Below are 288,358 nucleotides of genomic sequence, written 5' to 3'. Positions count from 1 at the left end.
TAATAGTCTAAGGCAGATTTATTTATTTATTATTTATTTTATTTATTATTAAATTTGTATACCGCCCTACTCCCGAAGGACTCAGGGCGGTGAACAGCCATAAATAAAACATATAGATACAAAATTTAAAATAGAAATAAAACTAATTAAATAAATTTGGCTGAGACATTTTAAAACCCCAATAAATTAAAACCAAATTTAAAATTCCATTTAAAAGAGGAAAAGTTTAGGTCAGGCCAGCTTGATGGAATAAAAACGTCTTAAGCGCGCGACGGAAGGTAGGCAGATCCGGAATCCTCCGTATCTCCGGGGGGAGCTCGTTCCAGATCGTAGGTGCCCCCACAGAGAAGGCTCTCCCCCTGGGGGCCGCCAGTCGACATTGTTTGGCCGACAGCACCCGGAGGAGCCCCTCTCTATGGGAGCGTACTGGTCGGTGGGAGGCTATTGGTGGCAGCAGGCGGTCCCGTAAATAGCCAGGTCCTAAGCCATGGAGCGCTCTGAAGGTGATAACCAAGACCTTGAAGCGCACTCGGAAGACCACCGATGTCCCCAATTAGATGTCCCCAATTCTAAGGCATACCAGCAACTGGGTTCCACAAAGCCCTATCTGTGGGATGCAGGCAGCATCCAAAACCATGCCCTCTCTGGTCCACGGAAAAACCTCTCTCCATGGAACCAGTGCCTGGGGCCCAAAAGATTGGGGGCCACTGGTCTAAGGCACCATGCTAGAAACTGGGATGCTGTGTATTGCAGTCTTACACCTTAGACATGAAGCCAGCTGTGTGACTTTGGGCCTGTCACTGTCTCTTAGTCCCAGGAGAAAGTTAAGTTAATGATAAATCACTTCTGAAAAATCTTACCGAGAAAAAAAGCAGGGACTAGTCAAGGCAGACCCCAGGAATCATGTCTGACTTAGAGACAGGAAAAAAGAAAGTGAGATGGTATTTCTATATCAACCCAAAGATACAACAGAGGTATAGTTCCATTAGAATTTGCACACAGCATGATTGCAATTGCAGACGGAGCTGTTTTTATAGTGGCACTTTAGATATAGAATTCTCCTTCTAGAAATTTGTTCTCTCATCCAATTGTTCACTTCTTGGCAACTAGATTTTTTTTTTAAAAAAAAAATTCTCAACCCATTTAAGCCCACTGATTTTATTAGCATGCTTTCTTCTCTGGTTTCATTTTTAGTGTTAGTTTTGCTTCTCATCTTTAACACCTATCCAGTCAAGGGCACAGGTATTGTATGCAACAATTGTATGCGCATTGAATTGTGTATCAACAGGAGGCTGAAGATTCTCATAGCTGGCATTGCATAAGGAATGGAGGAAGCTGTTTCAGAACTCATCCTTTAAAAGTTCAGCCTTTTATGATCCTTTGGGCTGTCAGCAGGATAAGCTGTGCCGTCTACTAACTTCAGAAGAAACGCAAGCGTTCCATTTTAGCTAGGCATGAAAGCAGTGCCTTTGTATGTGACAGTATGCCTCAGATTACTGTGCCTGTTTTTAAGCCTTTCCCACAGAGAACTGAAATGTTGAGCGGTGGGAGTTCTAGGTCCAGAAAATTAAGAGAATTGAGATAGTAAGTATTGGCAATTTATTAAAAGGATAGGCTTCTCTCTATTGTGTTTGCCTTCTCTGAACTCTGGGTAAATTTTGCTGCAATTCAGTGTAAATAAGTCACTCTGTCCCTTTGCCACTGTGAGTACATGCTTATTTCCTTCAACTGCTTATTTTAGTGACAAGATAATTCTCTATAACTGTCTGGTTTGCACCTCTATAACTGTCTGGTTTGGTTCCTCAACGCAACAAGACAGACACAGATTTCAGAGGATAATTAGAACTGCAGAAAAAACAATTACTAACAACCTGCCTTCCATTGAGGACCTGTATACTGCACGAGTCAAAAAGAGGGCTGTGAAAATATTTACAGACCCCTCGCATCCTGGACATAAACTGTTTCAACTCCTACCCTCAAAACAACGCTATAGAGCACTGCACACCAGAACAACTAGACACAAGGGCAGTTTTCTCCCCCGAACGCCATCACTCTGCTAAACAAATAATTCCCTCAACACTGTCAAACTAGTTACTAAGTCTTCATTACTATTAATCTTCCCATGGTTCCTATCACCCATCTCTTCCCATTTATGACTGTATGACTGTAATCTTGTTTCTGGTATCCTTAAGATTTATATTAACTGTTTCTTAATGTGATTTGATTGCTTATTTGTTCCCTATGACTGTCATTAAGTGTTGTACCTTATGATTCTTGACGAATGCATCTTTTCTTTTATGTACATCGAGAGCATATGCACCAAGGCAAATTCCTTGTGTGTTCAATCACACTTGGCCAATAAAGAATTCTAAGCAGTGCCTTTGTATTTTATTTTTATTTATTTTAATTAGATTTATATACCACCCTATCTCCATAGGACTCAGGGCAGCTCACAACAGTTAAGATATACAATCTCAATCCAAGTAAGAAACATGTTAAAATACATATTAAACACATATTAAAATACATTAAAAATCAAAACCCCATCAGTCCAGCTGGGCAATTTAAACAGCCATGTTTTTAGTTCGCGGCGGAAAGTGCAAAGGTCAGGGGCCAACCGGAGCCCCCGGGGGGGTTGATTCCAAAGGGTGGGTGCGCCCACAGAGAAAGCTTTACCTCTGGGGGTCGCCAGCCGACATTGTCTAGCTGACGGCACCCTGAGTAGGCCCTCCCTGTGAGAACGCACCGGACGATGGGGAGCTGTTGCTGGCTGCAGATGGTCCAACAGATATCCTGGGCCTAAGCCATGTAGGGCTTTATAGGTCATCACCAGCACCTTCAATCTCACCTGGAGGGCAACCGGCAGCCAATGCAAGTCGCACAGGAGAGGTGTAACATGGGCGAATCAGGATCCTCCCATCACAACCCGTGCGGCCGCATTCTGCACCAGCTGAAGCCTCCGAGTAGTCTTCAAGGGCATCCCCAAGTAGAGAGCAAGTAGAGAGTATGTGACAGTATGCCTCAGATTACTGTGCCTGTTTTTAAGCCTTTCCCACAGAGAACTGAAATGTTGAGCAGTGGGAGTTCTAGGTCCAGAAAATTAAGAGAATTGAGATAGTAAGTACTGGCACTCTATTAAAGGGATAGGCTTCTCTCTATAGTGTTTGTCTTCTCTGAACTCTGGGTAAATTTTGCTGTGGTTCAGTGTAAATAAGTCACTATCCCTTTGCCACTGTGAGTACATGTTTATTTCCTTCAACTGCTTATTTTAGTGACAAGATAATTCTCCCACTTCTTAAACTGAACAGTCCTTAACATTTCTCCTAAAAGCTCCTAATTTCCAAGAGCACCCCATATTTGGGGTGCTCTTGATCAAATCAATCATTAATTTTTCTGACAAGTTAGAGACAAGTTCCCATTAATTCACAACTCAGTTTTTATATTTAGATATACACAGAGGGAGACAGACACACAAACACACACTTATATACACATACACAGAGAGAATAGTACCTTGGTATTCATTTTAAATTGGTTCTAGGAGGTACAATGAATACCAAAACGACAAGTACCAAATACATTTTCTGCATAAGGAATAATAGTCAGGAGGCAACCGACACTGACAAGTTCTAGTTTGAACATCAAGCATCAAACAAACATTGAGTACCAGGACAAAATTTTCACATCAAAATGTGTCGAATGCCAAATTTGACAGGTTACAAAGCAGCCGCGTTCTGAGGTACCACTCTGTGTGTGTTCATGGGAATATCAATGGGAATATGTATGTGTGTTTGTGTGTGTGTATAAAACAGAGATTTAACAGAGTTAAATCTCTCCAACTGTCACACCCATATATATACAGTATGTGTGTGTTTGTGTGTAATGTGTATGTGTATACACATATAAATATATGTGTGTGTGTGTATATATATATATACACACACACACATACATACACACACGTGTGTGTGTGTATGTATATATATAGAGAAACAGAGAGAGACAGAGAGAGAGAGAAAATTCAAGAAGCAAATTTGATGTATTTGTCTATTAGATTCAACGAAGCGGGAAGGAATTATATAAAATATTTTAGAGAAGATGCCACTATTCTCTGATCAAGAAAGGCTCCTAAATTCTGAATAATCACAATATCGTCAAAACTCTTGTAAAATTTAAGGAGGAGGAAGGGGAAAGAGGGAGGGAGGAAGGAAGGAAGCGAGCAAGGGAGGAAGGAAGGGAGGGAGGGAGGGAGGGAGGGAGGGAGGGAGGAAGGAAGGAAGGAAGGAAGGAAGGAAGGAAGGAAGGAAGGAAGGAAGGAAGGAAGGAAGGAAAGAAATTTCAGGGATTCTATGTTTTAGAAAAAGAAGTAAATAGTGGGGAAAAATTTGTTAAAAGGTTAGCAAGAAATCCGGCAGGTTGTAAGAAAAAAAGTATTTTTGAGAGACACTAGTTCCTACAAATATATCTTCTTGCTGTTCAGCACTGGTTATTTGAATTCATATAAACCAGAAGACCTTTTTATAGTAGAATATGAACTTTTAATGTACTTAAATGGTCCCACTGGGCACCTGAGTTTCTACTTCCAGGACTTGACATTACAGTATTGCACATTTATTGAAACTGGCAGTTAATAATGCTCTAGCAGAACTGTATTATTATTTTTTTAATCTTAATTCATAATCAAAAGTTTTTTCTTCAATCCTGGTAATTAGAAATAGCTACCCTAAACATTCTCCATGAAAAAAAGATGCTGTTTTGTTCTGATTTTCAGGAAATTTCTCCCTAGTTCTAGATTGGTTCTCTCCTTATTAGTTTCCATCCACTGCTTCTTGTTCTGCCTTCAGGTCCTTTGGAGAAAAGGATGACTCCCTCTTCTTTGTGGCAGCCCATTAGCAGTTTGGGGTATAATCCATCTAATTCAGGAGGCCAGAATTCATACAAAGCACCTAGGTGTTTCACCACTTCCATACCTATTTTGATCTTCATTTCTTTTCTCTCTGCATGGCACAGTTTCTGACAGCTTGAATCACATTCTTTTCTTTTGTGAAAAGGCAGACTTCCACTTCCTTAACTGCTTCTTCTATGTTAATAAGTATTAAGACAGACATAGCTGATCTTCTAATTCCTACCTCCACTTTTTGGACAATCAAGGTGTCTGCAAAAGAAATCACAAACTTAATGAATATCTCAAAGCTAATGAATATCTGTTGATTTCAAGGTACCGTATTTTTTGGACTATAAAACGCTCCGGATTATAAAACGCACATTAGCTGTAGAGGAGGAAAACAAGAAAAAAAATACCTGCCCATTTGCCATGGCCTGTTTGCTGTGGCTCATTCACCGTGGCCTGTTTGCTGCGGCCTGCTCACCACCACCATTGCCTGTTTGCCACTGCCCATTTGCTGCTCCTGTGGCCCATTCGCTATGACCCATTCGCCACCACCACTGCCCATTCACCACAGCCACTGCCCTTTTGCCGCCGCCGCCGCCCGTTCACTGCCTGTTTGCCACCACCACGGTCTGTTCACCATGGTCCATTCTCTGCAGCCTGTTCGCTGCCAATCACTGCGAACAGGTGGCAAACAGGCAGTGAACGGGCGGCAATAGGCAGCAGCAGCAATCCCTGCCGCCTAAAACAGATGATTGGCACTGCATCAAACCCCCTTCCCCCTGCTGCAATATTTGCTCTATAAGACGCACAGATATTTCCACCCACTTTTTTGGGGGGACAGGGAGGGGAAAGTGCGTCTTATAGTCCAAAAAATACAGTAGTTTAATTATCCAATTTCCACTATGTTTTTTTCCCTTTCCTGAATACTTTGGCCATATGGTTAGTCTATATTTTCTGCTTACTTGCATGCTCAGTTGTACAAACCCATGACAATGTTATTTTTATTTCTTTTCTCCCTTAATATTCACCCAGACACTTTCACAGGGCTTTCATCCTTGGTGTAATGAATTTCTATCTGCGACTCCAATTCACCTTCCATTGCGTCTGTTTCTTTTTAATAAGTTACATCTTCCAATTATATTTAAGTTGTTGTGTCTGCCCTAGCAAATTCCAGTAATACCCACACTATCATATTTCCTTCCTTTAACAAGACTTCATGTTCCCCATATTCTGTGAGTTGAGTTAGAGGCATCTTTTTAGTGTCATTCTTCTTAAGTTTATCAAATACATCTCCTTGTGCATTTTTGGTATCCCCTCCTCTTTACCTATTCCTTCCTTGCTGTAAGTTTTATTACTTTAATATTTTGGATGTGGTTCTAGTTAAAACCCCCCATGATATAATAGTTTAATATAATTTTAGCAAGTTATCTTTTAAAAACATTCTTCTCAGCATCCCATTTCTCACCAGAAACATTGGCACTAATGTGCTAGGTCTAGTATTCTTACATCATGCTTTGAGCCAATGATTCATTTCCAAAATCCTTCTACCCTCATTCAGGTAAAAGGAATTAGTGAAGTATTTCATTATTTTGCAAAACAATATTATGGTAGGGTATTCACCATACTCAGGAGCTACAAAAATGTGGTTCGACCAGAGGATACAGATTGTCTAGTTTTGCTTTTTAGAAACAATGGACTGTGTAGTCACTATTCTTCTATTTTTTTTATTTATTTTTTTTTATTTGATTTATATGCCACCCTTCTCCGAAGACTCAGGGCGGCTTACAATGTGCTCAGCAATAGCCTTCATCCTTTTGTATATTCATACAAAGTCAGCTTATTGCCCCCACAAACTGGGTCCTCAATTTACCTACCTTAGAAAGGATGGAAGGCTGAGTCAACCTTGAGCCTTGGCGAGATTCGAACCCTGCAGTAATTGCAGGCAGCTGGTCTTAATAAGCTTAATAACAGGGTGCCTTAAATCCCTGTACTACCAAGGCTATTAAGACAGGGTTATCAAACCTGATTTCATTAAGGGCCGCATCAGGGTTGTGTTTGACCTTAAGGGTCTGGGGTGGGTGTGGCTAGGGTGGGTGTCACCAGCTTGACATCATTCGTGTCGGGGGCGCCTGTGGTGGCCAGAGCATTGTGCCAGCGAAAATGGGCTCACAAGCTCTGTCTTGGCTGCAAAGGCCTTCTGCAACCCCCTGTCAGTGAAAACAGAGTTGGGAGTGCCACTTACAGCCTTCCCAAACTCCATTTTTGCTTGCAGAGGCACTGAAGGCCAGTCCTTCATTGTTTCCAAGGGCAGCCCCATGGGCCAGATCTAAGCACCCTGTGAGCCGGATCCGGGCCCCGGGCCTTGAGTTTGACACCCCTGTATTAAGAAAACAGCAGGAATATAAGGGCCTGAGCCTTTGAAACTTGCAGATAGTATCAAGCTTTTGAGTTGACTGCTCTGAGAATATGATTCTTCTTTGATGAAGTGAAGTGATAATACACAGCATCAAATTTTAATTCTTCAGTTCTCAGCGTGACAAGTACTAAATATGTACGCAGCTGCCAATACTCCCATCCTAGTAACAAGAAGCAAGCAACTTAAATATTTTGCACGACTGAAGACACATAACAGACTAAATGAGGAAGCTGATGCCAATGGAGAAAACTACAAAGACATTTCCAAAGCCATAAGCATTGAATCATGGAATCAAGAGACAAAAATTACCCGATCCTTTGAATCCTGATTAGTTTTCAGTCTGGACCCAACTTAAAACCATAAAATATAATAATAGTGCATTTTTAATAGAAATTTTCTCCTGTATTTTTTTCCCCAAAACATTCTTATTCACTTTGATGACATCATTTTTTTTTTCCCTAAAGGGGAAAAAAAAGTGTTGAACGGGGGGTGGAAGGGAGAAGCTGCACCCCTTCTCACATTTCAACAGTGAAGCAAGTTTGAAAACACAACATGAGCAATAAATTCTAAAGAATAAATTCCTGGCTTAAAACTTTTCTCTCCCAATTTCCTCTTACTCCTATTTTTCTTTTCCATTGCTGCCGAAGAGAGAATAGCATAGCACAAATCTATTATATGTAGACACCAATGACCCACACCCACAGGAGCCTCTTTAAATCAAACAAATCAGGCTGCATTGCCAGCATCTCATGATGAACTTAAAGCAGGGAAGGAACACACAGATGGATGTTTCATCTCTCTCAAGTCAGTTATTTGAAATATTTCAACATTCTTTAAAACATGTGCAGGCAAGGGAATGCAAGCAAACCCATCACTAAGAAGATATAGGTCAAATCCAGAAATCCTCCATCAGCTCCTGCTGTGCTACCTCATTGCGGTGATGTTGAAGATGTTCCTGGGCAAAATAATGAAGAACATCAGGGTCATATATCCCAACTGTATGTACTCCTGTCAGAGTCATTCAAGGATGAAGATCATACCAGCTAAAATGAACAGATATTGTGCATATACTGAGCAGCGAAGAGATAATTTATCTCTTTAATGATTTCTTTAGTGACAATGAATGATATAGGCCTCAATTCATACTGTACCAGGAGAAGGGCATGGTAAATCATTCTATTTGTTGTGTTTCAGGAAAATCACAGGGACAGATATTACAAAATAATGAAATATAGGCCTCTCAGGTGAAATGGCACTCAGCTGAGAAAAAGCTTCTCAGAGTTTGTTGCAGAAATAATCAAATCCAGAAAGCACGCACAGGTAACTTCATTAACTTCTTTATATACATAATAACACATGAAGTAAATTTACAATACCAACAGCAGATTATTCCAATGTGGTAGAGAGGAGAGATTGTAAAAGTGGTGGGGTGTCTCCGGTTTACACCGGTTCTATAAAACTGGCAGGAGGCTCCGCCCACCGATCCCAACGTCATCAAAATGCTTCTGCGCATGGCGGCCCTGCTGCAAACTGGTAGTAAAGGTAAGTAGAACCCAACCCTGGATTGTAAGTAAGTTCTTAGTTCAGTTCAGCAGACAGACAAGTCCAGATGTGTTTGTTTCAGAGCAGCAGATCCAGAGCTCAGCACATCTAAGCCATGCCCAGACTTCTAGCTTAAGTTTCTGTTTCTAAACAGCCCTCATTGGCTGATCCGGTTGCTATGCCTATTCATTGGCTGACCTTGTTACCATGTCTCTGCCAGTTCATGAATATTCTGACAAAGCTGAATATATATTTTCTTTAATACTAATGGTATTTATGATACAGCTAAGATAAAAGCTTCAGGATATCTAGTTGCTAATGTTGTCATGTAGGAAAGGAAAAACTGGAACTGGGAAAGACAGCAGGAACACGGTACGTAAGAAGCATAAAACATGAAAATGAGAAAACTCAGGACAGTAAAAAATACAATAAATAAACCACATATTTATTTATTTATTTAAATTGATATGCTGCCCATCTCAGTGTCATGCAACTCTATATATCAACATTTTAGACATCAGCATATTGAAATGGACTTCAATTGGACACTTTCAGTCAATATTCAGTCATATTATTTACTACCTAGGACATGAAAAACAAGGAAGGAATTTAATTGTTTTAATTGTATAACTGATAGACTGTAAGCTGTCTTTTGGAGTGGGTTTCTGTAATAAATCAGATAGGTAGATTTGTAGGTAGATAGACGAGAGAGAGAAAGAGAGAGGGGAGGGAGAGAGGGGGAGGGGGAGAGGGAGAGAGGGGGGGAAAGAGGGGGAGAGGGAGAGAACCGGTACTATACCACTACTGAAGATACTAATCAGATATTGAAAATGCAAATAATCTGCAAGATGTAGTAATGGAACTCAAGAAGTGCAGTGAGAAAAAGAAATAGGACTACAACCAAAAAAGAAGAAGACCAAACTAAGGACAACAGGCCCAGTAATCAGCCTTAGACAATGAAGATACTGAAATGGTGAATAGTTTCTACCTTTTGGGGCTGAGTAACCTGACTACCAACATGAAAGAAACCAGCGGTCAAGAAATACACCACAAGCTTGCCCTTGGTAGAGTAATAAAAGTCTCGAAAAATGTATTCAGATGCTATAATTTGTCTGTACTTGCAACAATCAGAATTATGCAGGCAATGATTTTCCTTGTGGCATTCTATGGATATGAAAGATGGGTTTTGAAGAAGCAAGATTAAAAAAAAAGAGCACTGATGTTTTAAAACTTTAATGTTATACAAGGCTCTTGTGAATACCATGGGTAACAAAGAAACCAACAAAGAACTGGATCACGAAATTAATCAACTCAAGTTGTCCCTTGCATCACAAATGACCAGTTGTCACTTGAGGCATAAATAATCAGTTGTCACTTGAGGCACAAATGATCAAATTATTATTTTTGGACTACTATGCAAAGACTTAGCTTTTTAAAGAAAAGTTAGTCATACATAAACCGCCCCAAACTCGACTGCAGAAAATACGACTTCAGCAACAGAGTGGTCAATGCCTGGAATGCACTACCTGACTCTGTGTTTTCTTCCCCAAACCCCCAAAACTTTAACCTTAAACTGTCTACTTTTGACTTCACCCCATTCCTAAGAGGTCTGTAAGGGCTGTGCATAAATGCACCAGCGTGCCTACCGTCCCTGTCCTACTGTCTCCATTTATTCGTATCCATTTCCTGTATTCATAATCATGCTTATACTTATATCTGTTATCTTATACATGCTTGACAAATAAAATAAATGAATAGAAATAAATACTGGGAAAGGAAAAAGGAAAGAGAAGAAGAGAATAACTACCAGCAAAGTAAATTGATCCAGTTACACTATTGGAACCATCTTTTTGATAGGGGGAGATTTGGGGAGGTCCATCTAAGAAGTGCTATGAGTCAACACTGACTTGATGACATAAACAGAATAACAGAATAGGAAGGAACCTAGTCCAACTGCCTGTTCAGGCAGGAAACCCTATACCATTTTAGACAAATGATTGTCCAAACACTTCTTGAAATCTTCAGTACTGGCGTATCCATGACTTATGGAGGCAAGTCATTCCACTTGTTGATTGTTTTCACTGTCAGGAATTTTTTCCTTAGTTTTAGGTTGGTTCTCACTTTGATTAGCTTCCATTCATTGCTTCTTGTCTTGCTTTCAGGTACTTTGGAGAATAAGGCTGCCCCCCCCTTTTTTATGGCAGCCCCTTAGATATTGGAATCCTGCTATCATGTGTGTCCCCCCCCCAGTCACTACCTACTCAATTTATTCTTTAAATACTGACTTTATTATCATGGATAGAAAACATGATTCCCTCTAGTCTTACAGTGAAGATTCAGCTTCTGTGCATGGACAGAAAGGTTAATGTTCAATGTATTATCTTGCTGGCAAAATTGTTCTGTTCAGATATTGCTGAAAAGGCCAAAATCATTCCTGTTGAATAAAATAAACAAGGGCAGAGTCATCATGACATTTAAAGTCAGTAGGGGATAGTTGTCCTTACTAATGTCCTTTTGTAAGAACAACATTTACAACTAGATCTAGCATACATGTAGGGATATATATCTATCTATCTCTATCTCTATCTCTATCTATCTATCTAAGCTCCAATCCAGGAGCCCTCAAACAGTCGCATTCGTGGCAAATCATTTTTATACCAAATTTATATTTCCCTCATAAAGAAATAAAGGGAGACTAGTATAGATCTATTTCAAGCTATTTAGCTCTCATCAGCTAGCCATACCCTGACTCGGATTTGAACTTGGGCTGCCTGCATATTAGGCAGTTGTATTAACCTCTGAGCCACAAGTTCTCCTCCCTTCATCAATTTGAGCCAGGGGAGAGATTAAATGTTTTTCTATCGAGGCACCTGGTCTATCCCAACATGTGGGAGGTAGCATTTTGCTTCCCTTTTGCCTTTCAGCTCCAATCCAGGAGCCCTCTTTTTTTTTTTTTTTTTTTTAGTTTAACTAAGACACTGAGCTTGTTGATCAAAAGGTTGGCAATTCAGCGGTTCGAATCCCTAGTGCCACATAACACATAACATAACATAACATAACACATAACATAATTGTCCATGGGAGTGGACAATTTAAATTGGAAATCTAGTCTATCAATACAGGATCTGAGCCTCTGAAAATATTTTTTTTGGTCAAAATCCTGGTAGAGCTAATTAATAAAGTTGACATATATCATTCCTGTAAACAAATATAAACAGATAAACATAGCCAAAAAAAAGTTTGAATGACATGCAAAGAGAAGAGGAAAAGATGTTGAATGAAACTCCTGATCATTCTCTGCTGCCAGTTTAATTGACTTTTTTTCCCCACTCTAAAGCTAATTTGGATTAGTGGCATACTTCTGTAATATTGATTTGATTAAATCAATGGCCTTCCAATTTCCAACAGTTTCTTAGAGAAGGCTGTTGACAAACACCAGGGAAATCAGGAGGTTCATGCAGTTCAAATGAGAATAAAGATTTATTGCAAGCTTAAGCTCTCTACAAAATCTGAGCTACTAACGGTCAAGGGAATTAGGAGGCATTCAATGGGGGCTGGACTTAAATCTCTTGAGTCATGGCTTATGATACATTTGATCCTTCCCATGGGCACAGTCTCGTTGTGTCCTACAGATGTAAAAACTAATTTGAATTTCATAATGGAGACTATTAAAGAGAATGATTGATTAAGGTGCTGGCCATCTGTAATACTCAGGAGCATTTTTTTTTTGTTGTTGTTGTTATTTCAAAATTAATGCCATTTTTTTTTTACTTTGTGGAAATTTTTATCTTTTAAAATACAGCCTCAAAAATATATTTATATAGTTCAGTTAGAAGCAAGTTTAAACCAAATTTCAAACTTGGTTTAAGTTTAAATCAGCCACTGATTTTTTTTTTTCAAAACTCAATCGTGTCTTGATTAAAAAAATATTTATTTATTTTGAATTTGGGAATTGATCAATATATTGTGGTCCCTGCTTTAATACTAATTGCTATTTCCCAGCATGACGCACCTAGATTTTAAGAAGCTGTAGGAAGGACATAGGATCCATAATTTTTTTTGTGTTTGAATGCCCAGCTTGGGTTTTATTTAACAGGAACATTGAATTTCCCAAGATAAAAATTTGGGTCATCATATAATGAGATGGATAAATAGATTAATTGATTAGTTTTATGGATTGATCAATAGACAGATAGATTCATTTTCCTGAATATCTTTCTGTAGATTCATAAAAATCCTATTAAAATGGATGTAAAATGCGACTGTAAAGTATATTTTATAGCTAGGGATTGACTATGTCTGTTCATTTCTAAAGAGGAGGTGAGGGAGGGACAAAACAATTTGGTTGCATTTTAATTACATCTAGTAGCTGACTTTAAATGAAAGTGGAACCACACAATGCTATTGCTGGAATCAATACAATAGTAATTCACACAATCATTTTGGGAATGGAAGATTACTACCTATTAGATAGTCATGGTTTTACTTCATGTAGAATAATTCAGTTCATTCTTCCCCTGATCATTTTGTTGTGCCGTATAGCTCATAAAAGGAAGACATTTTAGGTTTGTAAAGTTGTAATTCATCGATAAAAATACCTCAAGTTTGTTGAAGAATATAAAGAATTTGGCCAAATGATATTTTGGGGGATTATTGTGTGGAAAGTTAGCACCTACCCATCTCCTAGAAGAATGAAAAATTTTGAGAAATATTAAAAAGGCAGAATATTATATTTCCCTGGATGAGAAATGGAGGAACATGCTCTTGGAAAGCAGCCCCCACCTTCCTTAATAGCCCACAGCAGATGTCAGCACTTAAGAGATAAAGAGATAGCTAGCTCTATTCATAAGCGAATTCCCTGTAGCAAGGTCTGAACAAAGGTAGGATTAGCCCTCAGCCACCAGAGGTGGGCTGCTGCTGATTCAGACCGGTTCACCAGAACTGATTGTTCCAATTCTGTGCGGTTTGAAAAACTGACAAATCAGACCACCGGCTGGCCCTGTCCACGCCCATTTTTCAGGTTGTTTTCGGCCATTTTGGGGGCCATTTTCAGGCCATTTTTCTGGCCAAAATCGGCCTGAAAAATGGCCTGGAAAACGCCCCCAAAACAAGCTTAGAAATGCCCCAAAAAAGGATGGAAAGATTTATACTCCTTGCAGACAGCTGGTCATTTGCATTCTTTTATATATACTTACATCCTATTTATTAACATAGTCAATATTTTATCCTTACCAGTATTCAATACTCTTAGATTCCAATTAATCAAATTTCAATTTACATTCTTATTTCTTGTTTTGATTTCTATTTTCTAGCCATGTATAGAATCTATTCCACACTTTATAGTAGTCCAAATCATCTCTTTCTTTAATCTCCATTGTCATTTTATCCATTTCAGCACATTCAAGGATCTTTTTAATTACTATTTCTTCAGGTGATATATTGATCTGTTTCCACATTTGCACCAGCGCAATTCAGGCCGCCATTAGTATATGCAATATTATGTAGTACAAATTTTTCTCCATTTTCTTATCAATCATTCCTAGAAGAAATAACTCCGGTTTGAAATCTTTTGGAGTGTAATCTCTTCTAACCACCTTCTGGTTTGATACCAAAAATTTTTAACACTGGGGCACATCCACCACATGTGGTAGTATGTTCCTAATTTATGGCCACATCTCCAACATTTAGGTGATAGGTTGGAGTACATTTTGCCAATCTCGCTGGTGCTAAATGCCATCTATAAAACATTTTATAGCTGTTTCCTTTATATGTTGCTGCCATAGTCAATTTATAATTTTTTCTCCACAATTTTCCCCATTTTTCCAATTCTATAGTGTGTCCAAAATTTCTAGCCCAACTTATCATGGTCATTTGCATTCTTTTAGCAAGTCGTTAAGGCCACCTGGAGGTTTGTTTGTGTCCTCAAGGTTACCTGAGTAGTGCAAATTGGTGTGAAGCCTTCTTGGAACTGTTGAAAGAACTGTGTTGTAGACTGGAGATAGATGATGTTGTGTCCCTCCCCCTCTGTTGAGAGAGGGCTGTTCAATTTTGACATAGATGACCTCTTTGACCCCTCTTTCAAACCAGCGGTCCTCTCTGTCCAAAATGTGGTGTTTGCTATCTTCAAAAGAGTGGCCTTTGTTTTTTAAATGCAGATGGACTGCTGAATCTAGTTGTGATGGGTTTGTTCTCCTATGTTGTTCCATGAAGACCCGCTAAAAGAATGCAAATGATCAGCTGTCTGCAAGGAGTATAAATCCTTCCATTCCCCACCATCCAGTCAGAGCTGAAGAAGCTTTTTGGATGAGAAGTGAAATATCTTCAAAGAAAAACCAGAAAGTCCAGTTGCCTCTGGAAAAAGCATCTATGATGAAGCAAAAAATAAATAAAAATAAAACTTGAAACAATACTGCCTAACAATGATGTAAGAAACAAAAATAAAATAAATCCATGCTCCAGACAGGCCAAAACAATTTCTCTACCTTTAGAACCTTTCTGTATCCATTCAGGAATGGCACCAGTGTGAGCTCTGCAGGTAGACTGTTCCAGATAATTGCTGTAGTTACTGAAAAGCAATGCCTTTTTACTTCAGTGTCCTATATTTATAATGACAGAATACCAAGAATACATATTTTTCCCTAGATGATCAACTTCCTAGATGATTAATTCCAAATTGGAGTAATTCAGGTTGGAGCAAGCAGTGTACAGGTATCCAGATGCCAAGTCAAAAGAATTTTATTGGTCAAACCCAGCAATTTAAAATTGCATCTGAAAGCCAATTAGTAGCCAATGTAGGGCCTGCTGTAAAGATGTAATATGTTTCTCCTGAATTTCTTCTGAAGAGAACTACTTAGCACATGGCCTTTTTGCATTAACTGCAACTTTTGAGTGGATTTTAAAGGCAGCCCCATATAGATTGCATTTTTGTAGTCAAACCATATCAATGCAATGATAGAACATATCCAGTAGTGATATTCAATTTTTTCCCCTCCCGGTTCTGTGGGCGTGGTTTGGTGGGGGGTGGCTTGGTGGGGGTGTCATGTGACTGAATAGGCATCGCCAACTTGACATCACTCATGGTAACCCACCAAGCCATGCTCACCAAGCCACGCCCACAGAACCAACAGAAAAGTTCAGTCGGCCAAGTCTTCTAGCATTGGCCGCTTCTTACCTCTTTCTCATGTTTGCTCTGTGTGTATGAGCCCGAGAAGGAGGAGAGAAGCAGCCATGTTGAATGCTGTGGCAGAGAGAAGCTGAACTTTTCTCCCTCCCTTCACAGCAGAGCTTCTCAGAAGGCAGCGGCTGGCTGCAGTCTGTCTCTTTATGATCCCCACTCCCTCTCGGGATCGTACCTTAAAGACTGCAGCCAACGGCTGCCTTCTGAGCAGCTTGACTGCGACGCTGTCCCTCTGGCTGCTGCCATTCTCCTGGCCGGGTTTGGCCACAAGCGGGTGGAAGGGGCGACCGGCGACCGGGTGACCAGGCAGGCATGGGCGGGGCCAGTCAGAGATGGTATTTACCAGTTCGGTGAACCAATTCAAATCACTGCTACCAGTTTGCCCGAACTGGTTGAATACCACCCCTGGACATATCACTCCTTTCTATAGGAATTTGTAGTCAAACAAATGAAGTTTTTCAATGATGGACATCATAGCTCTTTATTATTTTTTTGCCTTTTTTAAAAAGAGTTTCAGATGACTATTTTTCTTGTTCTCAGTATTCCAAGGGTTTTTTTTTTTGGGGGGGAGGGGCAATGAAAACAATCACTTGGTTTTCTTCTTTGGAGAATCACATAATGCCCTTTGGCCTCTGCCTCACTGTTGAGGAAAATAGTGTTCCTACCTACAGTGCCGGTTCCTGCATCCTGTAACCATGGCACTAGCTGAGATGTATTCTCTATATCATTTTGACAGTTGTCAATATGTCCCATCCTGAGTACCCCACTTCAAAGCAAGATTCAAAGCAACTGGAACAATCTTTGTGAAGGGTATTTCTTAAGAAATTCATATGAGAGACTTAGGACTGGAAACATTTAGCCTTGAGAACAGAAAGCTTTGGATATTTTCAGATATCTAAAAAAAAAGTCAAAGTCAGGACTTTATCAGTCAAGGCAGTGTACAGAAAGGCAGATTCCTCAATAGTTAGTAAAACTTTCTAATAGAGCAATTCGACAATAAATCAAATATCTAGAGTGAGGGCGGGTTTCTCTTCACTGGAGATGTTCAACAGTAGATTTTCTCGCTATCCGTCAGGGATACTTTAACTTGCTTTCCTGTCTGTACTTAAACGTGGGATTGGATTTGGGATAGATAGATAGATAGATAGATAGATAGATAGATAGATAGATAGATAGATAGATAGATAGATAGACAGACAGACAGACAGACAGACAGACAGACAGACAGACAGACAGACAATAGATAGATATTGTTAACTCTATGGTTCCATTCTATACTCTTCAAAGTTAAAAATTGTTATTCTGTGTTTCTCTATTTACTTAATTCCAAGGGCCAGCACATAGCATCTGAGCATGCTACGTGCTTTCTATTTCAGATCCAGGCACAGAAGGAGAAGGAGAAGGAGAAGGAGAAGGAGAAGGAGAAGGAGAAGGAGAAGGAGAAGGGAAAGGGAAAGGGAAAGGGAAAGGGAAAGGGAAAGGGAAGAGGAAGGGGAAGGGGAAGAAGGTAGTGGTAGGGAGGAGGAGGAAGAGGGAGAACATATGTGTATAATACAACAATAACACTTCTTGTGAGTTGACTGACTAAACTAGAGAAGCATTCTATTTCTATTACTTGTAATATCTTCAGGAACGTTTCTCTGAAATGATTAGAGTAGCTGTACCTATTTCCCGCTAAATATGTCTGTCTTGAATTCAATAGCTAGAGAAAGTGTAAGTGCTATACCCATAATAACCTACAAGATTCAGCAAGGTCTTTATAGTTTTTGCTGCACAAATCTTAAGCACTTAATTTTCAAACTATTGGCTTTTTCAAGTGTGAGTTGAAATTGGAATGGCTTCAATACTATCATCTTGAATGATGTAACTGTTCAGAAATAAACTTTATTCACTTGGAATTTAGTCCTTGATCGCAGCCTAAATTCTACAGTGAGAAATGATGCTGTTCTATGATATTTTTTCCTGTTCTACTCTATTTGGCTTACTAAGAAACTTAATAGAAACATTGCTTATTTATAATAATGTATGTCTGTTTGTCTGTCTGTCTGTCTGTCTGTCTGTCTGTCTGTCTGTCTTTTTTTTCTTTCTTTCTTTCTTTCTTTCTTTCTTTCTTTCTTTCTTTCTTTCTTTCGAGAACAAGTAGATTAAAAAAGTGGGGGGAAGAGACATTTATGTGAATTTTAGTGCTGACAGTTATTTTTTATGTTCTGGACTTTTATTTTACTGTTTTCAAATTAAAATTCTGTTTCCCAGTGGCTGCTTGCATTGGTTATCTGAATTACAAATAATATGTGCTCTTCAGTCCATTAAGGCAGATTAAATTATGCCTTAGAAATAAAGATTACTTTAAGATACCTTCTTACAGTGTTATCTTTGGACCAATTTTCAGAATGCATATTTATCATATTATATTGTAAAAGAACTTGACTATTCTGCAGCATACATTCATCAGATTTCTTATTAAAAACACATTGTTAAAGAAAGGAAAGTGTTGTGTTCTGAGCATGTTCTAGTAGATAGGCCCCCTGTTGGGATCCATTGTAACGTTGGTTGTTCCTATTGGTTAAGCCGTCTGACAGCTCGGTATAAAAGAGCTGTCAGGCTGAGTTCGATGTTCTACGTGTTCTGCTTCTACTGAATTGTATTACGTGCTCCTGTGTGTTAGTAAATAAATACTTACCGTTACAATCCGCTTCGATAATTCCACGTCCTCACGAGAACACACCAGAAAGCAATAAAAGGACATGGTTCATAATTTTAGGGATGCTTCAAGGGAGATTTTAAAAAGTCAAGATAACAGCCGTGACTCTTTGATCAAAACTTTATATCTGTTTTATATATGTTCTTCATAGGGCATATGTTAAAAAATGATGGGTTTTAATCATATGGTCACAACCATCATATTGATAATTTTATCCTCTATGTGAATGCCACTGAATAATATCATATGTTTTAGATATTACAGTGTCACACTATATTTTATATATACACATATATATTTTTTTCCTTTTTAGAGTAACATAGTACATTTTAAGCCTCTGGAGCTAAGGCATTGTTTATGGCTGCTGAAAGCTTGTCAGAAAATAAAATGTAAAGTGACATAAAGGGGAAAATATTTGGAGAATCCCAATTAATGTTATTCAGGGTAATTTAATTTAAATGCAAGTTAACATAAATTAATCACGTTTAATTTTGCCCTGGTCATGTTTATTTTTTGGCTACACTTCTCAAAATGTTTGTATGGCCCTTCAACACAAAGAAATGCTAGGCTCCTTGGCTAATGCTATGCATTTTGTGGCCCATTTCCAAAAAAGCATATTTAGGAACTAGAGTTGACTCATAAATTCATGAAGAATAACAGAAATAGCCCTTAGTATGGTGTAATGGCAACGCAGAAAGCCATTGTTAATTCAAGGAGTTTAATGGCATATTTTGGGTTTTTAAAATATATGTTTTAGTTGTAATTTTTCTTTAACATCCATACATATTTTGAAGACAGTGTATTGACTGGGTCAATACATTTTTTACACAATGCTAGCAATAATCATAAAATTAGGTATACATAATCCTAGTCTTTCAACTTCTGACCTTAACCTGCACATTGTAGTTATAAGCTTCAATAACATTTCTTCATGCAGTATGTTTGTTATCCCCTGTTAAATCACTATAATTTTAATATTTTAGAAATTACTCAATATTCCACCATAAATCCAATATCCCACTTGTTTAAAAACATCAATAAGACCAACCATTAACCAAATTTAATCAATCCCAGGATTATATCTCCAATCCTCTAAAATTATATGTTTCAATATATTTTTACACATTAATAATAATAATAATAATAATAATAATAATAATAATAATAATAAGAAGAAGAAGAAGAAGAAGAAGAAGAAGAAGAAGAAGAAGAAGAAGAAGAAGAAAAAGAAGACAAAAATGCAGCTTGAATGATTACATCCAGAAAAGTGAAGAACCAATGATTAAGTAAGTAAATAAAGGAGGCCTTTTAAAGACAACTAAAACAAAAGCAGAATATAAGAAAGAAGTAGTTGAGCAGAGAGCTGAAAATTGGAAAAGCAAAGCTCTGCATGGCCAATACCTGAAAAGTATTGAAGGCAAAACTGACCAGAAACTAACTTGGAACTGGTTAAGATCAGGAGTACTGAAAAAAGAAACAGAAAGCTTTATTTTGGCAGCTCAAGAACAAGCCCTAGCCACAAACTGCATGAAAAATTCAACATGTTACCACCAACAGCAAATGCCGCCTCTGTAATGAGAAAGACGAGATAGTCGACCACTTGATCAGTGGGTGCAGCAAAATTTCACAAACTGACTACCTACAACGCCATGACCGTGTTGCTAAGATCATTCACTGGAAATTGTGCCAGAAGTTTGGATTTGAGTACAGCAAAAACCACTGGGAACATCAGGTTGAGAAAGTTTTAGAGAATGAGAAACTCAATATCTTGTGGGACTTTAGGATTCAGACTGACAGGCGCTTGGTCCACAACACACGTGACATAACAATAGTTGAAAAGAAAAAAGTATGGTTCATTGACATTGCAATACCTGGTGATGCACGGATTGAAGATAAGCAGCAAGAAAAAATCACACAGTACCGGGACTTGCAAATTGAAGTTGAGCGATTGTGGAAAAAGAAATTGTGTGTTGTCCCGATTGTAATTGGAGCCCTTGGGGCAATACCCAAAGGGCTACCCCGCTATTCAGAAATTCTAAATTTACTGGACTTAAACATTTTGACTCTACGAAAAACTACCTTACACGGAACAGCTTACATCCTCCGACGATACCTTAACAGTTCCTAGGTCCTTGGTTAGGACTTGAGCTGCTGAGCTATTAACCAGCCTCACACTTTAGTGAGTGTGAATCTCACTAAAGATTAAATAATAATAATAATAATAATAATAATAATAATAATAATAATAATAATAATAATAATAATAATAATAATATTAATGGGAGCACGAAGTGGAAAAAGTTATCGAAAATAAGACAGTAAAGATCTTGTGGGACTTTCAAATACAGACGGATCATCATTTTGACAAAACACGCCAGATATCATGGTTGTTGAAGGCCGAAGCATACAGTTTATTGACATTGCAGTACCAGGAGATGCCAGAGTCGGAAAAAAAAAAAAAAGAACTGGAAAAAATCACGAAATATCGTGACCTGGCCATTGAAACTACACGGCTATGGATGAAACATGTAATAGTGATACCCATTGTCATGGGGACATGTCCAAGAATTTTACAAAACACATCAAGAAATTGCAGCTTCCTGCAATAACACCAGTGGAACTGCAAAAAAACTGTGCTACTCGGAACATCATATATTTTAAGAAGATACTTGGTTGGTAGCTAGGACCCTGTCAGCAACCCGTATCAACCATTAGCACCATTCAATGGTATTTGTGACACATTTTTAAATCTTCAGTTGACTGAGTTTCATGTTTAATGAATGTTCTGAATTGAGAACGGCGGATAAGAGACCAAGATAAGCAACACAGTTTATTCCAGCAACAACACAAGGGTTAAAATATGTAACCTAACCTTGGTCGCGCGCAGCCGCTATTTATATTGCAGCTGGGCTCGCGCGGCCAATAAAACACTTTAAAACATTCACACCTCCCGCCGGCCGAGCTATCAGCTCAGCCGATCAGGAAGCCTCCCGTTGCTGGGCGGCCGCTCATCAAATTGTAACAATGAATAATAGAGACAATAATACCGTTAGGTTACCATATCATAGACTTCCATCTTCTAACCTTAATTTGTTTATGGTTATAGTAAATTCTATTATCTATCTATATATGTTCTACTGTTTTTCCAATTTGTATTTTCTACTTCTTTTAGTTTCTAATACATTCACCATATTGAGAAGTATTTTATCACTTAATGGCATATTTTGATTGTGCCTTTGAACTAAGAAAAGTCTAGGAGTTTAGAGCTCATTCCAAGCTATGAACAGAATAGAATTGAACAGAATAAGAGAGTTGGAAGAGACATGGAGGTCTGCAGGAGGCTCTGACCACCCTCCCGGATGTAATGCGTGACAACTGTGCATGGGCAGAAGGCCGTGTGCACACGCTCACATTTGCGAACCGGTAGGGAAGGTAAGTGAATCAAACTGCTGCTCTGTTGCACAGCCTAGAACTGTGTTGGCTTTTTTGGTGGCTGCAGCACACTGCTGGCTCATATTTAAATGATTGTCCACTAGGAGTCCACTAGGACTTAACCTCAAATATTGGAACACTGAAATCATGTCATCCCTTCTTTTTACTAGGCTAACCTGCTTGTTTTTTCCACTCTTGATTGCTGAGTAAAGGACAGGAAGAAGAGGAGAATCTTCACATAGCTGCACAGCTCAGACATTTGATTCCCATCCCAAAATCATGTGCTATCCAGTCAAGGTCAGGTTGTGACAGAGGTGGGTTTCAGCAGGTTCTGACCAGTTCTGGAGAACCGGTACTGGAAATTTTGAGTAGTTCGGAGAACCGGTAAATACCACCTCTGACTGGCCCCACCCCCATTTATTCTCTGCCTCCTGAGTCCCAGTTGATAGGGAGGAAATGGGGATTTTACAGTATCCTTCCCCTACCACATCCACCAAGCCATGCCATGCCCACTAGGCTACGCCCACAGAACCAGTAGTAAAAAAAAAATTGAAACCCACCACTGGGTTGTGACCACAGCAGTGGGGTCATGAAGTAATGGTGCCAGGTTTTAATAAAACCCCTAATATTGGTCTTTAAGATGTGATCTTCTGTGCAGAATCTGACACTGGTTACTGTGGAAATTGGCCACCCTTGGGATATCTCTGCTGCCATTCTTAAGGAGGTCCTGACAGCTTGTAAGAGATTTGGATATCACCTTACATGGTACGTATGATTTTTATGTTATGCTTTTAAATCTGTTTGCTTGAACTAATAAGAAAGATTTTATTATTATTATTCACTGGTGTGCTTATTGTCTCTTGATCCAAAAGAACTAATTGCCTGGGCAGCTAATTGTTGCCCTGACACTTGGCAAAACATATGAGAAGGTCGTGAAGATAGTTAGGTTTGGACGATAGTGGCTAGTTTCACATATTGTTCCAGACTGTTACATAGTTAGCTCACCTTGGGTTTTAGTGTGTTTTGTGAACACATAAAATAAATTGTTATGATTTAACAAAATAGCATCCAGTGCAGTATACGAGTCTAGACAAAGTGAATGATGGTATGCTTTTCAGAGTTAAGGCCCCTTAGTTCAGGATCTATGAGCTGTGGTGGCACAGTGGTTAGAATGCAGTACTGCAGGCTACTTCTGCTGACTGCCGGCTGCCTGAAATTTGAATCTCACCAAGTTCAAGGTTGACTCAGCCTTCCATCCTTCTGAAGTCGGTAAAATGAGGACCCAGATTGTTGATGGCAATATGCTGACTCTGTAAACCGCTTAGAGAGGGCTGTAAAGCATTGTGAAGTAGCATATAAGTCTAAGTGCTATTTCTATTGCTATCTAGTTGTGATTTTATACCTCTTTTCTCTAATGGAAACACAGACAACTTTAGAAGGCTATATAGCGAATTTTTCGGAGTATAAGACGCACCTTAGTTTTTGGGGAGGAAAATAAAAAAAAAGCTGATTGGCAGGTGGATCGGCCTCCCGGAATACCCCCAATCAGCTGTCCCCAGAGGTGAATTTTAGCAACAGGTTCTGTAAGCTCTGTGCTTTGCTTTTTTTTTTTTTTTTGCTTTTTTTCCTGCCTCTGAAAGCCTCCGAAACAGAGCTTCAGAAAAAAAGCCTCTGAAGCTCTGTTTGGAGGCTTCTTTTCTGAAGCTCTGTTTGGGGGCTTCTTTTCTGAAGCTTTGTTTCTGATGCGTTTTTCAGCCTCTGAAACCTCCATTTGAGAAGCTACATTCAGAGTATAAGACGCACCCAGATTTTCACCCTCTTTTTTGGGGGGGAAAGGTAAGTCTTATACTCCGAAAAATACAGTAGATCAAGGGATTTTTTTTTAAAAAAATCTACAAATGGTTATCACCTATGCAGTAAGAAAAGATTACATATTCTAGCCAGCAGTAAATTATATGTATAGGGTTTTACATTTTATTTTTAAATATAAAAAGCTTTAAGATTAAAATTCTAGGCTATGCCATTTAATGGATTAAGGAGTTTCCAGGGATTGTACTGACAAAAATGATACACTGAACTCAAAAGGAGAAAATGCTAGCTCAAAGCTGCAATTAGGAGCAATCAAAGCTAATGTATTATTTTATTGTGTGTGTATGTGCAAAGCCAAATTGTTTCCGACAGCCCTGTTTGCATATATAAAATAGGATGTTCCATTTCAATTTAGTATTTCCACCATGGGTGCCTTACAGACATACTTATAACTTGTGTAGAAATATTTAGACAGAATTAGCCATTGCAGTAAAAATCAGATTAATTAATGAGTATGTATCCATTTTATTACATTTGTGATAAAAATGCAATGATTTTTATTATTCCTAGCAAATGTGCAAATAAATAATTAAGAAAATACTGAAATGTAAGTTTTATTGTAGCCTTATTCTAAGAAAACATAAAGATCTGTCAGACCTAAACACTTTGCCTTTTTAATGTTCTTTTAAAAATTAAAACCAGCTTTAAAAAATCATTTCTGAATGTTTCCATGTTAATTATTGGTGTCCCAAATCTCAAACACTGTATTTCTTAGGGAAAGAAAAAGATAAAAAATAATTACTATGTTGTTAATCACCAAGAGAATATCTCCACTGGCAAATAGCTTATGTACAGGTAGTCCTCCACTTAGTGACAGTTCAAAGTTACAACGAACTTATGACCATTTTTCACACTTACGACTTTTGTAGCATCCCCATGATCATGTGATCAAAATTCAGATGCTTGGCAACTGGTTCATACTTATGACCATTGCTGTATCCCAAGGTAACGTGATTACCTTTTGCAAACTTTCGACAAGCAAAACCGATCGGGAAGCCAAATTCACTTAACAACCGTGTTACTAACTTGTCAACTGTGGTGATTCACTTAACAACTGTGGCAAGAAAGGTCATAAAATGGGACAAAACTTAAAAGTCTCACTTAACAACAGAAATTTGGGGCTCAATTGTGGTAGTACATTGAGGATTACCTGTAGTTAGTTTCTGTCACTTTATCTTCTTTCCTCTTTAATAATGTTGTTTGAAGAATGTGGTTATTTCAAATTTTTATGCAAACTCCCAGATTGCAAGGGAGTTTGCAGATTTTACTCCACTATTGTTGCTGACGATTGGAGGCAGTGCTCATCTCCATTTCAAGGTCATTGAGCCTGTGCTGTCTGAAGGCCAGCCTGGCATCATGGAGCACTGTTACTTTCCCACCATAATGGTACCTACTTGCATTTGCATGCTTTCGAACTACTAGGTTGGCATGAGCTAGGGCGAGGACAGGTGCTCACCCCATCACATGGTGCCTGGGTCTTAAACCTGGGCTGCTGGCTTTTCAGTGTCTTAACCACTGAGCCACCGCACTCCCCCTCCCAGAATGTAATATAAGACCAAAAAAAAATTCCTAGCTTTCTCACATTCCAAATGTTCACAATTTCTGAGAAAGTATACACTGAGAAAGTGTATCCAACAATACACTAATACCTCAATTTTATTTAAGAGAAGAGGATATCTGTTACCTCAAAAGGTCATCAAAAAACATAATTGTGTGATTCTCAGAGATTTGTCCTTTGCATAATGACCTCCAGAATAGATCATTTGTGTTAGTTTGCATTATTTTCATTAAACCTATTATTAAAAGGCAGTCTTGTAACACAATAATCTATCCCACCTCAGAAGCCAAGTTCCTTTAAATTTTTCATAAGGGAAGCAAAGGGATCCACAGGAGGAGGCAAATGACAATGTTCTTCATGATAGGATGCAAACCATGTGATTTAGATTCTTGCATCTGACATTAGGATGCTAATTTTTTAAAAATCCATGCTTTGCATCGAGATAGCACAATATACATTTCATCATTATTTTTTTCCGTCATTGCAGTTTGTTGCAGATGAGCAAATATTTATCACTTGTTTTCCTCTTTTCAATCCAATCATTTCAGTTCAATCTTTTCAATAGGAGAAAATGGCGAGAAGAGTCAGAAACAATAAAATGGGTGGAGAGAAATAATGAAATGCCATTCCTTTCTCTTTTTCAGCCATAAGGCTTTAAATGGGGTAAAATCTCTGTTTATAGTCTCTTCCTCATACAAGTTGGATGCAGCTTGATTAAGTGTTCCATTAATCTTCACAAGTTCAAGTCCATTTAAATGTAATCAAAGTATTTCAAGATGGTAGGAATCAATGTTAATCAAAGCCATATTTATTAACTGCTTCCTAATAGAACCCTGCAAGATTACTTGAAATAATTGTTTTACGTTTCTAATATTCATTCCCTAATTTGAACATTGATTGTAACCTGAAAGTAAGCCTCACAATGCCTACAAACATTAATGCATTAAAGGACATCTCCAGTGATATCCAACAGCTTACATCCAATGCAGGGGTGGGTTCTACTTACCTTTACTACCAGTTCGCAGCGGGAGTGCGCACACTTCTGCGCATGCACAGATCACCCATGATGATGTCATGGCAGGTGGGCGGAGTTTCCCGCCAGTTTTACTACTGGCTCTATAGAACCGGACAGAACCGGAAGCAGCCCACCACTGATCCAGTGATGATATCTTGAATATTATTAAACAAGAACATTTGCCTATCCCAGATCCTCTGGAAGGACTTGATAGGTGGACAAAAATGCCAAATGCAGCCTGAATATCTGGCTAACTCTGTGACCAATTATAATGAAGATAATAATAATCCCCAAACTAATCATTGCCTGTTAACAGTGGTGGGATCCTTCCGGTTTAACAACTGGTTCAGTGATTGCATGCGTGCACGTGTGCGCAGCTCAACGAAAAATCATCTGCATTAGTGCTAGGGGATTAAAACAGCTGAGGCATGGCAATCCGCTCTGCTGCGCTAATCAACTGCAAAGATAAAGGTAAGTAAAGCGCAGGAATGGGTGGATGAGCCGAGATGATTGTCGGAGCTACTGGTTTGCCTGAACCGGTCTAAACCAGTAGACTCCCATCCCTGTCTGTTAATAACTACTTTATAACATGAGGTCAAAGTTTTAGGTGCTTCTTGGATAAAGAGATCATCTATTTTGTTGCCACATAATTCTGATCCAAAATTACCCAGAAATTCTGATACAGATAGCACTGCTATGTTCTGTCTTATATATTGTTTAAATCATTGCTTGTTAAACATGACAGGTTTCTGCTCAAAATCATGCAGAATTTTGCATTCTTACCTTAAACTTTTTTCCCCCATTTTTTTCCCCTCCACATTTATGGAGACTTTCTCCCAATGGTTAGCAAAAGATATAGTTTATATGAGTTTTGAATTAAAATATAACAGGTCTATTGTAAAGGGTCTCCTTATTAGCAATCAAGGTTTATTTTGGTCAGATGACAGAGTGAAGGAAATGTCTGTAATGAATTAACTGATTCTTCTGTACATCCAGCTATTTTTTTTAAATAGTCAGAGCACTAATAATTTCACATAGAGTTCATTTATTATTACTATTCATTTATTATTACAATTCTTCTTCTCATCCTCACTAGTACCTAACTCTTCCCACTTATGGCTATATCCATGTTGCTTGTATCTTTACAACTTATATTGTTTTTATTGTTTCCTAGTATGATTTGATTGCTTATTAGTATCCTATGACTATCACTAAGTGTTGTATTCTTTTTTTTTATGAATATATTTATTTTTTCTTTATGTACACTGAGAGCATATGCACCAAAGAAAATTCCTTGTGTGTCCAATCATACTTAGCCAATAAAGAATTCTATCTATCTATCTATCTATCTATCTATCTATCTATCTATCTATCTATCTATCTATCTATCTATCCATCCACCCATCCATCCCACTTCATTGGTGTGAAGATGAAAATGATTATTCATACCAAAGCTTCTTTTGAGTTATTGATAATGATAATTAGATAAAAGCAGTGTGTTCTCTTTTGTTGAGTGGGTAATATTCTATTACTTTTATTCTATTTTATTCTATTACTCATTTTAAAGCACTAACATTTTTCTTTCTGGATATGTAGGATTCCTGCAAAGGAAAAGAGGGAGGGGACCTGTTCTGTCCCCGTCCCACACGCACACACACCAACCGACGTTCAAGAGTTAAAGACCAAACCAGCCGGCAAAATACTTTTCCTTATGATAACAGAACTTGGCAACAACCTAGTGGCTGACTGCCAAGAGTTTATTACTTATGAAGAGGAGAGATAACTTCTCCCCGTTTCTGGTACATCAAAAGAAACAGCTCAATAATTACAGAGTCAATAATTACAGAGATAATCCAGCAAAGTCTATAGCAAAAGTCCGGCAATGCAGAATGGCATGGAAGCTTTCAGCTTTGTTCGTCACAAGGTTTGACTGGCCACCATGCTCCCTTTTATATCCTGTGGGGTGTGGTCCAGTGACTCAGCCTAATCTCGGGCACGCCTTTTCTTCTATTGCACGCGCTTATCTCTGCGACGCTGGCATGGATCCAGCCAAGACTCATTACCCTCATCACTGTCCACCTGTGGCTGCGTGGACGTGCTTGGCCCTGGCCCTATCTCTTGCCCTTCGGCGGACACCGAAGGCATTGCCAGAGAGGAGGGTCCTGGAGAGGGAGGCCTTGCCAACTCCTCTCCTTCACTCTCGGAGTCCTCTCCTGCCGATGACACAGGCTCAGGTAACAGAGCCACAACAGGACCCAACAAAATGAAAAGCAAAAGACAATCCCTTTTAAATCCATATTTCATGAGAGTAAAGGGAGCTCTTATCATAAATGAAAAGCCCGTTTTTTTCTAGATGAAAAAGAGATCCTGTGGGAATAATAATAGTGATGATTGCATATTAACCATAAAGATTTTAATGATTATATTTTTAACAACTCTGCATAATATTAACCTTAGCATAAATCCCATCACATATAAAATTTCTCATTAAAACTGGTGATTATTTACAACTAGCTTAGACTGGAACAAGAACAGGTCCGATATTTGAACAATTTTCCTATAAGATAAACCGTTGAAGAATGGAAGAAGGAATAAAAAAAAGTAGGTACTAAAATTTAAAGTATCTAATTCCAGATTTTGTTTCCCCAAGAAAACACCATTTAAGTATGGTGTATCTTGTCTACAAAAAAACAGGTTAATATTGATGCAGTTAAGATATGGGACATAGATTTTTCATTACATGGCTCTGGAAATAATTTCTATCCATACAAACAAACCATTATATCCTCTTGAAACATGGGTGAAAATAATCCATACACTTTCATCTGGTTAAGTCCTTATGGAGTCCTAGTGGACAATCATTTAATTATGAGCCAGCAGTGTGCTGCAGCTACCAAAAAAGCCAACACAGTTCTAGGCTGCATAAACAGAGGAACAGAATCAAGATCACGTGAAGTGTTAATACCACTTTATAATGCCTTGGTAAGGCCACACTTGCAATATTGCATTCAGTTTTGGTCACCACAATGTAAAAAAGATGTTGAGACTCTAGAAAGAGTGCAGAGAAGAGCAACACAAATAATTAGGGGACTGGAGGCTAAAACATATAAAGAACAGTTGCTGGAATTGAGTATGTCTAGTTTGATGAAAAGAAGGACTAGGAGTGACATGATAGCAGTGTTCCAATATCTCAGGGGCTGCCACAAAGAAGAGGGAGTCAAGCTATTCTCCAAAGCACCCGAGGGCAGGACAAGAAGCAATGGGTGGAAACTAATCAAGGAGAGAAGCAACTTAGAGCTAAGGAGAAATTTCCTGACAGTTAGAACAATTAATCAGTGAAACAACTTGCCTCCAGAAATTGTCATTGCTCCAACACTGGAAGTTTTAAAGAAGATCTTGGATAACCATTTGTCTGAAGTGGTTGTAGGGTTTCCTGCCTAAGCAGGGAGTTGGACCAGATGACCTCCAAGGTCCCTTCCAACTCTGTTATTCTATTCCAAGTTATATGTTTGATTTGAGAAACCACAATTGGAAGTCATTTGGAAGTTATATAAAAATTATTTTTCAGTACACAAATCTTGTAAATATATTTGTTCCATGCCACCTTTGTTCATTGCTGAATTATCACCATGATTCTTTGTACCACTAGTGCAGTCTTTTTAGGTCAGTGATTTAGTCTTCCTTTATATTGTATTATTTCTTTCTTTTAATTTCACCAAATGGGTGGCAATTACTCAAGGAATAAAACATGTCTTGAGTCAGTTGGCACGTTACATGTGTGACAACTAGGATTTTTGATCTTGTTATTGGATTGATTAAACGTCTGCAGCATGTTTTCTTTAGAGTCAATGTCTGAATGGTTATATATTTAATTTCCAACAGGTTCTAGGCGGTATTGAATTATATGCTAAACTCTTAAGATACCACTCGGAAAACCATTAGTAAGCCTTATATATGTGTGGTAAGAGGTTTGGTACTGCATTTGAGTTCCATCTTAGCTATTGAATACAAATAGTATGCATATACTTATTCATTAGTTATTGTACTAATCAACAACTTGATGACAGACCAGTATGGCTACTATCAGTCCAGATCAGTATGGATTGATTTCACATAAACATTCATAAGAATTTTAGTCAACTGTTTTCAGATTGAAAATGCAATTTTACCCATCAATGTTCCCCTATTTTCACCTATAGAAATAAACAATAAATACATTCTTATTTGAGTCCATCAAATGCCATGAATAGCCATGTCTACTCAATGTATTATCAGTTATCCAAAGTTATTAGATATCTGAGCAATATTTATACAATATCTGAGAAATATTTATACAATGTCAGATAGGGTATTTGCTGACATCTGAGACACAGAAAATTAAAGTACATGTATCAGCCACTCATGCCTCTCACCTGAAATAAAATAAATTTAAATAAAATAAAATTGTCAGCATGTTATTATCTTTGGAAACAAATTTCAAATCTCTTTTATTATATACAAGTAGAGGGCTCGGGGACAAAAATGAGAGAAAGAGAGAGAGAGACAGAGAGAGGGGGGAAGAGAGGGAGGGAGGGAAAGAATTTGCTAGCTAGTAAGGAATGATGAAAAACTTTGGAATTATTCTTAATTAATCCCAAATGGATTGAAGTTTTGAAATCTTAATTTAAGACATACTCTCCACTGAATTTCATTCTAGTACACTTTCCCCACCAAAGTTTATCAACAATGTAAAGGATTGCATGAGTCAACATCATAAAATAGAGTTACAGCTATTGTTCACAAGTAATAAAGGTAAAAGGAGTTTAGATTATATGTCTTTATTTCACAAGTGAATTGTGCCTGTAAACATTCCTGACACTAGAGAGAATAACTTTCCAATAAGAAATCTTTACCAGCATTTCCCATATTAAAAAAAAATTAGGCATTAAAACTTAAAAGTAGAATGCTGAATCCACTGAGTGTCAGGTTCTAAAGTTGTTCTTTGTACAACTTTAGTCTTGATTATGTGCTTAGAATCACAGAGACAAATGATAGATATATAGATAGATAACTAAGAATGGTAAATATAGAATGGTCATTAAACAGTAGAATGCAATATTCCTTCAATCATCACACTGTTTGCCATATTTCTCACCAATTAAGGTTATTTCAGTGATATAACATATATTGAAAATTCTATATACGGATAGAAAGATATCTATATACATTTGAAAAGATAGAAATTGAAAATTGAAAATTTGAAAAAAAAACCATAGAATTGGGTATGTCTAGTCTAGTGAAAAGAAGGATTAGGGGAGACATGACAGTAGTGTTCCAGTATTTGAAGGGCTACCACAAAGAAGAGGAAGCCAACCTAGTTTCCAAAGCACCAAAAGGCAGGACAAGAAACAATGGATGGAAACTAATTAAGAAGAGAAGCAAACTTAGAACTAAGGAGAAATTTCCTAACAGTGAGAGCAATCAACCAATGGAATGGCGTGCCTTCAGAAGTTATGGGTGCTCCATTGCTGGCAGCTTTCAAGAAGAGACTGGCTAGCCTCTTGTCTGGAATGGTATAGGGCAGTGATGGATAACCTTTTTGCCATCGCGTGCCAGAAGGGGGGGCGGGGGAGGTTTGCGTGCATGCCCACACCCATAATTCTATGCACCCTGCCCTGCAGATGCGCACGCAACCCCCCTCCCCCCCCCGCTCCTGCCAGGCGATGGCCAAGTAGGCCCATTTTTCTTTCTCACCTGACATTTTTTGCTGTCCCCAGCCTCCAGAGCCTCTCTAGGAGTCTCTGGAGGCTGGGGAAAGCAAAAAAGTCACTTCCTGTCCCACCAGGAATTGGGAAATGTGCCATTTCAGGCCTCCAGAGGGCCTCCGAGGGAATGGGGAAGGCTGTTTTCACCCTCCCCAGATGCATAGAGAAGATCTGGAGCCAGGTGAGAAAGAAAAACAGGCCTTCCCCACCCCCCCAGGCTCTCCGCATGCAGGAAACAGCCTGGTTCCCTCCTTCTGGTGGGCCCAGAAGGCTCAAAAATCAGCTGGCCAGCACGCGCATGCATGCCAGAGCTGAGCTGGCGTGCCCACTGATATGGCTATGCGTGCCACCTGTGGCACACATGCCATAGATTAGCCATCACAGGTATAGGGTCTCCTGCTTGAGCAGGTTTTGGTCCCTTCCAATTCTGTTATTCTTTTATATTCTGTTAATTCTGTAAACTAAGTTGTTCATAAAAATGTAGCATTAATTTCGCTATCCTAGATTAATTTCATCCATATATCCATCTACATAAATAGATTTCTATACTTGAAAACATTTCAAAAACATTCAAGGTTGTTACATATAAAACCCTACGTGTCATACGGTCTCATTACTTAATAGTCACTTGCAGTGGTGAAATTCAATTTTTTTTTACTACTGGTTCTGGGGACGTGGCTTGATGGGCGTTGTGTCACTTGGACGTGGCTTGGTGGGCATGGCAGGGGAAGGATACTGCAAAGTCTCCATTCCCACCCCACTCCAGGGGAAGGATACTGCAAAATCTCCATTCCCACCCCACTCTGGGGCCAGCCAGAGGTGGCATTTGCCGGTTCTCCAGAACCTGTTGGATCTCACCCCTGATCACTTGTTTCTCATAGCATCTGCCCAGCTAGCCAATTCAATCCTTCAGGATTGATGCATTCCATGTTCCTTCAGTTCAACAATGTCATCTACCAGGACTTGCCCTCTGGAATACACAGATCTTGTTCAGAAATTGTTTTCTCCAAGATCTCTTCTAGCTCTGTTTTTCTGTAAAATATATGCATGTTTAAATAAAACTAATGTTGAACTGCTGAACCTCCTCTATCACTCAGCAAGCTACCTCTTTTCCCGGAGGTTAACCATACATATCTGCAAAGAAATACATCTGAATAAAGATCTACTAAGGTCATAACCTTTGAAAATAACATTTAGTATGTCTATTATAGCACAGACATAAAATTTTCCAGTAATAAACAGTGGCTTATGAAGAATTTATTCGTCTCCATGCACTTACTTACTTACTTACTTACTTACTTACTTACTTACTTACTTACTTACTTATTTATTTATTTATTTATTTATTTATTTATTTATTTATTTATTTATTTATTTATTTATTTATTTATTTATTTATTTAACTACCTATTAAGCCCTTTTGTAACAGTATCATGATGAGGATAGCTTAGAAAGCTGGGTATGACTATTTAACACTTGAATAGGAAATCAGAAAGAATTAGGCTATACTAGGAAATAAATAATCATCCATTGCAAATAATTTCTGTTTTATAACTAATAAATTCATTAGTGTACAGGTTAAACCTTCATTTGATGCACAGTCTCATTTTCCTGAGTCCATGGATGCCTTCTTTGTCCTTTCTGGAGTTTCCCACTGAGCCATCTCTTGCTATTTTTTCTTTTCTTTGCTGTCTCTAGGTCTGCTTCTACCCTGTACTTATATATATTTCCTCTGTAATTTGGCCTCACTTATTGTTCCTAGTGTATGGCATCCAGCTATTTCCTTAAAATGAAATGTGTTCAGGTACTGTAATACTAGCATCACAACCTTAACCTATATGCCATCACAAAAGAAGGAGCCAAAGTACATACACATAATGAAAACTAACTAAGACTCTAAGAGCAGCAAAAGTGTGTACATTGTGTGTGTGAGAGAGAAGGGAGGGAGTAAGGCAGGGAGGGAGGCAGAGAAGGAAGGGAGGGAGGCAGGGAGGAAGGAAGGAAGAGAAATAAGGAAGGGAGGGAGGGAGGCAGAGAAAGAGGAAGGGAGGGAGGGAGGGAGGGAGGGAGGGAGGGAGGGAGGGAGGGAGGCAGGGAGGTAGAGAAATAAGGAAGCGAGGGAGGGAGGGAGGCAGAGAAAGAGGCAGGCAGGCAGGCAGGCAGGCAGGCAGGCAGGCAGGCAGGCAGGAAGGAAGGAAGGAAGGAAGGAAGGAAGGAAGGAAGGAAGGAAGGAAGGAAGGAAGGATACTCAAAATCCTGATATTGCAACATAGACTAACGGGAGAAGATGGTAGATATAGCATGATGAACTGTCCTTCACTTTATTTCATGTACTGTACCTTAATGTTGGAAGGAAACATGCATGCTTGAGTCTGAGATTAGGATGAAGACCAATGTACTCCAGGCTACATACAGGATTTATTATTTTCCTACAAGCCACTTAATTAGTCTGACTGTTTGCAGACATCCACCCTGCCAGAAAACTAGATTGCTAAAATGTGTAAGAAGACCACATAGGACGAGACATTAATTACACCAGTAGTTAAACCAATATCTTCAGGATTATAGTGCATCGGAGGTGGGGGCAAAATCTCCCAACACATCTGTTGTCATAGGAGTTCAGGTATTTTCAGAATGAAAAACGAAACACACGGCTCATCTTGTGTCCTCTCCTACTACTCCTAGTTGAAAGCACAGAAGTAGAAAACAGGCACACATTTCATGGAAGAGTTCAGTGGGTTCCTTAATTATAAATGTGTGAACTCATACATCTACAGCAAATAAATCAATACACTCCCTTGCACATCACTGTACTCTAGCAGAGAAATAAAACTGGTGTTTGTATGTGTGTGTGTGTGTGAGAGAGAGAGTATTCTGTCCCAGCTACGGACCCCAAAGAACACAGCACATACAAAGTCTGTACAAACCTTAGTTTACTAATTAAGGACTACGAATGAGCTTTCTTAGTAGGTGTTCGAACACAAGTACAGTTTAAATCAGTCTTTTCTGAACAAGGGCTGTTAATTTAACTTCATTAACAGCCGACAAGAATTCAAAGAATAATAACTCAATTCTGAGGCACAGTATTTCAGATAACCATAATCTTACTGTGATTGGCAGAATGCCCAGAAGCAATTTGCAGGAAAACTGATAAGAGAAAAACAAGAGCCAAAATCAAACGTTTCTGGAATCAAGACTTGAAGGAATGTGAACGAAGTTGTTTCCTGCAAATTGCATCAGTCGTCGTCCTTCCTTAAATAGACTAGGGGAGTGGCCAATTAGCCCCAAGCCTTACTCTCGAGGAGACCTCCTCCTGAGGAGCCACCCCTGACTTTTCGCAGCTCTGCGCGCTCGTGCATTGAGAAGAGGCTCCTCCTCTTTTTCCTCTTCACTTATGGGAGCTTCTGGAGGTTCTGAAAGCCCTGGCTGAATCCCCACCTCTGGCACCACATCTTCTCCAGCCTCCTCATTGTCTGACTCGAGTGCTAGCTGCACAGGCTGCTGGCACAGCACTACACCAGCCTCCTCGCTGTCGGAATCAGCTACTAACTTCACAGGCTGCTGACAGGCCACAACAGAGAGAGTGAAAAAAAATACATATAAAAGCAATGGCTTAAAGGCATTACCTCTCCGTCAAACTGAAGTGAGATCTTTCCATTGTATGGTCCATTTAAAACAGCAGTCTAGAAGAGAGAGATTCTTATCAGATACAGCAAACAGCAGAAGAGCTATTTACGTTTACTTGTCTCAAAGGGAAACCAGCTTGGGCTCTATTAATTTATAAATAATTTAGTGCTTCTCCTTGTCTTACAATAATTGATAGGACTATAAATATGGTTATTGTGAAGAGGAAAGCTGCAAGAGCTAATACGTTAGCGGGAAGAGCCTTGGAATATATCAAAGCCTTCTGTTTTTGTTTTTGTTTTTTTTTTCCTTTCATCTGCCATTTACAAATTTGCTGCAGAGACAATACAACAGCAAAAGAGCAAGAATAGAGGCCTCTGGGCCTTTGGAGCTGCCAGACTGATAATTTATGGATTATGGGTTCAGAATATGGAGAACGGTTTTAGGTCACATGGTTTGTATAACCCCTGAGCTAGGAAAGACACTCATGCATAAAGATATATGAATACTCAAAGATACTCTAAGCATTGCTGCAGAATCTTGAGGAAATCAGATTAAAATCTAGTGTGTGTGTGTGGGGGGGGGGGTGTTAGAGATATTTGAAATCTAAGTTCAGTTTCTCTGAGTCTTAAAACAAGATTTAGACCTGATATTTATACAGGCTCTTTTAATGCACAGGCGTGCGCACAGACACTTAACACTCTGTGAAATGGTGCCTGCTTATATTAGAAGAACCTAAAGACACATTAGGAATCCACACAAGTTTACTGGCCTATAAACGCCTCCACCAGTTTCTAACCTTTCTGTTTTCCCCATGGAGACAACCAACACTTTTCTTTGTGGACTTTGCAAAAAGATCCAATAAAGAATGGAGAGTTCAGAAGATACGATGCTGATCAAACTGCAAGTAGCTTTCTTTGCACAGATGATTATTTGAAGATTGGGAATAATCCAGTAGTTTTTACGCTAACTCGGTTCTTAGGTCAACAATGTTGCACGTTTACCTCCAGAACATCATTGTTGTTGCCGCTATCGTTGTTGTTATGTAACAAATACTATTTTTGCTCACAAATGAAGGCAAATATACATGTCCCAGGATCCAATCTAGGTTGATCACGGGGACCAAGGGTTAAGTCATGAGGATGGGCTCCAGCAGTGGTGAAATTCATTTTTTTTTTTACTACTGGTTCTGTGGGCATGGCTTGGTGGGTGTGGCTTGGTGGGCATGGCAGAGGAAGGATACTGCAAAATCCCCATTCCCACCCCACTCCTGGGGGAAAGATATTGCAAAATCCCCATTCCCACCCCATTCTGGGACCAGCCAGAACTGGTATTTGCTGGTTCTCTGAACTACTCAAAATTTCCGTTACCGGTTCTCTGAACTACTCAAAAATTCCACTATCGGTTCTCCAGAACCTATCAGAACCTGCTGGATTTCGCTCCTGGGCTCCAGCATGAACCCAAAAGCTCAGAAATTAAATCTCTGATCCCAGTGACCAATTCAGATTGGATCTGTAACTATTTTCACTGTTATGCTGGTGTTATTTCAGACTTGGACAAAAATGGAAATGAAATTAACTTGGACATTATTTGTATCATTTTTCTCCAGATTCTTCCAAATAAGATTACAGTATCAAATCAAGCCTCTTTTCCTCATGACCAGAGTTCTCCCTGGCACTTATCACAAAGCTAAATCCTCATCTAACATTTAATTTAGGCTGTTGTCAAATGGGGAAGCCCCTGTTTCATTCTGAAAAATGGCACAGCAAATGGTACAGTGTAAAAGGTAAAGGTAAAGGTTCCCCTCGCACATATGTGCTAGTTGTTTCCAACTCTAGGGGGGCAGTGCTCATCTCCATTTCAAATCTGAAAAGCCGAAGAAGTCTCTGTGGTCATGTGTCTGGCATCACTAAATGCCAAAGGCACACGGAACGCTGTTATCTTCCCACCAAAGGTGGTTCCTATTTTTCTACTTGCATTTTTTACATGCTTTCGAACTGCTAGGTTGGCAGAAGCTGGGACAAGTAACGGGAGCTCACCCCATCATGTGGCACTAGGGTTTCGAACCGCTGAACTGCTGACCTTTCGATCAACAAGCTCAGCGTCTTAGCCACTGAGCCACCGTGTCCCTCATGCACAGTGTATAGAAGCATAATCAGAGTGTCAGACCTGGAAGCCATCTTTTACCTTGGAGCTTCAGGCCTGCCACTGGTCCAGAATACAGCCGCGTGGGTAGTTATGGGCGTGATTCGTTGTGCCCATGTGACACCTATCCTGCGCGAGCTGTACTGGCTCCCAGTGGTCTTCCAGGTGCGATTCAAGGTGTTGGTCAACACCTTTAAAGTGCTCCATGGCTTAGGACCCGGGTATCTACGAGACCGACTTCTGCCACCAGTAGCCTCCCGGCCAGTCCGTTCCCACAGAGAGGGGAGCCTCAGGGTACCATCAGCCAAGGTATGTTGGCTGGCAACACCCAGGGGGAGGGCCTTCTCTGTGGGAGCTCCAAGGGCTCCAATTACAATCGGGACAACACGCGATTTCTTTTTCCACAGTTGCTCAACTTCAATTTGCAAGTCCCGGTACTTTGTGATTTTTTCTTGCTGCTTATCTTCAATCCGTGCATCACCAGGTATTGCAATGTCAATGAACCATACTTTTTTCTTTTCAACTATTGTTATGTCAGGTGTGTTGTGGACCAAGTGCCTGTCAGTCTGAATTATTATTATTATTATTATTATTATTATTATTATTATTATTATTATTATTATTATTATTATTATTATTATTATTATTATTATCTACTGTGGGAAACTGGGAGGGGGATTGTATGGAGCAAGGATGATATATAGCCATAATAACATTCTTTCTCAGGGAGTCAAGAACATCTTGCCCTGCACCTGGAGGGTTGGAACTGGGAGGCATCTCCAGTTGGGAATGGTGCTTGATTGGACCATGTGATGGACTTGTGGGTGCTGGGCAGGGACTTGGACTTTCCTTTGGGTGGGAAAAACCTGGAAGCTTTCAGATTTGGGTTTTCCCAGATGTGCCAATATGACATCTCTAATAAAATGGAACTTTGAGGAAACTCATGCCTCAGAGTTTTATTTCATTGGGAGTGTTAGTTGGAACCCTGACATTAACCGGAATCTCATTTAAAAACTAAACCAGCTCCCCGAAGTCCGGATTGCTGTCTGGGGTCCTGAGCCCAACCCACCGACCCAAGCCTGGGCAGCATGAAGACTCAAGGAAGAGGAAGGGGGAAAAAAAGACACAGAGTAGACTTGCTATAGCACCAGATATCCACTGTGCCATGCAACAGCCTGACTAGTAATGGAACACAAATACAGAATCCGTATACTACTTGCATAAACTGGAACAATGCTACCATGGTGACTTTATCCACACCAACATTTTTATTTTCTCCTCTCTCTCTCTCCCTCTCCCTCCCTCTCTCTCTCTCTCTCTCTCTCTCTCTCTCTCTCTCTCTCTCTCTCTCTCTCTCTCTCTCTCTCTCTCTCTCATCAGAAGGAAGGAATGCTTATTTTTAGAATAAAATTAAATGGCTGCACTGGGCATTGGATTAACAGAGAGGACTCTGGAATGACAATTGACTATCAGCTCTCTGTAAGACTTGCAGATGGACAAAGTATGTCCATTCTCAGAAGATGTTATTATACTACTCAATGCTAGTATTCAAGTACAAGTCAGGAGTGTGAAAAAAAGTCGATTTTTCAGTGCTGTTGCAACTTTGAATGGTTGTAAGTCCAAGATTTATGAAATAGAAAAACATATAAAAGATATGCCAAGTACAGTGTGGAAGAAAGTGAAATGCAAATTACAAGAGATTAGTTTAGGAAACTGCACAGTGGAACGCTGGCAAGAATAGTGGACTAAAACAGGGAAACTAGAAGTGGAAAGAACAAAAAAAGAAGGAAATAGATTTGAAGAGCCTTGGTAGTACAGTGGTCTAAGGCACCTTGTTATTAAGCTGGTTATTAAGACCAGCTGCCTGCAATTACTGCTGGTTCAAATCTCGCCAAGGCTCAAGGTTGACTTAGCCTTCCATCCTTTCTAAGGTAGGTAAATTGAGGACCAGTTTGTGGGGGCAATAAGCTGACTTTGTATAAATATATAAAAGGATGAAGGCTATTGCTGAGCACATTGTAAGCCGCCCTGAGTCTCCGGAGAAGGGCAGCATATAAATCAAATTAAAAAAAAAAAAGTATGTGCAATTAATCATCTAATAACTAGAACACAGGAAGATAAAGAACTTTTATTTTCTATCTGGCAAAGAAAATATGGGAAAAAAATATTGTGGGCACAGAATTACTCAAGCAACACAGAGAGTCTTGAGTAGCAGGTGCAGAGAAACCCAATGGATGATAATATCTGTTTGTGCTTTTGTCTCAGTCGGAACTCACAGCTGTAAGGCAGAAAGCAAATGTAGCTATGAATAGTTAATAATGATGCTAGAGGCACCCACAACTGAGTTAAAATGGAATTGAAAATGAAGAATCTTGAAGTAACTTTGCTTCTTGAATCTTGACAACAGCCAAAAACAATAGCAGCAGCAGCAACTGTATAGAAGAAACCTACCACCAGCACCATCAAAGAGATGGTTAAATATTATTTCCCAACTACCCCCAATGAGTGAATTTTCCCAAATACTCCAAAAGCTTTGCTCACTGGAGCTCAAAGCCTACAGTTCATCTGGAGCTTGCATTCCAAAGCAGAGTTTGGACTCCACAAAAGTTATCATTTGGGTAGCATAGCTATCTTTCAGAGTACATAAATCTACATGAATCTCTCTGGGGGACCAAATTGCATGGTTCAACAGATGAAGAACTAAAGAAAAAAAGGATTGTGGGCTTGGAATGTGTGTTAGGCACAGGTGCGGATTGCTAGGAAAGCCTCATAAAGAGCAACCTGGAAGAAAATCTCAACTCTTCTCAATAATTAATGCTCAATTTTAAGAGCATTTATAGACTTCACAACAAACAGAGTTTAATGACTCTGCAACTATTTGGTGGATAGGGTAGAAGGAAACACATCTTAGATTTTAATCTGAAAAGAAAATTAAAAGAGAGAGAGGGAGGGGAGAGAGAGAGAGAGACCCCGAAGTAATAAGAAATAAATCAAAAGCAGAAAACAAGATTATCTCCAAAGAATTTCTTTGAAATATTGAGTTCACACAAAATTACAATATACAAATGAACAGAATTAAAATGGGAGAGTTTAACCTGTATGTTTTATTTTTATTTGAAATAAAACAGATGCATTCATTAAATGCATCTGTTTTATTAAAACAGAAATTCATTAAATTATACCTAATGTTTAAAAGACATTTCACTGACCTTCCTTCCTTCCTTCCTTCCTTCCTTCCTTCCTTCCTTCCTTCCTTCCTTCCTTCCTTCCTTCCTTCCTTCCCTTTATAATGTATACACCGTTCCTGCTGTTTGAGCCTTAGTTAGCTCTCACTTATTATTTGTATGTTCCTTTGGCTTGGTTTAGAAGAAATCTCCACGGTCTACCTTCCTTCTTCTATTGGAATTAGGATATGAAAATGAGTGTTAGAAGACTGAGAGCAGAAAAATTAACCAAACAAACAATGCAGGCAATAACTATGTTGCATTTAAATAAATATCCCTTTCCCCAAACTAGAAGAATGACTATTACAACCCTAAAGTTGATGGCATTTAAATAAGCAATATTAAGGAGAAAAAAAAAGTGCAGAATACAAAAAGCATAAAGAATCACTGGATAGAGGACTATGCACTGCATTATTTCCAATGACAGTCCTAATTTTGAAGCATTTTGTAAGATTACATGCTAGCATCTAACATGTTTAGAAAATCAATCAAAAAAGCAGTATACGCTTTAGGCTCTCTTCTGCCATGTAGCAAATAATACTGTTCTATGTTACAAAGTTATTGTAAAAAAATATGTCTGGGTAGTTTGGAAAGCATACTCACAGAGAGATAGACACACATATAATTACTGGTTAAAAGAAGTTATTTATATAAGCAATAAAAATAGATTAAACAAACAAACAGTTTCCTCACAGAAATCACCTAACCAGTGATTATGTATACACATCTGTGTGTGTGTGTGTGTGAGAGAGAGAGAGAGAGAGAGAAAGAGAGAGAGAGAGAGAGAGAGAGAGAGAGATATTCTACGAGGATACAACTTTTGGAAAGAATGAAGTACTGTATATCTATACTTACACAAAATAGGGACATACATATGCAGAGAGTAGCAAATTACCCTTCCTAAAATAAATTGAAGGAATATAGAATGGATATAAAAGCTGAGATTTATTAATTGGATCCATAACTTCCTGGTAGTGCTGGGCTCTGTATGTTAAAGATTGGCAAAGATATTGACATGTTTAACTGCACTCTTTTTTAACTGAATGATAATAATCTCTATTCAGATTTCTGTCATTTATATTTGTTCATCAGAATACCATCTGAAGATAATTATTAATCTTCTCAATCATACACAAAAAAAATACACAATATATTAAACAGAACAATAGACTACAAGCTTAAATAGTTAAAACATTAAACCTATTTATTTAAACAGTGGAGCTTATTTGATTGATTGGCTATGTGCAACCAAGTCATTTTTGACTCCTAGTGACCACATAGATTTTCTCCAAGACAATCTATCTCTAATCTGTACTTTCATGTCTTGTGAAATTCTACACTCATCACCTCTCCAACTGAGTCCATCCATCTCACTGCTGGTTGTCCTCTTTCCTTTCCTTTTACCTTTCCTAGAATTAGAAGCTATTTTCCAGAAGCTTTACATAATGTGTTCAGAATAGGATAATTTGAGCCTGTTCATTTGTGCCTTGAGTGAAAATTCAGTTTGATTTTTTTTCCCCAAACACCCATGATTTTGCTTTCTTGGCTGTCCATAATATTTTCAGGAGTCTTCTCCAGCATCAGCTTTCAAAACATCAATACTTTTCCTATTCTTCCAACTTTCAAGAATATCAAGCTTTGCATGATCCCAATCTTTGTAGCCAAATAGATAGGGAAGAAATGGAGGTAGTGACATATTTTATTTTCCTGGGCTCCAAGATCACCACAGTTGGGGACTACAGGGAAGAAATAAAAAGACGCTTGCTCTTGGGGTGGAAAGATATGGCAAATCTAGACAGCATACTAAAAAGCAGAGACATCACCCTGCCAACAAAAGTGCGTATAGTCAAGGCTATGGTTTTCCCAATTGCAATGTATAGCTGTGAAAGTTGGACCATAAGAAAGGTTGAGCGTCAAAGAATTGAGGCCTTTGAACTCTGGTGCTGGAGAAGACTCTTGAGAGTCCCTTGGACTGCAAGGCGATCAAACCGGTCAATCCTAGAGGAGATCAACCCTAACTGCTCTTTAGAAGGCCAGATCCTGAAGATGAAACTCAAATACTTTGGCCACCTAATGAGAAGGAAGGACTCACTGGAGAAAAGCCTAATAGTGGGAACAATTGAGGGCAAAAGAAGAAGGGGACAACAGAGAAGGAGGTGGCTGGATGGAGTCACTGAAGCAGTAGACGTGAGATTAAATGGACTCCAGAGGATGGTAGAGGACAGGAGGAACATTGTCCATGGGGTCATGATGGGTTGGACACAACTTCACAAATGAGAACAACCAAATCTTTGTAGATATAAAAGCATAACATTTGATGATCATTTCCAAAGTCCTTCATGGCTATTCTACCAAGTGCTAGTCTGTAGCATATTTCTTGACTGCTTTGTGTGTGTGTGTGTTGATAGTTGTTTCTAAAAGACAGAAGCTATCCACCACTTTAATATTTTCATTGTCATTTCTGCTTGTTGCATCTGTCGACATTAATTTGATTTTCTTTTCTATTTAAAATTAGTCCCATATTTTCATTGTCCATTTTGAATTTATTAGGGCTTGCAGATCTTTTGCATTTTCAGCTATCCTGTGGATTGCAACCTTAATTACTAATTATTTTATTAATCACAACATTGATCCCATGAATACTTGCCAGTAAATAAAAAGTAAATAAATCTTACTGACTGAGTAAGGTGTTACTTAATTTCAAGACACAGTTCTTGCTTTGAACTTCTTTCTTTTGTAAATTGGGGAAGCCAATTTAAGCATCCCCTGAAGAATAATTCACAAAAATAAGAACACAGAAATCAATGAATTAGTTTTTATTGCAGCTCTTTGTTTTCCAGAAAAAAAATTAAAAGCTAAAATAAATATTAAATAAAACAAGCCACATTTAAAAAAATGTCAAAGCCCACCTTACTGCAGTTGACTCGTTCTTCCCGTTTCCTACTGAAATACCTCCTCTAGTTCCACTACTATTAAAGGTTGTTTATATGATTGCTGTTCTCATCATTACTTCTCCTAAAGCTCTCCAGTTTATTGAGAACTGTATTTGTCTCCTCCCAGAGGGGATAGTATGTTGTTTTTTCACCTTCTCTTTCATTATCCCCAAGCCAAATGTCAGAAAATAATTCAGAAAAAATTGGCACAGACATTCAGAGGCAAGAAAAAAAACAACCCTCTTAATGTGAAGTAGCAAGCTTGTTCCCCCAGAAATTTACTCTTAGACCTTTAGATACATTTTGAGGACTTTGACCTTTCATACCTTCATCTGTTATGACTTCACTCCACATGGTTAAACTACGGCATACTGAGCTTGTCAATCGAAAGATCAGTAGTTCAGCGGTTCGAATCCCTAGTGCCGTGTAACGGGGTGAGCTCCCATTACTTGTCCCAGCTTCTGCCAACCTAGCAGTTCGAAAGCACGTAAAAAATGCAAGTAGAAAAATAGGGATCCTCTTTGGTGGGAAGGTAACAGCATTTCGTGCACCTTTGGCTTTTAGTCTTGCTGGCCACATGACCACGGAGACGTCTTCGGACAGCACTGGCTCTTCAGCTTTGAAATGGAGATGAGCACCACCCCCTAGAGTCAGGAATGACTAGCACATATGTGTGAGGGGAACCTTTACCTTTATCTATCATTATCATAGAGAATTGATTCTATGAAAGATGTCAGGGGATGGAGAGGGGAGAGACAGAATCAGATAGTTAAATTTGTTATTATTGTCAATTTATCTTGCTGACTAGTAGCTATAGCTCAGGAAAGAAAGTAGCATACTAGTAGGGACTGGAGTTCGCTCTCAATACTCTTGATTGGAGTATTTGCTTCTTGATTGTTGGCCTAATCTTAATCTTGGTAATAATCTTTGCTCTTCTGGGTGGATTCTTGGTAAGGAGCTATTTGGGTCTTTTTGTTCCCATTTTGCCTTGTTGATTGTCTCTTTTGAATGTTATATAAATGTTGTTTATGTCTATGTGTCTGTTGATGGTTGATTTGTCAAAGTGCGAAGCTTTCAGGAATTTTCTAAGCTGAAATATAAAATGAGAACAAACTTACACTGTTAAACTGTTAGGTAAGTCCTTTCTATGTTGTCTGCGATGTCATTGAATTTTGAGAACCACAGGTTCTTCATCCATGGCCTAGAAGTACTTTGAAGTATTGTTTGACAATACTTTGGAGTCATGGTTTATTGGAGGCACTGAAGGACTTTTACAGGGATATTAGTGTCTAGTGCTATTGCTGTACTTGACCAATGGAATCAGCAATATCTCATTGATAGACCCAGCAAATGTTCTAGCTTTGGGTTAATATAGTTATTGTTATGGATGGAAATGCAGTGGAAATTGAAATGACAACAGCTTGCTTTATTGGGATGTAAGAACTGTTTTTGAGGTTTTGAATATTCTACATATGCCATTAATATAAAGATTTGTGTTCCCAAAACCATCACTATTCTCTCCCCACCATTAATCTTAAAAAGGCTACTGAATTGTGGTTCTTAATATGACAGGAATGTAGTATTTTATTATGAGGAATCAGTCAAGGATATTTGATCCTGGGTGGACCCTAGACAATGACTGCATGGGTAACACTAGATATGCTGATGTGGTCTTTCTGTGAGATAAATATAATATACTGTTAACAGAGGGTTTTAAAGTTTAGTTTTGCTGTTAGGCATACCTGTTAACTGTTTTTTTCCCAATAGCTAGACTGAATGTCAAATATTGGTTAGATAAATAGAGATGTAGAAGCTTATACATTGTACAGCTGTTCCACAAGGGAGGGAACTACTAATATATTTCAGTATTCAACTGGGAGGCATATATGTGTATATATATTTTTCCTTAATGTACATCCTGTCCTCTCCTCTCCTCTCCTCTCCTCTCCTCTCCTCTCCTCTCCTCTCCTCTCCACTCCTTTCTTTTCTTTCCATCCTGTTAGTTTTGTTCTTTTTTGTGTGTGTAGAGTTTGCATTTTAACTTTTGAATTTGAAAAAAGATTGGGAAAAGTAGGAATATAGTCGATTTTAGCAAGTTCATTTTTCTAGTTTTTTAATTAAGTTAAAATAAAACATTTCCTTAATCAGGAACATTTTTGTGTCTCAAAGAAGTAGCACATCCTTGCATTCATGAAATGCACCAACTGCAGGAATTCAGCTATATTGCCTCATCTGTCCTGTCATTAACATGCATGACTGATAATAATGTTGACTGTTCTACAGCAAGCCGAGCTACTTTACCATGTTTCCTTTTTGTCCCATTTGTTCTAAATCATAGTGTTCACATTGGCCTCTTCTATGCTGCTGTCATTGTAATAGTGTTTCGGAGATAACCATGGCATGATGAGGATTGAAAATGACTCCAGTGCCTGTGGATGATCTCCCTCCGGCAGCCCCAAACCATCAATATTATTGACCTTGCTGGATGAATCATTGGCTTTGTGCAGTACAGCTGACGGTATCACAGATTTCGAGTACAGACTGACTCATCTGATGGCAGATTTACCAAGGGAAAAAGGAGAAGACAAATCATTTTGTTCAGAAAGACTTAGCCATCAGGATTAGCGGCTGCTCTTTCTGTGCTTCACAACAGATTGGACGTATTTGCCTTCATTTCTGAGGGAAAATAGGCCAGTCAGGATTTAATGACTAATACTTCTTTGAAGAAAAATAATGAACCATCTTGAATAATATCCTGAAAATATATCCTAAAATTGAACCTGTGAATAGGTATGATCTTACAACATTTGAACAGAAGAGCATGGATAGAATGAGATGAAAAGCCCAGGAAAGAAATTAAGGCTGACAGAATCCTAACATTTCTATAGGAAAATTACTACTGCATGACATTAAGAAGTACTTGAGTTCAGAACGACAATATACATTCTAACCTGCAAGCATTTTTCTCTAGTAGAATTAGTACAGCTTTTACTATGAGAAAGATAATGTTTCTTGAATATAAAGCTCTAAATGGAAGTTATTCAGATGTCCATATAACAAAAGAACATGTCCTAGCTCAACTGTATTCAGCAAATGAATCTGGTTTCATAAAACAACATGTCTAAGCTCTGCAGTATATATAAAGCCATAAACCTCTTTTAAAACTGAGTGTGTGATTCAATTATTCATATCCCACCATTCCTTAATGGACTATAGTGATTTTATTGTGATTTATATACACTTAGGTTACTTTGAGCTGTTAACCTTAGACATGATCAATTAAACAGAAGCATCAGAAGCTATAAGCAAAATTATTAGAGTGAGCATAGTTCAATCTGTCTATCTAGGAATTCTCCAGCTGTGCAGGGAATCACAGAAGTAGCAATTAATATTTGTTTTCTTCTTCCAGATAGCACACATTAGTGCTGAGAAAATCAAGAAGAATTATTGAAGAATAGTTCAAATCATTTTCTTTCAAGGTTTAGATATTCTGTCAATGTTTCTTTAATTGTATAAAACTGCATGTACTTATTCTATATCAGGGGGTGTCAAACTCATGTCATCACGGTGGCATATCGGGATTTTTTTCCCCTTCACTAAACCAGATATGGGCATGGCCAGCACGTGATGCATCTGGCTCATGGGCCGGGAGTTTGACAGCCTGGTTCTACATCTATTTTTTCTAATATATTATTGTGACCCAGGCCCAAGTAAGTAGTAGGAAAAACAGTCAGTGAAAAAACAAACAAACTTTATTCGAACAGCTGAGAATTACTTCATTCCCAGCATCGTTCAACTAAATTAAAGCAAATTCCTCCCAACACAAATTCCTCAGTCCTATCTCAAACCTTGGTCCAATTAGGCAAACTGCCAAAGGCCTTTCTTGGCAAATGTTCAGAAGTCACAGATACAAAAATAAATACAAGACATAGACGAAGAAGAAGACGAAGCTACCAACGTTGTTTTCTGGCAAAGCCCAAACGCCATTGCTGGTCTGTTTTAAGCCTTATGGGAGGAGCCAATAATCTCTTGGCCCTACTCCCGAGTTGTCCTCTTTGCTTGTGCTTCTCTTGCCTTCTTGCAGCTCTTCTCATGTGTACATTAGGAACAGGCTCCTCCTGTTCCTCTGCCTCACTCCTATCAGTCTCTGGAGACTCCTATCAGTCTCTGGAGACTCCTATCAGTCTCTGGAGGCTCTGGAGTCCACACCTTATTCCCTGATGGCCCTGGCCCCATCTCTGCCTCTGATGCAGAGCCCTCATCTGGGCCTTCCCCAGCCTCCAGGACTGGCCCATGTTCTTCCTCAGCCTCATCGCTGTCCGACTCTGCTGCCAGCGGACCACAAGATATATTATCAGATACTTTTCTTACATAACTTCCTTCATATAATTTTACACTGCACTTTTAAAATGTGTTAATGTATATATAGATTTCTCTTTTGTACACTTATTATGCAATTTCTCAAATAGACACTTTTTGGGCCGCAATATTTGAGCTGGTGAATATTTCAGTATGAATGCTAGAGGAGTCCATGAGTTACATACTCATCTGTGTCACAATGGATTCTGTTTTGGCAGATCATCACATTTCACTCGAAAAGAAATCTTTGATTGATTTCTTTTTGACATCCCCATTAAATACAGCACTGCCAAATTTAAAAATTCAAACAAAGAAAAGCTTTTAACTTTCAGTTTCCATTTCGATCATCTATCATGGTTACACTCTGGGTTTCTACATTAAAAAAACTTTTATGTTAAGAATACAGTTGCTGAATGGAAATGTTTATCACATCTCACCATAAAATGCAACAAAACTCCAGAGTTCCAGTGCCGGGAGAAAATATTTGTGAGGTCTGCCCCAGCCTAGGACCCTAGGAAAGAAAGAAAAAAAAACACCCTTTGACTTCATTTGATTGAAGTGATAGGGTTCTTTTACTAAGGTTAGATGGTTGCAGCAAAAGAAAGGTTAGATCTGAGGTTCCCACACAAAATGCTAAGTGTTTTTTTTTTCCTATCAGGGCAACCAAATATGGGAAGGAGCATACTGCTTTCCTTTCTCCTTTCAGCCAGTTGTGGGTTGCCCCCGGTTTGGACTGGTTCTATAGAACCGGTAGTAAAACCGGTGGGAGGCTCTGCCCACTGACCCTGACGTCACCAGAAGCAAGGCGCGTGTGTGAGCGAAGCGAGAGAGCGCGCGCGATCCCATTGCGAACAGCTAGTAAAGGTAAGTAGAACCCATCCCTGCTTTCAACCCCAATCCAGGAGCTTTTGCAGGCAGTCGCTTTCGCGACAAACAATTTTGTGTTAAATTTATATTTACCGACAACCCTTTATTTCTTTGTTGGTAAATATAAATTTAACACACAAAATGCTACATTTTATCCCTTTTCCTGGCCCTCCCCCCTTGACCAGTCCATCTCTGTCCAAAGGTGTGACATTTAGGTATTTTGGAAACAACTTGGATGCTGCAGGATATCAGGATACCAACAAAGCGCAGAAGCTGAAATGGGCAGATCTGACAATATTAAAAAATATTGGCAAAGTGTATGATACAGGAACAACTCCCAATCTTTGGGAATTTAAAAATTTCCATGATAAAAGAAAATCAAGCTAGATGATAGACAACAACAACAATTGTGAAGGTGTTTTAAAATATATTTTATTAAATTTCTGTTTAAAATAAACTATAGCAGACAAAATTATTAAGAAGGAAAAAGATATGGGAAGGAAAAGTACAAAGAAATAAAGAAAAACAAAAAAGAAAGGAAGGAAGGAAGAATAAATTCCAATTTTCCTCTGTAGAGGACATCAGGAAGCACTGCCAAAACTAGACAAAATACTTGCTATCCATTACTTCCACCTGCTGCTTAAATACTTATTGTGTGCTCTGAGGAACATTCAGATCACAGACTGACTGTTTTGTAATGTTTAGAATTCAGTCTTACATTATTTTGTCCCATCTAAATATTTTGTATATCCTTTAAAGATTAAGGAGTTAAGGAAATAAATTGCTAGAAATGTTGTTGTTGAAAGCTTAAACCAGTATCTGCAGACTGTAAGTATCTGGATCTTATTGCATTTTATTTCCATCATTTCCCCCTTATTTTATTGCCTATTCTTTTATTCTGTATTTTATATTCAGGTTAACTATATTCAACGACTTTACCTTGTTCTCAGTTTCCCTTTCTTCTTAGCTTCTCTTACTTTTGCTCTTATCGTTCCTATTTTTCATTTGATTGTGTGTGTTTTTTTCCTAGTTTTTTTCCTAGGTCTTTCTCGTAATTATAGAGTATTAAAAAAAGGAAGAAAACAGAAATAAAGTTAGTACCCAAAACATAATCTTGAATATCTAGGGACTCCTATGATAATTTAGCCTTTTGTCATTCCCTCTTCTGCTCTGGGATCAATATCACACTCTCATTTGTTGTTTGATTGGTTTGGATTTTCTTGTCTAAGCAACTCTGGTCTCACCATCACAATTATCCCCACTCACAATTTCTTGTTTTCCTTTCTGCTGTGGATATCTTTAGAAAGAGATAGTTTTACCAACTCGGGATTCTGCTACTGTTTCTTCATCACTGACAGATTTCTTCATTACTGATCTTCTTCATCATCTTCTTCATTCAGTCCCTTCAGTCTCTCTCCTGCTCTGACAGATGACAAATACTTTCATTATACTAGAAAAGAATGTGGGCTGCCAAATCCTTGTCCCTTTTAAAACGTGATCAAGGTTGTGACATTCCATAGATAGTCCAGAATGGGCAGGGATCATTTCAGATGACATGGCATGATGGGTTATCATGCATCAAACCTGAAAAGGGGAAAAAAAACAGTATCTGCAGTTTTGGTAACCTGTCCTCTACCACCCGCCCAACAACTCTGTCAATTTACTTAAAGTGGAAAAAAGGAACTGGGTTAACTACAGTTAGGGACACTGATCTGCAAATATCTTTTTTTCTGAATTTAGTTTTGGAAATAGAATGTTTGCAATCCTGCTAGCAATATCTAGTCTACAGACGCAGCCCAGCAAAATCAATCGTTAAAAAAAACAAAAAAACACTGGGGTATCAGGTGATCAATGATTGCATTTCATCTCTTTCACACCTGCAGACATCATCCATACCTGAACCCAGATTGCAGTGGCACTAAATAATCTAGTTCATTCAAAAGTGCCTTTAGTTCAGGCAACATTGCTACCAGTCTTTTTTAAAAAAAGGACCTCTTCTATTTCTAAAAAAAAAAAAAAAAGTTATCTCAAATGTATTGATACTTGCAGTTGCGTTGGCTACATAGCTCTCACAACTTGGTATCCAAGATTGATAAATTAAGACAAAACCAATTATAATATAACCAAGCTATGTGCCATTTTGGGCAGATTTTTGTGGAAGTATAAACATACTGTATATTTCCTCATTGTTTGGGAAATCCTATGTATAAAATACATGTGCTATAGAAATATTCCTCCCAATTTTTCCCCAAAAACTAAGATAGCATAGATAATAGATAAGATAGATAGATAGATAGATAGATAGATAGATAGATAGATAGATAGATGGATAGATGATAGATAGAGATGATAGATAGAGATGATAGAAATAGAGATAATAGAGATAGAGACCACAGAGACAGACAGACATATGATTGATAGAGAGATGATAGATAGATAGATAGATAGATAGATAGATAGATAGATAGATAGATAGATAGAGTTGATAGAGATAGAGATGATAGAGATAGAGATGATAGATATAGAGAAAGAAACAGGCAGAAGATGATAAATGATAGATAGATAGATAGATAGATAGATAGATAGATAGATAGATAGATAGATAGATAGATAGATAGATACTCCATGATAGATAGAGTCATGTAGTTGGGTATCATAAGAACGTAGACAACATCCAGTTTTATTTCTTCTAGTATCCATAAGATGACACTGTGCAAATCCGTCTGCAATAGATTCAAATCAGGCCAATAAACTAAGACTAAATCCTAGCCTTAAATCCTAGTCTTAAATCCTAGGGGATGCGGTGACTCAGTGGCTAAGACGCTGAGCTTGTCGATCGAAAGGTCGGCAGTTCTGTGGTTCAAATCCCTAGTGCCGCGTAATGGGGTGAGCTCCCGTTACTTGTCCCAGCTTCTGCCAACTTAGCAGTTTGAAAGCACGTAAAAAATGCAAGTAGAAAAATAGGGACCACCTTTGGTGGGAAGGTAACAGCGTTCTGTGTGCCTTTGGCCACATGACCACAGGGATGTCTTCAGACAGCGCTGGCTCTTTGGCTTTGAAATGGAGATGAGCACCGCCCCCTAGAGTTGGGAACGACTAGCACATATGTGTGAGGGGAACCTTTATCTTTACCTTTTAAATCCTAGCAAGAAAGAATCCCTGAGGATACAATGGAGTCAATCAAAAGCAGATCTGAAAGTAGAGAACAAGCTGCTCCAAAGGTCTTGCACTGCCATTAAAAGTAAGATAATGCAACTTAGAAGAACTCATGGCTTGCAATGTATATGGATAGATATATTTGCTCTCTCATATTTTATTTATGTAAGTTTATGATGATAATATTAACCACTTTACTGAGTGCATTCTCTCTTCCTAGTTATAGTCTAATCAGGGAGTAAAGTTTATTAAGGCTTTATTTCTTAATAGTCATATCTTGGGTCAAGGTGTAAGTATCATGCTGGCTGTTTTATTTTATTTTTTCTCATTTTCCATCTGTTCATCATTTAAATGTGTTAGATGTATGTTTTCAAAGCAATCTTCTCTTCTTACTTCCTCAATATAACTACAGAGGGAGGAGATTCGTGTTTCATGGTGCCTTTTATTTCTCATATAAATTATATAGCATTTTTTTTTTAAAAAAAGCACAAGCATTACTCCTTTTTCCTCCTTCCTTTTGGGGGAAGTACAATGATAAATTGCAGCAATTTCAAGCACTTACTGGCCCTACAAATTATATGTCTTTTTGGCATCAGCTCTCATGTCTCTTGCTGTTCTATTACTTTAGATGAGAGGAGAAAGAATTAAAAGCAAATTAATGGTGAGACCTTTCAAAGCTATATAATCATATTTTTCAAAAAAAAAATGTTTATGCGGTTTAAAGCACTTGACACCTTAAAAATTTGCCTTTGCAATCCTATAAACTTTAGGTCATATAACTCAAAGTAGTAGGGAAATTTAAAACTTGGAAACTGCAGCTGAGCCAAACATTCTTGGGTGGTATTTGCTATAAAACAATTCTAATATTTTTTTCCTGCACTCTTCTTAAAAGTACTATTACACGCTACACATTTTGTTCTGTATTTGTCAGTGAGATGCAATTTTTCAAATGTTGAAATAAACTTAAGGAAACTTAGTTCAAGCCAATACATGGGAACTTACTGAATGACGTTGGGCTATCTTTCTTTTTCTTTCTTTCTTTCTTTCTTTCTTTCTTTCTTTCTTTCTTTCTTTCTTTCTTTCTTTCTTTCTTCCTTCTTCTTCTTCTTCTTCTTCTTCTTCTTCTTCTTCTTCTTCTTCTTCTTCTTCTTCTTCTTCTTCTTCTTCTTCTTCTTCTTCTTCTCTCTCTCTCTCTCTCTCTCTCTCTCTCTCTCTCTCTCTCCAGTTTTCATCATAGGTTCATTAGTGAATAAAAGGGGGGGGGAAGACACTGTCTTAGCCATCTTAAACATCTTTCCACTTATGGAAAACAGGGATATATATCCAACAGATAGATAACTGAATACTTCTGTAGGGGGCCATCCTTCTGTCATTGTCCCTCTGAAAGAAACCACAAATGATAACATTTCCAGAAATTGGATATTTATTTATTTATTTATTTATTTATTTATTTATTAAATTTATATACCGCCCTATTCCTAAGAGACTCAGGGCGGTGAACAGCGAACGATAAAAATACATGTAATACAAATGTTAATAATAAAAAACCAATTAAAATATACTAAACATTCTGGTCCTAGATAATTCAAGACATCCCAGTTTAAAATAAAATCAAAAAGCAATATAAAGGGAAAGTTAGGCCAGGCCGGCCTGCTGAAACAGGAATGTTTTGAGGGCACGGCGGAAAGTGCGCAGATCCGGAATCTTCTGTATCTCTGGGGGGAGCTCGTTCCAGATGGTGGGTGCCCTCACAAAAAAGGCTCTCCCCCTGGGGGCCGCCAGTCGACATTGTTTGGCTGACGGCACCCTGAGAAGCCCCTCTCTATGGGAGCGTACTGGGCGGTGAGAGGCTATTGGTGGCAGAAGGCGGTCTCGTAAGTACCCCGGTCCTAAGCCATGGAGTGCTCTAAAGGTGGTAACTAAGACCTTGAAGCGCACCCGGAAGACCACAGGGAGCCAGTGCAGCTCGCGCAGGAGGGGAGCCACATGGGAGCGCCATGCTGCTCCCATAACTACCCGCGCGGCCGCATTCTGGACCAGCTGGAGCCTCCGGGTGCTCTTCAAGGGGAGCCCCATGTAGAGAGCATTACAGTAGTCCAGGCGTGAAGTGACGAGGGCATGAGTGACCGTTTTTAACGAGTCCCGATCCAGAAAGGGACGCAACTGGCGAATCAGGCGAACCTGATAAAAAGACCTCCCGGCCACAGCCGTCAAGTGTTCTTCTAAAGACAGCCGTGAGTCCAAGAGGACGCCTAAGTTGCGAACCCTCTCCGTGGGGGGCAATGACTCATCCCCAATAGTCAGTGATGGCACCAATTGACTATATCGGGATGTCGGAAACCACAGCCACTCGGTCTTGGATGGGTTGAGCTTGAGTCTGTTCCTCCCCATCCAGATCCGTACAGCCTCCAGGCACTGGGACATCACTTTAAGGGCATCATTGGGGTGGTCCGGGGTGGAGATGTATAGCTGAGTATCATCAGCATACTGATGATACTTCACCCCAAAACCACGGATGATCTCACCCAGCGGCTTCACATAAATGTTGAACAGAAGGGGTGAGAGAACCGACCCCTGTGGCACCCCACATACAAGGGGCCTCAGGGTCGACCTCTGCCCCCCTGTCAACACAGACTGCGACCGATCAGATAGAAAGGAGGAGAACCACCGCAACACGGTGCCTCCCACCCCTAACTCCTCCAACCGGTGCAGCATGATACCATGGTCGATGGTATCAAAAGCTGCTGAGAGGTCTAATAGGACCAGGATAGAGGAGCAACCCCTGTCCCGGGCCCTCCAGAGATCATCTACCAATGCGACCAATGCCGTTTCCGTGCTGTATCCAGGCCTGAAGCCCGACTGGAACGGATCTAGATAAGCCGATTCATCCAAGTACTGAGGAAGCTGTCGCGCTACCACACTCTCAACAACCTTCACAATGAAGCGAAGGTTGGAGACTGGACGGTAATTAGCCAACACTGCTGGGTCCAGAGAAGGCTTCTTGAGGAGAGGCCTCACCACCGCCTCCTTCAAGGCGGCAGGGAAGACACCCTCTCTCAAGGAAGCATTTATAATCCCCTGGAGCCAACCTCGTGTAACCTCCCGAGAGGCCAGCACCAGCCAGGAGGGACACGGGTCCAATAAACATGTGGCCGCGCTTAGTCTGCCCAGTATCTTGTCCACGTTTTCCAGAGTCACAGAATCAAACTCTTCCCAGATAATATTCTCAAGACTTGCCTCCCTCCTCCCTCCCGAATCTACCCAGTCAGAGTCCAAATTTTCCCGAATCTGAGCGATTTTGTCATACAGATATTGTACAAAGTCCTCGGCTCTACCCTCCAAGGGGTCCTTCCGCGCTTCCTGGTGGAGCAGGGAGCGGGTCACCCTAAACAGGGCGGCCGGGCGATTATCTGATGACGCAATAAGAGCGGAAAAATAGTTACACTTTGCCGCTTTTATTGCCACCATGTAGGTCTTAATATGAGACCTTACCAGTGTTCGGTCAGATTCAGAACGGCTGGCCCTCCAACTGCTCTCCAGGCGTCTTTTCCGGCGTTTCATCTCCCTCAGCTCCTCAGTGAACCAGGGAGCCAGGTGAGATCGACGCCGGGTCAGAGGCCACAAAGGCACGACCCGGTCCAAAGCTCCAGTGGCTGCCCTATCCCAGACAGCCACTAGGTCTTCAGTCGAGCCGTGTGCCAGAGCCTCAGGAAATGGCCCAAGCTCCGTCTGGAACCTATCCGGGTCCATCAGGCGCCTGGGGCGGAACCACCTCATCGGTTCCGCCTCCCTGCGGCGGGGTGTGGCGGTTCAAAGGTCAAAGCGAAGGAGGGAGTGATCTGACCATGACAAGGGCTCGATCGCTATATCCCCTATCTCGAGACCACTCAGCCACTGACCAGAGACAAAAACCAGGTCCAGCGTGTTTCCCCCCGTGTGAGTAGGGCCATGAACCAACTGGGTCAGGTCCATTGCCGTCATGGAAGCCATGAACTCCTGAGCCACCTCAGACGCCTCACCGACGGATGGCAGGTTGAAGTCCCCCATGACCATAAGTCTAGGGGTATCAATCGCCACCGCGGCTATAACGTTGAGTAGTTCAGGCAAGGCCGCTGCCACGTGGCAGGGAGCCAGGTACGTAACCAGCAGGCCCATCTGCACCCATCTGATATTGGCATCATTGCTTCATTGCCCTTTGATAAACCAAAACAAAGCCTTTAAAGGAGACATGGCAATTTGATTGAAGCTGATCAGGTCCACCCTTATGAACTAGGGAAACACTTAGCATGAGATTTTGGCTACAAATAGGATTGATTTTGAGAATAAATAAGGAAATAAATAAAGGAAGTAAAAAAAATACAGAAAACAGGAAAGAAAATGCCAACTAAAGTGTTCTTTATTAGGGAACAACAGTTTAGTAGCCTATTTCTATAGACAAGAAATGACAGTTTTATTTCAGAAATCATTGTTCAAAATTTATATCTCAAAACCTTCACACTGTCTTGCGAGTTTGACACCTCCAAAGAAGATGCCTGGGTTTATTTTTAACCCTCATAGTGTCTTTTGTTGATGGATGTTTATCTATTGTCTCAGCATTCCTGCTCTATAGTTCCAAACATATCACCAAGTTACTTCCAACCCCTAATTGACTCTGAAAATAGGCTTGTCTCCCTGTGTCAGTTGGAGTAGTGAGCTGCATCATTACTAGGACTGAGGTTCCGTGATTGGGGATGTGGATTGTATTGTAGTAGGCATCAATAAAGGATACTCTAAACCAGGGGTGAAATCCAGCAGGTTTTGATAGGTTCTGGAGAAATGTTGAGTAGTTCGGAGAATCGGCAAATACAACTTCTAGCTGGTCCCAGAGTGGGGTAGGAATGGAGATGCTGCAATATCCTTCTCCCAGGAGTGGGGAAGGAATGGGAATTTTGCAATATCCTTCCTCCAGGAGTGGGGAAGGAATGGGCATTTTGCAGTATCCTTCCCCTGCCATGCCCACCAAGCCATACCACGCCCACCAAGCCACACCCACAGAACCGGTAGTAAAAAAAATTGGATTTCACCACCGCTCTAAACTATTGTGAAAACGAAATGTAGTTCATTTTAGTCTGTTCCTGCATCTGAACAACTTAATATTCATTGATTATCACGTTGCTTAATTCAATTTTACATAAATCAGATGGTCCAAAGAAAGGTTGCTTTAAGTTTATCTGAGCAAGTAACCAAAATAGGCCTCCCAAAACTGTCTTGTCCCTTATAGGATATAAAACTGTGTTGCTTTATTAACTATGTTGTTTCTGTATTGATAAACCAACAATGTGGTCTGCAATTTATGGAGATGCCCTGTAGATTCATGTTTTCATATGCCCATTATCTATTCCTTAGACAGACATTTTCTCCTAAAAATAAAACAAAAGAAAACCCTTGAAGTTTCCGGTGTCCTGTATTTAACAATTTCATGTGTGTAGAGTTCGTAACAGTCCATTAAGTATCTGGCCACTCAAAACTATGAAAGCATAAACATAAGTCAGCAGCTTAACATCCCACCAGCTCAAGATGCAAACTTTGAAGCAATAGGGAAGATGTACATGCAGATTTATTGAACTCTTTACGCTTAACACTTTTGCTTAAATTGATGTTGTTACAGAGACAAGACAAGCTGTATTACAAAGCCTTTGATATTTTTTTTTAGTCTTACCAGAAGCTACATATCAAAATCAAATCTTGGCACCAAACTTAAATATAGCCCCATGCTATGACTGTGGTTTGAAAAGGCTTTGTTTTATATCTATATGGTATGCATACCTGTGCAGTTCTTGTTTTTTCACTTTTTTGTTACTCTGTCTTCCCCAAAGCAAAATCCAGCTGGGGAAACTGTGGATTGCATATATAGTTCTTAAAAGTAACTCTTATGTCCTTGCTGCTTTTTATGATAAGCCAGGTATGTGTCTGCTTGCAATTTGATCCTATTCTTAAAATGTTTCCTCTCCACAAAGCATGGAATCTAAGTATCCTATGATACCTGCAGGTAACTTCAAAACATCAGCTTAACTTTAAGCCCTTACAGAAACATTGTGGTCATTATTTCTGAGGCAGGCAGGGGGTGGAAAAAAAATGAATTCCAGCCATCATGCTGTAATAACAGGCAATCAATATTTTGTTAGCTGGAAGGAACAATTGCGGATTGCATCAATGACAAAAGAAGCCAAGCCTACTTTCATGCATCACTGTTTGCAACCTTGCCATAGTTTGTTGAGAATGTGTGCTTCTGGTTCTCTGCAACAGCTATTTTTCAGGTGAACAGATCAAAGAAAGCCATTCCTTACTTTTTCCTCAGGCACATCAGAGATTTATCAACTGCCATAGTTGGTGATTCAATTAATAACTCATCTTCTTTATGAACATGGCAACATGGTGGCTCAGCGGTTTAGATGCTGGGCTTGTTGGCTTCAAAGCTGCTAGTCCAGGTTTGAGACCCGAGCACCATGGGATGGGGTGAGCTCCCGTTGTTGTCCCAGCTCCTGCCTACCTAGCAGTTTGAAAGCATGCAAATGCAAGTGGATAAATATGTACCACTTCGGTGGGAAGTAAGACTGTTCCATGATGCTATGCTGGCCATGTCTTCAGACAGCACTGGCTCAATGGCCGTGAAATGGAGATGAGTACCACTCGATATAGTCAGAAACAATTATGGACTAAAAATCTACAGGGATTCCTTCTTTATGAACAGAATTTTTGGACTGGCAACATTTAAAATTTGAGAATCAATATCAGATTATGGTTTGTCATTCAAAACACAAACAGGCCATGATTCCATGTTACCCACCATGAGTTCTCCATTCACCCAAGTAACCTGTTCATCTTGTACATACTCAAAGCTGTTCTCCTTCCTTTCATTTGCCTCACCTCATGATAACAACACAAGCTAGGGCAAAGCAGTAAGTGTGCCAGAAAATTCAGCCAAGAGGATGAAATTCCTTAGAATGCTAAATATAGTTTTCCCAGTTTCCTAAACCAGAGGACCAACCGTAAAAATTAAAATTGACAGAGCAAAGGGCAGGAAAGGAGAATATTTACAGCTACTATTGTTCATTGCAGCAGAGAAAGAAACCATGCTGAGAGAGAGAGAAAGAATATATTATTAGTTGAATTTAGTGTGCGATGTATGTGCACCTAAAAATGCTGGTGCCAACATATTGTTCTGCACATTGCCTTATTTCTGGTATTAGGTTATTACAGTCATATCTAAAAGACTCTCTGTAAATATCAGCCATTTACAATGACATCAATTTCACAGGTGGAAAGCTCTACTGAATTCAACCCCCCTCTCCAATTAGAAAGAAAAGGTAATTTCCAGTTTTTTGAAGAAAAAAAAATCACATTTCCCTTCTCTTTTACCCCTTGATGTTATTTCCCTTCTCCTTCAAAACATTTTTTTTCTTGAGATGGGTAGAAAGCAAAAGCCCTGTATTTGTTAGTCCTTAGAACTCCCCCTCCTCAGCATTACTTCATTTTAAGATTTTTTTTTAAAAAAAGAAGACTCTAACTTTTAAACTCTTTCACTAAAAAGAAAATCTCCATGCAACCTCTGTGTAGTACATAGCAGGGAAATCAGCAGGGATTCTAAAGAATTGGAGGGAAAAAAAACTGATAATAAACTCTAAAACGTAGCAATGGCCAAAAAAATAATTAAAAAAAAGAAATCACTTCTGTATTGTTGCCTGAAAAGATACATACAGTATAGGCATATTATCACCCAGAACGGAGGTCAATGCAAAGGAATCTTTGCATTTTCCTCTCATGATCTTGAGTATGATATTTGCATTTATTAATTTGCCCTTCATGCTTCCAAATAATATTTTATTGCAGTAACCAATTTTCCACCATTTGTAATCCTCCATTTGTCAGAGTTTGTTGCAGCACACACAAGCAGACTATTAAGCAGGATTCAAATTATATAAGAAACTTCTTTATATACAATACCAACACATAAGGCATAAAGCCCTTGTAGTTTTTTCCATGTTGTAGAGAAGAGAAATAGCAAATACAAACACAGCACAAAATGGAAGCACAAAATGGAAGAGACAAAATGGAGAAGACAAAAAATGGAGGAGGAGAGAGAAGCTAGTGCCCTCAAGCTTATATACAGAACAGTTAAGCCACGACCAGTCTCCAAACTGTCTCTTATGGTCCCATACAACAAATACTATGTTTCGGTTACCAAACAGCCCTCATTGGCTGACCTGTTGTTATGCCCTATTCCAGTTTATGAATATCCTCTGACACCATTGCCCTTCACTTGACCAATTCTTAGTACAGGCTACCTATGTGTCAAGATAGTTCTTATACAGTCAGTTACCAAAACAAGGAAGAGAAGGAAACATTATTTCCAATTCTAAAAACAAACCAAAAAACATTCAGATCTCATTTTGTCCCTTTCCATAGAAGAGGAGGGATCAAAAGGCACAATAAATTTAACACTGGTTGTTATGAAAAGAAGTCACACTGGGTACATGGCAGTCACTGCAATTCTTTCCTAGTGACTCTATCATATATTTTTTCTCTCTAAATAAATCTATTTATCTGAGCCCACATATCCCTTGAAATGTATTCAAAGTAATTTGTTTGTCTGCTGAGAGATGCCTGGTGTGGTATTCATGGCAGAGTTGCTCAAAAGCCTACCTTTTCCCATTTATGAAATTTCTTTTCATTGTCTGTGTAGGGGGGGTGTGTGTATGCGCACACAGACATGTGGTGCCTTCAATTCAGTGTTGATTCCTGGTGACTGTCTGTAGTGTTCTTTGCAAGATTTTCCAATGTGGTTTTACTTTGTCTTCCTAGAAGGATTAAGAGAAAGGAATTGGTATAGTGTCTAAGTGAGACTAGAATCTACCATCTCTCAGTTTCTATCCTGGGTCCATTTCTAAGATTCAAGCTTCCCTTTATGAAGAAATGGAGCTAAAATCAAGCTCTTGGTGACATTGATGTGTAGCTGAGACAGAAATATGTGTTGGTCCCTGAGTGACAGATATGTCCAATAGTTGCCCAAACAAAAATGACTGCAGCAGAACAAAGCAAAAGCAGAGCTAGGGAACCATCAGTTTGCCTCTTGTTGGAAGAAATATCCAGGTCCAGGTCCAAGCCGGGAGAAAGGCACTGGAGACAAAATGGAGGCTGGAGGCTGATTGGAAAGAGGATCTATTTATTGAAGATGCAGAAGCATATGGGTGGTTCTGAGCAGCTGACCACATAGAGTTGAGAGTGGGGGTATTTATACCTTCTCTTGGGCTTTGCACTTGAACTTCCTGATCCTGTACAAGAACATGTATTTTATTGGCTGTTGTCAGACTCCTATGGGATCATGTACAAATCCTAGGAGTTTGTCTGAGCTACAATTCGTTGAAGTTTGGGCTGCTGCTGCAATGTCCTTAGGAGATTGTGCAATGTAGTGAGCTCTGCTGCTGAATGGTAGTGGGTTAATCCTATTATGTCCTGAAGGGTCATGTTTTAATCCCATCACCCTGGAGATGAAAGTCTTTTGTTTTGTAGATAGGCTGACCCAATCTTTCTCAATGGGTACAAAATATCTGCTGGGGCCTATTAAGAAAAGTGGAGCCTGCTTTCCAAGAGCATGGTTCTTCTTTAGGGAAATATAATATTCACTCTTTTAAATATTTCCTAAGATATTTCATTCTTCTAGGAGAGGGGTGGGTGCTAACTTTCTACAGTCTCATATGGAGGGCTATTTAGGCACCATTGGCGAATAAAAAGATACCAGAATGCTGCTTCTTATTTTTTAGAAGAACAAAATGATATAAAGCCCCAGAGGGCAAGAAACTCGATGATTGACAGAAAGGAATGTGAAATAATTTGTATCCCTGGGAAATCCAGAATATGCCATGGGGAGGCATTACCTTTCAATAATTTTTATTCTCACCATCCTCCATCATTTCCAGACAGTTGAGATGCTGAAGCACTGCAGAGAAGATCAACAAAGATGATAAGGGATCTTGAGGTTAAATTGTATAATGAACAGCGAGGGGAACTAGGTATGTTTAACCTAACAAGAGAAGACTTAGGGGTGACATAGTAGCAGTCTTTCATATTTGAAGGGTTATCACAGGAAGATGGGTTCAATTTATTCTCCATAGCACCTGAAGGCAGGGTGAATAGCAATGGGTAGAAATTGTCAGAGGACGATATAACCTGAAACTAGGAGAAACTTCCTGGCAGTGAGAACAACTAGTCAATGGAACAACTTGCCTCCCAGAGTTCTGGCTGCTCCATTCCTAGAAGTTTTCAAGATTGGACAACCATGTATCCGGAATGGAATAAAGGCTGCTCCTAGGGCAGGGGGTTGGACTAGGAGATCTCTAAGGATCCTTCCAAGCCAATGACTCTAATTTCTGTAAAAGGTTTCCTCAAGTTATTGTAACAAAAATTGATACTAAGGAGATATGGGAAATTGTCTAAAAGAATTTCCAGAGAAAGTTACAAATGACGGAGACAAAGTCAATAATGATTATAAGGAAAAAGGTCCATTCAAGAAAAGCAGTGATGGAAAGAATGATAGTTTTTTGGCCCCAGCTCATACTTTTTCCTCAGCAGCAGTTTGAATGTTTAACCAGAGATAAAAAGGAGAATTCACACAAATCCTTGTCAATTTGTACATGAAGTGGTATTGCTTGCTGAGAGTTAGCTAACACTCAGACAACAGATTGACCAAGAGGTAAATCGAATCTATTTGTATTGTTCAGGAAGACTACAAAAACATGCTTATTTCTCCTTTGTTTAACAACAAATCCAGGATTATTTAACAACAGCAACAACAGAACATCAATTGGCCAATTTTTCTGTAGGTTGGGTGGTACCTATGATACATAACTAGTCCACCTACACCTGTGGCCCTATTTCTGTTGCCAAAAAATAAAAAAGCCTTTGGTGACTGAGACTGAGACCCACTGTTAAGATTTTGGTTAAACAACAACAACAACCTAAGAGCACATCATTAAGGTGTGTGTATGTGTGTTATTGATAGTTCACTTTTGCCCATTTAATCTGTAATTGACATTCTACTTTTCAAAGTATTTATTTATCATAAACATGAAATTGGGGTAGTGGGACAGGATATACAGTGTAGAAAGGAATCCAACTGAACATAGGCTTAAATAAAATCCTAAAATAAATCAGATATACTGTACACATGTTGTTTAATCTATAAATAAAAGTGAGAGTGTGATTCTATCATAATGTAATGTTTCTCATTTGTAAAAATAGGACATTGGTGTAAATTTTAAACAGTTATCCTTTTTAGAGTTAAAAAGCAATTCATTCAATACTGAGCAGAATTCCATGTTTTTTTTAGCTGTACCAAGCCAACTAGAACAGAATACAGTTAATACATCATGTATACTTACATGAAGTACAGTACAGTATAAAAGTGTTAGGCAGTTGTGCAAAAAAAGCTGTAAATTACTAATGCTTTCAGAAATAGTAGTTTATTTTTATCAATTAACAAAATGGAAAGTAAATGAACAGAAGACAAATCCAAATCTAATCAATATTTGGTGTAACTATTTGGGGTTAACTTTCATGGTATGAACCCAAACTTTTTTTCCTTAGAAAGCTAAATTACATTACATGCCACTCAGAGGTGGGTTTCACTTAATTGTACACTGGTTCACTGCGCACTGAAAATATGAGTGCATGCATGCGCCCGGCCTTCCATGCATGCACTTTGCTCATGCGTGTGGCTTGCACACATGCACGTGACTTAGAAAACATGGCTAAATAGAATGGCATCAGAGGTGGATTTCAGCAGGTTCTGACCAGTTCTGGAGAACCATTAGTGGGAATTTTGAGTAGTTCTGAGAACCGGTAGTAAAAATTCTGACTGGCCCTGCCCCCATCTATTCTCTGCCTCCCAAGTCCCAGCTGATCAGGAGGAAATGGGGATTATGCAGTAACCTTCCCCTGGAGTGGGATGGGAATGGAGATTTTACAGTATCCTTTCCCTGCCTTACCCACCAAGCCACGTCCACCAGGCCACACCACGCCCACCAAGCCACACCCAGAGAACCGGTAGTAAAAATTCTGACTGGCCCTGCCCCCATCTATTCTCTGCTTCCCAAGTCCCAGCTGATCAGGAGGAAATGGGGATTATGCAGTAACCTTCCCCTGGAGTGGGGTGTGAATGGAGATTTTACAGTATCCTTCCCCTGGAGTGGGGTGGGAATGGAGTTTTTACAGTATCCTTCCCCTGCCACACCCACCAAGCCACGCCCACCAAGCCACGCCCACCAAGCCACACCATGCCCACCAAGCCACACCCACAGAACCGATAGTAAAAAAAATTGAAACCCACCACTGGACAGCATAGTCACTACCGGTTCACCTGAACCAGTCTGAACTGGCTGAATACCACCTCTGATGCCACTTAACAATTCTGTGACAATTACCACACCGATATGTGTTTAATGTTGTCTCATTTGCATGGAGAAATGTATAATAAATGGGATAGAAAAAAAATAGCAAGTGCTTCCATATTTATAACAGAAGGTTTAGTATTTTCCACAAATACATTTTTTAATATTTTTTTTAAAAAACATGGCTGTCTCTATCTCCATTTTGTAACGCTGGTACTTAGCTTTTGAAAAGTGTGAATGTCAATTGAGCTGATTGCCTCTGCATCCCATTTTAAATGGGGACAGTTGTAAACACACCCTTTATCACTATCCTTGAGACTGTTGCAATTTATGGAGGCATACAGTTTTGTGAATTAAAGGCCATTCATTGTTTTAACAAAGGTTACAACTCCAGGAAGATATAAATTATGGTAGAAAGTCAAGGTACACTCTTTGAGAAAATGGTTTAGCAATTAAGGGTATTGTAGCTAAATACATTGACTTTTCCATTAAACAGGCAACAAAGGGCTGAAGTGCTCAAAACCAGTGACCTACACATGAACATGTAGGAGACAAAAAGAACAATAAAAATCCTCTTTGCAAGTATTTATTGATTATGTAAAATATAATTTTATTGTTGTGCTTAGTTAGTGTATATGCTGGCAGAGCAGAGACTCAAAGGTAACTTTGGAGAAACTCTGAGGTGATTGCAAAACAGGTTTTAAATCTGGGAATTGAATTTTTATGACTGAAATGCAAGCTGACTTCACCCTAACTCACTGAGGTATAAGAGGGAAGGAAAGGAAAACACAGGTTTCTAAAATTACTGTATTTTTTGGAGTATAAGACGCATAAGACGCATCTTAGTTTTTGGGGAGGAAAGTAAGAAAAAAGCTGATTGGTGTGTGAGTTGGCCTCCCGGAATACCCCCAATCAGCTGTTCCCAGTGGTGAATTTTAGCAACAGGTTCGTTGGTTGTGCCTTGCTTTGTGCCTTGCTTTTTTTTCTGCCTCTGAAACTTCTGAAACTCCATTTCAGGGGGAAAAAAATTGCCTCTGAAAGCCTCTGAAACAGAGCTTCAGAAAAAAAAAAGGCTTTTTTTCTGAAGCTTCTTTCAGAGGCTTTTATTCTGAAGGACTATCTGTACTCTGTTCAATCCCCTTTCTTTGGTGTTGGTATGTAGATTAACCTCTTCTGATCTATTTGTTATTGTGTCATTCTCCAGATTTGTTAAGATAGTTTGGTTAGAACCTTTACTGATTCTCCTTTTGTTGCTTGCCATATTATTTTATTGTTTTTTTCTGAAGTTTCTTTCAAAGGCTTCTTTCAGCCTCTGAAATCTCCATTTGCGAGGCTGGGTGGGGCTACATTCGTAGTATAAGACACACCCAGATTTTCACCCTCTTATTTGAGGAAGTAAGTAAAGGTAAGTAGAACCCACCCCTGCTGTAGTGGTGGAGGTGGTGGCAGTGATGACAGATGTGGCCATCATCATGGCATCCCTATGAGTTTGGCCCACCACTATAGCCTCCATTCCCATGTGACCCATTGGGTAAAATAATTGCCCACCCCTGGTCTGGAGGCTAAATCGTGTGATGAATGGTTGAGGGAGCTAGGAATGTCGAGCCTATCCAAGAAAGATTGATACTAACTGTCTTCCTGTACTTGAGAGGTTGTCATAAAGAAGAGGGGATTGACTTATTCTCTAAAGCACAGGAAAAGAAGTAAATGGGTGGAAGCTTGTTAAAGAGAAAGCCAACCTAGAAGTAAGAAGAAATTTTCAGACAATGAGAGCAATTAATGAATGACTGCCTTCTGAGGTTGTGAGTGCTCCATCACTGAGGTTTTCAATAATAAACTGGACAATCATTTGACTGTGATGGTAAAGTTTCCTGCCCTGAGCAGGGGGTTGAACTAGAACTGTGATGGTGAACCTGCGTGCCACAGATGGCATGCAGAGCCCTCTCTCTGAGCACACCAGCCATCACCCAGCCCAGCTCCACTGCACATGCGCATGGACCTCCCACTGGCCAGCTGGTCTTCGGGTCTCTGTCACGCATGTGTGGGGCCTTCCCTGATCTCTGCAGGTTCCACCCTCCACAGGTGCGTCTCCATGGCAGAAATGCAGGAGAAAACTAAGGCATGCTGGGGGGTGGGAGAAACCGAAGAGATTGGGGAAGGCACAGGCAGCAGAAATGCAGGAGAACCAACCTCAAAGCCAAAATGGGGGTTGGGAGGTGCATACATTTTGGGGATTGGGACACATGCATGTGCATTTGCATGTGCGTGCCCGCTTTTGGGCACTCAGCACCAAAAAAGTTAACCATCACTGGACTAGAAGATCTCCAAGGTCACTTCCAGTGCTATGATTCTATCGAGTCTACAATCCTGCTACTGTTTATCATTTCTGTTCCAGTTATTCTTGAGGAGCGTGTTTCTTGATCCAGGCCAGTCGCAAAGGGCATACTCCTTATGACTGGAATAATGAATTTAGGGAAGGGCTATTGTTTGATGCTCATGTTTTAAGATGGAAATTACAGGATTAGATGGAGATGCAATGGTATTACTTATAGAAATGTAAGAAAGAAGGACAAGAAAGAGCCATAATTAGCACAGCTGCATTTCTGCTGACAAATGATCAATGGTATGCATCTTGTAGGGTCATGGGAACTTTCTGAAGGTGATCATCTTGGCACTTAATAAATCATGTTTAGAGGTGAAATGAAGACATTGAAAATAAAATGATATGCAGAAAACTGAGCTCTAGGATATATTTGCACTGTCATATGAAAGTCAAACACATCTGAGTCAATGCATATATCATGCTGCATCTTATTTAAGGGAATTGGAAGCTCTGGATGGACCAATTATATCATATAAAATGGAGATCACATAAAGAAAAGGAATGAAGTGGAGGGACTCACATACATTCCTCAAGAATTAAACACTCAAGACTTCCGGTCTGCAGCTTGTCGCCGCTAGACAATCTCTCGGGATCGCCAGCCCACTGCCTGTAAAGAGCCACCTTCACAATGGAATGGCGGCTCGAAAAAACTCCGTTTCCATGAGGAAATGGAGATAGAGCCGGCTAGGGTGGGTAGAGCTCTCTGCATAGCCCCAAAAGTTTTTTTTTTTACTTTTGGGACGGAGCAGATGAGACTCCCCATATCCCTAGCCGCCGCTCTGGGCTTTGGGAGACCTCTGCTTATACAGAGCTAGGCGACAAGAACAAGCCCACAAATTTAACAGATTAATCAAAGAGGACGTGAGCTGGACCTGTGATCCTGAATCGCAAGTATTTCATTTACTTTATAAAAGTTATTCAAGAAAGTAAGAAGGAAAAAAAGTTTTTTTAAAATGGCGACTGCTGCGGCTTGAGAAGGGGCTGAAAGGGAAAGTCCTTCCGTTTTCTATTACTACAAAGTAGCGGAATAAATTCTTTTGGCTACAATTGAAGATAAAACTTCACTTTTGTGTCTTTTTTTCTCCTGGAGATTTGATATTGATCTTGGTTGGAAAGAAGTTTTTTTTTTTCCCTGCTTTTCTTCTCTTTTCTAAAAAAGTTTCTCTGGGCGGAAACATGGCATTGAGACTTATAAAGTCAGACAAACAAGCAGTGGGGGGGGATTCCCCCATTAACAAATTACATGAACAAGTTCTAAGTCTCCAGTCTCAGAAACCTGATTTTAACATAATAGAATTTCTCTTAGAGGAGATTATAAGAAGAGATGAGATTGTGAATCAGCACCTTGAAAAATTTAAGCAGGAAATTAAAGAATTGGTGCAATCAAAGTTTGATTTTTTGGAACGAAAGATTATAAAAATGGCTAATGGTTTTTCAGAATTTATGATCCAGTTGGATGCAAATACTAAGTTATTAGAGTCTAAAATGGAAGAAACTGAGGACAATTTGGACAATAGAATACAAAAAATTGAAAATGACTTGTCAAATACTCAAGATAATAGCCCAGAAGAAAAACCTAAAATGGAGGCTGATCAAAAGACTTGTAATGCAGAAAACATACAGCAACGGATTGAAAGAGAAGTTTTAATGATGCAATATAATTTTACTGAATATGCGATTAGACTGAGAGGACTGCAGGAAAACAACAGAGATGATTTAAGGAAAATATCTTCTGAAATTCTGGCTGGGATTTTAAAGGTTCAACCTGAGGAAGTATTTTGCAGGATTGATAGAGTTTATAGAATAAATTCCTGGACTGCAAAGCAAAGGCAACTGCCTAGAGATGTGGTGATTTATTTTACAGATAAGGAGATAAGAAATAATATTGTGCAAAATTCTTACAATTCTACTTTGCAATGGTTTGGAAGAAAGATTTGGATATACAAAGAGCTCCCGCCCAAGATGTTATTGGAAAGAAAGAAATTTGGTTTTCTGGTGACTGAACTTAAAAAAAGAAATATTCTATTCAGGTGGGACACCCCAGTGGGTATTATATTGAGATATCAAGGAGAAAGATATCAATTAAATACTGTTGAAAAAGCGGAAGAATTTTATCAAAAAATTTTGAAAAGGAATTCAACATCTTTATGCACAATACAGGATAAGCAGAAGGAATTGGAAATAAAGGGAAAACATCGAATTATAGAGGCTTCTGTAGATAAATTGCCTTCGGATTCTTTAGACACCCCAGCTGGATTATTTACAAATAAAAGAGAAGTGGCATCGGATTCTAACATGATTATGATTCATCAAGTCACAGACAAGCATGGAAATCAATTAGCTTATATACAATTGTCAGAAAAGAAATATGAGTTACAGCAAAACCAACAAGATCAAGTCATAAAGCAGTATGAAAATCACTCAGTCGATATACAATTTACAGAAAGGAAATTAGGATGGAGAACAAACCCACAAAAGGAAAAGAAAAAAAGAAATAGGTCTCACAAAAATAAAAATTTCTAAATTAAGCAACAGTGAAGCCAGTTCTTTTTTTTTTTTTTTTAAATGAACGAATATATGAAAAGACAGTTGAGGCGAAGTATTGGTTAACAATATCCTGAGGAGAGTGACAGACCTCTGCAATGCCATAATTTTGGGATGTGAAAAGAGCCTTAAACCGGTTGGATTGGAATTATCTATTTTGGAGTTCTTTTTATTGATAAATGTATTATATTTATGTCGAGTTATAAGGCAAGAGAATTACGCTGGGGCATGCAGAAGATCTGGTTGTTACCCATTATGATGATGGGAATGAATAATCCTGAAGATAACCACAATTACAGATACTGTATGGAATATAATTATAATGTCACTCAGGTGGTTGTTTTTCTTTTTTATATATATAGGAGGAGATTTATTATTGATGGGGGCAGAAGACAACTGAGGATTTGGAACAATCTGTTGCAACTAGGATGCTATGTTACCCTAATATGGATGATGTACTCAACAATCTAGTGGAAAGACACTAAAGAAGATATTATATGGATTATAAACTTAAAGTTATTGATTTTTTCTATATAATGGAATACTTTTTTTTAGTAGGGTGGGTAGTAGATTAAAGATATTAAGAACTGTTGTGTATGGCAACTTTGTAGGAAAGTGGGTGGAGATAGGTTAGTTTACAGATTGTTTAGTTTAAGAAAAGGGATGCTTAAGTGATATACTTATGGGATTGGAGCAAATGGAGCTGAATAAATGCTAAAATAGGATTTATGGGGAAGGCTGCTTTGAAATGTTATATTAATATATACAAAAGATTAAATGTTAAAGCAGGATTTATTACATAGTTTTAAAATGGAAGATTGTTATGAAATGTTGTATTAATATACAGATATAAGTATGGGGAGGAGAAATAGGGCAGATTATTGATAAATCGGGAGTTATAATAATATTATTATGTCAAATTAGAAGTTATTATGTAATGCTATAGTAAAATGATTTTTTGAAATGTATGGTAAAAGGGGGAAGTAATAATATTAATAATATTATTAGTAAATAAGGGTCAGTATTTAGAGGAGGGAGTAAGGGGATGGTAAAATATTATATAATCTGTTATGAATTAGGTTTTTGTTGTGAGGAAGTCATGGGGGGGATGGGTGGTGAGGGGGGGTTAGGGAGGAGGTGGGGAGAAAAATTTGGGGAAAAAATTCTGTATTTGAAAACTTTTTCAATAATAAAAAAAAGAATTAAACACTCAAAACACACTTTGGAGTTATAAAGGAAGCTTCAATGTAATCCAGCTGAGCTTGTTCCTAGTTTGAAAACAGAAAAGAAAGTCCTGGATGAATGTAGATGGAGAAGCGAGCTCTTCAGATGTCACTACCAACTCTTAATTGATTCAATGTCTGCCCAGCTAGTTGCTTCATACTAGCTGGACAGACATCGTGAGAAATATCCAAGTTTTATGGCATGCAGGGCTTTGTAAGCATGGCTGGCACCTTGATAGGTACCCAAAAGCATTTTTTAATCAATACAGATCAAGAAGTAGGGGTTCACGTGGGTATACAGAGGCATGCCCATCACTGCCTATACTAATGCATTCAGATTAATCTTTTAAGTGGTCTTCAAGAGCAACTTCATGTACAGCTCATTGCAATAGTCAAGCCATGAGATGTTTAGACTATGAATGAGTATCTCAAAGGGCATCCTAGTCCAAGAAAGTCTGTACACCTATTATCGAGCAGAAATTGTGAGTTCAGGAAGACCCCAAAACTATGCACCATTATTGACCTTGAGTGGGGAAGGTCAAACCCATCTGAGGTTACATATGGAATATTCCCATATACAGGTGGCCCTAATAATAACTTTCACTCAGACTTGGTAGAATTAAGACAGTCCTTCTCCGTTGAGGCCCATGTAGTCTCTAAGTACTCAACAAACTTTATCTGACTGGTCTGGGATTGATAGATATAATTGGATGCCATATTGATGAATGCAAATCCTAATCTATGGATGACTTCATGTCCTATGGTAACATTATTTCCTTAGGCATTGGTCAGAATGGGAACTATAGTTCCAGCAGTATCTAAAGGACTACACACTCTCCACTCCTGATCAATTAAAAATATATTCTATATATAGTTGGCCACAATGTGGCCTTCTAAATAACCTGTATTTTTGTAATCCTTTTTTTTTTTTTTTGGCTTTTCTATGCTGCTCCATTCCAATCAGTTCTGAGCACCATATAGCATATATTCCATAGCTCACTGTCTATATGTTATGTATGTCCACAGCTATGCATACAGGAGAGTAGGAAGCTGGTTTACAATCTATTTAACTATACAAAGCAGTATTGTTTGTTCTGATCCAAGGCGGAACTGCCACAGCCTGTCAGGTTCCCAGTAGAATCCTCATTCTTTCTGTAACTAGATAAATATGACACACACACAGCCGAGCTTCAATGGTTAGATGGCCTGGACATTGATATTTGAACATAGATCTTTTTAACGTTTAAATTTTATTGGGTTCTACTAATATAGTTGAAATGTTAATATATATTGCTAGTCCATGTATGATATGCCATACGTCTGTGATGTGGCACACAGAGCCCTCTCTGCTGGCACGTGGGCCATCGCCCCAGGTCAGATCTCCATGGCATTTATTTCGTGACCTTCTGTTTCCCTGCAAACAATGAAACAGAAGCTCATGAAAGAAAAAGATCTTACCTCTTGCACCGCTGCTGGTGTTGGGATGTCCTGCCTCCCGCTGGCCAGCTGGTCTTTGGGTCCCTGCTGTGCACGTGCGCATGTCTGCACATGTGCATGTCTACGCATGCACACATGTATGTGTGCAAGCACCTCTCAGTTTGGGCATGCGCACGGGCACAGTTTGGGCACTCAGTGTCTAAAAGGTTCGCCATCACTGCCATATGTGAAATAAATAAATAAATATGATGTGCATGTCACTCTACCCACAAAAACCCATGTGGCAAAAAGGATGATGCTTGTAATTGAGGTGTTTATGCATTTTTAAAGATATATTTACACATGGACAGAAGCCTAAATATTCAAAATTAGAGATGCACATACCTAAGTTTGATCCATAGCTGTTTACTTATTATTCCATTCCATTATTATTTGGCTTAAAAAAAAAACTTGCTTAAAAATCTATATATTTTGTACCACTCTCCCCAATGCCTTGTTGACATAACTTTTAGATGTTTCTTTCTTTGGAAATTTTTGAACAGAGAGAAGGATGTCTGCCAGCATTGCTGTCTGTTTATATCATTATGGGGATTATTTTGATAGCCCATGTGATTTTGCTTCTTTGGAAGCCAAAATAGATTTCTGTTACATTCCTAGCTACAGAGTAAGTCTTTCTCATTCTCTTCTGCATTTTGCCTCAGGGAATTTGAAAGGCTCTGCGTTTGGATGTCTGCAATATGAAAGATCAGTCAAGACCGGAATTCTCCTACGCTACCATTCTAAAAATGCTGTAGATTCTTCAGCCACCTCATTTACGAATTTGTTTTCTCCCATGGGTTTCAATATCTAATTCAACAAATACTTTACTTGCCTCCTCACGTTACAAAAACACAACATGAATGTGTTCCACATTGTTATATCTGTTTTTCCTCCTGGCTTGTTGGATTTTAGTTTTATGCCTCATGAACAGAACAAACTGCAAACAAATTGGCCTTTTGGTATAGCAAGAGATCTTCTATGTGTCTATGTATCCCTAGTATTATGGAATAATACTTCTTTCTGGAAGAAAGAAGTCTGTTCTTGTTGACATGGATTTTCAGTTCTAAATCAACCCATCCCCAGCATTTCTTGTCTAGGGATGATATAATAGCAGTGTTCCAATATTTAGGGGGCTGCCATAAAGAAGAGAGAGTCAACCTATTCTTCAAAGCATCTGAAGACAGAACAAGAAGCAATGGATGGAAACTAATCAAGGAGGGAACCAATCTAGAACTATGGAGAAATTTCCTGACAAGTCATCCCAAAGGTGCTTTTTCAAGAGGCAACTGGACTTTCTTGTTTTCCTTGAAGATGTTTTGCTTCTCATCCAAGAAACGTCTTCAGTTCATTCCAAGCTTCCTGGATGAGAAGCGAAACATCTTTAAGGCAAACAAGAATGTCCAATTTCCTCTTGAAAAAGCACCTTTGAGACAATCATGACCTGGATGACTGAGAATCTCCATAGACATTCCTGACGGTTAGAACAATTAATCACTGGAATGACTTGCCTCCAGAAGTTGTGAGTGCTCCAACACTGCAGATTCTTAAGAAGAGATTGGACAGCCATTTGTCTGAAATGGCATAGGGTCACCTAATTGAGCAGAGGGTTGGAGTAGAAGAACTCCAAGGTCCTTTCCAACTCTTTTATTCTGTTATTCTGAATCACTTCCCTCTTTACAAGATGTTTAGATATCCATGCATGATCAATTCAGTGGGGGGTTTCACTTACCTTTGCTACCGGTTCGCTCACGCTTCATGCTTGTTTCGCTTGCATGCGAGCCACTTCTGCACATGCACAGAAGCTTCTGTGCAGGTGGGCGGAGCCTCCCACCACCGCTACTATGGATTCGCCCGAACCAGTGCAAACCGGTAGCAACCCACCACTGGATCAGTTTTGGAATTTTAAATAAATAAATACTATATTGAAAATGAAAATGCCAGAACAGAGCAATATATTGGCTATTGAAACAAATATATTAAAAGACTGTTTTGTTTCAAAAATAGAACAGTTCATTTCTGATCAGGTAAAAACTCTCAGATGTGACAAGAAGAGCACTGGTGAAAGAAATGACAGACAAATATAAAGTGACATGCCATTAGAGCTTTGGACTGATGGCACTGCATCTTTATTGCAAGGTCATCGGTATCTGATCCTACATCCAAGTTATCTGCAATAGATTGACATGATAAAAAAAAAATTCAAAGCCTAATACAGGCAACAAAAACTAAAAACATCAGGAATTTTGCAGTTCTTCCTATATTACAACGTTGTTGAGGCTCCTATTCATAGAAATATTTTATTTATTTATTTGTTTAGTGTATGGCATCGCTAGGTGATGTAATCGCCGATATACAAATTTAGTTTAAATAAAGCATCAGCAAATATATACAGTGTATAACATATGTGGACAGTACAATATAGGAGATAATATATTAAATTAAGATAAAACCATAATAAAATCACCATAATATAGAGCAGAGGTGGGTTTCAGCAGGTTCTGACCAGTTCTAGAGAACTGGTAGCGGAAATTTTGAGCAGTTCGGAGAACTGGTAAATACCACCTCTGACTGGCCCCGCCCCCATCTATTCTCTGCCCTACGAGTCTCAGCTAATTGGGAGGAAATGGGGATTTTGCAGTAACCTTCCCCTGGAGTGGGGTGGGAATGGAGATTTTACAGTATCCTTCCCCTGCCACCCTCACCAAGCCATGGCACCAAGCTACACCCACAGAACCAGTAGTAAAAAATGTTTGAAACCCACAACTGATATAGAGCCACAGAACTGCAATGGGATAGATGTTGTAATTCGATATCTAAAGAAGCTAACCATCTAACCATCTGGTTCTGGTTGGTTGAGGTGAGATTGTCCCAGGTGCTTTGAAATTTCCTGAGGGTTAGGGCCATTCTTGAACTGTAACGTGTTGCAATTTGTTCCAGTGCACCATAGTTGCATTGCAGAATTTTGGCTCTTCTGAACTTTCGGTAGGTCCATTTTTCACCCTCCCCGAACCTCCGCGTGTGCCCTGCACTTATCTGCATCCAAAATGGGCTGTGTGGGGACTCCTGGGGAGGGGAGGGGCTGTGTGGGCAGGGCCAGCCAGGGGTGGGATTTGGGGGTTCTCTGAATTGCACAGAATCTTAGTTAGAGGTTCTCCCGAATCCCTGCGAACCCCCAGCAGCCCACCCCTGCCCCACTCCCAAATAACCAACCCCCTTATAATTATCACCCAACTGTTTTCCTCTTTCTCTAGGGAATAATAAGTCTTTTAATTTAAGAGCTTTCTAACCTTGAAAACACATTTGGAACACAGTGCAGATCTGATACATTTCATGTGTTTCTGTTTTGTTTCCTATCACTACAGCCCCTGGCAGCATCAACATGATATATATATTTTTGGTCAAATTAAGCATCTAACACTTATCAAAGGCAGCTATGCTGTTTGCATTTCTGATCTTTCTGATAAGAAAAACAAAACGTTTTATTTACATTACTTTACGTTACTTTACATGTACATTACATTTCAGGAGTGAATGTGTTTAAATCAATCATTAACCCCTGGTGACTGTGGCACAGTTCTTAAATCTCATCCGTTTGGAGCAAACTTGATTGCATATTTTCAGATGATTTTATTTTCAGGGCTGATATAAACATTCTTTTTCAAAGAGTTGATCTGCTAGGCATTTGTATATACTGTTGCTATAAATGTGTCTCTGAAATATGATAATTGATGCAACAGGCCTCGCTGTCTATAGGGTTGTAAAATCTGCCAAGTTTAATGAATTGTAACTGTACATACATGGATGCATGTATGCATACATTCATATATACATACATACATACATACATACATACATACATACATACATACACTATATATTGAATATCTGAAAAATATGGGCATATCTGATACAAAATAACTGACAGAATGTCACCTGCCTATCTTCATTTTCTTTAAAGCTAGGTTTTAATGGCCATAACCAGGGGAGAGGGATCATTTGGGAGGGGAAGAGTGCTGGAGGTGTGAAAGAATGCTGTGGGAAATTGGGGAATATGGACACTGACAGGAACCAGAGGTGCTAAACTGAGCCTGGCCCTGGGAAAAAAAATTACTGTGGCACTGGAGGCAAAACATTGGAACGGAACCTGATTGGACTATTCTCCCAGGGGTGGGGGTGTTGGATATTGGGAATTGCTTTCAATACATGATTTTCACATGGTTTTTCTTCAGAGTTTGCCTCACTCAAGCTGAACTCAGCACCTCTGGTAAAAGTATCCTTTCTATAATACCTATGGAGTCAAGGGTTTTTCTTTCCTAGGGAGTAGGCTGTGGCTAGTCTGACACCAAATCTTGTTGAAGGATGATTCAGAGGAGACAAATCCAGAGCATGACTCATGTCATGACTCATACACAGTCCCTATGTATGTCCTTGCATTCATAAAAGTCATAAATAGATCTAAGGACATAGGAATGAGGTATATGAGTGTGCACCAAATCAGTGTACCCATATTTCCTTTCACAAATCTTTGTGATGTAAAACAAGTGTAACCAGTACTCTGTTTGCTGGAACCTTTGGTTAATTTAACTTCTTTCTCTTGCAGGATACCAATAGGCCCTCACCTCACACAGTAGTGTGTCCATTACTACTCCATTCCAATATCCCAGGAAGAATTGATACGTCTCTGCTAAACTTTATTTCAAACCATAACAAATCTTATAGATATATGCAAGCACAGGATGACATGAATTAGCATAAAATAACCCTTAACTTAGGGTCACCTAACAAATCCATCTCGGGATACTAATTAAATTAAATTAGATTAAAACTAATTAAGAAAACTATATGGTACTTATGGAGGGACAACTATTTACTTTTCTTCTCTAATTCTATAGGTCACCCATGGAATCAACTGTCTTTGGGTGTGAAGAAAGTTTGGTCTGTGATATTCCTGCGTGGTTGATGGAGAAAGGATTTTTTTAAAAATGCTAAAATATTTAATAACAAACATTATTAGGTTATTTTTGTTTTTCCCTTTGCTTGTATTATGTTTATTGCTTATTGGATTGTGAATAATTCTACATTTTGTACAAATTATCATTTACCATGGGGCTTTCAAGTATTATCATCTCCATTTTAATACTTCAATACAGACTAGAGCTGGAAGAGACCTTGGAGGTCTTCTTGTCCAACCTCCTGCTCAAGCAGGAGACCCTAAACTATTTCAGACCTGTGGTTGTTCAGTCTCTTCTTAAAAGCCTCCAGTGATGAAACACCCACAACTTCTGAATGTACACACAACTTCTGTTCCACTGATCAATTGTTCTCACTGTTAGGAAGTTTCTCCTTAATTTTAGGTGGCTTCTCTCCTTGATTAGTTTCTGTCCATATTTCCCCTTCAAAATTCATTCTATAGTTCCTCTACAAAATTCTACCCAGACTAGTTCATCTTCAGAATTCACCATAGAACTGATTTGAGTGAACATGATATCTGAACCAGGGGTGGGTTCTAAATTCTTTTACTACTGGTTCTGTGGATGTAACTTATTTTGTGGGTGTGGCTTGGAGGTCATGTGACTAGGTGGGCATGGCTAGCTGGTCAGAGTCATTTCTGGAAGGTCCTTGCACCTATGACCAGTCCTCGTACTTATGACCCGACTCATTTGTTTGCTTTTAACACTGATCAGCTATAGGACGGCCCTTTGAAGCCCCGTGGCAAGACTTTAAACAGTTTTTTTCCCTCTAGTCATCAGCTGGGACTCAGGAGGCAGCAATAGATTGGGGGTGGGACCAAATAAAAGGTAAGAATAACGTGGGTGGGTGGGGGGTGGGAGGGCAGGGGGGGAGAACCGGTTCGATGATGTTATATCGTCACCGCTACCAGCTCGGCCAAACCGGACCGAACCGGGAGGAACCCACCACTGATCTGAACGTGCTTGACATTCAAGACTACCCTAAGTAATTTAGCAAAATATACGAAGCAAAAAGCTTTGGATTGCAGAAAAGGTGTTCTGTGCACATCATCCGTTCAACATTGAGTTTCAAAGGCAATCAATGACATCATAAGGGAAGAGGCATATCTAATTTAGGTGTATGCTTGCATAGTAATGTGTTGCACTGGACTCAGTAGGCTCTACTAGGTAGAGATTCATTAAATTGTTCAAACCAACTTGTCCAGCTGAGGAAAGCAGTTTGGCTGTGCTTATTGTACCTCTTGAAATTTCTCCCTTCAGATTCCTTTGTAAAGTTTTCATAAAGCACGAGCCCAGCAGGTATAAAACAACACTGTTATACAAAGAAAGGTAGCTAACAAAACATTTTGGCAGACTAATAACAATTATCTATTATATCTTCTCTATCTAATGCTTCCACACTCTATTAGCCAGCCCCCCTGGCAGTTTTGAGCTTTTAGTTTACCACCTTTGCTTAAACCCCCCCTTTTTTTTGTAGTCATCTTTAAAAGTTCTGTGCAAAATAAGCAGTAATGCCACCATTCAAATAAATTGAATGCCAGGATTGTTTGCTTCTCCTTGTGTCCATTTACCCAGGCTAGACATGTCATGGTGTTTATGGAAGTGTTAGTTTTTATACTGAGAATTGCTTTCACTGCTATTGGACAGCTTGCACTGTGGAAGTTAGTATAAAATACTTTGTAAGGAGAATAGAAATATGCCCATTTGAGAGAGAATTTTTATAAAATGTTTTATAGATGGCACTTAGATCCTAAGAAATTATCATGTATGTACTCTAATTTGCAAGCTAAATGTTGGAGATGTGAATGTAATGACGCAACCTATTATCATATATGGTGGACTTGTAAGAAAATCAAGGCATTTTGAATAAAAATTTGGTGGGTGATGCAGAACATTTTGAAAAGAAGGTTGAAATTTACTCCTCAATTGTTTCTATTGGGTATAATTATGGACTGTACAGTTTCAGAGACTAAATTGATTTTGAATTTAATACCAGCAGCTAGGCTGCTGGTAGCTCAGTACTGGAAGAAGGACTCTTTGCCTACTATTGAAGAGTGGATATTGAAAGTAACAAACCTAGCAGAAATGGCGAAAATCTCGGCGTACTTGAAGGACCACACGCAGGAAAGATACGTATCGGAATGGAGAAGATGGATTGATTATATTCAAAATAAGTATCAGACAAGAAAATATCAAATAGCTTATGAATGAATGTTAGTATTAGAAGTGTTTGGTTATCTGTAGTGGAGTTAAGGTTTCAGTGGGGGAGGCAGTACTTTGAGGATAAGTAGATTAATCTAGTTTATGTTTGATTAAATGAAATACCTTGTATTTTGCTCTGGGAAGTCGGGGGGGGAGGGTGGGATGAAGGGGAGGGAAAGAGTGGGGGGAACAGGGGAAAATTTTTTTTTTGTATTTCCTTTTTGTAAAACTTTTCAATAAAAAAAAAAAGAAATATGCCCATACAAGACCTGTAGGAATCTGTCTTCCCCCCCTCCTCAAAGCCATCATCCTTTCAATAGAACAAAACGATGTCATCATTAAAAAAAAGCCCCTATATGAACAAACATTCAAGGATAATGAAAACATCTCTTCAGCTTAAAGGAGTTTTTTTTCCCCTATTATCAACTTTTATTTAGTTATAAAACTGGATCCAATAACGAGCTAATAATACAAAATTTGACATCCACAGTTCAGTTCATGAGGTCTGTAAAAATATCAGATTTCAAGGGCTCTAATTAAAAATTGCCATGAAACACCACACTTTTCAAACTGCTGAAAAATGAGAGTTGGGCTTTTTATTCCAAGTAGCTTGTGTCTTTCGAATAGTTGTCATTTCCTTATAAATGAAACTGGAAACAAACTTTTCACCATATGTTAATTAAAAGTGTTATTGCCTTGGCTCTGAAAAGCCATTTGGGAACACATGGCCAAAAGAACAGGATTGTGTCTAGCCAAACTCCACTTTCATTACAATATAAATGCAATTCATTGCAATATAAGCCCTCACATCTACAGTTACATCAGGGGAGGACTTCCATTCAATAACTTTTTTAAAAAGAGTTTCTGGTCCAGTAAATACAGTATGCATGTGCAAAATGCATGTTCTTTCACCTTTGTAAAGGATTTTGAGGTTGGCATTCACAATCCTGATAAACACACTTAAACCATAAAAGAAGGAACATTGTTTCAATGGCCAACTCCACAAACCACCAGAAATTGAATAGCTGGAAATTGACTCAAATGCTATCATTCTGAAAATTTGTGATTTTACAGGGGGTATATTGACCAGATTTTACGTTTCTGGGAAAAAAAAATAACTGACTTGGCATATGGCTAATTAATATATGGAATTTCAGTTAAATGGTTGTATAAATTGGGTAGTGTGATATCAGTAGTAGTAGAGTGTGCACTCACACCATCACACATAGGGAATTTGTATGTTGGCTCCTTTTCTATAAGCAGAGGAGTAGCAGGTCTGTGGCAAGCAAGCTTCTGTATATAAAAAAAATGAGATGAACACTTATTATAGAAAAAGGTGTAAGACGGGGTGAAATCCAGCAGGTTCTAACAGGTTCTGGGGAATTTTAAGTAGTTCTGAGAACTGGCAAATACCACCTCTGGCTGGCCCCAGAGTGGGGTGGGAATGGAGATTTTGCAGTATCCTTCCCCTGCCATGCCCACCAAGCCACGCCCACCAAGCCACACCACGCCCACCAAGCCATGCCCACAGAACTGGTAGTAAAATAATTTGGATTTCACCACTGGTGTAAAACCTTTATCGTGTTGATGAAAGTTAAGGGATTGAGAGTTGAAAACAATGAAGGAAAGGGAAATGTATTGAATCTTGAAGATTTTAAATAGCTAATCTTCCATACAAGAATATGTACAAACACATTTTGAGTACAATAAATAAAACCCAAGATTCAAAGAAACTGTTGAGATTACTGCATTACTAATCCTAATTTACATCTAACTCAACATTTCCATAGATGTTACTTTCTTATGATTAACCAACCCTCCTAGAGTTGTTGTTGTTGTTGGTTGATGATGGGTTTTTGTTTATTTGCTTTTGGTCTGTTTTTAATGCCCAACTGTATGACAAATTGATTTTCTGCTCCTGACTGATTATTCAGGGTTTGAATTTCCTAGGATTTTCTGGTCTCTGTCCACTATCTAGATTGGAGGTCAAGGTTTGTTTAATTCATTTATATAAGAGATTTCTTGGGACATTTTCTTTCTCTCTCATTGCACAATCATGGGCTTATAACCATGTACGGAATGGTTATAAATAACGTTATATATATTTTATTGAAATCTTTTAATGCTGCCTGCTATCTGGGTCCCTAAAGCATAAATCAAAATGATGCTTGAGGCATCTCAGCCTAATCAATTGAGTCCAGAATAAACTATCGTGCTTGCAATAGTTTACAAGCCTTGAAGTTTGAAGAAAAATGAATAATCAAGTGACTTTTTATAATAAACACAAGAGGAATGTGCAAGTATCTATGAATTAATTAGAAGAGTCCATTTAGAAAACTGAAAGAAGCTCAAATACTGAAGTAAGAGATATAAGTTCAAAAAGCAATTATTGATCTAGAGAAGATATGCATAACTATGTCAAAACAAAGTAAGGAGATGGAATGTTTATGGCCTTTTTCTTTCTTGAGTTTTGATAACTGAAGAATAAGACATCATTTAAATCAAAAAGGTTTATAGCTCCACTTCAACATTTAAATTGAGAAGCAAAGGTTGGTGCAGATTGCCTATGTCAAAATGAGCATGCAATTTTCTTTAAAACCCTTTGGCACAATTGATGCAGTGGCAATTACTAGGCAGAGCAGTCCCATTCAGTACAGAGAAGACAATACTAGAGCAATGCCATATTTAACCAAAAATTCAGTTGTTGGAATATGGAACTTGCTTACATATTCTGATGTCTGAAAAATCATCATCTCCTCCTCCTCCTCCTCCTCCTCCTCCTCCTCCTCCTCCTCCTCCTCCTCCTCCTCCTCCTCCTTCCTCCTCCTCCTCCTCCTCCTCCTCCCCTTCCCCTTCCCCTTCCCCTTCCCCTTCTCCTCCTCCTCTTCCTCTTCCCCTCTTCCCCTCTTCCTCCTCTTCCTCCTTTTCTTTCTGCTGCTGCTTTTGCTTCATGTACATACACAACACTTTTTAATTCACTTAGGAAGGAGCATAATTTCTTCAGAACAATTGTTCCTGACTTTTTAACACACACTTTTTGCTTACAAAAAGTCTTGAGTATTTTGTTTTAAACATTTAAAAGAATGTCCTGAACTCTCTGGGAATATTAAGAAAAGGGAAGAGAAATAGCTAAGTGGCTAAAATCCTAATCTTTCCAACAAATAAAACTCCCCATTCATTAACATTTTAAACTTTCTGATGATAGTGGAGGTCCAGAAACACAAACTGAACCATCTTGCTGGGATAAATTATGATATTGGTTAAGTTTGGGAGTAGGGAGAAGCAATTAGAAAGTTTGCAGTCACATAATGTCATTCCCTGTAAGACTATATTAATGGTTCCTCTAAAGATGAGTTAATATTTGTTGTAGGTTACAGAAACATACTTCCTTACTATTAAAATATTGTTATTCTGCCTTTTCCATCAAAAATTGAATCCCCTGTAGCAGCTCACAACCTAAATAAGTAAATTAAAAAAATTAACAAGCAATAATTAAAAACAGGTAGATTGATTTACGACTTGATAAAGCTACATGCTTTAATCTTGATCTTGTACCAGGAGCTACTGAAAGGAGGAAGAACTGCCAAGCCAACTTCAATAAATGGTTAAACATGGTTAATTCTGACTCGTATTTCACTAAAAGAGAGGGGGGGAAAGTGTGACTGTTGGGAGGAGGATTTTGTGGGATATTGAAGAGTGAAACAATACATTCTGCTTTGAGAGAGAGAGAGAAATTACAAAAGGATTGCTGTAAGGATTAGATCTGTACCTTTAACCTTTCAATTCAAAGATTAGTGTAAATTTAGATCCTGAGATCAGGGAAGTGGAACTGAAGTATTGTAGGAGTCAAGGAGGTAAGGTTGATAGTACATTTCTTTTGATGAAAGTCTCAAATTCAGTCCTTGCTCGAAAGCTGGTTAAATGTCTGATTTTTATTGCTCTACTTCAAACATAATCCTATGGAAGAAACTGGAACAAAAAAGGCATTTAGCGCTGAACAATTTTAAACCAAAGAAAGAAAGATGAAGTTAGCAGTAATTACAAGATGCTGTATTTCTGACGAATTCAGATAGAAAAGCCAGAGCCAATGAAATAGATAAAATATAGTTATATTGTTAAATAGTCAAAAACCTGGAAGGCCTCGATTGTACAATATGATATAATGCCTTTATTTCAGTCTTTGACAAGCATAAAATAAAAATACAGAGACTACAACATTTTTTTAGCTATAACATAAAAGGAGTCTACATATAAAAAAAGCTATAGGGACATTTATTGTACAATTAAATGATGCAGAGATAAAAGCAATAGCATTGCTATAAAATCAAGATCTGTAAAAAATATAAACTATATGGTTAACTATTTAAAAAGTAATTAAAGTTTAAGTTTTGAATATAATTATAGTTAGATAAAATACCATCCTATCTAAAATCTAACAGAATGAGCTGCAGCAACAAAAGCTGTGAAATTGAGTAACGGGAAGTCAGAAACAACAGTCAAGCATAAGCCTAGTCAAACTTGATTGGCTCCAGCTGGCATTCAATATCTGACAAATGTTACAGTACAGCTTGGCAACCTGGTAAGGAGTGAGGATACGATCAGTGCTAATGTCTTTGTAAGATGAGCACAAGAGCAGGACGTAGCAATAACAGTAGCACTTATATACCACTTCACAGTGCTTTACAACCCTCTCTAATCAGTTTACAGAGTCAGCATATTGCCCCCAACAATCTGGGTCCTCATTTTGCCCACCTTGGAAAGATGGAAGACTGAGTCAACTTTGAGCCTGGTGAGATTCAAACCGACAAATTGAAGGTAGCCGGCAATCAGCAGAAGTAGCCTGAAATACTTCATTGAACCACTGCGCCACCATGGCTCTTATACTCAGTAGTTTTAAATTTAAATTGGCATTGCAAGGCCGCAGGGGTCCTGGGAGGGGATTGTCCCAGTTTCTCAAACAGACAAGCAGAAAGTATTTCAGCAAGCAGAGTGAAGATCCTTCTATGGTTGGGGAATTCTACAGTATATATAGAATAAAATAGAATAGAATAGAATAGAATAGAATAGAATAGAATAGAATAGAATAGAATAGAATAGAATGGAATGGAATGGAATGGAATGGAATGGAATGGAATGGAATGGAATGGAATGGAATGGATTGGAATGGAATGGAATGGAATGGAATGGAATGGAATGGAATGGAATGGATTGAATTCTTTATTGGCCAAGTGTGATTGGACACACAAGGAATTTGTCTTTGGTGCATATGCTCTCAGTGTACATAAGAAGACAAGATACATTAGTCAAGAATCATAAGGTACAACACTTAATGATAGTCATAAGGTACAAATAAGCAATCAGGAAACTATCAATATAATCAATATAATAAAATAAGTTTATTAGAGTCATGTTGATGGTTCCCCCCCCTCATATTAGGAAACAATCAGTATCAATATCAATCGTAAGGATACAAGCAACAAAGTTACAGTCATGCAGTCATAAGTGGAAGGAGATGGGTGATAGGAACGATGAGAAGATTAATAGTAATAGTAATAGTAATAGTAATAGTAATGCAGACTTAGTGAATAGTTTGATAGTGTTGAGGGAATTATTTGTTTAGCAGAGTGATGGCGTTCGGGAAAAAACTGTTCTTGTGTCTCGTTGTCTTGGTGTGCAGTGCTTTATAGTGTCATTTTGAGGGTAGGAGTTGAAACAGTTTATGTCTAGGATGTGAGGGGTCTGTAAATATTTTCACAGCCCTCTTTTTGACTGGTGCAGTATACAGGTCCTCAATGGAAGGCAGGTTGGTAGTAATTGTTTTTTCTATCTATATCTATATCTAATATACTGTAGGTAGTCAGTGTAACTACCTATTTTAACCTTTCAAAAACAGGAAGATGAGGAGGCTTGTGGGTCACCTTGGCACTCTGTGCTCAATGTTCTTATAAGAGGGTCGTGTCCTACTCTCAATCCAGAGAGATTAAATAGGTTTAATAGATTAAATTAAACAGACCACCTTTTGATCATTTGATCAGCAGGTTTTGCTTCCAGATGAACTGAAAATCAAGTGTCGGGCTTTGCTTACTGGGATAAATGTTGCTTTTTGATTGAGCATATACCAGCATAAGGTGATCTCCATTTATACCCGCCTGCTCCCAATCATGGACTAGTACAAGACACTCAGCAGGGTATCTGGAAGATCTCAGTTAGAAGTCTGAGTTCGACAAGCTCCAGGGAAGTCAAACTGGAAAAACAGATGCTGAAGAATGTCTTATCAGTGACTTTGCTCTTAAAGGCTTTGATTAGGGTAATGGATACAATAAATGGGTAATGGGAATAGAGTACAAGTTTTAATGACAACTTTACCAAACAACAAGCCTAGGTAAATAAAAGTTTTAATATCTAATGTGATCTATTTATAGTAAAGGAGTAAAACTTTAGAATGCAGCTTTATAGTTCTATGAGACAATATAAGTGTCGTGGGGAGATGTTTGCAGCCAACAGAATTGTATTTATTTATTTGTATACAGTAGTGGCCAAAATTGTGGAAACCTTTTGGGAAAAGTGTATTTTGTAAAACTAGCTAATAACACCACTTTTTTGGGGGGGGAGTAGTACCATAAAATTATGTATCAATGGAAAGATAATTTAATCAAGAATGTAATGCAGTAACTTTTATGAAGGATTTGCTATTAGAATAACAGTTACAGTATAAAGAAGAAAAGTGAAACGCATAGAAAAAATGAGATATACAAAAGTTATCATCAGCTGTTGTAATGTGAAACCAAGATTGAATGATTGCTTCTATTAACTGCGTTTTATTGCTGGGTCACTTCTGACTAACAAGTTTATTTTGTCGGCTCCATAGATTTTCAATTGGGTTATGAACAATTGAAACAATTGTATACAAACAATTCTATGCAGAGTATATACCCCATTGGGATAAACAAGAATGGCTAAAGCAAAAATAAGAATTACAATTACAAGAAGGTAATAATATTGATTCCACATCTGTTTGAGGACTATCATTTCCTCAATCACTTCTTTAAATGACTTGCTGAAAGAGCCAAGTCTATTATGGCTAAAGACCATAACAATTTATCTTATCTTACCTAGCCAAGTGTTTGAATCAATGCAAATGGCAAATGCTGATTTGACCGTGGATAGGGAGCTTTTCCAATAGAAAGAATGTCTGATCATAACAGCCTTTCGAAAATAACACTTCATGTTACCGTATTTTTCAGACTATAAGACACACCTAAATTTAGAAGAGGGGAAAAAAAAAAGGTTTTGGCCTACCTTTTTTCGGGCCTTTTCCAATCTTTTTTCGACCTGTTTCCAGGACTTTTTTCGGCCCATTTTTTAGGCTTTTTTCTGCCCATTTATTTTTGGAAAAAAATGGCCAAAAAAGCCCCCAAAATAGCCAAACAAAGCCTCGAAAATGGGCCAAAAAGAAAGGATGAAAAAAGGCCCGAAACAGGGTGCGCAGAGCCAAAACAATAGCTGGCGGGTAGGCAGGGCTTCAACAATATTCAGTCTATAAGACACACAGACATTTTCACCCCCTTTTGGGAGACAAAAAAGTGCATCTTATAGTCCAAACAATATGGTAGTTCATATTGGATGGTTAGGCATATGCCACTGGGAGAAGGTACTACCAAAAATTTTCAATCCTGAATCTGGTAGGATTTTAAAGTTGAAAGCATCTTGAAATGTACCTGTTAGTAATAAGTACAACTCTTCTTGGAGTGGTGTTATTCAAGTGAACTAAGACGCACCCTTACCTATTTGAGCCATTGTGTTTTGGGGCAGTTATAGCTTCTGGCTAATTCACAGTGAATTGTCACTAATTCAGGTAGAATTATAGGGCTGAAAGGAATCTTGGAGGTCTTCTAATCCAACCCTCTGCCATAGGCAGGTGTCCTTATTCCATTCTGAACAAATGGTTGTCCTTTTTTTTTTTTCTTGAAAATCACCAGCAATGGATCATCCACAACTCTGAACTTTTAAACTTCCTTCCGGTCAGTTTGAGTTTATACACCCATGTTCTTGATTTTTGCTTAATATTGAAAATACTGTCTTCTAGAACATTACTCACACCAAGTCCATAAGACATTTCCAGTCACTAATAAATGTGATTATTGTTCTTTTAATCAAGATAAGTCAATTTTCCCAGGTCTCCTAATTCTCTCATCTTCACCAACCATTCCCCCACTGTGGTATTTCAGAGTCTTAGCATTTTTGAGCATTTAATAATGTTGCAGTAGTTGCCATATATACAAATAATATTCCACAAATCTTTTCTAAGGATTTTATCACTTTTCAAATTCTTTATTTGTGTACCATAAAGTGCTGAACTACAAATTTAAACTTTGGTGTGTGTGTGTGTGTGTGTGTGTGTGTGTGTGTGTGTGTCTGATTTAAAATTGTGCATAACTGGGACAGGATTCAATTCCTCAGCAATGAACATACAGATCCCGGGTTAAAACAGGTATTGCCCTACATTTTTATTGATTTAAGAATAAAGGGTGCCAAGATGATGAATTCACTTATACTAACCTCTCTATATTGGCATTATATCTCTCTAAGATTGTATTTGATTGTACCAACTTGCCAGTTAACTAACATTTATCGGCAAGTAAGAAATAACCCGACACAATCAAATCCTGTTATTGTTGAAGGGATTTTTTTTCCCCTTGGAGGGATTAGACTTGTCAACTAGCCAAAACACCCCCCACCACAAAACAAACAAACAAAAACAGTGATCAGAGATAACAAAATGATAACATGGTTTCATGACAAGCTTGGCAACATGGAAAAGTAAGTAATTATTTTTAGGTAGGCACTTTATGCATTGATTCTTCCTGAGGGAGACAAAATTGGTTTACAATTTGGAATTTGCTGCAATGTTCTTTTTCTACCCCTCCTTCACCTCCTTTAAAAGGGAAGGATATTTCAAAATATACTGCAGTGGAAGCCTTGAAGGATATGAGGATATGTTCTCAAAAAAAAATAAACAACAACAAAACAAAAATGCCACTCTTCCATTTTCCCTGTTCTGTCAAAAAAAAAAAAAAAAAAAATGAAGCAGCAGCCTGCCCTGATGATTCTCGCACAGGCAATACTTTTCCTCAAATCAAATCTAAAAACAGCTTAACTGTATTTATTTACCTCAGATAAACTCGCGTCAAAACAAGGGTTGTTGTGAGTTTCAAATCTAAAATTCAGAGCAAATCAAGGGCAAGCCACATAAGCATTTGTGGGGAAGAACATTAACCTGTATCTCCTCTGTAGGCAAACAATCAGGTTTTTTTCATAGCTCTTGTAGAGATGGTTGGAAAGAAATTGGGGTCAGTATTCCTTCAAAGAATGGCTGAGAAAGCAACAAAATAAAGTCTTAAAAGTATACTGACCTATTTTTCCCCCCTCAGTATGCAAGTGACCAGTGGTTTCCCGCGTCCCACCTCTGTCTTTTGGGAGGGGAAGAGAAGATGCTGAGATCACTCACTGCTACCTGGAAAAATGGTTGAGGAAAAACTCAGCATTTATTGAGTACCTTCAGGGCATAACAAGTTACGGGTCACCTTAGAACAAAATTTTGCTTTGTTCCTCATTGGAAGAACAGAGTATGAGTAACATTAGAGCTGATTCGAAAGCTTTGTTGCACTATGTCTGGGAATAGCACTCCGGTGACTCTATTACATTTTCTTTGGCTTCCCTGGGGCAGGTATAATATGAAATCTCAACATTGAGTAAAAATGTTGACCCCTGAATGTGTATCACTGCTGTTCAGCAGAAAAGGGAACAGAGTGTGAATGACCCTTAATTCTGGGTGCTTGTTCTCTTTTACGGTGGGACAAGGCAATTACGAATTTTCTCGATGCTTAGGATGGAGATGACAAGTTTACATTTCTTTCACTATATCAAAAGCAGTTGTTTAGGGAACAGGGAAAATGTGGTGTGTTTAATAACTCTAGCTAATATAAGGGCAGAACTCAAATATTTCTTTCATTTATTCTGGGAATAGAGAGCCATGACTAACAGTGAGTTGGACTCGTGTTTACAATTCCTGTGCCACTCTTCAAGAATTCTGCTTGCCTTTTTCTTTTTTCCTTTCCTTTCTCTAGCTCAGATGTCATGGTAACTCAGCTGGAGTGTTGATCAATGCTTTAATAAACTGATGTAAATATCATTTCCTATTCCTCTGTGCCAGCTTGCTCACCTTTATTTGCCAGCAACCCACCAAAGGTTGTCCAGTTGTCAGATCCTTCCAGCTTTCTTTCTCTTTGGCACTCTTACTCTCTGTACCATATTCAGAGACAAAGACTTCTACTTAGAAATGCTGATGTTGAGATTACTTGCATTGGTTCAACAATATATTTGTGGGGGGGGTTATGAAGAAGAGTTGGAAATATCGCATGAGTCTTATTTTAAGAACAACAGACTATGTGGGTATATGAAAGCTGTCTCCAAGTAACACAATAATTGTCACATAGAAGACAGGACAGAATAATTCTGAATAGTTTTAGAAGACAGGACAGGAAACAATGATGTTTAAATTACAACGAAGTAGATTCATGGAACTTTTCTAAATTATGAATGGTATTTGTCAGTGCAACTGACTGCATTGGGAGGTGATGGGCATTCCTTCACTTGAGAAGTTCTTGGCCTTGTGTGGTAAATGCTGTAGTACTAAATTACAGCAGTAGGTAGACAAGATTTCAACTTTTGGGTCTTGACTTACTTTCTTCCTTCCTTTCCTTCCTTCCTTCCTTCCTTCCTTCCTTCCTTCCTTCCTTCCTCCCTCCCTCCCTCCCTCCCTCCCTCCCTCCCTCCCTCCCTCCCTCCCTCCTTTCTTTCTTTCTTTCTTTCTTTCTTTCTTTCTTTCTTTCTTTCTTTCTTTCTTTCTTTCTTTCTTTCTTTCTTTCTTTCTTTCTTTCTTTCTTTCTTTCTTTCTCTCTCTCAGCATCTCTGGAACTGTCTGTCCAAAGCCGAGTAATGCACAACACACATGCAATGGAATGGCAAAAACAACCCGGTTTAATCTTAAACAGCACAAAGGCGGAGTTGGCTAGATGCTCCGCCTCCACAGCTTTATCAGCTGTGGGATGGGTTGCAGCTGTAGCAGATTTGAATATACCGCCCATTCTCTTCCTCCCCCCTTCAAGTCGAGGACGCTGGTAAGTGATGTCATCCGACGTTGCCAAGATCGCTCCTCTGACTGCTCATTCTCCCAATTCCCCCTTCCATATACCGCCTGTCACCTGTCACCTTCCATGTGGTTTCCTAATCGCACCACCCCCCACCACCGTGCACTGCTTGGTCTCTTTCTGGGTATCCACCTGACAACCCTCCCCATCGTGGCCAGGGTTCTGTGTCATTGTGGTCATCATATAGACTCTGTGTCGAGGAGTGCTTGACGCACAACACTTTCTTTCTTTCTCTCTCTATCTCTCTCTCTCTCCTCCTCCCCCTCCCTCCCTTCTTTCTTTCTTTTTCATTTCCTTTCCTTTCTTTTTTTCTCACTCTCTCTCTTCCTTCCTTCCTTCCTTCCTTCCTTCCTTCCTTCCTTCCTTCCTTCCTTCCTTCCTTCCTTCCTTCCTTCCTTCCTTCCTGTCAAAGGGTGAAATTATAATAATATTGACTTTGAAAATCCTAGGACTAGCATCTGCCTAAGAGGGCACAACAAACTATCTGCTGCCAGAATAGACATCTCATTTCAGAGTTACAATGTGGAACTTGACCCATTGTCCAGGAGGGTCGAGTTTAAATCTTAAGTCCATCCATACTAATTGAATGGTTACTGTGGTTACAGAGCAGGCTGGAGACCGCTGCTTGTTTCGCTCATGTTCTACTGCTTAGCAGAAAAGGTCTTATTCCTCTACTTTGCAGTGCTTAAGCAAGTCTGCAAATGGAGCAATAACAAAAGTGGCATTGCTCGGAGCTTAGTTCAGTTTCTCAAATGTTATCCTCTTTTAATATGGTGATTTGGAAGCCCTAGCTTTGTTTTTCTTCTGCTACACAAATGTTACACTTTTATCGTGGCCTTGCCAACACAACTGGGAGTTCAGCTCAAGCCTCAGCCCTCTGAATATGGGTCAAGGCTAAGTGGTCTAGTATGCACTTTGAGGCCATATCTTACTTTTACATTATGCATTAGTAGGGCAAGTTTAAGTCTCTTGCCAATGAGTATATAGTGCCAAGCTAGCACTTATGGGCACTGGCCTAAATATGTTATGTTTTTAAGAATTGGCATAATTGCTACTCTTTTTTCTTCTTCTTGCATCTCCCTCTTTCTCTAGGCCAGTGATGGCTAACCTTTTTGCCGTCGCATGCCAAAACCGGGGGGAGCATGGGAGGTCGCGGGTGCCTGTGCCCACATCCATAATTCAATGCGCCCCGCCCTCCCACGCATGCGCACGTGACCCCCCCCCCACATTTCCCCTGCTTTTGGCACGGTGGGCCCAGTAGGCCTGTTTTTCCCTCTCCCCAGGCTCCAGAGGCTTTCTAGGAGCCCTGAGGAGGGCAAAATCAGCCTTCCCTATTCCCCCAGAGGCCTTCCAGAGGCTGGAAACAGCCAGTTTCCCGACTTCCGGTGGGACTGGAAGGCCTGAAAATCAGTTGGCTGGTGCACGTATGCACGCTGGAGCTGAGCTAGAGCAACACTTGTGTGCCGACCAATATGGCTCCGCGTGCCACCTGTGGCACCCGTGCCATAGGTTCGCCATCACGGCTTGAGGGCCTATCTCTTTTGTAATATTTTATTAGTTATGCTTCTCCAAACTAATAAATATGTAGTATTGCCAGCAAACTGCAACTCTGATACAACTGGATCTCAGCTCAACCCATCTCACAGGGTTGTTGTTGAGTGGAAAAACTAACAAAGACGTGGAGATGTTTTCTACTTTGAGTTATTTGTAAAAACAAGAACAACAAGAAAGATGGAATGTTGTTGTTGTTGTTGTTAGATGCAAAGTCGTGTCCAACCCATCGCAATCCCATGGACAATGTTCCTCCAGGCCTTCCTGTCCTCTACCATCCTCTGGAGTCCATTTAAGCTCATGCTGACAAAGAGAGAATAGAAATCTATATAAATAAAAATATAAATGTCCATTTGTACATAACTGCACATCTCCAAAAGTTCTTCACCGATTGCTTTCAAATTTTGACACAACGTTGCATTCAACTACGGGCATGTTTTTATATACCTATATTATATACATGTCACACCTGTGACAGGTAAAAACATGAAAAACATTGGAAAACATTGAAAGACATTGACATTGAAAAACATTGAAAAACAGCGCCATCTGCTGGACGCAAAACCAACATGGCAGCCTCCCAGCCCTGATTATGCTCAACAGATTTCTGCTCCTTATATTTAGACTCTCCATATTGCTTCCAAGAAATTGCGCATTTGGAAGGCAGAGACGCCCGAGGGCCATATCCTGCCACCAGGCTCGGCAGATAGGCAGCCGGCTCCCCACCGGGAAGCCCTCACAGCTGGCGCTTCTAGGGTTGGGTGGGGCCTGCCCGAGCCTGGCTCTGACCTCCCCCTCCCCCGGCCACCCCGCGAACTAGCCTCACCCGCTGCTGCTGCCCATCCCCCTTGCCAGCCGCTCTTGGGGCTCCCTTCAAAGAACACCTGGCAACGAGGCTGCCTGCATCTGCCGAGCGGGAACCCACCATCCCTCGCCTGGCCCGAATCGTGCCTGGCCTAGCGTTACCATGGGCCCCGAGGTCAGATTCGCTATGTGATGAGCAGGAGATGGAGGCAATTGGAGCCTTGGGGTTGCCTTTGACCAGAGCGGCCTTTGATTCCCAGGTGGGCACTCTGGCAGTTCACAGAGACTACATGAAAATTTTGGCCTCTGGCAGAAAAGGGGTTCCGGGGAGGCTTCAGGGGGCAGAAATGGGCAGGAGGGAGGATGGCTGGCCCTCCTTCGTTTTGCCTGGAAGAGCGGGGAATTTAATCATTCCCCTGCCCTTGGCAGGTGGGGGAGGAGAACTGTGCAGCAGAGGTCCAGTGGGGTGTGCGTGGCTCCTGGCTTTGCCGCTTTCTTCCTTCAGATGGGAAGCCCCAAACCAGCCTCAAACCCCCGCCACACCCCCTCCCTCCCTCCATTCCCTTCCCTTCCCTGCTATGCATTTCCCCGTCGAGCCCCCAGAGAACATCTGTGTAGGAAGGACAGAGGGTCCCCCCGAGTTTCTGCTGTGTTGCGGAGAGCTCCAAAGGCCTGGCCTGAAAAGGTAAGGGCGATTGTGGGGGATGCAGAAGAGGCCAGGCCAGAGACAGAGATAAACAGAGAGAGAGGAAGAGAGAGACACATAGAGAGATACAGATGGGGGGAGAGAGAGATATATAGAGAGATACAGAGGGGGGACAGAGAGAGACATAGAGAGATATAGAGAGAGGGGGAAAGAGAGACACATAGAGAGATACAGAGGGGGAGAGAGAGAGAGACATAAAGAGATACAGAGCGGGGAGAGAGAGATACAGAGAGAGGGGGGAGAGAGAGAGACATAGAGATACAGAGAGAGGGGAAGAGAGAGACACAGAGAGATACAGAGGGGGGAGAGAGAGAGACATAGAGAGATATAAAGAGAGAGGGGGAGACAGAGAGGAAGGATTTTGTGGTTCCCATTGTTTTTTAGCAACTGGTTCTCTGCCCTAATCACTAGCTGGGTAGGCGTGGCTTGGGGGCTGTCATGTGACTGATGAAAGTGAGTAATGTCGAGTTGGCCATGCCCACCAAATGTTCATGGAGAGTTTGGAACTTCAGCCTCACTCTTTTAGCCCAGCGGAAGCACCAGACTGGACCACAGCAATGCGTGGCCGGGTACAGCTAGTAAATAAATAAAAAGGGAAACAGTAGTGAATCACAGTCATCGTGCTTGGTCTGTCACCCCATCACAGTTTACTTTTCAAAGCAATTTTAGAAAGTACTTAAACATAGTTAAGGTAGCACACTTATTGCATTAGTCCATATACTTTCTTTATAGGATCTTTGTTCAAGAATTTTGTAGCTGCCCTCTCCTGATCCCTTCTATCCCTGTTAACAAGGGAAGGAAGAACAGTTCAAAAAATGTACATTGATGAAATCATTAAAAGTATCCAGACTGAAACCTGACATGGTTAAAGGATTTTCCAGCCTTCATTTTCATGTCATTCTTTCAAACAATTGAACAAGTGTTTGATGTTTCTCTATTATAATCTATGGACATTCCTTCCCCACCCCACCTTCTAAAAATCTAAAAGAAGCTTGAATTGAACTGGTTGCTCTGGAATGGCAAACAATTCCATATGCACCCTCTTTGATGTCAGATCTCTAATTTAAACTCAACCCATTCTGATTTACACAGACTTATTCCTTAGTCCCGATGCTACTTATCCAATTCTCACTTTCTCTACTCTAAATGGATCCTAAGAATGGCCTTAATTATGATTTAAGCCAATTTTCATAGCCATCAATCAAAACAGCAAGATGGCTTGCAATTTAAAAATTACAAGTTCTATTCAACGTACTAGTTTTTGAACATAAATAGACTACATAATGTACAGAATTAGAGCCTTTCCCACCAGCATCTAATTATAGTGGATGCTATAGTGGATATAGGAATGAGCTTCCTCCCGTAATACGACTGATCCCGGATCTCCGCACTTTCCGTAAGGCCCTGAAGACGTTTTTATTTCAGCAAGCTGGCCTAGCCTACTTAGGTTTTTTATGGGTTAGTTTTTAATTGTGTAGCTTTGGGGTTTTAAATTGGGGGCCGATTGATTTAATTTATTTTAGCTATCTTAACTTTTATATTGTATGTATTTTAATTTCGGCTGTTCACCATCCTGAGTCCCTAGGGGGAGAAGAGCGGTATATAAATTCAAATATAAATAAATAAAAAATAAAATAGTGTGAAGTTACTCTGACCTCTTTCTGTTTCCCTTTAATGTTCCCAAGTCACTGCCCTCATCTTATGTTTATGGAGATTCTCAGTCATTCAGGTCATGGTTGTCCCAAAGGTGCTTTTTCAAGAGGCAACTGGATTTTCTGGTTTTTCTTTGAAGACATTTTGCTTCTCATCCAAGAAACTTCTTCCACTCTGACTAGATGGTGGGGAAAGTAAGGAAGGAAGGAAGGAAGGAAAGAAGGAAGGAAGGAAGGAAGGAAGGAAGGAAGGGAGAGAGGGAGGGAGGGAGGGAGGAAGGGAGGGAGGGAGGAAGAGAGGGAGGGGGAGGGAGGGAGGGAAGGAAGGAGAGAAAAAAAGGGGGAAAAGCTTCCATTCTCGTCAGAGCTGAAGAAACTTCTTGGATGAGAAGCAAAATATCTTCAAAGAAAAACCAGAAAGTCCAATTGCCTCTTGAAAGAACACCTTTGGGTCCTCATCTTATCTTTAGCCCATTAGTGAGACAGAGTTAAATCAATCCTTTGCTGTACTAGTTTTTTTTAAAAAAATGTTTTTGCCCTGATCAGCCAAGAACAATCTCTACATACACCAACGTATTCCACAAGCTTTGTTGCCCAATGCCTTGAGTGGAAGTTGAACAATTGTAGTAATCGGGGAGAGGGGGAAGCAATAGAGACAGGGTAGGACTCACCAATGGGAGCAACCAATTTTATGTTACCAAAATAGAGAGCAAACCTCGCTCCCTTTTAGCACTGATGATGTTACCATGTTCGGTAATGAAACATCTGCCAGAAGCTCAGAGAGCACCAAGGACCCCATATCTTACCAATGTTTTCTGCTGGCCCCATGATAAGGGGGCAAATCAATCTACTGATGGCAATATACAGTACATGTGCAACATAGCCAGAAGGCCTATGTATTATCAAGGAATGCTAATTAAGATGAAGATCAATGGTGGTGCATTTTGTAAAATAAAAAAACAAAACAAAACTATTTCCCAACTGTTATATTACCAATTGTATACTTTATTGGAAGTTTATCTCCTGAAATCTTGGGATATACAGCTAGAGATTCAGCGTTGTTGGATCCCCACACTTAAATTCCATTATTATCTACCACTTGTGGTGGGAGCAGATCTTCATCGATTTCAGTAGCAGGTTCAGTACAGAAGAATTGATTGTTTGCTAGCCAGGCAGTCTTAGTGTGCCATTGTTACACTTTTATCCTGGCCTTGCTAACACAACTGGGAGTTCAGCTCAAGCCTCAGCCCTCTGAATATGGGTCAAGTCTAAGTGGTCTAGTATACACTTTGAGGTCATATCTTACTTTTACATTATGCATAAGTAGGGCAAGTTTAAGTCTCTTGCCAATGAGTGTATAGTGTCAAGCTAACACTTATATTACCAATTGTATACTTTATTGGAAGTTTATCTCCTGAAATCTTGGGATATACAGCTAGAGATTCAGTGTTGTTGGATCCCCACACTTAAATTCCATTATTATCTACCACTTGTGGTTGGAGCAGATCTTCATAGATTTCAGTAGCATGTTCAGTACAGAAGAATTGATTGTTTGCTAGCCAGGCAGTCTCATTGTTTGTTTGTTTGTTTTTTAAAGGACCAGACACATGTAATGCATATTGAAAGTATGTTGGGGTGAGAGAAAATGCAATTTATTTCTTTTTTCTTTTTTTCCCCATTTTGCTTGAACTGGAAGCAAATATATTTTTTTGTTGTTTCATAAATGATAGTAGCTTGAGCTTTCATACTGGTTTTATTTACAATCTGATACAGGAGCCAAGCTGCTGTTTGTTAGCTAGAGGGAGAACATTTATTGGTTTTTTGTGTTGCTAGCATGCTGTGTTTGTCAGGAGTGAAGACAATCAACTGATATCACCCAATACCTAGAAAAGAGAAAGGTGGCACGTGAAAATGTTCTCACTGGCTTGTGTTATGAAATAAAATTTGTCAAACTATTGTTGTTTTATTGTCCTAATTTTTCAAAATATCCTAAGTATTCCAATGCAGTTTGATGTGTTTACATAGGTGTTTTAATTTTACCTAATGCTTTGTCAGGAGCAAGAAATCAGGAACCAAGGTTTTTTTCAAATGAGTGCAAGTTTATTCCATGCTATCGCTCTACAAGAGTCTGAATTATTAATAGTCAACGCAAATTGGCAGTAGATAAGAGTCAATGGAATCAAGAAGGACTTGTGGGCATGAAGGAACTCTAAACTGATAACACACTTGGCCTCTCCCTCAGGTGCAGCCTGGCCATCTCCTACGTGTTCCTATGTCACTGCCCTCATCTTATCTTTGGCCAGTTAGTGAGAAAGGGTTAAATCCAGGGGTGAAATCCAGCAGGTTTTGACAGGTTCGGGAGAACCGTAGCGGAAATTTTGAGCAGTTCGGAGAACCAGTAGTGGAAATTTTGAGTAGTTTGGAGAACCGGCAAATACCACTTCTGGCTGGTCCCAGAGTAGACTGGAAATGGAGATTTTGCAATATTCTTCCCCCAGGAGTGGGGAGGGAATGGGGATTTTGCAGTATCCTTCCCCTAGAATGGGGGGGGGAAATGGAGATTTTGCAGTATCCTTCCCCTGTCACGCCCACCAAGCCACATCCACACCACACCCACCAAGCCACACCCACAGAACTGGTAGTAAAAAAAAAAAGGATTTTACCATTGATTAAATCAATCCTTTTTTGAACTAGTTTTTAAAAATCTCTTTTTACCCTGACCAGCCAAGAACAATCTCAATATATACAAAATCCATAGGCTTTGTTGCCCGATGCCTTGAGTAGAAGTTGGACAATAGTAGTAATCCGGGGGGGGGGGGGAGAAAGCGATAGAGGTAGGGTAGGAGTCACCAATGGGAACAGCCAATTTTATGTTACCAAAATAGAGAGCAAACCCCACTCTACAAGAATCTGAATGAACCCTAAATTCTAGACGATATTTTTTTATACATGTCCAACAATATCTAGAATTTCCTGCTTCTGACTTTTCTTTAGGACGTTTTTGAAAGACAGTATTTTGGCTGACACTGATTGGAAATGGTACTTCAAATAAAATGAGGCCAGGAAAATCTAGTTATCAAAGAAATAGGCTCAGGGCATAATTAGAGGCTTACATAGAAGATGAAAAGTTTACTGGTATATTTGGCTGGAGCCTGGAGGTGATTAGATTTACATCTTGAAATTGAATTAAATACGTAACTGATTAATCAGAGGAAAAATGTTTTTATGAGCAACATACATGTTACACATATTGTAGCTAGATGTACAATACCAAGATAATTCAAACTGTATATATTTTTCTAATTAAAATATTTCTATGTATATTATTTTAAATGTATGAGATTGTAATGGGTGGGTAGATTAACTCTATAGATAAATAATTTATGATATTATTTATGAATATAAAAAGTGGTGGACAAAATTGGATTAGTAAACAATTTATTATTTTCTTTACTAAATTGGATTAGTAAACAATTTATTATTTTCCTATAAAGCATTAGAAAAGTATTTAAGTTTCCAGACATGGTACAAAATATTTATGATATTAATTATTAAGTAAAATCATTTTTGAGATTATAATTTAATAAAATAAGATGTGATAATGAATAAAAATGGAAGCAGTAAAGTGTATTCTAGAAGTTTTACATTTCAGAGTTTACATTTCACAGAAATGGATTAATTCTGAAGGCACACACTGTCAATTATTTGAAGTAGTATTTTTTCAAAGTGGTAGGACTATTGGATAGTTGAACAGAAAACATACACTTCTCTTAAATGAGTGTGCAGTATAAATCTAAAAGTTCCAAGGTAGCAATAGCACTATAGCACTTAGACTTATATACCACTTCACAGAGTTTTACAGCCCTCTCTAAGGAGTTTACAGAGTCAGCATATTGCCTCCAACAATCTGAATCCTCATTTTACCAACCTCAGAAGGATGGAAGGCTGAATCAACCTTGGCCTGATGAGATTTGAACTGCCGAACTGCTGGCAATCGGCAATCAGCAAAACTAGCCTGCAATACTGCATTCTTACCAGAGGTTGTAATTCACCATGGTATCATGCTGCACTGGTTGGAAGAGTTAGGGGTGGGAGGCACCGTGTTGCAGTGGTTCTCCTCCTTTCTCTCTGACCGGTCGCAGTTTGTGTTGGCAGGGGGGCAGAGGTCGACCTCGAGGCCTCTCATTTGTGGAGTGCCGCAGGGATCGGTCCTCTCGCCCCTTCTGTTCAACATTTATGTGAAGCCGCTGGACGAGATCATCCGTGGCTTTGGGGTGAGATACCACCAGTACGCTGATGACACCCAGCTGTACATTTCCACCCCAGGCCACCCCAACGATGCCCTTGAAGTGATGTCCCAGTGCCTGGAGGCTGTGCGGATCTGGATGGGGAGGAACAGGCTCAGGCTCAACCCTTCCAAGACTGAGTGGCTGTGGCTCCCGGCATCCCGATATAGTCAGTTGACTCCATCACTGACTATTGGGGGCGAGTCTTTGGCCCCCACTGAAAGGGCTCGCAATCTGGGAGTCCTCCTGGATAGGCAGCTGTCTTTGGAGGAACATCTGACGGCTGTTACCAGGGGGACCTTTTATCAGGTTCGCCTGATTCGCCAGTTGCGGCCCTTTCTTGATCGGGATTCCCTGTGCACAGTCACTCATGCCCTCGTCACCTCTCGCCTTGACTACTGTAACGCTCTCTACATGGGGCTCCCCTTGAAGAGCACCCGGAGGCTCCAGCTGGTCCAGAATGCAGCAGCGCGGGTAGTGATGGGAGCAACATGGCGCTCCCATGTAACACCACTCCTGCGCGAGCTGCACTGGCTCCCGGTGGTCTTCCGGGTGCGCTTCAAGGTGTTGGTTATCACCTTTAAAGCGCTCCATGGCATAGGGCCTAGCTATCTCCGAGACCGCCTGCTGCTACCGATGACCTCCCATCGACCCGTGCGCTCCCACAGAGAGGGCCTCCTCAGGGTGCCATCAGCCAAACAATGTAGGCTGGTGGCCCCCAGGGGGAGGGCTTTCTCTGTGGGGGCTCCCACCCTCTGGAATCAGTTGCCCCCGGAGATAAGAAGAATCCAGGACCTCAATGCCTTCCGTCGTTCCCTGAAAACCTATCTTTTTCAGCAAGCCGGGTTGGATTAAGAAGAAATTTTAAAATTTTTAAATCCTTTTAATTAGTCTGCGATTTTTAATTTTTTGGGCCAAATTTTATATATATTTTTAAATGTTTTAATATTTGTATTCTATGTTTTTTATCTTGGCTGTACACCGCCCTGAGTCCTCAGGGAGAAGGGCGGTATATAAATTCGAAAAACAAAAACAAAACATCAGCAGGTTCTGACCAGTTCCGGAGAACCAGTAGCAGAAATTTTGAGGAGTTTGGAGAACTGGTAAGTACCACTTCTGAGTGACCCTGCCCCCATCTATTCGCTGCCTCCCGAGTCCCAGTTGATCAGGAGGAAATGGGGATTTTGCACTAACCTTCCCTGGAGTGGGGTGAGAATGGAGATTTTACAATGTCCTTCCCCTGCCATGTCCACCAAGCCACGCCCACAGAACCAGTAGTAAAAAATTTTGAAACTCACCACTGATTCTAACCACTGTGCTACCTCAACGGAGATGTTTTGTGGGTTTCATTTACATTATCCCAAGACATTCTCAGAGCCCAGGTAAGACTTGGATGACAAGCCTGTCAGTCAACCCCTGTTGTAATCAATAGACCAAAAGCCAGTTGATCCCCCAAAAATGGATCCTGCACTTGCAGAAGAACACTAGGAAAGGAGAAAAATGTGTCATATTATCTTCAAGGAAGCATTACCAATTCAAAAGGATTATGGGATTTGTAAGAATTGGGTGTCTCTTCTAATAAGTCATACAAATTTACAAGCTTGGATTCTAAATTTAATGAGTTTAGGCGTCAGTCAGGCATTGTACGATTCCACAACTAACAATGTTTAGCTGTTCTTAATTCGCTGTGTTAAACAGTTCCTTTCAAGGCTTTCTCTACCTGGTGGATTTTTTTCTTTTTGAAACTGAAAGTTATGCAGTTGACAGTCACGTTTTTGGCTTTCTGTTTGTTTGTTTCCCCCCCAGGGGATCAAGACCATTTGTAAAAATTATAAAGTAGATACAAGGTAAATAATGTTAGATCTGAGCAGAGGTTGGATTCAGCCGGTTCTTTCCGGTTTGGGCGAACCAGTAGCACCATTTGCGGGAGGCTCTGCCTACCTGCCCGGTGTTGTGGCTCCGTTGCCTGAGCCTGGGCTATTGACAGATGCAGACTCTGAAAGTGAGGGAGAGGAGTTGGCAAGGCCTCCCTCTCCAGGACCCTCCTCTCTGGCAATGCCTCCGGAGGACACCGAAGGCCAAAAGATAGGCTCAGAGCCAAGCACGTCCCCGCAGCCACAGGTAGACAGCGACGAAGTAGATAAGTGCTGGCTGGACCCTCAGCAGAGGCGCAGGGAGAAGCGTGCACAGTAGAGGGGAAGGCGTGCCAGAGATTAGCTGAGTCACTGGACCACACCCCACAGGGTATAAATGTGGGTGTGGTGGCCGGTTCAGTTTGTGACGAGCAGAAACTAGAAATAATCCATGATCTCTGCATTACTGGACTTCTGCCTGCCTTGTCGGACTGCATTTGGACTAATCCTTGTATTGTTGAAACTTTGCCGGCTTTATCGGAATGCTTGCAGTCTAATCTTTGTTTTGTGTGAGTAAAGTCTGAATTGGCAGCTAGCCACTGGTTGCTGCCAGCTTTATCTTCAAAGATTTTGTCATGTGGCTTATTAACTCCGGGCCGTCTGTGGGGGTGCGTGTGTGGGACGAGGACAGAACACCCGGATGTAATGTGCGAGCACTGTGCATGTGCAGAGGTGGCACACACTCACATTTGTGAACCAGTAGGGAAGGTAAGTGAATCCCACCTCTGGATCTGAAGATGCTTCTGTTCAAAGTAGGACTTGATTAAGCTGCCTTTTTCTGTCTTTTTTTCTTGCTCTGTCCAGAAAATAATTTTCAAATACCACAATATAAGGAGACATAGCGATTTAATATATGCACTGCAAAATGTCTTTATAAACAGTACAAAATGAAATGTAATTACTTTCCAACTGGTTTTCAGATATTAAGCTTAATTATAAGTAATTAAAAGTAGCTTTCTTTAATAGTTTATCAGCTATTGTCAACTTTTTGGAAGTTAATGATCCTTAGAAGAGCAAATGGAATTATCTAGGCATGACATCTGAGGTTATATTACCATTTGATTTTAAAAATTGCATCGTATAGAATTATAGAATCAAGTGAATCTGTGCCAGGCAAATTAAGAGAAAACATTCCCTTAATATCTTCTAAAAGAGGCATATTTTCTCCTAATCTTGACATTATTATCCTCACCATTCAATTCATCTTTCTTTAATACAAAGTTGTCAGGAAATAGGTTTTACTGAATTCAGTGAAATTTACATGTGAATGTACAAGTGCGGCAGAAACAAGTACGGAAAACTTTGTGGCCAACAACCACACAATATGTGTATATGATGTGTTAGATACATGTTCTCATTTAAGTGTTAACTTTAATCAATTTCTTTTAAAAAAGAGTTTTGTACACATCATTTAAGGCTAAAATATTGCTATACCTGTGACGGTGAACCTATGGCATGCATGCCACAGCTTGCATGCAGAGCCCTCTCTGTGGGCATGCAAGCCGTCACCCAGCTCAGCTCCACCATGCATGCCCATGCACTTCCCGCCAGCCAGCTGATTTTCGGGTCTCTGCTGTGCATGCACAGGGGACGTGCGGGAGATGCGTGCACATGCATGGAGGTCATGTGTGCATGCCCTGGAGGGTGGTAATCACATGCACATGTGCAGGCGATGGGGGAGCACGGGGGGTGCAGTGTGCCACCCCCAGGGCCCATTTTTGGCCCCAGGAGGCTGCAGGGAGGCCAAAAGGCCCAAAATGGGGTGTGGGGGAACATGCACACATGCATGGGGGCGGGGGCGGCGGGAGGGCGAGAGAGCGCTGGGGGAGTGTGCACATGCGCAGGGGGCAGGGGAACACAGTAGAGTCATGTGTGCATGCACAATGGAATGGGGCATGCGGGGGGGTGTCACACATGCATTGCATTATGGGTGTTGGCACACAATGCTAAAAAGGTTAGCCATCACTGTGCTATACCCTTCAGAGAAGTATAGTTGATATCAGTCTTTTATTTACATTAATTGCATTGCATTTTGACAAAAGAGATTCCATGACCACATACAGTTACAAATATTTATTTATTTATTTATTTATTTATTTATTTATTTATTTATTTATTTATTTATTTATTTATTTATTTATTTTTCCCATTTCTGAACTGCACGTCTTCCTTCAAGATTTTACAGCAAGTAATTGTAAAAATCCATAGCAACAAGAGCAACTAAACGGTTGGTCTATTTGTTCAAAATGTGTGTAATATTAATCAACATTCAAGCTCAAATTTCCATTTCATTGTTTCATTGGACTCTTCACTTAAACAAAATTTACAAATTTTATTTACAAAAGGACAGGTTATTATAAATGTCCAAAACACGTAAAAAAAATTATGTCCAAATGATGTAATTGTCCAAATCACTTAAAAACAAAACATTCTAACAATACCGCAGCAATTGTTAACATTCATCAACTGCAGCGCAGCAACAATCACTTGCCGGGAATTTCCATTTAAGACACATTTAAGAATCAAGTCCTAAGGCCCAACATAAAAATGAAGGAGATGCACAAACTATTTTAAGGGAAAGAACTCTAGAATGAAAAAGGAGGAACCCTCTGTTTCTTCTGCTCTTCAACAGTGTTTATACTTATTAATAAATGAATGGAATAAATGGCATTGTCCTTCATATAACATGATACTAAACAAGTTAGGCATTTAAAGAACTTTTATAATGGTGTATGTAAGCACACATGTTGGCTCACATACACTCATATGCATGCACAGAGATCAGAAAATTGTCAGACCTGGAAGCCATCTTTTAATTTTGACCCTTCAGGCCTGCCACAAATTCTACTGTGGGAAAATGGGGGGGGGGAGGTGGTTAGTAGCATGATTAACCCCCTGTATTATTCTATTTCCAGGATATGCTTCTCTTCTGAGGGGGGGGGGAGCCTGTTAGACCTGGAAGCCATCTTTTACATTTGACCCTTCAGGCCTGCCACAAATTCTACTGTGGGAAAATGGGTGAAGATGATATGTAGTCAAAATAACATTCTTTCTAGAAAGTCAAGGCCATTGTGTCCTGCAGCTGTGCTGTGAAGAATGAGGAGGTATCTTCTGTTCTGGAGGGTACCTGATTGGTTTATGTGATGGTCATGTGGGTGAAGGGCAAGGAGTTCAACTTTCTTTTGGGTGAGGAAAACCCAGAAGCTCTCAGATTTGGGTTTTCCCAGATGTGCCAATATGACATCTCTAATAAAATTTAGCTTTGAGGAAATTCAAGCCTTGGCATTTTATTTCGTTGGGGGTGTTACTTGGAACTGTGACAGAAATATAATTGAATGGGTTCCTGGATCTGGGATCTTCAAACATAACACTCATATTTTCCCACATTTCTTGATGTAATGGTCTAAATTCCATCTCAGAATCAATATTCTGTTTCAGGACATTAATAAATGTTTTTTTTTTTAATTGTCCATTTAATACCAATGACTTTGCAGTATTCAAAGTTTAAAACCACAACTGTAACATATAACGCTCTGCAGTGGTGAAATCAATTTTTTTTACTACTGGTTCTGTGGGCGTGGCTTGGTGGGCATGGCAAGGGAAGGATACTGCAAAATCTCCATTCCCACCCCACTCCAGGGGAAGGATACTGCAAAATCTCCATTCCCACCCCACTCTGGGGCCAGCCAGAGGTGGTATTTGCCGATTCTCCGAACTACTCAAAATTTCCACTACCGGTTCTCCAGAACCTGTCAGAACCTGCTGGATTTCACCCCTGATGCTGTGTTTTAAAACAGCAACCTGCCCAAACCCAACCAATCACCATCACAGCTCCTAATCTCCTGGTCCAAATGCCAGGATGTTAATGTAAATTAAAAAAAAAAGATGGAACTAAACAAGAGTTTTAAAAAAATGATGGAAAGAGAAAAGAAGAAAGAGAAAAGATCCTGAATTCTGTAAACTCTGTTTCAATAGCTATTCTTTGGGGCAGAAATAGGCATACAGATACACATACGAAAGCTCTTGGTTCAATATGTTCTTATTGCCTAACTCCATAAGTAATTGAGGATCCTTGTGCTGCTGTAGCTAAATCTTCCAAATGGTCTTCAATGGCAGCTCAATGGAGAATAAGTTCTACTAATTCAGGAAGAAGAATGTTAATATCTACAACAAACTTGTAGCTGTGTAGATGTCAGACCAGATAATGTAGATAAAAGCCATCCTATTACAGCCACAGATCGGCATTGTTCCTCTATAAACATAGTATTCTATTCAGAAGCTCCTTAGCCCATATTGCTGCTACTTGAATGTATGAATTTAGAACTCTCCTTAAATAAAGGCAAAGCATGATGGTGAGCTACAGCTCCATTTTTCAATGAAACCCACACCAATGCAGGCTCTGTGATCTATTCAGCTTTCTTCCTCCACCTTATGATTACCTCTCATTATGAAAAAGAAAACATTTACTAGTGGAACTTATTAAAAAAAAAAAAACACGGTGTTAATATTTTTTTCCCATTTTATTTCTCTTCGTTCTTTAATGAGCTATTAAATTCGTGTAGTAAATACCAACTCCTCCTTGCTTTTTCTAAGGATATTTCCCACAGCTAAATATTTATGAAGTGATTAGATGAACATCAGAGTATAGTAGAAAGTACGCAAAATTGCTTTGCGGTAGTAAAATTGGAAATATTCTGTGTGGTGGTATTATAAAATAATTATGCTTCTAAACAGCTTTAATTTCCAAGGAAATCTGACTAAGCAAATGGCTGATATTAGATCATAAAAAACACTTAATTATTGCATTCACACTTTAAGATACAAACTGAGGCATAATGCTTATTCTCAGCAAATGGATGGATATTTGATTAGCCTTTGGTTTGTGAAGGTGTTTAAAGAAGAAAATACCAAGAAAAGCACATTATTTTATTTAACGTCCCCTGCAAATGATGTGATCATAATGCCATCATCCTCCAATAACTAGGCAGATCTAAGTGAAATGGCTGGTATAGAGAGAAAGGAGCTTGCTCAATAGCCTTGAACTACGCCGTCTACGTTCTGACCTAAGCTTAGTTCGTAAGATTATTTACCAAAATGTCCTACCTGTAAATGAGTACCTTAATTTCAACCACAATAACGCGAGGGCTATCAATAGATTCAAACTCAATGTAATTCACTCTAATCTTGATTGTGGGAAATATGACTTCTGCAATAGAGTAGTAAATGTCTGGAACACTCTACCTGATCCTGTGGTTAGTCTCTCTAATCCCCATACCTTTTACCTTAAAATGTCTACCGTGGACCTTTCACGTTTCCTAAGAGGTCCCTAAGGGGGCGTGCATAAGCGCACTAATGGGCCTACCGTCCCTGTCCTACTGTCCCCATTTATATGTAATCATTCTATGTGTTTATGTTTTGCTTATTTATTTCCTTTTATTTGTGCCAATTTTTTTTCATGTGTCCATGTCTATATCTATACTGATACTTGTTTCCTTGTACTTGTTGATAAATAAATAAATAAATAAATAAATAAATAAATAAATAAATAAATAAATGTAAAACAAGAAAAACTAGACAAAGCCACAATATAATATCCATCTAACTGAAGCAAAAACATAAGTTGCTGCCAATTTCTGGTTCAAGTTAAATTGCTACACTATAAAGTGAGTTATTCATTTAGTTATTCATTGGAAAATGTTAAATTGTCATTTGGATCAGTTATCAGAAGTCAGTAGCAGCCTTGAATCTCTATGTTTACAGAATTTTTCTTTCAGCTTCAGGATCGATTGGAGGAGACCGAACAATCAAGAAGAAAGCAATATGACAGATTCACTTCATTTAGAAAAGGAGAGTTACATTGTTTTGTGAACAAGGTTCAAATTCTTCTTACCGTGTGTGTGTGTATTTCTAGGAAGGAAGGAAGGAAGGAAGGAAGGAAGGAAGGAAGGAAGGAAGGAAGGAAGGAAGGAAGGAAGGAAGGAAGGAAGAAAGAAAGAAAGAAAGGCTGGTCTGTGACTATAATAAAGATAGATGACTAATTGAATAATAGTTGATGGATAGCTAGATGATAGATAGTCTTTATCAGTCAAGGTAGTGTACAAAAAGGCAGATTCCCCTAATAGTAAAACTTTTAAACAGAACAATTTGACAATAAACCAAGTATCCAGAGTGAAGGTGGGTTTCTCTTCACTGGAGATGTTCAACTGTAGATTTTCTTGCTATCCTTCAGGAATATCTTAACTTGCTTTCCTGTCTATACTTAAATTTGGGATTGGGATTGGGATTGGGATTGGGAGAGAGAGAGACAGGCAGGCAGGCAGGCAGGCAGTTAGACAGGTAAACAGAGAGTAACTTAACTGATCTTTTAAATGGCAATGTTTAAAAGATCATCCCCATCCTTGCAAATTTGTGTGCTTGAATTCCCCTATCTTTTACTTTTGAATGAGAATTTGTTTCCTCAAATTCTAAGATAAAAACATCTGTTTTCCACCCTAGAGAATGAATTGACATCACATGGACTTGTTCTTTGAGCCTTACACCTCTAAAAATGTCCTTCATTCTGGCAATTAGCCTTGAAAATGTGCATACACAAAGTTGGGCATGTTTGTGTATATGAAAGAAGGACACTTCATAAGATGTTTAGGGGGAAAAATGATCTGGGGAAAGTAAAGGAATGGAAAGTAAATTCCATCCAACCTGGATGGAAAGACAAGCTCAGATTTTGCTCAAAGGACAAAAACACACATTCTAATATAAATTGTCCTAACAAATTATTTCTGCTCATACCATCAATGAATTACATTTCCATCCATCTGCCTCTGTTTATCAGAATGAATAATTTGCTTTGATACAAACCAAACTCCTATACTAACATCCTTCACAACATAAATAAATCACAATGATTCCCCTGTTATCGTCATGTCTATGGAAAGTGACAGTAATATGTTTTATAATTATTATTATTAATGTCTGTATGGAAAACTAGTCTTCAAGCAATATGGCCTTTTTGATTTTAATTAGTAAATATTTGCTTTAAAGGGGGAAGTTATGTATCCATCTGTGTTTTAATTATTTGTATTAAAATCAGTGCAAGACCACACTGATGTTATATCCCTTGGCACAAATAGTTCATCTGCACATGACATTTTTTTTTTTAAATGGATCAGATTTCCATTCAACTGCTAATTAAAATATGTCTTTCTATTTTGATCATTATATCACAGCTCTTAATATAATTAAGATATTTTATTAAGTATCTTTTGAAGGGTTTTGAACATCTGTAGCACATCTCCAAATTAAATTGCCCTCAATGCTAATTGACCCCTTTGAGAAATAGAAATAGAATAACAGAGTTGGAAGGGACCTTGGAGGTCTTCTAGTCCAACCCCCTGCTTAGGCAGGAAACCCTATACCACTTCAGACAAATGGTTATCCAATATCTTAAAAACTTCCAGTGTTGGAGCATTCACAACTTCTGGAGGCAAGTTGTTCCACTGATTAATTGTTCTAACTGTTAGGTAATTTCTCCTTAGTTCTAAGTTGCATCTCTCCTTGATTAGTTTCCCATTGCTTCTTGTCCTACCCTCAAGTGCTTTGGAGAATAGCTTGGCTCCCTCTTCTTTGTGGCAGTCCTTGAGATATTGGAACACTGCTATCATGTCTCCCCTAGTCCTTCTTTTCATTAAACTAGACATACCCAGTTCCTGCAACTGTTCTTCATATGTTTTAGCCTCTAGTCCCCTAATTATCTTTGTTGCTCTTCTCTGCATTCTTTTTAGAGTCTCCACCTCTTTTTTTCACCGTGGCGACCAAAACTGGATGCAGTATTCCAGGTGTGGCCTTACCAAGACATTATAAAGTGGTATTAACACTTCAATTCTATCCCTCTGTTTATGCAGCCTAGAACTGTGTTGGCTTTTTTGGCAGCTGTTGAAAACTGCTGGCTCATATGTAAATGGTTGTCCACTAGGACTCCAAGATCCCTCTCACAGTCACCACTATTGAGCGAGATACCACATATACTGTGCCTGTGTATTTTGTTTTTCTTGCCTAAATATATAATCTTACTTTTTATATATTTTATATAATAAAAGGTATTTTATATAAGTATCTTTTGTATTTATTGCTATCCTCACCTTATTATTAAACTATAAATAATTTAAGAAAAAAATATATTGATACAACTTGAGTGCTTACTTTTATTTAAAACCACTTTAACCTACTGTATCAGAATAGTTTATTAATAAGGAAAGTTTGCCATTAGATTTGCAGCTAAAGACCCAATATGTAAGAAAGCATGATCAGGAGGGAGACAGAAAAAAAGCCATATCAAATATTCTTTTTTCTTAAAAGGTCATCGAAAATTCTCTAGCAGTGAAAGTGTAACACACTTCTTTCAAGCAGCCTCTTAGCAAAGTACAAGACCCATTTAGCCTTCCTAAGCCATGATAATTTTTCAAGAAATGGAAGATCTTTTCCTCTTGTTCTTGTTCTTCTGACACTACCGTCTATTCTTTGACATTAGTGTCCCTCGACTAAAAAAATAATAGAGAAAGTAAAGTCGCCAAGGGCAAAATGCAAACTCAAGTATATTACAAAGCTGCCCACAGTTACTAAATAGTCAACTACCAAAGCAACAATCTAAAAAGAAGGAACTAAGGAAGCTGTTGAGACAAGCAAAAGCGTATTGTACCAACCCAGAACTCCAGAAAGCAGAAATAGACTACTTGTGTAGTTTCCAATGCAATGACTATCCAACTTCATTAAAAAGAATAGTGTCTGTCCATGAAACCAAGCACACCCCAAGGGAAAGAAAATTCTTCATATGTCAACAGGATCACAGAAACCACCAGCAAGTTATTACACCCAGGGGTGGGCTTCAAAAGTTTTAGCAAGGGGTTATCTGCCTGGTTGCTAGGTGGGTGAGGCTATGGTGGGCATGGCCTAGTTGGCCTCCTGCACCATGGTGTGGGGGGTGTTTTTGCCCTCTCCGGGCTCCAGAGACTTTTCTTGAGCCTCTGTGAGGCCGAAAATGGCCTCCCTGGGTTCTGGAGGCCCTCTGGAGGCTGGAAACGGGCCCAGTTCCATCCTTCCTGAACTTCCAGTAGGCCCATTTTTCACCCTCCCTGAGCCTCCACATGTGCTCTGCACTTACCTGCATTCAAAACAGGCCACATGGGGACTCCTGGGAGGGGTGGGGTGGAGTGGGTGGGGCCAGCCAGGAGTGGGATTTGGGGGTTCTCTGAACTGCACAGAATCTTAGCTAGAGGTTCTCCCAAACCCCTGCGAACCCCCAGCAGCCCACCCTTGATTACACCCCCTTCGCATCACTGTAGTCCATGAGCCAATAAGATCACTCCAAAACATCCTAAACAAATCCAAAGATCTTGAACCCAAAGGAGGCCGAACAGTATCATTGATATTATAAAATGTCAGGGTGTGAAATCCCCTCTGTAGGCCAAACAGGTAAAAGATTGGCAGAATAATACATGAAGATCATGTGGCAGTCAGAAGGCACAATGATCATTTCATTGCAAAAAATAGAGATAAAATTCCAGTCGTAATTTCAACCAGTGTAGAGATTTTAGATCAAACCAGGTCTCAGAATACAAGAGAATTCTAAGAAGTTTGTAATATAATTAGCCCTTAGCAGATATATGGAAATAAACTCCACTTATAAACCATTGAGAAGTAAAAACTAAAGATCAAGAAAATCTGATCTTTAGTTTTAGGAAATTTAGAAAATCAGAACACCTCCAGATGGCAGGTGCTCTGTGGGAGCACCTGCCATCTGGAACAAGCTCCCCCCAGAGATACGGAGGATCACTGATCTGTGCGCTTTCCGCCATGCCCTCAAAACATTCCTATTCCAGCAGGCAGGCCTGGCCTAACCTCTTTTTTAAACTGTTTTTTAAATTTTTTAAATTTTAAATTTGTCAAATAAAAATTGGGGCTTTTAAATTTTGTTTTTTGGGCCAAATTATTTAATCTATTTTAATGGTTTTTTAACATTTGTATTACATGTATTTTATCTTTTGGCTGTTCACCGCCCTGAGTCCTTCGGGAGTAGGGTGGTATATAAATTCAATAAATAATAATAAAAATAATAATAAAAGGAAAGGGACCAATGAACCCTGGGTGTCTTCTCTTTTATCATATATGTATTAGCTAACAGTCAGATAAGCAGAAACCAGTATCATCAAAGAAACATTATCCCCAGACCCACAAAGAAGAGATAAGACAAGCTGCAATATATATCCAGCCCATAAGCTTCATTTCCCAATCTCAGAATTCTGACAACATTAGCCAGTCTGATGATGAAATTGTCAGGGTTCCAAGTAATAATTCCATAGCAAGCAAAGCTCCGAGTCAGGTAAGTTCCTCAAAGGATAGCTTTATTGGATATATCATATTGGCACAGATCTGATGAAAACTGACTCTGAAGGTTCCCTACTTTAATTACTTAATTAAAAGTAAGAGTTTTTCTCCCAATCCCAAATAATCAGTCACATGGTCCAATCACTATGCTGCCTGGTTGCCGGGCGACATCACTCCTCCTTCCTCGGCCAGGTGTGAGAACGTTCTTGGTTCCCAAGAGAAAGTATTTCATTTTGGCTACAAAACCCCAGCTATCACTAATCTCCCCTCCCTACTCCTCAGCTCCAATGTAGCAACACTGAAGCTCCAGGATGGCTTTCGTCAAGTCAGCTTCAGGGTTGACAGAAATATCTACAAGAAGAGCAAACTCAGAACACATCAAGAACCTAAGAATCCAACCCTGAGCTACATATACTATATTCTCCTATTGCAATGGCTGTCATTAAACACTAGTAAGGTTCCATTAAACACATTCCATCACTTTGCTATAACACACAGTATACATAATATGAATATAATAAATTCACTGTCTATGGAGATTCTTGAACATCCAAGTGTTGGTCGTCCAAAAGTTCTTTTCAAAAGGCAACTGGGCTTTCTCGGATTTTCCTTGAAAACGTTTCACTTTTCAGCACAACAATTCAGTGGTGCAATTCAAGTAATTTAACAACCAGTTCTCCCTAATGACCAGCTGGGTAGGCATAGCTCTCTCTCTGTGTGTGCGTGCGTGCATGTGTGTGTGTATGTGTGTGTGTGTCATGTGACTGAGTGGGCATGGCCACCTCAATGTCAACCATGGCAAGGTGGGGTGGCATAGGCGGGCTGAAGCGGCAGTGGCGATGGCCAGAGCCTTAGTCCGGCTGTCTGGCCCCTTGAAAGGCAAGGGGCAGGGGAAGCCAGTCATGTGATCAGCCAGTTTCTCAAATTGCAGAACAAGTTAACAACTGGTTTGGCTGAACCAGTGCAAACTGGTTGAATCTCATCACTGCTTCTAATCCAAGAAGTTTCTTCAGTTAGCAAAATGTTTTCAAGGAAAAAAACCAAGAAAGTCCAGTGGCCTTTTGAAAAGCACCTTTGGGACAATCAGTTCACTGTTTTTTAAATTTATTTTTTTCCCCTTTGTTAAGAAAGATTGAGAAGCCATAACCATTGGCTCGTGCAATAAAGTTTTCCTTGCTTACTCAGAAGCATCGTTTACAAAACTGTACTAATACAACAGGGTTACAATTTGCTTTCTATTGATCCCATGGACTCTTGTCCACCTTCTTTCAAAAAGGTCAACATTCACAGTATAATTGGAAACAGAGAGAAAAGCAACAGGGGAAAAGCCTGTGTCTATTTTGCTTTGACGAAAGCAAACAGAATTGATCTTGTTTTTAATAAATAATGTATCTTTCATTATTATATAAAGAAAGCAATGGTGAAATCCTCCACGGTTTGCCACCAGTTTGCTGCCTGCACATACACAGTGTGCACCAAATGCACGCTGCACACACATGCATGTGCAATGCACACCAAATGCATGCTGCATGCATATGCATGCACAATGTGCACCAAATGGGCATTTTGCATGGAAAAAGCAGGCTTAAGAATTTAAGTAGAACAGTGGGGGGTGGGGAACAGCTGTGCCGCACGATTTAGATTTGCTAAAGCAGGATTTCCTGCTTTCTAGCGAATATAAATCACGCGGCACACTGATCTTTGGAAATATCAGTTTGAACGAACCGGTAGCTTTTTTTTTTTACTACCAGTTTGCCCAGTCAGGAATTGTTTAAGAAATGGGTTTAGGAACTGGTGCAGCTGACAGACAAGTGGAATTTGTGTACATTCTCTTAGCCATGATTCTTAGAGGAGATGCCATGTGCCTATAAGAAACCCAAGAATGCAAATCAACTTTGGCAGAGGGTTATCGTATAAAGATGAATATAACTATATACAGAGAAGGAAAGAGGGAGGAATGTAAACACATGTTTTCTGCTTTGCAATGACCAAATAAAGTCTCTCTATTTATTGGTTATATGCGATTCAGATCTCAATACATTCCTTACCTAATGTGTTGTAGACAGGATTATTAGAAGAAAATCATTTCTATGGTGATCAATATTTTTTATCAATAATTTGAGGTGAAGGAGTTGAAGAAATAGAACTTGGAAAAGATTACCGTACATTGTGTGTGTGTGTTGGAGAGGGAGGGAGGGAGGGAGAGAGAGAGAGAGAGAGAGAAAGAATGAATGTGTGGGTACATGTGTATAAGTATTTGTATACTATTAGTATTTTATACTATTGTTCCAAGTCTATATCCTCCAGATTCCTAATTTTTAATTTCCTTTTGTGTATAAGTGTACTCTGAGAATTTAATTTTAGCATTTAATATTATCTTTTAGCCATTTTTTTTGTCTGTATGTACTTTTCATAACTATTCTGACATTGACAATTTAGCTTTGAATGTTTGAATCTAAATTCACTTGTGGTGGTTAATGACTGCAATAAAGTAATTTTCATTCACTTTCTCAGGTCAAGTGACTGAACAGTACTTTGAAAAGAAGTATTGACAGTTTGAGAGGAAATGCTTCAAAAATGTTTTGGGGAAAAATGCTTTGGATCTAACAGAAGCACAGTAACTCTCTGTCTTTCCTTTAAGCAGCCTGATTATTTTTCAGGCATCCTCACATTTAGAAAATACTGACAGGGTCCTGCAGAGATCTGAAAAATGTCAGACTGTTTCAAAGAATGACGGGGAGATTCTGTGCTCATACCAGCGCAAAACACTTCCAAATAATTTGTGAAGCATTGACAACTCTAATGTTCAAATTCACCTGTAATATAACATAGAATAACAGAAATGGAAGGGACCTTGGAGATCATCTACTCCAACTCCCTGCATGAGCAGCAGATCCTATACCATTTCAGACAAATTGTTGTCCAGCCTCTTTTTGAAAGCTTCCAGTGATGGGGCATTCACAACTTCTGAAGGCAGGCTATTCCACTAGTTGATTGTTCTCACCATTAGGAAATTTCTCCTTAGTTCTAGTTTACGTCTCATCTTGATTAGCTTCCATCTATTGGTTCTTATCTTGCCTTCTGATGCTTTGGAGAATAGGTTGACACCCCCTCCCTCATCTTTGTGACTGCCCCTCAAATTCAGAAAAAAAATTGCATACAAATGTTCTGCCTGTTAAGAAAATTGACATCTGACAAATTATTTTTTTCCCTCCTACTAGAATGCTTGGAAAAGAGAAAGACTGACCAGATTACTGCTATGTTAATACAAAACTGTAAAATCAATCAAATTGACATTGATCAAAAGCTTTCTGCTGTCCATATATAATGAGAACCAAATTCAGCAATGGAATGAATCAGGGATGGGTGTTCTATCATTTCAAATAAGACTAATTTTTATTCCATATGAACATTTATAGTTCAGATAAATTTATTTCCCATGGTCTTGACAGCACCAAGCAACACATTTTGGGAACAATGATCAGTATCTTTTATGACATTTACAAAGGTTTCCCGCCTCCTGAATTCTTGGCTACTTAATTATGGAATTCTCCTTCTTCATTACACACATTGTTAATTCCAGATTTGGCAGAAGTTTCAATGACCATGTCCACATTATTCACATAATGCATATTTTTATATTATGAACACACATCCAGCCTTTTTCCATTCTGCATTTAGGGTCCACAAATTTTGGTACTTTCAGTTGCTGTGCACACATTACTCTTGTTGTAGTTCCAGGACTTCAAGAGGACATAAAATTGCAGAGGGTTGCTAAAAGTAGTTTAATTATAAAATAGTAAAACATACAAAAGGAGGAAATAATATGAGATAATTTTCAGTACATCATTACTGTAACAAGAAGATGCATAAAATCTCAGTTAGAGAATAGAATTCTGATTATGAATGGTGGATTTTTATGAACTTAACAGAAGCAGAGGCCAATAGATTTTTAAACAAGCACCAAACAAAATAACTTATCAGGACAAATGTGTACAGAGAAATTCATTTGATGTTATTTATGTTACAATATTTAATATACCTGCCCCAAACTTCACCAGTTCTGTTTTAGGTATAATAAAGATAAAATTTAAATGTTTTGTGGGAATATAGCGGTGACAGTTTACTATTGGATATTTGTTTCCCCTTATGTGCTTTCTATGGAACCAGATATCCTATTGTTATGCAAGTAATCTCATCATATTCGGAATATGTGATCATACAAATTATATATGTATTGAATTCCTATATTAACCTTAGAATTAATACATGGCTTTATGGGAAGAATATGATGGTACCATCTTATATTCTATTTATACCACTCTTCCATCCTTAATAGCGACAATTCTAACAGTTAAAGACCTAAGTCTTTTAAAGGATTTTGGTTTGAGAAAAAGTATTCTATGTACTTTTATCTCGTGAATATAGGGGTAAGCAAAATATTTTGAATGTAAAAGTTTCCATACTTTAAATGGACTGTTTGAACTCATTGGAAGTGTCCTGATGCTGTTCCTTTCTTAACTGTAGCATCCCAAGCCTCAAATAGTCCAAAGAGGTTAGAAAAAGCTACCTTGATTCAAACATTTTGAGTTGAACTGCTTTGTACACTTTTTAAAAAGTCCTTCCTTCTTTCCTTTCCTTTCCTTTCCTTTCCTTTCCTTTCCTTTCCTTTCCTTTCCTTTCCTTTCCTTCCCTTTCCTTTCCCTTCCCTTCCCTTCCCTTCCCTTCCCTTCCCTTCCCTTCCCTTTCCCTGGTTATTTAAGACAACTGCATTGCCTTTTGTGTTATTAAAATATCAGTGAAGTTTGATCTTCTTCCTTTCATTCTTTTTCAGAATAAATGACAGTAAGGAGCTCCTGTTAGGGCACCAGCTCAGGAAAAAAAATCTACCCAGGCTCTAAAATTATATTATTTATTGAACTTAGGTTTTCAACAATTATTTTGTAAGTTACTATCTTAAGGCACAAGTTGCCTGTTAACCAGACAGTGAAAACTTCTTAAGTTTTGCTTAGCCTGACTAATGACATGACAAGCCTGGAAAAAGAGAATCAATATCCTAAGTGGAATTAATTGGAATGTGCTCTTTCACTTGAGCTCATATTGATGATGTTGAACAACTTTTAAATTAAATAACAGGGCCTTTGTTGAAATTACAAAAGTAAACTAGTTATCATGAGTTTGTTAAGGGAAATTAATTACATCTTTTTTTCTATTGATAGGATGGCTCTTCTTTGTTATGCCTTGTCTTTTCAGATATTTAAAGCAAAGATGAACATTGAGCAGAAATTTTAGCTAATTTATTTTCCCAATTCTCATAGCTTGGGAATCTATTACTGTATTTTTCAGAGTATAAGACACACCGGAGTATAAGACGCACCTTAGTTTTTGGAGAGGAAAATAAGAAAAAAGCTGATTGGCAGGTGGACCAGCCTCCTGGAATACCCCCAATCAGCTGTTCCCAGAGGTGAATTTTAGCAACTGGTTCCTTGTTTGTGAGCTCTGTGCCTTGCTTTTTTTTTTTTTTTGCTTTTTTTTTCTGCCTCTGAAACTTCTGAAACTCTGTTTTAGAAAAAACTTTTTTTCCTGCCTCTGAAAGCCTCCGAAACAGAGCTTCAGAAAAAAAGCTTCTGAAGCTCTGTTTGGGGGCTTTTTTTTCTGAAGCTCTGTTTAGGGGCTTCTTCTCTGAAGCCTCATTTCTGATGCTTTTTTCAGCCTCTGAAGCCTCCTTTTGAGAAGCTGGGTGGGGCTACATTCGGAGTATAAGACACACCCAGATTTTCACCCTCTTTTTTGGGAGGGAAAGATGCATCTTATACTCTGAAAAATACAGTATATATTCAGGACTCGTACCTCATTTCTTTACTTCATACAACGTAACCATAGTGGACGAGGATAACATATACTTGTTATCCCGTACGTGTTTGACAAACAAATAAATAAATAAATAAATAAATAAATAAATAAATAAATAAATAAATAAATAAATAAATAATATTATTAACAACAACAGCAGCAGCAGCAGCAATAACATGCCTATTTTGCTGCATAGTTTTTCCTTCTAATTTGACCAATAGTTGGATCCAATGAAGTGATATTATTTTTCTGAATCTTAAAATGCTAAAAACAAGAGTCTTACCATTTGTTCACATCTTGCTGAGTTAACCCATCCATACCCATTTCTAAAAAGAAACTGAACTGAGTACCAATCCATACTTTCAAATAATTGTCAATGATTGCTTTCTTTCCCTTGGTGAATATTCAGATTTAGATAGCCTATGCATCAAATTTAATAAAAAGCAATCAAAATGTTCCGCAAGAGACAATTTATATTTATAGTTTGACTAAAGCTATTGAAAGCATTTTTTTTCATCTTCCTAAAAAAGTTAGCAATCCCGATATAGAACAATGAAAAATAGAAAATCATAATTCGGAATAAAGAAAGGAAGCGACTCTCAGGCACCTCAATTTCTTCATTTATGATCTATCTTTATTCCATGCATACCGGATACTTACCATATTTTTCGGAATATAAGACGCACCTTCTTCAGAAAAGAAGCCCCCAAACAGAGCTTCAAAAAAGAAGCCCCCAAACAGAGCTTCAGAGGCTTTTTTTCTGAAGCTCTGTTTCGGAGGCAGGGGAAAAAAAAGCAAAAAAACAAAAAACAAAAAACAAGACTCATTCAAATTCTAAATTTTACAGTTCCATCATGCAGTTCCAAGCTTTACAAGTCCTATTCAGAAGTTTGTCCTCCATATTCTTTCTGCAAATTTGGGAGATACCAAAAAGCCAATGAGTTTCCTTGCTAGTTTTGTGTTTTTAGCAGCTTGAAATGTAACTGTCACCTTGGCATTATTTAGTAATTTGCATAACATTAAAAGCATTAAAATTGCTTTTTAGAGGTGCTTCTGGATATACAGCTTTATAAGCTGTCTGCATTCAACACTATGATTCATTTAGAAGCCTGAAGAACAATGCTGTTTCTTTTGTTTCTTTTTAGAACCACCTACGAAAATCTGTGGGAAATAAAATCTCAATAAGAGCTAGATACAGACTTCTTTTTTCCCCCCACATTTTGTCTAAGACCTAAAACATACATCAACAGAGCCTTGATGTATCTACAATTCAATGTGCTCCTGCAATTTTCCATGGTGTATTACAGATACTTATATAATTCATTTCTATTTCTGGCTGTCTTCATAAAACATCTAGAAGAACAGGTAAACCTGTATTTATGCTCTGCGCCACTTTGCATGCATTCTTCTACACTTACATTCTTTTTCCTTCTCCCTCTATCTGCACATTAAAGAGAAAACAAAGTACACAAACAATTAACTTTTAAAAGTGCTTTTTTCAAGAGGCAACAGGACTTTCTGGCTTTTCTTTGAAGATGTTTCATTTTTCATCCAAGAAGCTTCTTTAGCTCAGAAAGATTAACTTTTAAATGTACCAATAATTCACATATAAAATGTTCTATCTGTTAGGATACTTAAATAGCAATATTAGGATGTTAAATTTTCAGAACCTAGTTCAACAATTTAGAAAATACCCTAATTTGGTCTATTTTCATGAGTTCTCCTATTGCCTATACCATTCTCTCCCAACCTCAACTCCAAAGGTGTACAGTATATATTGCACATTAAATTATATTTTAAATTATCAAATTATATTTGTTTCCTGATTGCTTATTTGTACCCTATGACTATCACTAAGTGTTGTACCTTATGATTCTTGACAAATGTATCTTGTCCTTTTATGTACACTGAGAGCATATGCACCAAGACAAATTCCTTGTGTGTCCAATCACACTTGGACAATAAAAAATTCTATTCTATTCTGTTCTGTTCTGCTCTATTCTATATTTTCAGGCAAATGTAATTTTTACAAAAGAATGAAGACTGCCAAATTTGAAACAGGTACAGGAAGAATAAAAATCAGTGACTTTAAATTTGATGTTGATCTTTTCTAAAGAGACCATTAACAATGAAAGACAATATGGGCAGAATTCAGTGGAAAAATCTTCTGCAGGTTGCCACTGGTTTGCTTCCCGCACATGCGTGGTACACGCCAAATACACGCTGTGCACGCACATGTACAGTGTGCACCAAACACGCGATTCTCATGGAAAAAGGAGCCGTTTGAAGTTAAGTAGAACAGCAGGGGGAAACAGCTGTGCTGCGTGATTTAGATTCACTACAAAGCAGGATTTCTTGCTTTATAGCAAATATAAATTACGTGGCACAGCTGATAGTCAGAAATACCAGTTCGGCTTTTTTTTTTTTTTTTTTTTTTTTTTTTTACTATTGGTTCACCCGAAATGGTAGCTTTTATTACTACCTGTTTGCCTGAACCGGTGTGAACCGGTAGCATTTAATCCCTGGCAGAATTGTATTGAACATGAAGGCCCACTAGGATTTTTTTTTCCCCTGAGGTAATCAGATCTGCCAAACTTCATTCAAATAGCTTCAAAGCTCTCTTGCTTCCTTTTGACTTTTGTTTTTCTTCGTTTGACAGTTCCATAAAGTCTGATAAAGATGCTGAGATTAAGATGAGAATAGCTAGATTTAGAATTTCCTAGCTAAAATGCATCCACCCCACAAAGGCATCCAAAAAACTAGTTTTGTTCAGGCACTACAACACTCAATCCAATCTCTTATTATCATTTCTGCTCTGATATTGGGTCTCTGCTAGCATCACATCTTTATCATAATTCTCCCTAGCAAGAAAGCCTATGAAAGAGCACAGCTATTCACATAAGCTTCTGGATGAACCATTAATCTACATTATCAGACTCCTACCTCACGATCACATAGAAACAGCTATAGTCCCTGCCAATGGTCCTGTCAGGGTTCCGATGGATGCCCTAATTAAATCATGAGCCTCCAGCCAAGCTTCAAAAGAAATCCAGTTATTTTTAGGAGCTCCATGTCAGCATGTACCCAAATGAAGCCAACTCTGATCCCACGTAATTTATAGCCCTAATAATGACCCTGTTTCCCCCCTCTCCCCAGAGTGTGTCATCAATCACATTCGCCGAGGGAGCAATTTCCCGGGTTGTAGAGACCACTCCCCTACAGCTGTGGGTAACCCTGGGTGACAGCCTTGAGAAAGATATGTCTGGAATGTGCTGCAGTCTTGTGCTGCCGTGTTGCTTCATCGGTTTCCCATCCTCCTTGCCTATGGCAACCTGAGAGCCAACCAGGGATTTAAATGGTCTTGTTGAATGAGCCGAAACCATGTGAGTGACAATGACATTTAGCTGGAACTGTCAAATATTGAGAGTTCCAGGCAGTGGTGGGATTCAAGTAATTTAACAACCGGTTCTGTGCCCTAATGATTTCTTCCAACAACCAGTTTGCCAAACTTTTCAGAAAGTTAACAACCGGTTCTCCCAAAGTGGTGTGAACTGGTTGAATCCCACCACTGGTTCCAGGTTATATTATCACCTGAAAAAGCCTTCTCTTTCAATACAAAATACAGACTATTTGTAGAGAAAGAGAAGGATAACTTCTCCTTTCCCATCCATTCTGTGGCTCTATTTTATGTCTCCACTTTTCATAACTGAAGAAAGAATGGGTCAGCCCAAAAATGTCACTGATGAGAATTTACAGAAATTCACATAGTTTGTTTCCTAACCCTCACAACCTCTGAAATTCCAGATATATTTGAGCACATTGAGAAGCACACTGGATCTAAACTGAGAATTTATGTATACAGGTAGTCCTCCACTTACAACCATAATTGAGCCACAGTGGCGCAGTATTTAGAGTGCAGTATTGCAGGTTACTTCTGATTATTGCTGTCTACCTGAAATTTGGCAGTTCGAATCCCACCAGGCTCAAGGTCGACTCAGCCTTCCATCCTTCCGAGATGGGTAAAATGAGGACCCAGATTGTTGGGGGCAATATGCTGACTCTGTAAACTGCTAAGAGAGGGCTGTAAAGCACTGTGAAGTGGTACATAAGTCTAACTGCTATTGCTATAATGGAAGCCAAAAATGTTGCTTTCTAAGCAAGACAGTTGTTAAATGAATGTTGCCCCATTTTATCTTTCTTGTCATAGTTCTGAAGTTGTTAAGTTAGTAAAATCGTTGCTACGTGAATCTGTCTTTCTTATTGACTTTGCATGTCACCAAAAGAAGATCGCAAAAGTTGATGACACCCTTATAAATACATGACAGTGGCCAAGCATCCAAATTTTGATCATGTGACTATGGGAACACTGCAATGGTCATAAGACTGTCACTTTTTTCATTGCCATTGTAACTTCAAATGGTCACTAAATGAATGGTTGTAAATCAGGGGTGAAATGCTCCCGGTTCGGACCGGATCAGGCGATCCAGTAGCGATTGTGGCAGGTGGTTCGAAGAACAGGTAGCGATGGTGGTGTGAGGCTCCGCCCACCTGCCCAGGTGTCATTATTTCCTGCTTTTAAAAGGTAAAAAATGGCTCTGACGATCGTGCGCCACAGCTGTGATTGTCAGAGCCTTTTTTTACCTTTTAAAAGCATTTTTTTACAACCTATTTGCCTGAATAGGTTGTAAATAAATGCTTTAAAAAGTAAAAAAAAAAAAAGTTGGCTATGCCCACCCAGTCACATTAAACCCACCCCACCAAGCCAGGCCCACAGAACCGGTACTAACAAATTTTACATTTCACCATTGCTGTAAATCAAGGACCTACCTGTAACTGTATGTTACTTATGTATTAGATAAAAATACAGATAGAAGAAAGAAAGAAAGAAAGAAAGAAAGAAAGAAAGAAAGAAAGAAAGAAAGAAAGATTGTATTGAGCTACTGCATTCCCTTGAAAGAAATTCAAATAGAGCTAGATAAATTATTTTATTTGGGAAAAAAACTTCCTGTTAATATTTTTTGACTTTCTATTTTTGCCAGTTATTTATTTAGAAACTTATATGGGCCACTTATCTTATATAAAATGTGTATGTGTGTGTTTGTATCATCTCTGTCTCTCTCTCTCCCTATTATCTATCTATCTATCTATCTATCTATCTATCTATCTATCTATCTATCTATCTATCTATCTATCTATCTATCACCTACCTACATATCGCAAAGTTTAAGGGCAGCCTTCTTGGAAACCCCTTTCAGCCAAAAGGAACAAGGATGACGTTTGGTGATCAAAGAAACATTTCAAAATTGGCATCATCTCCTTGAAGCAATGGAACAATCCTTTGGGGTCTAAACTATCCATGAAAAATGTATGCCATAAACTTTTCACAGGAACATATAGCACAAAGTCAAGCGATCATATTTTTTTTTCTCATTTTAACTTTAGTATCTTCCTAATTCACAGAACAGGCAGATGGAGGCTTTATCATGTAAGCTAGAACATGTGTTATCCGACAATCCTTCCTCCACTCTATGCCAAGAAATTTTTACCACTTTTCCCCACAACAGGTGGGCCACTCTGTGGATATGTTTCCTTGACTGACTGAATCTAAAATCTAAACTAATCTATACTGATAAGACCAGGTCCTTTATTTTTTTATGCTCAGAGGATGTCTTTCATATGAACTTCTCTTTCTCTTTCTCTTTCTCTTTCTCTTTCTCTTTCTCTTTCTCTTTCTCTTTCTCTTTCTCTTCCCTTCCCTCTGTCACTGCATTTTTGTATTTACCAGATGAGCTCATATTTTTGGATTTTCAGACTTTCCGTAGCTTGCCAAGTTTCTTGTCAGTAAGCTAACTGCGCATGTCCACATTCCTTCATTTTCTTTCACACTTTCTTTGTTCTCCTGCCAAGAGGTCTGGCCGCAGAGAGGTGGCCGGCAGAAGCTTTGCCAAAATGTAACTATTTTAGATAGTAAGATGTTTTATTTTCTTTATAACAAATAAATGAGTTTTTCTTAGAAGATATATCTTCAGGTTTATTTTCTTAATGTATACTTGCAAGGAAAAGTCTCGATCCACGTCTCTAAATCAAGGAATGATTACCCAAAAGCAGAATGGGATTAATTAGCACCCTGACACCCTCCTCTCCTCCCCTCTCCTTTTTCTCCCCTGATGTTGCCCTGTAGCTACACGCAGCCCTCCCAAGCTCCGTTTTCGATGGCAGAGGCACCACGAGCCAGTCCCTCGCTATTTCCAGGGTGGTCCTGCAGGCCAGATCTAAGCACCCCATGGGCCTGATCTGGCCCACCAGCCTTGAGTTTAACACCCCTGCCCTATACCAGTGGCAAAATCTCCCCGGTTCTATCTGGCTCACCGAACTGGTAGCACCAGCAGTGGGAGGATCCACCCACCCGCCGGGACATCATTACATCTCATTTTTTAACCATCTACACATGCGCAGAAGGTTCACCGCTGCCCTATACCATCCCAGACAAGTGGCTGTCCAATTTCTTCTTAAAAGCCTCCAGTGATGGAGCACCCACAACTAAAATTTATATTAACCTTGTTTTGCTATTCAGATACTAATGTTTCATACCTGTGGCAGAAAGATAGAAGAGTGATTTATGGGTGCTTTTCCTCCCAAGAAATGATGCCAGGGCATCATTTCACAAATTATTTATTTTAAGTTGTCCTGCATTGAATCCATGAGAACTGTTACTGGCCTGAGGTCGGTGCAAAATACGCTGGCAAACTTAGTTGTCACCTCTTGGTCTTTGAGGAATTTACATTAATGTGGCCATACGGAAAGGCCAATAGCTGCTGTCTTATTCATTGTTTGACAGTTTAAATCTTGATACAGCGAAAATGATTTAAATAACTAGCTCCTGGCAGGATTGCTGTTTCCATAATGAGAAAAGTTCAACTATTAAAAATGTGAATCGGCTACAGGTACCTGTACTGCTATATCTGCATTGCTAATTCCAAAGACATATTTCAAGTGCTTTCAGGTCATGCCTGGATGAATACACAAGAACAGTGAAGAATAGGATTTGATTAGCACAAGAAAGAGAAGAGTGCCATCAGCCTGCAAATCTTTGGCAATACATGCACACATTTTTTTTTCAGAGTCAGTCTTATTTCTGAGCCAGTGAAAGTCAAATACTCCAATTTGAGATCACTGAATATAATGAGAATTTGCTAGCACCTTCATGCTCTAGTAATTTGTTTTGTTTCTTCTCTCAGTGCAGATATGCCATCAATTTTTAATGGAACCTTAAATATTTGGCCCCATTGTAGGAAATTCTCTTTAGCAGTAGCACCCATTCCATTGTGTTTTCTATGAGATATGGTGCACACTTTCCCAGTTGCTTCATACCAATTTTTATTTTTTTTTTATTTTTTGCTTTTCTTAGAAGAATCCAAAAGATAAAATGTCAGGGTGATGAATGGTGCAGTATGTTTAACATTCTAGTCCTATGTTCTTCTATTGCAAAAGGCATAAAATACAGCAAGGATATGAATAAGACCACTGTGTGGAAAGACCAGGAATATATCTAGTTCCAGTGTATGCAACTTCTCTCAGTACTTATCAATGGGACCATGGATATCCTTCTTGGTAGCCTCAAGGTACAATACTCTGACATGGTTTTATTTCCAATTGTTTAAAACTGAAATATATTAAATGCAAAGCTGCCAAGTATGCATAAAGTCCATTGAGGGAGGTGAAAAGGAAGGAAGGGAGGGAGGGAGGGAGGGAGGGAGGGAGGGAGGAAGGCAATTATTTAGTTTAGAAGGTGCTTATATGCCTTGAAAAAAAATAGCATGATGAAATGCATAAGAAATATTTTGGTGGAAGGAGTAGGTGTCAACTCGCAAAGCATCCCTGGCCTGCTCTCAAGTTGCCATAGGCAAGGGGGATGGGAAACCGACGGAGCAGCATGGCAGCCAAAGACAGGAGCACATTGTAGACATACCTTTTTCAAGGCTGTCTCCCAGGATTACCCACAACGGCCAGAGGGGAGTGATCTCTACATCCTGCAAAATTGCTCCATTGGCGAATGTAATTGATGACCCTGGGGGGAGGGGGAAAACAGGGTCATTATTGGGGCCGTAAATTAAGTGGGGTCAGAGTTGGCTACATTTGGGAACGTGCCAACTTGAAGCTCCTAATAAATAACTGGATTTCTTTTGAAGCTTGGCTCGAGGCTCATGATTTAATTAGGACATCTGTTGGAACCCTGACAGCAGGGTTGAAAGGAGAGACATGGTAACCATTTTTTTTTTCTTCTAAAAGAATATGATCTCACCCAATATTGCATTCTTTTGTGACTGTCCAAATTTCTTCCATGGAGCGGACATTTTAGAGGAGCATCACCTCAAGTTCTTGACATTTCAAATGTGCCCACTGATGAAAAGTGTTGTTTTCTTAATATAATGCCATACATCGCATACAGTAGTCTCCACAAATTACATACAGATATGACTTCTTTGTATGTTTATTTCTCAAAACGGAAGTATATATAGAACTAGAACACTTTAAAACAAAGCAAGAGAGTGAGGAAAAGAGCAGATTGAGTTGACTACAACAGTATTCAAGATAATTTGATTGCCCGATTCATGCTCCTCTTAGACTTTTTCTACAAGGAAAAAAAAGTATCTTCCACTCATTTCCTCCCTTCTTCCTAGGCCTGCATTTATTGTGTTCTTTAAAAAAAAAAGGGGGGGTAGAAACCAGGAGAATGTGAGTTTTAGTCTTGCCTGAGGCACAAAGCCAGAGAGGTTTCTCTCACAGCCTTAAGAAGCAAGTAATGGCAAACAAAATATTGCCAAGAAAAACTGTAGATTTGTTCAGGCATCAATGTGGATTCAAAAGCAAGGCAAGGCAAGGGATAATCTCAGACCCAATCTTTTTGGTATCTTGAGAAGTGGGCAGGTGGGTTCTATGTGGAAAGAATTTTCCTGAATATAGCAAAGGCTCAAAATGTAATGGTCCTTTCCTTTCCTTTCCTTTCTTTTCCTTTCTTTTCCTTTCCTTTCCTTTCCTTTCCTTTCTTTTCCTTTCCTCTTCCCTCCCTTCCCTTCCCTTCCCTTCCCTTCCCTTCCCTTCCCTTCCCTTCCTTTCCTTTCCTTTCCTTTCCTTTCCTTTCCTTTCCTTTCCTTTCCTTTCCCTCCCCTCCCCTCCCTTCCCTTCCCTTCCCTTCCCTTCTCTTTCCTTCTCAAAGTCCTACTCTGGCTCTCCTTGGTTTAATTCCCACTGATAAAATTTGTCCCTATAAGATCTTTTATTAGGCTTTTAACATGGTCGACTTTTTCTTTTTGGAAAATATGTTCTTTTTGGAAAATATGTTTGTCTGTCTATCTGTATGTGTGTGTGTGTGTGCGTGTGTGTGTGTGTGTGTGTATTAATATCTTCTTATTGTGATATACCTTCTCAAAGACTTCCAAATCGATGCAGAGCTTCCAGTCAGCTTTACCGATGAGAAGTTAAGACCTATATTACATTTTAGTTATTCTTGTATCTTTTTCTTTGTGACATTGGGCTGTGCTCTTCTCACAAGACTGGAAGGAAAAGAATATCTGTATCACACAAAATGTTTAGAAAGAGCATTATTTCAAGTGGATTTGTTACACCAAATCTACCCATGTTAGAGGCTGCACAACAAAGAGATTAGTGTAATCAATATTGACTTTTAAAAAAACATAACAAACTGAAGCATTTATATTGATATATCTGGCTCCCTGATTTAGTTTGGTCATTCTATAAAAAGTCTGGCTTAACCTATCAGTATCAGCATCCAAGAAGGTCTACTTTAATTCTGCATTTACAGAAATGCAAACGTGCACCACAAAATTGGATAAGAAACAATGCAGAAAATTAGAAACAGATTTTACATTTTACATTCAGGTAGGTAGTAAATACATAAGTAGCCCAAAGAAATGAATGCCTTAGAACTCCAGTCATGGGGAAAAAAATACAATGAACTATTAATAGCATATTCTTTTTTAAAAAAGATGTCTGCTAATCACTGTCCATTTACAATTTTAACCTAATGTGCTTTAGAAGAGTTTAGTACAAACTTATTTCTATAACAAGCATATTAGACAAGGAGCACCATGGTGATTTCTAGGTTGTTCTGAGGGCAAGTGAACTTATTCATGCCCATAATTACGTTTTTATGAGAATTCAATTGAGATGTCAAGGGCTTTCTGGATGAATCTATGTGAACATTGTGTTAGTAGAGATTTTAGTTTGGGCCTGATTAGGTCCGTTGTGCCCTAAATTGTTTGCTCTCAAGGATGCTGACTATCCTTGCGATAGAGATTTTTCAGCAAGGTTTCCAGCTGATTCCTATAGCACGACCCAATACCCTTCCTGGATTTGTACTTGTAACAAGATTGCTTCTGATTATTAATTCAGGATGGCGATAGATGTTTTCTATAAAGCATAGTGAAGAAATATATTTGCATTGAGTCATCGGCCTGCGGACCTAGCTTTGAGATCTGCCCAGTAGTGAAATGTAAAATTTGTTATTACTGGTTATGTGGGCGTGGCTTGGTGGGGGGCGGGTAATGTGACTGGGTGGGTGTGGCCAACTTTTTTAAAAATAAAAACTTTTAAAAGCATTTTTTCTACAACCTCATTGGCTGGAAAATGCTTTTAAAAGGCTCTGACGATCCCAGCTAGGTTGCCTGATCATCAGAGCCTTTTAAAAACATTTTTTTACAACCTCTTCAGCCAAAGAGGTTGTAAAAAAATGCTTTTAAAAGGCTCTGACAATCAGGCAACTCAGCTGGGATCATCAGAGCCTTTTAAAAGCATTTTCTTTTTTTACAACTCAAAATGCTTTTAAAAGGCTCTGATGATCCCAGCTGAGCCGTGCGATCATGGCTGAAGAAAAAATGCTTTTAAAAGTAAAAAAAAAAAAAAAGCCTCTGATGATCCCACAGCTCAGCTGGGTATGGGGCGGGCAGGGATTTTTGCTACCAGTTCTCCAAACCACCCACCGCCATTGCTACCGGATCGGTGTTGGGTGGGGATGGCCATGGTGGGTGTGGCCTAGTCAGCCTCCTGCAGCATGGGGGGGGGGGTGTTTTGCTTTCCCCGGGCTCTGGAGGTTTTCCTCGAGCCTCCGGGAAGGCAAAAATGGCCTCCCCAGGCTCCAGAGGCCCTCTGGAGGCCGGAAACTTCCCAAACTTCTGGTAGGTTTATTTTTTGCCCTCCCCAAGCCTCCATGTGTGCCCTGCACTTATCTGCATCCAAAACGGGCCACATGGGGTCTCCTGGGAAGGGCAGGTTAGGTGGGGTCAGCCAGGAGTGGGATCTGGGGTCGCCGAACTGCACAGAATCTTAGCTAGAGGTTCTCCCAAACCCCTGCGAACCCCCAACAGCCCTCCCCTGAGGCATAGGAATGGTAACCTTTTGATTAATTAAGTCGCAATGTTGATAAAGTTTGCATGACACTTATCTTTCAGAGTTTAACCAAATACAGTATTATGAATCAGTCACATGGATTTTTACTTGTTTTATAACTAATGAGAGGTAGTTAAGGAGTCATCTACACCCCTGGCTACAGAAGCTCACAGGTTGCCATTCATTTTCTTGCTGACCAACCTACCTCAATCAGATTGTTGCAGAGATAAAATGATGTGACACCCAATAAATCTGCCTTGTGCTCCTGATGGTAAAGTGATATAAATACGACCAGTAAAGTCATGGTCTGTTTATGCATCTGTGCACTATTCATTGCATCAGCTAACTTTACTTCTTTTAAAACATGGTAATTTATTTACTTTCTTGGGAGAAAGTTTATTCTTCCTGACACTACTTTATCCCAATACATTCATAACTCTTGCTGTTTTTGTTGTTGTTGTTGTTGTTGTTGTTGTTGTTGTTGTTGTTGCCCTTAATATTGCAAGATCTGGAACAACTTTTTCTTATTGCAAATTGAATATAGGTTATTGGGATTTATTATTTGTGACAAACAGATGTTTAGCTAGTATGCTGGTGTCTGCTGCCTTCTCATGGTATTTGAAGGAACAAGAGTAGGCCAAAATAATACAAGTGTCAGGTTTCGATGTCGTCTCAAATAAATTGCATTTCCAAACAGATAATCTTTGATGAAATCTTTCATTTATTAAGCACGACAATCTGTCCCCGATTATGTCAAAGCCAACACTGACTTCCTGACCCCAAACCTTCCCTTTCTGTTCCCCAATTCTCTGCGTCTCATTGGCCATCTTCCAAATCACTCTCCCCATATCTACTACTTCAGCTCCCAGGAATGTCCCCCCTCCCACCCCATCTCCTAGGGGATATTATCTTCAGGGAAAATAAGTAGGTGAAAAGTCAAGCGTCCTCTTGCCAGCTGCCCCCTCTTCTCCTCCTTATGTCAGCACTGGAACGAATGTAGTTTGAAGTGCTGACATTAAGTTTGTTTGTTTTTTTACTTCTTGGAGTAAGCACATTTATTTGTATGTTGGTGATGTGTATGCATACTTGCAGTGTTTTTTTTTTAATTTGATTTATATGCCGCCCTTCTCCGAAGACTCAGGGCGGCTTACAATGTGCTCAGCAATAGCCTTCATCCTTTTGTATATTTATACAAAGTCAGCTTATTGCCCCCACAACTGGGTCCTCAATTTACCTACCTTAGAAAGGATGGAAGGCTGAGTCAACCTTGAGCCTTGGCGAGATTCGAACCCTGCAGTAATTGCAGGCAGCTGGTCTTAATAACCAGCTTAATAACAGGGTGCCTTAAATCCCTGTACTACCAAGGCTCTTACATGTTCTTGCGTATGTTTCAGAATATATATAGTAAATGTGTAATTGATAGAAAATTAGATTTATTAACCAAAATACATTGTTAGCAGATTTATACCTATCTATTTGTATCAGGAAGGACAGTATATCACACTCTTATTTTCTTTTTAAAAGATCAATTAAAAAAAAAGATCCAGTTAAAAACAAGCTTTCAAATTCCCAATAAACATGAATGCTGAAAGTTAAGCGAAGGAAGGGAGGGAGGAGGGAGGGAGGGAGGGAGGAGATGATCAATAGAGATGCAGAGGTAGACATATTGCAGTGCACAATGATGAAATTATGTGTATAATTTGTGGTAGTCTCAAAACAGCATATCTACAGATTATGGAAAACACACTAAAATGAGAACTGAGTATTTTTTTCTGCTTATTTTATTGAACTTCTGGTTGTACTGCCTCCAAAAAGGGACAGGAATAACTTTGTAATGCTGATCCCAACACTATTAAAAATGATCCTTTACAGTTACTTCAGGTACTCCCTGCCTAAATGTTTAATGTTGTGATGGGGCATCTTCAGAACTATCATGCTGTCTTTCCTGAAGGCATAGTAAGCCACCACTGTATTTATTTATTTTTTAATCACAAATCACCAGGAGCTGTTCTTAGGTTGGAGGAAAATTCATTTTACCTTTTGTCCTAGTTATTCCTGGATAGATAGATGATGATGTTTGTCAATGGTGGGTTGCTACCAGTTCACCCCGAATTGGGCGAACTGGTAGCGGCGGTGGTGGAAGGCTGCACCCACCCTCCCGAACATCTCTGCGCATGCACAGAAGCTTCTGCACATGCGAGCGAACTGGTAGCAAATGAAATTGAAACCCACTACTGATGTTCGTCCATCGTTTTTGAAGATGTCCTGGATATCTAATGGGTTGCGAGCTGTCCACGGTGTGTCTGAAGATGGCTGGTAAGGCTTATACGGGCACGGAATGTTCTGCCACATGTCGGGCAGACATGCGTGGGCACCATTGTTGTAGCATTTGCAGCTCTGACTTTGCAGAGTGGTCGCTTCTCTTGTGCTATGGTTTTCTTCTGTCTTCAAATGTCTGGCAGCTTTGGTGCCAGACAACGACAACATTCACCATGTCAATTAATCTTGTGCCAGGGTTTCCCAGGAGGTGGTATCGATATCCAGGGACTTGACAGAGGCCTTCAGTGTGTCTTTGTATCACTTCCTTTGTCCCCCGTGCGATCACTTTCCTTGAGAGAGCTCACCATAGAGGAGCTGTTTAGGGATGTGGCAGTCTGGCATCCTTGTAACATGGCCTGCCCAGCGTGTCTGGGCTTTCATCAGCAGGGTGTGAGCTGATGGCAGTCGTGCTCTGGAGAGGACTTCTGTGTCTGGCACCTTGTCCTGCCACCAGATCCTCAGAAGTCTGCAGAGGCAGTTCGTGTGGAAGTGGTTCAATTGCCTAGCATGCCTCCTGTATATAGGAGGTGTCCAAATCTCACTGGCAGACATCAGGGAAGTTAGCACCACTGCTCGGTAGACATTGAGCTTTGTAGCATAGCGTAGCATAGCATAGCATAGCATAGCTAGGTAAAAGTATATATAAGGTTAATTTAGAGTTACACTGCAAAACACATTGTGGGCAGGAGAGGACAGAAAGTGCATGTTCCTCTTATTGAGAAAAAGCACCAGTTGAAGCTATGCAAAGGCCTAATGATACCCAAGGCAAGAAAGGAAGTCAGTGTGATCCACATCTTTCCATATTTGAGAGTTGGCTATGTATAACATCAACTCCTAGCAAAGTGGTATCAAACTACCGGATACCTTTGTATTCATGCACAAATAAATATTGTCTTGTCTTTATGACTTCCTGCAAGTTGCACACTAGAACACAACTTTTAACATTGTATTTGAAAAGGGTTATAGTTCCGTTGGTTTTCTTCCCAGCACACTGGATAGGAACATAAGGAGCTGGCATGTATTTGTTTGTTAGTAATGGCCAAATACTCACAAGGGAACAAGTAAACAGTCATTTTGTAGTCACAAATATGCTTTATGTTTAAAGCTGCACCTGCTTAACTCTCAGCCAAATTGCTACACATGGGTCATTTCCATTCTTCATTTTCTTTATGAATTGTAAGTAAAATGAATGCGCCTTTAAACCCAGACAACAGATGGTATGCAATAGATGCAAACATATTGCTCCGTATGTTGATGAAATCTTTCACAAAATTCCAGACAATATTCATAGGTTATTGCTTTTGTTTTAAGAAATGCGACAATCTTTTAATTTGAAAACAAATACTTTGCAAAAAGTCATGGTCATGACTTTAGTGGATTAGTTGTTTGGACCTACCCATGCTTTGGGGCCTTATGATCTGATTGAGAAACATCAGCATCAATACTCAAGCTGCAGAACCCTTAATAATACTCATTGGAAGTATTTAATCTGGTTCTTAAATGCTTGAGGTCATTTCACTAATACCCACTAAAACCCACTCAAGGCAAAAAATTCCCTGATTAAATAAGGTACCTTGTAATGTTAATTTATAGTGATTTGAGTTTTGTTGGGAAGGGTGGGAGTTGCTGTTTGTTTGTGTCTCCTTCCTTGACTCCTGATTAATATATGGATACCCTATACCCATGATGGCAAACCTATGGCATGCGTGCCACAGGTGGCACGCAGAGCTATATCTGTGGGCAAGCGAGCATTGCCCTAGCTCAGTTCCAGCGTGCACGTGCACACTGGTCAGCTGATTTTTGGGCCTTCCGGTCCCACAGGAAGTCAAGGCTGTTTCCGGCCTCTGGAGGGCCTCTGGGGGATGGGGAAGGCCATTTTCACCCTCTCTGGGCTCCTAGAAAGCCTCTGGAGCCTGGGAAGGGTGAAAAACGGGCCTTCTGGTCCCACCGGAAGTCAGGAAATGGGCCGTTTCTGACCTCTGGAGGGCCTCCGGAGGGTGAGGAAGGCCGTTTTTGCCCTCTCCAGGCTCCAAAGAAGCCTCTGGACCCTGAGGAGGGTGAAAACCGTGCCTTCTGGGCCAACCATGCCATCACATGCCAAAAGCGGGGGATGGGGTGCATTGAATTATGGGTGTGGGCACACGCACGTATGACCCCCTGTGCTCCGCCTACTTTTGGCATGAGACGGCAAAAAGGTTAGCCATCACTGCCCTATACTATTTCCTTGACAACAATACCGAAGTTCCAAACTTAATGTGGGGTATCAGACAAATGGTAGCAGAAAACTGAGCAACTCAAGTGGTTGTTTTGATTCCTTGTCTGAAAGAATTAACATTCAATAGAAATCACACTCCCTATCTGGACATTTCTTCAAGACAGGCTATATAAGGGTCTGCTTAGAGTCCATATATAGGATACAATATAATAGCTCAGTGGTCTAGTGGTTAACACACAGGGCTTGTCGACTGGAAAGTCAAAAGTTCAAAACCCAAGTACCACATGACAGGATGAGCTTCCATTCCTGCCCCAGCTCCTGCCCACCTAGCAGTCTGAAAGCATGCAAATGTGAGTAGATAAATAGGTACCACCAAAGTGTGCACTCAGCATACCCAAAAAAGGTCTTCAGATAACATTGGTTCATTCGGTTAAGAAATGGAGATGAGCTCTAGAGCTCCACTCTCTAGAGTCAGATATGATTGGACAGAGAAACCTTTATTTTTATCTTTTTTACCTTTACCTTTATAATAGCATGTGGTTTAGAGTTCCTATTCAATCATCACCCCATGGACATAACCAAAGGTGCATAGGAGAATTCTTAAAACATCTAAAAGAAGACTGCCTAAGGCAAAATATCCAACTTGATTAAAGTGAAGACCTTATGAAATTTCATAATTGGAATAGGTGGTAAATAGGAGTCTGGAGCAAATCCTTTTGGAATTAAATAATAAATATTGCGGTGTGACATCTACTTAAGCTTGTTTGGAGGTCCATATCCTATATTCACTGCTTAAGGGTAAATCTAGCAGTATCAAAACTTAGGGCAGACTTCCATAAAGAAGCCCAGCATTTCAACTTTGTCAAAAAGTTTTTCTTTTAAGGCACAATGATTTCAAGCAGATCACTAAACCTTTGATAATTAGCATTAACTTTAACCAGAAGGTAAGAAGAAGAAAACATGGTCTAGCACCCAACTAAATTGTATCTTCTTTCTACACCTAGGATAGTATTCTTAATATTTGAGGGGGGGGGACCATCAACATGACTCTAATAAACTTATTTTATTATATTGATTATATTGATAGTTTCCTGATTGCTTCTTTGTACCTTATGGCTATCATTAAGTGTTGTACCTTATGATTCTTGATGAATGTATCTTTTCTTTTATGTACACTGAGAGCATATGCACCAATGCAAATTCCTTGTGTGTCCAATCACCCTTGGCCAATAAAGAATTCTATTCTATTCTATTCTATTCTATTCTATTCTATTCTATTCTATTCTATTCTATTCTATTCTATTCTATTCTATTCTATTCTATTCTATTCTAGATGGTTTCTGTAAGATGAAGTTTTACAAAGGAACAGATTTGAGAACCATAAAGAAGCCGAGGGACAACTTTCACTTGGAAGCCCTTGCAGGCTGCAGGAATTTAATGCTCTCCTTTTGGATGGTAAAACTTAACAGCAGCTGGAGAGATAGGATGTGCAACACTTGCCCATTAAGAAAACAATGACTATGCCAGGATAAGGAAGCATGAAATTGTACTCTAAGGTATTTACAGGTGTACTCTGTTCAACTGGAGTCCCTCTTATTTGCCATTTAGAGATTTTATGAGTTGTCAATGCCTGGAATGCACTACCTGACTCTGAGGTTTCTTCCCCAAATCCCCAAAACTTGAACTTTAGACTGTCTACTGTTGACCTCCCCCCATTCCTAAGACATCTGTAAGGGGTGTGCATAAAGTGCCTACTGTCACTGTCCTAATGTTTTCTTTTATTTGTATCCTTTTCATGTATTTATAATTATGTTTACACTTGTATCTGTTATAAAATACATGCTTGACTAAATAAATAAATAAATAACAAACAAACAAACAAAAATGTCAGCCAAAAACTAGCTTTAATTTTCTGATAAGTCATTGATAGCTTTTGTTCTGTGCAAAATAAAGCTCATGCCCCAAGTTTTTTTTTTTTCCCCCCATATTCCCAGTTGTGAAGTAGACATAATAATAATGACATCTTCGGCATACTGTAACACTGGAATTGTGTAATCCGCAAGTGTTTGAATGATTGGATTGAGGTATAAATTGAAAAGTAATTGAGTCAAAAAGGGACGCGGTGGCTTGGTGGCTAAGACGCTGAGCTTGTCGATTGAAAGGTTGGCAGTTCAGCGGTTCGAATCCCTAGTGCTGCATAATGGGGTGAACTCCCGTTACTTGTCCCAACTTCTGCCAACCTAGCAGTTTGAAAGCACGTAAAAACATGGGGCATGTTCCGGTTTTGGCACTTGGTGCTGAAAAGATTCACCGTCACTGGTATAGGGCTTCCTGCAGAGCCGGGTTCTACTTATCTTTACTACCGGTTCGCAACGGGATAGTGTGCACGCTTGATTCGCTCATGCGCCTTGCTTCTGCACATGCGCAGTAGCTTGTGCGCATGCTCAGATTGACAATGACGACATCCAGGGCAGTGGGTGGAGTTTCCCACCAGTTTTACTACCGGTTCTTGCGAACCGGTCTGAACCGGGGGCAACTCACCAGTGGCTTCCTGCATGAGCAAGAGATTGGACTAGAAGACCTCCAAAGTTCCTTTCAATTATGTTATTCTGTTATACTCAGAGTAATCACAAAATGTAAACACAAAAATGCTGTACGGTTCCAAGATAAAAACTCCATTTACCAATCTCTTTTATACTGAAAACTGTAGATCTGTAGAATGTGTGGGAACAGATCATTATTAAAGAAATCAAGGTTGCAATCTTGCATGTACTATGTACCTGGATATAAAGTTCACTGAATGCAAACCAAGTAGTGATCCTTTGACCATTTTGTAGTATCCTTCCCATTTCAGTGTAGCTTCTAATTTCCAGAAGAAACTTGAAAAAGGAGACTGCAAAAAGGAGCAGCATGGACAACATCTTCTACTGATTGCTTTTTGCATTGCTTCTTTTGACAAAATAATAATACCGAATTTTTCAGAGTATAAGATGCACCTTTTTACCCCTAAAAAGGGGTGAAAATTTGGGTGTGTCTTATACATTGAATGTAGCCCCACCTACCCACTGGCCCCCACCCTATGGCCTTTGCCTCCCAGCAATTTAACTCCTTGCAGCAAGCAGCAAGAAGAAACAGCTCCTTTCTGCTTCAGCACAGCCTAATTAGCACAAGTTGATTGGATCGGCCTCCTGACTCTCAGCTGTTTTGCTCTTAGCTGTTTTGCGCAAGCCTTTGCTGCTTGCTGCAAGGAAGTAAATTGCTGGTAGCAGATTTTTTTCCTTCTTGTGCTGATCAAGCTATGCTGAAAACGAAAATGAAAGTAAAGCAGGCTATTTGCTGTTTGCTGCAATGAGGCAAAATTGCTGGGAGTCAGAGGCAGATTTCTTTTTCTTGTTTTCCTCACCAAAAAAGGTAGGTGCGTCTTATAGTCCGGTGTGTCTTATACTCCAAAAAATACGGTAATCATCATCTCACTCTTTTCATTGGAACTGACCTTACCCAAAAGTTCTCTTGAGATCATTTCATATTACTTCGTTGTTAGATAGTACATGCCTATGCAAGGCCAGAAACATAAACAACCAGAAACAATTTTTGTAGTTAAGGTACAATTGAGACTTCACTTACACAGAGTTTCCAACCACCATTTTTGTAACGTATCCTTGATATAAATGCTTTTACATTTTATAGATCTGGTATAACTTGTTTGAATTCCTCAGTGTCAAATAAAATCTAATACACTCAGATAAAATCACTTCCTAAGCAGAAGCTGAAGAAAGACAGCAATTTTCTGCAAACAATTATTATTGACTACCCTGATGGTAGTATGCTGTTGAAAAAGAAATTTACAGCTCTGCTTTAGGTTCTTGAATTTCCAGTTTACAACTCAACAACATCACTATATCTGATTTCTATTAAGCTGTGAGATGAAGGAGACTGCAGGTTTTCCAAGTTCATTAACTAGGTGGCTTGGTTTTGTTGCTAATTCATGCATGACATATTGCAATATTTATTAGAATGGATTCCAAATTGGTCCAAATGTTGCACTTTTCAGTTAACAGATCATTCCTTGAAAGTGTAAAGGTTATAAAGATTTGCATTTACATTTTTTGTTATGACAAGCATACATGAAAATGCTGCTAGCCTGGCTTTCAAGCACAATTGTAGTGCAGCGCTTAGATAATTTTTAAAATCTTCCGCATCTTTCATTATTAACCACTGGAAATATGTTTTTCACATCACTGAACAGTCACAAATGGATGCAGTTAGTCTTGTGGATAGCTTTCTGAGACAGATCACTGCAACTCCTTGATTTAAGTTGTGGCAAAGACTTGAATTGGATCGTGCAACAATTTATTTAGTGTATTTTTTGGAGTATAAGAAACACCTTTTTCCTCCCTAAAAGGGGGTGAAAATTTAGGTGTGTCTTATACACCAAATGTAGCCCTGCTCACCCACTGATCCCCACCCTTTAGCCTCTGCCTTGCAGCAGTTACCTCCTTGCAAGCAAACAGCAAGAAAAAACAGCTCCTTTCAGCATCAGCACAACCTAATTAGCACAAGTTGATTGGATCGGCCTCCCGACTCTCAGCTGATTTGCTCTGACCTATTTTCCACAGGGCTCTGCTGCTTGCTGCAAAGAGGTAAATTGCTGGAGCAGATTTTATTTTCCCCTTGTGCTAATCAAGCTATGCCGAAAACGAAAATGAAAGTAAAGCAGGCTGTTTGCTGTTTGCTCCAACGAGGCAAAATTGCTCAGAGGCAGAGGCAGAGGCAGAGGGAGATTTCTTTTTCTTCTTTTCCTCACCAAACAAGGTAGGTGCATCTTATACTCCGGTGCGTCTTATAGTCCGAAAAATATGGTAATTTGTAACCAGGCTTAGCATTTCTTTTCCACCTTACCCTGGATATTTACAGAAAATCTCAGAAATGGCTTGAGCCAAAAGCAAAACTCCCATTATTCTTGTAAACTTCCTAAAATAAGAATATTGAAATCCAGTGTCATTGTGGCATTATGACATTGAAACTTATAAGGCTTCTTTGTTATCATATCAGCTGATAATGGTTATAAAGTTTCATCCAGATGATTACTCAAAATTGGATGGACTGATTAAAGTGGTCCATTCAAGATTCCTAATGGACAATATGATTATCTAGTGTGCTTGGAGAATTTCTAATGTACCCGGAAAGTTGTTCTGTCAGCACAGTTGTTCTTGAGTCATGTGCATAATTGACTTGATAGGATTGTTCCTGAACAGCTTCTTCTTGCTCACTGATCCAAGGAGGCCGCTAAGTATACTGAGGAGCTTCAAGAAATGAAATAGGTGAATGCTGGTAGAAGTTCAGGTACAAACAAGACTAGACATAGCGATAACCTCAGGTTCAAGCTTATACTCTGATGAGGTTAACTCCTTCTTTGTGCATTTCCAGAATTCTGGCCAGCTGCCCTGTTTAGACTAACCAGAATTTAAGAGGGGAGGAAAGGGTGGAAGGTCTGTTTATGTATGTGGTGAGCATTTAGCTGATCATTTTGTGAATAAAATATATTGATTCCAATCTGAGGGCAGTTAGAATCTAATAAGTTGAAAGTAGTAATTTCTTGCAGTTATATCTGGGAGGCTTTTGACCCCTGAATCTAGAGCGGGGTTATCAAACTGGTGGCCCACAGGCTAGATGCGTCACACCACATGCCATGCCCACCCCAGCTCCACAAATGGGGAAAACGTCATGAAGCATCACGTGACGGCAACGTGATGCTGCGAGTTTGACACCTGTGATCTAGAGGACTTGGACATAATCATTTGGGATGCTAATTCTACAGGGTTGTGAGCATGCTCTTACTCCACCTTCTTCAAGGCTCCTGGGGAGGAAGCAGTAAGGTGATTCATACCTATGATCAATGGCTCACTTGGGAACAGTGAGGTACAAATTGGCTTTGAAAAGATTTGTTCATCTTTTCTCCAACAGACCTACCCTGGATACAGCAGGTTTAGGTAACTATTGTTCTACATCTAACCTTTTCTTTTCTGGAAGATTGTAAGGTGATGGGGTGATAATTGCAAAGGATTATGAAAGAAAATTCAGGCACAAACATGGGAAGGAAATAATATTGGTATCTCTTAGGAATGATTTGTAACAGTATTGGATGGAGGCAGATGTCAGAGTATAATCATGAACTGGAATAGGGCATAGCAACAGGTCAGCCAATGAGGGCTGTTTGGTAACTGAAACATAGTATTTGTTGTATGGGACCATAAGAGACAGTTTGGAGCCTGGGCATGGCTTAACTGTCCTGTATATAAGCTTGAGGGCACTAGCTTCTCTCTCTCCTCCTCCATTTTTTGTCTCCTCCATTTTGCCTTCTCCATTTTGCGCTTCCATTTTGTGCTGTGTTTGTATTTACTATTTCTCTTCTCTACAATGTGGAAAAACATACAAAAGTATTGTATGCCTTATCTGTTGTTATGTATATAAAGACATTTTTGAATCCTGCTTAATAATCTGCTGTGTGTGCTTCAACAAACTCTGACAGTAGAGTGGAGGCAAGGGCTGCCTGGCAGATTACAAGGAATCTGTGTTATTTCTTTCCCGTCTCTTTCTTTTCAGCCTTCAACCAACATCATACTAGCTGCCAATAAACAGCAGTGTTTCTAAATGATGGGCATGGTGGGGGAGAATACAGGATTTGTACCTAGAGGCTATGTTGCCAGAAGCATCATGAAAACAGAAGTCCAAATTCCTGCTGAAACAGAGGCAACAGGAAAGGAGGCAGCAAGTGAGAAACTAGGGTGTGAGACAGATTCTTCCCACTTGCCACCCTAAAAGTCCAAGAATAGTTTGTTTCTCAAATAAGAGGGGTGGCTGGATTCTGTGCATTGTTATTGTAATGGATTTATATGGTTTTAATCTCCTTGCATCTAACCTTCATACTACTAGCCCATCTCCAAGCACAAGTGTTGCCTGCTTCTAAATGATAAGCAAGACCAAGATATCTTATTCAAAACAAATGTTTAAAATGCAGCTACCAAAAAGTGCAGTAAGGAATCCCAACTTTGATGTGCATTTGCCCTCTGATTGTTTCCAAACCCAGTTTATAAATTTGGAGAGTTATCCTGGCAATAGATAAGCTGGATGGCAATTCTCTAAGTTGTAGCCTGCGGCATCAGGAAAGTACTTTGTTGGATAAGGTTACTTTGCATGGACTACCAGCAGGCCACCAGGGTTTGGTAGCGTGCCATTTCTCATGTTTGTCTAAATATGCTTGTGACTAAATCTTCTGCCATATACTGTGAGACTAGGCCGAAGCCACCATACCTAACAGTAGTGAAGGCACATAAGTAGGGTGAACAAAAGCCAGAAAAAGATCCCTCAGGGAAAGGAATCAAATTGTTAAGAAAACAAAAGGACAACATTTGGACCCGAGCAGATGGCAAGGCCCTCCCCAAGTCTCACTAACAAAGGATGGGAAGCCCCTCCCACCAACAAAGCAAGCACTTTAGGGCATAAAAAGGGATCCTGAAGTCTGCCAACTCTTTGAGCCATTTTTTGGATCCCGGACTTGGCGGCTTCTATTCCTCTGGCTAGTACCTCGCAGCCTCGCTGTGGACGTTGGGGAAGTGTGGATGAGAGGGAGAGAGAGTTGCATGTAAAAGCAAATAGATAGTACTTGATAACCAGTAAAACGTTGCTACTATTTTAAATTCATTGGGTCTCCACGTATTTTAAAGAACCATCTGTGCCTCAGTATTCAACTGAAAGTGATTTGAGTGTGGCAGTTTGCTAGGACTATGAGTGTGTGAATGAGTGACCATAAGCTGAACCTGAGAGCACATTTGTGTAACAATACACCACGGGCTTCCTCATCAACTATCATTCTTACTTTCAGAGACAAAATGCAATTTGACTCTTGACCACAAATTTTGTAAACTGAATGAAAATTTCTGAAAATAGATAAAGCAATAAAACACAAACACATACACACACACAAACACACCTGATAGACCTTGGTGCAGTAAGTAACACAATAGGCCAGAGCAGTGGTGGAATTCAAATGTTCTTATTACTGGCTCTGTGGGCGTGACTTGGTGGGTGTGGCAGGGGAAGGATACTGCAAAATCTCCATTCCCTCCCCACTCCTGGTGGATACTGCAAAATCTCCATTCCCACCTCACTCCAATGGAAGGATACTGCAAAATCTCCATTCCCACCCCACTCCAGGGGAAGGATACTGCAAAATCTCCATTCCCACCCCACTCCAGGGGAAGGATACTGCAAAAACTCCCTTCCCACCCCACTCCAGGGGAAGAATACTGCAAAATCTCCATTCCCTCACCACTCCTGGGGGAAGGATATTGCAAAATCTCCATTCCCACCCCACTCTGGGGCCAGCCAGAAGTGGTATTTGCCAGTTCTCCGAACTACTCAAAATTTCCGCTACCGGTTTTCCAGAACCTGTCAGAACCTTCTGAATAGCACCCCTGGGCCAGGAGTGTCAAACTCATATCATCACAGCAGCATCAAGTCTTTTTTTCCCCTTCGCTAAGCCGGGGGTGGGTGTGACCGGTGTGTGATGCATCCGGCCTGTGGGCCGCGAGTTTGACAACCCTGCAATAGGCCATGATACAAAAGCAAGAAGGGGAATGGCATTTTTGTACAAGAATCACCATCTATGTAAGCACTAAATTTATTCAAATAGCTGGATCACTTAGGTGGCCTACCAAAGATAAAGCTTCTTTACCTTAAAAAAAAAACAGGGTGTGGGAGTTAGGTAGGACCTACTGTAGCACAAAGTTCTTTGTACGCATTTGGGTGACAGACCAAGGCTATGTAATGAGCAAAGAAGGTGGATATAATTCCCACACAATCTTGAAAAGTGACTGTTTGTTCTTTCAAAACACCTACAACTGCAGAGCTGCCTGAATCATAAAAGTACCACTTAATTGTGATGACGACAAATATAGCCACACAATTGCCCCTTAAACATGGGGTTGGGAAAGAAAAAGTCACTAATTAGACACAGGAATGACTATAAATAATGCAACTCTGCAACAATTTGTATTATTAACCAGCACCAGCACAAGAATAATAGTTAGAATAATACTTAGCATCAGTAAATTACAAGGCTTAGTTTTCACAAAAGACCCAGCCATAGATATCATTATCGCTTTATTGTGTTCAACCATAGCCTATGACATTATTTAATATATGAAAAAATGCAGGCACATTTATGGGGATTACAATGTAGGAGATATATCCATCGTGTTTTCTTTCTTGATAATTTGTTGTTTCCAAACCTTTTAGAGATGTTTGAAATATTTTCTAGGAGAATTCAAGGACTACATGAGGCCTGGGTGCCTGGATAGCTATATTCATATTAGACAGTGTGCGGAGAAGGAAATTTTAATTAATTAATTGCATTTAGAGAAGGCCCAACTCTAAAACAATTCTGGGCAGTTTACACTTTAAAAAGAATTAAACAATGAGCTAAAAAGAGAAAATGCATGCATGTCCACAAAAGGCCAACTCAACATACAATACTACTGCATTTCTGGCATGAGCTCAACAGGCACTGTACTCCCAATTGCCAAGTCTTGAACACTGCAAGACAGCTTTAGAGTGGAGCTTCTCCTGAGACAGTGGTGGGTTGCTACCGGTTCACCCCAGACAGGCGAACTGGTAGCGGTGGCGGCAGGAGGCTCCGCCCACCACCCAGACGCTTCTGTGCAGAAGCATCATGTGCGAGCGAGCGTGCACCCAAGAGCGAACCGGTAGTGACGGGATTTGAAACCCACTACTGCCCTGAGACCATAGGAGGAGAAGGAGGAGGAGCAGCAGCAGCAGGAGCAGCAGGAGTAGTAAGAGTTTTTCTGCAAAAATTATGTGGCAGAATTCTTTTTCTTCCAAAATGAACTATTCTAACTTTACAAGGGCCCATGCTGAGTGTTCTGGAAATAATCTGACTACAAAAGAAACCAAACATTCAGAACATCTCATATTTCATCTGTTTCAGATAATAGGTTTCACTGTGGGATTCGAAAGGGAGTGGTTTGTTTTTAAGTCTCACAATGACAATAACCCAATATCTTACAGATAAGAGTTTGATAAGAGTTTGATTGGTACCAATCAGTGGTGGGTTGCTCCCGATTCTGTCCGGTTCTATAGAACTGGTAGTAAACCTGGCGGGAGGCTCCGCCCACCCAGCAAGACGTCATCATTGGTGATCTGTGCATCCCGCTGCGAACCGGTAGTAAAGGAAGTGGAACCCACCCCTGGTACCAACATGGCATCAGTAGTGGTATTCAGCTGGTTCGAACCGGTTCAGGTGAACCGGTAGTGGCGAACTGCAGGTGGGTGGGCCTGCCCCGTCCTGGCCAACCCACCCTGGTGCTATGCCATCCTATTTAGCCATGTTTTATAAGCCACGTGCATATGTGCAAGCTGCACATGAGAGCAAAGTGCATGCATGAAAGGCCACACACATGCACGGAAGGCCGCAAATGCACGGAAGGTGCATACGCTCACATTTTCGGTGCGCATGTGAACCGGTGGTAAAATTATGTGAAACCCACCTCTGCCTGGCATCAACCTTAACTACAAGTGTCTGCCTTTTCTGCATGGTTAAATCAGAGGGTTCCAAAGCACTTTGGGTAGGCAGCTATACTGTTCTCTAGGAAGATTGAACATAAGGAATTAACTTTCTTAAGAGCTGTACCAATTAGCCTCTGATACACTTCCTTACACTCCGTCACTTACTCTAATAGAACTGGCAGTTGGCCTGGTTGGTGTGTTGGAGTGCATTTCAAAGGACCAACTGAGAGACCACAATATAATACAAAATATATATATAAATTGGAAATTAAATTAAAATTAAATTAAATTAAAAGGTGGATGGTCACATTTTAACTTATCCTAGTTCTTTTTCCTCCCACTTTGGGCAATTTTCCTCTGTTTTGACTGTCACAGAGATCTGTTCTCCATTTATACATTGATTCTATGTGACTTTGAACAAACACTGGTTCTCATCTTGCAAGCTTCTGCAGAAAGAAGCCTATATTAGATAAAACAGCTTTTCCAGGGGTGAAATCCAGCAGGTTCTGACAGGTTCTGGAGAACCAGTAGCGGAAATTTTGAGTAGTTTGGAGAACCGGTAGCAGAAATTTTGAGTAGTTCGGAGAACAAGCAAATACCACCTCTGGCTGGCCCCAGAGTGGGGTGGGAATGGAGATTTTGCAATATCCTTCCCCCAGGAGTGGGGAGAGAATGGGCATTTTGCAGTATCCTTCCCCTTGAGTGGGATGGGAATGGAGATTTTGCAGAATTCTTCCCCTGCCACACCCACCAAGCCACACCATGCCCATCAAGCCACGCCCACAGAACCGGTAGTAAAAAAATGTGGATTTCACCACTAAGCTTTTCTTTCAGATTTGAAAAGCTTAAGAACCATAGAGGGCCAACAGAACATTGTATTGTGGTTGTTATTGTTTTATATCACACAGGCAGTTGTATTGAAGAAGAAATAAGGAGAGATAGAATCATAGAAAGGAAACAGAAAACACCAGCTTTTGCTTCCATACTACAGAACTAACCAGCAGTGATTTCCCTGAAGGATGGAAGAATAGAAATGTAGCAGAGAGACAACAAATTGTAGCTGTTCTTTCTCCACTTAAATAATCCCTCTCTCCAAATAAAGCTGTTACATTTAGTCAAGAAAAACAAAAGGCACAGGTACAGTATATGTGGTACCTTGCTCAATTGTAGCAATTGTCAGAGGCATCTTGGAGTCCTAGTGGACAATCATTTAAATATGAGCCAGCAGTGTTCTACAGCTGCCAAAAAAGCCAACACAGTTCTAGGCTGCACAAACAGAGGAATAGACTGAAGATCACATGAAGTGTTAATACTACTTTATAATGTCTTGTAAGGACACACTTGGAATACTGCATCCAGTTTTGGTTACCATGATGTAAAAAGGATGTTGAGGCTCTAGAAAGAATGTAGAGAAGATCAACAAAGATGATTAGGGGACTGGAGGCTAAAGCATATGAAGAACGGTTGCAGGAATTGGGTATGTCTAGTCTGATGAAAAGAAGGACTGGGGATGACATGATAGCAGTGTTCCAATATCTCAGGGGTTGCCACAAAGAAGAGGGAGTCAAGCTATTTTCCAAAGCACCTGAGGGCAGGAGAAGAAGCAATGAGTGAAAACTAATCAAGGAGAGAAGCAACTTAGAGCTAAGGAGAAATTTCCTGACAGAACAATTTATCAGTGGAACAACTTGCCTCCAGAAGTTCTAAAGGCTCCAACACTGGAAGTTTTTAAGAAGAGATTGGATAACCATTTGTCTGAAATTGTATAGGGTTTCCTGCCTAAGCAGGAAAGTTGGACTTGAAGACCTTCAAGGTCCCTTCCAACTCTGTTACTCTATTCCATTAAAATATATTTCACCTGTTACTCTATTCACATTAAAATATATTTCACCTCCTCAGGGTGCTGTCAGCCAGGCAATGTCGGCTGGCGACCCCCAGGGGGAGGGCCTTCTCTGTGGCAGCTCCCGCCCTCTGGAATGATTTGCCCCCAGAGATAAGAAGGATATCGGATCTCCGGGTCTTTCGCCGTGCCCTGAAAACTTTTCTTTTCCATCAAGCAGGGCTGGCGTGAACCTCCCTCCCCTTTTTTTTTTAGTTTTTTAGTTTTTTTAGTTGTTTAGCTTTTAATCTGTCAATGGGTTTTAATTCAAATTGTTTTAAATTTGGGCCAAAGTATATAATTCTTTTAATAATTTTAAATTTTGTATTGTTATGTGTTTTAGTTCTGGCTGTGCACCGCCCTGAGTCCACTAGGAGAAGGGCGGTATACAAATTGAATAAAATAAATAAATAAAAATAAATTAATATATCAACACATTTTGCAAACTTTCATATGAACGGCAGATCTCATAACTAAATAACTAAATCAATCAATCAATCATCATTCTAGCATTTTCCACACAGGTGCAGGATCCACTTTTTGGGTCAACAGGCGCCATCTTGCATGATCAAATGCAGCATCCAGGTCCAACTGGACACTTTTCATGTCCGCCTTTATTGTATCTTGCCATCTTTGCGTCGGCCTTCCATGGGGGCAGTTGCCATCTATATTAAATTGGAAGGCGATGTAGGTAATGGTTTGGGGGTGTGGCTTGTAGAACATGACCATACCACTGTAGGTGTCTCTTTCCACATTTTCTCTGATATTGGCACGGTGCCCAAATAAATAAACAAATAAAGCCTCTTTTCTTAAACATGGCCACGGTTGCCATGGCAAATTTCATTTTCATTTACTTGCCAAATCTGATCCATCTCTGCAAACACTTCATAAGATGTCAGTATAAATAAATAGTTTCCCACACAAGGTTCCCAGACAACTTTCGGTGATTCACTGATTAATTAAGCCTTTGTTTATGGAGGGACTTACAGCTGGAGTTTTAACCATTCCTACCGGAAAGAAAGCTGTTGCTCCCACACTGGAATCTGATGTTCCAAGTGGCAAAGAACAGGAATGATTATACCCCGGAGATAAACGGTGGGATGACAGCTCAAGATCATATGTGCTGAACCAGAAACAATTTGGCAATTGGAAAGTCGCAGCCACTTTATGCTGGAGTAGTAAATCAATATTGTCTTGGTGTTGGATACACGGTTTCATTTCCAAATAACAACAGAAGTAAAATGTTTGTAAATAAATTGGTGACCCAGAAATTGGTGATCAAAGGAAAATCTAAGATGCTTCATTTTAATGAAAAGTTCACAGTGTTTTGAAGGGTAGCAGCAGCAGAAGGAATTCTAATAAAATCGGTTTTAAAAAACCGTTACAAAAAGCAGAGTTTTTGAAGAATGATGTACGATATCAAAAGGGGCAAAATAAGAACTCACGCAAGAGAATTTTAATTGTTACATGTGGGTATTATGCATATTAAATTTTATTGGATTAGACTGATGATAATTTCTTCCAATTGACTGAACCTAGTTAAGAGACGAAGCATATATTCTTAGATGTATATTTGCCTCTTGTTAGGTACATTAAAATGACAGTTACATGGGGAAGAGGGAGGTAGTAGAGGTTGTTTGCAAAATTTTCTAGTGAGAATAAATTAATAACATTTCAGTTCCTATTAGTTATTCTTACATTAAGCTGTTTTATTCAGTTTATTAATTTGAGATTAAAAATCCATATGAAAATGTTGGAGTATAAAAAAAGTATGTGTACACACATCTTACAGAAATGCATATATAATATATATTAAACTAAAATTAGTCTTTGTATATACCTATGTATGTATGTAGTTTATACATACATACATATATACATAGAATAGAATAGAATTTTTTATTGGCCAAGTGTGATTGGACACACAAGGAATATGTCTTAGTGCATATGCTCTCAGTGTACATAAAAGAAAAGATACATTCATCAAGAATCATAAGGTGCAACACTTAATGATAGTCATAGGGTACAAATAAGCAATCAAATCATATTGGGAAACAATATCAATATAAATCGTAAGGATACAAGCAACAAAATTACAGTCATACAGTCGTAAGTGGAATGAGAAGGGTGGTGGGAACAATGAGAAGATTAATAGTAATGTAGACTTAATAAATAGTTTGACAGTGTTGAGGGAATTATTTGTTTAGCAGAGTGATGGCATTTGGGGAAAAAACTCTTCTTGTGTCTAGTTGTTCTGGCATCATTTTGAGGGTAGGAGTTGAAATGGTTTATGTTATGTGAGGGTTCTATAAATATTTTCACAGCCCTCTTTTTGACTCGTGCAGTATACAGGCCCTCAATGGAAGGCAGGTTGGTAGCCATTGTTTTTTCTGCAGTTCTAATTATCCTCTGAAGTCTGTGTCTGTCTTGTTGGGTTGCAGAACCAAACCAGACAGTTATAGAGGTGCAGATGACAGACTCAATAATTCCTCTGTAGAACTGTATCAGCAGCTCCTTGGGCAGTTTGAGCTTCCTGAGTTGGCGCAGAAAGAACATTCTTTGTTGTGCTTTTTTGATGATGTTTTTGATGTTAGGTGTCCATTTTAGGTCTTGCGATATGGTAGAACCTAGAAATTTGAAGGTATCTACTGTTGATACTATGTTGTCTAGTTGTAAACTGTAAACAAAAACATTAGCAACAATGTATTAATTCAATCATAGAATTGGAAGGGGCATAAAATCTAATCCCGTTCATCTACTTAAATGCAAGAACCCAATTTAAAGTATGCTGACAGATAGCTTGCTATCCTCTGCTTAAAGATACCCAGGGAAAGAAAATTAGCCAGTTCACTTGGGAAATTCCAAACTGCTTCTTCCTATTATTCAACTATATTCTGGCTTGCTACAATTTAAGACCATTGTTCTTTCTCCTATATGCTGGAATTATAGAGGATGACAGAATGCCAGAGTTGGAAGAGACCTTGGAAGCTTTGTAGTCCAACTCCCTACTCAAGCAGGAAACCCTATACCATTTCAAACAAATGATTCTCCAGTCCTTTCTTAAAAACCTCCAGTGTTGGAGCACTCATAACTTCTGGAGGCAAGTCGTTCCACTGATTAATTATTCTGACTGTTAGGACATTTCTAGGTTGTTCCTCTCCTTGATTAGTTTGCATCCGTTGCTTCTTGTCCTGCCTTCAAGTGTTTTGGAGAATACATTGATGCCCTCTTCTTTGTGTCAGTTTCTTAGATATTGGAACATGGCTATCATATCAACCCTAGTCCTTCTTTCACTAGACTAGACCTACCCAATTCTTGCAACTATTCTTCATATGCTTTATCCTCCAGTTCCCTAAGTCTTAATATATTTCTCAAAACTAAACATGCTCATTCCTTCAAGTCTTTACTTGTAAGAACTGGTTTTCAAACCTGTGGATGTTGTCATGATTTTCTTTTCATTGCTTCCAGTTTGTATGCATTCTTCTTGGAGTATCACGCCTAGAACTGAATACAATGAGATGGAGAGTTATCGATGCAAAATCTAGTGCAACATTAGTTCTCATGATTTTAAAGCTATATTTCTGTTGATGTAACCAAAAATTACATTTGTCTTTTTAAGCAGTCATGTCATACAGCTGACTATTATTCAGTTTATGATCAATTCCAGTTCAAGATCTTTGCCGTGTATTATTAAGCCATGAAACGTTCCTCTTGTTATGGTGCATTTGATTACTTTTTCCAGATAGATAAAAAAACTTTGCATTTGTCAATTAAATTCGATTCTGTCATTTTTAACCTACTTCACTACACTTCCAGAGTATTTGATATCTCATTCAGTTTGATGCTATTTGCAAATTTAATAAGCATTCCCTCCAGTCATTAATTAAAAATTTGAAGAGGACCTTCTTTATATCTCACTCTAATTTGATGAAGAATCACCGATGAATACTCTGTGTAGTTTTGAAACCAGCTGCAGATTTACCTAATAAACATACCATTCAGTCAATGCCTTTTCTCCTATTTTTAAACATTTGCTCTTTTAAACCTTTCCTAAGAATAGGGTGATGAGGACTGGTGGGGACTGCAAATTAAAAGATGCTTGCTCCTGGGGAGAAAAGCTATGGCAAATTTGATAGCTTACTAAAAAGCAGAGACATCACCCTGCCAACAAAAGTTTGTATAGTCAACGCTATGGTTTTCCCAGTTGCAATGTATGGCTGTGAAAGTTGGACCATAAGAAAGCCTGAGCGCCAAAGAATTGAGATCTTTGAACTATGATGCTGGAGAAGACTCCTGCAAGTCCCTTAGACTGCAAGGCGATCAAACTGGTCAGTCCTAGAGGAGATCAACCCTGACTGCTCTTTAGACGGCCAGATCCTGAAGATGAAAATCAAATACTTTGGCCACCTAATGAGAAGAAAGAACTCACTGGAGAAGAGCCTAATGCTGAGAAAGATGAAGGGCAAAAGAAAAAGGGGACAAAAGAGAACAAGGTGGCTGGATGGAATCACTGAAGCGGTAGGCGTGAGCTTAAATGGATTCCAGAGGATGATATAGGACAGGAAGGCCTGGAGGAACATTGTCCATGGGGTTGCAATGGGTCGGACACAACTTCACAACTAACAACAACAAAGAACAGAGGTTTTTTTGCCCCTAGAAAAAGAATGTAATTCTGAAATTTTTGTAGCTAGCCTATACAAACCTTCAGGTTTTAAGAAAAGTTAGATAGACAGGAAATGAAATTATAAATTTCCATGTGTGTGAGAGAGAGGGGGGGAGGGAGGGAGGGAGGGAGGGAGAGAGAGAGAGAGAGAGAGAGAGAGAGAGAGAGAGAGAGGAGAGAGAGAGAGAGAGAGAGAGAGAGAGAGAGAGAGAGAGAGAGAGAGAGAGAGAGAGAGAGAGAGAGAGAGAGAGAGAGAGATGTAATTAATTTACTGTCATACAATGGATTTAGACCATGACTGTCAAACTCACAGTGTCACGTTGCTGTTACATGACATATCACAATGTTTTTCTCCTTCACAGAGCTGGGGTGGGTGTGGCCTGTGTGTGACGCATCTGGCCCATGGGCCACCAGTTTGACACCCCTGATTTAGACCAGTTCTTTGACTCCTACCATCCATTACTTGATATTCAGGTGTATAATCTCCTTTAGTTCCTTTTAAACTTTGGTTTCTTTGTTCTGAGAATTATTCTACCCTACACCACACTTAATAAATGGTCAAATCCTTTTCAACCTTTCAACAAAAATTTCCATTAACCGCTATTAAAATTAAATATATGCTCACCAACCCAAATGTCTTAAAGTGCTCTGGTTGGATTTTTATGAGATTTTTCTTATAGGCAACCTATTTCTGATAGGTGGCATACTGTATTTCCTATAAGAGGAAGCACACATCTTCCAACAAAATTAGATTTTCCCAGCCCAGAGTTACTTGTTTGAGATGGATAGAAATAATAAAATGAATAAAATAATAAAATGTATTCAGGTGTCTGACTATTCAACCTTGTGATACAGCACAAAGAACACAAGTTATGGAGAAGATAACACTATCATTCATCAAAAAAGGTCTCAGAAACAACCGACAGATGGTTACAACCATATAGCATCACCATAATAACAAATGAATGCCCTTCAAAACTGTTTACATAAACCAAAACACCCAGTAGCCCAAGAAGAAGAAAAAATAGGTAATCTACAACACACAGTGTGAGGACTATAACAACTACTATATAGGATAGACAGCCAAAACACTAGCAAAGAACATCCATGAACAGTAATTAACAGTCAGAAGACATGAGCCTTGGTAGTACAGTGGTTTAATGCACCCTGTAATTAACACAGCTGCCTGCAATTTCTGCAGGTTCGAATCTTACCAGGCTCAAGGTTGACTCAGCCTTCCATCCTTTCTAAGGTAGGTTAAATGAGGACCCAGTTTGTGGGGGCAATAAGCTGACTTTGTATAAATATACAAAAGTATGAAGGCTATTGCTTAACGCATTGTAAGCTCCCTGAGTCTCCGGAGAAGGGCGGCATATAAATCAAATAAAAATAAAAATAAATAAATAAAATAAATGATGAAAATGCATTAGTTTCATGACACATGGACAGATTCAACTATCATTTCAACTGGGAATCTGTGAGCATTCTAGACCAAGGTAAATCCACAAATGCAGAAGCCTGTCATTCAGAAAATGCAACCATCAATAGACACATCGAGTTAAAACATACTTACATACTATTCAAAATAAAAAAGCTAAGTAGGAAACAAAAAGTCCAGAACACATGTTTTTCAGCAGCTAACACCCAGATAAGCAGAGATTAACAGCAGACAAATAATGAAGCAGAAAACAGTATCCTAATCAAGGAACTACCAAGGAGAACACCACCACCGCACTGAAAAGGTAAGCTACTGTGTATGACTAGGGAGCAAACACTCACTAGCAATGATGATGTTACCAAGTCAGATAAGTGTTTGGCTGATTTCCAGCATTTTAATTAGTTTCCAACATATTTCCTCCGAGTCTCAAACTCTTATCTAGTTGGTATCCATCCCTCTTATTTTAATTTTCTCTTACAATATAGTTATCTATTTTGTGTCAGTTTCCCAACATGCTCTTTCAAATTAATTCTCAATATATTTCATAATAATCATCATTTCCCCACAGAGCCTTCTCTGTGGGGGCACCAGCCCTCTGGAATGAGCTGCCTCTTGAGATTCGTCTCATTCCCGACCTGCGTACCTTTCGCCGTGCCTTGAAGACCCTCCTGTTCCAGCAAGCCGGCCTGGCCTAATACGAATTTTAGAATGGGTGTATGTGTGTTTTAATCTATGGGCCAAATGTTTATATACTCAATTTTAAATTGTTTTAAATTTTGTATATTTATATGTGTTTTAAAATGGCTGTACACTGCCCTGAGTCCTTCAGGAGAAGGGCGGTATAGAAATCTAATAAATCAAATCAAATCAAATCAAATCAATTTCCAGCGTATATTAAATTAAATCACAATTTGTTGCTAAAATCTGTGTATCTTATAATTTGTTCAATAAAACCTTAGTCAAGCATAATCACCAATCTAGCATTTGTTTGCATATTAAAATTAAAACATATTACATTAAACGATAAATTATTCTTAAAGTTGTCTCACATTAATATATACTCTTCTTTATTGTTTTTAACCACCTATATATCATCCTCTATTTTAGTTGCCATCTCTTATTTTCTATTTTTATTACTCCAAAAACCTTCCTGTTTTTATCCAAAATTCATATATACCTTTAGGCTTTTAAACTTTACATTTCAATTTAGTTACATTTAAATTTATCTATTTTATTCCTTCCTTTTCTTCCTTTTTCTATCTGTCCATAAATGTTCCATTTCAAAGTTCATCTGTTCAAATTAAAAAAATTCTGTATGTCCCTTTAATGCTTTATAACGTCTGTTCCATGTGTGATGCATCAACTTCCTATCTTTTATTCCTACGCCACACCTAAATTTTTTTGCTAAACTTGTTAATTTCCATTATCAAATGTCCAAAATATTCCTTCTTTCTTCTTAAAATCATCCAGGACAGAATAGGGATCTCCAAATTCCATAGATCTAATGTTAATTTCAAAGTAATCCAAGGTAAAAAGCCATTTTAAAAATTTCTTTTCCAAACGGAAGGGGAAATCTTTTCAATCCACTCTCCTGCTTAGTCACCGCAGATTCCATGGCAATTATGTAGCCATCCGTCTGTCTTTCTTCATTAGCTTCGTTAACTTTCAAAGGTGTAAACTCCCAAAGATACATTTCTCCAATCCACTCCAAATAAGAAAAAAAAAAAGTCACTTTTCTAAGTTGTTAAAAGCCAATTCTTCCAAATTTACTAAAACAAAGTCTGTCTTGGGTCTTTATTTCCATTTTTTTTTCTTTTTGATCTTCAAGCCCCACAGATCTGTAGCCGCTATTTAAAGTTGGGGTCTTATTTTTTTCAAAAAATCCAAATAATCCTGTTGTTTTGCCTGGGTTGGTGTCACTCACCCGGCTTCGAGATACTCACTCTTTCTTCTTCTTCTCTCCTGCACGATCTTGTGTCCCGGTCTGCCGCAGCTTTGTGGCAGCCGCCATGGCTGCCTACCCCCACCGCCAACTTCGAGGATTCCCTATGGCCTCTGAGGAACTTGCTTGTTCCTCTTGGCACACCGAGGCGCTCTTCTTCACCTCCCATCCCTGCAAGATGGGGGACAGTCCGAAGACCGATCGGACAGTGGCTTGTCAGTCGGGGTTTTCACGGGCTCGTTAGAGCCTGCTATTTCCCCGACTGTGGCACCGTGGCTCCAAACCGGAAGTCTTCTCTCTCTCTCTCTCTCTCTCTCTCTCTCTCTCTCTCTCTCTCTCTCTCTCTCTCTCTCTCTCTCTCTATCTATCTATCTATCTATCTATCTACCTATCTATCTACAGTAAAGGTAAAGGTTCCCCTCGTACATATGTGTTAGTCATTCCCAATTCTAGGGGACGGTGCTCATCTCTGTTTCAAAGCCGAAGAGCCAGCACTGTCTGAAGACGTCTCCATGGTCATGTGGCCAGCATGACTAAACATCAAAGGCACATGGAACTGTTATCTTCCCACCAAAGGTGGTCCCTATTTTTCTACTTGCATTTTTTACATGCTTTCAAACTGCTAGGCTGGCAGAAGCTGGGGCAAGTAACGGGAGCTCAACCTGTTACACAGCAATAGGGATTTGAACCGCTGAACTGCCGACCTTTCGATTGACAAGCTAAGCGTCTTAGCCACTGAGCCATTGTATCCCTAGTATGTGTGTGTATACACACACACACACACACACGTATATGTTTTTTTTTCTTTTCGTAGGCCTTTATGTGTATAGCTATCTCAGTCTCCCACAGAGCAGCACAGAGTTGCTGTTTGTCAGTAAAAAATAAAAAGCCCAGAAACTTGTGAATGAGATTTCACAGAACCAGGGCTGCAAAACATCTTAGCTTACGTAGGTAAAACCTGGCTAGAAAGAATATGCACATAAAAGCCTACGAAAAAGAAAAAGATATATATATATATATATATATATATATATATCTTATATATATATAAAAAGATACATATATATATATATATATATATGTGTGTGTGTGTGTGTGTGTGTGTGTGTGTGTGTGTGTATGTAATCTTTATCTTTGCAGTAAACATTTTTCCATTTTGATATATATATATATATATATATATCTTCATAGAGATAGATAAATGATAGATAGATAGATAGATAGATAGATAGATAGATAGATAGATAGATAGATAGATAGATAGATAATAGATGTAGATGTAAGATGTAGACTAAGATGTAGATGTAGAGTAAGATGTAGCTGTAGATGTAGAGTAAGATGTAGCTGTAGATGTAGATATCTATTAAAATGGAAAAAAATGTTTACTGCAAAGACAAAGATTATTCAGATATAAACAGATATAAACAGATTGGCTTTTCAGCCTGACCATGTAGACAAGACTGTGCATATATAATTCTACTCAGACATTTGTACTTGATTGTACATGATTCTTAACAGTTAAGAACAGTTTGATGAACAACTGATTAGTTCTATTCTTCTATACTCCAGTTGGGTAGATGAGAACTATGAAATAGTGATTGCAGAGATAGAGAGTCATTATATATCTGCGTAACAACTGCAATGCCTGGAATCTGAATATATATCTTACTGTATTAAATAGAGATAAGGACTGAGGACTGAAATCTTACTCATTTCATATAAAATATAACTTTTTTTTCTGGTAATCTTTGTACATCACACTACTGAAAAACACACACACATGCATGTATTACTGTTGAATCAGGGGTGAAATCCAGAAGGTTCTGACAGGTTCTGGAGAACCTGTAGCGGAAATTTTGAGTAGTTCGGAGAACCAGCAAATGCTACCTCTGGTTGGCCCGAGAGTGTGTGGGAATGGAGATTTTGCCTTACCCTTCCCCCAGGAGTGGGGAGGGAATGGGGATTTTGTGGTATCCTTCCCCTGGAGTGCAATGGGAATGGAGATTTTGCAGTATCCTTCCCCTGCCATGCCCACCAAGCCACACCTGCCAAGCCACACCACACCCACCAAGCCATGCCCACAGAATCAGTAGTAAAAAAAATTGGATTTCACCACTGTGTTGAATAATATGCCATGCAAGATTTGATAAGTAGGCAAAGTTCATTTAGAGGAAACTAGGCACATAGAAAAATAGTTAGACAAGAAAACAAGCAGAATTATTCTTTGTTCGGTTACTAAAAGCATAGAAAACTTGGCTTCAACCTTCCAAAATTATTTCAAGCAATCTTACATATCCTCATCAGAAAATATTACTCGTGAACTGAAGATTTCAATTTGACAGATGGTTACTCTAGGTCTACCATATCTGAGCTGAACAAACTCAACCACTAGGTGAGAGTTAAGAAATATAACCAATTCTACATCTTTGCTGCCATCTCATCACTTGCATCTTTGAAAGTCAAATATAGCAGTCCTCCTTCAGCAGTGATTCAATTCTCTGAGAATGAAGAGTCATTTTCAGACCTGGTCATTCAGTTTGACAAAAATCCATACTTGTAGAAAGAGTAGCATCATTTCCAGGGTGGAATGGGACAACTTGCCACAGCCAATTCACCATGCCCAACTCACCGCAGCCAACTCTCCATGGCTGCCAACTTGCCCCAGGCAACTCTCCAGGGGACAACTCACTGTGGAACAATTCAACAATTCAATTTAATTATTTTAATTTTTGTCATTCACATTTTATTTTGCCCCTTTATTTTGCATCCTTTCTTGAATGATTCTGTTCCACCATTGCTTTGGTGTTAGTGTAACTCTTGTCACATAGAGAATTGTTCCACAGTGAGTTGGCTGTGGCAATTTGGCTATGATGAGTTGGCCACGGCAAGTTGTCATAGACCATTTCCAGGGTTCATAATTCCTTCCAAAGATTTATTGTATTTCTAGTATATTCAGCATTATACTGAAAGTTATCATAAGATAAGAACAGTGGCATATTTCTGAAGGCAACCCACTACAAGCATGCTTTCTCTTTACAGTGAATAGTGAGTTATTCTCTGCTAGAGAAACATGGGACCACTTTAATTGGGGAGATTGGATCATGCTGTTCAATCTATGCAGCCTGGGAATTTTCTTAATATATATTGGGGAAGCCTATCATAACTTAATCTGACCAAAAGAACATATTGTTTTTAGGCACAGCATGCATGGACTCAAGCTGAATAAGACAACAATTCAATGCTATCTTCATTCTGTAATGGTTATTACAGGGCAGTAAATAAGTTCGAGAACATACTGAAATGCAAGTTGTATAATTTATGAGGGAGGGACCTTTAGTAAGTAAGTATCTCCTACTTAATTGTGCTATTGTGAAAGTTAAAAAGAAGAGGTGGGGCAGGAACTTACAGGTTCCTTCTTTTAACCTGGGAAAAAAGAAAAAATACATAAAATGATAAACATCTACATTGTCAGGATTCAGTATCGTCTCAAATAAACTGCATTTCAAACAAATAGTCCTTAATCAAAATCTTTCATTTATTAGGCACAACAATCGAAACTCCGACTCAGTTGCAGCCAACACTGACTTCCTGGTCCAAACCCTCCCTTTCCTTTCCCCACTGCTCTGCTTCTCATTGGCCATCTTCCAAGTCACTCTGCTGTTATCTACTACTTCAGCTCAAAGGAATTTCCTCCCTCCCAACCCATCTCCTAGGGGATAGTATCTCCAGGGAAAATAAGTAGGTGAAAAGTCAAGCGTCCTCTTGCCAGATGCCCCCACCTTCTCCTTCTTATGTCACCACTGGAGTGAATGCAGTTTGGAGTGCTGACATACATATTCTCCTCTTCCTTTTTTTCCCTAGTCTATACTCCTCAGTATCATACAAAGGCTATTTGCTACCCAGTTCCAAAGAGTTTCATATCAAACTGTTGTTGGACCATTATGTGCTCTGGATGGCTTTACGTTACTCACTGCCTAGCATTACTCACAGAATAATTGTAATATATGTAAAAGTCTCCTTCCAGGAAACTAGGTCAATGATGGAAAGGAACTGATAGCCTTTCAAAAAAAAAAATCATATTCATATGTTTCTGGACATAAAGGAATATTTTTTGGGGGAATTATGCTAAAAGTCAGATTGTGTCTCCCATTTCCTGTGCATTTCCTCTCTACCAACATGTCTTTCTCATCAACAAAAGTCCTGAAAACATCTGGGTTATGAGATTCATAATGTCCTGTCGTCCATTTAATGCTGCTGGCACTCGGCAGGATGTGTTATTGATGAGATTCAACTTTGTTTGCTTGTGAGTCTATAGGAAGGACAAGGGCTGTAATTAACACTTGGGGGAAAGAGTTGGTAGGATAATTTTTAGTGGGGGGTGTTGTTGTTTAAATGCGATATGCTTATTTTGCTAATGAAGTTACAGCACCTAGCTAATGCTGGCAGATCTCAGAAGCTGAGCACCATCAGCCCAGATTAGCACTAAGGTAGATATCAATTGAGAATTCCAGGATTGTAGATTAAATTGGGAATTAAAAAAAATAAAAAACCAGAAGTAGTCAATGGCAAACAGCTTCCATGTCAATAAGAAAACGTGATGCAGCTTTTGTTAATTCGGTAGAAGGGAAGCTTTAATTTCATGCATTGGAAATCTTTGAGGCTAAATACTGGGGATTTTGTGTAGGAGGGATAAATTCTGACAATTATTGAATATGGATTACTAGAAATAAATAGAGCTTATCAGGTTGCAGAGTCTTTTTCCCCTCCCTTCCTCTTCTGTCAAAGCAGAGATCTCCTCTGTTCCAAGCAGCAGAAAATACACCAGAAAGATACGGTTATTAAAACATACTCATGATTCCCAGGGACATCTCAAACCTTATGTTCAAAATGTGCTTCAGCCAGATGTACTGCCAGATGTATTTTCCTACTTCTTAGAGCAACACATCTTCACTGTATCTGTAACCTACTGAGTTGCATCATTTTTTAAATTATTATTATTTTCATACATCCATAGCTTGGAGTCTATAAAGAACAGCCTGTCAAATCACAATATTCAGTGAAGGGTTTTTTTTAGGATCACCCTGATATGACATTCTTATTAATAATCATAATAATCACAACAAGAACAATAATCATGCTGTATTAATTACCTATGAAATCACATCCAACTACAAAATATTAATAGAATGAAATGTAACAAAATAAACTAAAAGATGAAATTAGATAAAAATACAATTCATATTTCTTTATCAACCCCACAGTTTACCCCAATCTGATCCTGGTATGCAGTTCTGGATTGAAATGGGTATTTTTTTTTAATTATTATTTTAATGAGCATTTTAGATAAATAATTGATAAAAGAGAGAAAACAGAAAGAGAAAAATGCAGAAAACAATACAAAGAAAGAAAGAAAAATATTAAAGAAGTGACTTCTGCTGTTCTTTACAGCAGGTACAAATTCATTATTCTTTCTCCCTCTTCAGAATCATAAAGCTGGAAGGAACCTTGGAGGTCTTCTCATCCAACCCCTTGTCCAAGGAAGGCATCCTTATATGATTTAGGACAAATGGTTGTAAAATCTTTTCTTGAAAACCTCCAGTGATGAAACACCCACAGCTCAGGAAAGCAAACTATTCCATTGCTTAACTGTTCTCACTGTCAGGAAATTTCTCTTTAGTTCCAGGAAGAATCTACAGTATCTTCAACAAGCTTCCACCTGTTGTTTCGCGTAGTACATAAAATTATTTATTGCAATGTCCTACCTGTCAATGACTACTTCAGCTTCAACCACAACAATACATGAGCACACAATAGATACAAACTTAAGGTAAACCTCACCAAACTCGATTGCAGGAAATACGACTTCAGCAACAGAGTGGTCAATGCCTGGAATACACTACCTGACTCTGTGGTTTTTTCCAGTGGTGAAATCCAATTTTTTTTTGGATACTACCGGTTCTGTGGACATGGCTTGGTGGGTTTGGTGGGGCTTGGTGGGAGGGGCAGGGGAAGGATACTGCAAAATCTCCATTCCCACCCCACTCTGGGGCCAGCCAGAAGTGGTATTTGCCAGTTCTCCGAACTACTCAAAATTTCTGCTATTAGTTCTCCAGAACCTGTCAGAACCTGCTGGATTTCACCCTGGTTTCTTCCCTAAACCCCCAAAACTTTAACCTTAGACTGTCTACTGTTGACCTCACCCCATTCCTAAGAGGTCTGTAAGGGGCGTGCATAAGTGCACCAGCGTGCCTTCTGTCCTGTCCTAATGTTCCCTTTTATTCGTATCCATTTCATGTATTAATAATTATGTATATACTTATATCTAATACATGCTTGACAAAACAAATGAATGAAAATAAAATAAAATAAACAATATTTTATTTTATTGCTTTAACATTACAATAGTTCCTTCTGTTCTTTAATCAATCTTTTTTTCAGTCATCAAATCCAGAAATCACCATTTCACTTTTTTCTTATTTTCAGGGAAATGTTTTTCCAATTTTAATAATGTTTTTTTCAATTTTTAATAATTTTTTTACAATTTTTAATAAATTGTTTTTTATTATTTACTCCCTGACCAAAAAGGTCAGTTTTGTCATTTCTGCTAATTCTGCCACCTTCACAATCCATTCTTCTATTATGGATATTTCAATATTTTTTCCATCTCTCAGATGAATTGTTTTACTCGGGTAAAAAAAACCCCACCATATTATTTGTGATATTTGGGCTGTGACTACAGATAATTTTTTTTTTTTTGGTTCTAATGTATGGATCCCAGTGGACCATTCTTCTAATGTGTGGCTTGGAGTATTGATCTCTTACTTTACTATGCCCCTGGCATTCAAATAATACAGTATATGTGCTATTTCCTTAATCTCTGGAGCCTTACAAATACTGTATATGTACATTCATGATAGAAAAATTAGTTTAACCTTCCATATTTGATCACTGTATCTAACTGCTGATATCTTGTTTGAAAGAGTACCCTCTTGAGATTCTTGGACATTTCTGTATTTCCCTATGTTTAAGTTGGAAAGGTGTATTTATAGCACTCATCCATTTCAGTGTGCTGGACTTATTGAAGGTAGCTATATCTTTTTGAGCTTCTATATCCAAGATTCTTTGTGAATGCATCTTTTTAACAGGTTGCCCAGAGACAACTGGACAAGAAAATGGGGAGTCCACAATGCCTAATATAATATGTCAAGCTGAACATATTAGAGAGATCTGAAACCAAGGTTTAGTTTGTTCTATCAAACACAATTTTGGAGTTTTCTATAAAATTAATTCTCCACCAATAATTATATGTCCTGATTTTTTTTTCAATACATTGAACAACTTGTAGATATTCCCAGCTCAGCTAAACTGCAGCACCTTGGAACCTCTTATCTACATTCAAAATACTCCTCAAATACCAGTATTATGCTTGTCCTGATAATATCATGAATTTTAAGGCTGATAATCCAGCTCTCTATAAGAGAAAAGAAGTAACTTTGGATTTATGGACCTTAATCTTTGGATGTAAAGAACCCAGATAACAATGAATTATTAATGTTACCAATAATTTATTTATTTATTTATTTGTTTGTTTGTTCAACTTGTATGCCGCCTTTCTCCGAAGACTCAAGGCGGCTTACAATGCATTTAAAAACCATATATAAAAACATTAAAAATTAAAACATTAAAAACAATTAAAACCCATTCACACCATTCATGGCCGGATCTCGCCAGATCGCAACAGTGAGATCAATGGCCCCAGGCCTGCCGGAAAAGCCAGGTCTTCACATCAATTTAATATATGCTCTTACTCTAGGTGAGCACTTTTGATGGTTGAGAAACCAAAACCTAGTCATGGAGAAGATTACTCCTAAATAAGAAAAGTTATTAACTGGTTCTATTACCTCGTCATCTAATAGCCCATCTGGGGGTGGGGGTGGTTTGTGATGTCTTTTTCCAAAGGCCATGAATGTCATCTTTGATTTATTATCATGGCAGTAGGAGGCAAGTCTTCTTAATAACATCCATAGCCCAATTTATAAATATGATAATATTGCACACTGCAAATCATTGACACACCTATAGGGTGCTTTAGGCATATGTGCCAACTGGTTTAGCAAACCTTTCTGCCATTCCATAAAATCCATTGTACCAGGAGATTCTTGTGGCATCCCAGAAAATCAAATAGAAAATAATTTACTTTAAAACTTCATTTAAACACTTCTGTACATTAGGGTAACACACTTGTTGCATTAGTTCAATCTATGTTATTCTTGGGCATTTGAAGGCTGCTTTGATGTTCTTCATCCCTGCTTTGTCTCATTAAAAGGGGCATAGAAGGAGGTTTTAGGGTTGTTGGTTGATTTTTTGTTTTGTTTTTTGTTTTGGTCTAAGGCCAGGAAAAGAAAGAAAGAAAGATATCAAGCATACAAAATATTGTAAATAAACAGAACAATATAGCAAACCGTGCACACTATTAGAATTAAAATAAGTATTTTAAATATACAGTAGTGGCCAAAACTGTGCAAACCTTTTGGGAAAAATGTATTTCTATAACTAACTAATAACACCATTTTGTTTTGGAGTAGTATCATAAAATTATATATCAATGGAAAGATAATTGAATCAAGAATGTAATGCAATAACTTTTATGAAGGATTTGCTATTAGAATAGCAGTTACAGTATAAAAAAGAAAAGTGAAACACGTAGAAAAAAACAAGATCTACAAAAATTATCATGTCAGTTAATCCTTAGTTGAGTAACCTTTAGCATGGATTACGGCCTTACAATGTCTTCCCATGGAGTGAACTAAGTCTTTTAGTACTGCAGCTGTTATAATGTGAAATCAAGATTGAATGATTGCTTCTATTAACTGGGTTTTATTGCTGGGTCGTTTCTGACTAAGAAGTTTATTTAGTCGGCTCCATAGATTTTCAATTGGGTTAAGGTCTGGGCTCTTCCCAGGCCATTCCATCAGAGGAATAGGATTATCTTGAAACTCCAAAAAAAAAAAAAAAAGTGGTGTTATTAGCCATCAAACCTCAAAAATGCACTTTTCCCAAAAGGTTTCCACAATTTTGGCCACTACTGTATATTAACAAAGTCCATCAAGATATCCAGCTAACATTACTTTATTCTCTCAGAGAGAGGGGAGGGGGAGAGTTGTTTTTCTGCCCTTCTGCCAATCCTCCCCCCCCCCAAAAAAATATCAACAACCAGAATAATCATTTTGATGCTTCCATAGTATAGTCAATAGAAATGTTTAACTGACTCTCAGATCAGGCCAATTGAAATGATGGGTTCTCAATTGTTAAGCTGCAAATTGAAACTGAAGTCATTTATCCCCCCTAGTCACACATCTTAAATTTGCACTAAATCATTGCAATTTTGGCACATATTTATTCAAGACTGGATGTAGAGTGAAAAGTTGTACTTTCTTTCCTTGAACTGCAGACAATTTCCCACTTCCTATTGAAACGGTTGAGAGCATACTGGGACACTATTATCTGGAAGAGTGGCTAGGAAGATATCAAGGTAAACCTTTGGAGAAAACTGCTCATCGCTCATTTCTCTGAATGCAAATGACCAGCTCATTCAATCTCATATAAAGATCCTGTCAGGCCTGGAAGCCATCTTTTGTATTCGGCCTTCAGACCTACCACTTTTACTACTGTGGGGAAACTGGGAGGGGGGATTGTATGGAGCAGGGGTGATATATAGTCATAATAACATTCCTTTCTCAAGAAGTCAAGGTCATCTTGCCCAGTACCTGAAGGCTGGAACTGGGAGGCATCTCCAGTGCGTACAATGCTTGATTGGACCATGTGATGGACTTGTGGGTGTTGGGGAGGGATTTGGACTTTTCTTTGGGTGGAGAAAACCTGGAAGCTTTCAGATTTGGGATTTCCCAGATGTGCCAATATGACATCTCTAATAAAATGGAACTTTGAGGAAACTCAAGTCTCAGAGTTTTCTTTCGTTGGAGGTGTTACTTGGAACCCTGACAGATCCCTTGGAAATTCTGGAGTCACAGTTATGTATAGATTCAAAGGAATATTTTGATTTGACACAGTTTCAGTTCAATCACTTGATCAAAGCAGATTCATTTACGAAAATCATATTTTAAGAAATGAATCAAATCAAATCAGGTATTTAGTAGCCTTCCAAAACACTTTGCACATCTTGTGACGGTTCTATTGCTTTTGAAATTGTTCCAGAACTTCATAACTGACACCTGGTACAGCAGAATTAGAGGTTATGAATGTTTTCTCATTCAATATTGCTGAGACCCAGAAAACAAGCCATTGGCGTGCACTTCTGTATGCAGAAGTACTCAATAGGTACTATACCATATGTGATCTGAGCCTGCCATGAACTCTACGGTTATCAAACAAATTTTCCTTCATTGATATAGAATATAATAACAGAATCTTGAAAGCCTGACACAATTTATCTTACCCCTTAAGAGACTCCGGTGCAGACCATTTATCACCATATATAAGGGAAAATAGTTAAGGGGAATAAAACGATAGCATTGATTCATTAAAGGTATCTTGCCTTGATAGAAACACTTATATCTGATGTTTCCACAGCTGGTCAAGTGTCAGAAGCAAACCATTCCAGCTCTTTGGTTGAAAAATGTAGCTCTATCAAGATTGTTAGGATGAATGCTGGTTCTTTAGCCATTTTTACTGATGTCCCAAATCCCAAAACTACTGACCTGGTACTATCTTTCTCAACCAAGTACTTCTTCTTACTGCATATCTTTACAATGGTTCTAATCAGTGGTGGGATTCAAGTAATTTAACAACCGGTTCTCTGCCCTAATGATTTCTTCCAACAACCAGTTTGCCAAACTGCTCAGAAAGCTAACAACCGGTTCTCCCGAAGTGATGCAAACTGGCTGAATCCCACCACTGGTTCTAATCTTGGGTAAGCTCACATCCTTACCAGAGTAAACTGATATAAGGACCCAGTAATACGGAATCAGGAAGCAATTGAATCTGTTCAGTGGTGGGATTCAAAATATTTTGCTACCGATTCTGTGGGCGTGGCTTGGTGGGCATGGCATGGCATGGCATGGCATGGCTTGGTGGGTGTGGCTTGGTGGGCATGGCAGGGGAAGGATACTGTAAAATCTCCATTCCCACCCCACTCCAGGGGAAGGATACTGTAAAATCTCCATTCCCACCCCACTCCAGGTTTCCTCCTGATCAGCTGGGACTCAGGAGGCAGAGAATAGATGGGGGCAGGGCCAGTCAGAAGTGGTATTTACCGGTTCTCCAAACTACTCAAAATTTCTGCTACTGGTTCTCAAGAACTGGTCAGAACCTGCTGAATACCACCTCTGAATCTGTTGTTTAGGTATAAATTACATTAGTGATCGATTTGAGCACCAGTCACTCAATACCAGTCCTATAAGGTATTCCAGACTAAGAAACAAACACTATGGGCCCTAAAGCTACATTTATTAATGGATCTTCCTTCTGTCCACCTTCTATACTTTCTCTATCCAAAGGGGAAAGCGGAAGAAACAACACTGTCCTGCATCACCGGATGGATTTGCTGATGAGAACTCTCAAGAAAGTACATCAATAATGGGAGGCAATAGCAGAATGGCACTTTCATCAGCTGCAGTTTTGATAGCAAATATTCAGCCAACATTCTTAGCACCAGCCAAGGACAGGCAATGTCCTTTAGTAATGAAGAAACTCCTAAATTAATATCTACTTAATGCCAGAGTGTGCTCTTCTTTAGTTGAGGTCTGGGACTTCCAAATCAAGGAAGACTCACAGTGCTGTGCCCTCCACTATCACTTATTTCTCTGAAGAAGCAGACAAGTTATCCATGATCTCCTCAAGATGTAGCTTGTGCGAAGCCATTAAATGGTATGCATACTTCCAAAGGTATTTAGAACATTACACCAATGTTTAACTTCCATGGTATCCTTAATTCTCAGTTATAAAATGGAAGAAAATGGTCCTTATTTTAGCAATGGAAAATGCCATCTCACATGAAACTTACAATACTATAATGCATCAGTTACATAGATAAGGATTTCTTTAAAAAAAAAAGATCTATCATAGATATTGATCATTTATTAGATACTGTGTGTAGCATTTTTTTTTTTACTTTTCTGCTGACCAACTACTATACATTTGCATGTCTGTGGATGCGGTGGCTCAGTGGCTAAGATGCTAAGTTTGTCGATCGAAAGGTCAGCAGTTCAGTGGTTCGAATCCCTAGTGCCGCGTAATGGGGTGACCTCCTGTTACTTGTCCCAGCTTTTACCAACCTAGCAGTTTGAAAGCACGTAAAAAAATGCAAGTAGAAAAATAGGAACCACCTTTGGTGGGAAGGTAACAGCATTCCGTGTGCCTTTGGCATTTAGTCATGCCAGCCACATGACCACAGAGATGTCTTCGGACAGTGCTGGCTCTTCGGCTTTGAAACTGAGATGAGCACTGCCCCGTAGAGTCAGGAATGACTAGCCCATATGTGCGAGGAGAACCTTTACCTAGAGTCCTAGCAAAACTAGAAGCAGATGATATTTTTTTCTGATCTGCAGAAGTATAATAGAGGCACACATATATTTTTTTCCCCTGAAGCTGAGGAACAAATGGGATATAAACTAAATTTGCCACTGATGAGAAGCTAATGCCACTTTCAGATTACAACCTGTTCTTCATCCACTCATCCCTGGCAACATCAAATAATTCTGAACTCAGGATTGCCATGCAAATGCAAGTTAGGATATTTTGTTCTGTAGATGATATTTCATAACATGTTCAAGAAGATAGATATAAGTATTCTCTAGGCAGAATATATGTATGATACAAATTAACCTATCATACCCCTGTCTTCCAGATTATGCCAGTCGATTTCTAGGCAGTGAATGGACAAAGCATCGAATAAAATATGAAGTTGAAATGGAAATTAAAAACACTTAAAAAAGAATTGTATATGCTTTCAGAAATAAAATTTTATTTTCTCTTCAGAGCAAACCCAAACAAGGTCAACACTTTAGCAACAAGTAGATAGCAAGATTTTAAATGTTAGCAAATGGCATCTATAATCAAATAATGCAATGTGCAATCTTCTTGTACAATTAAAATGTTTGCATTTTTCCCCAATATTTTATTTAAGAGTCAATAAGTGTTCTGTAACCATTAAGAATATTTCGATACTGGCTTCAAGTTCTGGAAATTTTTGAATTATCTTAAGACTAGTTTTCTTAAATGTCTATGGAGATTCTCAGTCATCCAGGTCATGGATATCTCAAAGGTGCTTTTTCAAGAGGCAACTGGACTTTATGTTTTTTCTTTGAAGACACTTCCCTTCTCATCCAAGAAGCTTCTTCACTTCTAAGTGGAGCATTCGCCACCATCCAGTCAGAGCTGAAGAAGCTTCTTGGATGAGAAGTGAAACATCTTCAAAGAAAAACTAGAAAGTCCAGTTGCCTCTTGAAAAAAAACACCTTTGGGACTAGTTTTCTTATTATGTCTGTGCAAATGTCTGTGTTATGTTGACTATTGAAGGATTCGTATTCTGAAAATGAACTTACATTAGTATGCATGGTTTATAACAGATTTCCTTCTCTCTCTGACCAAACTTCTAGATAACATTTTTTTCATTGTTACCGTAATTATTTTTCTTAAGAATTATTAAATTTTGTTAAGAATTGTTTTTACCTACCAATCAAAATCAAATGGACTGTTTCTAGTTGATTGTTATGGAACAGAAATATCACAATTCTGATTGGTGTCTAAGCTGCTTTCTCCTTTGTGGTCCTAGATGTTTCTTAAACAAACTTCAAAAATTCCATGGACTTCAAAGTCTGGTCAATGAGTTAGACTAGTGCTTAACTCAGATTATCGACCTTACAATCCATTCAATGTACAGAGGTCTCCCTAGCTGGAGCAGTGTGCTAAAACTTGTATTTTCCTTATAGGTGGTATTCCATTCTCACAAATTTCTGTTCCTTCCCTTCACTCACTCATACACATAAGCCTGTGGTGGGTTGCCCCTGGTTCAGACCGGTTCTATAGAACCGGTAGTAAAATCGGTGAGAGGCTCCGCCCACCGACCCCAACATCATCAGAAAGCTTCTGCGCATGCACAGAAGTAAGCAAGCGCGGGCCCGTTGCGAACCGGTAGTAAAGGTAAGTAGAACCCACCCCTGACACAAGCACACACCACTTCCCATATTACCTCATTTCTATTCATTTTTTCCTCTTCCCCTCCTTACAGTATCATTGCTGCTTGGCTATTACAATAATTAGAGCTATATGCAACAGGCTATTATTTTAATACTAGATTCTTCTATAGTGTTACTAATTCCAAGGATCGGTCCCAATAACAGACATAGACTCATTTAATATTCAAACAGGTTACCTTTTAGTAACACTGATCTTCTCATTACAGCAATCATCAGCAAGAACATCTGGAGCAGCGTGGGGCAACCTTAAATACCTGGGAGGTGGAGTCTGAGGTAAGGAGTGGTCTCGGGGGGAGGTAGGTGTATGGTGTGTGTGAGTTAACCCCTGCAGTCCTGGGTCATGTGTACCTGCTTGTATGGGTAAGGCATTTACACGTGACATATAGGTCTACAGAAACTCTGATAGTTCAGCTTCAAAAGAAACAAATAATGTTCCTGCAATATGACCCAAATAGTTTTGTTTTGTTTTTCTAAAGAGGGAAAGGAAGGGAAAGGAAGGGAAGGGAAGTTTTATGAGTTTGAACAGCAAGGGAACCCATGTATCTCTCAACCTGAGCTGAATCAGAAAAAGTGATATAAGGGTTGAATGAAACATGAGCTTTGGGGATTGTATCAACTACAGGATAACAAACAAGCAAACAGACAAACAAACAAACAAACAAACAAAATGCAACTTCCAACCATCAGAGAACATAGCAATCAGCAGTCCAGGATATCATAGCTACATGGCTGCTTGATGATCAGCTGCTGGAAGGATGGATTGGCCAGGATCCGCATCATCAAGCAAAGGATGCTAGAAGAATGGAACAAAGCACTGGGATTTGGGTTTAAAACATTTTGAGTTGGAAAACAGCAGTGGTAGATCAAACCTGGAAAATAAAAGTGTGAGGTGCACTACTAAATGGCCTTGGAATAAGGAGAAGAATGACATCATTTGTTCTGTCATTCAAAAAGTGTTGAGTCACCCACACAGATGATGGGCCAAGAAGGTACCATAGATGATAGAGAATTTAAGAGCAACATTGTGTTAGTAAACCTATTGTGTTAAATACCTTTCTACCATCTGTTCCAGATTCATCTCTGCGGTATATAAAGTACAGGTTTGCCAGTAGTTACAGAAGTTCAATCAGAAGCATGAAATAAATAGCTAAACATATATATTTACTGTTCTTAAGAGGTAACATGCTTTGTGCAGAGGGCAACACCATGACAGTTCCTGTCAGGAAATATTGGTTCTTTGGGAAAAGTGTCAAAATGATTAAAGCATTGAATAATAATGTTTCTCCTTTACCGCAGATGTTAAATCTTACCAAGTGCTGAATCTCTCACTTTTTCAGACTGAGATGACTCATAATCAATTCACGTTCAATTCTTACTATGTGCTCCTACTTGTAAAACACAATAAATAATGCCTTTGTAAGTGTTCAAAACACTTCACTTTCTTTTTCTTTTTTCCCCCCATAATTACGGAATAACTCTGAAAGTAGACCAATATTCGGTTCTCCAGATTTCAAATCAAGGATTTAGTAAAAGCTGAGAGATAGAGAAAGGGCATAAGGGCAAAAGCATATTGCATTTGCAGAGATCTGTGCAGTCAGATGAATGCAAAAATAAGAGTTACAAGAGAGTTCTTTTTTTAAGAGAAAGAATTGTGTGCATACTTACAGTATTTGTACAAGGACTTTTACATGTGTAGAGCACCCTCTTCAGTGTAACAGATGTATAACCATAGGGTGACTATCTGAAGAATTCATAAACTAGAAAGTTTCAGGTTCATAGTAAAATGAATTTACCATCATGGTGCATCAGCATTCAATAATGTTCTAACTAGGGATGTGCAAAAAATACTCCCAACCAAAGCAACAACAGCCACCAACCTAGAAACATTAAAAACTAGAAGCATTTCTTCCAGCAATCCAAGCACAAAATCAAATAAATACCTTAAAAATCTTGTTTTGAAAGCATGACAAGATGACATGCAAGAAAAGTGGGCTGGTTCCAACGTTATTGTTTCTACCATTCCAGATATTATGACTGGATGGAAGTGTAACAGCTTGTGACTGAGTTCCTTTCATTCAGATTTTTCCCACCCTATCAAGGACAGAGTTTCAACTGTTGCTTAATTGGACTGGATAAGCTGATTTTTAATTAATTAATTAATTAATTAATTTGTCAAACATGTACAATTTAACAGGAATAAGTATAAACCTGGACATGAACACAGGAAATGAGTACAAATAAATGGGGACAGTAGGACAGGGACGGTAGGCACGAAGGTGCGCTTATGCAGGCCCCTTTTACGGACCTCTTAGGAATGGGGTGATGTCCACAGTAGGCAGTTTAAGGTTGAAGCTGTGAGGGTTTGAGGATGTAACAATGGAGTCGGGTAGAGCATTCCAGGTGTTGACCACTCTGTAACTAAAGTCGTATTTTCTGCAATCGAGTTTGGAGCGGTTTACCTTGAGTTTGTATTGATTGTTTGCCCGTGTATTATTGAGGTTGAAGCTGAAGTGGTCGTTGACAGGTAGGACATTGTAGCAGACAATTTTGTGTACTATGCTTAGGTCAGACCATATGCGGTGTAGTTCCAGGTTGTCCAAGCCCAAAATTTTGAGCCTGGTGACATAAGGGATTCTATTGTGAGCAGAGGAGTGGAGTACTCTTCTCATGAAATACCTCTGGACCTGCTCAATTGTATTAATATCCGATATACAGTGTGGATTCCAGGCAGATGAGCTGTATTCAAGAATTGGTCTGGCAAAGGTTTTGTATGCCCTAGTTTGCAGTACAATATTACCAGATAAGAAGCTTCGCTATGGGAATGAAATATTGAGAAGACAGAAGCCATTAAGGGCATCACCATAAAGAAGGAGGAATGCATAATGCAGAGTGGTTCACAGTTGCATGCCTGCCAGGTTATCTGGTACACCCTGCCAGGCTGTCTGGTATACCCACTCCTCATTTAACTGCCAACTTGGTTATTGATCATTCACAGATGTGACAGTATTTTTTTGTAAATCATTTTCAGACTAATGCACACATTTACAACCAAATTTGGTATACTTGAAAACAATGTGTGCCAGAATGAGAGTAACCCTGGCATAGCTATATGAAAATTTTATCTGAATGAGATGATAGTAACCAATGATGCTATTGAAGAAATTGAGTATAGAGTTGAAGCATTATCTACATTTCTGTCTGTCTGCCTGCCTCTGCCTCTCTCTCTCTCTCTCTGACTCAGTAACAATTTTTTTAATGATAAAGTTGCTGGAACAGAACTTGACTGCTAAACATGGAGTGGGTATATATTACTGCCTGATTTTTTTTAAAATTTCTTTTGGTCGCTATGGAAGTTAGAGTTCATGTGACGGATAGGTGAGTTGCATGAAACTGAGTTAGTGCAATTCCTGACTATTGTACAATGTTGATTTGCTAAGCTTTTGGTGTGCCTTCCTACACTGTGCATATTAAATTTTGTTGATGTTGAATGTCCAGATACATTTAAACATGCAACGATTCTATGTTCGTTTGAGCCAGTTAGTTCATTTTGGGATGTATGCACATTATGCATTCTCTTACGCCTTGTTATTCAAACATCAATTTTATTTGTGTAGTTAGGAGACATGATGAACTATGGAAAGGGTCACATGTGTCTCATTTATTTTGGCCATGTCATGCAGGGGAATTCACCAGGGAAAGCAATTATGCTTGGAAGAGTTAGTGGCAAAAGGAAACCAGGCTGCCAAAGAACATGGTAGTTGGTCACCATCAAAGCTGACACCAGCCAGAAGAGGGATGAAATCCAGCAGGTTCTGACAGGTTCTGGAGAACCGGTAGCAGAAATTTTGAGTAGTTCGGAGAACCGGTAGCGGAAATTTTGAGTAGTCCAGAGAACCGGCAAATACCACATCTGGCTGGCCCCAGAGTGAGGTGGGAATGGAAATTTTGCAATATCCTTCCCCCAGGAGTCGGCAGGGAATGGAGATTTTGCAGTATCCTTCCCCTGCCATGCCCACCAAGCCACACACACCAAGCCACACCCACAGAACCGATAGTAAAAAAATTAGAATTTCACCACTGAGCCAGAGCATAGAACAACTATGCACACATAGTTAAATGCATTGTAAGCCGCCTTGAGTCTTCGGAGAAAGGTGGCATACAAGTTGAACAAATAAATAAACTAAAGAAGTAGTACAAGGTCAGAAGCCATGGAGAGACCTGGCCCATAGAATCGACAAGAATTGGATACAACTGAACGGATAACATCATCATCAGTAAACCACAAGTGTTTCATAACCCAAGTTAACAATATTTTGGAGCAGGCTTGAAACTGTTGTTTCTAGCATTAAGGTTGTATTGACCTGGCATCTTGCAGCACCTATGATGTCCCCTAGAAAATTTCATTGGATTTGTTCATAGATTACAAAACAAGAAGGTTTTGAATTCCATTTTGAATTGATTTGGCCTGAAAATTCTTAACTGGAGCTGGGGCAAATATAGATTTTTCCATCCTGTTGAATCTCAAGATGACCTTGTGCTGTTCTGTGCTTCTGAACCAACACAGCTAGTTTGTGCTGGAATTTTCAAAAGAAAAGCATTAAATGTTTACACTAGCTAACTTTTTCCAATTGTGTTATTATTAATTGTGTTATTGTTAATTGACCATTTGCATTTCTGCCTGCTTTTGAGAAAAGCAAGTTTTTAATTTTGACATAATTAACAGATACCAGAATTTTCAGTGCCAATATGTGTTTGGAAGAATATTATTGCATCTCCACACATATAAATATTGGCGCATACATATCTGTTGAATAAAGCGTTTTAATTAAGGAATTTATATAAATTCTGAACAGCAGTTGGGACTAATATACAGCTCTGCTTCACACCTCTAGTTGTCTTGATATAATTAGAAAACTCTTCCTGCTGCCATTATCTCGCCCTTAGGCCTGTCTTCTCCTATAGCTTTCCCATTAATATAGATAAAAAAGATGACTAACATTAGAACACATCAAATCCTTGGGAAGAACAATCAGTTCTAGCCTGTTTCCTAAAGTGATAGGGAAACATAGAAAGGAAAAGCAGGATTAAGGAAAAAGAGAGCATTATAATTTTAAAGTGACAGATATTTATTATATAGAATAAATAACTTGTTTAAATATCTAAGTTAATTCAAAGACCCAGTGGGGCCCTCAGATGGATAAAAGTAGTACAAATGATGGGTCCATGTTATAGGCAATGCCTCAAGACCGTTATTGAAGAAGAAATATCATCTTATAATAGCAGGTACCCAAAGGCTAATGTATAAAGTTTGGTGAACCACATCAGTTCTGCACTCTAGAACAATATTTCTCTTGAAGGTTCATTTGCCCCTAACTCTGCTCATCTGTAGAAAACATTAAAAAAAAAAAAAACTAGCAGAGGAAGTAGTTAAAGAGAATATGATCACATGGGCGACGAATTTTGGGTATGCAATAGAATTAAATAAGTGGGAAAATTTGTGGAAAAATATTAATAAATTAACATTATCTGTACCATACAAAGAAAATGCTTATAAATTGTTCTATAGGTGGCATCTACCACCGGCGCGAATTTCTAAAATGTTTCCCGGCACATCTCCACTCTGTTGGAAATGTAAAGCACATAAAGGGACATATTATCATATATGGTGGTCATGTTCCAAAGCTAAAAAATTCTGGAACAATATAAAAATGCAACTGGAACAAATAATAACTCAAAAGGTGCCATTAAAGCCAGAAACTTATTTATTAGGAATACCTACAAGCAAATATGAAAAAGAAATAATATATTTAATAACACACATTTTGACTGCAGCAAGAATTATATACGCACAGAATTGGAAACAAGAAGAGGTCCCGACTCAAGAGAAATTAATATCCAAAATTATGGAATGCGCTGAGATGGATAAACTTACCAAGGAGATCCAAGGAAAAGAAGAATCTGAATATTATCTGGTCTGGCAAAAATGGTATAAATGGTTAGAGGGAAGTGAAAAAAGAAGAGAAGAAGAAAGAAAGAAAAATTGAATAAAAGAAAAGATATCAATAGAGTAAAATAAAGTTTTAAATCAAATGAAATTTAAGAAAGAGACACGAGATATCAATAAAATAATATCATTATATAAGGTGAGAGAAATATTGTATATTGAAGAATATAGGATATTGATATTGTAACAATTCAGATATTATAGGTAGATGTTATAAAGATGATGTTTGTTGTAAATTGTTTTACTTGCATTTATAAATGTATTATGTGGTTTCTTAAATTAATAAAAATTAAAAAAAAAAAAAAACTTGGCTTTTCAAGTCCAAACATTTTGCTTGAAGGTTGTTAGCTGAATTTTTGCATTTTTCCCAGAATGTTGATTTTATTGCATTTAACTCCACTATTGCCAATCCCAAACCCAGCTGAGAATGGAGGAGCTTAGGTATCAGATTTTACAACAAATCATCCAAGATTTCAATGTCACATCATTATACACCAAGCACAAAACAACGCTCAACACTGCAGAACCGACGAAATGGCAGGCGAAATGCAAAACTGTAGACCCATAATATGGCTGGAATAATACGAAGAACAAGAAGTTGTTCTTATTGCATTTGTTCCTTAAAGTTATCTTTGAGATGTTTTTAATGCCTTGGGCACTGCTCTTTAATTAGCCGCCCCTGTATATACAGTGGTGGGATTCTACCGGTTTGGACAGGTACAGGAGAACCGTTTGCTCTGACTTTCAGCCGTGAGTGAACCAGTTCTCTCTTTCTTTGAAGTGGGCCCACCCACCCGCCCTTGCATTATAGTTACCTATATTTCTGCTTCCGAAGCCCAGCTGATTGGAGTGGCAGAGTGAATTGCCGCTCCTCAGCTGTTTTCCTTGCTCTCGGCAACACGGAAGTTCAATTTTCTGCAAACTGTATACGTGTGCAAAGCGCTCTCTCAGTGAATCAGTTGTTAAACCAATAGGATCCCACCACTGTGTATATACATACATATAACTCATCTTCCTCTTCCTTTTTTCTCATATTCATTTAGGCTTTGGACTGAGCTGTTTAGAAAAAAAATAGAAAATGGGAAGTTTCCTTTTTCTTGCTGCTAGCATTAGGAAAAGGATATATATATATATTTGGCAAAGAGGAACAATTCACAATTTGAAGAGGAAGAGGAAAATTGAAATGATTTTATGGCTTACTTTTTGTTCATAGCTGAAGGTGGGACAAAGGTTTTTCATTCCTTCAATTTGTATCCAGTTCAGAATTTCAATTTCTGAACTTGAAACTATATAATCTTGTCACCTTTGCTATCTTTTAATGGATGAATGAATGAAACAGAATGAAATTTATTCTGTTTATCAGCTTTTATGGTGGGCTACAGTTTTGGTCTAAACCATTAAGTATGTTCTTTATCACTTTGGCATTTATCACTATGATGCTTGCCCTTGAATCAACATATTTTTAGACCATAAATAATAAACCTAATATTGGTTTACATAAATTGTCTTTAATCCTTCACTTTTTCTTATCTGCTCATTTGGCTATTAAATTGAAGGATAATGAAATGTTATCTATTATAAAGTTGGTGGAGGAAAACTGCTAGATGTTGCTGTTCATTTGTCTCTGTTTATATTTATATTTATTAGGATTAAATTGTGGCAAATTCTAATGCACAGTTCAGAATGTATATAACCTGCATCCTATGTTTTAGTGCAAATTTCCTCATGCTTGCTAATACACAAAATATTACACAAGGTATTGGTTACCACCTTTAGAGCGCTCCACCAAAATAAAACACAAGGTATTGGTTACCACCTTTAGAGTGCTCCATGGCTCAGGACCTGGGTACTTACGAGACCGCCTTCTGCCACTGGTAGCGTCTCACCGGCCAGTACGCTCCCACAGAGAGGGGCTCCTCAGGGTGCCATTGGCCAAACAGTGTCGACTGGCGACCCCCAGGGGGAGAGCCTTCTCTGTGGGGGCACCTGCCCTTTGGAACGAACTCCCCCCGGAGATACGGAGGATCCCGGACTTACACACTTTCTGCCGTGCCCTCAAGACTTTTTTATTTCAACAAGTGCGGCTGGCCTAACTCTTTTTAATCGTTTAATTTGAATTTGAATTTGTTTTTAAAAATAGGGGTGTTTTTAATTAATATGGGCCAAATTTATTTAATATGTTTTTTAAATTGTTTTTTAAATTTTATATTTACCTGTTTTATCTATGCTGTTCACTGCCCTGAGTTCTTCGGGAGTAGGGCTGTATATAAATCTAAATAAACTCAAACTCAAACTCAAACAAAATAAATTGAGTGTTGCATTGGAAAGAGGCAGGAGTTCAATTATAATTGTCAATATTATAATATGAACTTCTTTACCTCTGAACATACAGTAATGTTCTTGCATAAACTTTTTTTGGACAGCATCCTATATTGCTTTATTTCTTTCAGATTCAGTTGATGTTCTTTGCTGTTCATTTCTTTATTCATTTTTGTTCATTCATTCAATCATCAATTTATAGCTCCTTTTCTTTCTGATTTCCATTTTCAGTTTTTCCTCATAACTGCAACACTGTGGAAAGGTTGAGAAAAATTATTGGTCTTACCTGACCAATGTAATGTGAATTCCTGCTCTTAATCCAACATGTTAAACACTCTATTATCTTTATTATTTAATTCATCATAGTAAGTGGAGTCTTTATATCTTTGCTCTTAATCCAACATGTTAAACACTCTACTTACAGACCCCTCACATCCTGGATATAAACTGTTTCAATTCCTACCCTCAAAACAACGCTATAGAGCACTGCACACCAGAACAACTAGACACAAGAACTATTTTTTCTCTAATGCCATCACTCTGCTAAACAAATAATTCCCTCAACAATGTCAAACTATTTACCACGTCTGCACTACTATTAATCTTTTCATCATTCCCACCACCCATCTCCTTTCACTTATGACCGTATGACTGTAATTTTGTTGCTTGTATCCTTACGATTTATATTGATATTGTTTCCTGATTGCTTATTTCTGCCCTATGACTATCATTAAATGTTGTACCTTATGATTCTTGATGAACATATCTTTTCTTTTATGTACACTGAGAGCATATGCACCAAGACAAATTCCTTGTGTGTCCAATCACACTTGACCAATAAAAAAAGCCTATTCTATTCTATTCTATTCTATTGTATTCTATTCTATTCTATTCTATTGTATTCTATTCTATTCTATTCTATTCTATTCTATTCTATTCTATTCTATTCTATTCTATTCTATTCTATTCTATTCTATCCTTGATATTTAGTTCATCATAGTAAGTGGTCCTTATATCGTTGTTGTTGGGGGTTTTTTGCATCATTATGAGAGTAAGGCATAATCCAGCAAGACCATATGAATGTTTAGGGAATATTTGACTGTAGTAAGATAGACTGTTGAAATAAAGCACTCCACTAAAGCTGTTCTGTAAGACCACATGCCTCCCTTTCTCCCCTGTGAAGACTTCAAGAATTGCAAGAATGAAGTATAGTAGCCATATTACATTAATTGACCCTGCTTTTATAGTCTTTCCTCAATTTTGTACTTGATCAAAAGTTCTCCTGTTTTTTGACAGTGCTGCTGGAGGATATGAGACGTTCTCCTCTCAACTTTCTCCAGCATCCTATACCAAATGCAGAAGAACTTCTACATACCCTAGAAAGTAAAGATAGGAAATCTTCAGGGCAATGTAAAATGCTTCTTTAAAGCAAATCATGCTACTTCTTTATTTAATAAGAAGCCAGCTATTCCTGCTCCACAATCAAGTAGAGCTACTCCATTGCACCCATCCATCCATCCATCCATCCATCCAAACAGCCCTACCCTAAGCAATTTGCTTCAAGTGCTTTTGACATTCTCCAACGAATTATTCAAAAGAACCCTAAAAAACCCCAACACTTTATTGCCATGCATAGAAGAGGAACAGCTGACACTAAAATGTTACTTGCATCACATCTGCTTAAATAGGCATTTCTTTTGCTTGAATAAATCAAGATAAAAATAAAACATATGGTATTTTGTTCTCATAGTTGTCTCTCCTTTGCTTCTACACCATGTGTTAAATTACCTCAGCAAGGAAAAAAAGAGGGAGAAGGGTTCCTTATTTGCTTATCTCACAAATGGACGCTTAGGTTGGTTTGCAAAAAGCTTGAAAAGAAGAGATAACATTCAAAGAGCTTCTATCTTAATAAACTCACTAATAAATGATGGCCGGAGATTCCCTATCACAGATTTCAAAATCTGAGACCACATTCTTAATTATTACACTGAAATTGCATATTGAAATATTGTATAGTTCTTACTTCCTTGATTATGTCTGTGATGTTCAGCAATGTTGATATTGGTGATGTGTGTATATTGATGGAGACTGGGGTGGGGATGGATGAGGAATGTTCATTGAAACTAGAGTTGGGCTGCTGCCGGTTCAGACCGGTTTGGGCGAACCAGTAGTTCCTGCCAGTGGCTGAGCCCACCCATCTGCCCTTGTGCTATCCAGTCCAATATAATAACCATTTTTTCAATGTCACTTGCGTGCACGGAACACATACACACACAAGCAAAGCTCACATTTTCAGTTCTGGGCAAACCAGTTGTTTACAGTATGCGACACAGGAGTGAAATCCAGCAAGTTCTGACAGGTTCTGGAGAACCAATAGTGGAAATTTTGAGCAGTTCAGAGAACCCGGAAATACCACCTCTGTCTGGCCCCAGAGTGGGGTGGGAATGGAGATTTTGCAGTATCCTTCCCCTGGAGTGGGATGGGAATGGAGATTTTGCAGTATCCTTCCCCTGCCACGCTCACCAAGCCACACCCACAAGCCACACAATGCCCACCAAGCCACGCCCACAGAACCAGTAGTTAAAAAAAAAAAGTATTTCACCACTGATGTGACAACTATCTCTGATTAAAACCTGGTTTGCAAAGATAAGACCCTTGCTCTTCCAGCTTTAGAAATTCCAGGTTGTGCATGCACATGTGTGTGTATGTGTCAGTTAAGCTTCTTCATGTGGATGGTTGTGAGTTTTTATTGAGGCCTGAGCCTTGGAAGCTGTCTTTCCCCCCCATCCTCATGTCTTTAATTATTATTATTTCATGGTTAAACTAAGGGAGTTTGAACAGGAGGCCTCTAATTTATTGCCCTCCTATGCCATTTCACAATTATTTCTGGGAGAGGTTATAACATACAGTGTGTGTAGCTTGGTGTAAATCTTTTTTTTTTTTAATGCTGTCCTGCCCTTTTTTTTCTCTCTCTCTCCCCATCCTTCACCACCACATTAGTGAGGAGATTCAAAACTTGCCTCTGTTTTCCATGGATCAGTGGACCATTCCTTGGTCTTCTTTTCTTTCTTGTTGACACCATCTCATCTTTCATCTAGTAGGGATTAGATGAAAAGAGACAGCCAATTATTCATGTCTGTCATATTATTGTCAGTTGTTCTTTAAGGAATATCTACTCAGTTCTGTGCAGAGGTGGGATACACATAATTTACCTACCAGTTCGCCCACCACCAAAAATGTGAGTCTGTGCATGCACCCAGCCTTCCGTGCATGTATTTGTTTGTGTGCGCCCGCCTCAAAAACGTGCCTAAACATTCCTAAATAAAACAGCATAGAGCTGGGGCAGGTGGGTGGGCTCACCCATGATTTCTGCTATCATTTCGCCCGAACCAGTCTGTACTGGCTGAATGTCATCTCTGGTTCTGTGCTTCCGCAAATGGACCTTCCCTTTCCTCTTGCCCTAAAAGCCTGTTACTGTTTAGAATCTACTCCATCATTATTACCTGACTTGTTGATTAATACCAGATTTATTCTTCCAGATCACTTTGTTGTGGGCTGCAAAATGAACCGACAAGCTGTGGAATACACATATAATTCAAAATATTTGGATAATTATTTGCATCACCTGCAAGAAGAAAAACAGGCATTTTTTTAAAAAAAAGTTTCAGCTCCAAGCTAAACTCTACTTTTCATTCTGTATTCGCACCATTTACCACTGAACTAGGAATAGGCTATTTCTCTGTTTCTTTCTTTCAGAGGAAGCTTTGGAACATGTTTTTTTTATCTAATAAAATGGCAAATATTGTTCATTCTTTTCCTTCCACCGATTCTCCTCTGTCCTCTGTTCTCTTTTCTTCTATTTCTGCATCAGAATGTATTTCTCTTTATAACTAAAGATTTGAACTGAGCAAGACTGTCCCCTGCTGCTCACTTTCCCTCTTTCCTTTCTCTTACCCTTCTACCTTTTTTTCTGTCTTATATTATCTGCCTGAAGAACTTTATTTAACTATGGGTATTTAACCATGAATAATTTCCAGAGCATTTAAAGCATGTTCTTATTTGGCCTTCATTGAAGAAACCCACTTTAGCTTATTCTTTGTGTGCAAGTTATTGTGCTGTTGTCAGTTTTCTTTGTTGTCTAAAGAACACTTGAGAGTGTTGCCTTTTCATGATTGATTGTTTGTCTTCTAATGGCCTTCTTGATCCAGATCAATTAGGCTTTCAGGCAGCAATTCAACTTAAGTGGCAAAGTGTCAAATTCTGAATATTTTAGTGGCCCTACAATGATGTTGGTCCAAAAGGGCACATTGACCATCAGGTATTTCTGTCTAGGTTACAATTCCTATGCATCACCAATTACCGAATACAGAATTGGAAGGTATCTTGGAGGTCTTCTAGTCCAACCTCCTGGTTGAGCAGGAGATCCCATACCATTCTGGATAAATAAATGGCTGTCCAATCTCTTCTTAAAAACCTCCAGTGTTGGAGTACCCACATCTTCTGGAAACAAGCTGTTCAGCTGATTAATTCTTCTCACTGATAGGAAATTTCTTCTTAATTCTAAGATGGAACTCCATTATCCATTACTTACTTCCTGCCCTCAGTTGAATAGGATAACCTCTTCTCTGTGACAGCTCATCAAATATTTATTTCATTAGTTCTTGATTGCTTCGGATAATTTATGTTTTCTTCTTTTGTAACATGTCAAGATACAGACCTGGGAATTTCCCCTGATGAAAGTTCAGCTGACTTTGCATACATTTATAGATCCTACAATGAGTATCAATAATTATCCCATTTTATTTACTCTTGATATTTTTTAAGATGGAGATGCAATAGGTAAAATGCACTGTTTATGTATAGCTATTGGTTTAATATTCTTTGTATTATTTTTTTTTACTGCTTTGATTATTGGGAACTTTCTTTGCATGCAATTTTTTAAATGACTACAATATTTCTGATTTGTACCATATCTTTAGATGGGAAACCATGAATTCTCTTTTGCAAAATATTAAAATTGTTATCTATGTCAAGATGTTTTGGATCTAAACAATTAGCATAAGACAGCAGCTACTATATTGGGGAATTTTAGTGGAAAGCATATGAATCATAAAATTTTAGTTTTTTTATTGGAATATCTATCATCTATCTATCTATCTATCTATCTATCTATCTATCTATCTATCTATCTATCTATCTATCTATCTATCTATCAATTGTAGGAAGAAATCTCCTTCTGGGTTTTGCTCCAAGTGGGGAAAAAGACACTGGAAACACGGAGACTGCTTGGAAAGATGGTTTAATGGTGGACAGGATCACATGGTTTGAGTTCCTGAGCAGAAAAGGGCTGAGATATAGCGAGTCCCCAGGTTTTATGCTTTCTCTGATTTTGAACTTCCTGGGGCCCAGAAAGAGTATCCTGATTGGTTGTCAGACTCCCAGGGGGTGGGGGTCTTAGCTAGCCTTGCTGGCTGATGTAATCTTCCCAGGTGCCATGTGGTGAGTTTCTGTTGCTATTGTGTGGCAGATTCAGATCCTATTGTCAAAGATTAAGTTTCTGCCTCTGGCCCATTAACAAAGGGTGGGGGCAGGAAGGTGGGAGCTGCTTTGTCTTTTAAAACATGTTTCTCCATTTCTCATCCAGGGAAATATAATATTCTGCCTTTTTAATATTTCCTAAAATATTTCATTCTTCCAGGAAAGGGGTAGGTGCTAACTTCCTACACTAACTATCTTGCAAATTTCCATTCTAAATTCTGGAGATCTGCTGTTAGTTGAAATAGTTCAGGAATTGGTAAGCTATATTTAAATCATCACCAAGAATCTTCTGAATGTGCCAACAAAATCTAGTGGCAAACCTTCCTTTTAAAAGCAGTAAAAAGAAATAGAGCAGAGGAGAATTTCTTCATTAAGCCAACATTAGGACACTGCCTGACATACCATTATTTGCCAAGAAAGACTTTTGCCAAAATTTTGCTTAGGCTGGGTAAAGAAAACCTTTTTTCCCCCCAAGGTTTTTTTTTGGTAAACATATCAATGCTTGAACAGTGTAGCATCTGAGTGTCTTACATTTTAGTACAAATAAAATAATATTCATCATATTTACTATGTTTGACAAGCTTATATAATTCTGGTAATAGTACACATATTTATGTTAAGTTATAATCTTCCATTATTTAATTATTCAATATTTCAATATGTTATTTTTATGCCAATCACCATATTCAGAGTGTCATTCCTTTTACTACAAATAAAATATTATTAATCATATTTGTTACATTTAGCAAGTTTATATGGTTCTAATAATAATACGCATATTTATGTTACGCTATAATCTTCCATTATTTAATTATTCAATATTTCAATATGTTATTTTTATGCCAATCAATCACCATATTATTCAAGCATATTTGATAATAACATCATTCAAATTCTGATTTCCCTTTTTGTTAATACTCGGCTGGGTGAAGAAAATTTTGAGGAACAGATGGGCTAATGATCTGACTTGACTATGTAAATTTGTGTCTATGTATATTGACCATACATTACATGGAGATAATAATTTGCAGAGTGTATGTTTTCATTTGTCTGAACAGAAATAACACAAATATTTGATTTTTACATATGTAATTTTTTATTGAGAATGTTTACTTGAATAAAAGAATAAGAACTGGATTAAAAAAAGAGGAAAAAACTGCAGGAAACAATACAATTAAAAGAAAAGAAATAAAATAAAAAAGGTAATTAAAATAGGGACTTCTGACCTTCAGGACAGCAGTTACAATCAGAATTATTATCCTTTTTCCCTCTTAGACATAACCATAATAATATTATTCAATCAAAATGTTTGATACTTTTAAGATCAGTCATATAAATTGTATATAAAGCAAATCTTCAGTGAAAAATTACTGTAAATTCTGCTAAAATAGCTCTCTTAGTTTTGTCTTCCAATCTTTCATTTACCATCTCCTTTATATCTCATAGGGCTCATTATATTATGACTTCAGGCCTTGGCAGGACTTCTCTGATGCTATTGAATTGCAAATGAATTTATTTTTAGATGCCGCATGAAACTTGTTAGAAACTAGTAAGATATTAGTGCTGGAATAGAAGTGTTAGAAGTAGGGTGTTTCTTTCCCATCCCCCAAGAAAGGCATAAAATTTTGAAGCGGAGAAGAAGGAATAAAAGAATCATGGGACCAAATCCACCTGCAGCACTTCTTCATTTAGAAAGGAAGATAAAATTATCTTGTGTTGTTAATAATTTTCTATCAAATGCTCTGGGTGTGCATTATTCTGGACTACCATAAAGACACTTGCTTAAATTGGAAGTGAAAACATTGATTAAGATGATTCATTCCTTGCATGAGAAACAGAGATAAGCTTTACTTTACTTAAATTACCAGATTTATCATTTTAAATTTAGATTCAGGTCTGTATACACTACTTTCTATTCTTTTATTATATGACATTCCAGATTAAGTGGACGAATTTATTTCTGATTATTGTATAGTTGATGTACCTTACAGCTGAGAGATACCTATGTATTTATATTCATCAGTGGTGGGATTCAAAAATTTTTACTACTGGTTTTGTGGGCATAGCTTGATGGGTGTAGTGTGGCTTGGTGGGCGTGGCAGGGGAAGGATACTGCAAAATCCCCATTCCCACCCCACTCCAGGGGAAGGATACTGCAAAATCCCCATTCCCTCCCCACTCCTGGGGGAAGGATATTGCAAAATCTCTATTCCCACCCCACTCTGGGATCAGCCAGAGGTAATATTTGCCAGTTCTCCGAACTACTCAAAATTTCCTCTACCAGTTCTCCAGAACCTGTCAGAACCTGCTGGATTTCACCCCTGCATCAATATCAATATCTGTATTTATTGTTATATATATATAATTACTTTTCTTAAGGTTCATGTCATAATTACAAATGTCTTTAAAAATGAACTTTTGGATTTTATTTTATGAAAATTCTTATAGTGCCACAAGGATTTCCTTTAATTGCTTACAGTAAGTAAAAATATAAGCCAATGAAAGCTCAGGTTGGAAACATGAGGAAGAGGCCTTCACTCTGCAGTAGATAAAACAATGGCTAAAATGATGGTGCACAACTATGTAATCCATTCCTACTCCCATACCATTCAAAGGATGTCCATCCCAAATTGTAGGGGGTAAACATCTGTATAGAGATTCTCAGTCATACAGATCATGGTTGTCCCAAAGATGCTTTTTCAGGAGGCAACTGGACTTCCTCGTTTTTTCTTTGTAGACATTTAACTTCTCATCCAAGAAGCTTCTTCCGCTCCTTGCAGAATAGTGGGGAATGGAAGGATTTATATTCCTTGCAGACAGCTGGTCCTTTGCATCCTTTTAGAGCAGGGGTGGGCAACTGTGGCCCTATTACAACCTGTGGACTTCAACTCCCAGAATTCCTGATACAGCCAAGCTGGATCAGGAATTCTGGGAGTTGAAGTCCACAGGTTGTAAAAGGGCCATAGTTGCCCACCCCTGTTTTAGATGGTTGTTGAAGCACTTGGAGGTTTATCTGTGTCCTCAGGGTCACCTGAGAAGCACTCCTGGTTCCTGTAGTCTGCAATTTTTCCCTCTGGAAATCCATTCCTACTCCCACACCTTTCAAAGGGTGTTCATCCCAAATTGTATAGCTAAAAGTTGTATGTTCACTGTCTTGAGTTATTTGTAAAATGATATAGGTGTGATATAAATAAATGAAGAAAGGAAAGGGAGGGAGGGAGGGTGGGAGGAAGGAAGGAAGGAAGGAAGGAAGGAAGGAAGGAAGGAAGGAAGGAAGGAAGGATAGTTATTGGTACCTCAAAATAATCAGGTATCACTAATTGCAAATGGGCTTCTAGGTAGAATTCAAGATGCTGATTGAATTTAAAGTATGGTATGGGCCAGGATATTTGTGGAACCATCTCCTTTCAATCATCTTTGCCCATCTGATAACATTTGACAAGGTTGGCATGCTATGGATTGTATTATTGAAGCAATGTCATCTGACAGAAACCAGGAGATCTGTTTTCTCTGTATCTGTACAATATCCAGACTGTGTCCAGTCTGGATATTGTAGCCCCAACTTTGAATATGATAAGGCTTTGAAGACTTTGTTTCTCTCCCAGGCAACCGATCCACTTTTTTTGTTGCTCTTGATGTGGAATTGGTGAACTTTGCTTTACAATTGTTATACATGTTGTGTCAATTGTACACCTCCTTGAGTTGAATGTCAAGTGGCTTGCTATGTCAAATGATGGCTGGATGGAAGGGAGGAAGAAAGGAAACAGTTTTTGAAAACAGTTACTATGGAATAATGTCCAATACTTATTAATGAGTAATTGAGATTAATGTGGTCTTCAAAATCATTCTAAGGAGCAGGAGATATAAACCTATCACCATAGAAGAAGCACTTTTTCTTGTATATATTTGGAAATCAGTAAAGAACCTTGCTTTTTATTTTACGGACTCTCATACGCATATTTTAGAATTGTAAATGTTATATAGTAGTTAAATAGAAGCTTCGATGTATTTTAAAATGTCTAGATTTCCCCAAACTGATTATGATCTTTTGCCGGTAGCAATTTTATGGTAGCTGGGCTGAACACAGCTGGTCTACTGAAACATTTCCAAATGGATTATTGATTGACATATATCTCTCCATCTGATTGCCACTCCATATAATCAACGTATAGAAACACGACCCCTTTGATGTGCACACTTCTACAGACTATTATTTCCAATGTGACATTCTAAAGCCATAGAATTGCCGGTTTCACAAATGAAATGTTGAGGATGCTCAACTTTTGCATAACATTCCATTATTGCTTTGAAAGAAAATTCAGTTAATTGCGGCATCTGTTCTCTAATGAACCCAGCAACTCTGCATTAATTATTCCCAAACTACATCAATTTTTCATAATTGCTAAAATCATCTAATAAAGTGGAATGTTGTTTGGACACTACTGGCATAAAAATGGAGAAAGCCTAGAGGCTGCTGGACACTTCTCTGTGCCTACAGTAAGCATTGTTTTGCCGACACATGTTGTGCTTTTCCCAGGTCATCCTGGTTGTAGCTAATCTGTGTATAGCTACACATGTTAAGTGTTCGATAGATGTGTTCTGAATGATAAATCCACAGATTGGCTTCAGTGTTACTGATAAAAAAAGTGTCCAAGTGATTGGCTCCAAAATACTTCAGTGTAAAGATCTGATTTGAGCTTCACAAAGAAACCTCACAGGTTTTCTCTACTGCCATTATTTAGAATAGAATAAAAAAGCAGAGTTGGAAGGGACCTTGGAGGTCTTCTAGTCCAACCCCCTGCTTAGGCAAGAAACCTTACACCACTTCAGACAAATGGTTATCCAACATCTTCTTAAAAACTTCCAATGTTGGAGCGTTCACAACTTCTGGAGGCAAGTTGTTCCACTGATTAATTGTTCTAACTGTCAGGAAATTTCTCCTTATTCTAAGTTGCTTCTCTCCTTGATTAGTTTCCACCAGAGCCGGATTTTCCTATAGGCTAACTAGGCTTCAGCCTGGGGCCTCAAGATCAAGAGGGGCCTACATTCAAATTGTTAGCAAAATTAAAATTACACTTTCACTATAGGTGAAAGGGCCTCATAAGTGGAATAGCCTAGGGCCTCTTTTCATCTAAATCCGGCCCTGGTTTCCACCCATTGCTTCTTGTCCTGCCCTCAGGTGCTTTGGAGAATAGTTTGACCCCCACTTCTTTGTGGCAGCCCCTGAGATATTGGAACACTGCTATCATGTCTCCCCTAGTCCTTCTGTTCATTAAACCAGACATACCCAGTTCCTGCAACTGTTCTTCATATGTTTTAGCCTCCAGTCACCTTTATTTACTTATAATGTGTATTGGCCACCCATCCTACCATAGGGTTACCGGGAAGTTTACAGTCATTTAAATATGTCTATACATATACATTAAAACATAAATAAATTGAAACCAAACATGAAAATCTAAGGACATATGGGAAAGGATGCGGTGGTGTGAGAGGGAGGTGGGATCTGTTGTTACTTGATCAATCACCTTCATTGTGTTGTTCCCCCTTTGAGGCCCCAGGTCAACTGGCAGAACTAGGTTTTTAGGGTCTTATGAATGGATAGGAGGGTTGAAGTCAACCTCACATCAGGGGGCAAGATGTTCCAGATGGCAGGAGCAACAGAAAAGAAGGACCTCCTCTTGTATTCTGTCAGCCGGAGTAATTGGGCTGACGGTATCCATAGCATGCCTCTTTTGCTGGTACAAATGGGACCAGGCCAGGGGTCTGCAACCTTCAACACTCAAAGAACCATTTGGACCTGTTTCCCACAGAAAAGGAAACACCGGAAGCCTCAAAACCCTTCCTGTTCTTGAGCACCCACAAAACTAGCATATGTAGTTGAATTAAACGTTCTGTTTTCTTTTGAAACTTTTCTTTTCTTGGATTTATCCATGGTTGGCCTACTGGGGGTTGAAAAACTCAATAATCACGTGCCGGTAGGTGTCGCACATTGGCGGTTGTGATGCATATTTTGAGTGACAGGGAGCTGCAGCAGAGGGGTAAAAGAGCCACATGCGGCTCCAGAGCCACAGGTTGCTGACCCCTGGACCAGGCCAATCCCAGTTTGGTGAGATAGTTCTTCAAGTAACCTGAATCCATGCTATTAGAACCGAAGAAGTTCTGGAAGAAGTATTGAACATAATGTCAGACCTGATTACCAGCAGCTGTCTCTCTGATCTTTAACTTCTCTTGCCCTATTCTTGCAAAATGAGCTGTATTCACATAAGCACGGGGGCGGGGGGGATCATTGTGTCAATCCATAGATTTCATACTTAAAAGAAGCATTCTTTTAACGTGCATAGAAAGAGCAAGAAGTAATGATGTGCAGAAGGAAAGAAAAACACACCTTTTTAGTATTGGGGAACAGAAGTTGTAACTGATCTGAATTTAATAAAATAAATAAATAAAATCTTTCTAGGACTTCTGGAAAAAATATGGCTGAAGAACCAGCTGCAAACTCCAAGTAAACTAATAGGCCTTTAGCTGATCTGCATTACAATGGAGATAATAGCAATAATTGAAATATGTATTATAAATTAATGCTGGTTAGAAAACTAGGAATATGTAGAGGTATTTACATAAAAAGACTTAAGGTAAAGGACCTGGTAGTCATGATTAAAACCCTGGATTTGATTTAAAATTCTATAAATCTAGTCCCAGTTTTTTCTTGTTACATTGTACCACACAGCTTTTGCTGTGGCCTAGAGGTGGAGCTCTCGCCTCACAATCAGGAGGCTGTGAGTTTGATCCTAGGTAGAGGCAGATATTTCTCTCTCTTCTGTCATATTCCTATAAATGTCAAATTACAATTAATTCAAGAGTTATTACTTTGTTTTTTGAATAACGATTTGACTTTTCAGGGGGGAAACTGGTGCTAATCTTTTAAGGAATGCATTGATGATTTTGTTGTTGTTATCATTATTATTAAAATAATATTAGAAGCTTTTTGTTGTTGCTGTTGTTATTATTGCAATTATGTATTATCTATCTATCTATCTATCTATCTATCTATCTATCTATCTATCATCTATCTATCTGTCTCTCTCATTTCTCTCATCTCTCTCTCATCTATCTATCTGTCTCTCTCATCTCTCTCATCTCTCTCCTATCTATCTATCTATCTATCTATCTATCTATCTATCTATCTATCTATCTATCTATCATCTATCTATCTATCATCTATCTATCTCATCTAGCTATTTAGCTATCTGCGCACACACAGACACACACACAGATACACACAGACACACACACATACACCATTGGTCTGGAAGAAGAAAGAGCCACAACGGTGTCTTTCACTGCTTTGGTAGTTTTATGAAGACAATACATTTATTTATGTTAAAAGTAGAAGAAGGTCAGAGAAAAGGGGAGAAAGCAAGGTAATAACGTATTTCAGCAAACCATCATTACATATCTATTTCCATGACAAGGCTATTACTTATTATCCCCATTCTCTTAGCAGACTTTGACACCTCATCCATATCTTTGAAATGTCTTAACGGGCTTTTCAGTTTTGAAGAAACACAGTCCAGAAAAATCACATAAATAGAAGCATCTGTCACATGTAATCATTTTGTCCTGAATAAATTCTCAGTACATTCCTTATTTGGTTCACAAGATCAAACTGAATGCCTTCACTCCCTTTTATGCAGTATCTCCTTTGAACTGAACAGACCCTTTGTATTTTTTTTAATGGAAAGTTATGGTACTCTCATCACTTTGATGCTATAATAAACATAGAAATAGGAAACAGGTTGTTCTTTCATTCCTCTGTAGGTCCATGAATTTAACTTTTTTAGCAAAGATGGATAGTTCAGCTTCACCAAAGAAAGTTGCAATATACCTAGGATGCCACCTAAAGATCAAAAAACAAACAATAATGATTAAAAAAAATAAGCAAAAGAAAATAAAGCTTTGCAGTACTATGGACATGGGGTGGGAAAACAAGGGGAGATTGCTTCACCTGGTCTGGATACAAACAAAACAGTTTGTATTCAAATTGGGATACACTGGGAAATGAAATGAATGAATTGAGCTTCTAGTTGTTGTTTTTAGTTGCTAAGTCATGTCCGACCCATCACGACCCCATGGACAACATTCCTCCAGGCCTTCCTGTCCTCTACCATCCTCTGGAATCCATTTAAGCTCATGCCTACTGCTTCAGTGACTCCACCCAGCCACCTCATTCTCTGCCGTCCCTTCTTTTTTTGCCCTCCATCTTTCCCTGCATTAGGCTCTTCTCCAGTGAGTCCTTCCTTCTTATTAGGTGGTCAGAGTATTTGAGTTTCACCTTCAGGATCTGGCCTTCTAAAGAGCAGTCAGGGTTGATCTCCTCTAGGACTGAGCGGTTTGATCACCTTGCAGTCCAAGGGACTCGCAGGAGTCTTCTCCAGCACTATAGTTCAAAGGCCTCAATTCTTTGGCGCTCAGCCTTTCTTATGGTCCAAGTTTCACAGCCATACATTGATCCTCTAGGGGTAGGTATAATTCATTGATGGGATATTGTCAGATCAACCCCAAAATTATTATTATTATTTTTTTATTTTTTTAAATTTGATTTATATGCCGCCCTTCTCCGGAGACTCAGGGCGGCTTACAATGTGTTAAGCAATAGCCTTCATACTTTTGTATATTTATACAAAGTCAGCTTATTGCCCCCACAAACTGGGTCCTCATTTAACCTACCTTAGAAAGGATGGAAGGCTGAGTCAACCTTGAGCCTTGGAGAGATTCGAACCAGCAGTAAATTGCAGGCAGCTGTGTTAATAACAGGGTGCTTTAAAATAAAATAAAATAAAAAATATTTTTAAAAGAACTGCAGCTGCCAACTTTGTGGAGAGCAGCTTAGTATGAAATTACTGCATAGGGCAGCATCCAATTAGTAAAGAGAAAGGACCGTGTCAAGGACTTCAACTAATCAGAGCCAGATCTGCTATTAGGACTCAAAGTGTTGGAGATCACCCACTCTGAAGGACTCGTGATATCATGGATAACAAAAATAGCAATTTTGACTTGAAATTGGAAAGTATGAATGTCAGCTGTATTTTCAGTGGGCTGGGAGTGAGAGCTGATGTTCTTGAATTCAAAAAGTGATAAATGGACTATAATAGTGATGGTCCAAGCAGGAAGTGTGTTTAGGAGTAAACAGGTGGGCTCCCCAAACTAAGAACACAACTGTAGGAGTGACTGAATTCTGTTTCTCTATGCAGAGACTGTATACAGCAACTCTTTATAGGGACTCTTTTAAAGTAGCTGTCATCAGAAAAATCAAACAAGGTATGTTCTGTTTTTAGATTCCAAGAAAATACATTTTCCTCTGCATTTAGCATGCTTTTCTGTTTAAGTAGCTCTTTAGCTATGAAAATATCCAATTTCCTTAACTTGGTGCTGAAAGATAATATAAAGTGTGCTAAAACTGTGATCAAGAAAAAAATTGGACTATACAAATTCCATTGGATCAGTAACAGGTCAGCAAATCCTGTTAAACATTGGACAGGAGTGAAAATGTTCCTTATCAAGTGAATATGCAAACCAATTTTAAACAATGACAAACTTTTTTACTTTTGAAATAATCACTAAAATCAGAAGCCTTTGTTCTTTGCTTAAATCATCAGAATGCCTCTTAAAGGATAAATGTTTAAAGGGATAAATACTCTGAGTATGAAAACAGTGTAAAAGGAAAAGCAATAAATCACATGTGGTATTTGATAATACTGTTCTTGTTCCATGACTTATTGAGTAACTCCAGATATATATTTTCTATCCAAATGTGTCTTATCACAGAAGCCATAAATCAAATCTTGGCTGCAGATTTCTGAGACACATTTCCCTATTTTTTAGTTATAGTCAGTAGCTCTGAAGTTGGCACAGGTATTAGATTATGGCTGAATTATACATTTTAAGCAACTTTATGTGCTTGCATAAGACAATGTGCATTTGCCCTGTAAGACCTTATATTTTTTTATTGTTAAATACCTGTCCAAAAATTGCTATCCTCTGGAGATAAATTGTCTCTATGAACAACTTTCATTTGACTTCAAAAACTATTGCTTGAGTTGTACTCTTGAAGGATTTGAAGGGAGGGAAAGGAACAATGCGTTTACTGAATAAGTAAATCATGGAACACTGAAAAACTCTTAACAACTCTTTATTTGCCCTACTTGGAAAACTTCCTAGAATTACTTTTGTCCTGGTAATAAGTCAGAGTTGATTAATAACTTCTGCAAAGTTCTGAATGATTCTTCGATCTAAGTACTTATCAAGGAAATTAAATCAACTATCAAACTAGAAAAGGAATGAAAACTTTTAAACAGAAGTATTTCCTCTCTGTACAGATTCTGCTTACGTATGTAAATATGGATTTGTATTTGTGAAAATTTACCTTTACATTCTCATATGTTTTCTGTTCCTTTCATTATTTATAAATCCTTTATACCCATATGGGATGAGAGAGTTTTTTTTTTTTAATTTGATTTATATGCCGCCCTTCTCTGGAGACTCAGGGCGGCTTACAATGCGCTAAGCAATAGCCTTCATACTTTTGTATATTTATACAAAGTCAGCTTATTGCCCCCACAACTGGGTCCTCAATCTACCTACCTTAGAAAGAATGGAAGGCTGAGTCATCCTTGAGCCTGGCGAGATTCGAACCTGCAGTAATTGCAGGCAGCTGGTCTTAATAACAGGGTGCTTTAGACCATTGTACTACCAAGGCTGTACTCTGTACTCCCAAAACCATTCAGATAAGATGGGACTCATTTCTCCAAATCTGGAAAAGGGCATTGAGAAAAATAAGAGATGAGAGAAATTCACATCACCCAGTCATCAGTCAAGGCCACTAATAAAAAAGAAATGACAAATTGGCACAATCAAAAGGAATTGACAAATTGGCAAAATATAATTAATAATATCTGCAATGTATTTCTTTGCAATAGCAGCTTGTTTGCTTGCTTGGTGTGTTGAAATTAGTTGAAAGGAACTGTCTTAAGAAACTGGAGTCTGGAAAGTTGCTTGACAATGAAACAGGCAGCATATAAATTTAATGAAATAAATAAATGCCTCATCTATGGAGATTCTCAGTCATCCAGGACATAGTTGTCCCAAAGGTGCTTTTTCAAGAGGCAACTGAACTTTCTTGTTTTTCTTTGAACATGTTTGGGATGAGAAAAGAAATGTCTTTAAAGAAAAACAAGAAAGTCCAGTTGCCTCTTGAAAAAGCATCTTTAGGACAAAATAAATGTCTTCTCGTAAGCTTTGATAACAATGTTAGCAAGATGTTCCAGCCAAAAGGCGCCTACCAAAGCCCTTGATTGATGAGTTCCTTTGTTTGTTCACCTCTTCAATCCATGCCAAAAGAAAGCAAATGCCAATCACTTTTACATGGGCAAATCTTTAAAATAGGTGCTTTCCACTGAAAGGAACTTTGTAGGAGCTTCATTCTAATAACTCCCTCTCATACCTTTCAGAACTTAGAACTTAGAAGACCTTTATTGTCATTTTGAATGTACACTAATCGGCATACATTAAAATGAAATTTCGTTGCATACAGCTTTCAAAAGGTCACTGCCGCCAGTGGTAGCGGTCATGGTGATAGTGACGGATGGTTTTACCTTTCTTCCTATCACTTGGGCTGGAAGGAGAAACAAAGGGGGGTGGGTGGAGGAAGAGACAGGTTAAGTATCTCATAGAGTGAAATAACTTCCTCCCCCACTTTCATCTGGGCTAAGAGACATTAGCAGAACATTTGCCAATTAGGAAGGGAGGGAGGGAGGGGGGCAGGCAGGCAGGCAGGCAGGCAGGCAGGCAGGCAGGAGGGCAGGAGGGCAGGGAGGGAGGCATGGAGAGAGGGAGGGAGGAAAGAAGGGAGGGAGGAAAGAAGGGAGGCAGGGAGGGAGGGAGGGAGGGAGGAAGGAAGGAAGGAAGGAAGGAAGGAAGGAAGGAAGGAAGGAAGGAAGGAAGGAAAGGAGGGAGAGAGAGTGGGAGGGAAGAAGGAAAGAAGGAAAGGAGGGTGGGAGGGAGGGAGAGAGGGAGGGTTTTAGCAGTCCCCAATTAAACATTAAAAAAAAAACCAACTAAATTTATTTTGTGTGAAGACAAAATGACCGCAGAAGAGAGCTCAGAACAGAGAGGGCATTCTTGCCATTGCATACACTAACATTTTCGAAGGAAGGCATTTGCATACAAAGAAGTGTTCAATGGCCAGATTGCACAGCATTGCTCAAAGGTATCTTTAGAGAATTGGTCAAAAAGTTGAAGATGGTGTCAATCAAAGCTTGGCTTATTTGTTTGCTTGTTGAATGTGTGTCACCAGTTATTATTGTTTGCTTTTATCTTCTTTTGTTTTAAGTGGGATTTGTGTCATTGACCATAATAAAAGATGCACAGACTGAGTTTTATTAACTGTACCTTGCCGTCATTCCAGACACTGCTAGTGCCAATGGAAAAACCTAATTTCTAATAAGAAATTAGAAAAGGAGATTGCCTTCTTAATGGTCCAGTGGGAGCATCAGGAGGATGAAAGACAATCCTCTCTTTTGGAAATAGTTAGTGAACTACCCTTGCAAAGATCAAGGAAGTTGTCCTAAAGGTGAGAAACTCCATAGATATTCAGGTTAAGCAAGATTGGGAACAGCCTCTGAAAGACTTGGAATTACGACACAAAACAAAATTGATGCATTCTTTATTCTACTGCAGACCCTATCTTATTCTCAGGGCAGACCATTTCTTTTTTTAAGTTTTTAATTTTTTTTTTTTTTTTTTATATATAATAATGTCAAATCAATGTGTGAACAGTGTGGCACCTGGGTGCCATACATTCCGATACAAATGAAACTGATCAGATTAAAGATAATTATTACATTCAATCAATTTATGTATTTCTAATAACAATACACATCTATGTTAGGTTGCAGTCTATCATTATTCAATTACTCCACATTTTCTCATTATTACTTTCATTTAATAAGATAAAAATGTATACATTCATGCTCCCCTTATTTCTATCACTTATTCTAGCTTTTAATCATGTCACCCTTTATTAAGAAACTTTTTCTTTCTTTCCTGTCTAACTTCTAATCATGTCACCTGCCTAAAGGAAAAAAAAAAGAGAGAATAAAGAGAGATAGAGGGGGAGAAGCAACTCAGAACAACAACAACAACAACAACAACAACAACAACAACAACAACAACAACAAGAATCATCCATCCATCATCTCTTGCCCACTTCATACTTTAATTGCTATGCTTTAAAAGAAAGAGAGGAAAAAGGAAAAGCGAATCAGAACAAGAAACAAGAAAATCATCTATCCATCATCTCTTTCCCTCTTCAATACTATGTACTTTTTTTTTTTTTACTTGCCTCCCAAATTCCTCTCTTAAATCTCTGTCTATGTCTATTTCTTGGATGTCCAATCAAGGTGTTCCTCCCTGAGGGAATGGACAGAAATGGGCAGACCATTTCTATAGCAGCAATTATTGTTTCAATTCCAACCAGCTTTAGTTCATTCTTTACTTTACTTACTTTACTTTACTTTATTTGATTTATATACCGCCCTACTCCTGAAGGACTCAGGGCGGTGAACAGCCAAACAGTAAAAATACATAGATACAAAATTTAAAAACAAAGTAAAATTGAATTAAACAATTTGGCCCAGACAGATTAAAACACCCCAATCATTTAAAAACTGATTAAAATTTGCATAATTAAAAAGAGGGAAAAGATTAGGCCAGGCCCGCCTGGTGGAATAAAAAGGTCTTAAGAGCGCGGCGGAAGGTGCGTAGATCCGGGATCCTCCGTATCTCCGGGGGGAGCTCATTCCAGATAGTAGGTGCTCCCACAGAGAAGGCTTTCCCCCTAGGGGCCGCCAGTTGACATTGTTTGGCCGACGGCACCTGGAGGAGCCCCTCTCTATGAGAGCGTACTGGCCGGTGGGAGGCTATTGGTGGTAGTAGGCGGTCCCATAGTATTTAGTGAAAATTATAGTGAAAAAAATATTATTGCAATTGTTCGTATTCTTGAAGCTTGTAGTAGTTTATAAAAGCAGGAGCAGATTAAGTGGAAACATAGATTATTAAATTAAAATTAGATTTAATCTGTCTCCAAGAGATTCACATTAAAAAACAATACAATAAAATATTAGGTAACAATGAACCAAAAACAGATGTTGTTGATAGCGATATATGCACCTAATAATAAGCAAGATGAGTTTTATGGAAAACATCATAAGAAAATTATAGAATTGGAATATCAAAATATACGTGTGGTAGGACACTTTAATGCAATTATAGATACAGAACTTGACTACGAAAGCAGTAAAACAGGTAAAAAAAAGTTAAGAAAACTCTCCCTAAAATCTTTTTTTAAATGATGGAAGAAATAGGAACTCAAGATGTATAGAGAGAAACACATCCCAAGAAAAATCAGTACTCATTTTATTCAAATAGGCATCAATCCTGGTCTAGAATAAATATGGTATGGATGTCATCAGAAATGAAAATATGTGTACAAGAGATAGAAATAGAATCCAATGTTTGGGCAAATCACAATCCAATAAAAGTTGTATGGAAAGGTCAAAAAAGACAACTGAGATGGACATAGAAGCAAGCGATATTGCAAGATAAAGAATTTATACTAAATATGGAAAAAGAAAGGGACTTTTTTTTTCAATGAGAATAGGAAAGAAGAGACTTCCTTGCAAACTGTTTGGGATACCGCTAAAACGTATATCCAGGGACTAGTTATAACTCACATGGGGAAGAAAAATAATAATAAGAAACAGAATAAGAAAATTCTAGAAGAAGAACGCAAAAGATTAGAATCAGAATTACAGAAAGAACCATACACACATATAAAAAAAAGAAATTAAAAAATCAAATAGACCTAATAAAATACAAAATGAATCTACAGTATTATATATGCTCTTCTCAAAAAGTAAGTTTCTTTCTTTCTTTCTTTCTTTCTTTCTTTCTTTCTTTCTTTCTTTCTTTCTTTCTTTCTTTCTTTCTTCCGTCCTTCCTTCCTTTCTTTTCTTTCCTTTCCTCCTTCCCTCCCTCCCTTCCTAGCAGGATTGTTTGACAAACCAATTGGCAGGACTTTAGGTATGAACATTTGGGAGCTATGGATGTTGGGAGTAGTTAATCAAAGTCTGATTCTCAAATGTTCACAAAGAAAACCATATAATTATTGTCAGTGTGTAAGAAATTATGAGCTGGGATAGCCATAACTACAAGTCAGCCAATGGGAACTGTTTGGTAACAAAGAAACAGAATCTGTTGGGAGACGGCTTGGAGCCTGGGCGTGGCTTAGCTTGACTAAACTGTATATACATATAAGAATTATTTGCTTGTGTGCTGGCTAGATTGTCGCAAATTCTGACAGGTTATGGGCCCAGAGCACACCAAGCACACAGTAAGACTGAACTGTAATTAAAGAGATCCTTGTCAGCAGGGGTGGGCTCCTGGGGGTTTGGCAGGGTTCAAGTGACCCTCTAGCCAAGGATCGCCGGGGTTTGGAGAACCCCAAATGCCATCCCTGGCTGGCCACGCCCACAGACCTTCCTGTCCTCTACCATCCTCTAGAGCCCATTTAAGTTCACACCTACTGCTTCAGTGACTCCATCCAGCCACCTTCTTCTCTGTTGTCCCCTTCTTCTTTTGCCCTCATTCTTTCCCAGCATTAGGCTCTTCTCCAGTGAGTCCTTCCTTCTCATTAGGTGGCCAAAGTATTGGAGTTTCATCTTCAGGATCTGGCCTTCTAAAGAGCAGTCAGGGTTGATCTCCTCTAGGACTGACCGGTTTGATCACCTTGCAGTCCAAGGGACTTGCAGGAGTCTTCTCCAGCACCATAGTTCAATTCTTTGGTGGTTGGCCTTTCTTATGGTCCAACTTTCACAGCCATACATTGCAACTGGGAAAACCATAGCCTTGACTATACGCACTTTTGTTGGCAGGGTGATGTCTCTGCATTTTAGTATGCTGTTTAGCTTTGCCATGGCTTTCCTCCCCAAGAGCAGTCTGCTGCAGTCCCCATCTGTGGTGATCTTGGAGCCCAGGAAAATTAAATCTGTCACTACCTCCATTTCTTCGCCATCTATTTGCTAGTGATCTACTTAAAGAATCTCATAATTATGTGCACTTTCAGATGTATCCAAGGTCAATTGCACCAGGGATGGGAAATGTAGAAGGGCTGAAAACTGGAAAAAAAAAATCCTGTGTCAATTTTCAGATATATTTCTTCTATAAAAGTTTGTACAAAACTGATGATGTTCTTTATCTGCTGATACTTTTGGCAGGGATTCAAAACTTACCAAGTTTTTCTGCCCTATGGAAAGCAGTAGAAGTATTAAAAAAAACAAAAAACAGATTAGAGTGTATTAACCAAGGACAAAATGATTTTTTAAAATTTCTAGACAAGGTGCACAAGATTTTCATTGATAAAGAGGCTTTTGTTAAATAGATACCCGATCTGAAAATAGCCAATCCATATTTGTGTAATTACTTTAGTTTTACAGTACAAATGTAGCTTTTGAATTCATTGTGCATTCTTCACATTAGCCAGCAAGGGGAGCTCTAACCCCACAATAAAGAAACCATTTCCTTTACAAAATAAAATAACTACAGATGGGAACAATTTATCTTTTAGGCATAGTCTAGAGCAATTACATGTGTGTTCCCTATCAAAAGCTTTTCAACATATGTCAACCTTCTAAAGTATGTGATTTCCACCAACAAATTACATTGTGCTACAAATTAAACAACGATGCTAAAAATACTCCTTCTCATGAAAATATTGGAAAACTATGCTGAAGAATATTGCTCCTTAGGAAATATTCCTGAAGAGGAAAATAATTGCTTTTGAAAGAACTGAACAAATGAAAAATGATGACCGTTTGGTTAAAATATATAATTAGTAGTAATGCTATAATTTATGATAAAAATAAAGAACTTCCTGAGGTGAATTAGGCTCTCAGTGTTTATATCATGGAGAAATTAATGCTGTTTGCTTGGCAGTTATACAGAAATAGCTTACCATTGCCTTTGTCCAGGATTGTGTGTGTGTGTGTAAATTTCCCAATTTAATCCTTTGCTGGCATTCCTGATGGTCTCCTGTCCAAATATTAACTGGCCCTTCCTAATGGCTGTGAAAGTTGGACCATAAGAAAGGCTGAGCAGCAAAGAATTGAGGCCTTTGAACAATGGTGCTGGAGAAGACTCCTGCAAGTCCCTTGGACTGCAAGGCGATCAAACCGGTCAGTCCTAGAGGAGATCAACCCTGACTGCTCTTCAGAAGGTCAGATCCTGAAGATGAAACTCCAATACTTTGGCCAATTAATGAGAAGGAAGGACTCACTGGAACAATTGAGGGCAAAAGAAGAAGGTGACGACAGAGAACGAGGTGGCTGGATGGAGTCACTGAAACAGTAGGCGTGAGCTTAAATGAACTCCAGAGGATGGTAGAGGACAGGAAGGCTTGGAGAAACATTGTCCATGGGGTCGCTATGGGTCAGACACAACTTCGCAACTAACAACAACAACAAAACTTTTCCAAAATCAAACAAAATCCTCTAGACGTTGCCCCTGAATGGAGTCATCAGAAAAATAAAGATTGTTGAATACGGCACAGATTTTCTTGCTTTGCTGAGATAATTTTTCCCCGTGTGCTCTTCTACACAAATGTCATTTGCACAGTGTTTGCTCTGTTGATACAAAGTTTATAAACCAAGAGCTAAATACGTGCTGATTATTTTTAATTCAGCAGTTCTTGTTTACCTTCTTGTTAACCTTTCCAATGGTGGCATTGTTGTGTGAAATTTAGTTCAGTGCACAGATTTAATTATGTTTGGCTAGAGCTGAGAATTTCCTGGTGCTGTTCTAATTTTATGCAAAAGTAGGTAATATTTTTATTTGGCTTATTGTAGATGGTCTTCTAAGCTTCCTTATCAGCTTCAGGCTAAAGGAAGTGTTCTGCCTCCACTACATATTAGTCATGTGCAGTTCAACATGCAGCTAAACCCACCTATCCTCCAATAAAACAGACCATGTGGGTAGATCTGAATGCTTCATTGAAAGAACAGGATATGGTGAAACTGAGGAAAATAGGGATACATACAATGAGAACCAAATACAAGATAGGCAACATTGAGTTATTACTGAGCATAACAATTAATAAATACAAGTAATTTAAATCTCACCAGTGCTTCTCTGTTTGTAGGATGTGGGTTTGTCCTTGGATTGCCACAGATTAAGATGGATTCTTCTTTGTGCTTCTGCCTTCTCCAAATGCTAAAGGAAATGGAGTCTGGCTTCCCAGCATGCACTTGGTTTGAGAGTGCGGGCTGATAGGTAAAATGGATTGGATCAGTTTCAAACAATGTACCTGGGGGATATTTGTCTCTCCGGCCACTAGATGGGACTAGAGGGCAACAACAGTATATACGGATCATATGGTGTGGCATGACAGGAAGGTAATGCTTTAGTCATATTGAAATGCCACAGACCACAGCAGAAGACAATGGAAGCCTTAGAATACTGCATCCAGTTTCGGTCACCACATTACAAAAAAGATGTTGAGACTTTGGGAAAAAAATGCAAAAAAGAGCAACAAAGATGCTTAGGGGACTGGGGGCTAAAACATATGAAGAACAGCTGCAGGATTTGGGTTTGCTGGTCTAGAGAAAAGAAGGACTAGAGGGGACATGACAGCAGTATTTCAGTATTTGAGAGGCTGCCATAAAGAGGAGGGGGTCAATTTCTTTTCCAAAGCACCAGGGGGCAGGACAAGAAACCATGGATGGAAACTAATCAAGGAGAGAAGCAACCTGGAATTGAGGAGAAACTTCATAACAGGGAGGACAATTGACCAATGGAACAGTTTTGCCTTCAGACTTTGTTGGTGCTTCATCACTGGAGGCTTTTAAGAAGAGACTGGACAGTCACTTGTCTGAAATGATATTGGGTCTCCTATTTGAGCAGGAGGCTGGATTAGAAGACCTCCAAGGTCCCTTCCAGCTCAATTCTGATTGATTGATCTCTTTTTTTTTTTGAAATAGAAGCAGATTGAAAAGTTTATTGTAGTGGATGAGTTGTACTTTGATTTTTCCCCCTCTCAACAAACAAACAAACAAAAAAAGAAACCACCAGATCTGAGGTAAAGTATTCTGTAGTGTTAGCTTTAAAATTTAGGGATCTGTTTCCTTCCTATATTGTTCGATTTTACATTGTTATCCAATGTAAACCAAGTTTTGCAGCTTTCAGTAGCTTCCTTACAGTAGAAATGGAAAACTTTTGCTATTTTAATGGTAGTAGTAACAGAATACTTCCTTTCAGTAAGGATACATAAAGCTGATCTCGACATAAAATCTAAGCAGAATCTGTCTGAACCAGTCTAGCGATCTAGCTCATCATTCACCTGTGGAAATAAGTGCTTTTATGTAGACATTCATCCCTTCAGGTTTTATTTAAAGAAAAAAAAATCACCTGGACATACAGGTAATATGTTCTTTGCTTACCTTTGCTCTCCAGACTGCCTTTGTTTTAATACAGGCTTTGAAATTCTCATGTTTCCACATTTAACATGGATTCATGATTTAAACAATCTCTCAGTACAGATGTGGCTTTGTGTGGAGGTTACAAAAGACACACTGATGGCTGGTGACTTGAGTAAGTTGATGAGCTTCTTGGTCTTTTATATCTTTCCTAGTATTTGATATCCTTGATCAGAGTGTTCTTTGACTTTATTGAATTGGTTTATGGGGTTCTTCAGACTAAACATATTGATTTCTTGCCAGTGTTATCCAGGTGAAACACTGCCTCTAACTCTATAAGGGGAGAGTTTTGCTTTCTTCTGTAAAGCAAAGGAAGTTTTGTTTTACACTACTATTATTACAGTTAAAAAACTAGCGAGTTCATATATATAAAGGAATATAAAGGAAAAGAAAATTACAATGCATGGGTCTATGTGCAGTCTTCGCCACCATGAATCTTTCTTGTAATGTGTTTTATTAAAAGTTTTAAAGAGAACATAAAAACAAAAGCAAACGAATGCACAATAAAAAAAGAGAAAGAAAAGACAAAAGCCCAGAAAGAAAAGATAAAAAGAAATAGTTGTGCTTATAAATCTTTCTTGAGAAAGCAAATACTATTGCAATCGGTGAACTTCGTTCTCATGGAGGATGAACAGTCTAAAATTGTAATTATAAACATAGCTAGGGGAGACTAAATTCTACGGAATGTAAAATCATTCTACAGCAATGTTAATAATCCTTTTCTTAAATATATAGGAAAAAAATGAGCTCTTTTTGCTATTAGGTCTGTAGGATGTTGCTATTTTACATAATCCATGTACTGCTTCTTTTTCATCCCTGTGTGCCTTAGATACCCTGCCTTTTGTACTATGTTTTCTAGATGTTGTGTCTCATAATTATTCTTAGCAGTCTACTTTTTTTCCATTAAACCTGTTGATTGGAATCTGCATGAAGGTTCTTGGTTGATTACCAAAGATGTACAAGAAAACAGCTTCTTCAACTGTGATATGTTTATGTCTTCTGCTACATAGAATTTTGTAAACCAAGCTCATTGTCATGCCCCGGCATATAACTTTTATATACTGTTGTTGATCTCTAGCCCCTTCTAGTGGCCGGAGGGTCAAACTACCAAGTATATTATTTGAAGCTGACCCAACTTATTTTACCCATCCACCTGCACTCTCAAATCAAGTGCACGCTGGGAAGCCAGACTCCATTTCCTTTAGCATTTGGAGAAGGCAGAGGCACAAAGAACAACCCATCTTAATCTATGGCACATGGTCACCCAAGGACAAACACACATCCCCCACACAGAGCATCACTGTTTCATCATATCCTGTTCTTTCAATAAACCATCCAGATCTACCCACATGGTCTGTTTTATTGGAGGATAGGTGGGTTCAGCTGCATGTTGAGCTGCACACAGCTCGTGTAGTGTAGTGAGGACAGAACACTCCTCAATAACTATTAGACATTATTCCACAGTAACTGTTTTCAGAAACTGTTTCAGTAGTGGGTTTCACTTTTCTTCACTACCAGTTTGGAACTGTGAGCGCGCATGGCGCTTCTGTGCAAGCGCTGAACCTCCTGCACATATGCAGAGTGTCCGTGATGATGTCCTGGTGGTTGGCCAAGCCTCCTGCCGCCGCCGCTACCAGTTTGCCTGAACCAGGGCAAACGAGGAGAAACCCACTACTGAACCGTTTCCTTTGTTCTTCCCTTCCATCCAACCATCACTTGACAAAGTGATTCACTTGACATGCAACTCAAAGAGGCATACAGTTAAAACAATTAACAATTGTGAAGCAGCATTCACCAATTCCACAACCAACACAGGGGTGAAATGCTCCCGGTTCAAACCGGATCGCCTGATCCGGTAGCGATGGTGATGGGTGGTTCGGAGAAATCCCTGCCCCCCCCAATACCCAGCTGAGCTCCGCGATCATCAGAAGCTTTTTTTTTTACTTTTAAAAGCATTTTTTCTACCAATGCTTTTAAAAGTAAAAAAAAAAAAGACTCTGATGATCGCAGGGCTCAGCTGGGATCATCAGAACCTTTTAAAAGCAGGTTGTAGACAAAATGCTTTTAAAAGTAAAAAAAAAGTTGGCCACACCCACTCAGTCACATTACCCCCCCACCAAGCCACGCCCACAGAACTGATAGTAACAAATTTTACATTTCACCACTGAATCAACATATGTCTGTTGATAAATTAATAATTGCTTCCATTAAATATTCCTACATACAATGGGAGCATTGGGCCCTGAGCAAGTTGTTCCATGTGCATTTAGGATAGGAATGTTAGGGCAATGTTAGGTGTTTTTTTTTTTTTAAAAAAAATTGATTTATATGCCGCCCTTCTCTGGAGACTCAGGGCGGCTTACAATGTGCAATATTATTATTGCTGTAGCAATATTAGTATTAACTGATAGCAATGTTGGGGTGTGTTAAATGGTTGGGTTTTTTTTTTTTTTTTAGTTTTATTATTCCTGCATGTTGTTATAAGATTATATTGTATTATATAAATATTTTCATGGCAGTACTGAAGATTGTTCTGGAAATAAATCATTTCAATCAGAAATGGAAAGTGTCACGAGATTTCTTTAGAAAATATTTTCTTTACATTCGTTTTCCTGAAATCCCACAAAGTGTTGCAAAGTGAGCAGCTGTGATGTGAAGTGCTCAGCTGTGTGAGTGTATCTTTTGTAGAATCAAAAGATTAGCTGACGATGCATCAATCCCCTTGCACAATAAAGAGCAAATCTCTATGAGCATTTTGCTCAAAATTCTTCCATTTTTTTTTTTTTTTAAAGAATAAGTAAAAGCAGTCTCTCTGTGGCAGATAAAAATGGCTTGGGGAAAGTAGAGAAAGTTGAGACTCTGGAAAGAGTGCCGAGAAGAGCAACAAAGATGATTAGGAGGTTGGAGGCTAAAACATATGAAGAACGGTTGCAGGAATTGTGCATGGCTAGTCTAGTGAAAAGGAGCACTGGGGGAAACATTATAGTCATGTTCCAATATTTGAGGGGCTGCCACAAAGAAGAGGAAGCCAATCTATTTTCCAAATGACCAGAAGGCATGACAAGAAGCAATGGATAGAAACTGATCAAGGAGAGAAGCACTGGAACTAAGGAGAAATGTCCTAATGGTGAGATCAATCAACCAGTGGAATGAGTTGCCTTCAGAAGGTGTGGGTGCCCCATCACTGGAGGCTTTCAAGAAGAGACTGGACAGCCGTTGTCTGAAATGGTATATAGACTCTCCTGCTCAAACAGGGAGTTAGACTAGATGACCTCCAAGGTCCCTTCCAGCCATGTTATTCTATTTTCTAGAAAATGAATTTGGCATAACACTAAATACGTAGTGATGGAAGAAAACTGGAATAATTGTGTTGGGTTTCATACCCACTAATAACTTTTTCTATGTAAGGTTTAAATACAGGTGTTCTCAGCACAAAAGACTAATGAAGGAACTTAATTATACCACTGCACTGGATGAAATGTTCATTAGACTTCAGTTATAATATACTGAGGCTGCCCCGTGGAATAGCTAGTTTTCTTATTGGATACCTCAGCTTAATTTTTAGTTAGTCTTTCCAACTCTCTGTAATAATGCTAATTAGCTTCTCAGAGACTTCCTAACGGGCCTCAGAACTGTCATCTTATTTCTTTTTTTAATCTTTTTTTATGGCACGAGAATGTTCCATTTAGTTGCAACAATATGCCAACAGAGTTTGTTCAATGTCAAATGGGGGCGGGGGTGGGGAATACACACAGGCCAATGTGTTCCAGAGCAATAATATAATAATGTACATGGAGCTTTGGCACTAGAAGAAACTGCAGCATTTGCACTGAACGATGACGTACAACCAGATGTGAAATCCATGTATCCCCAAACTTGGCTTATGGTCCAGAGGCAAACAAGTCAGTTGGAGAAGAAAAATAAAATAAATGGCAGGAAAATGGAGAGGAGTCAAGATGAGAATCAGAAATGTACAAACATGTAAAATGATGAATCTGTTCAATGCATCATAGGTCTATAAAGCAGGCATGGGAATAGTGATAGTGAAGCACCAGTTTCAGGGGTGAAATGCTCCCGGTTTGGACCGAATTGCCTGATCCGGTAGCGATGGTGGTGGGTGGTTTGGAGAACTGGTAGCAAAAATCCCTGCAACCCCCCGCCCGCCATGCCCAGCTGAGCCGAGTGATCATCAGAGGCTTTTTAAAATTATTTTTAAAAGCATTTTTTCTAGAAACTCTTCGGCCGAAAAAATGTTTTTAAAAGAAAAAAAAAAGCCTCTGACGATCAGGCAACTAAGCTGGGCTCGTCAGAGGCTTTTAAAAGCATTGTTTTTTACAACCTCTTCGGCTGAAGTCCTAGAGGAGATCAACCCTGACTGCTCTTTAGAAGGCCAGATCCTGAAGATGAAACTCAAATACTTTGACCACCTAATGAGAAGGAAGGACTCACTGGAGAAGAACCAAATGCTGGGAAAGATTGAGGTCAAAAGAAGAACGGGACGACAGAGAACGAGGTGGCTGGATGGAGTCACTGAAGCAGTAGGCGTGAGCTTAAATGGACTCCAGAGGATGGTAGAGGACAGGAAGGCCTGGAGGAACATTGTCCATGGGGTCGCTATGGGGTCAGACACAACTTTGCAACTAACAACAACAAATGAATTCTTATATCAAATTATTGGTTGTGGACATTCCGTGATATCTAAAAAAAATGTTGAAAACAATTGAGAAAATCATCCCGGTGACAAAGATAAAATATTTTTTAGATTATTATTATTATGTAGACTATTGAAATGCTGTTAAACTCTCAATTTTATTTATGTATTTATTTTTTGCAAATTGAATTGCCTGTACCTATTTGCACTTGAGTTGCTGATATAAATAACCAAAGATATACATTATGTAGAGTTCCACAAAGCTATTTTGTCTACCTAAATATCAGCAGATCTATAGCTATCAATTCTGAGTTGAAATAATAAAAATTAAAATAAAATAAAATAATAAAATAAAATAAAATAAAATAAAATAATAAAATAAAATAAAATAAAATAATAAAATAAAATAAAATAAAATATGGATGACCATTAAATGGCACCAAAGAGACAAAGAAAAGTCTGAAGTTTTGGTACATTTTTTTGATTATTTGAATGTTTGCAGCCAGTTTCTGGTAGTTTCTGAGCAAGTCAAAATCTGTATTTTTTTTCAAGATCTGTGCTTATTTTAAAGCATTTACTGTAGAGACACACACAAAATGGAACACATGACACTTGAATTAATTGAATGAAGTGAGCCCCAAATCAAATACATATGGAGGGTTTAAGAGAAAACTTTAAGAGGAAAACCTGGCGCAATGCCCCACAAGTTTAGCTTCTAAGAAGGTGCAGTTAAATTTCATTGAAAAGGTCAAGACAGCACCTATCAATCTAGTTGACATGGTGTAAGTAGCATAAGACAAAACTCATACTTTAATTCTTTCCTTTTGTAAATTCAGATTTAGCTCTAGTTACCAAGGACTTTCCTGGACAAATAAAAAAAAAAAACTTATCTCATTGAGAAGCATGGCAACAGATGTTTAATAGAAGAGAATTTGCTTTAGAAAGACTTTCAGAAAAGAAGAACATTTTAGATAAATATTATAAGTGATTGAGATATTGGACTTCTTAGAAATGCCCTATTTTTCATGTAAATCTCAAGGGCAGACGTCATATTGCCTTCAGCAATTGTAGGATAATTTTTCTCTCAATTTCTCTGCCAACGAATTTAATGGAACATTTAACAACTTGTATCCAGTTCTAAATTCCTTTCAAGGTATTCTACTGTGTTTTCCCGAAAATAAGCCCCTGTCTTATATTTTTTTGAACCCTGAAATAAGCACTTGGCCTTATTATTGGGGAGGTCTTATTATTTTGGGGCGTGTGGAGCAAGACGGGGCTCCTCTTGGCATCTTACCTGATTTCCACCTCTGTCTCCCTAACCGTAACCAGAGGAAATGGTGGGGACTGGCTGCACGTGCATTTAAATATTTTCGGGGAGGGCTTATTTTCGGGGGAGAGCTTATTTTTGGGGAAACACGGTAGTACTTTCAGTTTCACCTAGAGCCAAATATGTTTCTTCCTTCTCAGGAAATGTCATCTACTTATCTATCAGTAACTCAATGAATTGGTCCTTGATTATTAAATAATTTAGAATCAAGGACAAGTTTACTGTGAGTTGGATCAAACATATATAAAAATGCATGTCTGAATTGCTACAATTCAAATTCAGTTATAATTTTACTCTTGTGGTTTTATCAGTTGTATAACCAGTTTGGAAACAAATATGATTCCCTTTTTTATTGCCTTCAGCATGAAAAATAATAAACATCTCGTCTCTTTTGCTTCCCCAGTTTGAACAGCAGATGGCAGCCAATGTTCATTAACATATATTGTCATTTCCTCTAATAAGGAAAACAATATTTATAGTCCAGACTATTTTGCTTCTTTTATGTTTTTCATTGTTTTAATTTGGTATTAATTTTCTGAAGAAGTGAGCAGCTATAAGAAAAGTAAATAAATAAATACATAAATAAATAAACCAGTAAAAAATAAAATCCCCTTATATCATTTATATCATTACATGGGAAATCAATTATTTTCCAAAAGTTGTTGAACTATAATTGTCAACATGCCTCAGCACTGGTCACAAGTTTGTACCATTGTATTCAGTGGTGGGCTGCTACCGGTTTGGCCCGGGTCAGGCGAACCGATAGGGGCGGCGGTGGGAGGCTCATGCACATTCACGAGCGAACCAGTAGCAAACTAAATTGAAACCCACTACTGATTGTATTAATTAAGGTGGGAACAGCACCTTAACTGTTAAACTGTACTGTAGTGTTGTAGTTGTGAAGCTGCAGATTCTAGTCTACTAAGCAACTGGTGTCAAACTTAGATCATCATGTTATAAAAGCAGAATCTGCTTCCAGATGACGGTTACTCACTGAATACATGAATGAAACAATTTATTAGCAACAATATGGAAGTGTGATAATTCACAATGTCCCAATGTAGCCTATAGTTCTGAAATTTTATGCTGGTCGAGTCTGGTTTATCTTTTTTAAAGCTCAGTCAAGGACAACAGAATGAGTGGTATGGTGGCCTAGAGGTGGAGCTCTCGCCTAACAATCAGGAGGCTGTGAATTTGATCCTAGGTACAGGCAGACATTTCTCTCTCTGGGCACAATGAGAATATATCTGCTGTGAACTCCTCATTGGTAACAGGAAGGGCATCAAGCCAGTAAACACTCAGCTCCATTCATTTGCCCTGACTCCACCCCAATGCAAGGGATTACTTGGTCATTAAAAGACACACACACAAAGTCAAGAACAACAGAATAGGATGGGAAGGATTGCTCCAAAAAGATAATTCTAACATTTTTAATTAATTCAAAACATATTGTTTTGCTAATTTTGTTGGGTGACCAATAAATTAGATAATAATTTCCAGAGATTTTAACTTAGACTTAACTTGGTCATTTATTGAACCAGAATAAAAATTTAAACTAAAATTAGTATCCAAAATCACAACATTCTCAATAGATATTTAAATGATAGAGTTTCATCTAGTACTTAAAGCACCAAGCTAGAAAGCAAGAAATCATGAGTTCAAGTTCCAGATTAACCATGAAAGCCTGCTGGGTGATTTTGGGCCAGTAACCTATCTCTCAACCCAACTCACCTCACAGAGTTGTGGGGAAAATAAGAGGAAGAAGGTGTTTGGTTATTGACCCAATTGACCCAAAGGTGCTTTTTCAAGAGGCAACTGGACTTTCTGTTTTTTCTTTGAAGACATTTTGTTTCTCATCCAAGAAGCTTCTTCAGCTCTGACTGGATGGTGGGGAATGTCTGCAAGAAGTATAAATCTTTCCATCATGCATCATCCAGTCTGTTGTGGCCTGCCAGTGGCCTGCGCAGATCGTGGCTGATCCCGATGACGAGGAGGCTGGTATGGGGTTGCGCCAGCAGCCGGCGCAGCCGGCACTTGCGTTGGACAGCGAGGAGGCTGAAGAGGATGTGGTGCCACAGGCAGAGACTCAGCCAGGGCCTTCAGAACCTCCAGAGGCTCCTTCAAGTGGAGAGAGCGAAGTGGAGGAGCCTCTCCTCACTGCTCGAGCACGCAAGGCTGCCAAAAGGCAGGAGTGGCTACTCAGGAGGAGGAGGTCTACTCGAGAGTAGGGCTTGAGGATAATTGGCCACTCCCTTAGCCTATTTAAGTCGCACGCAGCTAGTGCCTTCTTGCTGGAAACAACTCGTATTATTATCAGAGTATTTTGGTTTATCATATCTTGTTTTCTGGGCTGGTTGCCAACCTTTGCCAGTCTTGTTTATTCTTGCTACTTAATAAATTTGATAAGGACTGTTGCTGTGTGTTAATATCCTCGGAAATCCGGAGCTGGGGCAGAACACAGTCAGAGCTGAAGAAGCTTCTTGGATGAGAAGCAAAATGTCTTCAAAGAAAAACCAGAAAGTCCAGTTGCCTCTTGAAAAAGCACCTTTGGGACAACCACGATCTGGATGACTGAGAATCTCCATAGACATTCACTACTTTGAGATATTTGTAAAAAGCAATAAGGGTATGCTATAAATAAATGAAAGTTTGACTAATCTGGGATTATTTTGCAAGACATTTTTAAATATTTAGTCACAATGGACCGACACTCTATGCCTGCTGACAGAAAGTGATATATGACTCTCAATGTATGATGTTTAAATTAGAACTAAAAACATTGAAAAAAATATACTACAAAATAGACTGAAAACATAAAATACTTCCAGATCTATCTGTTTCAAGGTGGAAAAATAAGTTGGTAGGGATGCTACCCAGTATATGAGTCATGATGCCATTTCTTTTAAATGTTGTCGGTTAGATTTTTAACAGTTATATCAGCAAGAATACAGAAGATATTACCTGCAATAATTCATCCTGTACAAAATGATTTCATGAAAGGCCACCAAGCTTCAAATAATATAAAGCTTCTGTTTGATATAACAGCCTTGTTTGTGAACACACTTTCTGTGGAGCTATTTTTGTAGTACGTGAAAAAAAAAGGTATTGATATGATTTAAACCATATTTCTCATTCAAGTGTTGCATAAGTTTTTTTTTTTTTTTACATAATATGTTTCTTCTTATAAGTTATTACTATATCTTAATTCTTCTGCTTGGATATTTATGAATGGGATTATTTTATGAATAGTTAAATGCAGCATAGAACTCATCAACTGTGTCATTTATTTCCTTTAATTTTAAATTTTCTAACCTACCTTCCTTCCTTCCTTCCTTCCTTCCTTCCTTCCTTCCTTCCTTCCTTCCTTCCTTCCTTCCTTCCTTCCTTCCTTCCTTCCTTTTTTTTCTTTCTTCTTTTCCCAAGTTTGGTAAATTGGTTTCTGTGATATGGTGGACAGATATAGATGCAGATCTGGTTGTCCAATCTGTTTTTGAAAAACTCCATTGATGGTGTATCCACAACTCAGGAAGCAAGTTATTCTATTGATTAATTGTTCTCACTGTTAGAAAATTCCTTCTTACTTTTAGTACCAAAGGTGGTTTTTCAAGAGACAACTGGACCTTCTGGTTTTTCTTTGAAGACGTTTTGCTTCTTGTCCATCTGAGTTGAAGTTTTTATGTCCCCCAAATCTTTCTCTTCTATAGGCTTAGACTTACCAAGCTCCCTCAACTGTCCATTATACAATTTAGTCTCCAGACCCTTATCAATCTTTCTTGTTCTTCCCTGCATTCTTTCTAGGCTAGCTGTAAGCTATAGCAGGCCCAATAAGATTACACTTGAAACAGGGCTGAGCTTCAAAACTTTTAGCAAGGGGTTCTCTGCCCGATTACTGAGTGGGTGTGGCCATGGTGAATGTGGCCTAGTCAGCCTCCTGCACCATAGGGGGGGGGGGATTTTTGCCCTCCTTGGGCTCTGGAGGCTTTCCTCAAGCCTCTGGGTGGGTGAAAATGGCCTCCCCAGGCTCCAGAGGCTGGAAATTGACCCATTTCCAGCCTTCCCAAACTTCCAATAGGCCCATTTTTCACCCTTCTTGAGCCTCCATGCATGCCCTGCACTTACCTGCATCCAAAACAGGCCACATGGGGACTTCTGGGAGGGGCGGGGTGGGCAGGGCCAGCCAGGAGTGGAATTTGGGGGTTCTCTGAACTGCACAGAACCTTAGCTAGAGGTTCTCCTGAACCCCTGTGAACCCCCAGCAGCCCACCCCTGATTTGAAAACTTGAAGAAGAATGGGACTGGCCATAGTGAAATGAATAGTGAAATGAATCATAGTGTTTCTTTTGAATTTCACTCATTGAAATCAGTACCTTTTCTCCACAACTGATTAACTCATTAAGCAATTTGATGTAATCAACTTATCCACTGTAATGTCCGTGCTCATTAGTGCTACTAAGACAATGAAGCCCTCATCTCTAATATAACTCCATACTACTGAAGGCACAGTTTCATTTCAGTTCAATAATTAAAATAAACGTATTTGTAAAGCCTTAAATGAACACACGCTGTATTTCTTTTATTTTCCCTTTTTAAAGGTGTTATAGTCCTACATATTTTGTGCACCAAACATTAAAGAAAGCTATCAATAAATTGCTCAGTTCTTCCTATTAGAATGAGCTCAAAACATGTGCCTGTAGCTGTTCCTGCAGAACAGTGGGAATAACATTGTGACTTGGATCATAATTTGGATGAATACCAATTTGTTTATTGCCATGTGACTGATATTTGCTTCTTATCCAGCAAGAATATCACAAGTTGCCTACTGTAATATGTGGTACACTTCATTGGATCAGAATAGTCATTATCTTCAAGCAGTTTTCAAGATCTTCTTATCTAAGCTGGAAATTAACCAAGGATAGATTTAGAACTAAGAAGAAATTTAGAACTAAGAAGAAATTTAGAACTAAGAAGCAATTTCCTAACTGTGACAGCAATTAACCAATGGAATAGCTTGCCTTCAAAAGTAGTGGGTGCTCCATCACTGAACAAAGAGACTGAACAACCATTTGTCTGAAATGATATAGGATTTCCTGCTCAAGCAGGGTTGGACTAGAAGACTTCCGAGGACCCTTCCAACTCTATGTTCTAAACTCTAGTGCATGGGTAGATAGCATAGCAATATACTGCCCCATAGCACTTTACAGCACTCTCTGGGCAGTTTATAATGCAGAAGCATTTTTGCATATTGCCCTCAACAATCTGGGTCCTCATTTTACCAACCTCGGAAGGATGGAAGGCTGAGTCAGCCTTGAGCCCCATCAGGATCTAACTCTAAGCTGTGAGCAGTTTGCCTTCAATACTGCAGTTTAACCACTGTGCCACCAGGGGCTCGTCATATAAAACATAACAATATCTTGTAAATACAGGAAGAATAACTATATAGTTTTGAGACTGTAATTGATTCTTAATAGATTATAGATTTTCTTATTCCTACCATATTTCCAGACAACAACCCATAAATATCATACTCTGTTTTAAATTGTTTTTGGTAGAATTATGCACTTGAAACATGTTATGTCAACCATGGAAAATTATTCTAGTGTTATTGTAACCTTAACCAGGAGTATTCTTGAACTTTGATAAACCAGAATAGTTCTTCTTAATTAAAAATAATGTTTTTAAAATCAATATGTTTTGGATTCAAAACGTGTTGTACATGATTAAATATTAAGCATTGCTTAAGAGTTAGGCAGTTTCATCACACCAGTTCATCAATGGACATGCTTTGTGTTGTGACCGAGGCCCAACTAGTGATTACCAAATACAATTCAGTCCTCAACGAACTTATTTTATTAAAACAGCTGAAAATTCATTCATTTTCAGCTTTAGTCCAAAACAAATTCTTTGGCCTTATCACCAACCTTTGATGTCTTTGGCAACGTGCCAAACGCTTTTCTTGGCAAAACCCCCACAAAGTTAAAGAGACACTGATAAGACGCACGGGAATCAATGTTGCTTTTCTACAAAGAACCCAACGACTTGTTGCTGCTCTTTTAAGCCTTATGGGAGTGGCCAATCATCTTCTGGCCTTACTCCTGTGTCATCCTTTTTGCTTCAGCTGCTCTTGCCTTCTGGCAGCTCTTCGTATGCGTGCTCTAGGAACAGGCTCCTCCTGTTCCTCTGCCTCTCTGCTGTCTGCCTCTGGAGGCTCCGGAGTCCGTGCATCGCTCCCAGATGGCCCTGGCCCCATCTCTGCCTCCGATGCAGGGCCCTCGTCCGGGCCTTCCCCTGACTCCAGGATTGGCCCATTGTCCTCCCCAGCTTCCTCACTGTCTGACTCCACTGCCAGGTCCACAGACTGCTGGCGGACCACAACACTTTGTTATGCTGACACCAGAACTTTTCTAATGCCTGAAATATTTGATAAGAGATAGCAAGAAGTTCCTATTTGAGTGGGGTGAGGGAAGTATCCTTATTCGTTCATTGTGACTGATGCAAGTTATGCCTAGATTAGTTTTATCTTCCTACTTTTCTTGCAGTGGTCTAGTCAGTTGGCAAAGTATACTCTATAAGAGATAACCAGTGGCAATTAATTAAACTATGGATTCCCACTGCTAAAATATAGCATTTCAAAACCATTAGTTGCCTTCCGTGACACAACCTCTGAATTCCTTTGCAATCGTTTATCTCTCTTTTTCCAAAAGTTTAGTCCTTCCCAGTTTAAATTGCAATAACTACGGCTTATTCTTTAAAAATAGAAAAGTGGGAAGTTTTGATGAAATAACATTAATAATGCATGTCAAGAAGGTTTTAGAAATACTGCAGTGCAACATAATGTTGGAGTTAATTAAATGTACGTAGTACATAGGTGCACCCGCACACTGTTTACCCACACAGGCAAAATGCAATATGGAAAGCAGATCTGCCACAAGACATAAAGAAAGAAAGATCCCACAATCATTTGATGGGAGAGATGAGGATTTCAATTCTTGCAAAACTAAAATAATGGAGAAAAACATGCCTCAACATGGCAGTAGTGTTTACATTTAAAAAGCAGGGTCTTTTCAAACAAGTAGTGATTCAGTAAGAGCTTTTTTTTTATGGTTAAAGAACTGTCATATCTTTTCAGTTTCAGACTTACTAAATTGGAAATTTGGTGGTGGACCACTGGTATCTGCAGAAGCTTGTACATTCATCAGAGCAATAAAGGCAGTCTTCAGAGGTGGGTGTCACATAATGTAACCAACCAAAGGTGGTTTAAAGCGCTCCATGGCTCAGGACCTGGGTACTTGCGGGACCACCTACTACCACCAATAGCCTCCCACCGGCCGGTACACTCTCATAGAGAGGGGCGCCTCCGGGTGCCGTCAGCCAAACAATGTCGACTGGCGGCCCCCAGGGGGAGAGCCTTCTCTGTGGGGGCACCTACTATCTGGAACGAGCTCCCCCCCAGAGATACGGAGGATCCCGGATCTGCGCACCTTCCGCCATGCTCTAAAGACCTTTTTATTTCACCAGGCGGGCCTGGCCTAACTTTCTCCCTCTTTTTAAACATTTTTAATATTTTTAAATATTTTTTAGTATTTTTAATATTCAAAGTTTAAATTTGTTTTAAATTGATTGGGGTTTTAAATCTGTCTGGGCCAAACTATTTAATTCAATTTTATCTCTGCTTTTTAAATTTTGTATGTATGTATTTTATTGTTGGCTGTTCACCGCCCTGAGTCCTTCGGGAGTAGGGTGGTATATAAATCAAATAAAAGTAAAGTAAAGTAAAGTAAGTAAAGTAACAACCGGTCCACCCTGAACCAAAAATGTGAGCACACTTGCAGGCATGCTTGCTTCACTCCTGTGCACGCCTTCCGCGCATGTCCGCGGCTTCCAAAACATGGTGATTATATAGGATGTGTTAGCGCCGGGGTGGGTGGGCAGGGCCAGCTGTTGCCCAGAACTACCAGTTTGCCTGAACCAATCAGAACCGGCAGTAGCCCACCCCTGGCAGTCTTGCATTGCAATCTTTGGGGAAACTGGTTGACAGCACAACATACATAGAGAGGGCTACTATCGGGATACTACAATGCTGGTTATGTCAGTTTGACATCCTCATCCTTTCTCTCTTTTAAGCTTCTGCTGCTATGATCACAGCACGTTCTGATGTTCAGTTTGCATCAGGAAGTCCAATCTTCCCCATTTCCACATAAACCTGCAATTTCATTTATTGATTTTATTTATTTATTTATTTATTTATTTATTTATTTATTTATTTATTTATTTATTTATTTTTTATACCGCCCTTCTCTCGAAGGACTCAGGGCGGTGAACAGTCAAAATAAACATATATATAAAATGTGAATAGAAGCAATAAATAGTAATTAAGTCAATTTGGTTTATCAGTTAAGTTAAGATCTTCAGAATAAAATTTACACAATTAGGAAAAGGAAAGAAAAAATTAATTATGCCAGCCCGGCTTCGTGAAAGAGGAAGGTCTTAAGTGCCCGACGGAAAGTACAAAGATCTGGGATTATTCTTATCCGTGGGGGTATCCTGTTCCAAAGGATACAATTATATTGTTTATATATTATTATTATTATTATTATTATTATTATTATTATTATTATTATTATTATTATTATTATTATTATTAATATTATTATCATCATCATCATCATCATCATCATCATCATTTAACAACCCCATAATCCCTTGCTGGGTGAAGTTTGGTCAACTGAATGGAGCTAGCAGAGTGCTTACTGGCCGGATGTCCTTCCGGTCGCCAATGCAGAGTTTTGTTCAGCAGATATATTCTCACTGTGCCCAGACAGAGGAATATCTGCTTCTACCTAGGATCGAACTCACAGCCTCCTGATTGTGAGGCAAGAGCTCCACCTCCAGGCTACCACACCACTCCTGTTTATATACCATGATGATCCTGAAGATTTCTGGACAGCAACATCAAACCAGGAAAAAAATAAAACCAAACAATAAACAGGTCAATCTAAATCAGTATCAAAAAGCAAACCAAAAATCAATTGTCAAGAAATTTTAAAAAAAGCAATTGTCAAAGATCAGTAAAAACCAAAATAAAGTATCCATAGCCCTCAGCATTCAAATAAAACGGCTTGAGTTGAGTTGCAAAATTTCATCACTGTTGGGTCTGCATATATTTCTCAAGGAATGCATCTCCCAAAGTGAGGGACAATACACAGTAGTATCTTAATTATCATCAGAAATAGTGTATAGGATATTAAATTTCAATTTAGTAAATTTAATAGGATATCTTCAGAAAAACAGGATGCTCCACTATATATGAAGAGTTCTGACTTTGGAGCAGCAAAACTGGAGATGAAGAGATATTTCCATATTTTTGTTCTCTTACTGTTTCTCTACTTCCTTTGCTGACAAAAGTTTAAACCAATCTACCAATTCTTATTCTCAAAACAAAGTAATATAAATCTCAAAGGCCATATTAGAAGGAGGAGAAGGAGAAGGAGAAGGAGAAGGAGAAGGAGAAGGAGAAGGAGAAGAAGAAGAAGAAGAAGAAGAAGAAGAAGAAGAAGAAGAAGAAGAAGAAGAAGAAGAAGAAGAAGAAGAAGAAGAAGAAGAAGAAGAAGAAGAAGAAGAAGAAGAAGAAGAAGAAGAAAAATGTTTAATGTTGTGTACAATGCAGGGTCCCTCCTCAGTTGTGTGGGAAATAGCAGTGATGAAGAACTAAGCGAGTTCCATGCAAGAGGTCTGAAGAGATTAAACATTGGAATCTTTTTAATTTAAGGAGAAAAGTAAGTACTAAGTAAAATTTGATATGGGCAGTAATCATCCAGTAGATGAAATGGATTAAGAAGTTCTGTCAAAGTTAGGTTCTCTGTGAAGCTGTCATGATGCAGATGAAATGACCAACATCAATCATCACCAATTCTATCCAATTTTCAAAAGACTGTGAAGAACTGATCCTTTCTCTCAGAATTGGTGTTTACTGGAGCTCTGGCATAGTGTGTGCAATATTCAGATTATATCTTCTGATTGTTTGTTTTGTTTAATGGAATATTCTATTTTGTTTTGTTCACTGCCCAGAGTTTATGTGATGTATTGGCAGAGGGAGAAAAAAAATGGATTGACATCATATGAATTATCATTTGGTTGTTGTCAAGGTCTGCTAGGAATGTTGCTATTTAAAATGGCCCCAGTATTTTTAACAGCTCCGATTTTTATCGATCATTTAATTTGAAGAGATTCTTAATTTTGAGAGACTCTTCCATTTCTACATTTAATACTTTCCACAAATTCACCTCAGTATTAATGCAGAAAAAGTATCCACCTTAGGAAGTATGTTCACTTCCCTACTTTATGAATGGTTAGATTCATTCAGTATTTTTTTCCCCTAAAACATGTTTTGCAAAGCCTTTCAAACTGAGAAGAAGCTTGGCAATTCCCTACTGAAAACCAACTAGCTTGTTTATTTTAAATGGCTGAATCTAATACAGAGTTTAAATGCCCTCCTAACCTCACACATGGTAATCATAGTTGTAGAAATGATTTGTTATGAATTGCTAAACTGTTTCAAATTGTTCTTTCCTTCCTTTCTTCCTTTCTTCCTTCCTTCCTTCCTTCCTTCCTTCCTTCCTTCCTTCCTTCCTTCCTTCTTTCTTTCTTTCTTTCTTTCTTTCGTTCTTTCTTTCTTTCTTTCTTTCTTTCTTTTTTCTTTCTTTTTTCTTCCTTCCCTCCTTCCTTCCTTCCTTTCTTTCTTCCTTCCTTCTTTCTTTCTTTCTTTCTTTCGTTCTTTCTTTCTTTCTTTCTTTTTTCTTTCTTTTTTCTTCCTTCCCTCCTTCCTTCCTTCCTTCCTTCCTTCCTTCCTTCCTTCCTTCCTTCTTTCTTTCTTTCTTTCTTTCTTTCTTTCGTTCTTTCTTTCTTTTTTCTTTCTTTTTTCTTCCTTCCCTCCTTCCTTCCTTCCTTTCTTCCTTTCTTTCTTTTTTTGAAAATTGGATGTTCCAAATAAATTGTTACCAAAACAAGTTTCACATGTACAGATCTAACATAGTTCTTACATTGAAACACACAATAAAGGCCTGGTGGCCCAGCAGACTAAAAACATTGTGGTTAATACTAGCTGTCTGTAATTACTGTAAGTTCGAATCTCACCAGGCTCAAGGTTGACTCAGCCTTCCATCCTTTCTAAGGTAGGTAAAATGGGGATCCAGTTTGTGGGGGCAATAAGCTGACTTTGTATAAATATACAAAAGTATGAAGGCTATTGCTTAACGCATTGTAAGCCGCCCTGAGTCTCCGGAGAAGGGCGGTATATAAATCAATTTTTTTTTTAAAAAAAAGCATGCTTAATCTATTCTATAAGTCTTAATAAAATATTTAATTGAAAAGGTACTAATGAAAATGTTTCAGTAGCATCACTGTTTCTCTTGAAAAGAAATTAATTCTTTTGAATTATACTAAATTAAAAAAAAAAAAATGGTGAAATCACCCTGGATCAGCTGCAAAGTAACAGCATAAATTAACAGAATGGATAAGAGATTTTTAGTAACTGATTGACATTTATAATGTCTAGGTTAAGTGTGTACAACTTGTATTATGTTTGAGTGGACATTTCTGGATGTTTCCACTTTAACATTTTTCCAGTTTTCCAGGCAATATTGTTTAATTTGTTTGTTATAAAAGTTTCAGTTTGAATTTACTGGATGTTTGCAATTGGTTAAGCAAATAGCATTGCTTCAATGTTTAGAAGGACCTCCTCCTCCTCCTCCTCCTCCTCCTCCTCCTCCTCCTCCTCCTCCTCTTCTTCTTCCTCTTCCTCTTCCTCTTCTTTCTCTTCCTCCTGCTCCTCCTCCTCCTCTTCTTCTTCTTCCTCCTCCTCCTCCTCCTCGAAAATCATCACTTTTATTCTACTTAGATAATTGTGGAAATTCATGTGCAGCTGATTATCCATGGAACACAGGACTCCTGGAAATCTTTTATCTCAATTCTGTTTGTATCTGGGGATAATATTAAAGGGTTTGTGGGATCAAGATAATTCAATTTAATTAAACATCTGTTAAGGCCTTAAAATATCAAACACTTTGATCAGTTACAAAGACATAGGATCCACATAAACATTCTAAATGTTCAGTAAGAAGCGATGTACACTTCTTTCCCCAAACATTTACACTTACACAGTGTATCCTTTACCCCAAATATGACGGAAAGATCTAGAGATAAACGTGACCCTGTGGATGGCATCTGCCATCTGTTTTAGTGACATTTTTCCCCACAGCTACTTCTTTCTTGGCCATCATTCAGGAGCTACAGAAATTCTTTCAAGAAAGCAAATGTCTCGCTGGCAGACTTCACCAGAGAGGCATGAGCATATTCCATGTTTAAAAATGTGCTGCTAATCATGGGGGAACTCTGCCCAATTTTCTAAAATTAGCTTTGACTGAACTAATCAGGAAACCTAAGGTCACAGCTGATTTAAGAGAAGAGGGTATTCTACCTTGCTATGTGGGTGCTACTCTGATCACTTTCAATTCCTAGCCAGTTAGCAATTTGACCAGGACAGCACTGCCAGAAACTGGTGGGTCAATGATGGAATTTTGATGACGGTGAAAAATTAACCTTTGATAAAGACAGAATGAAATGTTGTGTTTAGCAATTGGAGTTATGATGTGTTAAAAATGGATCATCTGTAGTGAGATGCCATCTCATATTGAAACAGGGAGAGAAAGAAATCCTTAGAAAGCCCCAGTATACATAGACATACATATGCCTATTCAAGGTATTCAAGGTTGACTCAGCCTTCCATCCTTTCGAAGGTAGGTAAAATGAGGACCCAAATTGTGGGGGCAATAAGGTGACTTTGTATAAAAAAGAACACCGCTTGGGGTGGGGGCGAAAGCCCTACTAAGCAGGTATATACAAAAGTATGAAGGTTATTGCTTAACGCATTGTAAGCCGCCCTGAGTCTCCAGAGAAGGGCGGCATATAAATTGAACCAATAAATAAATAAATAAATATGCATATACATATACATATACATATATGTCTAATCTATATATCTATATATCTATATGTATTTTTCTCTCAGCCGGGTTTTTTCCTACGTAAATCAAGATCTTTATACAGCCATAGCTCAGTGAAATCCCATTCACTAGTTTCTAGGCTTTTTCAGACATCAAACCAGTATTTTGCTGTCTATTGGGAGACTAAAGGGAGACTTTAAAATAGACAGCAAAATACTGGTTTGATGTCTGAAAAAGCCTAGAAACTAGTGAATGGGATTTCACTGAGCTATGGCTGTATAAAGATCTTGATTTATGTAGGAAAAAACCCGGCTGAGAGAAAAATACACATAAAGGCCTACGAAAAGACAAGAAAATAAATATATCTATATCTATATATCCAGTGGTGGGATTCAAGTAATTTAACAACCGGTTCTCTGCCCTAATGATTTCTTCCAACAACCAGTTTACCAAACTGCTCAGAAAGTTAATAACCGGTTCTCCCGAAGTAGTGCAAACTGGCTGAATCCCACCACTGTATATATCTTTATCTATCTATCTGTTGTGACCTAGGCCCAAGTAGTTATTACCAGACACAATCAGTCCTAAACAAACATATTTTATTAGAACAGCTGAGAATTACTTCATTTTTAGCTTAGTCCAAATTAAGTCCAAAACAAATTCTTCATAAACAGTCCTTCGGCTTTATCACCAACCTTTGTCTTCTTTGGCACCCTACCAAAGGTTTTTCTTGGCAAAAGTTCAGAAGCAAGAGACGCTGACAAGAAACAAATGTAGCAACATTGTTTTCCTACAAAGATCCCAAGAGCCATTGCTGCTTTTTTAAGCCTTCTGGAAGGGGCCAATCATCTCCTGCCCTTACTCCCAAGTCGTCCTTTTTGCTTTAGCTGCTCTTGCCTTCTGGCAGCTCTTCGCATGCGTGCACTAGGAACTGGCTCCGCCTGTTCCTCTGCCTCTCTGCTATCCCCTCTGGAGGCTTTGGAGTCCATGCATTGCTCCCAAATGGCCCTGGCCCCATCTCTGCCTCCGACACAGAGCCTTGGTGGGCCTTCATCTGACTCCAGGACTGGCTCATTGTCCTCCCCAGCCTCCTCACTGTCCAACTCCACTGCCAGCTGTGCAGGCTGCTGGTGGACCACAACACTGTCTGTCTGTCTGTCTGTCTGTCTGTCTGTCTGTCTGTCTGTCTGTCTGTCTGTCTATCTATCTATCTACCTACCTACACACACACACACACACACACACACAGGGACAGAGAGATAGAGATGATAGAGATAGCCAGATCCTGAAGATGAAACTCAAATACTTTGGCCACCTAATGAGAAGGAAGGACTCACTGGAGAAGAGCCTAATGCTGGGAACGACTGAGGGCAAAAGAAGGGGACAACAGAGAATGAGATGGCTGGATGGAGTCACTGAAGCAGTAGGCATGAGCTTAAATGGACTCCGGAGGATGGTAGAGGACAGGAAGGCCTGGAGGAACGTTGTCCATGGGTCCAACACGATTTCGTGACTAACAACATAGATGCCTATAGATATAGGTATAGGTATAGGTATATATATAGATGTATATGTATATAGGTATAGATGTAAAGGTGTAGATATTAGCTGATCTATAGAAATAGAGGTAGAGAATGATATAAACATAGATATATAGGTATATAATGAAGTGCTGCAGGCTAACTCTACCAACTGCCAGGAGTTCGATCCTAACCTGCTCAAGGTTGACTCAACCTTCCATCCTTCCAAGATCGGTAAAATGAGGACCTAGATTGTTGGGAGCAATATGCTGACTCTGTAAACCACTTAGGACTGTAAAGCATTGTGAAACTGTATATAAGTCTAAGTACTATTGCTATTGCTATTAACCTCTAAATAACAGTTATCTAGATTTCTGTTTTAAAATAGTTGATATCTTTACCTATGGGCATTAGCTGATACACATGACTATAATTAAGCTAATAGTCTATACCTGAGAACTGTAGGAAATCTTCTGATTATTAAAAAGGTCCCCCCCCCACTCTGTTAATCTAAGAGCTGCAAAGGTTGAGGCCATCAATCTTCAGTTCAAGATATGGCTGCCCAAAGCTTTAAAAACCAGGCATGTCTAATACCGAATCAATAAGTTCTATCAGTTACTTCCAGAATGCTTCCGGATGTTTGTTCTTATAATATCTGCTAGCCATTTTGGGGTTTTGTTTTGAGTTTTGGTTACCAAATGTCAGGGTCTGTGAAAATTATTACAAAAGTGAAATATAACAAAATAGAGCTGTATATTATTTTGTTCTGCTAATTTTATCTAAGAATTAATAGTTTATCACCCCTTGATTTAATGAGGGAACAAATAGTGCTGAGAAATACTTTCTGTCCACACAGTTTAATAAGTAGATTACAAGCCTGACTGATTATAAGAAATACTCAGGATTTTTTTTTATTTTATTTTTTTAAAAACCCACCACACTGCAATTATCCTGTTTTGAAGGCAGGCTGAGCATGAACTTATAGCTGCTGTCAAGTGAGATAATAATAATATGAACCTGGGAAGCAGAAAATCTGGTTTTTATTACTACTCTCTCTACAGATTTGTCACATGAAAAGAAATAAGTGGAATTCTTCAACTTGGCTCATATAAGTGAGCACCAATAGAAACATAAAAACAAAATAAAAAAAACTGGAAAGAAATCTTTGGTTTGTGTTAAGCTAAAATCTGAAATTTTTATATCAAAAAAAAAAAAAAAAAAGATTTGTATGCTCATTGTACCTTTAAGGAACTGTACCCTAACTATACAAACTACTATGTATTGTATTGGTAAGTCTTGTTAATTTTGGAAACCTTAATCCTCAACATATAGATCAATCAATATTGAATATTGAATATTGATGCAGTAGCTTCCATTTCGACAATTCTTATATTTTTGGATCCCTTGTTAGATTTTATAGATATCTGTCTTTTGTTTTCAGATATTTTCTAGTAATGTTATGAATTAGGAAAGCATACTCTTATACTCTTAGAAGAGCAACTAAGATGATTAAAGGCCTGGAGACTAAAACATAAGAAGAACGGTTGCAGGATTTGGGTTTGGCTAGTCTAGAGAAAAGAAGAACTAAGTGGACATGATAGCAGTATTCCAGTATTTGAGGGGCTGCCACAAAGAGGAGGGGGTCCATTTATTTTCCAAAGCACCAGAGGGCAGGACAAGAAACAATGGATGGAAACTAATCAAAGAGAGAAGCAACCTGGAATTAAGGAGAAACTTCCTAACAGTGAGGACAATTAACCAGTGGAACAGAAGTTACCTTCAGAAGTTGTGGGTTCTTCATTACTGGAGGTTTTTAAGAAAAGACTAGACAGTCACTTGTCTGAAATGGTATAGGGCAGTGATGGTGAACCTATGGCATGCATGCCACAGGTGACACGCGGAGCCATATCGGTGGGCACACGAGCGTTGCCCTAACTGAGCTCCAGCGGCATGTGCGTGCCGGCCAGCTAATTTTCGGGCCCACCGGAAGTCGGGAAACAGGCCATTTCCGGCCTCCAGAGGGCCTCCGGGGGGGTAGGGAAGGACCCTTTCGCCCTCCCCAGGCTCCTAGAAAGCCTCTGGTGCCTGGGGAGGGTAAAAAACAGGCCTACCGGGCCACCGGGCCATCGCATGCCAAAAGCGGGGAGAGCGCAGGTGGGTCATGTGCACATGTGTGTGGGGGGGGCAGGGCACATTGAATTATAGGTGTGGGCATGCATGCACATGACACCCCCCCCGTATTCCCCCCACTTTTGGCACGCGACAGCAAAAAGGTTAGCATTACTGGTATAGGATCTCCTGCTTGAGTAGGGGCCAGACTAGAAGACCTCCAAGGTCTCTTCCACCTCTATTCTGATTCTGATCCTTGAACTGCAAAGAAATTCAGTAGTTTCAAAGGAATTTGTTTAGTTTCTCAGAAAATTCTGCTGTTGGTTTCTTATAACTGAGTTTGAACCTAACATTCACTTCATGGGTTTGCTAGTTATAAAATCAGATAAGAGAGGGAAAAAAATTACTACATTGCACTACTTATCCTATAGGGTTTTTTTTTTTAATGATGTGACCTTTTAAAAAAATATCTCCACTTGAGATATAGATTTATACATTTACTAGAATCCTCCAAAATACCAGGGGTGAAATTCAAAATTTTTCCCTACCAGTTCTGTGGGTGTGGCTTGGTGAGTGTGGCTTGGTGGTCATGTGACTGGGTGGGTGTAGCTTGATGGTCATGTGAACTGGGTGGCTGGGCATGGCCAACTCAATGTTACTCCCACCCAGTCACATGACACCCTCCCAGCCACATCTGCCCAGGTTTTTTGGCTCCTGGTGTTTTCTGTGGGAAATGGGTCATGTGACTGAATGGGTGTGGCCAACTTGATTGGTCTCAGCCTTAGGAAATTTCTCCTTTGTCCAACTCACAATAAAATACCACAATAAAATAGCACTGTTCCAATATTTAGAATAGAATATCAGAGTTGGAAAGGACTTTGGAGGTCTTCTAGTCCAACCCCCTGCTTAGGCAGGAAACCCTACACCACTTCAGACAAATGATTATCCAATCTCTTCTTAAAAACTTAAAAACAGTGTTGGAGCATTTACAACTTCTGGAGGCAAGTTGTTCCACTGATTAATTGTTCGGTCAGGAAATTTGAAGGCTCCTACAAAAATGAGGGAGTCAATCTATTTTCCAAAGCACCAAAAGGCACAACAAGAAACAATGGATGGAAATTAACCAAAGAGCAACCTAGGACTAAGGAGAAATTTCCTAAAAGTGAAACCAATCAACCAATGGAATAGCTTGCTTTCAGAAGTTGTGGGTACTCCGTCGCTAGAGGCTTTCAAAAAGAGTGAGGGAAGTACACCCCAAAAGGACAGTGCCAGGAACCACTAAAACAAGGCAGAAAACTTAAAACAAACATTCCCCTTTTTTAAAAAAAGTCAATCCCAAAGCAAATGCAGCAGCTGAGTGGGAAACTAAGAGCAGCTGCTCAGGCTAATTGAAAGCCTGGGCATGCTGCCAAAAGCCATTAACCCTTCCAACTCTATTATTCTATGTTCTCTATGTACTAAATTGGGTGCTTCACAGCAGAAGCAATACAACTGGCTGGACCACACATGCATTAAATTCACGGCCTGTATGATCAAGCTGCATCATTATCCCCTCCTGTATCTTTCCCACAAGAAGAAACAAGAAGTAGCCAACAACTGCAGCAGCTATAAAAGGTCTTGGGAAACTCCAGGGAGTATCAGCTGATCACAGAAGTGTTACTTAATACTCTTTATAATGAAAATGTTTGTAATCTTGTCCTTCTTCCTGAAAGGAAGAGGTTAATCCCATCCCTAGATGGGTGATTGATGGGTTTCCCTGCCTTAGTCCTGTCAGTTTCTGTTGTTTATTGACTTGATTCAGCGTGTTTTGGCTGCATTCCAGCTGCAACTGTTAAGTGGAGCTATTAACTGAAGGGAGGGGGGGGAGAGAGAGAGAGAGAAAGAGAGAGACAGAGACAGAGACAGAGAGACAGAGAGAGAAAGAGAGGAACCTCTCTTGCACTTTATTTTTAACCGGTTCTCCGAACTGTCTAAGTAATTTACATTAATTCACTGGCGAACCGGTGAGAAGCGGTTGGATTTCACCTGTGCAAAATACTATGAAGTTTGTTTTACGGAATAGTTTAGTTACACCATTGTAGTTTCTAGGGTTCTGTGTAGACTGGATATTGTAACATTAAGCAGAAGGAAATAGAATGCATCGATCATTTTAATTCTAGAGCTCTCAATAAGTGCATGTGCTTTTGTGTCAGTTTTTGACTTTTGGCAACCGCCTAGACTAGTTCCTGCAATTTTTTTGACAATATTTTTTAGAAATGGTTTGCCGTTATCTTCTACTAGTGCTGTGAGGGTATGACTGGCCCAGGGTCATCCAAACCACATCCAAATTGGGATTAAATTCACTATCTACTGTTTTTCTAGACTGCTTCTTTAACCATTACTTCAAACTGGCTTTTCAGTACTTTAGATACAATAAATAGGCAGGCAAACCTTCTCTTAAAGTAAAACGAGGGGAAAAAAAATCAATTTTAGTTTTTCATTTTCTCTTAAAGACTCCTTAGTTATTAATTTCCACTACTACCGTTGCCATCACCACGAGCAGCCCCCCCAAAAAATGCAAGCCAAAGAAAATTATTTTATAGTTGGACCTTATCTTGAAAATGTTGGTTTGATTTCATACACCTGTCACCCAAAAAATGACAGTGTAGTGAAAGCCAAAAAGGTTTTGCCAAAGAAATATTGATTGCTTTATTTTTTACACTCGGGACATCAGTGAATTTAGCAAGATCTTATCAAGCAAAGAACATAATAGCTGTTTCCTTTGAGTGCGACTTTTGCAGATCACGTGATTCGTCTTCAAACGTTTCTAGGCAGTCTTTCACAAAATGTAACCAGAATAAAATGACAGATTTTTTTTTTTTTTCACTGTCAGGCTATTTCAAGAGTTGAATAGCTTTCTCTCTCTCAATAGCTCAGTAATCCTTGATGTGGCATCGCACCATAGTGGTGTGTCGCAATTATTGTCTGTGGATGCCTCTATTCTCAGTGAGCTCAATAAAGGACCTTACAAAGGGACATGGTGGCTTAGTGGCTAAGACACTGAGCTTGTTGATAGAAAGGTCAGCAGTTCAGCAGTTCGAATCCCTAGTGCTGTGTAATGGGGTGAGCTCCCAATATTTGTCCCAGCTTCTGCCAACCTAGCAGTTCGAAAGCACATAAAAAAATTCAAGTAGAGAAATAGGGACCACCTTTGGTGGGAAGGTAACAGCGTTCCGTACATCTTTGGCATTTAGCCATGCTGGCCATATGACCATGGAGACATCTTCGGGCAGCACTGGCTCTTCAGCTTTGAAAAAGAGATGAGCACCGCCCCCTAGAATTAGAAATGATTAACACATATATGCGAGGGGAACCTTTACCTTTACTGTATATAGATAGATGATGATAGATAGATAGATAGATAGATAGATAGATAGATAGATAGATAGATAGATAGATAGAATATGCAAGTCAGAGTTGAAGTGTCAAGACCTTGATGCTCTCTGAGCTTGGTTGTTTGCAGACATTTCATTACCTGACTTCATAACATCATCATTCCTAGTGAGTGTTTGCTCCCTAGTCATACACAGTAGCTTGCCTTTTCAGTGCGGTGGTGATGTTCTCCTTGGTAGTTCCTTGATTAGGATACATGACCACGGAGACGTCTTCAGACAGCGCTGGCTTTTTGGCTTTGAAATGGAGATGAACACCACCCCCTAGAGTTGGGAATGACTAGCACATATGTGTGAGGGGAATCTTTACCTTTATATGACTTACAGCAGGGATGTCAAACTCGATTTCATTGAGGGCCGCATCAGGGTTGTGTTTGACCTCGGGGGGGGGGGTGCATGGCCAGCTCAACGTCATTCGTGTCGGGGGCACCTGTGGTGGCCCAAGCACTCTGCCAGCGGAAACAGGTCCCCGGCCTCCATTTTTACTCGAAGAGGCACTGCGGGCCGGTCCTTTGCTGTTTCCAGGGTGGCCCTGAGGGCCAGATCTAAGCACCCATAGGCCGGATCCTGCTCCTGGGCCTTGAGTTTAACACTCCTGACTTACAGTATGTAGAGCTTCTCTATGTATTCAGGATAGACGTGTTGGGTAGGGGGGAGGGGAAACAGAAACATCAACATGTATGTGCCAGGTGAAGAAGAACTGGCTGGGCTGCCATGAGGTTAAAAATAAGATTTCCTATCAAACCTTGATAGATTTTAATACATGTCTGATGAATTGAGGCTAATCTGGAAAAGCACGAATTGAGAACGTTTGAATATAAAGGTAACAAAAAGGGCTTCAATTTAAATTATCTCTACTAAGCATAATTTAGTTTAGTTTAGTTTATTGTCATTGCACATGGTACAATGAAATTAAACGCTGTCTTCAGTGTACATTATAACTATAAAAATAAAACACACACATACATCCTTTACATTCTATATAATTGAAATTGAAAACATTATTTCACCATACCGTAGAATTCAATATGGTTATTGCCCTGGGATAGAAGCTGTTTTTCAGCCTATTTGTTTTTATTATCCTGTACCGGCTGCTAGATGGTAATAGTTCCAAAAAAGGGTGCCCAGGATGAGATGGGTCTTTAAGAATGTTTTGAACTTTCTTAAGGCAGTGGGAGCTATAAAACTCTTCCAAAGAGGGGAGAGGGCAACCAATGATCCTCTGGGCAATGACGTTGACCCTCTTGAGTACTGGCCTATCTGCTACTGTGCAATTGGCAAACCATACACAGATCAGTAAGTTAAAATGCTCTCTATGGTACAGCGGTAGAAGGCCACCAGCAATTTTTCATTCAGTTGTTGTTTCCTGAACATTATATTAATGTTCCTAATATAATCATGGTTAGCTTAATGATTTCTTTTCCTGGTCTCTATTGCTTTTTGTCCTCCTGTACATGTTTGGCAATCTACTGACTTTAAGAGCAGAAGGATGATTTCTGCCTATATTATAAATATATTTCTCTCCATAACTGCAGTTTCGCTAGATGGCACTCTGGCTTAAATATCCTATTGCACTTAGTTCTGCATTCTTACAAAACCTCCTTCATTTTGCCCATTCATTTTAATATTGCAGTACATTGCATCTGTTGCTATAATGTGAGGTGCAGAAATGGCATATGCTTTATTACTTTTACCGCTTTTCTATAAAAAAAAAAAAGCACCATAGCCATAATGGTCTCAAATGATGAGAAGATTAAATAGAGAATCCCAGAAGCTGTCATTCTGACATCAGTGTTGCTGCTAGTTAATGGGCCATGCGAACGCATCTAATTTGTCATCACTCACACTGCACTAATTGTCGTATAATATTTTGCTTTAGTGGCTTATCGAGAGATAAATCATAAAGTTCATAAAATGCAATTCTGGAAAAAGTGATGAAATTTTCGATCAGTCCTAATAAAGCATAAAAGTTGATAGGATGGAACATAAAAACAATCAAGACACTTAGCTTCAAGTTAAAGTTTGCCATGTAGAATCCGACATATCGGAATAACTGACCAGTCAGAAATTATCCTCCTCTGGATATATTACATAAAGATTTAATTCTCCAGAGAAGGCTATAATGCTGAGGAAAGGTAGAAGGAAAGAGAAGATTACTAGCAATGAGTTCACTACTGCACTTCTGGAACAAACAGGTTAGGAATAGATTATCATAAAGAAAATATATCTATGGTGGATACTTCTGGGGAGGAATGATTGACTGAAGACATCTCTATGAAAGTGGAGCCAACAACCGTACAAAGGCCAATAATGGGAGATTGCGCACAAATCAACTAAGCCAGAAAGAAGGAAATATAGGACAGGATAGGGCGGCGGTCGGTGGGCAGGGCCAGCTGATTGTCGGAACTACCGGTTTTCCCAAACCGGTCTGAACCGGCTGAATACCACCCCTGATCACATGGGTGATCACATGGTGGAAGATGATGGAACAGCCATCTTGCTTGCAACTGCAGGTGCCTTTGAAAGGATACTAATCTCACCTTCTAATGACTTTCTGAAATTGCTTAGGAACGACTTTTAAGCCAGTGAGATACCTGTGGAGTTTGAAAACACCATTTGAATGTGCCTTCAATCCTGAATGAAAGAAAAATTTAATCGTATGCCTAGGAATTTAAAGTATATGAAAGCACCAAAAGCTAAATAAGATTTTCATCTTTGAAAGGTATAAATAAACTTGACGTCCAGATAAATTTAGAACATAGAAACTTTTACTAAACAATTTCGGATTTAATTATAAAGGACAAATAGTTCATTGTGAGAAATACATCTATTTAGGTGTTTGCAAGCTGTAACAAATCTAAGTAATTTTATCATTTTAAAACTGGACACTAGAGGGGACTAAAGATTCTAAGCAAAGTGGGAGAAATGCAAGGCTACGTTTTGTGTTAATTATTGGAACCTACTAAATGATATAACATTTTGTAAAACTTATAATATTAAATGCTGATGAAAAATGTAAAACCTAAAGGAGACTTGAATGGAGACTTGAATGGAGCCAGAAATTAATAGCCAAAATATCAGCAAAATCAATGAAGGTATCTGCTTCTACAGTATGTAAAGACTATGCTCAAAAGATGCTATTGAAAAAATTGAGTATTGAGTTGAAGTATTATCTACATCTCTCTCTCTCTGTCTCTCTGTCTCTGTCTCTCTCTGTCTCTCTCTGTGTGTGTGTATGTGTCTGTCTGTCTCTCTCTCTCTCTTTCTCTCTCTCTCTGTCTCTCTCTCCCCCTTTCAGACTCATGCTGGAGGCCATCTTCAGGGAACTTCTCTCTACTGGGACATGTGTTTTAGGCTATTCTATGAGTCGTATTTAAGTGGTGCCTGGGATGATTGGTGTGTTGATGGCTGGTGATTGACTGTTGTTTCCTTGTGTTGCCAAATCCTCAGCTCCTAAGCATCTGATAAGCTGATGGTAAATCAGCACTCCTGTTAACAGACAAGGGGCCCGTTTCCCAGGCTTCGGTCATTTTCCCAGCTATCTTTGTACCTGCTCAGCCGACAATCTTAGTAGCTGTGGAGTTGGTTTTTTTTTTTTTATGTTAAAAAGAGTCTGTCATTCTGTCATAGCAATCCTCAACTGCTTTCCAGCTTTTAGAAGAGAGGCATGATAGAGCATTGCAAGAAATTTTTTTGATAAAGGCATCACAAAACATGTTTAAACACCAGAGGAATCACAGATTGAATAGCAGCTGCTTATTTCCAAAGTATAATTATATACAATTTGCTCTTCCTAACCATGAAACCCACTATGTGGGTTACAGGCAGCTTTCATGCAGATGGGTGGCAGAGTTCCCAAAAGTCTTGGAGTTGATATAAAAGAACAAATAACCTCAAGATTTTTCTGAATCAACAGGAACTTTTTTTCTTTTAAGCGGGCTTTCAAGCAATGAAGCATTTTAATAGAAATTATTAAAGGAGGGAGAGAAAAAAGGAATGTCCTGTCCATTTAAGCTTAAAAGACCCAAACTGCATTTTTGGATGAAACAAAAGTACTGTGAAAAAAAATAATAATTGGAAAAATCTTGACTGATAGAGGTCGATCTATTTTCCAAAGCACCAGAAGGCAAGACAAGAAACAATGGATGGAAATTAATCAAGGAGGGAAGCAACCTGGAACTAAGGAGAAATTTCTTGACAGCTAGACCAATTAACCAGTGGAAAGGCCTGCCTTCAGAAATTGTGGGTGCTCCATCACTGGAGACTTTTACAAAGAGACAAGATTTCCATTTGCTGGAATGATATAGGGCTTCCTGCTTGATCAGGAGGTTTGTTGTGGCCCGTGGATCGTGGCTGATCCCAATGAAGAGGAGGCTGGTGTGTTGTCACGCCAGCAGCCTGCACAGCCAGTGCTTGCGTCGGACAGCAAGGAGGCTGAAGAGGATATGATGCCAGAGGCAGAGACTCAGCCAGGGCCTTCAGAACCTCCAGAGGCTCCTTCCAGTGGAGAGAGCGAAATGGAGGAGCCTCTCTTCAATGCTCTAGCACGCAGGGCTGCCAAAAGACAGGAGTGGCTACTCAGGAGGAGGAGGTCTACTCAAGAGTAGGGCTTGAGGATAATTGGTCACTCCCTTAGCCTATTTAAGTTGCACGCAGCTAGTGCGTTCTTGCTGGAAACAACTCGTATTTATTATCATAGTATTTTGGTTTATTGTATCTTGTTTTCTGGGCTGGTTGCCAACCTTTGCCGGTCTTGTTTATTCTTGCTACTTAATACATTTGATAAGGACCATTGGTGTGTGTCAATATCCTCAGAAATCCAGAGCTGGGGTAGAACAAGGTTGGACTAGAAAGCCTCCAAGATCCCTTCCAACTTTGTTATTATGTTATTCTGATATCTATGATGAATCTGTCTAAGAATCCCTGCACTCTTCCCCCCACCTGAGCCGCACGATAATCAGAAGCTTTTTTTTAATTTTTAAAAGCATTTTTTCTATAACCTCTTCCTACAAAAAAATGCTTTTAAAAGTAAAAAAAAAAAAAGCCTCTGATGATTGCGCGGCTCAGCTGGGATCGTCAGAGGCTTTTCAAAGCATTTTTTTCTGTAACCTCTTGGCCGAAGAGGTGGTTAAAAAAATGCTTTGAAAAGTCTCTGACGATCCCAGCTGAGTTGCCTGATTGGCAGACACTTTTCAAAGCATTAGAAAAAATGCTTTGAAAAGTTAAAAAAAAAAAGTTGGCCACGCCCACCCAGTCACATTACTCCCCCCCACCCCCACCAAGTCATGCCCACAGAACCGGTAGTAACAAATTTTACATTTCACCCGTGCCTTATACAATTATTTACTACATCAACAATGAACTGGAATATAAAGAGAGCATATTGTCTATGGAGATTCTCAGTCATCCAAGTCATGGTTGTCCCAAAGGTGCTTTTTCAAGAGGCATCTCGACTTTCTGGTTTTTCTTTGAAGATGATTCGACAGTTCCAAGAAGGTTCCACATCCATTTGCACTACTCAGGTGACCCTGACAACACAGATAAACCTCCAGGTAGCCTCAATGACTCGCTAAAAGGATGCAAATGACCAGCTGTCTGCAAGGAGTATAAATCCTTCCATTCCCCACCAATCAGTCAGAGCTGAAGAAGCTTCTTGGATGAGAAGAGAAATGTCTTCAAAGAAAAATCAGAAAGTCCAGGTGCCTCTTGAAAAAACACCTTTAAGAAAGTATTTTGTATACCACACTTGATCCTTATTGGTTAAATATCTATGATGCGTTGTCATGCTGTATTAATTTTATTGCATTTGTCTTCCCTATCTTTTTTTCATTTGGATAAATTACAGACATAAAAGTTTTTGTCAATCTTCCTTGGTAACAACTGTTTGGAGTGACAGGTGACAGGAGTTGCTTTAATGACAAGATTTTTCAGCAATCATGTCAACTGGTCAAAAAAAAAAGGTATTCCTATTAGATTTTGAGTATAATCTGAGCGTGATTTTATGCAGCGGGGAGTAAATGTGCACTGGTTTCTCAAATTATTTTTAAAGAACTTTTCTATCAATGAAAGGACTTGATTAAGCCTCATTTTCCCCCCCAGATAGCCTATCAATGTAGGAGGGAGATTGACTGCTAAGAATAGAACAAAGAATGAGAGAGAGAAGCAAATAAATGGCTGAAGACATTGCCATGATAAAGTATAGATGCCTTTGAAAATTAACTTGGGATTTTAGCTTGGGAGATTTCTTTAATGATTTTTAACATAGAATGCTTTGGAAAGATTGAGTGAAATGGAGGAAGAGAAGATCTTTGCAAGAGACCTGGCAAGTTTGTGAAGCAGATTAGATGCATTTAAAGAGAGTTGTTAGGTTGTTTTTTTCTTTCTTTTTCTTTTCTTTCTTTCTTTCTTTCTTTTTTTTTTTGTTCAAATTAAGTAGGAGTCTGATTGCTGAGCTCAAGGTCTGAAAGGGGAAATCTTGGGTTGCAGCTAATCATGAGATTAACTACTGTAAGGAACCATTTCTTCAGAAATTAGCCTTCATTCTGTGGAAAAGAACGTGGCAGTTGTGACTCACAGCCAGGACAAAGAAGGAAGAAATCTGCAAAAGTAGCATGCTGACGATCCATAGCCAACCTAAGCATCAAATTGTGTTGAGGTCCTTGGTGAAGAAGACAAGACTCCAAGGTAGGTGCAAGAATAATGTAAGAGCAATGTTTCATCGCACTCAGTTCTTAGAGAACAAGAATATAAAATTTATATGGACCATAATTAGAAAGCCAGTTGGGTAGGGAGTTGAAAGAGCATGGCTGAAACTGTAGTACCTCCTCCCTTCCCAAAAAACCCTCTAGATTTATATATACTCATATCATATAGACCAGGGGTGTCAAACACAAGGCCCATGGGACAGCTCTGGCCCATGGACTGCTGAAATCTGGCCTGTAGGGCCGGCCTGGAAATCACAAAGGACCAGCCCGTGGTGCCTCTGGCAATGAAAACAGGGTGTGGGGGGAGCATGTTGGCCCCGTGCCCCATTTTCATCCTGGATCAGGGCCGGATTTTCCTATAGGCTAACTAGGCTTCAGCCTAGGGCTTCAAGATCAAGAGGGGCCTACATTCAAATTGTTAGCAAAATTAAAATTACACTTTCACTAAGGTGAAAGGGCCTCATAAGTGGAATAGCCTAGGGCCTCTTTTCATCTAAATCTGGCCCTGTCCTGGATGGCCCCCTGGAGCACTCTGCTGGCAAAAATGGGACACGGTGGGACTCACACTGCCCCCTATGTCCTGTTTTGGCCAGCAAAGTGCTGCAGGAGGCCATGCAGGCCAAAACTGGGGTGCAGGGGGTATCGTTTGGCCATCAGGGTGCTGCAGGAGGCATTTGTCTGATCTCCCCCCTCCCCCGCTTGGTCAGCCCATGGAGAGGAACTACAATGCTGATCTGGCCCTTGAAGAAATCCAGTTTGACACCCCTGATATAGACAATCTATATCATTGTCTTATGTACCTGCTTGGTTGTCACTGTTGCCACCACCAAGCTTCCAGGGAAATTACATTATCTGGCAGCTTCTCTCTCATCCCTGAGAGGCAGCAGAAGGAGGAGGAGGTCCATGACTTTGTAGTGTCAACCTCTGGCCCTGGAGCTTCTAGAAAATATAACATTTCTCCATCCTTTGGGGGTAGTTAGCTTAGTAGCACAAAGTAGAATTTAAAATAAATGAACAATAAGAAAAATGAACACAAAATATTTCCATTTTAACATTAGGCAATCACAGGTAAAATGGGTAATAAAATATACATTGTAGAGTAGCTAAAACCACAATCAGTATGTTATAATTCCCCCCCCCCGCCAATCCTATAAAAATATGTTGGGCAGAGCAATAGCCTTAGTGCAATATTTATCAGGTATTTATTTATTTCTAGCGATGATTTTTCTCCATCTCAGCTTCCTGAATCTATTCGTTAGCTCATCTCTGAATATTTCAGATATTCTTCCTTCCATTTCCAAAGCAGCTCTGCATACTTTATCTTGATGCTTGAATTAAACACTATTTCATCTGAATAATGAGAGAGTTCAGGGAAATCTCCTCTTGCCTATGTGATTCCAGCTATGTGTTTTGCTAAAAATCATGCTGGAAGAGACACTGAGAAGTGTATTCCCTGTTTGGGATCTTCTATCCTTCTTGTGATTGTTGGATTGGGAGCGGGAGGCATCAGAACAGAATTCTGTTTTTTGTTTTTTTTATTTGATTTATATGCCGCCCTTCTCGGGCGACTCAGGGCAGCTTATGATGCATTAAGCAATAGCTTTCACACTTTTGTATATTTATACAAAGTCAGCTTATTGCCCCCACAAACTGGGTCCTCAATTTACCTACCTTAGAAAGGATGGAAGGCTGAGTCAACCTTGAGCCTGTTGAGATTCGAACTTACAATAATTGCAGACAGCTGGTGTTAATCACAATGCTATCAGTCTGCTGAGCCACCAGACCCACTCTAGGTTTTGTTGCCTAGAGTGTCAGATTTATAACACTTTGCATGTGTAAGACATGTCATTGGTTTCAAATCACTTCAATTAGCTCCTGGGTTTCAGTGAACACATTTGGGGCCAGGACACTGCTTGCAGCTTTGATGCTTGACAGCTGGTCTTCTCATCACCCGCCTCCTGTGCTGGAGTCCCTCCCCCAGGTATGGCAAACTTGTTCCCAACAAAAGCCCCTCCCCATGGCGTCTCCTTAAATGCAATTCTCCAGGTGATCCTTGTGAGGAGGAATGGGGCGCCCTCCTCCTGAGTAGTTGGACCACCCTGATCTGACTCTGACTCCTCTTCATTCTCCGCACTCGAGGATCGAGTGGAGGGAGCATTTGCTAATCTCTGGAGCTCTGCCGCTCCACTCCTTTCCATCTCCTCCCCACTTTCTCGGTCTGCCTTCACCCTCTCTTCCTCCCTGCCTACTCTTCTGAGGCCTGAGGGACTCAGAACTGCTTTGTCCTCATCCCCAGCTCGACCCTCATGGAGAATAGAATAGGATAGGGTAGGGTAGGGTAGGGTAGGGTAGGGTAGAGTAGAGTAGAGTAGAGTAGAGTAGAGTAGAGTAGAGTAGAGTAGAATAGAGTAGAGTAGAGTAGAGTAGAGTAGAGTAGAGTAGAGTAGAATAGAATATGAGATTGAATGAGATTGGTTGAGCTCCCTCAGTGCACACACACACCCCAACACAATACAACTCACAGTGAAGACAGAAAATCCTAACCCAATAAATCATATTAACAAAACAGCCAGTCCTATTGAACCAGTGTGAACATGTTACACATTGCGCCAGCCCTGCAGTCCATCATACTACATAGTTAAGATGTTATTTCTCATTCAGGAATCTGACAGCTCACAGATAAAAACTGTTCTTCAGCCTTTTTGTGCGGCTGGCTATACTTCTATATCTCCTTCCCGATGGTAGGAGGGTAAAGAAGTGGTGACCAGGGTGACAGTCGTCCCTGAGAATTTGCCTCACTCTTCTCCCTCACTTTCCTTACTCTTTGACAGTAATAAAGATTTTATTTGATTACTACAAAACATTGCACTGTTGAATATATCTATTCATGTTTTAAATCAGCCAACCATGCCACACCTTTCAAATACTCTATTCAGTCTTCCTGTATCTTTTATCTCTCCTTTCAAAAGTTAATCATTCAATATCTCATTCCCACTCAACATGCCAAAATCTTCACTGAACTGTTTTAGGGATCATGTTTTACACACACACACACACACACACACACACACACACAATGGAGTAGTTAGAAAGTTAAGCAAAAACATTATACAGTGTAATATGTTCTATGTCCCACTTGTTCATTAGTTTTTTTTCCCCTAAATGCAATATCTTCCTTTAGCAGTACTGTATATAAAAATAGAATTTTAACTGACTCCATTTTTTTCAATGCATGTCTGATTACAATTGAGAAAACTGAACATACAAACCTACTTGTAAGAGATGTGGTGGTACAGTGGTTAGAATGCAGTACTTCAGGTTAACTCCCTGCTCACTGCCAGGAGTTCGATTCTGAGCAGCTCAAGGTGGACTAAGACTTCCATCCTTCCAAGATCAGTAAAATGAGGACCCAGATGGTTGGGGGCAATAGGCTGTCACTGTAAACTGCTTAGAGAGAGCTGTGAAGCAGTGTTTAAGTCTAAATGCTATTGCTATTGTTACTTTTGACTCAGAGATAACACCTGCTTCAAAAGGTGCAACTGGGCCATATGTCTGGATTTTTTAAAGAATCAATAACACATAACTGTCTTCTGCCCAAGGTCATCAACATATTTCCACAGATATCTGGAGAATATTAACAGTATATATGTCTCCATGTAAACAGATTCAGTCCAGTGAATTAAGAAATTTGCAAACTTTATTTGGCTTGCCACTAAATCCAGCTGAACACAACCAAAGCAATGGAAAGATATTTCAAATAACGTCTCCATCAGATAAGTTTGAAAGGAGCAACAGCAATATGCACTGATTTACATCTAGGCCTCTTTGATTATGGAAATGTGTTTTTGTTCTTATGTCTGGACACAGCTGTATTTGTAAAAATGGGTTAGAACACGGAGATGGAATAAGAATAGAATAGAATAGATGTTTTTATTGGCCAAGTGTGATTCGACACACAAGGAATTTGTCTTGGTGCATACGCTCTCAGTGTACATAAAAGAAAAGATACATTCATCAAGAATCATAAGGTACAACACTTAATGATAATCATAGGGAACAAATTAGCAATCAGGAAACAATATCAATATAAATCATAAGGATACAAGCAATAAAGTTACAGTCATACAGTCATAAGTGGAAGGAAATGGGTGATAGGAATGATGAGAAGATTAATAGTAGTGCAGACTTAGTGAATAGTTTGACAGTGTTGAGGGAATTATTTGTTTAGCAGAGTGATGGCGTTTGAGAAAAAACTGTTCTTGTGTCTAGTTGTTCTGGTGTGCAGTGCTCTATAGCATCGTTTTGAGTTTTGAACTGTACTAAACTGATGTTATGAGATGTTTCCAGGAGGCTGACCTTCAAATCTACATTTTTGAGGGATATTAGTCATTTTCTCAACCAAATATAAATGAAATCCCAGAAATTGGGGTGGGGAGGGAAGGAGGGAGGGAGGGAGGAAGAGAAGAGAGAGAGATTTTCATCTTTTGAAAGTACTGAAATAGTGCAAGGTGACCATGGGAGTCACGCAGAGCCCAGTTGAAGAGATCTAAAGTTCTTCCTGCTTTTCAACATTTCATTAATTAGTCTCAATTAATGGCTCAGCGGCTAAGATGCTGAGCTTATCGATCGAAAGGTCGGCGGTTCAACGGTTTGGATACCTAGTGCTGCATAACGGGGTGAGCTCCTGTTACTTGCCCCAGCTTCTGCCAACCTAGCAGTTCAAAAGCACTTTGAAATACAAGTAGAAAAATAGGGACCACCTTTGGTGGGAAGGTAACAGTGGTCCATGCGCCTTTGGCATTTAGAGACGTCTTCGGACAGTGCTGGCTCTTCGGCTTTGAAACTGAGATGAGCACTGCCTCCTAGATTTTTCATTCTCCAATTAGGTAACTTCATATTCAGGCACTGTTTACTGCATTTCTTCTATCCATTGTTTGCAAAATGAGAAATAACTAAACTAAACTTATAAATGAAAGTAAAAAAAAAAAGTGTTAGGAAGAATAATAAATGCCGCTTCTTACACACTTCTGCATAACAATGGAAATTTTAGGATACTGTGGCATCGCATATTGTAAAGCAAGGCAGCTTATTACTGCCTAAATGTGTGCAGCATGTAAATCTTGCTTTAAAATGCTTTGGACTTATCTTCCTTCTGCAGAGCTATATGAATTAAATTTTATAGTTTAATTGACCCACTTGCATCCCCAAGTCAATTACAGTCAGAAGATCGTGTTCAGATGTTGGCTAAATGAAACAGCCAGTAGACAACATGGTTTATTTTACATTGTAAGATTTCTTGAGTTATATAACCCGAAAGAAGCTTGCTTGATTTTATTATGTATTTGATTTTATCTTCTTAAGGTTCTTGGGGAGATTACAGCTCAAATATTTGTCAAAGGAAAACAATAAGTCAGCTTTACTATTTTACAGGGGGGGAAAGAGACTTCTAATGTCATGCAATATAATTATGTATAATTATGTATAAGCTTGATTGCTTATACTGAATCTTTCTTTCAATCCAAAGTATTTATTTTATTACATGCTTTCAAAAAAATAAGAGTGTGAAAAAGAGTCCTTTTGTCCACAAAATAGATGAAAACCATATAAACAATGGAAATACAGTACAATAGCATATTTAAAGATTTAAACATTCTTATCCCTAATAAACAAAATAAACAATTATTATTATTTAATACCATGAAGCAATAGCATTTTCTTATGCGAGGTCCTTGAGAAGGACTTGGTAAGTGGATAAAAATGCCAAATCCAGTCAAAACATCTGGCTCACTGGGTGATAAACTATATTTATTTATTGTATTTATTGGTTCAATTTATATGCCGCTTTCTCCGGAGACTCAGGGCGGCTTACAATGCGTTAAGCAATAGCCTTCATACTTTTATACCTGCTTAGTATATACCTGCTTAGTAGGGCTTTTGGCCCCCCTAAGCGGTGTTCTTTTTTTTTTGTACAAAGTCAGTTTATTGCCCCCCACAATCCAGGTCCTCATTTTACTTACCTCGAAAGGATGGAAGGCTGAGTCAACCTTGAGCCTGGTGAGATTTGAACTTGCAATAATTGCAGGTAACTGGTGCTACTTAACAGCATTTTAGCCTCCTGTGCCACCAAGGCTCATCAATAATAATAATAACAAAGGAAGGCAAGGTAGTACCAATAGTAATAGGCACTGGGTGCAGTCCTAAAACAAATGCAGCACCACTTGAACACCATTGGCATTGACAAACTCACCATCAATCAATTGCAAAAGGCAGCTCTACTCAGAACAGCTTACATCCTGCGACAATACCTCTTATTCCATTAAACATCAAAATCTGCCTATGCCAGGTCCTTGGGAAGGACTTGATAGGTGGATAAAAATGCCAAACCCATTCTGAATATCTGGCTGACTGTGATGAACCAATACTAATGAAATGATGGTGAGAGGGGATTATCCTTATGAAAAGGATATGATGAATGTATTTTTACAATGACTATGATAGTGAGCTATCACTATTGTTGCATGTACACTGAGAGCTTATGCACCAGAGACAAATTCCTTTTGTGTCTAATCACACTTGGTCAATAAGAGCCTTGGTAGTACAGGGGTTTAAGGCACCCTGTTATTAAGCTGGTTATTAAGACCAGCTGCCTGCAATTACTGCAGGGTTCGAATCTCGCCAAGGCTCAAGGTTGATTCAGCCTTCCATCCTTTCTAAGGTAGGTGAAATTAGGACCCAGTTTGTGGGGGCAATAAGCTGACTTCGTATAAATATACAAAAGGATGAAGGCTATTGCTGAGCACATTGTAAGCCGCCCTGAGTCTTCGGAGAAGGGCGGCATATAAATCAAATTAAAATAAATAAATAAAAAAAAATAAAGAATCCTAATTCTAATTCTAAAAGGTTAAGAAGGAAGAAGAAGTAGTATTGAATTTGTCTTCTAGGAAGGAGGTTTTTGAACCACAGGAATAAAACAGAGCACAGACCAAAGGAGAAACCAAAAGGGACTCCCTTGCTTTGTATTGTTGGAAGAAATATCCTTCTGGGTTCAATTCCAAGTGGGGAAAAAGACACTGGATTCATGGAAGTTGCTTGGAAAGAAGGTTTATTGATGAACAGGATCACATGCCTTGGAGATCTTGGGTGAAAGAAGGACAGAGACACTGAGAGTCGCTGGGTTTTATACCCTCTCTGACTTTGAACTTCCTGAGGCACAGGAAGAGTATCCTGATTGGTTGCTGTCAGAGATCATGGCTAACTTTGTAGGTTGTCTGTGTGCTAAATTTGGTTGAATCTTGTTGGGTGATGCAATGAAGGGCAATTAAATGGCTCTGCCTGAAGGAGGTTGATCTTTGTTATGTAGAATAGACTGCCCAAGCCTTAATGGCCCATTAACAAAGGTGGTGTGTGTGTGTTAGTTTCTGCCTCCCTTTTCAGGGAAATATTCTGCCCTTTTAATATTTCCTAAAATATTTCATTTTTCTAGGAGAGTGGTGGACTTTAACTTCCTACAGTATTTTTACTTACCATGCTCCCAGTGAGATAAAAGGTGCAAAATCCATGCTTCTGGAGCCGCATCTTCAACCAAATTGAGAGATAATTAAATAAATATTCTGGCATTCAAGTTTTCCTTATGAGGCAGCTACAGTAGAAGAAGTAGTAGAGTGCAGAGGAGAAGAGCTGGTAGGAAGGTGAGGATGATGAAGGATAATTCTCTCTTCCATTCAGAACATTTCAATTTCTGGTTTACAACATTTAACAAAGCTCCAACATTATCATTCTTTATTTATTTAGTTTAACTTCTTAATATTGTGAGCCACCCAGAGTTAGCCTGAGGTAAGATGGGCGGCCAATAAATTTGATAAATAAATAATATAAATAAAATCTGTCAGTCTGGCTGAGGTAGAACATGATAGTTTGGAATTTGGGAGATTTGTAATTGAAACCAGAAAGGGGGAAACTATTATTATCCCTTCTGCCACTAAATTGTCCTCTACAAGCATGTCTTCTAGTTCCTTTGTGACATTCTAGTGAAGATGTGTTTGGAAACATTCCTGTCACTGAAATTTGCATTCAATCAATAACTTTGTAGGGGGAAATATTTATAGAATGAGTTACAATGAAAGCCTGTATCAGAAAAACAAATTCCCAAGGTATCTAATAAAGGAAGCAAATGAGACCCCTCCATCCTCTTCATTATTTTTCTCATAGAGGTTTCCAGTAATAGAATAGAATATATATATATATTTTATTGGCCAAATGTGGTTGGATACACAAGGAATTTGTCTTGGTGCATAGGCTCTCAGTGTACATAAAAGAAAAGATATGTTCATCAAGAATCATAAGGTATAACACTTAATGATTGTCATATGGTACAAATAAGCAATCAGGAAACAATATCAATATAAATCGTAAGGATACAAGCAACAAAATTACAGTCATACAGTCATAAATGGAAGGAGATGGGTGATGGGAACAATGAGAAGATTAATACTAGTGCAGGCTTAGAAAATAGTTTGACAGTGTTGAGGGAATTATTTGTTTAGCAGAGTGATGGCATTTGGGGAAAAACTGTTCTTGTGTCTAGTTCTTCTGGTGTGCAGTGCTCTATAGCATTGTTTTGAGGGTAGGAGTTGAAACTGTTTATGTCCAGGATGAGAGGAGCCTGTAAATATTTTCACAGCCCTCTTTTTGACTGATGCAGTATACAGGTACTCAATGGAAGGCAGGTTGGTAGCAATTATTTTTTCTGCAGTTCTAATAATCCTCTGAAGTTGGTGTCTGTCTTGTTGGGTTGCAGAGCCAAACCAGACAGTTATAGAGGGAAATATCCTGTGTTACAATTAGAAACAGACCTTTTCCAAGGAAGTGTCTAAGCTTTGTAATCAGTTGTTATCTTAGTAATAAATTTAGACCCAATAAAGAACAGATATGGGGAGACCAATTGTCTTAAACCTTTAATCCTATAATCCTCACTCCTAAGTGATAGGTCAGACCTGTACTATAAAACAATAATGTTCTCCTTTTTCAGGGATGGCTTTGTTAAGCTCGTTGTGCTTATTACTAAATCAACACATGGCCTTAAAAGACTCCAAGATGAACTATTCTACTGACATCAATATACTATGACACACATACAAGCACACAATTCTCATGTCACATTATGTAAAAGGAAGATTGGGAAGAAATGTGACTATTTTTCCAGATTAAGATACTGTTTATATTCTAGTTTTTGAGGAAAAAAATAATCTATTCCATTGAGCTAATCTTTTTTCCCCCCTCCTAAAACAAATCAAATCTCTCATATGAGAGAAGGGTGAACCTTGGTTTTGTGGATCACTTCCTATTTCTAAACCAATTTTCTTAAATAGAAATTAACAAATCCTTAAGACTTTATGTATGTTAAGAATGAAGGCTTACATTCTCACATCTTTGTTACTGTGACAGTTTCAAGGATATATGACACTGCCTTTCTCCTATCCTAATCGAGAAGCAGATAAAAGCTGAGCAATTTAAAGCAGTGTTAGAAATTAAGAAGTTTGTTCCCAAGCTGGGCTACAATTAAAAAGAAAAGGATGAGGGTGGAATGACACCAGGAAATGTGTTTATTGAAGGAAATCCTAACTGGCAAAGAAGCAGTGATTGGTGGTAGCTACCAAGGGACCATTCCTCACCACCTATTTTAATGATTTCTAGTCCAAACCTTTAAGCCAATCATTAAGACTGAGAATGTAAGGCATTAGCCAATCACATACCTACTCATGCTCTTTTCCAGTAGGGACGCTCATTTATATTTACCCACGCTGCTAGCTGGGATATTTCTTATCTGTAGTTAGCCAGAATGGTTACAGAGGCAGTACCAGGGGTGGGCTGCTGGGGGTTTGCAGAGATTTGGGAGAACCTCTAGCTAAGATTCTGTGCAGTTTGGAGAACCCCCAAATCCCACTCCTGACTGGCCCCGCCCACCCCACCCCTCCCCTCCCAGGAGTCCCCACGCAGCCCGTTTTGGATGCAGGTAAGTGCAGGGCACGTGCAGAGGCTCAGGGAGGGTGAAAAACGGGCCTACCGGAAGTTCAGGAAGGCCAGAAATGGGCCCGTTCCTGGCCTTCACAGGGCCTCCGGAGCCTGGGGAGGCCGTTTTCACCCTCCCGGAGGTTCGAGAAAAGCCTCCAGAACCTGGGGAGGGCAAAAATGCCCCTCCCACCATATTGTAGGAAGCTGACTAGGCCACGCCCACCATGGCAACGCCCACCCAGCAACCGGGCAGAGAGCCCCTTGCTAAAATTTTTGAACCCCACCCCTGGGCAGTACCAGGAGTTAACCACAAGACTTAAGTCTTTAATTTTCCTGTTATACAACTTTCACAATATGCTCATTTATAGAGTGAGCCTTCCCCTGCAAAATGGCCTTACTGCTGCTCCTTACAATCTTTTAGCAGCTACTAGTTTTTATACTTTAGATATTACTGTAAACAAATACATATTCCAACAATTGCATTTTCCCCCTTCCCTAATAATCCTTTGCTATTTGCATAATCTATAACACATTAGTTATTCTGGGATCTACCCAGTTATCATTGACCAGTTTAGATTGCTATAGTTAGGTTGCTTTCCCATCCAAATACTGTCTTTGGTCTCTCCTCTCCTCTCCTCCTCTTCTTTCCTCTCCTCTCCTCTCTTTAAAGACAGTCTTAAATTTCATTTATGAGCTTCTTCACCATTCTGAAAGTATTTGAATTTTTTTTCCAACTTGTAGAATATGTTTTATTTGAATTTTTATACTATTTTTAAGTACATACCAATCTTTAAGTAAATACCAATTGAAGTAATTACTTTCTAACTTCAAACTATATGCATGACTCTCTCTTGGAAATGTTTATCTATTTTCATTGTTATATTTCTCCACTCTGAAATTAAGCTCAATTATGTTGGATGTTCTATTGGGTCTTTTTTAATCCATAAGGAATTAAAAATACTGGGAGATTGTCAATCTCATAAAACTCTATGGCTATCTGAAGATGGTTCTGCAGAAGCGGAGCTGAAGGCCATGTGGCTAAAACCAAGGGATTGGTGAGCAGAACATTTCAATCTTTTATTATGGTGAAGATCAGGTGGGCCAGTTCCTTGGAACCTGACTAGATAAGGAAAAAATGGGAGATTGTCCACATTCTCTGGACAACTCCTGTTCACAAGGAGATGGCAGGACAGTCGCTTTCCATGAGTTTGAGTGTCAGGAGATTATACAGTAGTGGCCAAAATTGTGGAAACCTTTTGTGAAAAGTGTATTTTTGAGGTTTGATGGCTAATAACACCACTTTTTTTTTTTTTTTTGAGTTTCAAGATAATCATATTCCACTGCTGGAATGGCCTAGGAATAGCCCAGACCTTAACCCAACTGAAAAATCTATGGAGCCGACTAAGGAAACTTGTTAGTCAGAAGCAACCCAGCAATAAAACCCAGTTAATAGAAGCAATCATTCAGTCTTGGATTCACATTATAACAGCTGCAGAACTAAAAGACTTGGTTCACTCCATGGGAAGATGTTGTAAGGCCATAATTCATGCTAAAGGTTACCCAACTAACTATTAACTAACATGGTGATAATTTTGTATACTGTATATCATTTTTTCTATGGTGATAATTTTTGTATATCTCATTTTTTCTACATGTTTTTCTTCTTTATACTGTAACTGCTATTCTAATAGCAAATCCTTCATAAAAGTTATTGCATTACATTCTTGATTAAATTATCTTTCCATTGATATATAATTTTATGGAACTACTACTACAAAAAAAGGGGTGTTATTAGCTAGCTTTAGAAAATACACTTTCCCCAAAAGGTTTCCACAATTTTGGCCACTACAGTAATCTTGATTGCAACTGCAGGGCAGAGTTTTAAAGAACACCTACATTTGTAAACCTCACTTTCTAATTACTTTTGGAAATTGCCTATTAACTATGCTAACACTATTAGAGACCTTTGGAATATCAAGTTTGAAAAGCCTTTATCAGGTGAGTTTATCTTCAACTTTGCGTAAAAGAAAAATTAATCAGAAGCTGAAGAACTTAACTATTATTAAACTTAATAGTTTTTAACTATTATCATTAAAATTATTAATAAAATTATACTAAAAAAACCCTTGTTTGCTTAAATAGAAGTGATCCTTTGGAATTGTTGATTTTCATGAGTGGAACATTCAAATTGTCAATAGCTGCACCTACAGTATATCTATCAGTATATTTTCTTTGGATCTTCAGGGTTGGCACACTTAGTGCTGTGGGAAACTGGGAGGAGAGATTAGATGGAGTAGTAGAGATATCTAGCCATAATAACATTCTTTTCTCTGAAAGTCAAGGACATTCAGGCCTGCACCTGGAGTGGCGTGACTGGGAGGCACCTCCAGTTGGGACGGTGCATTGATTGGACCATGTGATGGACATGTGGGTACAGGGGGAATGGACTTGAACTTTCCTTTGGGTGGGGAAAACTTGGAAGCTTTCAGATTCGGGTTTTCCTCGATGTGCCAATATGACATCTCTAATAAAGTGGAGGAATTTGAGGAACTTTTAGCCTCGGAGTCTTCTTTCGTTGGGGGTGTTACTTGGAACCCTGACAATATGTTTATTTATTTATTTATTTTTATATGGCATGAAAGCATAAACAGATCTTTAAAATAATTGGAACGGGGAAATACAGAACAATATTTTATATATCTTTTAAACAGAGTAGGATGAGATATGGCAATGCATAGCTCTTGTAACTAGCTATTAGCGTTCTAGGCTAAAAGCCTCTCTTGCCTGAAAATGTACTTTGTAGGTTACAATGTGATAGATATTGAAATATTTTCCTATTCATCTTTTATTCATACCTAGCCCACCTTTTGCTTACAACAAAAATTGCCTTGTTCTGTTTCATATCTCCACATCAGGAAAATCATGCCAAGAAAGCCAACATAAAAGTGATCTCTCAGAATTTATTTATTTTTTAAGAGGAGATGTCTTCCATTAAAAAAAACAAAAAACAAAAAAAAACCCTGTCCCAGATTATTTGCAACATGAAAAAATGCAATGCAGATTTTTAAAATCAATTAATGAACAGTCAGTTGATGTAGGAAATCAATCTGTGAAAAAAAAAATGTCATTTGCAAGTTTGATATTCTCTATTACTTGCAAGAGAGCATAGCCATGCTGGTGCCTAGACTGTAAGAAAATTATGTGTAAATCCTTAGTGTAGTTAAGAAAAAGGCGTTATTTTTCTCACCTACTATATCCAAGGTGGAAAATGGAGAATGATGGGACAGAACATAATTAGCAACATCCCTCAGATCCTCTACAATCTTTTGACTGCAGCAAAAAATCTCACTGAGGGATAAGCAGTTTTCTTACATTTGGAAAATATTAGAAGAACATCAGAAATGGTGGGGGATATCTCCTTCATTGTATAACTATGCATGTAATAATATATTCTACTGGAGACATTAAATCTGTTATCTCAGATTTTCTTTAGGTCACTTATTTCATTATCCTTCATAATTTTATTGGTGGTTTTTTTTTACTCTCAAATCTGAGTTGCATATTATGCATATAATATCTGCATACATTATGTGTGTGTGTGTGTGTGTGTGTGTGTGTGTTTGCCAGAAGAACTGGGAACCCTAAATGAAGATGGAGCTGCTCAAATTGTTGATCTGATTGTGTTGGAGTGGGATTTTATGGTTTTTATTTTGGGGGATTTTAATGAGGGCACCCAGAGTCACGTGTGAGGAGCCATATACATTAGATAGGTGATTGATAGATGATAGATATTAGATAATGAAAGAAAGAAAGAAAGAAAGAAAGAAAGAAAGAAAGAAAGAAAGAAAGAAAGAAAGAAAGAAAGAAAGAAAAAGAAAGAAAGAAAGAAAGAAGGATGGATGATAGGTAGATAGTAGGTACAGTGGATGGATGGATGATGGATGGATGATCATAGATAGATATATAGATAGATTCAAATCTCACCGGCTCAAGGTTGACTCTACCTTCCATCCTTCCAAGGTGGGTAAAATGAGGACCCAGATTGTTGGGGGCAATATACTGACTCTGTAAACCGCTTAGAGAGGGCTGTAAAAGCACTATGAAGTGGTATATAAGTCTAAGTGCTATTGCTATTGCTACCCTAGTTTAATTTTATGTGTTAGAAGGTGAACAAAGTTTCAAATAAATCATTCAGTTTTAATCAATTGTATTTTTTTTCCCATGAATGCTCTTAAATACTTGAAGTCAGAAGCCCATGAAGTATTTGTGGGGATAAGGAAAATGCTAGGGTTTGCATTTTCTTCCTTTTTAATTTTGTTTATAATTAAAATAATTGATATAAAATGAGGTTGGATATTTCAGACACATGAGAGCTAATGAGTATCACATTGCCAATTTCAGTTTAAAACAATATTTCATAGGGGATACTGGTTCAAAGAATTAACTGAACATATATCATTCTCCTTTTCCTTCAGCAAACAGTACTTTGATCTTTGGTCCAATATTTAAAATTCCAGAAAACTATTGCTGTATATACATTCCTCCGTGTCTCAGTTGTTACCCTCCAGAGGTTGCTCTAGGTCACAGAGTATAAGCATCTCTATTGAATATTTTAAATTTTGTTTTATAAAAGAGAAATGACAGGCTTCTTATTTCAAAAACAAAACATCACGTATCAGCCCAGGGCTGCCACCTTTGTCTGGTGGCAATCCTTTGTGTAACAGTTGACAGCTATGAAATAGGAACTGTATTGTAGCAAGTGGGTATTGTACACTGTGTGATGCCAACAGGAGCACATGGTAGAAGTTGAATGTGGGGAGATTCCCACTGAAGGATGCATAGGAATGGATTCTACCTGATATAAGATGGTCAAATCCAGAGTCTTCAGGTCAGATTTGGAGCAATGGCAACTCAGATCATTCCTGATATCTCAATTCATAATCCCCTAAATTCCAAGGAGGGAGAGCACATCACTGTCTATGTAATTTTGTTGTTAGAAAACAACTTGCCAAGAAGAAAAATGCTTTCATAGTCCACAGAATTTAATGCTATTTAAAATATGTGGAAAGATTCCAAATATGTAATGCATTGATGAGACCTAAGAATATTTCCGAGATAGCAGGGTTCTACAAGGGGGGGGGGGAATGAGGTGGGGAGGAACCAAAAGCAAGAACTTAGATTTAGCTGGCTATAGGAAATGCTTGAAAGCTATTCTTATAATGAAAAGAGGTGTTACAAAATAGTGACAAGGAAGGTTAAAAAAAAATGCTCCTGACATATTAACAATTTTCTAATTTGTTTGTTTTGTAAATTAACCTGAATAAAGAGCCTTGGTGGCACAGCAGACTAAAGTGCTGTTAAATAGCACCAGCTGCCTGCAATTACTGCAAGTTCAAATCTCACCAGGCTCAAGGTTGACTCAGCCTTCCATCCTTTCGAGATAGGTAAAATGAGGACCCGGTTTGTGGGGGCAATAAGCTGACTTTGTATAAAAAAGAACACCGCTTGGGGCCCCCCGAAAGCCCTACTAAGCAGGTATATACAAAAGTATGAAGGCTAATGCTTAACACATTGTAAGCCACCTTGAGTCTCTGGAGAAGGGTGGCATATAAATCGAACCAATAAATAAATAAATAAATAAATTTATAATTTCTTTTCTTGATTTGGATCCCAGTTTTATGTGTACATCTCAAGGTGGTGTACCCCACAACAATAATCCTTTGACGTGAGTTGGACTGAGAAAGACAGTGTCCGATTAAAAGGCACACATATGGTTTTTTGTTTTTGTGAATCTGTAAACAACTGTCTGTAAACAGAGTAGTAAGTCAGTTAGGTGTAGTGTGCAAGGCATAAGGCAAGAAGCCAGGAGATTGTGGATTCTAGTCCCACCTTAAGGCAGAAAGCCAGTTGTCATCTTGGCCCAGTCACTTCTCTCAGCCCTAAGAAGGATACAATGGAAACCATTTCTGAAAACCTTGTCACATAGGCAATTTGACCAGGATGCCTAAACTTTTTAATGCAACTATATACTAGAATTCCTACCCATCTGCTAAAATGAAGATTATCTGGGTGGGACATTGACTACCAAGATTGATCACCAGGATTGATTCAGTTAAAAGCAATAGCACTCATCAATGACACTTAGACTTAGCCTAAGTAGCTTAAAACTGAGCCGTGGTGGTGCAGTGGTTAGAATGCAGTACTGCAGGCTACTTCTGCTGACTGCTGGCTGCCGATGGTTCGAGTCTCGGCGACTCAAGTTTGACTCAGCCTTCCATCCTTCTGAGGTTGGTAAAATGGGGATCCACATTGTTGGGGGCAAGATGCTGACTCCGTAACCATTTAGAGAGGGCAGTAAAGCACTGTGAAATAGTATATAAGTCTAAGTGCATAGCTATTCCTATATATCACCCCCATAATGCTTTACAGCACTCTCTGGGTGGTTTACAATGTCAGCATTTTTCCCACAGCAATCTGTCCTCAGAAGGATGGGAGGCTGAGTCAACCTTGAGTCCTGTCAGGATTGAACACCATATTGTGAGCAAAGATAGCCTGCAGTACTGCACTCTAACCACTGCACTACCAAGGATCCTTCTAGCTAGACAAGTATCTTCTTTCTTTCTTATTATTCCATGTGTATCCTTCCAGAAGCTGCATGCTTAGAAGAAGAAGAGGACAATCATTTCTGACAGAAAGATTGTACCATTCTTTGTTCAAAGGTAGTGATAATGATCTGCTATCTCTCTATACATGGGAAGCATTTTGACCCATTAGTAGGCACACATGAACACCCAAATGCATGTATTTGCATAGTGTCTTCATGCATACTTCTAGCCTTCACATTTTTCAAAATATGAAAATCTTTATATATATTCTGAAATGAAAATATTCTTCTTGTTGTTAGTTGTGAAGTCATGTCCAACCCATTGTGACCCCATGGACAACTTTCCTCCAGGCCTTCCTGTCCTCTACCATCCCCCGGAGACCATTTAAGCTCACACCAACTGCTTCAGTGACTCCATCCAGCCACCTCGTTCTCTGTCGTCCCATTCTTCTTTTGCCCTCAATCTTTTCCAGCATTAGGCTCTTCTCCAGTGAATCCTTCCTTCTCATTAGGTGGCCAAAGTATTTGAGTTTCATCTTCAGGCTCTGGCCTTCTAAAGAGCAGTCAGGGTTGATCTCCTCTAGGACTGACTCGCAGGAGTCTTCTCCAGCACCATAGTTCAAAGGCCTCAATTTTTGCTAAAAAATATTCTTGCTAGAAAATATTCAAAGGCCTCAATTCTTGCTAGAAAATATTCTAGCAGAACTCTATTTCATAAGTTTTCTTTACTGGCTTAATAGTACCAAATCTAAGGAATAGCCAGTTAAAACCTTTGCCTTATCTATTTCAAGCATTTTTCACTACTTAATCCTTTATTTTAGATCCAGGAAAAGCAAAACATCCCAATTACCTGGCCTAATGGGGATCTATCCATTCTTTCTGGCATCTTTCTAGAACTTCAAATAGGCTCAGATATTTAATCAGCTCCCAAGTTTTGCAATCAAGTCATTGCAAGCCTTATAGCTTTTCTGTTTCAAAAGTTGACTTTCAGCAAGATTAAAACAGACTACAAATTTTAAACAAGTCTCCTCACAAAAAGCAGCTCTGTTATTAAACAAAATGTAGGTTATCACTTATTTACTTCTAATAGACAAACAATGGAAACTATGGAGGAAGTAACTGAGATAATCAAAAACAATTGCAAAGTTCAAATGATGCACAAACATGTCTATCTTGGGAATTTAATGATAGTAATAATTTATTGCATCTCTCTCTCTCTCTCTCTCTCTCTTTCTCTCTCTCTCTCTCTCTCTCTCTCTCTCTCTCTCTCTTTCTCCCCCTCCCTCTCTCTTCTAGATGAAATAAAAGTAATGTGTTGAAATTAATTGAAAATATACTTTTTCATTTTTTTTCTGTCCCTAAAGCAATAATTGTTTAGTCAAAAACAGCTGAAAAGATATATTTAGACTTCAAAGCCATATTGCCTTCACATTATAGGATTAGGATGTTTAGAATGAAATAAACTATATTCTTTGAAAGCTATGCTACTTGGCATGTATATATACACTAAAGCTGCAGCCTGAACTCAATAATTCTGAAGTCATTTTTGTCCTCTAACTAGAAAAAATGTTTAGCGCAATGTATATACTACCAAAAAGACTCTTTCACTTCATTGGAATGACTGAAACACCAAATGAAATCCTGACAAATGGAGGACAGTTCTTTCTATTTGATGTTCCTAATAATGTTTTATGCTTCCCATAGGAATGAATCTCAATGATCCACATCACATTCTCCATAACCCAAAATCTGGCATGACTCAATCTACTTTGGAACAATTTAAACTCTGTCAGATCAGGACAACCTCAAGTCTAATAAAATGTTGTGAAGAACCACCCATAGCCTTTCATGGAGTAGAAGACAAATGCATTCCCTAAATAAGATCCACACTCACTTGCCTCCTTTTTTGGAAACAGCAAAAGCAGAATCCAAGAAACCAAAACCTACACTACCATAGATAATGAAACCATAATAAGCTCTTCAATTAAAATAATTTTAGAAGAGATGCAACCACCTCTTAAGACTTTCAGGCTTACATTGAGATATGAACAATGGATGGCTTGATTGACAGTGCTTCTTATGCGCTCCTGGATCTCCAACGAAATATGAAATTGCACACCATTACTGTTCATGGGCAATAATGTTGAGGCATCAGTCTTTGCTTCCAATTTCCTGGTTTTCTGAAGCTTGAACAAATGTGATACAGTCCTTACCCTGTTCTTATTGAATATTATGCCTCAGTGCACAGTTTTCTAGACTTTTCAAGTTCTGCCTTATCCAAACATGAAGTTGGATGGAGTCAATGTGAAAGACAGATTATTATTTGTGGTTCATATACTCTCTGTTTTCCTTTTCCAAATCTTTCTTGCAAACTTCCAATATTTGTTTAATTTTTCCTATAAGGAAATAAAAATGTAAAAAGACCCTAGGCTTCAAATCATTACACCTATTTGTCTGTTTTTTGGTTTCTTCTTCTTCTTCTTCTTCTTCTTCTTCTTCTTCTTCTTCTTCTTCTTCTTCTTCTTCTTCTTCTTCTTCTTCTTCTTCTTCTTCTTCTTCTTCTTCTTCTTCTTCTTCTCCTTCTCCTCCTCCTCCTCCTCCTCCTCCTCCTCCTCCTCCTCCTCCTCCTCCTCCTCCTCCTCCTCCTCTTCCTCCTCCTTCTCCTTCTTCTTCTTCTGCATTTTTCATTCTCTTCTACTAAAATACAAAAGCTGGTAATTTTTAAAAAATGGTATGGTATAAAATAACAGAATCTACTGCAATATCAACCAATTATACATTTCATGGAATCTACTAGGCTCTATCTCAGAATATTCCTTGAAGAAATGTGCATATTTGGGAAAGCTAGATAGTGTAATCCTTTTATTAGGGAACATTCAAGATGAGCAGAAATGTGCAACGCAGGGAAAGCTGTAAAAATAAATGTGAACTGATTTGTAAAAAAAATCATAAAATGATGTAAATTTTAATAGAATGTAATAACAGTTTAATACATGGGACATGGATCAGCTGTATTTTATTTCATGGATCCCTGAAGAACGATTTGCAGGTTTTTTTCCTATGTGTAGAATTTGGAAGGGAAGGGTAGGAAAGGAGGGAGGGAGGAAGGGAAAGGAAGGCAGGAAGGCAGGAAGGAAGGAAAAAGAAATTTACCATGAAGACATTTGTACTGTTATGTACGAATGAATGTTATCCAAAGGACAGAATTCTTAAGTTTTGGCTTTTGATTCACTTTTCGGTGTGCTTCATTAAAACCTATAAGACAGAAACGATCTGTGACTTACATTGAACTGAACAAAAGGAATGGCTGTTTTTAACTTGATCAGGATGACTCAACTTTTAAATGTGGCAGAGAGAGAGAGAGAACTATTCTTCTCGACAAAAGCAAAGGGAATTACGGTGATGTATATAATACCTTTTGAGATCATTTGCTTTATAAATAAATAAAGCACCATGCCAGCCTTGCTTTCCTGAGCTGAAAGAAGGACCCATAAGGTATTTAATGCCATGTCATGAACACTGTATTGAAGGAATATAAAAACAGTTCCATACATAGAGTAACTAGACATAAATAAATAAATAAATAAATAAATAAATAAATAAATAAATAAATAAATAAATAAATAAATAAATAAATAAATTTATTTCTATACCATCCTTCTCCGAAGGACTCAGGGCGGTGTACAGCCAATTTAAAAACACAAGACACAACAATGATTAAAAATTAAAATAATTAAATAAATTTGGCCGGATTAAAACCCCAAAAATTTAAAATACCCCAATTAAAATTATTGTGTTGATAGCCCGGCCTGGCGGAACAACAGGGTCTTCAATGCGCAACGAAACACCCGGAGGTCGGAGATCTTACGTATTTCTGGGGGCAGTTCATTCCACAGGGCTGGGGCTCCCACAGAGAAGGCCCTCCCCCTGGGAGTCGCCAGCCGACATAACTTGGCTGATGGCACCCTGAGGAGACCCTCTCTGTGGGACCGGACTGGTCGGACTGTGGGAGTGGACTGATAAGATTGCCTCGGGTTCCATAGAGTTGTAATAAAGTCTGAGGCCTTCCCTTTGTTGAATTGCCTACACTAACTCTAGCTGCTGAAAGCTGTAGTCCAACCTCAGTTGAACTGTAAATATCCCATTGACTTTTCTTTACTCTAAGGCAATATAGTTTCAAAGCACTATATAACCCCAAAATATTCAATATGAGACACATTTATCATGCATTTGTATATGCAATCCATCCATCCTCACACATGTAAACACACACATACACACACACATAGAGATTGTGATGACTTGGGACAAGGCACGAAGGTCACACAGCCAGCTGAGAGTTCAAACTCCCCTTTAATGCTCCAAATTTCCCCCCAAAATGCTCTCACATTCTTGACAAGTCCCAGAGCACACCCACACCCTCAGCAGCCTCTGGCTGCACCCAGTCCAGCAAAACAAAGGAACATGGAAAGGAGTCCATGAAATAAGGAACAAACAATGAGTCCATAAAGTCAGGAACAAGATACTGAGTCCACAAAGTGAGGAAGAAGGCATTGAGTCCACAAGTAAAGAAGAAGCAAGCAGTCCTGCAAACTCCAACTGTTTGTACTGGCACACCAAACTCTACCAATTCAGCATTTGTTCCCTACAAATGCCTCTCCCCACAGCATTTCCTTAAGTCTCAGTCCCCAGGTGTGCCTTGTGAAGCGGGGTGGGGCACTGTCCTCCTGAGTTGTCGGGTCTGCCTGCACTGTTCCTGCCTTCTGTCCATTCTCCATGCTTGGGGATCAGGAGGGGGCAGTCCTTGCTCATCGCCTGAGCTCTGTTGTTCCTCATGTCCACAGCTTGCCCTGTCTCAGTCATCCTGCCCCTGTTCTTCCCTGCTAACAAACCATCCCAATCATGAGGGGCCCTGATCTAACCTGACCTGCTCCTCCCTACATTCTTAGAAAGCCAAGGAAGCCACCCCCTCAATCTCTGTTGGCTCTAGCTGTGACTCATCATCCTCTGCAGATTTAGGCTCCGAAAGGGGCATGATACACAGAGAGAGAGATTCACATTTCTGGTGATGGTCTTTTTGTGCTCTATATTACTGTCAGAAAGTTATCTTGTAACATTTCAGTTAGGGGAATAACATTGCAAATATATTCTACTAACCATACTTATCACTTCCCGTTAAGTCCTGTTCCTTCAAAGAGATTTAGAAATATTAAGAAATAAAGCATCTTCATTCCAACATACTTTTAAAACTCACTTGTACTTGCAGAGAGATTTAAAACAGATTAGTGATTTTAATGATTTTCTTTTACAGATTAGGTACATAGTGCAATTTCTAAGGAAGATATTCCCTTGTTATTTTCAGCAAGAGAAAATAGTGGCCTCAGTTTCCCCAGAGGCTTCCAAGAAAGGAAGTTAGCACAAGATGTATTTACAGATGGTTCCACTTTTGATTTCTGAAATCTCCAGGTTGCAAAGAATGGGACACCTTGAGATCCTGCAAACCTGTGCTTTCCCCCCTCCCATACATAGTGTTTGCAATGTATTAAATCTGCTGAAGTAGGACGTAATATTCTGTTTGTTGATTGGTTAAAGTAATGTTCTGTTCATTGATTGGTTAAGCTGCCTGACGGCTGGCTAGATAAGAGCTGTCAGGCAGAGTTCCAAACAGTTTCAGTTATAGCTGTGGCAGTTAGCACAGCTGTTGTTAATAAACAGTTAATTACATGATCTCCGCATTGTCCATCGTCACTGATGGACAATTATGGGGGTCAGCCGTTATGGTTACCAGGTAAGGTGGTGGATATTACAGGTCCATGCTCATATAAGGTTGATATGGGACAAGGCAAGGTTTGGAGACGTCACCAAGACCAGCTACGGGTCAGATGGGGTACTGAACACGATATAACAGAAAGAGAGAAACAGGCAGGAGAAAGTTTCACCAGGGGTTAAGGGGCATACCAGAAGCTGAGAAGCTACCAGACACTGAGCTGCAGATTTTGAGCCAACAGATTACTTCAGACAAGACAAACCCCGAGGGAAAAATGGAAACACAGGTCGAAAGCAGTAATGTACCTGTAGTTATTAGAACTGCTGGGAAAAGTAATTCCTCGCAAGAGTCTGTGAGTGAAGCAGGGTTAAGACGTTCGATCAGAAGCCGGTGCCAACCGGCATACCTCCAGGACTACACATGCGCCATCCAGGTGGAAAGGGGTGCAATGTATTAAGTCTGCTGAAGTAGGAAGTAGCATTCTGTTCGTTGATTAGTTAAAGTAACGTTCTGTTCGTTGATTAGTTAAAGTAACGTTCTGTTCGTTGATTAGTTAAAGTAACGTTCTGTTCGTTGATTAGTTAAAGTAACGTTCTGTTCGTTGATTGGTTAAGCCACCTGACAGCTGGCTAGATAAGAGCTGTCAGGCAGAGTTCCAAGCAGTTTCAGTTATAGCTGTGGCAGTTAGCACAGCTGTTGTTAATAAACGGTTAATTACATGATCTCCGCATTGTCCATCGTCATTGATCAAGCCAATACATTTCAGTGTTGGGTAAGTTAAGTAATGGAATGACTTGCAGTATTCCACAGATATGAGCATGGTACAAGGCAGAAATGGAGGTAGAGGGTTTTTTTTGTTTTTTTTTAATTTGATTTATATGCTGCCCTTCTCCGGAGACTCAGGGCGGCTTACGATGCGTTAAGCTATAGCCTTCATACTTTTGTATATTTATACAAAGTCAGCTTATTGCCCCCACAAACTGGGTCCTCATTTTACCTACCTTAGAAAGGATGGAAGGCTGAGTCAACCTTGAGCCTGGTGAGATTCGAACTTACAATAATAGAGGACAGCTGGTGTTAATCACAATGCTTTTAGTCTGCTGAGCCACCAGGACCTAGGTTAGGGCCTGAGCCACCAGGTTAGGGTGTAAAAAGCAATTGATTTGTGAAAAACCTAACTACTGTTTCCTTATTGGGAAATTCATTCTCCAAAATTGGGTCATATGTATAATGGTAAATGAAAATTACCTTGAGGGACAAGGAGAAGAGATATTCCTAGAAAACAATCAGATTAAAAAGGAAGTCTCTCTCAGTGGCTTAACAATCAATAGCAATAGCAATAGCACTTAAACTTATATACCGCTTCATAGTGCTTTACAGCCCTCTCTAAGTGGTCTACAGAGTCAGCCTATTGCCCCCAACAATCTGGGTCCTCATTTTACTGACCTCAGAAGGATGGAAGGCTGAGTCAACCTTGAGCCTGGTGAGATTCAATCTGCCAAACTGCTGGCAGCTGGTGATCAGCAGAATTTAGCCTGTAGTACTGCACTTTAACCATTGCGCCACCGCGGCTCTAAGGCTCTAATCAAAGAAAGAAATTAGGATGGATCTGCCCTAATGGATCAGATGATTAAATGTGGCAGTGGGAGATTTGTATCTTCAGACTTTCAAGATTTTGTGTTGTTGTTTTTATAAATTTATTTATAATTTTTTTCTTTAACATCCAAAAGTGCTTGGTAAACAGTATATTGTCTGGGTCAATATACTTTACACTCAGTTCTAATAATGATAGTACCATTTAAATATACATAGCCATACTGTTTCAACTTCTAACATTTGTGTATACATAGTAATTATAATATGTTTTATTATATTTCAGTATACATAATGTTATTTCCCCAATTTCTACTTTCTACTTCTTTTTTCTAACACTTCATGAAATAACCACCATGTTAAAAAAATATTCTATATCTATCCATCATCTCTTGCCCTTTTTAGAATTTCAACTCTTGTTAACTTTTTGGTGAATCTTTCATGCTTCTCCTGTGGTATTTTGTAACTCCTTTTTTATAATTAGAATTACCTTGAGAGACAAGGAGAAGAAATAATTAGATTAAAGAGGAAGTCTCCCTCAGTGTCTTAACAATCAAAGGAAGAAATTAGGATGGACCCGCCATAATGGAACAGGTGATTAAATGTGGCAGAGGGAGATTTGTACCTTCAGACTTTCAAGATTTTGTTGATATAACCATGCAATAAAGTAGAATTAACTCATCTACTTTGTGTTTCTTGTCTGCTTATCTGGGAAGGCTGACAATACACTAGTTATTTGACTTGGTCTTATGCTTTCAAATAGATGTGAAAAAAACATGTCTAAGCCTTTCGTTTCACTTCTGGTTGCATTGAGGAAGCTCTTTCCACATGAGAAGCCACATTGTTGGGAAGCTTATATAAATACATCACAAAAGGAAGCTGTGGTGTTTGGAATTATTTATGCAACAGGAACACTGTGCTCAAAACTAATGTTCTAGGTCCACATTCTAAACAAATAATGTGTCTGGAAGAATCTATAGTTGTTATTTTTCCTTCATTCTGTCTTCAGGTTAATTTTTATTCTGCTATCATAAGCCTTAAAACGTTATGGGGACATGTTATGGAATTTCAACTCGATGAACTCTTTATGACCTAAAAGTCATCACAAATATTTTTCAGCCATTCAGCTGTAATTGACCATTGGTATAATTCATAGAGTACACCTTGCAAAAATTAAATGTACAGTTTGCAACCTTATTATAATGAGTTAATTGCAAAAAGAGTATGCAAACTAATGAGCACATATTATCATCATTGGTGGAACCTACATGTTGAAAACAGCAAGGCTGAGTTCCAGAATGGAGACCAGCATGACAATGTAGTGATATGTACAGATGATAGTTTAAACTGTAGACAACTCAATTTATTACTCTAGTTTAAAAATTCAGCATCAAAATATATATTTTTTTATCTGATAAACTCACATGTGATTATCTAATGGTAACTTCATGGGCATATCTATACTTTAAAAATTCATAGAGCTAAATATATATGATCCAAGAATGATACGTTGACAATATCTCTCCCTTTTATATTTAGTCAGTCTGATTTCATCCTTTCTTATTTATGACCATATTGCAAACGACGACAAAGAGAACTCTGTATAGTATATATACAAATAGTATGAAATATTTAGGACCAGATCAAAAACATGGCTTGTTCTCATGTTCTACATAGATCATAGGTACAATGGGTTTAGTGATGAATATAAATGAAGGGTATTTGCATTATGCAAATTAAAACACAAAAGTGTTCCAGTCATGCTAGACAGTATTTTTAAGTACTGTATTTTTCGGAATATAAGATGCAGGGTGGGATTGAAATAATTTAACAACCAGTTCTCGGCGCCTCGTTAGGGCTGAAAAAAAAACTTCACAGCTGAGAGTCAGAGGGAGTAGGCAAAGCAGGGAAGATCGCTTCACTGAAAAAGCTTCTAAAGCACAGCTGAGAGTCAGAGGGAGCAGGCAAAGCAGGGAAGATCGCTTCACTGAAAAAGCTTCTAAAGCACAGCTGAGAGTCGGAGGTCGATTGCTTCACTTGCTAGCACCTTGTTAGGGCTGAAAAAAGCTTCAAAAAGCTACATTCAGAGTATAAGACACACCCAAATTTTCAGCCTCTTTTAGGAAGGAAAAAAGTGCATCTTATACTCCGAAAAATACAGTATATGACATAAATTAATTTATGCATTAAGGACATCTAATGGCTTAAACTCTATTCACTATTTCTGTGTTCTAACGAATATAAAATGATGTGTTGTCACATATAGAAGCAATGGCATCTGAAAATCGTCTATTTCCGAGTTCCACTGATCTTTGTTTCTAAATCTACAATTTATAATCTGCATTTCTGTCTTATTTGTTGCTGTTTAAAAAAAAAACCCACAGAAATATTGCAATCATTTTAACATTCTTTTGTCACAAAAAGTTCTTCCATACATTTCTGGCATGCCTTGTGGTACATTTTTAAGGAATAATTAACTTGGATTTTGAGATGAAGGTATGACTATACTGCACACTTTTAATAAAGATGTTGTTGAGTTAGAATTCACCCAGGTTGCTTTGTTTTGCTTGTGGATCAAAGTAATAAAAATGCAGTGATTGTAGCTAGTGTACACTCTCACTGAACTGGTAAATATCCTTGATTTGGACTCCTTCAACTTGCAGGTGAGATTCTCATGATTCAATTTTCCTTAATAAGAAAATGCACCTGTCATAAAATGTCAAGAAGAGTTATCTAGTCTAGTTTAGTTCTTGACATTCATTTACATGCATTCATTGAAGTTTTTTTCTATCCACTTTCCTTTATAAAAATAATTTCAGAACACCTGATAATACAAGTTTATGAAATACATGAAACCCAATTAAATCATTTACATTACAGGAAATTGCTGAAATCGGTTTGGATCAGGAATGCTGATATCAAAAGAAAGATCTGATGATGAAGCTTACAATCTGAAGTGGCTCAGACAAGCCTGGTTTGATATAATCAATAAAACCTGTCTTTATCAACTAAATAAACCAAAGCTTTAAGATCATTAACTTATTAAGATTCATACAAGGAAATCATTGGCAATTTATGTGCTGTTTTCATTGTCACAGCTTCCACATCTGTTCCAGCAAGCTGGAATTTCAAAGCCAGCTTATCTTGTTCCTTGTAAAAGCTATAACACAAAAAGATAAAAGGAAAGTCATATATAGCTTTCCCCCCACCTTCAATTTCATTTTTAGCACATACAGATGTTCCTGTTGACTAATTAAACTGTGGCAATCAATTTTGTATGTTTAGAGTGGTGCAGTGGCCTAGAGGTGGAGCTTTCGCCTCACAATCAGAAGGCTGTGAGTTTGATCCTAGGTAGAGGCAGATATTTCTCTCTGGGCACAATGTGAATTTATCTGCTGAATAAAATTCCGCATTGGTGACAGGAAGGGCCTCTAGCCAGTAAACACTCTGCTCCATTCAGTTGCCCAGACTCCACCCCAAAAGGGGTTATGGGGTCATGAAAAGGAGATGATGATCAATTTTGTATCTTGTGTGTGTGTGTGTGTCTGTGTTTGTGCATTGTACTTGATTACAGCTGCCTTTGACCTAGGAGAGAGAAGCCCCCAAAGAAAACAGAGAATATTAATATTGTTAGAGCTGACTAAATGATGTGATACATGCTTATTCCCATCATGATACAATACAGATTAACATTCCCTTAGGCCTTAGTTGTGGACAAGAAAAAATAATTATCTCTCATGCATAACTTAACGTGCATTCAGAATAAGTACAATGGTGAGATAATTTCCCTTGGGTATAAGACTAGGATTCCAAAGATGATATCTATGGTCAATAATAATAATAATAATAATAATAATAATAATAATAATAATAATAATAATAATAATAATAATAATAATAATAATAATAATAGAAATATTATAAAAAGCAATGGTGTGGTTGCAGTCAGTGCTTTGTTTATGAATCTGTCACCTGCCATGTTGGGGAGAGGGTGACAAGAGAAAAAGACTAGAATAAGATTACTGCAGATATCATAGAAGCAGGGGTGGGCTTCAAAATTTTTAGCAAGGGGCTCTCTGCCCGGTTGCTGGGTGGGCATTGCCATGGTGGGCATGGCCTAGTTGGCTTCCTACACTATGGCGGGGGGGGGGGCGTTTTTGCCCTCCCCAGGTTCTGGAGGCTTTCCTCGAACCTCCGGGAGGGTGAAAACGGCCTCCCCTGACTCCGGAGGCCCTGTGATGGCCGGGAACAGGCCCATTTCTGGTCTTCCTGAACTTCCGGTAGGCTCGTTTTTCACCCTCCCCAAGCCTACATGTGTACCTTGCACTTACCTGCATCCAAAACAGGCCACGTGGGTACTCCTGGGAGGGGTGGGGTGAGTGGGGCCCACCAGAAGTGTGATTTGGGGGTTCTCTGAACTGCACAGAATCTTAGCTAGAGGTTCTTCTGAACCCCCAGCAGCCCACCCCTGCATAGAAGGCTACAGATGGTTTCAGAGAGCATCCTCGACATTTATTATATATTTTTTTTTTTTAGTAAATTGGTGTTTTGTGATTGAACACATGAAAGGATATCACCTTAGAGAGAAAGAGGATTAAGGATACAGAAAATAACTTTTAAAATGAGAGGTTCTTCACACGGGAAGAGCTTATTCCTGACATCTGACTGGGATACAAGTAAATTAGTTTTTGAAAGAGTGAGTTAAAATGGATGAGAGCAGCAGATATTAGCATTGTTGTTGTTGTTGTTTGCAAATATTTTAAGGATGCATTTTGTGGCAATTATATCCCCACACCCCGAATTGCTGATAACATAAAAAGAAAGAATTGCAATTCTAAGTAAATAAGTTGTGAAAAGATGTAATACTGTCCCAATTAGTATGCTGGAATTACCATTCATGTACACTCAACTGTCATTTCTTACATTTTACTTGGTAGAGATATGGAGTTTCTAACTGTTCATCCCTTACAATATAGAATAGAATAGAATAGAATAGAATAGAATAGAATAGAATAGAATAGAATAGAATAGAATAGAATAGAATAGAATAGAATAGAATAGAATAACAGAGTTGGAAGGGACCTTGGAGGTCTTTTAGTCCAATCCCCTGCTTAGGCAGGAAATCCTACACCACTTCAGACAAATGGTTTTCCAACCTCTTCTTAAAAACTTCCAGTGTTGGAGCATTTGCAACTTCTGGAGGCAAGTTGTTCCACTGATTAATTGTTCTCACTGTCAGGAAGTTTCTCCTTAGTTCTAAGTTGCTTCTCTCCTTGGTTAGTTTCCACCCATTGCTTTGATCAAATATATTGGTTTGATTATATTTGTGCACCAGATATAAAGGTTGTTGCTATTGGCATGACTCAAAATATTGACAGTGTTGCAAATGCTTTTCTTTCCTAAACTTCTATTTACTCCTTATTTTCTCTATTTAAACTCTTTCATTGTTCTTTGGTAGAACTGACCCATTCCTCATGGTTTTGCTATTTCCCAGTAGGCATTCCCCTTGAAAACCAAGGTTTGTTTTTAAATACAAGAACTTGGAGAGTTTCTTTTGTCTGATCCTCATGAATTTTAATGCCCTTTAAAATTATGAATCTATAATTATGCTTATATAATTGTGTGTTCCCTCTTAGGTAAAACTGCCTTTGTAAACTTCCTGGTTTACAAAGTGAATGCATTTCTCTTTATTAAATAATTATTTTACTATAATTGTTAGAGGACTAAGAGGTCAGTCTTGTTATCTTTTTCACAACAAAATAATATTTGCAGTAGCACACACTCATAATGCATGTTTAAATGTTACTATGTATTTTTTGTTGTTGTTTTTACATTTCAGCAGAAGCACCTGATTTCAGCAGGTTGAAGAAAGAAAGGTTAAAATCAAACACACAAAAAACCTTAAAGCACTTGAAAGGGCTACGGCATGTAAAGTTGTGACATATACAAGGAGGAGTCTGTATGGATCAGAATCAAACAGTGCAAAGTTCTACAGATCTATGCAATAAAATATTTTGTTAAATATTAGTATTAAATGAGTGTCAGGTGCAAGAAGTCAGAAACCAGGAGAGAGTTAAAAAAACACTACCTATACACAAGAATCTGAAGTACTAACTGTCAAGGTGAATTGGCCTCAGATAAAAATCAACAGATTTCAAAGGAAGCTGGACTTACTGTATTTTTCAGAGTATAAGATGCACCGGACTATAACACGCACCTACCATTTTTGGTGAGAAAAACAAGAAAAAGAAATCTGTCTCTGCCTCCCAGTAATTTTGCCTCATTGCAGCAAACAGCCTGCTTTACTTTCATTTTCGTTTTCAGCATAGCTTGATTAGCACAAGGAAAAAAAATTTGCTCCAGTAATTTACCTCCTTGCAGCAAGCAGCAGAGGCCCACACAAAACGTCTGAGAACAAAACAACTGAGAGTCAGGAGGCCGATCCAATCAACTTGTGCTAATTAGGCTGTGCTGAAGCTGAAACTAGCTGTTTCTTCTTGCTGCTTGCTGCAAGGAGGTAACTGCTGGGAGGCAGAGGCCAAAGGGTGGGAGCCAGTGGGTGGGCGGGGCTACATTCGGTGTATAAGATGCACCTAAATTTTCACCCCCTTTTAGGGGGGAAAAAGATGTGTCTTATACTCCAAAAAATACGATAGGTCTCTAACAGGGGCATAGAAACTCCAAACTAATGACACATTTGACCCCATCCTCAGGCTCAGCCTGGTCACTTGCTACACCAATAGAAATTAAGAATCTAATCAAGGTCACTTGATAAAAGTTTATTTGATCCATCTGCTTGCTAAGATCCAAGAAGCAAAAGTTTAATGTTGAGTAAAGGGTATGTAGCATGGAAATACTACAGATGTAGTATGGAGATAATACAGATGTAGTATGGAGATACTACATATCTTTTCTTTTCCTTCAATGCTATTTGGAATATAGTTTAAGGCAATGAACTGGCACATTGAAGATCAGGTTCCAGTTTACACCTAACCATGGAAAGTCACTACATGATTTGGCATAGTCGCTCTCTATCAGTCAAAATTTTGGTAGTGGGGAAAAATAACAGAGGAGGAGACTATATATACCACATTAAATTTATGACCAAACAGACAGGATATACATCTTTAAAAAAATAACTATTTTCCAATCTCAGAATACTTACTGAGCTCAGTTATGTTGTATAAAACAGTGATGCTGAATCAATAGGAGCACCATCAAATCCCCATGATCATTAAAAGTTTCCAAACATATACAACAATTAGTTAAGAAACTGAGAACTTGATAGGCACTGCAGGTTCATTTAGAAAGTAAATGCCTTTGAGAATTTCTTGAAATGTTTGACAGAAAATTCTTTGCAGTCATTAACTCTTTATCACACATCTCAACTTGATTAATGTTTCTACGCTTTGATTGGAATTTTATAGGTTTTAGGGGAGCCTTATCTGCTTTAGTCTGTTATTTTATTTTTACAAGGCTCACATTTATCTCATTAATTAATTAATTAATTAATTAATTAATTAATTCATTCATTCATTCATTCATTCATTCATTCATTCATTCATTTTCTATGCTGCCTCTCTCACTGATGTAGCCATTCTTCATGGTTTGCAATATAAACTGTTGACATAAACTGTTTCAACTCCTACCCTCAAAACGACGCTGTAGAGCACTGCGCACCAGAACAACTGGACACAAGAACAGTTTTTTCCCGAACGCCATCACTCTGCTAAACAAATAATTCCCTCAACACTGTCAAACTATTCACTAAGGCTGCATTACTATTAATCTTCTCATCGTTCCTATCATCCATCTCCTCCCACTTATGACTGTATGACTGTAACCTTGTTGCTTGTATCCTTACGATTTATATTGATTTTTTCCTAGTATGATTTGATTGCTCATTTGTACCCTATGACTATCCTTAAATGTTGTACCTTATGATTCTTGACGAATGTATCTTTTCTTTTATGTACACTGAGAGCGTATGCACCAAAACAAATTCCTTGTGTGTCCAATCACACTTGGCCAATAAAGAATTATATCTAGACCTATTGGGATGAGATGAGGGGTGAAGTAACTTTCCCCTAGAGTGGGGAGGGAATGGAGATTTTGCAGTATTCTTCCCCTGCCATGCCCAGCAAACCATGCCCACCAAACCACACGATGCCCACCAAGCCACACCCACAGAACTGGTAGTAAAAAAAATTGAATCCCACCACTGGTGGGGAACTAACAGTACAAACTATTCAACAATGCAACAATTTACCTAGAGGGATGATACATATTTTGCTAGAATTTTCAAATGGAATGTATCAGCCATCTCTACTATTTTTAATTTTAATTTCTCAACTAAGCAGATTTTGGATTGGATCTGATGTCTCACATGACATTCCAATGATTCTCTAACTCTAGATCTTAATATTATATTATGAGTACTTACAGTCCACAAAAACTTTAATTTAATTTAATTTAATTAATTTAACGGTCCACAAAAGCTTTGATGCTGAAAGGTTTGGCTTCATTCTCTTCTCCACAATTATCTGCTCCCCACCCCCACCCCCACCCCATTCTCCCTGTGATGCAGGAGTGCTATTCAGCAGGTTCTGACAAGTTCCAGAGAACCGGTAGCGGAAATTTTGAGTAGTTTGGAGAACCGGCAAATACCACCTCTGCTGGCCCCAGAGTGGGGTGGGAATGGAGATTTTGCAGTATCCTTCCCCTGCCACGCCCACCAAGCCACGCCCGCCAAGCAACACCACACCACGCCCACCAAGCCATGCCCATAGAACCGGTAGTAAAAGAATTTGAATTCCACCACTGCTGTGATGGATACTAGCAAGTATATCTCCTCCATCAATCCCTTCATTTATCTTTAGAACCATAACACAGAATTCTCAAAACAGCTTTTTGTGTGATCAAAAAGTTTAGGTTGAGACATTCCTGAAAGGGCAAAATTCCAAAAGCCCTATTATTTCTCCATTGTAGGCCTCCAAAGAATGTAGAAATGTGAAGCTTGAACCTGTGATGAACGCTTTGCCCAGTGAGCACAATCTGAATTTTGAAAACATATTATAGAAATTACCTATTAATAAAATGGTGACCCTTATGCTATGACTAATTAAAAACCAACCAACCTACAAAAAAGTAAGATGTTTCAGGGCGAACACAACCAATGTAAGGTCTCCTTCTCTAATTAAAAGATTATGCATTGTTCTTCTGCCATGTAGATTTCTCTTGTTCTACAGACATTAGATACTAGCAGAATTCTAGCTTCAATAAAATTGGACATGAATTTCCTGCTATGAAGTTTAGCAATACAGGAAAATCTCAACAACTTTGACGAGCTGCACAAAACTTTATTGAACTTTGATGAGTTACATTCTTCAAAAGACCTGAATGAACTTCTTCCTAGTCCTCCCAACTTTTGATACTCTGATCTCTGGCATATCATATGAAGATCAAGTGAAACCTTTAATTATATTAAGACCGCTTATATCTGTAGAGTTTTTTGTTTTGTTTTGTTGTTTAAATTTGATTTATATGCCGCCCTTCTCCGGAGACTCAGGGCAGCTTACAATGCGCTAAGCAATAGCCTTCATTCTTTTGTATATTTATACAAAGTCAGTTTATTGCCGCCACAAACTGGGTCCTCATTTCACCTACCTTAGAAAGGATGGAAGGCTGAGTCAACCTTGAGCCTGGTGAGATTCGAACCTGCAGTAATTGCAGGCAGCTGGTCTTAATAACCAGCTTAATAACAGGATGCCTTAGACCACTGTACTACCAATTGTTGATGGCATCTTTGTTTTTTTTTTTTAATTTCTTAGACAAAGCAGAAAGAACATTTTATCTACTATGTTTAAGTTTTATCACTTTAACCTGGAGCAGTGTCATAATGGGTAACCTAGCAGATTCTTCATAATTAGTCACATCTGGAAAGACAGATGGCAAAAACAAAGTACATGATGTTTACAAGAGCAATTAATGATAGAACAATTCTTCCTTTTTATTTTATTTCCAGTAGAAAATAGGAAAAAAACAGAAACTAAAAATGTACAGTCTTTGACATTTTTAAGAGAGAAGTGGCTGCTGAGCAAGGTAAGATATAATCTCAGCTGGGTGAGTTTTACTTCTTTTCCCTTTTGGTTTTTCCATTCAAAGTCTCCCCTAATAATACTGTTTGCTTGTTTTTGTCTAGTTCCTCCCCACTCCACTCCCTGGATAAAAATTTACAGCTACTCACATTTCTATCTCAGAGGCTGCCACAAAGAAGAGAGAGTGAAGCTCTTCTCCATTGCTTCTTGTTCTACCTGAGGGTAGAACAACAAGTAATGGGTAGAAACTAATCAAGGAGAGAAGCAACTTAGAACTAAGGAGAAAGTTCCTGAGAGTTAGAACAATTAATCAATGGAACAACTTGCCTCCAGAAGTTGTGAATGCTCCAACACTGGACGTTTTTAGAGGTTGGATAACCATTTGTCTGAAGTGGTGTAGGGTTCCTGCCTAAGCAGGGGGTTGGACTAGAAGACCTCCAGGATCCCTTCCAACTCTGTTTTCTATTCTATTCTATTCTATTCTATTCTATTCTATTCTATTCTGTTCTGTTCTGTTCTGTTCTGTTCTGTTCTGTTCTGTTCTGTTCTATTCTATTCTATTCTATTCTATTCTATTCTATTCTATTCTATTCTATCCTTACGATTTATATTGATATTGTTTCCTGATTGTTATTTGTCCCCCATGACTATCATTAGGTGTTGTACCTTATGATGCTTGATGAACATATCTTTTCTTTTATGTACACTGAGAGCATATGCACCAAGACAAATTCTTTGTGTGTCCAATCACACTTGGCCAATAAAAATTCTATTCTATTCTATTCTATTCTATTCTATTCTATTCTATTCTATTCTATTCTATTCTATTCTATTCTATTCTATTCTATTCTATTCTATTCTATTCTATATATTCTTCCTTTGAAATGGAATACTCCCTCTGGATGACAATATTTCAGAAAATATCACATAAAAAGAGTTAAATCATTCTCCTTTCCTTGGTGCTATGGTTCCAATCGCTCACCCAGAGGAAGTCAATATAGCAAGCCATTTGAGAACTACTGCAAAGAACACTGCATGGGTATGCTGAGATCAGCTCTTAGGCTTCTAGGGGTCTCCCATCTAAATAATGATCAGATTTGGGTAAATTTAGCTTTCAAGTTCAAGGCAACAGGCTCAGAGGGACAACCAAATGATCCCAAGAAAAGATGCAGCTGCTTTCAGTAAATGCAGATAAAAATTTATTTTTTTTAAAATGACCCTGTAATCCCTTTTATCAAGATGGAGTCAGGGCGACTGAATGGTGCTGAGCGTTTATTGGCTGGATGCCCTTCCTGATGCCTATGTTGAGTTCCCAGCAGATATTTTCTCTTTGTCCCCTGATAGAGAAACATCTGTCACTGCCTAGGATTGAACTCTCAACCTTCCAAGGTAAGTGTCTTCTCTAGGCCTCGGTGCCACTCTTTGATAGAGACTTCATTGATCCTCCTATATTGATATACTGGGGAAAAGAAACTGAAGCCATCTCTTGGAAGGATGTATAATGGTAGTGCAGTTAGTGCCCAATTCTTCTAAAGGTAAGGAAAAGCACTTTGCATGAGCAAGAACTGGTTTCAATGACATCTATTGTTCAAGAAGTTGGTATTTCTTGGTGTAAAATGTTATGATTTCATAAGTAATCCCTCTCCATGTTAAATTCTTTAGAAGGATCTTTGAAGGACTCACACAGAGAGGAAAAGAAGATATTAGAAACTGAAATAGAACCTTCACCAATTAAATAAAGGGCACAATTTGATTAAAGTCTCAATTTCTTTGCACTCAGGGATACCAAAAACCTAATTAGAGTTTATGTTGCAATATTTTCAGGATCAGACTCAATAAAGATAATAGGAGTTAGAGCTTTAAATATATTTCTTTTTAATTATGATAGGCATTCTATATTCACCGAATATTCAAGGTAGAAGCAGTTAGAATGGTGAGGGTGGCTCCTTATATATACAAGGGGTGGAGCTAGGAATGGGAGTGGTAAGTTATGAATACATTAAAGTCCAAAGAATAAGTTAACCTCTGATGTTCCATATATACATTATTTACACATTGGAGAATAAGGCATTTACATCTGACAAATCCCCCTCTAAATGCCGGTTCGTTACACAACACCAATTACATTCTGATTCAGGACAATATAATACATATAATTTAGAAGTTAAATATTTGTGTTGTTTAGAAGGTAAGGGTTTTGTTAATATGTCAGCTAATTGTTCAGAAGTATCGCAATGTATTGCTTTAATGAATCCGTCTTGAGACAGTTGTCTCACATGTTTAAACTTTATATCAATATGCCTGGACCTTTGTCCAATTGCATCGGATCTGGATATTTCAATGGCCGCTTTATTGTCTTCATGCATAATAAATGGTAAAGTGGGTTTCTTCCAAACATCAGTGATCAGATCATTGAACCATACAAGGTTATTTGCAGCCTTGGACAAACAAACATATTCCGCTTCTGTAGTAGAAGTGGCTACTAGTTCTTGTTTACCAGTATACCAGTAAACTGGACAATCATTCAATAGAAAAACATAACCAGAAGTACTCTTTCTGCATGATGTATCACCAGCCCAATCTGCATCAGCATAACAAGTAATTTTTGGTTCTCTGTCATTATTGGGTTCCAACATTAAACAAAAATCTAATGTACCCTTCAGATATCTTAGAATTCTCTTGACAGCTTCCCAATGATACAAGGTTGGTTTACTAACATATCTTGACAGTAGATTGAGAGGTAATGCAATATCTGGCCTAGTCCAATTAGATATATAAAGGAGTGAACCTATAACTGATCTGTAAAATGTGTTGTCTTTAAACTCAGGGGAAGATTCATCAGTGTTTCTAAGAAAATCAGTTTGCATAGGGGTGTCACAGGTTTTGGCATTATTTAAGTTACATTTGTTTAGGAGTTCGATGATTTTATCTTTCTGTGTAAGTTTGAATCCCCTTTTAGTTTTGTTAATTTGCACACCAAGGTATTTATTCACTTTACCCAGAGATTTCAGTGAGAAGTGTTCATTTAACTTATTTACAAAGATTTCCCTGCTCTCTTTATGCTTTCCAATGTATAAAATATCGTCCACGTAAATTAATACAAATTCAATATGATCATTACTCTTTTTTACAAAGAAACAGTTATCAGCAGTGGTGGCGTTGAAATCCATGGTCTTAAGTACTTTTACCAAGCAATCGTACCATCTTTTGCCGGATTGCTTTAATCCGTACAGACTCTTATTTAATAACCAAATTTCGTTCTTATTAGTGTATTGACTGTGTGGTGCTCTTACATATATTTCCTTATCTAATTTTGCATGTAAGTATGCGGTCTGTATGTCATATTGGAATACGTCCAGATTGAGTGCAGATGCTACTACAAGGGCTGTTTTGACACTCTCTGTTCTCACTGTGGGTGAATATGTATCAGTATAGTCTTCTGGGTATTTTTGTGCATAGCCTTGTGCAACTAGTCTAGCCTTGTATAAGGTATTGCCTCCTTCTAAGTTCTTAATTTTATAAATCCACCTGGTACCTATAATTGTTTTATCCTTAGGTGCGATCGCAGGTGTGAATACATTTAATCCTTGTAAACTTTCCATCTCTTTTTCCATAGCTAGTTCCCATTTTTCTCTTTCTTCATGTGGAAGTTTCAATACTTCTTCATATGTATTAGGTGTTATTTGTTCTCCATTCATATGCATTATGTAGTCTTTGTATTTATTTGGTATTTGGTTTCTATTGTTTCTAATAGTTCTTTCAGGCTTGCTATGGTTATCATGCAAATATCTAGCTTCCTTCTTTGTTAATGTGTCTGTCTTTATTTTATGCTGACTATTAGTCCAAGTTTTGATTTTGTTCTTACTTTTGTTAATATTTTGATTTTCTGTTGTTCCTTCCTCGCAAGATATCGTATCTTTACATTTATTAGGAAATATTTCATTAAGGTGCAATTTTGACCAATTGGCCTGTTCATGGAACACAGCTGTTCTGGATACTATAAATTTGTTATTACTATCAATAAATCTGTACCCTTTGGTTCCAGTTTCGTATCCCATGAATCTTAATCTCCTGGATACGTTTTCTCCCTTTCTCCTCAATTGTTTAGGTATGTGTACGTCTGCAGTGACTCCAAATATGTGCATGTGTGATAATTTGGGTTTTCTATTGTACATCACCTCATATGGTGTCTTATTCACAATACTGGACCAGGTTCTATTTTGAGTGTAATTTGAATAATGTAATGCCTCTGACCAAAATTGTTTGCCTAAACCAGCATCCTCTAATGTGCACCTAATCATGGTTTGTAGTGTGGAATTTTTCCTCTCTGCAACTCCATTTTGAAATGCAGAAAAAGGATTGGACGTGAAATGTAACATTCCTCTATCCTTTAACCATTGGGAGAATTCTTTAGACATGAACTCACATCCCCTATCTGTCATAATTTGCTTTATTCTGATATTATGTTGTGTTTCTATACGTTTGTAGAATTCCTTAAATTTCTGAAATGTTTCATCCTTGTGCTTTAATGTGTAAACAAAACCATATCGGCTGTAGTCATCCACTATTGTTAGGAAGTAACGTTTTCTATAGGTAATTGAGGGACTTAATGGACCAACTAAGTCCATATGTACCAAATCAAAAATATTGTTAGTTGATCTGTTAGATTTTTTTGGTCTGGGACTGGTTTTTAGTTTGGTGGATTTACATACTGAGCATTCCAAATAATTTTCACAATTTTTTATTTTGACACCTTCTGCGTGTTCAGTCATTTTTTGTACTACAGGAAAGCTTGCATGTCCTAACTTCCTGTGTAAGATGTGAGCACACTCATCATGAATTGGTTTACCTATTTTTGGTTTCTTTTCCTTGTATGTATTTTTGTGATCATGAGTTATTCTACACTCATCATTGTCACTGTTACTGACATTTTCATCATCTGCTTCAATACAATCTTCCATATTTGAATCAATGTTATGTAAACATCTTTCTTTAGTTATCAGATAGGGTAGACCTCCTTTTATCATTACAGTACCTACATTTGTTTTGTTCTTTTCTATAGTTGCTTTCCCTTTTGAGAAAACTATATTGATATCAGATTCTCTGCTTAATTTTATGGCACTTAGTATGTTGTGAGGTATTTCTGGGATTAATAATACCCCCTCTATTTTCCCTAGACCAGGCAAGGTCACATTTCCTTTGCCTAGTACTTGAACCTTTTCTTGATTAGCTACCTTTATCACAAACTTATCTTCTATAAATGAAGATAATATACTTTTGTTGTTGGTGGTGTGATTTGTTGCACCAGAATCAATAAGCCAATTGTTATTCTCATCCTGCTGTGTTCTGGTGCTGTCTTGTTTATTTAGCCCATTCAGTGACCCAGATTTCCTCTCTTTTGAATTTTCTCTACCCCCTCTACCTTCTTTGTAATTTGGTGGACTTCTATATTTGTGTCTATCTGTGGAAGATTGTCTGTAATTATATTTGCTCCTATATTCTGGCCTATGTCTCTCTCTTGAGACTTTGGGACAGTCTCTTCTACTATGTTCCCTGGATCCACAATTGTAGCATCTAAAGGCCTCATTATGTTTATCTTGAAAGACTACTTTCCTAAAAGGTTTGTGGTCTGTTTGGTTACTGGATCGATTTTTTCTTGAATTGTCTTCTGCTATCAATTTGTTAGATAGACTTTCTATGGATAAATATCCCAAATTAATGGTATCTAAGTGTGACATAAAGCTATCCCATGATGGATCAAGTGAATTGATAATAACACTTTTCATTGTTTGATCTGAAATCACTTCCCCCCTCAATTGTAGCTCAGCTCTTATTTTGTTTAGATTTATCAAATGCTCACTTATAGAAACCCCTGGTTTTACTCTAGAGGAAAAGAAATCCTTAGACATTCTTGTGGTTGTAGCTACGCTATCGCTGTGAAATAGATTAAACATGCATTGAATTATTTCTGATACAGTTAGGTTTGGTTTGATGCTATGATACATTGCAGGAGACACGCTAGATATTATTATGAAAAATGCTCTATGATGTAAACAATCTATTTTTAAAGTCCAAGGTCTTCTTGGAGGGCTAGTTATAAAGAATAGTAAATTTTCTTTCATGAAAATAACCTGAAGCTGTTGATACCACTCTTGTAAATTAATGCCATCAATTCTAAGTTTTGGGAAGTCACTGGGTAAGTTACCTACATTATTCTGTCCATTACTTACAACCTGGGGCAGTCCGTGATCTCTCAAGTGCAGGAAATTACAGAACGGCATTGGGATGCTTGCAATGAGTCTGCGCGGTTCTCTGGCCAGTTCAAGTCCTTCTGGGTCGTCTACGTAGTTTCGCACATGCGCGTTGCTCATTTCTTCTTTGGTGGCGTCGTGGAAGGTTCTCTCCCTTTCAGCTCTCTCGATCCGCTCCTCCTCAGATGAGTCGGTCTCTGGCTCGGTTTTTGGGGTTCTGGTGGTGGCGACGGTTCGTTTCTTCTTTTTGTGTGCGTTGGTATTCGATCTTGTCTGTGGTGTAGGGCGAAATCGGCATGGCTCTCTGGGCTCAGGCGTCGTCGCTTTCGAAGTCAGGATGGGAGCGTGCAGGTCTTGAGTCGCCGGTTTGATTTCTTGCTTCTTCGTAGATGTCTTGGTAATTTTCAGTCTTGGCCCAAAAGCAGCAAAAAGTGTTTTCATTGCTGATTTTACTTGAGATTTTGTTAAATCGTCTTCACTTTCTGATTTTGGATCATCTGAAGAGTTTGAGACTTCTTTCTCACTTTCTTCGTCTGATAGTGTTTTTCGCGCCAGAAATTTTGAACTGAGCGTTTTGATTGGCTCTGCTCCATTCTCTTTTGAAGTTCGTTGAAACCAAGATGGCTGCCATTCAAAATTTCGCGCGGGATCACATCTTTTCTTTTTAACAACTATTTTCTCAGTAGTCATCTCACTTACGGTTTTTTGATCTTTGGGTTTTTCTTTAATGACGTTTTTCTCTCTTGCTGCTCCGCTGTTCTTCAGCATCTCCTGGAGGTCCGCGATGAGACTTTCATCATTCTTTTGGCTTTTTAGTATCTTTAATATCTCTGACCTGAGTTCGTTATTTTCTATTTCGATTTCTTTCTGGTCATTATTTTCACTCATTAGTTCTTCTTCTTCAGTGGTGTATTCTTCGGATTCTCTCGAAATCGCATTGGTGGATTCGTTGATCATCTCTTGATCAGTTTCTATTTCTTTGCTGTAGGCCCTGGTGTTGGGCCTATCTTTCTTGGACATTTTTAATTACTTATTGAGTCAATTAACCATCCTCTGCTACCAGCTTGTTGCAATATTTTCAGGATCAGACTCAATAAAGATAATAGGAGTTAGAGCTTTAAATATATTTCTTTTTAATTATGATAGGCATTCTATATTCACCGAATATTCAAGGTAGAAGCAGTTAGAATGGTGAGGGTGGCTCCTTATATATACAAGGGGTGGAGCTAGGAATGGGAGTGGTAAGTTATGAATACATTAAAGTCCAAAGAATAAGTTAACCTCTGATGTTCCATATATACATTATTTACACATTGGAGAATAAGGCATTTACATCTGACAGTTTACCTAAGATATCCATGATATCAGGTCCTCTTTTTGGACTGTGAAAGCATCTGAAAAGAGAGGGAGAAGGGCAGTCAAACATTTTACTTCTCCATGCTGCAGCCTAATTCCACATTTCTGCAACGCAGGGGATATAAACAAAATATTTAATAATCCAGCCTTTTCATAAAACACCATTGGTACTCCAGAAGGGTCCAAGATGTCCTTAAGTGCCACCTGATCTAAGGGATCCATCATCCAGCACTATATGGTTAATAGTTTTATGTTTTATATGTATGCAAATTTCTTCATAAAAGTTCATGAGTGGTTTATCATTGTTGTCTTCCATGCAGTATAAATTTATGCTTTTGCTATCGTCACTGAAGTGGTTGCTCATATTCAGCATCTTCCTATGTTGCTACTGACTAAATGTCTTTAGCTGGCTGGTATGAACTTCATGCCTTGGATGATCCTGGTGGGTATTGTTCTGACCTAGGCTTCCTTAGAAAGTATACAGCACAAACGTAGTCCCAGCAAACCTCTTTAATTCAAATGGCTGTGAATTATTGTCATTCCCAGGCTGAAAGGCTTCTCAAACAGTCTATCAGGGGAGTGTTTACAAACACTCACCTTATCTCCCTTGGAATGCTGCCAGAGAACTAATTGCCAAATGCAGGGCAAGGCCAAACTTAGCACAGAGTCAAACAGAGCTTTTCCAGAGTGTCAGCCTCTGCCTTTACTGCTTTGGCTGCCATAAGAAATGGGTGGGAGAGAAGTAGAGAACGTGGGGGGGGGGAAGCGTGCTGGAGGATTTTTGAAGAAACGAAACCTAGTCTCCGAAGTGGCTATCGGGTCAACCGTCATCACATTCCTGATTGAACTGAATGAACTGAACCAGATGAACTGAATTGCTTCCTGTAGAAGCTCACATCCCGTTTGCTTCTCTTTTATGTCTTATGGGAAGGGCCAATCATCTCCAAGCCTTACTCCCAAGTCGACCCAGTTTTCTTAATTGTTCCTGTCTCCTGGCAGTTCTGCACATGTGCACACTGGGAACAGGCTCATGCTGTTCTTCTGCCTCCTTCTGATTATCAGACTCCAGAGGCAGCAAAGAACTACCAGATGGCCTTGGCCCCCTCTCTGCCTCTGACTCAGAGCCTTCATCCGAGCCTTCCCCAGGCTCCAGGACTGGCCCACGTTCCTCCCCAACCTCCTCACTGTCTGAATCTGCTGCCAGCTCTGCTGGGCACTGGCAGGCCACAACAGGTATAAATACTCTTGATGTACACTCATGACATTTTTCATGCATTGCTTCTAGGCAGCACAGCAGGATGAGGCAGCAGAGCAGGATTTGGAGGTTGGGAGTGGGTTATCCAATGCAGAGAGCAAATATGATATTATTTAAACTTACAAACCTGATGAAGTCCCCATCATGATTTTCAAGCCTTGTTGGGAGAAATACCCATTGGTTCAGTTCCAAGCTGGGAGAAAAGCACTGGAAACATGGAGGCTGATTGGAAAGATGGTGTATTGATGAAGCAGAACCACCAAGTAAATGGTTCTAGGGAGCTGACCACTTGAGTTGAGAAAAGGTGGCCTTTATACTTTTTCTTGGGCTTTGCACTTTAACATCCTGTTCCTGTGCAAGGACACATATTCTTTTAGCTGTTGTAGGGGTCATAGCTAACTTTGTAGGTTGTTTGAGCTCCCAGGTTTGATTGAAGCTTGCAGGGTGATACAATGTCCTTAGATTGTGCCATGTAGTGAGCGCTGCTGTTAGATGGGTTAATCCTATTATATCCTGGAGGGTCATGTCTTAATCCCATCACCCTGGAGCTGGAGGTCTTTTGTCTTGTAGATAGGCTGGCCCAGTTTTTTCTTAATGGGCACCAAATATCTCCTGGGGACAGGGAGCTGCTCTCTGTCTTTAAAACACATTTCTTCTTTTATCATCTAGGGGAATATAATATTCTGCCTTTTTAATATTTCCCAAAATATTTCATTCTTCTAGGAGAGGGGTGGGTGCTAACTCTGTACAGCCTGAAATCTTTCGATATGTGGCAGGAAAATTACCCAGTTTCAATAGTGTAAATTTCTTCAGTTTTTCATTTGTTTCAGTGTCTAGCATTAGAGGTCCAAATCCATCTGATTATTCAGTCCCTTAAAATGTTTCTGGCCATAAACAAGTAGCAGGGGGTAGAAAGAAAATTAAGGATTTATTTTGCCTCTCTTTTTCCTTGTTATTCTTCCCCTCTCTCTTTCTAAGAAAACAATTAATCTGAGATTCGTTTTGTTGTCTTTTCTCCTCTCAAACATATAAACGTAGCATGTGCTCTTTAGCACTCATTCTGGGTAAGATATAGTTAGGTAAAATATAGATTTTGCCTATCTCTAAAATGTATTTCCTTTCAATAAAATGTATTTCTGTTATAGTTGCTAGATCTGTTTCATTCATCACTAGCTGATAACCTGGCATTGCCCAGGTATTTATTTATTTATTTCTCAACTAAGCAGGTTTCTGATTGAATCTGATGTCTCACATGACAATGATTCTATAACTCTAGATCTTAATATTATACTAGCTAATAACCCGGTGTTGCCTGGGTATTTATTTATCCCAATCCTGTATTAGACAGGAAGAACAATTTCAATTTCACTCTGAGCCCTGATTTTGGTGAGAATTAAATTAGTTAAAAATGCTTTCCCTGTGCCCCCAGAAGCATCAAGTAAAACAATACCACCCTGTTGTTTTGCTAGCTGATCCATGATCATTTGGTATGCTTTTTTCTGATCTTGATTTAGAAGTGGCTTCTTGTCCATGATATAGGCACTAAGCTGTTTGACGTTGTAGTTCTTTTCTCATATGTAATCTGCGTGAAGTACGTCATGTCAGTCTCATAGTGGTGATCATGGCCATACATTTGTCCTCAAGAATAATCAAATCCTTGTTGAAAATGTCCAGACCAAACATAATTTCTAATATTCAATTTCCCCCTTGCCAGAGGGAGCCCTCTTGTGGAGTATTGTGAAGCCATTACCATGTTAACTCCACTGTGCTGCACAGTAGAAGCCATTTTAAGGCACAACAGGCTGTATCTTAACAGAACGCACCCCTGAGGGGTCTTAGGGGTGTCTTACCCCCCACAGTATTTCTTTCCAGATAATAAGTCATCTGTGTACCAAGTTTGGTTGAAAATGCTTGAGGCGTTCCAGAGTTATGCTGGAACATACAGACACACAGCCATTTTTATATACATAGATAGATTGCTCAAATAGGATTTCAACTCTCAGAAGCAGTCCCATTCAGGATTGTGGTTCGGGAATGGACATGGACATTGAGACCTTGTATTCCTTTTATTACCTTTAATACCGTCCCCCACAAAAAGCTGAAAAATGGACCATTTCCATTCACCTCTTACAATAATGTCAGAAAATGAGTAGATTGCCACCTGCAATATGTGTTTCATGCTGAAAAGAGAATATCATTGAAACGTGAGACGCTTTTATACACAGCTGGCAAACAGAAGCAGCTATATTCAGTTTTGGAAATCAGCAATCAGATATCTCAGGTTTGCCAGAATGGAAAGAAAACTTGCTAAAACCCTGGACAAATGCTGTCTGTTTGAGTACAGCAGTGGCCAAAATTGTGGAAACCTTTTGGGAAAAGTGTATTTTCTAAAACTAGCTAATAGCATCACTTTTTTTTTAGTACTACCATAAAATTATATATCAATAGAAAGATAATTTAATTAAGAATGTAATGCAATAACTTTTATGAAGGATTTGCTATTAGAATAGCAATTACAGTATAAAGAAGAAAAGTGAAACACATAAAAAAAACAAGATATACAAAAATGATCATCATAGAAAGAACGAGATATACAAAAATGATCAGCATGTCAGTTAATACTTAGATGGGTAACCTTTCGAATGAATTATGGCCTTACAATGTCTTCCCATGGAGTGAACCAAGTCTTTTAGTTGTGCAGCTGTTATAATGTGAAACCAGGATTGAATGACTGCTTCTATTAACTCAGTTTTATTGCTGGGTGGCTTCTGACTAACAAGTTTCCTTAGTCGGCTCCATAGATTTTTCAATTGGGTTAGGTCTGGACTATTCCCAGGCCATTCCAGCAGTGGAATATGATGATCTTGAAAGTCCAAAAAAAAAAAAGTGGTGTTATTAGCCATCAAACCTCAAAAATACACTTTTCCCAAAAGGTTTCCACAATTTTGGCCACTACTGTAGATCCTGATGATCTGAGATGGTTCCATAATATCATTGCACCTTCACCTATCCAGATAGTTGTCTATAATTTCCAAAATGTTTCTCCTTGACTTCAATATCCTTTTGGCATATATACATGGTGTCACAAATAATCGAAGCTTTTATTCCTTTGTGGGATTTTGTTCTATAAATAACATTCATTATTTCCTGTAACACCCTGATAACAATCCTGATAACAATTGAACTTTCAGAAATAAATTTGTAATCAGCTCCTATTGTTTCCATGCAGCTGTTGAAGTGATCATATATACAGCTGCGCAGCTGCACACTCTTAAATGAGAACACCACAAATAATGTCTTTTATTTGTTTTAGGATTATAAAGCTGGGTGGATCAGATCTTAGTAATCTTTTAGCTCTCCTTAATGAACTTTGAAAACAGAAAAGAGCCAGATAGATTTTTTTTAATGCACCCAAAACAACAATAAAATTCTTCACATCCTATACTCTATTCTCTACCCACAGTCCATTGTAGTATAGTATGTTAAAGATCAGCACCCTTGAGGAGAAAGAAACTACATACATTGCCATGGGAACTGAGCTGCTGAATTCAGTCTAAATAATTTTCCTAATTTCTTGGGAAAAAGGCATAGAATCATAAACATCTGTGTTAAATAAAAATCACTCAAGAGGTACATTTCCCCATCTTACTTCAAACTCAAAAATGTAAGATTAGACTATACTATAGTAATTATTTCATTTTCGACATCTCATTGTAGATTGTGTGCTTGGACATCATATCATTCATTAATAAATCATCTGAACCTGATCACTCCTTTCCTGCAAGATTCTGGCTGTAGTATCCATAAATAATTCTTCCAGTTCATGGAATATGTCACCATCTTTTTGGTTTCAAGTTATCAAAAGAGTTTCAGTGATATTTTTCATCAAAGTAGAACATGGTGCAACCGTCTCAGCCAATGAAATCCTCTGAAGCTTTTTAAGAATCTGAAGAAATTATGCATAAACTATCTAAAGTCCATGGAAACAGCTACGGTGCAGTGATTCTACATGTTATACACGATGAATATCCTGAGTTCACTCTCTTACACCAGCATAGCAATTGGAAATATTCTAAACTAATGTGTCACTAATCTGACTTCCAAATTTCAATCAGCATCAGATCTACCTCATCTTTTTGTACACCGAGGTCTTTTTTCTTCCTGTTTTTTTTCCAACATATCTTCCCTCAAGATTTTCACTGTGAACCATATTAATTTCCCACCAGATTATCTATTAATTTATTTCCAACTTTCTTCCCACAAAATACTCAAGATGGGTTATAGCAATGAACAGTGCAAATGTTAAAAAGGAAAGGGGAACAAAATACAAAGCAGATTCAAGGCAAAATATAAATCAGGATTGAGTTCTTGTCATTTGTCTATAAACTGCAAAAGATGGAATCGCCCAATCACTTTGGGCAGTTGTAGTCCATAATTTTGAGAGCCACTCAGGAAGAAAGTTCTCTTCTGTCTAGTTGATAGTTAAGTTTCAGGAAGTGGGGCTTCTTTTGATCTAAGTAACAGCTAAGCATACTTTGGCCACCTAATGAGAAGGAAGGACTTACTGGAGAAGAGCCTAATGCAAACAAAGAGTGAGGGCAAAAGAAGAAGGGGGTGACAGAGAACAAGGTGGCTGGATAGAGTCACTGAAGCAGTTGGCATGAGCTTAAATGGACTCCAGGGGATGGTAGAGGACAGGAAGGCCTGGAGGAACATTGTCCATGGGGTTGCGATGGGTTAGATACAACTTTGAAACTAATAACAACAACAAACAGCTAGGTTCATAGCAAGAGACAAAATCACTCAGATATTCAGAACCTGTGCTATTCTTATCTTAAAGAATAAGCTCAGCACCTTAAATTGTGCCCAGTATGAAAGCACAGAAGGTTTTTCAATACAGGTAGTCCTTGATTACAACCTTTTCTTTAGTGACCCTTCAAAGTTCCAATAGCATTGAACAAAAAGCAACTTGTGACCATTTTTCACACTTATGACGATTGCAGAATCCTTAGTTTGATCGTGTGATCAAAATTAGGACACTTGGCAACTGGCTCATATTTGTGATAGTTGAAGAGTCTCGAGGTCATTGTGATCCCCTTTTGCAATCTTCTGAAAAGCAAAGTCAATGGGGTAGCCAGATTCACTTAACAGCCATGTTACTCTCTTAACAACTGCACTGATTCACTTAGCAACTGTGGCAAGAAAGGTTGTAAAATGGGGCAAAACCCATCTCACTTAGTCACAGAAAATGTGGGCTCAACTGTGGTCATAAGTCAAGGACTACCTGTACAGGGATTCTCGGCTTTTCTGCTCTGGGTCTGTGCGATTCAGATAAAAGACCAGCAGATGGTGATAGTTGCAAAGCTTTAATTGCTGAACACAGCCAACAGGCAGGACAAGGCGAGTAATCGGGTCAAAGTCGAGAGGCGGTTGCTCTCAGCGCTATTTATTCACTTAGGTCTGGTTAGCCAGCATCCGGCATTTGAAGCCACCCCTCCATCAGCTGTCCATTGGGTCTTTTGTAATTCCTGCCCTTTCGCTGGTCTCCGGCACTTTGGAACGTCATTACAAGCTGCCAATCCATGCCGGGAGCTGGGGGCCACTCCGCACTCATTGGCAGCATTCTGCTGCTTTGCTGACAGCCTCTCAATGCCAGTCATCCGCTCGCCACCTGGATTGGCCTCCCACCATTGTCCCAGCCTCTTTACAGGTAGCTGTAGCTGCGTCTCCCACTCTCCTCCCCCCCAAGTGTGTTGAGTCCCATCAAGGACTCAACAGGGATATTATGATTTCTATGTTTGCAACACAGATACAATATTTATAAAAATTCATGGAAGTCAGACCCAATAAAACCTATGGATAATCATAACAAAATACTAGGTACTAGAGAAGAGTAGAGAATGGAAGTGCTTAGAGAACATCTGGTAAGCCAGATTTAAACATTAGACCCCTGCTTTCATTCTACCAAGACAATTTTTTATGATCTTGAAAATTTGTGACCGAGAATCTCTAGATGATGCAAATTAAACTGGAATAAGTGACTGCTATGTCACCATTACTAGAGACAGGGTTGCATTCATTGCTCCTGGTTTCCCAGAGAGAGTTCATTATCTGTAAATATTGTTTTAAATATTTATATTATATTCATTACAGTTGCTGCAATCATTGAGAATGACCTCAATTATATATATATAGTGTTCAATGGTTCTGAGCAATTTACAACCAGTACACAATTAGATATGAATATAAATAATAAAATTAGATTAATAGATTGCAAGAATAGTTTGATAGAACAAGAGAAATAACAAAGATTTTAATTGTGAGTGATTTCTCCTGATAGGAATACAGAAGTTAGCATGTAATAAAACAAATCTACTGCTGAAACATCTGTTCGTTGTAAATGTAAATTAACAGGAACCAACACAAATGAGTTTAAATAAACAAAGAACATCTCAGAAACCAAGCAAGAATATTAACAATTTCAAAGAACCAACCTAAAGTTCAGCTATCAGCATGTTTTAGCAGGTGGCAGCATCTAGTTAATCAGAAAAATTAAGCAAGCTTGGATCCGATTAGCACCTCGATGGGAGACCAGGAATGGATCGACAACATCAAAATGGTGGGTATAAGAAGGCAATTGAGGTTACAAGACTTCATGATGCACTAGAAAAAGAGTAATCATCTACTCGTGTTTGCCGTTGATGTGGTTGACTGTCCTCACAGATGCTCTTGTAGGAAAAGTGCAAAGTTTGCCAAATTAATTACATTGGTATATTTATAAAGGAACCACAACTTTACATGTACATTTTTTTAAAATATGTGTGCACACTGTGACATTTCATTTTCTCTATTTTCTTTGTTTTCAGTAGAACATCTCATGCTCCTCTAAGGTGGCCCATTCCACTCCATTTCAGTATGGTGATTGCCAGAATGTCACTAATGCATCTTGACATTTCTGCTTGAACAGCATAAAAGTTTTATTGGTGATTCTGACACTCCACATACCAGTTTATATGAATCTTTGCACCACAAAACTTTTCTTTTGCTTTGGGGCACATCATCAGATGGACGTCCTTTTGGTTTTAATCCAGTCACATCATAAGTATTAGAACTACTTTTATTTGCTCTCTTCTCAGTAACTGGTTGGACAGCATCCTACTTGAGAAGTTCATCTTACAGATGACATTGTGAAAGCTTACTTGATTTTCATGGAAGACTAGTATGGATTGTGATTTTCTTCTCTATAATAATACTTTTTATTTTTTAAAATAACAAGACACAACAAACATAACCATATAACATATATTCCTTCTTTACAACAATTTTGTAATGGTAATCCTCTATTATTTACATTTTCCCCTCTACTTTTCTTTAATTATACTTATATTTTTGTCGCATTATCCCTTATTTCTATATATATTCCATCATTCATTGACATCCTTCAGTCTCAAGAGACATTTTATTTTATTTTATTTTATTTTATTATTTTATTTTATTTTATTTTATTTTATTTTATTTTATTTTATTATTTTATTTTATTTTATTTTATTTTATTTTATTATTTTATTTTATTTTATTTTATTTTATTTTATTTTATTTTATTATTTTATTTTATTTTATTTTATTTTATTTTATTTTATTTTATTTTTTTTATTTTAATACCACCCTACTCCCGAAGGACTCAGGGCGGTGCACAGCCAAACAATAAAACACATACATACAAAATTTAAAAGTAGAATAAAATCAAATTAAATAATTTTGGCCCCGACTATGTATCGTGCTCTGGAAAGAGGTCCCAAAACAGCATCTAGTGTGACTAAAAAGACCAATTCGAGAGTGGCAATCCCTTTCACACTGAGGGCAAATACATTATGTCCCCTGCCCAGCCCCCAGATTTCACTGGTTCTGGGACTGCCTCTTTGCCTCAGCCTGCAGAACAAGTGTCTCTTCGAATTGGAGAAGGCCATGCTGCATCTTTAGCCTCCAAACTGAACGATCGGAGGTCAAGGTTTCCCAGTTGTTAATGTCCATTCCCAGGGCCTTTAGGTCCCTCTTGCAGATATCTTTATATCGCAGCTGTGGTCTCCCTCTGAGGCTCTTTTCCTGCACTAATTCTCCATACAGGAGATCTTTCGGAATCCGACCATCAGCCATTTTCACGACATGCCCCAGCCATCATACCTTATCATTATAACAATACATTTTTTTACAAGCATTGCATTTTTTGTGACATTCCCCCCTTTATTCTTATTTACCATTTCTAATCTCTTTTTTCTTCTCAGTTGATTGGATTGAATCTCTCATTTCTCATCTATTACTTGTCATCATAAGTATTCACTTTGAGAGTGAATATTTCCAATGGTGTATGTGAAAGCATTCACTCCTACAATATAATAATCAATTAAAGATCAAATTGTTGAATGTTAGTTTGTATTTGTGTGTGCATATATGTATTCCCTAGAATTAGAGTTTTAGGCACCTAAACTACAGTAATTAACCTATTGTAGTCTTCAGATGTGGAAACTTTTTTTCCTTCCATCAATGGAAAGCTTATAACTTTGTCATTGCAATTCTTATTTAAAATGCTACATAAAATGAACAAATTGTAAGTCTCTACAAAAGTGTGTGTGAAAGAGGGGATAGGACAAAAGTGAAATCTTAAAAAAATGACAACAAATTTAGACATTTGTAAAGAAAAAATAGATACCTCAAGAGATACAATAGATGATGGATAGATGGATGTATGGATGGATGGGTGGGTGGGTGGGTGGGTGGAGGGATGGAGGGAAGGAGGAAGGGATGGATGGATGGATGGATGGATGGACGGACGGACGGACGGACAGACAGACAGACAGACAGACAGACAGACAGACAGACAGACAGACAGACAGACAGACATAGCTTTTCCTGCAGATAACCAAAATCAACCTAAGTCTTATTTTCTCTGAGGTCAAGCCATACACCTTGTAAAACTTTTTTAGAGAAAAAAAATGAAGTCCATATAAGGGATATTATCCAAACTTCTCTTCAGAGACTATCAGCCTTCCAGAGTAAATCTGGTGAGTATCAAAAAGAGATGAGCTAATTCTACTGTACTGTACACACACACACACACACACACACACACACACACACACACACACACAAATCATACATCAAAAGTAGTTGAATATTTTGCAATTAAAGCTAACTAACCAATTAATGGAAGGATTAGGCTTTCCATTACTCTAAGCAGGAGAACTTACTTCCCTTAGCCTTGGCAGAAATTGAAAGAGGAAGCATGAGCTTCTAGGGATGATTTAAAGATTGTTGGATCTATTGTTGGATCAATATTAGTAAGAAAATTAATGGAATTGAAGAGAGAGAAGAGGACAGGGGAAAAGAGGAGAGGAGGGGAGAAGAGAGGAGGGGAGGAAAGGGAAGGGAAGGGGAGAGGGGAGGGAAGGGGAGTGGAGTGGAGAGGAGAGGAGAGGAGAGGAGAGGAGAGGCACAGCTGCCAACAACTGAGGAGATGACAACATATACCAGTGATCAGCTGATGGAATGAAAGAGGTATGTCATGCCTGCACCTGATTGAATGTAGGGTGATTAATGGAATAGAATGAAGCTTTAGAGACTATTCCATTTGACAGACTTACAACAGTTTAAGTAATAAATAGTATTGAAAAGAAGCTGCAGAACTCAGGAGCAGGGTACATTTGCAAGAGACTGGGACCAAGAGGAGGATAGCAATAGCACTTAAACTTATATACCACTTCATAGTGCTTTATAGCCCTCTCTAAGTGGTTTACAGAGACAACATATTTCCCCCAACAATCTGGGCCCTCATTTTACCAACTTCAGAAGGATGGAAGGCTGAGTCAACCTTGAGCCAGTGAGAATCAAACTCCCGACAGTTGGCAGAATTAGCCTGCAATACTGCATTCTAACCACCGTGCTACCACAGCTCCTAGGATGATCTGTTCCTTTATCCAAGAAGTGATGTTTGGCCCATTCTGGCATTAGGCACTATGGATCTCCTCAAGTCTTTGTTTCTATAGCTATCTGCATGTCTGTCTATATATTTCGATGCATTCTCTCTGTATGCATACGGTATGTGTGACATGTGAACATGCATAGAAACAAACATTTTGTTTCAAAATGTGCATTTTAGATGGTGGCAATGATGATGATGATGATGATACTGATTAAGTTGAAATGTTGTACTGTATTTTTCGGAGTATAAGATGCATCGGAGTATAAGATGCACCTTAGTTTTTTTGGGGGGAAATGGGGGAAAAAATTCTGCCTACCAGGTATTCATTTGGCTAGTCCCAGCACATTAGTTCACTCACTAGTTTTGAGATT

The sequence above is a fragment of the Pantherophis guttatus genome, chromosome 5 (assembly GCF_059756535.1).
Source record: "Pantherophis guttatus breed Tessera chromosome 5, ASM5975653v1, whole genome shotgun sequence".
NCBI classification, from domain to species: Eukaryota; Metazoa; Chordata; class Lepidosauria; order Squamata; family Colubridae; genus Pantherophis; species Pantherophis guttatus.
The sequence above is the reverse complement of the archived record's forward strand: the minus strand, read 5'-3'. Positions refer to the sequence as shown.